General features: G+C 56.1%; 9 protein-coding genes across 11 annotated transcripts; 6 read left to right on the top strand and 3 right to left on the bottom strand.

Moving 5' to 3' along the window:
* Window positions 1-8845: 8845 nt before the first annotated feature.
* Window positions 8846-11238, bottom strand: NKX2-3 (NK2 homeobox 3). Its single transcript, XM_075155464.1, has 2 exons — window positions 10388-11238; window positions 8846-9676 (listed from the first exon to the last, which is right to left on the bottom strand). The coding sequence occupies exons 1-2, from the start codon at window positions 10728-10730 to the stop codon at window positions 9036-9038; spliced, it is 984 nt and encodes a 327-aa protein (XP_075011565.1). The 5' UTR covers window positions 10731-11238; the 3' UTR covers window positions 8846-9035.
* A 24396-nt stretch (window positions 11239-35634) lies between these two features.
* On the top strand, window positions 35635-40197 carry GOT1 (glutamic-oxaloacetic transaminase 1). Its single transcript, XM_075154804.1, has 9 exons — window positions 35635-35887; window positions 36216-36397; window positions 36979-37102; window positions 37353-37465; window positions 37661-37765; window positions 38517-38667; window positions 38803-38968; window positions 39097-39239; window positions 39514-40197. Exons 1-9 carry the CDS (start codon window positions 35773-35775, stop codon window positions 39651-39653), a joined length of 1239 nt encoding a protein of 412 aa, XP_075010905.1. The 5' UTR covers window positions 35635-35772; the 3' UTR covers window positions 39654-40197.
* A 1713-nt stretch (window positions 40198-41910) lies between these two features.
* Window positions 41911-62141, bottom strand: CNNM1 (cyclin and CBS domain divalent metal cation transport mediator 1). The gene is made up of 13 exons (XM_075154803.1): window positions 60629-62141; window positions 50495-50638; window positions 49776-49916; window positions 49329-49498; window positions 49038-49137; window positions 48812-48859; window positions 45668-45730; window positions 44519-44682; window positions 44127-44304; window positions 43662-43775; window positions 43457-43573; window positions 43043-43170; window positions 41911-42679 (listed from the first exon to the last, which is right to left on the bottom strand). The coding sequence occupies exons 1-12, from the start codon at window positions 62139-62141 to the stop codon at window positions 43091-43093; spliced, it is 2832 nt and encodes a 943-aa protein (XP_075010904.1). The 3' UTR covers window positions 41911-42679; window positions 43043-43090.
* Window positions 62142-73558: 11417 nt separating this feature from the next.
* On the top strand, window positions 73559-186007 carry HPSE2 (heparanase 2 (inactive)). Its single transcript, XM_075154809.1, has 12 exons — window positions 73559-73818; window positions 74850-75007; window positions 86743-86904; window positions 147102-147275; window positions 147854-148025; window positions 158782-158829; window positions 167577-167670; window positions 170350-170456; window positions 171599-171713; window positions 184006-184151; window positions 185144-185290; window positions 185373-186007. Exons 1-12 carry the CDS (start codon window positions 73559-73561, stop codon window positions 185536-185538), a joined length of 1749 nt encoding a protein of 582 aa, XP_075010910.1. The 3' UTR covers window positions 185539-186007.
* A 532-nt stretch (window positions 186008-186539) lies between these two features.
* Window positions 186540-191421, top strand: HPS1 (HPS1 biogenesis of lysosomal organelles complex 3 subunit 1). 3 transcript variants are annotated; one of them, XM_075154807.1, is made up of 18 exons: window positions 186540-186700; window positions 186810-186947; window positions 187020-187162; window positions 187388-187496; window positions 187695-187855; window positions 187938-188040; window positions 188136-188243; window positions 188325-188394; window positions 188504-188571; window positions 189167-189334; window positions 189409-189585; window positions 189657-189724; window positions 189858-189980; window positions 190093-190158; window positions 190353-190497; window positions 190595-190708; window positions 190849-190931; window positions 191205-191421. In XM_075154807.1, the coding sequence occupies exons 1-18, from the start codon at window positions 186602-186604 to the stop codon at window positions 191365-191367; spliced, it is 2106 nt and encodes a 701-aa protein (XP_075010908.1). In that variant the 5' UTR covers window positions 186540-186601; the 3' UTR covers window positions 191368-191421. The 3 variants fall into 3 exon arrangements, with proteins under 3 accessions (XP_075010908.1, XP_075010909.1, XP_075010907.1); XM_075154808.1 differs by having other exon boundaries at window positions 186576-186700; window positions 188139-188243; XM_075154806.1 differs by having other exon boundaries at window positions 186576-186947; window positions 188139-188243.
* Window positions 191422-192665: 1244 nt separating this feature from the next.
* On the top strand, window positions 192666-197345 carry PYROXD2 (pyridine nucleotide-disulphide oxidoreductase domain 2). Its single transcript, XM_075155465.1, has 16 exons — window positions 192666-192822; window positions 193221-193240; window positions 193484-193577; window positions 193651-193724; window positions 193837-193983; window positions 194127-194280; window positions 194495-194556; window positions 194670-194767; window positions 195189-195330; window positions 195420-195554; window positions 195645-195717; window positions 195827-195983; window positions 196117-196271; window positions 196410-196516; window positions 196623-196743; window positions 196964-197345. Exons 1-16 carry the CDS (start codon window positions 192666-192668, stop codon window positions 197032-197034), a joined length of 1767 nt encoding a protein of 588 aa, XP_075011566.1. The 3' UTR covers window positions 197035-197345.
* A 2990-nt stretch (window positions 197346-200335) lies between these two features.
* On the top strand, window positions 200336-205677 carry LOXL4 (lysyl oxidase like 4). The gene is made up of 14 exons (XM_075155466.1): window positions 200336-200633; window positions 200836-201014; window positions 201144-201355; window positions 201910-201948; window positions 202073-202289; window positions 202438-202621; window positions 202891-203045; window positions 203364-203531; window positions 203713-203875; window positions 203997-204240; window positions 204505-204620; window positions 204717-204853; window positions 205048-205159; window positions 205265-205677. Exons 1-14 carry the CDS (start codon window positions 200351-200353, stop codon window positions 205333-205335), a joined length of 2280 nt encoding a protein of 759 aa, XP_075011567.1. The 5' UTR covers window positions 200336-200350; the 3' UTR covers window positions 205336-205677.
* A 1675-nt stretch (window positions 205678-207352) lies between these two features.
* Window positions 207353-219238, bottom strand: R3HCC1L (R3H domain and coiled-coil containing 1 like). Its single transcript, XM_075154810.1, has 7 exons — window positions 219181-219238; window positions 212522-213879; window positions 208649-208824; window positions 208464-208534; window positions 208249-208344; window positions 207957-208097; window positions 207353-207795 (listed from the first exon to the last, which is right to left on the bottom strand). Exons 2-7 carry the CDS (start codon window positions 213863-213865, stop codon window positions 207740-207742), a joined length of 1884 nt encoding a protein of 627 aa, XP_075010911.1. The 5' UTR covers window positions 213866-213879; window positions 219181-219238; the 3' UTR covers window positions 207353-207739.
* Window positions 219239-229366: 10128 nt separating this feature from the next.
* Window positions 229367-241910, top strand: CRTAC1 (cartilage acidic protein 1). The gene is made up of 16 exons (XM_075155386.1): window positions 229367-229425; window positions 229878-229938; window positions 233399-233595; window positions 234867-235063; window positions 235997-236127; window positions 236769-236925; window positions 237552-237686; window positions 237968-238113; window positions 238305-238441; window positions 239099-239181; window positions 239716-239816; window positions 239901-240069; window positions 240577-240722; window positions 240846-240888; window positions 241373-241516; window positions 241779-241910. Exons 1-16 carry the CDS (start codon window positions 229367-229369, stop codon window positions 241889-241891), a joined length of 2019 nt encoding a protein of 672 aa, XP_075011487.1. The 3' UTR covers window positions 241892-241910.
* Window positions 241911-242253: the final 343 nt, after the last annotated feature.

The raw sequence follows: 242253 nt of genomic DNA on the forward strand, positions 1-242253 counted from the left end.
CATTTTGAGTAATTAAACTAGTTTGTGTCTTGCTGGGCATCTTGAAACTCTTATCAACACACTTGCTCAAAATGCTAATATTTTGTCTAATCTAATGATAATTAATAGAATAGCTTAATTTTTTACCATTTGATAGCTTCTTGATACCACCTTCTTTTAGGGTCCCACCCAGCTCTAGACCTGGAGCCAGCCTCAACAGGTCGTATGCTGAGCACCAAAGCATCGCCTAGTTGCGCTGCCCTTCCCAGAGCAGAGCGCTGGGTTCCTCGAGCCGGGTGCCCATGGGGGTGACACCTGGCTCCCGCAGGACGCTCCCATAGCGCCTGCAGGAGTGGCATCTGTCCCATGGTGCCATGCCCAAAATAACTCCCTGGAGGAAATGCATTCACAGCCGTGGTATGTGCTGCCGGCAAGCATCTGGGTCGGCTCGGGGCTACTCCGGAGGATCCGCCGGCCTGGCCTGGCCTGCACAGTGGGCTACTGGGGTGGGCTGTGGTGAGGGGAAAGAGGGGGTTTCCTGCAGCTGGAAGGGCTGCTGGCTGAGCAGGGGGGATGCGCAGTCCTCAGAGGCATCGGGCCCCAGCACTGCTGAGGGGCTGGAGGGCAGGGACCCCCATACTGCAGGGCTGGGTGCTCGACACCCTGCCTAAGCCCCATTCCAGCCCCGGCTCCACCTTTCTCCACCTAAGCATCTCTCTTGTCCCTGGTTCCTGAGGGTGGGTCACGGATGCTGAGTGACCCCCAGTGGGATTGTCAATGGCTGCCCAGCAGGTGTGGGTGTCCCTGGGCACAGAGCAGCCACAGCCACTGCTCCGCAGCCTGGGTCCGCCTGGGTTGTGTGCCCATCCTGTGCTTCCTGGCGTGGGCTGCAGGCTCCTGGTCCCGACTTTTTCTGCACAAGCAGGAGGACAAGAAACTCCTTAAAGAAACAAAAGCCACCAGAAGGCGGGGGCCTCCAGTTTTCCCACCATTTCAGGAGCTGGGGCTTTAAGAAACAGCCTGAGTATTGCAAGATTTGGCAGCCCTGCGGCTCCTCCACCCAAGAGGGAGAAATCCGAGAAGCAGAAATGGCTGGGAGAGACCAGGGGAGGATTAGCTTGGCGGGCAGGGCATTAGACGGAAGACGGGTACAGCTGGGCTCTGCCAGGACGGGTCTCCCTGTCCAGAAGCCAAAAGCTGTTGGCAGCAGAGCTGCAGCTTCGCCTTTAGCTCTCACCACACGCCGGGGCAATGAGAGACCCCGTGGAGGGAAAGGCATAAACATGAGCTGGGGCTGGGGAGAGATTCACACTATTAAATCCATCAGCCGCTGGAAGAAGCTCTATAAATGTCAGCGGGCGAAGGCATGATTGAAGGTGACTCCAGGATGTTTCCAGGAATAACTGCCCACAGAAGTGCTGAGGGAGGGAGCGAGACCCCTGGGAATGGGGAGATGGTAAGTCAGCCCAGTACAGAGATGCTGCCATGTGAGCAATTGGCCTGAGCGCTCCCCTGGCAGGGGCATGGCCTTTCTGCTCTCCCAGCGCTCTGCCAGCTTACCCAGCAGCAGCACCCAGCATTGCCCAGTGCAGGCAGCAGCCCTGCAGAGGACGGCATTGCCTGTGAGGGATCTGGTGCCGCAGGGATGGCAGAGCCGCCCAGGGGGTTTCCAGATATTCCTTGTGCCTTCGGCCAGGCCACAAAAGACTGGAAAAACCCCCCTGTCCTGCTGCTGTCTCCATCCCCTGAACTGAACCTCTGCCACAGACCAAGCGTGGCCATGACGGCACGTGGCTGCTCCCCAGCTCTGCTGGGGTGCGGTGTTCCCTCGCCAGCTGGCCTGGTCCCTCTGGCGCCTTTGGCGTGATGAGATGCCCAGAGGTAATGGGGTTATTGGCTGGTTCAGCCACAGCTGCTGCCTTTCCAAGGTATGATAACGCCTCTGCGAAGCCACCCTGCTCCGGGTCTGTCCTACAGCCTCCTAGGTATTTGGCTGCACTTTGGGTGAGATCCCTCCTACAGCCTCTTCTGAGTAAAGAGACTATTTTTGGCTTTCCAGCAAGGAAGCCACGCTCAGCCTGGCAGAGTTTTGGAGACAACCCCTTTTCCTTTCGCCTCCCTGCAGGATCCCCAGCCACATCCAGTGCGGGCAGGGATTTGCTGCCTTGCCTTCCCGTGCCCAACTGCTCCTTAAGCCCTGTCCTGCTGCTGGTGCCCAGTGCGGGGGGGTCTCGGGTGGGAGTGAGCTCTGCAGGCCCCTGAGCAGGCAGAGCCGGGCAGCACTGCCAGCCTTGCCCGCTCTGGATGATAGATCCGGGGCTGCCACAGCTCTGCCGTGGCATGAGCCCAAGCTATTTCAGGCAGCCTGAGTTTGCCATGCCAGGAGCAACTCAGGAGCGCCCGGCCGCCTTCCTGGGGTAACTGGAGATGCCTGCACTCCTGCAGGTTAAGGGCAGGGCTGGGGGCCAAGTTGCTTATTCCTGCTGGAGGGGAGTTGGGGAGGGTTATCTCCCCCAGAGCAAGAAGGGGACACCCCTCCAGCGTGTCTGCCCTGTACCTTTGGCCAGGGGCCAGTGGGCTCCCGACCTGCCTCTGCCTTGAGGACCCCACGCAGGGTGCTGGGTCCCAGCCCGCAGGGACCGTTGCCAGCCCAGCTCGGGGGCAGGCAGGAGGGGCATGGGCACTGCCCTGCCAAACCACATCCCTCCCCTCCTCTGTCCGTGCCCTGGGCTACCCCGAGCTTTCCCAGCTCCCAGCCTCTCTGCATCGGGTGCCTGACAGCCCTGCTCCATGGGAGGAGGTGGCCGGAGCCCACAGGAGTGCAGAGGTGGGCTCCCAGCCTCCCCCCAGCCCCAACTCACCCCGGCTCTGGGATTCCTCAGGGCTCTGTCAGACCCCAATAAAGTCGTACAAGTTCTCATGACCCCACGGCCTTACAGCAGTGGTAAACATGGGCGCCGGGGCTGCCTGGACACAGAGCAGACATTGCCTCTGGTGAGCCCTGGGAAACCCTTTTCTGACCCACGTTGCTGCCTGGGTTAAAATGCTGTGAGACGACCCCTGGCTGGGTTGCTCCCAGCCTGCCTGGCTCCGGCCGAGCATCGCGACGGTGCAGGGAGGCAGGGAATATAACCTGAAAGGTAAAGCCAAGGCTGAAAACCTGCTTTCTTGGCTGCTTTCTTGGCTTCCAGAGGAAGCAACCCCCAGGGCTGGGCTAGGACTGCTCTCAGCACGTCTGGTTTGGTGGGGAGATATTGGTAGCGCAGGGTTATGTGTCAAAGTCCCCCAACAAGGGGCTGCAAAGCGGCCCTGGGAAGATGCTGCCTGGCTGGAGCTGGGGTGCGGGCAGCTGGCGTGTTGCACTGGGGAGACGGCAGCTCCTGGGCTGGGTGGGGGTGGCACAGGGATGGCAACAGGAGTCACTCTCCCATGGACACACAGGTAGGACAGTGGGGACAGCTCAGATGCATCATGACACTAGAGCCTGCCCTGGGATCAGTCTCAAAAGCAGATGAAGCAAGGGCTGTTCCAGGAGATAGAGGGCTCCAGCCCTAATCCCCACAGCCCAGCAGGCCTGCAGGTACGGCACTGCCGGCCGTGCTAGCCCTGGAGAAAGCCTGCAATCCCCCCCTGCACTTAGGGCACAGGGGCTGACATAGGAGCCTCCTGGCAGGGCACAGACTGTGCCTGGCACGGCTAGGTGGGTGCCAGGAGAAATGCAAACCCAAGCAGCCTTCTCCTCTGTCACCGGCACCTTTGGGTGCCCATTAGACCTGGGCGGTATGTCACCCGGAGCATTGCCAAGGGCTATAAAAAGGGGAGGGAGCAGGGAATTGGGCCAAAATTAGGCCATGCCTTCGGCAGGGACACAGCTCCCTCTGGTGAGGACACAGCTGTAATGGGCACCCGGTGCTGGACACCACAACCATCAAAAACGTCCTTGGGCAAGGACATTACTATGAGCATGGTAGCTGGAGGCCGCGGGCAGTGCCGGGGCATCGGGAGCTTTGGAGGAGGGCTCCTGGCGTTGGGTGAATTGGACTGCTTTGGGACGGAGAAGATAATCAGAACTGGGTCTCTCACAAAGATGTGCTGGATGCTTGTGCTCAGTTAAAAAACCACAGGGAGCAAAATATCGCTCACTAGAAAGGGAACTGCACAGTGGCTAGAGGCTGGGAGGGGACACTGGCCCTGTCCCCAGCTCTCCCACTGCAGTGGGGGTACATGTGGGTGCTTTCCTTTCACTGCGTGTACAAGCCCCAGCGATGTTGCCTGGTGCAGCAAAGCTCCTGCATGTGTCGGGAGACCCCAGCTCCCGCAGAGCTCAGCTGAGGGGAGACACCAGCCTGCCCAGAGCTAATGCAACCAGCCCAGCCTTCCCGATGCCCAGCGTGTCCCACTGCCGTCCCTAGCACCGGGGACGCGATGCCAGCGGGGGAAGGCAGCCCTGCCCGCCTGCTCTGCAGCCCTCCAAGCCTTGCAGGGGCACTCGGGCACCCCCAAACCAAGCCAACACCAGACAGAATCCCTGTGGCGTGGGGTGGCCGGGACGGAGGGGTACCTGTCGCTCCCTGTCGCCGGGTGCTTGCCGATAGATGGCGGTGGCGTATCTCGCTTGGGGACAGGCCCCAGGAGCAGTGTCCCAGCTGGCAGCCCGGGGGACCTGGGGTTCCCAGCCAGCACCCCGCCGGCAGCTGGGGACCACCGTCGCCCCGGCAGTACCCGCCTGCAGCAGCCCCGGGCGCGGCAAAGGGTCGTCCCCGGGAAAGCGACTGTGGGTTTTATTGCTCAGGCAGGGGAAAGCAGCCGAGCGCAGCTGGAAGGGCTCCGGCAAGGGCCAGGGGTGGCTCTGGCCTTCAGCAGCGCTCTGCTCTGAAGGGGATGAAGATGCAGTCCCCTTCTCCAGACGGGTCACCTGAATCCCCCGTAGCAGCACTCTACCCAGTCTCACCGGTGCAGGGAGGAGATAAGGAACAGCTAAAACATGTGAGTGCCCCCACCCCGCTTAGTCAGGTGTAGTCCTCTTGTCATGCACAGGACAGGCTGGAGGACTGGGGAGGGTCTGTGGCCATCAGGGACTCATCCATGGAAGGGAGGCAGGTCCCTGGCCCTCGTGCTGGCAGGCAAGTACTGGGAGAAACCCTCACTAGAGGCTCCACAGCACAAGTACCGATATTTTAATTGAATTTAATTTAATTTGATCCACAGTTCTCTTGGCACTGGAGAGTGCTTGTGCGACAGCCCTGCATTGCCATTACCAGGAGGAGCTTCCAGCACCTCTGGCACCGGCTGCCCACCGAGCACTGATGGCTCCGCAGAGCCAGGCAGCCTCGGCAGCTCCCAGCTCGTGGCGCAGGGCAGCTGTGGTGGGAAGCGCTGCAGAGCAGCAGCTGCTGCTCCAACCCGGCTCCAATAGAGAAGGACAAGAGCCGGGCACCACCCCAGCACGCAGCTGGGTCCCTGGGCTCCCAGCCCCGAGGCAGCGGGAGGTGGCTGTGCCTGGGTTGAAGAAGATGGGACCAGAACGCAGCGAGGTCTGCCCAGGTCCAAGGGCAGCCTGGCCGGCCTCGCTGGGAGCAAGTTTCTCGCTCTGTGCTCAGGTGAGCTCCTGGCTGATGGCAGCAAGCGGGTGGTGAAGAAAGAAGGATGAAGGGTGCGAGGGGGAGGGATGACAGCAGCGGGGGGGAGGGAGGAATGGAAAAAGATGTCGAGAAGGAAAGGAAACCAGAGCACATCTGCAGTGCTGCAGAGGGAACAGCACTGCCACCGCACGATCCTGGGCATGACAGAGAGGCCACAGAAAACCAGCTACCACTGGGGTTTGGATAGACCCTCCCTGGGAACCGCTGGACAGAGGCAAGTTCTGCCCATGGTCTCTTCCTTGGCCAGGAAACCTGAATGAAAAACAGAATTGGAGCTCGTGCACGGAGCGGGCCTGAGGCCCGGTAGTTAAAGCCTGGCCACCGTGCCAGTCTCTCCTTTGCTTTAAATTAGTGCATGGTTTTAGAGAATCTCGTCCATCTGAAATCAATCGGCACCTTCCCTCGCTGAGTCCCAAACAGTCCCAAACTCTTCCGTTTGACCAGGAAGAAACAACATGCACCCTCCGCCCCTTGACCATGGCCCTCCCCAACCTTCCCTCCCCGATGTCCCTCCGGCCATGCCACTGCCACAGCGGGACCATGCCAGAGGGATTTCCACCAGCACCCTGCGCCTCTCGCCTCTCACCCCGCCGGCAGCACCCCGCTTCGCTCCGGGGCGCAGGGGACTGGGTGCGTCACGGGCGGGCGCTGCCTCCAGCGCAGCCACACAGCAACTTCCCTCCATTGTGTCTCCCCTCCCTGGGCAGCCCGTCCAATCTGCAGTCTCCCACCATCTCCCTCCCACCGGCCTCTGCCGGCTGTTCCTCCTCTTTGGAAAGCTTCACTTCCGCCGCCCTTCTCCGGGCCCTCCGGCACCGCCGGCTCTTTGTGCCGCTCCGTCCTCCCCATCAGCTCGGGGGCTTTGGGCAAGAGGGGTCCCTCCCACTAACCCCCTGCCCTCCCCCCAGTCTGAGCTGGTGGGACAGCTGGGATCTGTCCCAGGAACGGAGCTCGCTATGGTGGACATCTAGAAACTTCCACCGCCATGCCACATCGGCCTGCAGCCAGGCCTCTCAGCATCCCCAGCTGGGCGCTGCTCCAGCTCTGCATGGGGAGAGCGGGGCCAGCGAGTACACACGGGTGTCTCCAGACATGAGTGGGGTGAGCACAATACCGACCTCACACCTACAGCAATGCTGGGTACTGTTGGTGCTTGATAATGCCGGTACTGCCTGGCATCGCGTCTTGCAACACGGCCGTGGGGTCCCCGTGTGCCCCTTCACTTTACTTAACCATTCATGCTCCAGAGACTGTGGCTACGGACATGGGCAGCGTGTCCCACGCCAGGACTCTGGTCTCAGCTGGAGCCTCTGGGTGCTGCTGGGGATGCAGTGGATTTCTAACCAGCTGCCACATACTTGGAGAGGACGTGCTAAGCTGGGAGCTTCTCTCACACACCCTGATTTCGGAGGAGCTTGTGTTGTGGTTATGATTCCTCTGGCTTGCACACTGAAGCATGAACTCACACTGGTCTCCTATTTTTGCAGACAACAGTCTGGCAGAACATGGAGGAAAATGCAACTCTTTCCTATGGCAGAGACAAATCTCCCCAGCCTGACTGCTGCTGCGAAGAGAGAGCATTACCTATCTTTGTTCTTGGCTATCCTGTTTCTACCCACGAGACCACAGGGCCTTAACCACTCATCTCCGAAAGCCAAGAGTGGGGCCTGGGCTTCCTCTCCCGCGACACCTTGCTGCCATCCAGCAAACAATCGGCTGGGCGTGCCGCATCCTCTCCCAGCGCTGGCCCCGCGAAGCCTGCCGGCCTCGGGGTGGCTTACGGGACACCGGGGTGCCGTGCTGAGGCTGGGCTGGGAGCCGGAGCCAGCTGGTCGCCCGCTCTGTCCCCATGGTGCTGCAGTGGAAAGAATTTATCCAGTTCCTTTCAAACAGCAAACCCCAAGGGTGCATGTTCAGCTCGTGTGGTGGAAATGTGCAGCATAAACCCGGGTTTAGCAGCGTGAACAGTCGTTACTTGCCGCTTCTGTCATGGCAGGCTACGAAACCTGGTCCTCTGCTCGTGGCAGAGGGACCGTCACACGACACGCACGGGGAGGGCAGGGGGCGGACACGGCGGGCATCGCTGGGCGAGGGGGGAGGCATACCAAACCCCTGGGCTGCGTCCGTCCCGGCGGCTCCGAAAAGGCTCCGCTGGAAACATCCTCGGGAGCTCCAGCGTCGCGGCTGGGGAGACGTGCGGCACTGTGCGGGAGAGCTCCCCGCGCCTCCGGTCTCCGCTGCCGCCCGGGGCCAGACAGAAGGGGCTCCGCGGGTGTCCGGCCTCCTCGAGCGCGGCTCCGGCCCCGGCGGCGGCGCTCTGCGGAGCCCGCACGGCCGAGGCACGGCCGCGGCGGCGGAGCCGACACCGCCCCGAGAGCTCCGCAGCGGCGGCGGCGGCGGGACGGGACGGCCCGGGATGGGGCGGGCGGGGGGCGACCCCGCGGCCGGTCCCGCGGGGCTCGGGGGCCTCGGCCGCCCCCTCCCCCTGCAGCCGAGCGAAATGGCTGAACATGTAGCAATAATGCCCCGGCATTCAGGCTGCCCGGCCCGGCCGGCCCTAATCAGCGGCCCGCGGACCCCCCTCCTCTCCCCCTGCGCTCCCAGAAAGGGGAACAAAACCCAGCACGTTTCTGCAGCCCCCGCGCATAAAGCGCCGGGCCTGGGCCTCAGTGGGGGGCAAAGCGGCCCGTCAATCTCGGCGCCGGGGCCCCTTTGTCCCTCGCCTCCCTGCCACACCTTTTGTTCCCGAATCCAATAAGCGCCTATTCCCGCTACCTTCCTCGGCGGCTCCTTTCAGCGCCGGCCCGGCGGCCACAATGGGCCCGGCTCTGAGCTGCGCGGCCCCATTCAGCGCCCTTGGCACGCTCACAAGCCGGCCGGGCCGCCCTGCCCCGCGGGCACGCCGCTGCGACCGCCCCGCCGCCGGGCACCGGCCGCGGCCCCGCCGGGCACCGGCCGCTGGGCGAAGGAGGAGCGGGCGGCGGATATTGCACCTGGTTTATTGACTGACTCGGCGAGCTGGCGCTGGCAGTAACCGATACAGAGTAGATAGAGGGGCCGCGGCACCCCCGGGCCCCGCCGTCGGCTTTTTACAAGCAAAGCTGCTCCGCTGGCGCGGCGCGATCGGCTCCGGCCCGCCCGGCCGTCGCGGCGGCTCCGCGGGGCGGCGGCGCTTCGCTGCGAGCTCGGGCGGCCCCGTCCCGCCGCGCCGCTCCGCCCGCCGCCGGCCCCGCACCGCGGCCCGCGGGACGCCGGGGTCCCGCCGCGCCGTCCCGCCACCACCGCCGCCGCCGCTCCTCCGGTCCAGGGCGCGCGTTGCGCGACGCGCAGCCGGGCTGCGGTGCGGGTGATAACTGGGCGCCGGGGCCGCCGGGCCGTCCTGCCGGTCCGCTCCCGGCCCTCAGTGCGTGCGGGCTACCAGGCCCGGATGCCCTGCAGTGCGCCCTGGCTGCAGGAGGGCCCCGCCGCCGCCTGGTGCAGCGGCTGGCCGCTGCCGCCGAAGCCCCCCAGGCCGCCCACGTTCACGAAGGGGCCGGCGGCCGCCGCCGGGCTGCAGGCGGCTTGCATGGAGGCGCCGCCGGTGCCCGCCGGGTAGGTGCAGCCGTAGCCGGGATTGTAGGAGGCGGCGTTGCCGTAGCCGTAGGCGGGAAAGCCGTTGTAGGAGTAGGGCCCGTTGTACGCCGAGCTGTAGCCCTGCGACCCGCCGAGGCACGGCTTGCCGTCGCGGACCAGCACGGGCACGGCCACCCTGCGCGGCGGCGGCGGGGCCGCGGGGCCGCCCAGCTCCAGCGACTTGTCCTGCCGCTGCCGCTTGCACTTGTAGCGCCGGTTCTGGAACCAGATCTTCACCTGCGTGGAGGTGAGCTTGAGGCTGCTGGCCAGGTGCTCCCGCTCGGGCGCCGACAGGTAACGCTGCTGCTTGAACCGCCGCTCCAGCTCGAAGACCTGCGCCTGGGAGAAGAGGACGCGCGGCTTCCTCCGGCTCCGCTGCTTCGGCCTCTCTGCCTCCTCGGCCTTCTCCGCCGCATCCAGCGGCTTCTTCAGGACGCAGCTCTCTGCACGGGGGAGCACAGGTCACGGCTGCGCGTCGCCGACGCCGGGCGCTCGCTGCTCCCGACGGGCCCCACCGGCGGGCGAGAGCCCTGCGCCGCGCCGCGCCCCGGCCGACCCCGCGCCGCTACGCGCCCGTCGGGGAACGCGGTGCGGGCGGGGAGGCAACGCCGGGACCGGCCGCCTCCGGCACCGCCTGTGTTTGCAAGGGGCCGGTTCGGGCGACGAGGCCGGACGCGTCCTCGCGCCTCGGGGCCGGCTGCGGCATTACTGCGGCGGCACCGCGGGGCCGAGCCCCGGGGCGCGCCGCGCACGACGCCGGGCACCTGCTCCGCCGCCTCGCTCCCGGAGGGCCCCGCCGCAGCGGGCGCGGGCTGAGCCTAACTCGCCCCGTTCTTCCCTCTCCGCTACCAAAATTGCGGAGCGCGGGCCTGATCCGGCAGCTCCGGATCGGGACCCTGCGGAGGCGGTTCCCGCGGAGGCGCTTACCGGGGAGGCGGCGAGCCAGGCGCGGAGAAGGGCGGTGGCAGCCCCACGACGTGCTAGTCCCGGCTCGACATGCCCAGGGGATGCGGCGGCGGCGGGGACCGGGCTGCAGCGCCGGGACCGGGGCTTCGCGGGGCGATGCCCAGCGGGCTGGGAAGGCACCGCGGGGAGCGAGCGCGGGCCCGTCCCGGCGCGGCGGTGCGGGGGAGCGCGGCGGGGCCGATACTCACTTGGGTCGCGGGCCGTGGGGTCCAGCTCCTCTCCCGGGCCGGGGGCCTCGCAGGAGCCGCGCAGCACGGCGTGCACGTAGTTGTCGGCGGAGATCCGCGCGTCCGCCTGGCTGCCGGGCGCTGCCATGGGGCTCAGGTAGGACAGCTTCTCCTCCTCCTCTTCCTCCTCGCCGTCGGAGAAGCGGGCGCCGTCGGCGGCCGCCAGCAGGCAGGCGGCGGGGTGGAAGTGGTGCTCCAGGTGGTGCGGGAGCTGGGCCCCATAGTGCGGGTCTTGCTGCTGCTCCAGGTTGAGGATGTCTTTGACAGAGAAGGGGGTGGAGGTGACGGGGCTCGGTAACATCATCGGGGCAGCGCAAGCGGCCAGGCAGTCCCGCGGGCCCGGCGGCGCTCGGGCGGCGGCTCGGCGGGGAGCGCCGCGCCCGGTGCGGGGGGAGCAGGCAGCGCCGAGAGACGAGGGGCCGCGCCTGCTCCTGTCTAAGTTGCCTCCATTAGCCCGGCGCTGGGGGTCTGCGTTTTGTTACAGCTTCTGCAGGGACAGCCAAGGGCTCGGGAGCCTCCTCTGCCCCGGGCCGGCACGTCACGGCAAGGAGGGGCCGGGGGCCGGGGGCGGCCTCGCCATTGGAGGGAGGGGGAGGCAGAGCCGGCCCCCTGCCCGGCTCCGGCCGCCCGGCCAGAAATAGCAATGTATTAAGGCTGCGCTCGGGGAGGCCGCTTCCCCGCAGAGCGCCCCGCCGGCCCGGCACCCGCCCGGCGGGCGCGGGGACGGTGCGCCGGGGTCGGGGTCCCCGCAGAGAGCCGCGGCCGCCGCCGCCGCGCCTCCCAGTGCTAAGCACGTGTAGGTAGGTAGGGACCCCCGCCCTGGCGCGCCCCGCTGCCCCTGCCGGCACACGGCGCGGCCCGGCCCCGGGAGAGGCGAACACGTGCGGCCCCGCCGCCCCGGCGTCCCCGTCCCGCCAGCACGGCCGCCCGCCGGCCGCTCGGCCCCGCAAGTGCCTCCCGCCGCCCAGGACGCGGCGCGGAGGGGAGGTTCGCCTCCGCAGCCCCGCACTCCTCCCGGAGCCGACGGCGGCCTCGCCGTCCCGGGCAGACCGTAGCCGCGCGTCGTACACGTAGCCGACACGCTCCTCATCCCCTGGCACCCCCGGTACCCCCGCCGGCGCCCCCGCAGATCCCCCCGCGACCGGCCACTCTGCCGCCAGCCCCGGCTCGCCGCAGCCGGTACGCAGAGCGCCCGCCCGGAGGAAGGCGCGCTCCGCCGCCGCCGCCGGATCGGGCCCCGCAGCCCCGCGACCGCCAGGCCCAGCCGGGCCGACCCAGGTCGGGCGGGCAGCCCGGGGCCGCGGCGGTGCGGGGCTGGGGTGGAGAGCGCTACTCCGCGCCCTTCGGTGTTTCCTTTCGTTTCCTTTCGTTTTCTTTCGTTTCCTTTCGTTTCTCCGCCGGTAACGGGCGGCGAGCAGCTCCACGGAACCACCACGCCGCCGTGCCGGCGGGTCACGCACCGAGCGAGCCTGCCGAGCCCCATCCGCACCGCGAGTCCCCCGGCCACGAGGCTGCGCAGGGCACCGGCCGAACACCGCGGTGCGGCGCGACGGGAGGTGCCGGGGCCCCGCGGCGGTGCCTAGTGGCCCCCGGACCCTCCAAGGGCTCAGCGCCGCCGCGGCGCGGGCAGCGGGCGCACCGAAGGCGGGGCGGGGGGTCCCAGGCGAGATATTTCGTTGTGATTAAAATCCTGCCGCCCCGCAGGGCTCGGATCGGCGCCGAGGCGAGGCCACGGGGATCCGGTCGCGCACGCCGGGCAGGTGAGTGTCCCGGGGCCGGGGCTTCGCGGGGCCTTCCCGGACGCTTCTCTCATGTCGTTATCGTCCGGCGGTTCCTCCGTTTACCGGCTCTTTCGGTGCCCTCGTTTCCCCGGCTCCAGCCGCTCCGCACGCCCCGGAGAAACCCATTCACCGGCGCCGCAGCCCGGGTTCCGCGCACTTCGCCGCAGCTCGGGCGCTCCCCGTCCCGCGGCGGGGCTGGTTCCCGTTCCCCCGGCGCGCCGGATCGTTCCCACCGCGCCCCTTCAAACCCCTCGCCATAAATCGCGGCGGATCGGTCTCTCCGCGCCGCTCCCGCCCGCTCCCGGTGCCGGCCTCCTTCCTCCCGTCCTAAGGACGGGGAAAGGCGCTCGCCGTAACCAGGCCTGATCGGGGCCCGGCTCTGCCCCGTGCCGCCGGTGCGCGGAGAAGCCCGGCGCTGCCTCGCTGCCGCCGCTCTGATAACAATTAGTACCAATTAGCGCCTTGTCGGTGTTACACATCCGCCGCCGGCCCGGCCCGGCCCGGCCCGGCCCGGCCCGCTCCGCTCCCGCCCGCCGCAGGGCCCCGCTCCCGGGGAGGTGCAGGCGTGGAGGCCCAGCGGCAGCGCGGCGGGTGGCCGGGGCTCTGCACGGCGCCGCGCTCCCCGGGAGCCCCGCGGCGACCGGTGTCCGCGGCGGGGAAAGCAGCGGCAGGGGCCGGTGCCCTCGGTGGGAAAAGCAGCGGCAGGGGCCGGTGCCCTCGGTGAGGGCGGCAATGAGGGCTGCCGGGCCACAGCCCGATGTCCGCCTGCCCGGCCGTCTGCGGGAGCAGCGGCCGCCGTACCGAGGGCCCGGCCCCGGGCCCGGCGGGGTCTGGCTCGCCTGGCGCCATCGCGCTCCCGCCCGCAGCGGGATCCCGGACGGGCCGAGCGCCAGGCGCGGCCTGCGGGCACGGGGAGCCCGGGCCGGGCGGAACCGGTGCCTCGGGACGTCTCCCGGCGGTGGGAGCGGTTCTCCCGCCGGGATCCGCTCAGTCGTGCCGCCGCCGGCCACAGAGTGTGCGCGGGAAACCCACGCCCCGCAGAGGGAGCAAGCCGCGGCCGGGCCCCGACACGCGTGGGAACACCCCTATGTCATCCCGGCCTTTCCTGCGGCCGCCTCGTCCCCCGCCGATGCTCCCGGTGCGGTAACCGAGCCCGCGCCTTCCCGCCCTGCCGGCATCTCCCCTTTGGTGGAGCCGGATCAGGCCCGCTTCGGCGGGATACGAGCGGCGATTTCACAGCTGGGGAAGCCGACGAAGCGGGGAGATGCTCCGGCCCTACCGTGGCCTCGGCGCCCGCCGTCCCGTACGGGGGGTGAGGAGCACGACCGGGCCAGGGCGAGTGGCGCGGGGGTGCAGGGGCCGGGGGAGGGCGCAGCCCCGGTACCTGCCGGCGAGTGTCAGCCCCGGGATGCGGCTCCGGGGCTTTCCCAAGTCGGCTGGGCTGGGGTCACCGGGCTATTAATGGTTATTTTATTTATATCATTAGCGGCGTCCCCTGAGCTCTGTTTACAGCGGGGCCTTGTTGTCCCGGCCGCTCCTGCGCTCTGTTTAGACAGGGGATTATTGTAATGGATGGAGCTCGCCGTATGGATGCTGCAGCGGAGCCAAGAGCCCCCCCGGGCCCGGGGAGGGGGGACCAGCCCTGCAGCGGCCACGCACACCGCGGCTGGCGGGCAGCCCCCCCCTTCCCCGGGGCCCCGGGCGCAGGCAGCCCGGTAGCAGGCGGCCGCGGCCGGGGGCCTCGCTCGGGGCGATGCTATCAGCCCCCGAGCTGCTAATTGCTCCATTAGTCTCGCGGGTGCCGAGTGCTGGAGCCGGCCCCGCGCTAATGGCCGTAAACAAACAAACACGCTAATCCGGCCCTGTCTCCAGCCCCGGTGCTCGGGGAGCCAAAGAGGGACGGGCGGCGCGGCCCCGGCACGGCTGGGGAGGCCCTCGGCGGACGGAACCCACCTGCCCGCCGCCCCGAGCAGCCCGGAGGCCCGCGGGCCGGGACCGGTGCGGACCCGCGCCGCCGGGAGCTGCCCCCCGCGCCCGGCTCTATTTACACAGAGCCTGCCCTTGTGTAAACGCTGCGCGCCGTAGTTTATCTCAGGGCCCGTCTGTTTCTCGTTCTCTGTCAGCAGCGCCCGGTGAAGGATGGCCCTTTCCCAGGGGCTCGGCCCTGATTTATGTGAGAACCGCAGCAAGCCGGGGACGCCCCCGCACGGCGGGGCCGGCGACGCGCCGCGGAGAGGCGGCGGGTCCCGGGGCAGAGACCCGCCGACGGGGCCGCCGATGGGGACGCGCCGGGCCCGGCCCGCACCGGCCTCGCACGCCGCGGACACCTGCCGGCAGCGGGCCCGGCCGGCGCCCGCCGCGAAGCCCGGTCCAGCACGGCACGGCCCTCCACCCGCTCCCGCGCCATCCTCTCCCCGCACCGAGCCTCGGCCGCGGCGCCGCCCCGCACGGTGCGCAGCGGGTGCGCCCCGGGGGGGAGCGGGCCCCGCCTGCAGCTCCCAGCCCGCGGCGCGCATCCCCGGCGCGCCTACCTGGGCACGGCCCCCGGCCCGCCGCATCTCCGGAGTAAAGGACGGCTTTTATCCCAGCCCCACCGCTGCCCAGGAATGACTCTTTTTCACAACTTCTTGAAACGAAATGTTATCTTTATTCCCCAGGACAGGACAGCAGAGAGCTCCTTCAGGCGGGGGAGCCAGGTCCAGGCAAGGGATGCTGCACGCTCACCCAGCAACGTGCTGTCTTCATCTCCCACTGCTCTGCCCCAGCCTTGTCCGGGCAGTGACCAGACTGTCCTGCCCACTCGGGTGTGCCAGGTGACACCTGCCTTCACCTCTCAGGGTCCTGAGAACTCCCTGACTTGGCTGTGCCAAGAACCACCCATCTAGTGCCCTTTTTCTTGAGAAACACATCACTGCAAATATTTACTTTTCTTCAGTATTTTCTTGCTCCACTGGCATTGGCTGATTTATTTTTGCTTCACAGTTCCTGCAGGGATGTGTGACTTGGAAATATGTCCCAAAACAAAGCCTCGATGAGAAATGTGTTTTCTGAGGGTCAGAACCAGACTCTAGCATCCTGAGAAATGCTTACATTTCAAGGCAGGAGCTTGATTTGGGGGGTACCAGTAGCTGTGTGCAACACAGTGCACAAAGTGCTCAGCACTTTGGGGGATAGGAGCAATGCATGCAAGGGTGCTGGTCGTTGCAGCAGGGAGAGCTCGGTAGGTTTGGACACCAAAGGGAAGGCTGCCCTTGATTTCAGTGCCCGATGGACCTCTGAAACTGAGGCTGACACGTTGAGCTCATTGAGAGCCAACTTGCAGGAGCAGGTAAAGGTCATCCTACGTGTGAGGCAATGCAGGATAGGAAATGTCAGTGCCAAGGACCCCCCTCCCGCCTGCTTTTATTTGGCGTCTCTTGTGCACAAAGGATATCCAGGCTTCACAAAGCCACCCTGCTGCACAACACAGCCCCACAACTGTGGACATGCAGAGGGTAGCAAAATACCTCTTCCTCTGGAGGAGAAGCTGTCATAAATCTCCATTTACTGCTCATGCGATGAGAAGGTCCCCTGTCCAGCAGGAGGACATTGCTGCAGACACATGTACACCACGCCCTTGCTAGAGCAAAACCCACAGCCTTTCTGGGAACACCTTTGCTCCATGCCTCGGAAGCTGTTGCTGCATGTTTGCGTCCACGAGGTTAAGAAGCTGGGCTGAAATTCGTCCTTCAGCAGAGGCCCAGCACGAGGCTTGCTCACCACTCGCATCCGCAGGTCTGCGTACCACTTGCATCCCATAGGGCTTAAGTGGAGCCTAAGTGGACCCTGGGTCTTGCGCTGGCGGCCTGCCCGGCGCTGGATTTCAGCTCCGAGCCCAGGCCTCCAGATTCATGCACGTAATCCTGCTGAGGTCAGCGGGTTTCATCCTGCTCCCACCACAGCCTGCGGGACGGTTCACACGAGAGTGGCAGGGTCAGGCTCTGTGTTTGCATGTGCCGGAGAAAATGGAACAATTAAGATTAAACCAATTAAATTTTAACAGGTCTGGAAAGCGTTTTATTACATAATAAACAGGAGGGATTAGCCGTGTCGGGCTTTGCTGCCTGCGTGCTGGTGGAACGGTTCCTTGCTGTCCGCGGCACTTGGTGTTCCTCTGGGCTGGGGACCTCCCTGCGCTGCCGCTGAGGCCGGCCCGCTGACAAACACACGGGGCTGGGAGCGCAGCTGCACGCTGGCTCCCGTTCCCGTCCAGCGCCTTCCCCCGAAGCATTCTGGGTGCAATGCTGTTCTTAGCCCGAGCAAAGCCTTTTCTAGAAGAAATTTCTCAAGTTATTCAGTGGCTATTTCTACAGACGTCCTTTAGGGAGAGGGAAGCCCTCATGCTTCTGTACAGGCGTGCTGGTGAGGAGCGAGCGGCCAGGCTGGATCTGTGCGAGGTGGTGACACATGTCTCGTCTTGGAAACAGAGCTGATAAGTTCCTCTTGTTTAGGGCATCTGCCTGGCAGCCAGTCCCACTTCACTCCCTGCTTAATCAAGATTCCTCCAGCTGCAAGCAGGGCTTGTTCCCATGCAGATGAGGCCATCCTGGGCAAGGGTACCCCTAGAGCTGGCAAATCTGCACCAAAAATGGCACACAGCCGCAGGGTAATTGAGCTGAGAAAGGATGCAGAAAACAGCTTTTGGTAGAAACTGTGCTGCAACCTTGGCTGAGCACACGCATGGGGCAGTGCACAGGCAGTTGCCTCTCTGTGGTGGCACTCACTTGGCTCTGCTGGCATTCATCTATAGGGGCTGCCACGGGCTCTGAGGGGCACCTGCAGCCAGGGGCTGTTGCATGGCTTCATCTTCTCAGCTGTAACTCACCGCCAGCCAGCTCCGCAGGATTGTGCACAAATACCCCCTTGCTTTGCAAACAACCTGCAGCTGGGGGCGAGGGAGGAAGACAGGGGCTGGGGAACCTCGTCCTTTCTGTCTCCGCTGGGTAAATACGGGGCAAGAGCCTGGCAGGCTCAGCCAAAGGGCATTTTGCACGCTGCTTCCAGAGGCCACCACAAGCCAGCTTCTGGCGCCGTGGCGGGTTTTTCTCTGGAAGCAGAATGGTTGCTGCGGGTGGGGACTGTGGCCTGTTCAGGGGCAACAAAGGCAAACAGCTCCCTGGCTGGCTACTGCGCCTGGAAAGGTTAATGGTGGAGCGTGCGCTTCGTCTGCGCACTTCTAATAAACACCCATTCTTTCGTTTTCCTTTAAAATACTTTTCATATTTTGCCATGCTTGCTCGTGTTGCTCCCTCCTGCGACAGCTCCTCACCGACGGCCGCTGTATAAATAGAGCAGCCCCTGCTGCACACAGGCAGGCAGGTGGGAGATTTGAAAGCTGCTGTTAATAGTTTATCTCTGAGTCCGCCTAATGAATTCTCCTTGTAATTACTGCGCAGAAATTGTTAGTGTATCCCAATGATTCAGAACTTTCTAACAACAACTCTGGACCAAATTATAAACTGTTTTTCTATCTTGGAGTGGAGACTTGAGAGAGGATTCCTAATTGTTCTCATCCCCTCGGGGGCCAGAGCTGGATTATCCCACACAGGCTTCTCTGCAGACTTGTTTTTAGTCTATCGGTGGGCTCTCTGCCAGACCGAAGGGATGGGGAACTCAGTTTTCCAGATTTAAATCCCCTCCCTCCACCCTTCCACTCCACTTACACCTCTAAGGAAGAGCATGGATTAGAAAGGATTTGCCCTCATGGGGCTTTGGTTTGGGTTAGTGAAGATCTGTCCTTAAAAGCTTTGCCTTTTTTTTTTTATCCCCATGTAAACCTGACTCCCGGCTTTACACAGGGAATGGGCAGAAGTGAGGCGCTGTGTTGTTCAGAGAGCAGAGATCTCCCATTTCTTTTTAAATACCTGCCTTCAAATGGCATTTCCTCTTGGAGACAATGGCTTAACGTGAAGGACAAGCAGGTGGGGATGGGCGAGGGCCGTGTTTCGGCAGCAGGGCACGGCTGGACCCCTCCTGCTGGGGTTGCTGTGCTTTGGCCACACGTGCAAAAGGCTGAATGGGCCCAAGGCTTATCCAAAAGATGTCCCTTTGCCAGCAGTGACAGGGAAGCCTGGTTCTTTTGATGCGGCTCCTGGCTTGTCCCTGTACCTCTGATGTCCCAGAGCACTGGAGGCCATGGGCAGCCGTGCTGGATCACCGTCACCAAGGACAGCTGGGATGGTCTCCCCAGGACCCGTCCTCCACTGGGAATGACCCGAGCAGTGATGCCGTGTGAGGCCAACAGTCCCAGGGCACTGGGGCTGTGGTGAAGCCGGCCAGGAGTTAACACGAGGCTAGGGCAGCTCTTCCCTTCCTCGTCCCCTGCTTTGCCCGGGAGGCAGGACGCCATGCCACCGGCCATGCCCCGTCCCGCTGGAAGTGCTGACGCCTGTCTGGCTGCCGGGACACCCTGCCGGCCCCATCCCAGGCACGTCCCCAGCGCCCGGCAGCGGCGAGCAGGCACCGTGCTGTGTCACGGGGCCGCCCGGGCCCAGGCGCCCTTCTCCAAACATCCCTCCCGCCGCGCGCCCACGGTACCCCCGCGGCTCGCCCACGTCCGCCCCGCGCACCCGCCCTTGCTGACGGCGGGGAAAGTAGGAGCCGTGTCCTTGCGGTGACCTTCACCTGACCTTCCAGTAACGCTCGAGAAACCCTCGGAAAGGCTTTCTCATTGTGCAGCCCCAGGGTTTCCAGGGAATTAGTCAGCAGGCTGGAATTGTGCTCTGTGTATGTGACCCCCCCGCTCCCCCCTCCCGCCTCTCCCATCTCTGGAGCCGGACCGGTCCAAGAGATATGTTGCCAGGGTGACAGCGAGGTGTGATGGATGGACAGAGAGTGGCTGTGGAGTGGCAGGGCCGCTGGTCAGTAACCCAGGGCTGTGTTTATAAGAAGGAAGAGGCTGTTTCCTGGAGCTAACATAATGCAGCTCTAAAAAAGGCAGGGGAAATACATCATGCGAGGAGAGCGCAGCCCTGGGAGGGGAGGGCCGCTGGGGAGCCCAGCACCAAAGTGAGCCTCCAGGTCAAGGTGCCTTTGACAGGGGCCTTTTTTATAGGCCATTTGCGTGAGAGTTCGCTGCTGTTTCTCTGCAGCCCTGACAGCGGCTCAAGGCCCAGCCGGGGTTTGGGGAGGGTCTAATCTAAACTCGCCGCTTTCCAGCCCGTTGTTGCAGGACCCACTGATTTATTTGGAAAATAAATAATCATCACTGACTATTGTTTCATTGCTGCAGAGTGACAGTTCCCCCCCCTTGGCATGGGTCTGTGCCCTGTCCCGTGGCGGACACTCAGAGCTGCGGGGAGCCGGGGAAGGACCCCGGTGCGGAGGGAGCGAGGGGCTGAGTCGGAAGCCCCCGCCTGCCCCCACCTCGCCAGGCCCCAGGAAGCGGCGACACTCGTAGCCACAGTCCCCACATGGGGTGGGGACCCGGGGCATCACTCACTGCGCTTGTGGTGCCTGGGCTCGGAGCTGGGACAGAGCTGGAAAGGCGAGGGGTCATCTCACCCCCCTTCCCAAATGCCAGCCGTGGTGGTTTTCCTCCCTTTAGCCGCACTGCAGGTGTGCGAGGTCCCCATGCCCGGCGCCGGCATCTCTCCCCCTGCGGGGCCAGGGGCTCTGCAGCCCCGCACGCCCACTGCTGTGACAGCTGTGGGGTCGTCCCCACGCCTGGTGTCACCTCCGTGCCCTGCGGCCACGCTCCCCTGAACGCCCTCCCCTCCGCCGGAGGGTCTGGCCGCGGGAGGAGCGGCAGCTCCCGGTGCTGCAGACGAGGTTTGTCACTCCCCACCCGGCAGCGCGGGAGCTGAGCCCCCCAGGTGGGCTGGGGCACCGCCGCTCCCTCGCCCCTGCTGCTGCTCCCGGTGCTCTGCCTGCCCTCGTCTCCTCCGGGCCTTAATCATCCCGGCTAATCGGAGAGCAGTGCCCCAGAAAATAGCCCCCGATTTTTCCCTACCAAAAAAAAATTCTAATTAAAGCATTTCAGAAAATAACTTCACAAAAAAAGAAGGGGTTTTGGCTGTAAGTCCCACCATTTTCTATGTACGCACAAATTGCTTCTATTACAGCTGAAAAATTATTGAAATTTTGAAAATCTCTTCTTCTTTCTTCTCCTATTCCTTTTATTCTTACAGCCCTTCAATAGCTGAGCAAGTGATATTGCATTTAGGGTTTTTTTTGTTTTTTCTTTTACAAGAGTGCCAAAGCTTTGAAAAGTGTCAGCGTAGGAAAGAAAAGATGAGAAAAATAGGAGGAAATCTAGCGCGAACGTCAGGCATTCTTCAAGCAGCTTCAGGGCAGGGGAGAAAAAGAAGACAAGGAAAACATGAAAACGCACTGCTTCCAAATTTTGAACAGCTTTCTGGTTTCGGAAACTGAAATTAAAAAATTGTTTCAAAATATCCCATTGAAAAGTTAAATGTAAATGGTTTCCATAGAATAGTTTTCAAGCAAATTAATTTGGGGTAAGAATATTTTTGGTAATTTTTATACTGAATAAGTATAAGTTTTATAATTTATTTTTCACATTGTTAATAATAATAATAATAATTCTACCTCGACATAATAATAAAAATCCTCACTTTCCATCTTTCCAGCAAATATCTGGGTTCAGTCCTGTCCTCACTGGTGCGGGAGTAATTTTTTTCTTTCAAGTGGAGCCTCATTTTTGGCTCAGGTTTTTGCTTTTCCCTTTTTTCTTCGGAGGAGTGTTCTGTCTTCGGCGTTGTTCATACTGCCCTTGCTCTAATTCTTGCAAATACTGCCGCATGCACAAATTCCTCAATGAGTTCAATATTAATCAGCAAATAATTATTTTTTTTTGCAGTCCAGCCTGATCGCTGTCTAAAAGCCACTTTCTAAATAAGTATTTGATGAGTATTTGTATGTTTAATGTTTGCATTGTTCTAAGTGACTTTTAACATTAGGTTCTCTCACCCATTTTTGGTTCAAATTAGCACGTTCACACGCACTTACATTTGAATTTGCATTCAGCTCGGATTTTATACGGCTGTATTGAACGATTTTCAAAAAAACCAATCCATATTTTGGAGTTATTTGGTTTTGTCTGACATATCCGTCACAGCTGTCCGTGCAGGGGAAGGCGATCCGTCCTTCTGGAAGCCCCTGTGCCGGCAGCCCGGGGCAGCGCTGCCTGGCCGGGGGGAGTTGGGCAGCGCTGGTTCCTGAGCAGCCCCAGTCCCAGCCCCAGCCCCAGTCCCAGCCCCAGCCCCAGCCCCAGCCCCGCTGCACCGGTGTCGTGGGGCTGCCGAGCTGCAGCCCTCTGAGATCAGCCATGAGAGTGGGCTGGTGTTTTTTGAAAACACTGTCTATTGCCGTTTTCATGACCAGTTCTCGCTGGATTTGCATTGGCGCCCCCGGCACCCCCGGACATGCGCTGCCCGGGGCGGGAGCAGGGCTGGTCCCGGGGGATGGGGGGGGGATGGGGGGGGCTCATCTTTCCAGCTCTGCATACTAGGGCCACTCGGCTCCTCTGCGTGCCTCCCCAGGTGGCCATGATATTTCTAAAGGACTTGTCCGTGTGCCGCAGTAAGCTCATTAGCTAATTCCCTTACTACGCAGCATCAGCTGAAGCATGTGTGTTTGGGCTTCCAGGCAGCCCCCGCTCGCCTTTCTCCCCAGCTCTCCTTGCCTCCTCATTACTCCCTTCTCTTTGTTTTAGCTAAGAAGGCAGGTTTTTAAAAGTCCCCTTGGCCCAGCCATTTTGGTTGCACGCTCATCCCTCCCTCACCGATCCCGGTCCCTGGGCACCCCCACCGAGAGGGGCTGCTGCGGGCTGGGGCTGCGGCGGGCAGGACCCTGCTTGCCCGGCAGTGCGGCACGGCGCTTTCACCTCTGCCAAAGTGGCTTTTCGGGCCTGTTCACATTTCCGTGTCAATCTTGGAGCCCGGCTGGGCGAACGCGCTGAGGGTTTGATTCAGACAGAGCAAAGCACGGGGAGGTTCCTAGGAAGGAGGCTGTGGCGTGAAGCCACTGTGGTGGGATGCTGCTCTTTGCAGGGTCGCCCCGGGTTTTGAGAGGGTCGATGGGCTCTTGCATCTTGTTTGCCGAGAGACATCGAGCCCCTTGCCCACGACCCCAAACCCGGTGGACGCTCACCCGGAGCCAGACGGTCAGAGCCCGCGGGGCCAAGCCTTTCACACCCAAAAATGGGGAGCCTGGGGGCCCTCTTCCCTCACTGCCTGCTCCGGGAGAAGCGCGGTCACAACCCTTGCCCGGGGAAGAGGGACAGAGCCGGCATCCCACCCTCTTCCTTTTGGGGGGCCACACGCCACAAAATCCACCTCGCGCCGGCGCTTTCCGGCCCTCTGTGAGAATGTACAGTTTGTGGCTCTTTCACTGACTTTGAAGAATGTCCCTTTATTCACAATGTTATTTCCTTTAATCACTGTGAGGTTGCAGGAAATCTTCTTGGAAAATTGTTTCAGATTGGCTGGAATCACCGTACTGTCGCAGGGATGGAAAACTCACTTGAACTTGTTTTTATTTTACCCTAAAAAGTCACTGTCCCCAGAAGGTTCAGATGAATTTGGATAAACATGTGAGTTCCGAGGATTTAGTTGTTGTTGAGCAGTTCCCCCCCCACCCTTTTTTTTTCCCAAATGAACCTCTGTGGCTTTCCAAGTTCCTGAGCTTTACTCAAGACCGGGGTGCAGAACTGAAGGAAAAATGGGCCATTGGCATAAACAGATTGAAGACAGGCAAATACATCATTAAGGGACACAACACGCGAGTAGAGATAACGAAGCGGTAAGTGACAGCTTTGGCCATCAGCTAAGAGTCAAACCAACTGCATTTTCTTCTACTTGAGGATATCTGTGCTGGCTGACACAGGAAGAACAAGATGTGCTAAATCTTGACTTTCGCGGGAGTTTAGTCCCATTTCCACATGAAATTCTTGTGAGCAATGGAGAAATGCCGTCTAGGTGAATGTGTGGCTACATGAGAGCACAGCTGGCTGGAAAACTGTGTTGGAAGGGCAGTTACCAGTGCTCAACCCTCAGACAGGGTCTGGTCTGCGCCTGGGGCTAGTCAGTGCTTTCATCGGTGATTTTTACCTGCAGCACCAGCCTGGTAGGGCCTGCAAGAGTGCTTTTCTTGAGAAATTGGAGAAATCTGAAATAAACCTGTTGATAAGAACAAATATAAGACTTTTCTATGAGTTGGGAAGAAACAACATCTGAAGCACTAGCTGAGGAATGAGCAAGGTTGCTCTGTGGGAAAGTAGCCGGAGGTGACGTGGGTCCCGCAGGGAGCGCGAGCCAGCAGCAGCCCGAGTGAGAAGAGCAAAATCAGACCAGGACGTATAAACAAGGTGTTTGTTAGACACCTGATGTGATCCTGCTGCACTTAGAAAGTGTTAGCCTGAGCGCTGAATCCCACTTGGGGCTCAGCGTTTCAAGTTGCGGTTCTTGGAGAAAGCCCAGGGAAGAACGAGATCAGAAATTCAGAAAACATGACATACTGGAGAAGGCTGAAGGACCAGGGTAGTTTAGTATCAAGACGAAAAGACTGCGGGGAAATAAGATAAAAGTCTTTAAATGCATAAAGCCCTGCTACAAAGCGCGAGATAATGGGCTATTCCTTGTTTTCAGGGTGGGTAGAAGAAGAAGCCATAGGCTCACCCTGCAATGACTGCGGTAAAGGAGATGAAAACTCGTTTTTCTTGGGAGCCGTCTTCACGACTAGAGGCTTATTTTAGGAACAGTTTAGACAAAAGCTCCACCAGGAAGGGTTTGCCTCGTTTGGGGGCAGGCAGACAGGCTGGGTGACCTTTCAAAGGCCTTCCAGGCTTATTTTTTATAATTCTGTGAATACGAATACCAGAAAGAGAGAAGATCATTTTGCCTCTAGCCAGTCTATTTGGGACTGGTCCTTGCTAGGTGTGTTTTGCTTCAGCTGTGAATGTCGTCCAGGTTTCCATCATCTCCATCAGCTTTATTCGTTATTCACTCCTAAGCATTTTTTTTTCCATCCATTTTTTGCCCATTTCTGTACTTACCTGTGGTCCTACTTTTCCTGGAATGGTCATACGCCCTGTGTGGTCCCCCCCCAGGCCATGCACGGAGAGACCTTCTCTTCCCCACCCAATGGACTGTATGCCTATACTTGGGATCCAAGAGCATACTGGGGCAGACCCCATCTCGCTCATGAATTTGCCAGACTCCTGGTGTTGCAATCTCATGTCTCGCTCGTTGTTTCACTCCTGTCGCAAGGCCCCTGTGGGTCGCCCGTGGGCTGAGTGTTTTTCTCTTTCTAAAACAGGACTAGCAACTGTCGTCCCCCTCCATCTGTGGGTTTGCAGATGTCGACTGTTCAGTGTTTACGCTGAGGTCGTGCGATGGGAATGTTTCTATGCGTATTAGTAACACGATGTATTTTTACTCACAGTGTTTAAGATCGGAGTTAGTCATTAGATCACCTATGCCGATCTCCCCGACTGCCTTGTCTTGTTACTCTTTCTAGATCCAAATAACTTGGGGTTTTGCGAATGCACAAAAGCATCTGCTCTGGAAGAGCGAGGGAGTTCATGGTTTGGTCTTACTTAATCACTGATGGTTAATCTGCTGGTAAATCAGCATTGCTCAGAAAATGTATGTCGTATTTCTTATGCAGGTTTGTCTGGCTTTTAATTTCCAGCCATTGATTCTTGTTCTGCCTTTTTTGGCTGGAATAAAAACGTTTTAGCACACGGTGTTTTCTTACTATGAGAGTACTTGTGCATAGCAGTCAAATTTCTTAAGCTTTTTTAAGAAGAAAACAGGTTGAGCTTGATTCTGTCACTGTGGGGTGCGTTCTCCTGCCCTTCTGTCTTTTCTGTGGCTGTTTTCTGCACCCTCTCTCATTTCACAGAATAATTTTGGCCTCAGGAGCTCTGGCGGTACAGCCCGCTGGTCGGGCCTCAATCCATCGAATTTTGGAAATGTCTGAAGATGGAGATCCCACCACCTTGCTGGGTCCCTGTGCCAGCGCTCAGTTTTTAACCCACCTTGTGTCTCCCCCTTCCAGCCCACACCTCCCCAGTCTGGCTGCAAGGATGCTATGGGAAATGGTGAAAACGGGGGGATGGCGGGAATCATATCTACGGCTCTCCCTTCATCTGCATCTTTTTAAAATGGGGCACCAGGCTGGTCATAGTATCTCAGGGCTGGCATCCCATCTTCTGCTGCATAAGACACTGCCTCGTAACTCCTGTTCGCTGTGCTCCCTGCTCTGATTCCCAGGACTGCATTTGCCATGTGGTCCTAGCATTGAGGTCACATCCAGCTGCTCACCCTTCGGACCCCAAACCAACCCTGCTCAGCGCCAGAGCCCTGCCTTAGCCCCTGCCACCCAGAGGGATAGCCCACTTTCTTTGCCGACACATCCAGCTTGGCATTTGGCTCAGTCAAAACCCATGACCAGGTGACTCCGTCCCCTCTATCACACGCCGGTCTGCAGCTGAGGTTGGCAGCAGCGAGCTGGTGCTGACTCTCAGCTCGCCTGTGCCTGTGCTGGGTGCCCGGAGCCAGCACTGACCTTTCTCAACACCATTTCAGCAACATCTCTGTTGAGAATGACTTCTGGAGACTGGTCGGGGTGTAGGTAATGCGTGGGCAATCAGCATTAATTAGGACAAATACTTATCCGGAATATTGTTAAGCACCTTGCAGACCCAAGGGTCTGACACTGCTCCCTGTTTCTCTGAAACCATTGCTTTTGGTCCTACAGGCAGTTCAAGTCCCTGCTTAAGTCTCACAGTCAAACCTCTTTGTTTCCCATTTTCAAGCAAGATTTCCTCGGAAGATCCTATGAAGACGGTTATGGACTAATAATATCTTCACCATATATGGTGCATTTCATCCTCGGTTTGTGCACAGCTGTGAGTGTGCGTTGCCCTGCATGCCGCATGCAGCCAGCTGCTCGCCGGCGAGTGCGTGTTATCCAGCCCAGTACGCCTGCACACTGCAGAGACCCAAGGCTCGGGTACAAAACCAGGTACATTTTGGCCAGGCCTCTGCTTTTTCTTCCATGCAACATCAACGCTGGACGGGTTTAGCCTGTGCAGTGCAGATGACTGCTAACGCTTATGTGTGCTTTTATAGTGTAGCATTTCAAAGGGCTGGTTGCAAGGAGGTGCATGCACATTTCCTGTACGTCTGGCCAAAAATCCGATACTTGAGAGCGCCGGGGAACCCTACAGTTTCGCAGAACATGCCATTTTAATGTTCACAAAAGACGAAGCGTTGCCAAAACCTGGGGAATGGCGTGGAAGGTGCCAGCGTTATTTTCCTGCTCCTGACTTCACTCAGTTTTATTTCTCACTCTGCCCCTCTGTGACCGTCCAGCTGGCTTGTTCCTGCACCGTGCGGGTCCCAGCCCTGTGAGGGATGGTGGTGGGATGTGCCCCAGCTGGGATGGAGGCTCAGGTTTAGCCTTGCTCTCTGTCAGTGACTCGGAGGTGGCCAAGGTGTGAGCGACTGCACCAGTGCTGATGTGACACGTGCCAGTCCGGGGAGTGCAGGTGTCCAGCTCCGGAGGTCAGATACATCCCCAGGTGCCAGCCATGCCATTAAAGGCACCTTTTTGTGTGCCCCAGGAGGTCAGCCCCCTCAATCCTGCCCAAACGTGCCAGGGGTTCTCTAATGACCAGGCGGGAGGACAGACCCGGTGCTTCCAGGTCTCCTCTCATGACATCCGCTGAGTCCCTTTCCCGCACTAATCTTGTCCTTCTATCCAAAACAATTATGGAGGGCTTGTTGGTTTTGGCACAGTCCTTTATTTACAAATCCCATCCTGCTTATAGCTTATGGTTTCATTATCCTCTAGATGTTTACAGATCTCCTTTTCTTAATATTTGTGCCATTATTTTACTAGGGACCCGGGTGAGACTTTCCAGACAGTAATTGTCTGGCTCATCCTCTCCCCCACCAGCTCTTTCTGCAGAAGTGCACATCTCCCTGCTGTCCTGCCTGCCCGGGGCACCCGGCAGGGCAGGGATGGGCAGGGCTGTGGGCAGTAGCAGAGGACTGTCCTGCTCCAAGGATGTGGGGAGGGGTGTGCAGAGGGGGCAGCTGGGTCCCCCGATGTCCTCCTGTAGCCTGAGTTCCTGATGGGCACCTCCCGTCCCCCCTTCCCCTCACGCCCCTGTGCTCCCTGCTCCCAGGCTCAGGGCATGGGTGCACATCCCTGGCTGGGGGAGTAGCCCCTCTGCCGGCTTTCGGCTGGCTGGGGACCGCGCGCTGGAAAGGCAGACAGTGGCAAACCTGGCGCTGGGATTTTGGGGTCATTAGCATGGTGAAGACGTGGGTCGACGGCTTATGCTGTGCATCGCTCTGATGCTGGTCCCTGCCCCTGGGCCGTCTGTCACAGGGGCTTGTTTAACCTTCTTTGCCACAATATCTCGCAGTCTTTAATCTGTTTATCCTCGTAACCCCGCTATGAGGTGAAGGATAGTTATCCTCATTTCAGAGGTAGGGAACCGAAGTGATTCTTTTCAAATGTAGATCAGTGTTTAATGATGCAGAGATAAAGATTTTAAAAACACGCCCGAGACAACAGGCGTACTGTGGCGTGTAACTGAGCTGGGTGTTTCTGCAAATCCCATTAAGCACCTCTGCCTTTTTCAGCTGGTGCTGTTTTGGGGTAGACCTGGCACAGGGACCCGTGGAGGTGCCAGGCGTTCTCCAGCCTCCCGGCTGGCACGGGCCGGGCATGGGGAGACAGAGCTGACCCCGCGCCTGCCGTTCAGTTTCCCTGGGTGCGCTGGGAGTGTGCGATGCCACAGCAGCCTCTGCTCAAAGCAGACGCTGAAACCTGAATTGCACGAGTGCATAAGATCCTCGGCTGCATTTAGGGATGAAACCTAAAGTCTGTTTGTGCTGCAAGTCTGTGTATAAAAGTGTAACGTAGGGTGTACGAGGGGGTACTCGTGCAGCATCCCTCTGGCCGTGCAACACAGGCAGCGCCGAGCATGCCGCGCTGCCAAGTGAAGAGGGAGCAGTAACAGCAGGCTCTCTTTGCTGTCACTGCCTGAGCAATTGATATCTACAGTAGATCTGGTTAAAAACCCCGAGCTGTGGTTTCTCCGCAGTGATCCTGGCAGAGGTGTCACCAGCTGCTGCACAGGCCCTTCCCGGCGGCTGGCCGGCGGGGTTTGGTGCAGGTCTCCCTGCTGCTCCTGGGCAATTGTTGCTGTGCTTGTGGGAATGCGGCGGCTCGGGCTGCACGGAGGTCAGTGCCTTTGTCTTGCTGCGGGGAGTTTATCTCTGCGGATCTTGCCTGCTTTCCTGGGTCAGGCTTCACCTCCGCTGTTATCAGCAAACGCAGGAACAGCCCGGTCCAGAGCCGGGCTGTGTAGGAACCTCTCGACCCCCTTGCAGGGGGAGGCAGCGCTCTCACATCCCTCCCACGCTAACGGGCACCCGCCAGGCCCAAGCCCGGGGGGGGCGGGGATGGGACGTGCAGGGCCCCGTGGTCACCGTTCCCCCTGCACCACTTCGGCAGCGCCGTTCCCGTGCACCCCGGCGGTGCTGGGCGCAGGCAGCGGGCGCAGCGGCGTGCCAGGAGCAGCCCCACGCTTGCAACATGGCTGTGTGCTTTGCAGCGGTGGCTGCAGGCAGCAGCAAAGGAGGAGGCAGTGGAGCCGGCGGGGCCCTCCCTAGTCTCACCTCCTGTTGGGTCCTCCACCCCAAACATAGAAGGGACAGATCCCCAACGGCAGCGCCGGCGGCACCAGCTCTCCCTTCCCCGCCGGGCTGCCCCATCCCAGTGCACCCTCCCCTTCCCAGCAGCTCCGGCCGGACCCTTCCAGCTGTCTCCACAAACCCAAACCATTAGCATTTCCTGTTCAAACATTTCCAATAAATAAATGGAGACATCATGCCACAAGCCCGCAAGTGACCCAGAGGCGGGTCCGAGGCCGGGATGGACACGACCACCCAGCGCCCGACCCCCTGGCTGGGCGCCAGCCCTGCCTTTGTTTGAATTCCCGGGTGAGTAAGCGCTCGGCTGACGCCAGCCAAAACGCCGTAAGAAATGATTTTTTATATTAAATAAATTGTTTTCAGTAAATCTGCTCCTACACCAAGGTCCAGAAGCTACCCACGGCACCAGACTCCCTGCAAGGGAGCTGGAGTCCTCTTTCCTGGCCTCATCCCGGCCATGCCGGGGCACGTGCCCTGCCCGAAGGGGTCCAGCTGGGACCGGCTGTGCTGCAGATGCCTCCGTCCCGCCGGCCCCGCGGGTGCAGCTGGGCTCCCGCAGCTGCCCGGCAGTCTGGGCACGCCGCGGCGGAGCAGCTCCCTGCGACACGTTGGGTGTCTCTGTCCTGAGGCACGAGCCAGGCTCGCCGGTGAGGGGCAGAGCTTGAGCAGGGGGTTCGCTGCCCCTGGGGCACCCCAGGCCCTGGGGGTGGCAGCTATCTTCCCACATCGGACCTTTCAAAACCAGCTTCCTTGGCTGTGCAGAAGTCCATGCTTTGACATAGCAGTGCCTGTCCTGCTCCAGGGCTGGGGATGCTTGGGGACTGACAGCCCAGTCTTTTCTCCATTGGTCCTCTGCACCCTGAGGAAACCATCTTTAATGCACAGAGGTACTGGGCGTCAGCACCTGGGCAGGTCACGGGCCATGGGCTGATCTCCTGACATCTGCCAGCAGGTGCTGATGCAAAAGGAAAAATTAGGGGAAAGCAGGTCTCTAAAACAGGCTTTCCCAGCGCCAGTGTCTTATCCCATGGCGAGCACCAGCACCAGCCCATCCCTTGCCCTTTTTGGGGCCAGTGCTCCTCCTGGGTGCCTGGGGATGCGGATGCAGAGGACGTGAGCATGGCCATGGGGCAGGTCCTGAGCGGTCCATGGGCCGGGCTGGGACTCCAAGGCCACCAGGACTAATGTGCAACATGGGTTTAAATACAGAAATGGTGAACCTCTAGCTGTGCCCAGGCAGCAGTGATGGCAGAAGAGGTTTGAGCCTGGTTGGGATGGTGGATATGCTCCTTCTTGGGGGTGCACAGGCTTTGTCCTCGCTGCTCTGGGTTGCTCTCTGGCTTTCAGCTGGAAGCAAAGAAGATGGATTTGGAGCTAATCAAGCTCTGTCATGGTGGCAATTAGGACAATATCAGGAATATAGCTTCCACTAATTTTTTTTTTTTTTAAATTAGGTTTTGCTGAAGCCAAAAATTCGTGCAAGAACATGGTGTTTAAAGGCAAAATTTTGCTGACGAAATTTTCTGAAACATTTAAAGAGGTTGAAATGCTCTTTGAAAGAGAAGATGTAGATGTTCTGCTCCAGAAGTCTTCATTCAGTGGGATGTTATGCTCTGGCTCTATAAGACTTCAGAAACTGAAATGCAGTGAAACCACATTTTAAATAATTTGTTTTATGGAGAAACGATAAAGTCTTTTCTGATTTGGAATTACGTCATTTCTTTAGAGCTTCTGCCTTGCTCAAGGGAAACTCCTGTTGCTCCCACCTACAGCAGGGGAGAGCTGAGGTGGGACTATATGTCAGGGGACAGGCAGCCGCCGCGGGCATGGTGTCCAAGTGAGCGGCTACCAAGCACCCGCATGTTCACCTGCAGCTCAGCAGAGCAGGAACGGATTTTTTTTGGTGCCAGTGGGTGAAATCCCTGGCACTCCCTATCTGTGTGTGTGGCGAGGCTGAGGGGGGGCAGGAGGGCAAGAGGTGGGTGCTGCAGGGCAGCATGGCTGGGGTCTGAGCCTCGGGGACACCTGTGGTGCTGTGCATGGGCACTGCCAGTCCCCGGCCACGCTGGGGTCTGAGCCGCTGCAGGTGCCCCCGGTGCAACAGGAAGGCAGTGGTGGGGGCCCCTTCCCAGCCCCTGAGGGTGCCCCTCGGCAGGACCTGCGGCCCCGGCTGCCACCAGGGCTCGGTGCCATCAGCACTTGCAGGCGCTGACAGATGGACCCGGAGAGGGGCTGGCGGGGGCCGGAAACTCCTGATCCCTCTTTATCTGCCCCTCGCCCTGCTCTCTCATCTCCCTGTCACGCTCTCCGTCTTGCCTGGTATCTCACGCTCCTATTCCCGCGCCTCCCCGGCTGCTGGGGGGCTGTCCACCCTTTGCAGCACCCCGTGGCCAGGCTCCAGCCCCAAGCACCCCATCCCAGCCGCAGCATGGGGTCCCAGAGCCCCCGTGACCTTCTGGGCTCACTGCCTGCAGGGAGCACCAGGCCTGAGCAAGGGGAGGCACTTCAGGTGCCCCCGTTCCGTGTCTACAGCCACAGCACCAGGCAGGTGTCTGGGACGGGGCTCTGCAGCTGTGGTGCATTGCATGTTGGGGTGGGAGGAAAGGATCAGGCCCAGCTCGGCAACACCATGTGCACTGAGGAGGTCAAGGAGGCTCGCTGCTGTCTTCCCCAAAAGTGCCGGCTGCTCCCAGGCCAGGGTCCAGCTGGGTACCAGCTCAAAAACAATCACAAGCCTTTCACTTGGCTCTCCTGGCATCCCTGATCCCCATCCATTGCAAACCCACTGCCCCAGCTGGGCAGGGTGGTGGCAGGGGGGGTCAGGATCCACAGTTAATGTGGCTGCCCCTAAACGCACTGCCAGAGATCAGCTAATCTGATAATTAGAGCAACAAAAGCCATTTAGACAAACCATGACCTGACCCCGGGAGCTTGGAATGAAAACATTTTACCCTCCTCTGTCTGGATCCTGCACTGAGAAAACATCTGTATTCGGAGGACGGCTGGGAAAACAGCCCCCGCGCAGCACCCGCTGGGAACAGCCACAGCTCCGCTCCCTGCCCGCACGCTGCCTGCGCCCAGCCTCAGCTCGAGATGGGCAGCACCTCGGGGCAGGGCAGCCTAAACCCTTGCTGTGATGCCGGGATCACGGGCGCCCCGGCGCTGGGCAGGGCTTTTTGGCGAGGAAGAGGATGGGGCAGAGACCAGAGGGTGTGAGGGTGGACCTCGCTAGGAGGAGCAAGGGGTGAGCGGACATCGTCTGTTCCCTCCCAGAAAGGGCTTTTCCCAGGCCCACGCGGGGCTCGACAGCGCAGGCAGGGCAGCACCTGGTCCCCAGTGGTCCCCACATCCCTGCGGCAGCCTGAGCTCTGCAGGAGCAGGGCTGGCCACCGAGCCCTCCTGCCTCTGACTCCCAGGAGGGGCTGAGCACGGGGGGGCCATGCCTGCGTGCGGCGCGGCGGTGTGTGCCCGGGGGGCTCCTTCGCTCCGGGTAAGGTGTGCAAGCCTTCCCGCTGAGTGGCAGGTCATTGCCGGCTGTCAGTTGGAGGCAGGAGATGAAGGGAGGGATGCCTCAGGGCCGGCTCCCATGTTTCTCCTGCTTTTACATACATTTTGGTGGCACCCTTTGTGTAGGCTGGGGAGATGAAAGCTCAGGGCCAGAGGGATCTTACTAACGCACAGCCACCCAGCTTGGGGGCCCGGCGGCCTGCTGCTTTGTGCCTGTCTGTCTTGTTCCTGCATCTGTTCTCAGCAGAGCCCCACTCTGCGCTGCCAAGGGCACGGGACACCGGCCGGTCTGGGGGCAGCCAGGCGTTCCAACAGGTAACTCCTGCTGGGTTAGCGACCCTGGCTCACAGGCACGGGCAGTGGCACAGACGGTCTCCACCGGACCAGCACCCCTGAGCTCACGCTGCCCAGGAGCCCCTGAGGAAGGAGAGCAAGACAGTGCTGATTTGGGGAAACTGCATTTTTTTCTTGTGACTGGCACTGCTCAGCCTGCTCCGGCAGTCCCAAGCAGCGGCTTGGTGCAGCCAGCTTGGCAGGCAGCGCCCCTGTGCCTTCGTGACTTCCCTGCTCTGCACTGGGAAAGTGCTTGGCCATGTCCCCAAATATCCCAGTGCTCGTTGGAGAGCGGTAGGATTAGAAACCAGTAAGTGCAGTGAGAGCCTGCCAGTCTGGGGACTCCCCAGCACATCTGTCTGCTCCAGAAATAGGGATGCTGTGAGCAGCCTTGGTCGGCTTTTCCCATCTCAGCACCCCACTAGTGCAGTGCTTTACTCCTTGTGAGCAGAAAACATGACTCACCCTGCGGTGGGCTACCCTCATTTACCTCTGATGCCCTTGTTCTCATCAGCTGCTTCCCTGCTCAGCACTGCAGCATCGCTCCTTTAGCAGCACCCACAGACCTCAAGAAACCCAAGTGCTCTTCATTCAGTTGGGGTTAGAGTTAAGCTTAGGGTTAGAGTTAAGGGTAGGGTTAGATCTAAGGTTAGGGTTAGATTTAAGGTTAGGGTTGGAGTTAAGGGTAGGGTTCGGAGATGCCCTCACAGCACCTTGACAAGGTCAGGCATTTGCAGGGGTTCACGGCTATTGCAGACAGTAGACCTGAAGCCCTTTCTGGGATTCCACACAGCCTTTTCAGAAGGTCCGACAGAAGTTTTGTCTGAGTTGGGCTAAAAATCCCACCAGGGCCAAGGCTTTGGTCTAGCGCTACTATCTTGCTCCTCTGCCTTTCCCATTACCTTGTTTTCTCCGAAGGCAGAAGCGTTGGCATGCTGCTGTGCCGCCGGGCAGCTCTGCCTCTTCCCCGCTCTCATGCTAAGCAGAAAGTGCACTGGGCAGTTCTTCCAGGTGCTGCCCGGAGCTGGGGGAGGCGAGGGCTGTGCCCCTGGGCTCCCTCCCAGGCAGCCGAGCTGCGGAGCCGCTTTCGGATGGGAGGGGGACGAGGCGCCAAACTGGTTTTCAGAGGGATCTTGGCTGGGTTAACAAAGGGAGTGTATGACACGGGTTGTCTGCAAAAGCGTTTGGGGACAGCAGGGCCTTTCCCGTCCCGTATCCCCGTGTTTTATGTCACGAGGGATGGAGGGGGTCGCGCTGCCGGGGCTGTTGTTCACAGCGTCCTTCCCGTTTTCCTCGAAGCCTTTCCCAGATGCTGCAGGATCGCGGGCGGCTTCCCACAAACTTCAAAAGCCGCTTGAGACGGGCGGCGGGTTCCTTACGGAGCCGGCCACGCACCGGGCGGCAGCGAGCCCCCTCCCCGAGGATGCGCAGGGGCGGCCGCGGGTGGGATGCTCGGGTCCCGCCTTGCGGTGCCGCTCCCCGCGGGGCCTGCGGGGTAAGCGGCGGGGCCGCACGGGGCCGTCCTGCCGGCGGCGGCGGCGCGATGCGCGGGTCGGCTCTGCCCTCTGCCGACACCCCCCTGCACCGCCGCCGCTCCCGGCCGCGCCGCTCCACCGCGCCCCGCGGCAGCATCCGCCCCAACGTCCGGGGTGCGCGGAGGTCCCCGCACGGCTGGAGGGAGGCTCCCGGGCGGTGGGCGGCCCGCGAGAGCCGCAGAGGGTCGGGGCGCCGTGGGAAGCGCTGTGCCCGCAGGAAGGATGAGGAGTTTGGCAGAGGCGCCTCGAGGAATTCCCTGCGGATAAGTGCAACGCCACGCGCTCGGGGGGCGGGGTGATCCCAAAGGCTCCCCGTGGGCCGGAGCGGGGCTCGCCTCGGCGGTGGTTGCCACCGGCCAGAGGCTCTTGCCTTGGGAGGGGAGACACCCCAGGTGACCCCGGGGTTTCCCCGGGGCTGGGAGGGTCTCCGGGGGCTGCCCCACAGCGTCTGACCTGCGGGTGGCTGGGAATCGGGCAACGGCCTTAAAATCCGGGGGCAGATGCACTGGAGGATCCCCGTGACCCCCCCGGGGTGGAAGCACCCACCGTCCTCATAGCCGCCCGCGTCCCGCACCGGGGTCACTGCACCCCCGGGACCACCCCGCACCCCGGGCACTGCACCCGCACCCCCCGCACCGGGGCACGGCCCTCCCGGCACCTTCCTGCACCCCCAAGCCTTGCACCTTGCACCCGGGCACCATCCCGCATCCCCGGGCACGGCCCTCCCGGGGCTTCGCGCACCCCAGCGTTGCACTCCAGGGCTGATCTGCACCCACACATATGCTGCACCCCCGCGTCCCCTACGGGGACCGTGCCATGCCCACGGGGCGTTGCACCCCCGAGCACTGCCGCAGAACAACGCCGCCTCGGGCACGGCATCCCCAGCAGCACTCCGTACCACGGGCGTTGCACCCCGGGACCATCCCGCGCCCCCATCACTGCAGCTCCGGGACCCCCCCTCCGCACCGGACGCTGCTCCCCCACAGCTCCGCGCCCCTGCGACGGCCCCGCGCCCCTGCGCCGCGCGGGCCTGCCGGCACCCCCAGGCCGGACCCCCGGCCCCGGCCACGGGCGGGCGCTGCACCCCGGGGCGGCCCCGCCGCGCGCCGCCCGACCAACCCGCGCGCGCAGAGGAGGGGGTGGGCCGGAGGGGGGGCGCCGGCCGCCAATGGGCAGCGCCTGCGTCTCCGCGCCTCTCGCGTCACCGGGCGCGGCGACCGCCGCCGGCCAGCGTCCCCGCCGCGATTGGCTGCCCGCGCTCCGCCCGTGGGGCTGCGGGGCCGCCGTTGGCTGGTGGCGAGGGCGGGGCCGCCGGCGGCCTGCTGATTGGCGGCGGCGTGCGGCGGCCCCGCCCCCGCTGGTGAAGGTTAGCGTCTCCTCCAGGCGCCGCGCGCCGCCCGTAGCGGACCAGAGCGGAGCGGAGCGGAGGGGCTGCGCCGCGCCGCGCCGCCATGGCCGCCTCCATCTTCACCGCCGTCCCCCGCGCCCCGCCTGTTGCTGTCTTCAAGCTCACGGCGGACTTCCGGGAGGACGGGGACGCGCGGAAAGTCAACCTGGGCGTGGGCGGTGAGTCCGCGGCCTCCCCCGGGCCGGCGGGGCCCCTCCCCGCGGGGTAGGCCGCCCGGTGCTCTTGCGGCGGCCCCGGCACCTGCCGGAGGGGCTGGGCGGCGGCAGCGGGACCCGGGCTCGAAAGGTCACCGGGCCGCGGCGAGGCTGGGCGCGGGGGGGGGCGGGCGGGCAGCGGGTCACCGGCGAGCGTCAAGGTCGTGGGGGCGGCCCCGTGTTGGTCTGCCTGCCGTTCTCGGGCGTCGGTGCCCCGGGCAGGCACCTCCGGGGGCCGGGGGGCCCAGCGTCCCCCCAGGCATAGAAAGGACGGCTCTCCCTCTCCTCGCAGCCTACCGCACGGACGAAGGGCAGCCATGGGTCCTGCCGGTGGTGAAGAAGGTGGAGCAGATGATTGCCAACAACAACAGCCTGAACCACGAGTACCTGCCCATCCTGGGCCTGCCCGAGTTCCGGGCCAATGCCTCCCGCATCGCCCTGGGTGACGACAGCCCCGCCATCAAGGAGAATCGGGTAGGTGGTGGACAGGGAGCAAGACCACTCCTTGCTGGGGGAGCTGCTGGGGTCCCCAGACTGTCTCTCTAGCAGACTGAGCAGAAGAACGCAAATGTGTGGAGTAAGGGCATTTTGGCAGGATTTGGGGTTTTTTTTTCTGAGTTGGTCTTTACTGGTTGTAGGTTACTTGATGAACCCATGTATGCGAAGCCGTTTGTGCAAGTAGTCGTAGTTTTTGGGAGAGACCGAACATGGGCTGTGATTGGAATTTGGTTTTTCCTTCATCTTTTAATGGTTGCCCCACAGGAAACTGAAGTCAGATAATAGACCACCTTTCCTGAAATAAGCTACTGGCTGGGAATCTGCTCAGTGCCAAAAAGTAACACGAATAACTGGAGTCTGTAACTGTAGAAGGCGTCGGGATGGGCCTGAACACTGAAGGAGGTTGAAGACCACTGGAAGGGGATGATGCCCTGGCTGGGGTGACCCCAGGGAGCACATCTGGGATCCTGTCTCACTCTTGCAAGCGCCTCTGTTCCCGGTGCACCGACAGCAAGGTTGACCTGAGTGGACCCTGCTGGCAACTCTCTCTGTTGCAGATTGGAAGCGTTCAGTCCTTGGGCGGGACAGGCGCTCTGCGTATCGGCGCGGAGTTTCTGAGGCGGTGGTACAATGGAAACAACAACACGGCGACCCCGGTCTACATCTCCGCTCCGTCCTGGGGTGAGTGCTGTCGTCAGTGCCGCCGCCTCCTTGCAGGGAGCCCTGTGCGTCAGTGGGCAAGGGAGGCACAGCTGAGCTCCTTGCAGTGCAGGGGCCTGGGTAGCGAGAGGGGGGCCTTCCTCTTGTGGGTAAAGGGAGTGTAAGTGTCTCCATCGCGTATTTTGGTGACATTTAGGGAGATACTAGGACTGGAGAAGGTGGCTTGCTGGAGGTGGGGCCTGCTTTTTTGAAAAGTGATTTCTTTCCTTAGAGAACCACAACTCTGTGTTTGTGGATGCTGGCTTTAAAGATATTAGAACCTACCACTACTGGGATGCTGCCAAGAGGGGTCTGGATCTCCAGGGGCTGCTGGATGACATGGAGGTGAGTAAAACTGGCATGGGACTGGCTGAGCTTGGTGCTGTGCTGTCAGCAGCCGCCTGGGCTCTTGCGTGCCGTGCCTGGAAGTGGATCTCTGCAAAAGAGACTGATGGTGCCCAGAGCAGCTCGGGGCCTCTCTCTCTGCTGTGGGTGCCCAGTCTCGTCCGAGTGTGTGACCAAGACTTGCTCTCTCCTCAGAAAGCCCCAGAGTTCTCCATTTTCATCCTCCATGCCTGTGCACACAACCCAACGGGCACAGACCCTACTCCCGACCAGTGGAAGCAGATTGCTGCTGTTATGAAGGTATGGGCTGCTGCTGGGCCTAAAGCAATGCTGAGGGGACAGACAGAATCATAGAATAGTTTGGGTTGGAAGAGACCTTTAAAGGTCATCTAGTCCAACCCCCCTGCCGTGGGCAGGAACATCTTCAACTAGATCAGGTTGCTCAGAGCTCCGTCCAACCTGACCTTGAATGTTTCCAGGGATGGGACATTTACCACCTCTCTGGGCAACCTGTTCCAGTGTTTCACCAACAGATAGTTCTTGAGCCAGCTGGAGATGGGCTGTAGGGAATGGCATGAGATGTGGCAGGAGCTGGAAGAGTCCCGCAGGGCAGGTGTTGAAGGGAGAGGCTGACAGGATGCTGGTTGTCTGTGCTCAGAGGATAGAACCATCCCAGTTCTGCTCATGCCTCCAAGTTCTTGCTTTCAAACCCTGTGGCGCAGGCTGCAGTGAGGTTTCTCGTGCTGGAAAGATTCTCCACGGGCACCTGCTTTACACAGGTGCTGGATAGTAGGATATAAGGTGGTGCATCTCTGTGCCTGGGTCCTCAAATGCAGTTTTCTCCTGCATTTAACCTTTTCTTGACCACTTTAGTCTTCCTATTCCTTCACCACAGTAGAAAGAAAATATCCCAGTCTGGTGTTGCTGGACCACGTTTCCTTTGTATTCACCCGGAAGCTCAATGGTCATTTTTCCCTTCTACGGGGACAGCGGGGGGTAAAGTGAAGCTTGTGGGGAAGGGGTTTCCGTCTAACACTGTTCCTCCTTGCAGCGCCGGTTCCTGTTTCCGTTCTTCGACTCTGCGTACCAAGGTTTTGCCTCTGGCAGCCTGGACAAGGATGCCTGGGCTGTGCGATACTTTGTCTCCGAGGGCTTTGAGCTCTTCTGTGCACAGTCGTTTTCCAAGAACTTTGGGCTCTACAGTGAGTGTCTGGCAGTAAGCTGGCCCAGTAGTATCATGCCCAGACAGATGGGGCTGGCATGCTGGGGGGTGGGGAGAACTCTGCTTTGCCGTGATGTGTGGGACCAATGGCTCATGTCTCTTGGCTTGTCCACAGATGAACGTGTGGGGAACCTGACTGTGGTGGGGAAGGACGCAGACAATGTGCAGCGTGTGCTTTCCCAGATGGAGAAGATTGTGCGCACCACTTGGTCTAACCCTCCCTCCCAAGGAGCACGCATTGTGGCAACTACACTTTCTTCCCCACAGCTCTTTGCCGAGTGGTACGTGTCGCCAGGGCCGGTGGGAGAGGGAAACGGGGGGAAGCTCTCTCCCTGAGTGCCAGGCTTGGCCAGATGGTTCCCAACCAGACAGGTGCCTGTCCTCACGCTCTGCTTCCTGCCTGCTGCAGGAAGGACAATGTGAAGACGATGGCAGATCGGGTCTTGCTCATGCGGTCAGAGCTCCGGTCTCGCCTGGAGTCCCTTGGAACCCCGGGCACCTGGAACCACATCACAGAGCAGATTGGCATGTTTAGCTTCACAGGGTTGAACCGTAAGTACCAAGCGGCCTGGTGAAGGGAGGATTGGGTGAGGACAGTTTTGCTGGGGCTGAACTGGGCTGAAGCAGTCCCCCTCTCGGGGACCTCCTGGAGTCCTGGTATCACTGCCTCTGTGGCTAGGCAGGATTGAAGCATCAGGCAGCATTTTAGTGGCCAGTGCTGGAAACTTTCTGTTTGTGAAAGATTCAAGCAGCTCTGACTGGTTCTTTTGGGCTTTTCTGAGCTGTGGGGTCACTGCTCTGACCTGATGTCCAATTGTTTCCCCAGCTAAGCAGGTGGAGTACATGATCAAGGAAAAACACATCTACCTGATGGCTAGTGGGCGCATCAACATGTGTGGCCTGACTACCAAGAACCTGGACTATGTGGCCAAGTCCATCCATGAAGCTGTCACAAAAATCCAGTGAAGCATATGAACAACCAAACTTACATGAAGTCACCAAAGCTGTAGTGCGTAGTCCGTGTCTTTCTCCGCTCATGGCTTACCTTGTCCCACACCTCTTGGGGTTTAATAAAGATGGGAGCAGTAGCTCAATCAGGGATAATCATCTTTTGACCTTTTTTAAATACCCCTTGCAATATGGTAAGCCAGTGCCCCCAGGAGGGTGGGGGCAGCATGAGGCGCCTTGGCTCTTGTTTCACTGACAGCAGCCTGGTCTTCAGGCACTTAGAGCTGCATCTTTAGCACATCCAAATCAACTCCATGTAACTGATCAGTTTGATCTAGGCGAAGTCTGGTGCCAGTGCAATGCGCTGTGGGATAACAGCCCCATCAGTTGGGATCTCGTATGGCTTGTGAGCTAATGTCACGCGGTAGTATTTTGGGGAGGGGCGAAGCTGTTGCTGTCTTTTCCCTACCCGGTTCTGAGCCTTATGCGAGGAAACATTCGTAATTGTGATAATTGCTTCTTTGTTGCTGACAGGAAATTAAACCTCCATCTCTGAACTCTACTCCTGCCGTGTGTGATGTCATGCCTTCAGGCTGTGCGAGCCTCTTCCCAGGCTGTTAAAGTCTCAGGATCATGGTTCGTCCACTGGGTCTTAGTTTGTTTCAAGGCTTTCCCTTTGCCCCTCGTGGTGTGTTGCATCTGTGATGATCACGGTTGCTACTGATGGGGCACAGTCCTATTGGGATGGTATAGTTGAGAGCTCCCTGTGACCAGTTCCTCCCATGTCTATCTTGTGTTCTTCTTTCTGTGCCCCTGCCCTGTGCTGTCCAGCCTGTCCTGTCCATCTGTATGTGCTTGCTTTCTGGATGGTTGTGTGTTACCCATCCATCTGGCCATCCCTCCCTGGCTCAGAGCTCCTGGCCTGCTGCTAACGTGTCAAAAAGCAGATCTTTCCTGTTCCTCCTTCTCAGCAGGCCCCTGGTGAACCACCACCTACTCCCTCTGACTTCAGCAGGGCCTGCCAGCAACAGCCTGTGTTTCTGGCACTGAAAAAGAGCTGGGACCATCTGCTTCTGCTCTCTGCAGTCACTTTGCAGATCTATCTGTGAGCTGATACTACCACCTTGATAGAGCAGCCTCCTGCCAAGATCTTGGTGAAGAAAGGGGAACAGCCCCTTTCCTTGGGTCAGTTAGTGATAGTGCTGCCCTGATGGATTTTGCTTGAGCTGCAGCTTAGTGAAGGCAAAAATAATGCCTTGTTCCCTTGCTGTGTTTGCAGAGAAACAAGTGCATGGTGTCTCTTGTTTATCCATTTCAGATCAGTGTTCGTGTCACATAAGAGAGTGAACCAGAGGCAGCCTTTCCTCTGTGCATGTGGGGAGCTTTTTCTCCTCTTGGTGTCCATCCACAGCTGGGATGATGGGGTGGCGGTTGAAGGATGACTTCTAGGGGTGATCTCAGGAGGAGTTGAAGGAACCAACTCTCCTTTTGTTATTTCTGACATCTGCCTGCACTTCTCTCCTTACAGACCTCTAGGTGTGGAGCCTGGCCCACCCCACATGTGATCTGTACCACTGCTTCGCTAGCCTTACCAGCCTTGTTTTTCCTAATGAGTGACCTAAATTTCTCCCTTTCTGTAGTGTAAGCTCATTACCCATTATCCCATGTACCATGGCAACAGAGAACAGATTATTCCTTCCCTCTTTGCAACAGCTTTTTATGTATTTGAAAACTTCCTTTCTCCCCTTCACATCCTTCACCAGTTAAGACTAAGCAACCCTCTTTCCTTCAGCCTTTGGGGTAGGTTGTTTTCCAGCCCTTGCTTTCCTTTGGCCTCCTTTCAATTGTTGTGTGTTTCCTCAAAAAGGCAGTGCTCAGACAGGGATGCAGTTATTCCAGCTGAAGTTTTATCAGCATTGGTGGATTATGAGATTTCTGTTGTTACCTGGCAGGCTGTACTCCAGCATGTGTATCCCACTATTGTGTTTGCAACGGCACGATATTAACTCCTGTTCTTCTCCAGTCCTTGTCTGCACTGCTATGGTGTAACTCTCAGCACTGCCGAGTGCTTTCCTGGCAGCAGAGTGACAGAGAGCCCAGGTTCACAGGGAGAAATTGGGAAGCACTTGCTGACCTGGTCCTCTACCTGCTCCCTTCAGCGATACTGAGTCCTGTTACTCCAGCCACCTCTGGCCACGGGTACAAGGGCAGCCTAGTGTGGTGGGAGAGGTCAGCGCGTCTTTCTCTACACCCATTGACACAGACAGGGCATCGCTCAGGGAGAAATCACTTTTAATGTTAATATCCCCGTTGCGTTCAGCCTCTACAAAAACTACTGACTGGTCTGTACCAACGCGAAGGCTCGGCACGAGCCTCCCTCGCACAGGTAGCCGTGCGCAGAGAGGAGGATGGTTCAATGCAGCGTGGAGCGGCCCCCCCCAGGGAGGGGGGCTGCGCTCGGCAGCGAGCTGGGCTCCCTGCCCTGTGCCTAGCAGGGGTTCGGGAGCGTCGGGCTGTGTCAATGGTCAGCGTGTGCAAGGCGCTGCGAGGGTGCATGTCACTAGGCGCGGCACAAACGTGTGCTGGGGCCCTGAGCTGCGTGTGGCACCCCCCAAAGAGCATGTTCTCCTTATGGCGGAGACCACGTCTGTGCAGCACCCAGCACCGAGGGGCTCCAGGCCTTGCTGGACGGGGATGGTAAATGATGCTAAGGGCAGTTCTGGGTTGGGCCGCCCCTCCCTGCTCTGCTCGCAGGGACACCGTGTCAGACACTTCTCTACCTTTCCTTTCTCCACCTCTTCCTTGAGACCAGATGCTACCATGGAGCAGCTGGGCAAGGGCCCTCAGACTCCAGCTAGCTGGTCCAGGCCGCCTGGGTGGTTCAGCCCCGCCGGGGGCACATCCTTTCTCGCCTGGGGATGGGGCTCTGCACAAGTCCTGCAGGGAGGGGCGGCACGAGCGGGCGGGCGGGCAGGCAGCGAGCGAGTGCAGACCTGCTGCTGTTGAACATGAGCCTCGCGACAGGAGACCCCCATGCTGCAGACCTGGAAGACACAAGCACAGCCTGGTGCAGGCGGCCAGAGCTTGCCCTCCCTGACCTGCTGCTGCTCAAACCTGCAACCTTTCCTAGCCACACTTGGGATATTGGTGCAGACATACATTTCTAGCTGTGAAAACATGAGTCAGGGTCTCACTCTGCCGCTGACATCCATTCCTGCCCCAAGGATGGTTGGAGTCTGCTGCTGCATCCCTTGACCCTGCTCCAGCCCCCAGTGACATGTGTGCCTGCATGGGCTCCAAACCACAGCGGTTGGCTTTGCTGCTTGAAACTTGATTTTACGCTATTAAAATTGAGCAACCTCCCATTTGCTGGGGAAGGACTATTGCACCAAGAGGCAGGTTCCTACCTCCAGTCTGCGTGGGCCTCCAGCACTGTGGTCCAGCCACGCTGCTGCTCAGGTGATTAATGGGGCGAGATTGGAGCTCTCCTCTGGTGTCTTCTCACCCTCCAGCGACGGCTGCTGCTTGCGCCCACCTGCGGCAGCAAGGGTGCCTAGGGCTGGGTGCTGGGGGCCAAGGGTGCTCAGGGCAGGGGGTACATGGGTTCAGGCCAGGACCAGGCGGCTAGCTCTGCCTGAGCTAGCCCTAGGTGCAGTTTTGCCTCATGCTGGGGTACTGCTGGGGAACCTGCTGTCCCCCTGCTCCACACCGGCCTCATGCAGGGTGTCCCCAGGACAGGGCTGGGGAGCAGCTGACCTGGGCAGCGGGGTGCTGGGGCAGAGCTCTCCCCTGGGTGCTCCCTCCCCGGGTCAGTCACTCACTGAGGGATCTCAGCAGCCTCCTGCCCAGCGTCTCCTCGGAGCTGCTTGGCGATGAGCTGGCCCCGGCCTCTCTGCCTGGGGACTCTGCCTCCAGGATGGTGCTGCAGCACTCACTGTCTGCAAAAGCCCAGCCTGGCTGCAGTGCCCCGGGGCACCGCAGCCCTTGCTGCCCCCAGGGTCGTGTGTCCCCCCCAGCCAGACTCACTCTGCCGCTTGCTGTTCTCCTCGTTGTCAGCCAGCTCCTCCTGGATGAAGGGGATGCCCTCCATGCGCAGGAACACCGACTCGCTGGGACTGCGCAGCCCCTCGGAGCGGCTGCCTGTGGGGAGACAGGGCAGGCATGGCAGCAGGGCGGGCAGGCGCTGTGCCCTGGGGCAGGACACAGGGGGACGCCTGCTGCAGCAGCAGGTCCCAGCGCCAGGGACCCCCAGGGAGCACGAGCACATGGGGAATGGGGATTTACGTGCCTGCACGCTTGCACCTGTGTGCATGTGCATGTGCAGAACAGCATCCATGGGTGTGTGCGCGCAAATGCCCACGTGCCCTGGGCCATGTGCAACTGCATCTCAGCAGTGGCGTGCCCATCATGCCAGTGAGTCCCACCACGGCCCCCCCCAGGAACACGCAGCGTTGGCCTGTGGCAGGGAAGGGATGCTGCTGGGTGACTCACACATGATGTTGTTCTTCTCATTCAGGAGGGTGGTGGCATCTTCCTTGGGTGTCTGTGGGGTTCCCCGCGTGGTTGAGGCCTTGGTTGAATCCCTGTCGAAGGCCTCCATGTCGGGCGACTGGGGCGAGCTGTCCATACGGCTGGCCACCAGCGCGTTGTGGTACTGCTGCCGGGTGACCTGGGCACACAGACACATGCGCCCAGCTCAGCGGGCACCGAGCCCCACTGGGACCTCTTGGGGACTTGGTGGCACCAAACCCCTGGGTAGCAGGAATGCGAGACGCTCCCAGTGTCCGCTGGGCACCCACCAGGCTCCTGGGGCACAGTGGGGCAAGATGGTGCCTGGGCAGGGGTGGCCGGGGTGAGACAGTCCCTGCCAGCCCAGCCGGTACCTTGACAAACTGCACGTCGCAGAGGATGTGCACGGAGTAGTCGGGAGTGTAGATGTTGTTGCTGCTGCTGTGGAGCTGCGTGGTGCTGCCCCCGTAGTCGTTGTGCTCCCGGTTGGGGGACTCGGAGCGGTTGAGCCCGCTGCACCGCGACGGTGACCTGTTCACTGCGGGAGGGGATGGCAGAGGCAAACACTGACTCTCACCTGTGGTGCCGCTTGCGTCCCCAGTGCCGGCGCAGGGCCGGGTGGACCGATCACCTCCAGCAGCTGTGCCCCACGCACACCGGGGCTGCAGGGGACCTACGGGGACCTGCGGTAGGGTCCTCCTCGGTGCACGCTGGCGGCAGAGGCTCTGCGCCATGCCAGCCCCGCGCAAACCAAAGGGACCGGGCAGGCAGGCATCCGACCTGGCGCTGGCAGCAGAGGTTAGGGCTGCTGCCTGCCTGTCACACCGACTGACAGCTCTCCTCCTAACGCAGGCCGCCTTCTGCACGGCATTTGGCACAAAGTCTCCTGCTTGCAGCTGGCAGCCCATGGGGGTTTACTTAACCTGCCTCGAGGGCATGCTCCTGTCCACCCCGACTCCAACAGAACAGGAGCAGAGGCTGCCACAGCAAGCTGGCTTGTCACTCACGTTGACTGATGGCCTCTGACACGTGACACGATGGGTTTTGTCTGGTTAGTGATTTATTAGGGAACAAAGGCAGTTTGTTCCTTGCATGGGTGATGTCAACATCTTGCTGACTTTGCTCTGCTGCTAAAATGCCCTTCTATTACCTGGATTGCCAGAAAGCAAGGGAAGCAGGGCAGCATGCATGCAGGGCTGTGGGTAACTGTCGTCAGAAGCAGCAAGTAGCAAGAAAACACAAGCACTGAGTGCAGAAAATTACAGAAACTGCACGTCCAAGAAAGCCCAAGCCGTCCGTGGCTCCCCCTTCCCATTCTTCCTGGGATTTGCATCTTACTGGGCAGGGACAGGGCTGCTGTCCCCCATCTGCAACCCATGCTCCAACCAGTGAGGGGCTGCCTGGCACTTCTCCCCTGGCACTGCCCGGCATGCAGGGTGGAGGGGGCTTGGTGCACCGTGCACAGGGAGCTGGGAAGAGCCTGGCACATGTGGAGGTCCCTGCCCAAAGCCATGCCCTGTTACCTGGAGAGCCAGCCAGGGAGTCCCCTCTGCTGAAGGCGAAGGTACGGGACACTGAGACGGGCACTGCAGAGAGAGGGACGGGGAAGGAAGGAAGGGATGGGGAAGGTGAGGGACAGAAGTGAGGATGGGGACAGACCAAGCGGAAGAATGAGAAAAAGAATTGTGTGCCAGCAGCCCTGGGCTGGAGTCCCACCACCTCCAGCATCCCTTCCCACCCCTCTTACACCCTCCTGCTTCTGCTCCAGGGAGGCACTCGCCAGCCCGGGGACAGAGACACCGGCAGGGACACAGACTTGAATGCTGTAAATGAACAGGCTGCTCTGTGATGAGGTAAGAGGAGGTGAGGCTGGGGGGGACCAGCTCCTGCCAGGCCTGTCTGCACAGCCACACATCTCCCTAGAGCCACGGTGTGGGCAGAAAGCATCTTCCTCCTGCGGGCTGAGTGCTGGCACCCTGCTCCAGCCCTCCACCAGCTGCTGCCAGGAGCCAGCTTGTGCCATCTGGGAGATGGGCTGAAGCTAAACCAAGTCACTGTGCTTGGCATCTGGGATGCTCCTGTGTGTGCAGGCAGGTGGGAGAGAGGGAATGTGCTCTGTGACAGCCCTCGCCTCCACACAGCCCCACAGCTGCAGACAGGGGCTGGCAGGAGCCCCTCAGCATGATGCAAAGCAAAGGCGTTCGTGCTGGGCTGCCTGCGGCTCCCGCAAGGCCCTGGGTCTCAACAGACTTGGGGCAATGCCGAGAAGAGCCACCCACCGGGAGCTGCTTCATGGGGGAATTGCAAGAAGCCAGGACCCCGCGTCGGGGTTGCCTGACCCATTGCCACAGAGAGGGCGAATCACAGGCCATTCACTTTCCACGTTTTATTGCCACGGGTTACAACAGCAGTGACAATTTCAAGGGCAGGCGTTTCCCCTCCCTGTGACTGGCTGCCTGCGAGGAGCGGCCCTGCTGCCCACCACAGCATCATCTCTGGGCCATGCTGCAGGGGTGCACGGCTCCATGTGGCAGCATGGAGAGACCAACACACGCAGCGTGAGCAATGCACTCCTTAACACCTCCCAATGCCTTATCTTTGCTCTCGCTGCTGACAGTGCCCACCTCGAAAGCAGCGGGAGACGCGAGCCCGCTGGCTGCCAGCCCCCTCCTCCAGCCACAGCCACACTTCCCCAGCTGCCGGCCCTCCTGCCCAGGACGCGCTGCCCTCCCTCCAGCCACTGTGCCCACAGCGTGGCTGCAACGCCCTAGGAACCGTCCGCTGCCTATGTGATTAATGTTTTTAAATTGCTTCAAAGGTAAAACGGCTAGGAAATTTGCCCTGCAGCCCCCTCCTTCCGATCTCGTTGCTCTATCCCCACTCTTGTTTCTCATCCTTCCCTGGATCAAAACCTTCTGCAAATTAAAGTCCAAGCAAAGGCACCAACATGAGGCGCTGCCCAGAACAACCTTGTCCAGCCGGGAGCAAAGGACAGGTTGATAACAACTAGTGCTCGCTCACGGTTCTCGCTGTCTGACCCTCCCGCAGCGGGGCTGGCCATGCCGGGTCTACCGCTGCACCCCTGCCCCAGCCACCAATGCCAAAGATTGCCTGGCAATAAAAAAGTTGCGTAACAACGGTTAATTAATAACAAATTGTTAAATGCTCATGGGTTAATGTCTGAATTCTCTGCTGTGACACGCTACTCACACTCATTTCTGCTGGGCTTTGCTACAAGGAGGAAGGAGGACGCCAGCCCGACAAGGGGAACACCCTGAGACCTCTCCTCCCACCCTGCCTCCTTGCTGGCCAGGGGTGCGACACCGCACACGTCCCGCGGCAGGCAGGGGTGGCTGGATGGCAGAAAACATCTCGTGACACAGCGTCACGTGCAAGCTCGGGGAGCAAAGGAGCCCTGAGCGGGCTCCTGCCATGGCCCGTGTCCTGCCTGCCCCATTGGCGTGGGCAGCACTCACTGAGCCCTGGTAGGGCCTTGGGGACAGTCACTGAGGGCACGGGGGCATCAGGCCATGCAATAACATCCCGGGGTAAATTGGCCGCTTCATTTATTTCCTCTGTCCAAACTCAGTGTGTTACGGACGCACGAGGGAGCAGGAATGCGCACTGAGGGGCTAATCCAGCAGTCCACGAGCAGCCTTTCGAACAGAAGCAAAGCAATCAGCAGGAAATAGGTGAACCCTAGAGCTGCACACAGACCGGGAACCACAGGAGTGACAGTCACCTGCCCCAAGGGACTCCCCCTCTTCTCTCAATGACATCCCTCCCTTCACCTCCCTAAAGGTTGAACTTAGTGGGTTCCTGTTTTGGTTAGGCACCCAGAGCATCCTCGGCTTACCATCAGCACTGCAGATCCGACTGCAACATCTGGGGTGTGGGATGAGGGATGTGCTGGACTGGGGGTAGGCAGCACCTCCACCTGCTCCCAAGCCTCCAGGGATTAAACATTTGCAGGGGTGATCAGCAAAGAAGAGGGAGGCTCACAGTCTCCCCTGATCAGAGCTCCCTCTTAACTCCTGCAAGCAGGGGATCTGCATGGTAACCATCAGCTCTGCAGGCAGGGAATTTACCGGGGCCGAGGCACCTACTTTTAACTCAGCCAATTTCCCCCCCCACCACATGCAAACGGCTCACAGGTAAATTGACCCATCTCTGCAATTCCCAAGCAGCCCCCATTCCCCCAGCGTGGGACCAACGTTCAGCTCGTGCTCCGAGCCTCAGGAACGCAAACGGGTCCGGAGATGTCACGCTGAGACCTAGATGCACCGTGCCAGAAGTCGCAGGGTTTACTGCTCCCATCCATCTGGGCACGCTGCTGCCCACGGGCAGTGCCCCTTGCAGTGCCCCTTGCAGTGCCCTTTGCAGCACCAGCCGTGCTGGGATCCACCAGCAGGAATCCAGTGCATGGCTGAAACCTCAAAGGGACCTCAAAGCGACCTCAAAGTCCCTATGCAGGGACTTTGCTGCATCAGCCCCTCAGCAGCTCCTCAGCAGCCCCTCAGTTGTTTCTTCACTGAGCTTTTTAAAAGGGGGTGACCTTGGTGCAGAGCCCGAGCTGCTCTTTGCAGGGTGCAAACGCACCCCTTCTCCAGCTGGCTGGTGCTGCGGAAGAGAGGTTTTAGAGCCCCAGCCTGTCCCAAAATACTTACGCAGGAAGGAGGATCCAGCCAGGCTGCCCACTTTCCGCACGTCATTATCTGAAACGACAGTTAGAGGTGTATGAATTGCAGAGGAAGGGCTCCCGCCTGCCCCGCACCCTGCAGCAGGGCCACCCCACCCCACAGCCAGCCCATTCTCCTGGCCACCAGCCAGCTTAGCCCCCATGGAGAGTGCCGAAGCAAAGGCAGGGCCGGAGGGAGCCCACAGAGCCCTTACCTGAGGAGACGACAGCCATGATGGCAGGGACACCGTAGTAGGTGAATGCCCCGTTCTCAAACCGCAGTCCTTCCTTGCCAACCTCCACCTCCACTTTCCCCTGGAAGGAGAAGGAAAACCTGCTCAGCCAGGCACCCCACACTCCTGGCCACCAACCCACAAGGACTGCAGGGACCCCCGCTGCCCCATATGAGAAGATGGGCATCTCTGCTGGCAGAAGCAGCCCAGAGCAAGGCGGCAAGAAGACATGGGCCACCTCCTGCCACCCTCTGCTCGCCTCTGCCCCGACACCTGCAGGATGAGGACAAAGTAGTCGACGGGGCGGTTGCGCTGGTAGAGGTAATGCTCCGCCGCCTTCTTGTTCTTTCGGTCGTACTTGAGCTCCTGGATGACGTTGGGGTGTTTCAGGAGCCGCAGCAGGATCTTCTCGGAGAGGTAGGGGGACTTGAAAGGCTCCACTTCTAGAGGGGAGGCAACACACGCTTGCTCAGTGGGACCAGGGCTGCCAGGAACCCCTCGTCCTCTGAGCTGCACGGCCTCAGCCTCAGCACCGCGCTGCACAGAGGGGAGCCAAACGCAGACCGTGATGGTGGAGCAGTAGGATGCCCAGGGTGGGGGGTCCAGGCAGGTGGAAACTGCTCGCTGTGGGGGGAGCCTGACCTAGGAACAGCTCAGGGATGCCCTGCGGGGCCGGCACTGCTGCAGGGAGACACAGGGCTTGCACGAGGGCAAGGGTACCTGTTGCCATGAACCGATGCGTAGCCAGGAGGAGCTGCGGGGAGATCTTCACCTTCATCTCGCTGTCCGAGAGCCTGAAGATGGAGAAATCCTGGGGCTTGCGTCCCCGGTGGGGAACCCGTTCTTTCTTCCGACTGTCCGCTGCGGGGCAGAGAGCAGAGCGGTTGCCCGCCTGCAGCAGCCACAAAGCCACTGCAGCTGCATGGCCCTATACCACATGCACACATATGGAGAGAGGCACGTCTTGCTGCACCCTACGGCAGGGCTGCTGTGGAGCAGCAGCTGGAGCAGCACATTGCACAAAACGTGCCGTGCTTCACAGCCTTGGGAGCAGCTCCCTGGGGAGGGAGCAGGGTGGTGAAACACGCTCCTTTCTCAGGAACAAGTCCTGGGTTGCCCTGGCTGGATGCATCACCCAGAGTTGGAAAGAAGCTTGGGAACCACCCATGGGCACTTCATGCCCAACCCACGTGTCCCTAGGTCAGACCCTGCCCAGCCACCGGCCGCTGATGCTGGTGCTTGTCTACCTTGAGCATTCAAGACTCCCTGGCATCTGACCAGCATCTCTCCATCATTCTTGTCTTTCCCACCATGACTGTGAATTGTTCTGGGGAGGGACCACGATTTGCTCTGGCCTGTTTCCTACCCACATGTCTGTCTGTCTGTGCGGGCTCCCACCCTGGGTCCTGCAACCGCAGTAGCTGCTCTGGGACACTAACTGTACAGATCCGTCTCATCCAGGATCTCGGACTTGATGATCTCCTCAATGACATCCTCCAGAGTGACAATGCCCATCACCTCGTAGAACGGGTCTCCTTCCCCTTCGTTGTTCACCCGCTGCACGATGGCCAGGTGGGACTTTCCTGCGGGGGGAGAGCAGAGCAGCAGTGAGACCCCTACGCATGCCGAGAGGGGCCCCCAGCACGGCGGGCTGGCAGGCGGATGGGGCTCGGTGGGAGGCACAGATCACAGCCAAACCTCAGAAGCTGCCATTATCGCCCAAACCCACCCCAAGTGCGCTAACCCAAGGAGAAGGGCTGGACACACAGCCCAGCCTAACAGGGCTGCCACGCTCCAGGCTGATTTCTAGGTGTCACAGGACTCTGCCTGGCTCTTTTTTTGGGCCGCTTGTTTCCTTTACCCAGGCAATCTGCTGCGAGTCACTCTGCTCTTTGACAGCCTCCTGTGCAGGACTGAGGCGTACATTATACCAGCCGCTTCTTGCTTACCCTCGGCTTCGTTGGCACAAGACAACTCTAACAGAGCAATGAGACAGCGTCCTCCAACACAGAAATGTGAGCGCGTCCTTGGGCTCTACTGGTTTCCCTCATCCTCCTGGTGTTTCTTCATTCTGTTGTTAATTATCTTTCCTATCAAATTGCCAGGAACAGCTCCCCCACATCTTTCTATCCATCACTGTCTGGACCGATCCTAAAGCTTTTCTTAAAGTACGGGCAAAGCCTCCAGCTCCTTGGAACAGCAGCTGGTTTTAATGGAGAAAAGCGTATGTTTGTTTGCAGCTTTCAGCCCAGCTCCTGCAGAACTCTTGGGTGAACCATCTGGATGCAGAGGATAAACACTTTTCAAGCCATCAGCTTGCATCTGAATGTCTTCTCCAAACCCTGCCCCTGACAGTACCTCCTCTCTGTTACCTTAAACAAGCAGACTGGGACCAGGACCTTCTTTCAGCCGCAATGATGGAAACTCCACAGTGTTTCTCAATCACAAGCTCAGCTTCCTCACTTGCCCCAGTAAGCTGGCAGCTCTGCTGACACATTCTCAGGCGTCTTGCTTTTGGCATACTTGAAACATCGCTATTTGCTTTCACATGTCCAGCTCTCTGTAAGCTGTTTTGACTTGTTCAACTTCTCCCTTCCTTTACTGTCTGCTCTGATTTATGCTCCTGCTCAGCAGCTTGACCAGAACCCAACTTCCAAGCCACAAACAACTTCTGGGTTTCTAGCTCAGATGTATTCTTGGACCTGCCAATGAACAGCACTGGTTTTCTTACTGGCCCTGTGGCTCCTACACGGCTCAGCAGCACACACAGGTTCTGAACCTCTAGTTTTGCTTAAAACATTAAAAATGTCCTTCATTACACCACTGCAAACAACTTGCCCTCCCTCTGTTTGCTCCATTTCCCTGGTCTCCCTTTGCAATGCCTGCACAAACCCAACGTGTACCATGGGCACTGCAGGGACCTCCGGAAAGTTGCAAACACCTTATTTTCCCCATAGGCTCGGAGCTGAGGTCCTTGAACAGCAATGGTCACCCAAAAGGGCGGCAGGTCCCTTCTGCTATGCAGCTGCCTCTGCATCTGCGTCTCCTGTAAAGCCTCCCCAACAAACTTGCCTGCTGCTCTGGGCGCGGGGTTGTGAACAATATTTATGCATAAAGATGCAACATGGGTGGACTCCTCCCTGCTGCACAGCTGCCTCCTCGCCCACTGGTGCCTTCTGGCTCATCCCCACAGAGGGACAGGGACAAGCGCATCCAGGGCAGCCCAGCAGTCCCACCAAACACATCTTGCTGGGGTCCACGCGACCTTCAAATAACCCTGCCCTGGATCTGAGACGAGCAAATGATATTTCTCAGCCGAAGATCAGCACTATACATTTCTCACAGCAAAGCTTGGGCATTTTCCACAGTATAAATTCCCTCCTCCTCATACCAAGCTTTTATTGCAAGATTTCAGAGAGCAGCTCGCTGCCTCCCACGCCTACAGAATTAGAAACGAGAACATAACATCACAGCAAGTAGCACTGACATGCACTTTAAAAAACCAAATCAATAGCCTCAGGGCATTGAAAATTCAGCACGTTCTTTGGACCGGGCTATTTCACTCCTTTCATACACAGGTTTGTGCATCTTGTCTGTTCAGTGGGTAATAAAGCAACATGACTTGAGACTTAAAAAGAAAAAAGCAGCAGTGTTGGCCGCAAGACAGCAGCAACAGCTCCGTTTCATCTTAGCAAAGTCCAACTTTAGAAAATGTCTCCTTTGCCAAACCTCGCTCCCAAACACTGGGGCCATCTGGTCTCCTACAAGTCCTCGGGTGAGCAAGGAGAGGGGAGAAGTTATTTCTTTTGGCTGAAAGCTTGTTGTTAATGACATTTACATGCAACCCAAAACCACCGAGCCCTTACAAGAAGCTTAGGTGCTACTTAAAGGCAGTCAGAGAGTAATGGAGGCAATTCTTTTTTTGGCCAAACACCTACATTGACACTGTAATTTACTCTAGAGCAGGCTCAGAGAAATGTGATTCCAGCTCCATGTTCACGTAGCAGCAAATGAGATTATTTAGAAATAACCCAGCACCGTTAGCCTGGGAGGATACCCACGATTTCACTGCGCTGGGGGCAGAGCCAGGAGGGCTGTTAGAGTGCTCAAGAGTTCTTTATTTTCACAGAAAATAAACACTTGTAGCCACGCTATAGACCCCCAGGTTTAGGTTTCCAGTCTAACACCCACATTAGAGACGGAGCCAGTACCCAGCAATGGAAAATTGTTGCAATTCATGTGTTCATGGCTCCTGGCCCACACTGAGTGAGCCCCTGCCCGGCCAGCTGATACCCGTACCACAAAAACACCCCAAAATCCGCTCTCACCCCTCGCAGAGTTCGTGCAAATGACTGCTGCTCCCAGCTGGCCCCTGCTGGGAAAGGGCTGACTTGCCCTGATCTCCCATCTGAGGGACATGAGATCGTTTACAAAGTCCTGCCCCCAACCCGGCTGGGTCCTGCGTCTCCTCCCAACGCTTTTTTAACAGACCACATAAATCTGGCAGCAGGGGTGGTGGTAGGGGTTTGCAGGTGCCCTGGCTGTATGGCTGTGCCTGGCTCCCTCATGGGCTGGGGATGCTGCCAAGCTCAGCTGTATCCCCCTGCCTGGCCCTGGGAGCTGCTACACTTGCAGAGAGAAAAAGCAGTGGCTTTTGGAGCAGGTATGAGGGCAGAAGTTGGGCAATTTTATGAGGTGGAAGCAATGTCCAAGGGAGGGCGGCACAGGGACAGACCTGGGGATGTCAGAGGAGTTGCATTCTCTTCTGCAGCCGTTACCCTGCAGCTCTGCCTCAGTGGGAGTACCATAGAGGGAGATAAATCATTTAAACAAAATTGCAAACTTGATCTAAACCAGCTTTAAGATCTGTAAAACTGATTCCAAAAACCGTGCTATTGTAACTGTTGCTTGATAGCGCAAATGAAATGAATTATAAGGGCGAGCTGCTTCCCCACTAGCAAGCTGTCACATGTGAATTTTACAGGCCTATCACTGATGCAGGAAAGCACAGCGAAATACTTGAGAATCAAAGCCTTGGTTTGGCAAATGCTAGAACAAATGGGCAATTAACTTTACTCGTGTGAATAGCTTCACCGGCCTCCGCAGGACTGCTCTCGCACAGGAAGTCTATAGGTGATTAAGTGTCTGCTCAGCATGGGATACAACTGTACTAAATTCTTTATGAGCTACATGAAATCTGCTCTTTTCAAACAACAGCTTCAGTGGAAAGTTAATGCCTCAAAATGTTAAATTACAGAGCTAATATAAACAGCTGAAGGCTTCTGGATGGAGCAAACATCTGAACAGATATCTAAAGCTTTTATGCCCATTTTTAGGAGCCTTATTTTTCATAGGTACCTAAACGACCTTGGACTCGTAGATCCACCACAAAGTGTCCTCCGCAATGGGAGAACAGGGTCTGAACACATGGAAATGCCTTTACTTGTGGGAAAGTAAGTGCTGTTGGCTGCAAATATAGCCCAGAATACTTCCTTATCATTTTTTTATGTAGGTGCTCTGCCAGAGGAATGTTAAAGATCCTTTAGCCTTGTCTCTCGTTCCACAGGATGAGCATTCTGAGCATGAAATTTATTTTCATGAATTTTATGGTAAGATCTAAAGCTGTTACTAGGAGATCAAAGGTACAGGCACAAGCCATGAACCATTTACAGCTACAAAATGGAAGGCAAAAAAAAGAGTAATTGGTAAATAAGGTTGATTTGTGAAATAACCGTAATGTAACTGAAATCTATTTCCTGTGTGCTTTTCATCAGAGCTCTTCTTTGGGCCAGGGGCTGCCAGCATCTCTGTGCCCCCCTGCAGACCTGCATCTGAAGTAAGTGGGGACCCTAATTTGAACTTCTTGAACTGGAAACATGTGTGTGAGTGAGCTCTTGTGTTACCACGACTCTGCACGGAGGCTGAAACCACATGCCTGAGGAGTTGCACCTAGAGGCAATGCACATCTACACCTGAACAGGGGGAAATAACCAGGAGGGATGCAGGGGCACCCAGCTTTATGGTGAATCAGAGCTATGTGAAGGGAAAACTGTAAATCCTAATCTAATCCAGACCTTCCTCAGAGATGAGAACTTACATCTGTCTCTAGAAGAATACAAAAGCCTTTCTCACACTCTGCTTTGGTGCTTTTCTTAATCTTAAGGAAAACTGGGGTAAAGATGGAATATTTGGAATAGCTGATGTATTACCATTGACAAAACAGATCAGGAGGGTAAGGGGGACATTAGAGGGGACACGGCTCCCCTCATCTTCCATCTGCTCTACAACAGAGTTCTGACCTCCTGGGTATGACCCTGCCTGCCCACAAATGGCGGGTCCCCTTGCGTGTTACATCCTAAGGAAGACTACAAGGATGCTGAGGCTTTCTGAAGCTAAATAAGTTCTAAAGAGTTGATGCAAAACTGTTTTCATTGGTGTCTGTAGCATGGGCCACTTTATTCTTTCCCCCAGCTCAGTCTGAGGGTGCCTTTGACAGGTCCCAAGAGGGAGATGCCCTCTCCCCCACGGACACGGCTCCCCTCTTGCTTTGCTGAACACCTCCCTGGAGCAGGCTGCTCCTGGGCTTGCTGGGGCAGGGTAAAGCAGCCCAGGGTTCACACAGTAAGATTTAGCACAGTTTTGGGGGGGAAGCAAAGTAATGTTTCAGGCAGAGTTGTAGCATGAGTCACTGAAACCATCTTTTGTGTATCAACATCTCACCCACTCTCAGCCTGGCAATCGCCCTTCAGGGCACACCTACAGGATAGTTCCTGGGTAACAACTGGCTGCTTAACCCATACAACTGGCTAGGGAGGTCATTGCTTCAGCCCATCAAGGTGCCCAAGATAGTGGCTATCACACTTTCAGAAATCTCTTGAAGGCCGATTTAAATTTCAAGCCATGCTTTGTGCTTGCAATGACTGCAGGCTCAGAAGAAGGACAATAAGAAAAGCAGCTGAAATGGTACTGACCCCAGTTCCTAGCAACTGTAAGCACCTTCTCCAGGTACATTCAATTTGTAGAAGTCTAATAGAAGCTGTGGAGTATTTTGAAAAGCAATGACAGACCTCAGGGCAGAACTGTCCTCCGCAGGACAGGCTGTTTTCCCTGCTAAGCCAGGAAGCTTGGTTTTGGAAAATCTACTTTTAGTAACTTTCAAAAGATGCCAAACCACAGAAGGCTAATTTGAGTTGCGCCTCTGCCTTGCTGCAGGAAAATGGACAGAAGAGCAAATTTCCACTGTTTCTCTGACAGAGGAAGGTTATTTGCTGAAAGGTGCCATTGTTATATATGGACCCGCCAAAAAATTAGTCAACAAAATCCATAAATTACTTGAGAAATGGGATAAGACTATAACTTCCCAAAGGCACCTACAGAACAAGGCAGTGAACCTCATGGAAGAGCTCCCCATGAGGAGTTATATCACAGGACTGAAGCTGCAACATGCATTGCTTTGGTTATCTTCTAGGGATGGAAGAAAAACAGACTGCATCACCCACAGCATTTCACACTGAATGAATGCATAAACCTTTCCTCCCAGCTCCATATTCCCAAGGTGAAATTTATCCTACGGGAACCTCATCTGCGCCTCTACATTGCTTTAGCTTGCTAAATATGGTGCAGTTATTTCTCTGGTGTATTAGATAATTCCTCCTGGGAGCCTAGAATAAAGCCAGGTACTCTGAGATGCACCAATACAAATTGCCAAGAAATTGCCTCCAAATTTTTTCTCTTCTTCAGTAGTTTTAGCTTCTTTCAGGCTGCAGGTGGCAAAGTCACCATACTGGTGTGCATGACAGAGATTTTGTGTAGTGTCCTCCACTTAGCACTTCTACATAAATGCTGCATGCCTTCTACAATGACCTTGTCTAGCTTGCCTGAAAAGATGGCAAACTGGCCCAGGCTTCATTATTTGAGTTAATTTCACTGAGTTTTGATAAGGAAATCAAGTCAAAACCATCTTCTAGCACAAGCAATTCCTGCCTTCAGCTGGACCTGCCTCACACTGCTGTAATGCTGTTTTTCAATACAGTTTTAGCAGCCGCCCTCCTCTTTCGGGCTGTGGGCTGAAGTCCAAGCTATCCACTTGCAGGCCAGCCCCCGCCTTCTGTTGCTGTTTGCAGCCTTCTCTGGGTTCTTCCCAGTTCCCATTAGCACCCTCAATTTAACCACCTTTCTCCAGGAATTAGTGCCAAAGGAGACATTGAACGATGTCAGCAGCAGCAGGCTTGTGAAGAGCAGATGTGAAGGGTTTGTCCAGGTCTGCTGTGATGGGGCAGGGGCCAGGTTTTGTCAGCCAGGAGCTCACAGCTGCTTTTGGGCGCTGTAACCACACTGGGCTATTAGCTCCCTAGGTGCCTCTGAAGTGTATGCTACTATTTTCATACAATTTAAATGTTTTGGCAAGTTGATGCTACAGAAGTGCCATTCCCCAGGTGCGTGGAGGGTAACCCCATCTACACAGGGTCCTGCTGGGAAAGAGGGGATTTGCGACTCATCTATGGATTAAACTTAAGGCAAACATCAATGCATCTTAATGGAACTGAGCTCAAACGAGGTTAGATGTGAGCATACCTAGAAACCAATGAAGGAAAACTTCCCTTCAAACCCTGCTATAGAAGACTGGACAGGAAAAAAAGCTGATCATCTTCATAGCTAGGATAGCACAATGAGAGAAAAGAAATGCATCAGGTAAACAAGGATAATACAGTATGACACCAGTGAGTAGGAGGAGAGGCAGAAAAGGGAAAGTGCTGCCGGAGGTATGAGCAAGAGTCCCAAAGTGCTGTATTTAATCATCCCCTGACATTTTCAGTAAGAAAGAACAAATGTTTGTGTATTATGGCAAGGAGCTCTGGCAGTGAAATTGTGTTACTTACACATTATGCAGAAAAATGACATTATGGGTATAGTGGATGTGGCAGAACATTAATCATTAGTGAAACAGATCAGAAGTATACATTGCTATCCAGGAAAGAAAGATATAAAATGTGATGGGTATTTTGTATAAACACTGTAATAATGAAAAGAAATAAAGGATACAAAAGCTGTTTGAGTTAATCATAGGAGAAGGAAAAGAAAGCTGGCAAGGTTTCTCTAGAGGTTTGTCAGGGACCTAAGGACCTGGAGGTGATTATCAATGCCCATCCTTACCGGAGACTTCAATTTCCTAGAAAGAGCCTGGGCCTTATCAGTGGGAGCATTGGCTGTCCTGCAGGCTCCTTGGATGTGCGAAGTGATGAATGCCTTCATTAAGCACTCACTGAACCAACAAGCAATCAGCCTACTCTCTAATTAGCAGAGGTGTCACAGAAGACCCGGCCATGGAAATCCACCTTGATTGGATCAAACAAGATACTTCACCATAATTCAAATGCATACAGAAAAGGAGACAGTGATGAAGATTCTTAATTACAAATGGGAAATCTTTATTTTAGAAATTAAATAGTCAAGTGAATGGGGATGAAACGTCAGTGGATGGGACTGAAGACAGCAGGGAGCAACCATCTGTCGCGGCACAGGAGCTGGCACGGGAACCTGTATTTGGAACTGGGAAAAGAGAGTTTAGGAGGGCTTCAGGGCTGGGCTGGGGGGTGGCCATCTACACAACAGGGTCCTGGGATGACCAAATGCCTACAAATAGGGGAAAGATTAATCGGAAGAGAACAGCAACACATGGGGAGAAGAACATTTGTGGGAAGAGCTGGAATTGCTAAACACCAAGCTGAGTTGGATACTAAGACCAAAAGCAAGGCTTTTCAGCCATGTAATTTAAAAAACACAAGAAGAAATGAGGTGGGAACAGAAATAAGTTTTAGGGAGAGCTCTACACAGGGGCTGTAGCAAAACGCCCCAGAAGGGCCATGATGGCAAACAGATGTAAGGGAGGAAGAGCCTGCAGCAAAATGCCAAGAGTTTAATGCAGCAAAGCTGAAGAAGGCTGGATAATCTTCATTTGAGATGAGGACTAGCATGTGAAAGTGGAGGGCAGGTAGCAAGGCTTGTTAACGCACCTGTCAGCTCAGGGAGCGACACACAGAAAACATCTCTGTTTAAGCAGGGCAGAGAGGAGGGCAAGCAAAGGGCAGTGAGCAACCACAAGTCGTTTCTATAGGTCTATTGATCCATAGGATACCAGGCTGTAGAACAAATCTGGAGGTGGAAGTAGCTGAATACATCAAAATAAATCGGATAAAGTGCAGGGGAGACTGACCAAGGGGAACTGTGCCAAAGCCATCTGACATCTTTGGTAACACCCAACTCTCTACACAAGGGACAGGTAGCAGAGACCTTAGGTAAACTTCAGTAACATTGTGGTATCATGCAGGAAGCCACAGTTAAGGAGGAACTAGGAAGAGGAGAGACAACTGGTTATGTTAGAAAAGGCATGGGGGGGTGGAACTACTGCAGCTCATCAAGGTTGAACCCAGAGAGCAATCTTAACGCTTTTGCTAATAGTCTCTGTATAAAAACCAGGAATTTGCACCAAGTTGGGAGTCTCCAGTCGTGCTGAGGGGCAGAGAGGGTAGGTGCTGTGTGCCACACAGAACTCCTCTCCCTGTGATCCCAGGAGGCGGTGGGGACACGGTTGTGCATCTCCGGAGAGGATGCTGACCTGCATGTATCTGATGATCGCTTTCCTGGCGCACAAGGAACATCCTATCCTCCCCCTCTCTCAGCTCTAAAAATGGACATGATTCACAAAGAGGCTTTCTCTGTATCTGGGATGGACCAGGTTGGTCTTTCTCACATGATCAGCTCTGCTTGCGGCAGAGCAGCCCCAGGCAGCCCGGGAGTGCTGTCCTCCCGCATTACATAATGCAGGATGTCACCGCTGCAGCCATTTCTTAAAGACTCACTCACCACAGTATGACGTACTGAGTAACACGCAGCAAAACACAATTCCCAGTGGTGGGAAAAAACACATGCTGTGTGTATTCTCAAGGTATGGTTAATGAAATACAACGCTCAGCATCTCTGGGGCTGCTGGCAGCTGCTGCATTATGAATAGTCACAGCTGCAAAAAAAGTACAGCTCTTTCTAACGGTTTAGGCTTTTTTTCTTCCTTTAAACCACTTATACAGAAACACTTTCTAGACCTGCTTCTCACTGCTAAGCTGAAAACGCGAGCGCTAAGTAATATCATGCAACCTACTGCCATAAACTGCTCCGCGCAGAACAGAGCGGTGAACACTGCCTTGCCTGGGCAGGGGTGCGAGGCAGGCACTGTGCCCATGCTGCCAGGCCCCTGCAGAGACATCAGCCCTGCAGGACAGGCTCACCCGCTGAGCCACCAACCTCTGAGGCCAAAGGCTTTTACAGTCTCCATAACGTCACAGGCACAACCAGCATTGCAGGCCCCCCATCCACCCGGGGGCTGTTCCACCAGGTGACACCAGGGTCACCGCCACACCAGTGCATGCAGGGCCCGACTTCCCCCAGCATCCCCGGTACCTGCCGGGTCCTGCCAGGAGGCCATGTGGGGGCGGCTGGGGGGCTGCTCACCAAGGAACCTTTGGGGATGCGGAGGGGGTGCAGGGGGAGCTCGGGGGGTGGCGGCCCGGTGGCCTCACCCTTCTTGAACTCCTCAAGCAGCGTGTCGAGGCGTGTGTCGTTGAAGACGCAGTGGAGCGGGCGGCGGTAGAAGCGGGTGACAGTCTGCAAGGGGGTGCAGTCATCGGGGTCGACGAAGGCCAGGTCCTTGACGAAGAGCAGGTCAACGATGTTGTCACGCCGGTCGCCCTCGTAGACGGGGATGCGAGTGTAGCCGGAGCGGAGGATCTCAGAGACAGTGGTGAAGTCCAGCACGGCATCGGCGCGGACCATGAAGCAGTCAGCCAGCGGTGTCAGCACATCCTCCACCACCTTGGTGCGCAGCTCCAGCGCGCCCTGCACCATGGCCAACTCCTCCCGCACCAGGTCGCCATGGGGGCCGGCGGCGCGCAGCGTCTCCAGCAGCCGCTCCCGTGTGGAGAAGACGCTGAGCTCCTGCCGCAGCGCCCAGTCCAGCAGCCGGCTGAGCGGGTAGCAGAGAGGGAAGGCGGCCAGCATCAGCAGCCGGGTGAGGCACAGGGTGCGGGAGGCGATGGCCAGCCCGTGCCGCGAGCAGACGGAGTAGGGCAGCACCTCGCCGCCCAGAAAGACGGCGGCGGCGCACAGCAGCACCGGCAGCCAGGGCGCTCCGCGCGGCCCGCCGGCCGCCGCCGCCACCCCGCCGCCGGGCAGCGAGGCGCAGAGCCAGCCGGCCAGCGCCGCGTTGGCCCCCGCCTGCCCCAGCAGCAGCGTGCACAGCAGATAGGTGCCGCCGCCGCCGCGCACCGCCTGCACCCGCCGCGCCTGCTCCCGCTCGGCGGCCGAGCCGCTGTTGCGCAGGACGCGGAGCTCCAGCGGGTCCAGCGAGAGCAGCGAGAGGCGCAGCCCGCTGAACAGCGCCGACAGCCCCAGCAGCAGCAGGGCGCCCAGCGCCCGCAGCCAGCCCGCCTCGGGCAGCGGCAGCAGCCAGGCGCCCAGCGCCGGGGCGGCCGGCCGCACCCGCAGCAGGAACCCGCCCGCCGCCCCGTGGTGCGCCCAGGCCCGCCCGTCCCAGGCGCACAGCGAGAAGAGCCGGCCGCCCGGCGCTGCCGCCGCCTCGCCCTTGCGCGGCTCCCGCACCCGCACCTCGGCCAGCGCCGAGCCCGCCGCGCCGCCCGAGCGCAGCGGCCCCACCACCTCCACGTCCGAGGCCCAGGCGCTGCGCTCCCGGCACCGCTCCGCCGGGCCCCGCGCCGCCTTGCCCCCCGCCGCCGCCGGAGCCGCCTCCTCGATGAAGACCAGCCGCGGCTCCCGCTCTTCCGCCGGCCCGCGGCTCCCGTTGCCCTCGGGCGGTGGCTGGAAGTAGAGGCGCAGGAGGAAGCGGCTCCCCTCCGCCGCCTGCACCGCGCCGCCCTCCAGAGACACCCGGCCCGGCGCCGTGTCCTCGGGCCGCAGCCCCAGCAGCCAGGCGGCCCCGGCCGGCGGCCGCGGCGACAGCGAGAAGAAGAGCAGCAGCACGGCGCCCCGGCTCCGGCCCCAGGCGCCGCCGCCGCGCCCCGGGCCCACCGCCGCCATGCCGCTGCGCCGGCACCGCAGCGCCCGCCCGCCGCACCGGGACTGCAGCGGGGAGCCGGCACGGCACGGCGCGGCGCGGCGGCACACGTGGGCCGGGGGGCGGGCAGCCGCCGCGCCACGTGCGACCGGGAGCTGGCTCGCGGCGCCCGGGCGGGAGGGGCCGGCGGAGCGGGGCTGCCGGGGCGCCTATGCGGGGGACGGGGGGGTTCGCCTTCCAGCCGCGCACGGCCCACGCGGGAGCATCCCCACGGCAGGCGGCACTGCACACTCTCCCCACATCTGGCGCGGCGCTGCCCGGGGGCGCACCTCCGGGGGTACTAGAGAGGGCTGCGGGCCCCGAGCGGCGAGCCCTGTCCCAGCCACCCGCGACCGCACTTGCTCCCGCTTTCACCCCGGGTGCGCTGCGAGGGCCGGCCGTGCGCTGCTTGCGGGCGGCTCTGCGGGGGCTGCGCTCCCCGTGCGCTGTGCAGCCGAGGTTTGCTGAAAGGCTTTTACCAGCCGTCTCTAGAGCTGGGATTTGCAGTCAGCCTCCGTTATCTGCCGAGGCCCAACTCTTTAGCTTTTCATTTCAAATTCATTTCCCTTCTTCGCGTGGGAATGATTTTTTTTTTTTTTTTAATGGGGGGCGGATAGTCGTTAGTTTGCAGTCTTGCTAGGAAACAAATGTACCACGCTGTAACTAGCAGTTATTCTTGTGTCTAGACCTGGTGGAGAACGTGATATGCAAACAGGGTTTATCAGCTTCAGAAGTGCTGAAGAAGGCACTTAGGGACTGTTGAAGCTTTTGGGTTTTCCCTGAACCGACATCCAGGACAGCCTTGAAACACAGGCTGGGAAACCGGAAAAGAGTCAGTTGCTTAGAACTGTAACAGGCTGCTCACTAATAGCAAAGGGAAGCTAGTCAGAAAATGTCATGGAGGAAAAGGAAGTGCTCCAAAAATTCTGATTATTCACTCATTATCGCACCCATGAAAATAGGCCACTTTCTGTGTCAGTATGTCAGCAGGCAGATAGGCATGAAAAGCTGCCAGGGAGATCTGTGCTCCTTGCTGTGTTAGGAGAGACTCTTCCCCCTCTCTGGGAGAGGCAGCTACATTTTTTCCAAATTCGATTAATTCCCTGGATTTCACAGGGGCCGTGTGCTGCTTCACAAGCTCTTGCTGATTTTCCCCTTCTAACTCCCCCTAGCTCCACTGGGGAAATACTCTGTGGTGCTGTACCTGGGCACGATTTACAGAGGAGCCAACTGGTAACCTCCTTTTCCAGACCTTACCCCAGCTTGTACCACCTGAGGAACAGATCTCACAAACTGTCTTAAACATTACCTGCAGTGACTAGGGACAAGCTCTGTCTGCTCCTGCTTTTCTGTCAGCAGGTGTGGGGACAAGCACATGGCTGCTCCTTCCTTATTAGGACCCTGTGGGAACTACTCCCTGAGACCATCCCAATTTTTGAAACTGCAGGCTGTCATCAGCCCTGAATTTCTCACAGATTTCTTGATCCTGAGAATATTGTAAAGATGATCGGGTTTTGTGCATCGCTGCCATAGCATTTTGGATCACTGTTTGGAGGCTATGTACCTGTGGCAGTAGTTATCTTTATTAACTTGCAGATTAGATTCCTGGAAGATATTCTAGTGATGAGTTTCTCAGTATAGGAACTGAAGGCTGTGAATTACAGGCTTGTTTTTTTAGTTAAGTAAGTACTTGGAAAGTATTCTTGTCCATAGTACCCTTGTCACCAGAAATCCTTGGACGGCAGTTTGGAAACCACTGGTCTAGGCTAGTACAATTTAAAAAAGCCCATGGCCCTGCAGGAGGAGGAACCACAAGGTGGCAATCTCTCTCCGTACTTTTACTGGCACAATAAGTCTCTGGCAAAAAAATCTCGTACAGCAACTGTGTAACGGAGCAGAGACGGTTGGTCGTGTCTTGTATCTTCCAGAGTCGTGGCAACATTCGTTTCGATGCTGGGTTTTCTCTTCTGAACCCTTTTCCTTTTAGGATGAAACTCTGAGGCTTGAAGTGGTGGCACTGGAGGCTGCTCTTTGCTGGCTTTTCCAGCCTTTGCCCCAAAATGGGCACGAGATGTTGCTTGTTAGATTCCTAACTACCAGCGCTGCTTGCATGCATGCTGGCAGAGCTACCGTGTGCATGGAGAGGAAGTTTCCTCCTTCACTGGAGGCACTATCTGGTTCAGAGTATTGCTAACCTCATGTTACATTAATGTACAATATAACAGATGCGTTAGGATCCTGCTTCATGCACTGGGATGCCCCGACGGGAATAACCTGGATGTTAGGACTAGGCAGTGACCTGTAGGTTGAGTGTGGCATATGGTCTCGAGGGGACTGCAAAGCCTTAGTGGCAATAGCTCGACTCCCCAAAAGATGTGGCCAGAGGGTATAAAGATGCAGAAGAGAAATAATGCTCAGTTTGAGGTGGAGCTGCCCTGGTCCTGCAGTATCAGACACCATCTGTTGCGATGAGCTCCATCTCGATCAGGACATAGTTGTGTTCTTGCCAGATGTTAGCTTACATGTGCTATATGTAAAAGTGAACTGGTGCGAAAGCTGTGGTCTGATGTGCTTTCAGTAGGATTTGCCCTGCATAAGTGACGACGTGCTAGCCAGCCTCTCACTGAGAGGATGCACTCCAGAAGTTGCAGGTGTGTGGCTGGAGCGTGTTCAATGATAGGAAATATCTTCCAAAGCTCCAAATAAGACAAAACAAACTGAGCTTTAGCACATGCTCAATTGATTGAGTCTTTGGCAAAGTATGACATGAATTTACAAGGCTCTCGCTGAGGCCTGTCCCGGCTGTATCCTGCCTGGTGAGTCCTTCAGCAAGCACGGCACGGCTGTCCTTGTTTTCTTCTTATATCTTATACCTTGTCTCCTTCTTTCATCTGTTCTCCCCTTATGGCATTAGGAATAATGAACCTGCTTCCCGCTCAGGACCAGGACTGCTCAGGTTCTGTTTTACACCGTGTCTGCAACCACTGACCTCCCTTTGTGGCTTCTGTGTCGCAGCCTGCAACATCCATGTCCCCTGCCAGTGGTGACATCTCTGATCGCAGCTGTCCTCTTCCAGCTCTGACTGTGCAGGTCTAGGCAGGACCTGGAGGAGGCGGGAAGCGTGGACATGGGGAGTTTCGTAAAGTCCCTTCACATTACCTTGACTTTAAGGTCTGAAGCCGGATTCCCAGAGGCTGCAGGTTGCAATTCACTTCCTTCCTGGTTGATGGGAGCCCAGGGGTCTGCTGTCTGCTGGTCCTCTAGAAAAGGGCCAGGAGCTGCCAGGGACTGCTAGTGGGGATAGAAATGTTAGCAGTCCAAATCATGATGGGAAACAGAAGGAGTAAAGAAAATCTGATTTTTTTTTTTCCCCCCAGAAAGCAGGAAGAAATCTAGCAAGCACAAGGCTGGCTTCTCCTGGAACATGTGTGCAATGTGATTGTCACTAATGCTCTGTAGCCAGCTGAGAGAAGATACTTTCCCCAAGTGAAATAAGCACTGAGATGTGGGATATACGATAACTTCTGAGGCAGAAGGAATAAGACCCCAGGCAAGGGAGCTCCAAACAGTGCACTCTGTCTTTTTTTTTTTCCATCTCTGAGTCTGTGGTGTTCAATTAACCCCCTTTCTCTATCCTCAGCCTGGTTGCTGCAGGTTTGCCAAGCTTTACCCAGCCTTCTGGATGATGACATGTTAAGCGCTCAGTTTGTGATAACCAATTTTCTCCTGAAATGATACCAAAAGTCTGCTGTTTTGATTTAAACTGTTTTCCAAGCATTTTGGTTAATAACAAAAGACAGTCCACTCCAAGAGAATCTAACTTGAGGAAGCCATGAAATTTAATTCATTTCTGCAACTTAAATATATAATCAGTGACATATGGTAATACTAAATACAGGGGGAAATGTCGTTGTTTAAGTCAAATTTCTGCATTCAGTCAAAACCCAATAGTTGTAACATCAAACTGTAGTTTCCATTGTTCAGGAAATAAAGCATCATTTTTTCAAAGAAAATAGACATGCAATTGCATGCCTATTACATTGCTTATATGGCTTTATTTTTAGCTTTCTCCATGTTGCTGTTACTAAAGGGCTAACAGAAGAGAAACTGTGGAGGGAGAAAAAACAAGGCAACACCCAGACCGTGGTAGAAGGGACAAAGGAGATGTCTGTGCTATGAATATATGCTCTTTCCCTGCAGTTGTTTCTGAGCGATAAGCTACTATGCCTGGGCTAGAGACCCTGTGCCTTTCCCTTCACTTCTGCAGTCCTGCCAGCACTGAAGCAGTGCTGAGGTGAGGCTGTATTGCTGTAAGGACTGTGGAAATGCTTCTCTCGTAGCTCTTTGTCATCATGCAACACTTTTCTCCTGTCACCTTGCTCCTAACACAGGGGAAGGAACTATTTGCTTGTTCTTTGTCAGTAGGAGGGATGGGGTTTTATGTCAGATATGTGTAAAGCTGCAGGCAGACCGTGTCTTTGTATGGTTAGAGAATCCCAAAGAGATTCTGCAGGTTCTGTACATTCAGCCTTACAAGTGTTGCTTGCAGACCTTTGTCGCTCCACCACCGCCTTAAAGAGGAGCAGCTCAGGAACTTAACTGTTGTTACTGGAATTTATGCAGAAAGAGGATTGCTTTTTCTGGATTTATTTGAGAGCTTTCACTGGACAGCGGAAGCAAAGTATTGTTTTAAGTCTACCCAGCATCAGCCCATCTCCTCCTCCCTCCATTAGTACAGCTCAGTGGCGTACTTCTGGCCTTTCCCCCTCATTCTGCGGTGCTCAGTTCTGATCCTCCTCATCTCCTGGGTTCATCCTGGGCATCCACTGCTTCTACATCGCTGGCATTTCACTTTGTTTCTCCTTCATCTACTTGCCTGTTCTCAGGCATGACCCATAGTTCTCAGTGGTTCCTCCTCTTGCTCTCTAGCCCTGAGTTTCATAGTTTGCTTCTGGTTTTTCTATGCAAACCGACAGTTTGCAGCTTTGACATAGCTGATTTCTCCTGTCTCTGTCTATAGCAGGGCCATGCTCAGTTGTTCTGATAGAGCTGGTGACAGAGGAGCCATAATTAAATAGATACAGAGGGCAGAGGTTTACAATTTTATCATTACCTGAAAGATTCTGATTTTTTTCTGCCTCCCTCACCCCGGCAGCGTCTCTGACTTGAGAGCATTTTGGCTGCTGTTTCTTCCCCTGAGCTCCATCTCCTCGTCGGTCTCTGCACACAGCCCCTTCCTCCTTTTCATAATTGACTCGTTTGCTCCTCCAGCCTTGCACTTCATCCATCTTCCTATTTCCCCTCTCTGATCTACTCCTCATGTCCGCTTCCTTCATTTTTGCTGCTGGAATGTGAAGCATCTCTCCAGAAAAATAGAAGGTCTCTCTGAACTTTTACCATTCCCCCTGTATTCCCTCTTCCTTCACCTCTATCATCTCCTCCCAGATGGTGGGACAAATACTTGCTTGCATTCATTCTCAGGCTTGTAAAATCGGTGTATTCACTTCTCTTTCTTTTTCACATGATGATGTGAAACGAGGATAATTCTACACATTTCTCTCCTCCTCAGTGCTGGGCTCAGTTTGAGGAAAATGTTCTGAGGCTATTGTGGTCTTTGGAGTACTGCAGAGCTCTGGGTCTCACTGTTGTGTTTGTCCTCTGTATCTCTTTGACTATGACAAATTGCTGCCACATTTGCTTCTACTCAAGATACGAAAAACAAAAGCTAAATGAGACCTAGCCATTGATGAATACAGGGAAGTTCATGGATCTAAAGAGCATTCTCTGTCAAAGGGCATTGTTGTACACGGAGGTATTCTCAGTCATTATGTGGGTTTTTTTCTGTTTGCTGAAGAGGCACTGGGCAAAGGGGATTTCTGTCTGCTGGGACAGCAGCTGGTTTGACCAGTCTCTACAGCTGTTCTCACAGCTTTATGGAAATTGTGCATCTCAGTTTTTCAAGAACCAAAAAGCACTTTTTGGGACATGGACACTTTGGGAGCTCACTAGTTCTCTCTGTAGACAAACCTGCAGGACTAGGGTACCCTGGGTTTGTCAAAGTATTTTTGAGACCACACATCAAATTAGACAGATTATGGAAAATAATAAATGCACTTTATTCTAGAAGAGTACATGGTAGCTAACTGCTCTCAGAACTGGGAATTAAGTTACAAAAAGAAACAAACAAAAAAAAATCATTGATCAGCAGCTGCCTAAAATTCAACTTCATCTCCCCTGTTTCTCATGTGTCTTCCCATGGCTGCCATTTAGAGAGAGCCCACACTTGCAGCCTTTATGGGACTCGTGCCTTCTTTTTGTCCCTGTCCCATACTTTTATTGGTGTCTTAATTAGGCAGCTAGTGAGTACAGATTGTCTCTCAAAGGAAAGCCTGGCACTACGGTGCTCTATTTTCCTATGGCTAGATTTGGAGATACCAGTTTGTGTTCCTTTCATGTTGGCAAAAAATGCAAAGACAGCATTGCCAACTGTGCTTTTCCTGACCAGGCAGTTGGTTTTGATCGATGCCTTGCTTTTTGCACGTATGGAGGGAGGAAGCTCTCTCAGTAGGCTTGCTTTCCTCCCGCTGTCGCTGAGCTCCCTAGCCAGCCAGTCCTCCTAGCCCAGACAGATGTATTTGCCTGTACAGAACTTCCCAGGTCACCTACATTAAAGAGCAATGCATGGATACTATATTAAATCAAGCAGTTTTCCTCTGCCTGCTTGTTCAGGTTAGACATGATAAATAAACGTGCTTGCAAATGGTTTCAGCAGTGGAGTTCAGACTGTGCAACACCCACCTTGAGGCACTGGCAGTTTTAGGAGGTTGCATTCCAGACGTTAAGGCTTTTGTGGTGAAAATGATGGACACTGCAATGCAGAAAGAGCAAAAACCTCAATAAAGAGAATCTGCCATGCAATTGTGTGCTCTGATGACCACAGCTTTACCACATTCACTGGTCTTGCTCTTCTTCTCAGAAATTGTCATGCCATGGTACAGGGCAGAAACTTAAGAGTCTGAAAAGAAAATATATTTTGGTAAAGTATCTATGAATAGCGCTCTTGATTTTCACTTGCTGAATTTTCTCCTTGCTGGCTTCTTTTAGAGCATCCATAACTCAGGTTTACTTGACAGCACTACAGAAACAGACATGGTTGATATCTTGGGAATCAAAGACATGATGATTTTTTTTTTAAAAAAAGGCTGTCTAGCCTGTTTTATCCTTCCCAGCCTAATGGAGGTTTGTTTGGTACAGCACATCCTCTGATGATAATAACTTTCATCATTTATGAGCAGAAGTTTATTTTCTAGAGAACTAAAAATGTTCCTCCTAAGGAAGTTTTCACCATTTTCTTCTGGGCCGATTTATGCAGCCTGAGATCTCAGTTTAAATGTCCCTTGTGCTTTTTCTTTTCCTTTTTTTCTTTCTTTCTTTTTTTTTTTTTTTGGTATCAGCCCTGCCATCCAAAGAGGTTTCCTCTGCTGAAGCCCTTCAACAACTGCTCAGACCATTTACAACAAGTACTTTCACGAGCAGTAGCTCTACAAAAGTGAGAAAAATCGAAGTAACTACTTGTAATAACGAAGTTAAATGCAGGTTTAAGTGTTTGTGAACTGCGACTGACAGAAAGGGTGCTAGACATTTTGCAAATATACACAAGAAGACAGGCCCCTGCTCTAATCGGCTTATAAATTAAAAGGAAAGTACATTGGCAAGAGCAGAAGAGATGATATGACATGCTTTAAATAGTTTATAGGGAGCTGGAGGATTGTTGTTTATTTGGTGATGTTGGGAAAATATTTAATGTGCTTTGGTTAAACTCTTTATAGAAATGCTTCTCCTCCCCCAGTTTTCTTTCCCAATGACTGTTTTGGAGATTAAAACCAGCAAGTTTAGAGTAGATGGAAAATGGAGAAACGTATTTCCAAATCGACAAAACCGCGAGTAAATCTTTATAGATACTTTTTATGTGAGTCAGGCTTTCTAAAGTAATTATCGTAATAGAAGAAAGGACCAGCGCTTCACCGCCCCTGCGGACGGCGAGCCAGGGTCGCAGCTGCTGTAAATTGAGATACCTCCTATGTGGTATGCATTGCTGTAAAGGAGGTGCGCCGTGGCCCCCCCTCGCAAGTTCCCGGGCCGCCCCCGAGCTGCGCCGGGCGGCAGCGGCGGCTCCCCGGGCGGCAGCGCTCGGGGCCCGGAGCTCCCCGCGCTTCCGCTGCTACCCCAGCGCTCGCAGATAACCAAAGCTTTTTAGCGTTTAAAGGGCTTCTATAGCAACCCTACAATGTATTAAAAAACAAAACAAAACAAAAAAACAAAACCAGTTTATTTTTAGATTCGACTTGCCATTGCTGCAGCCAGATGCAAAGTGGGGTGCAATTGCTTTTCCAAGGACACCGGATCGGGGGACAGGCTCCAGGTGTTGGTCTGGAAAACTGAGACAGGTAAATGAATATTTCCTTTAGCACTGTCTTCCCGGAGTCTGGAAGCTGACCCTGGCAGCTGGGAGACTTTTTGCTCCTTTCTCCGCCGTTTTGTGTTGTTGGTGATATCTCCGCAGATAAGTGACTTCGCTGCATCCGGAGTTTGCATTCAAAGCAGAGACCAATTGTGAAGAACGTTTCAGAATAAACACATTTCTCCTCCAAAGTAGTTTGTTTGCAAGGAAAAAAAATATAAAGGAGGTTAAACGGGATAATCTATTTTCTTTCTTGTCTTTTACTACATAACGCGCTAGAGTTTCGTTTTAAAATAAAGCCATCCTTAGCAGGAGGCGCGATGCAAAATTTCGGCCTGCAACCACAACACTGATTTGAGCAACAAATGCCCCTGAAGCCTTGCTGATATCTTCTGATAATACCGGAGAAAAAATATTATAAAATAACGAGATGATTTAGAAACTCGCGTCCCTCTTTCGGAGGTGACCCAAAAACTGAGCAGTTTCTGAAGCGGAGGCTTCAGGTCCTGGGTCAGTTTTAGGCGCTATTGCAAGCTGCGGCTGCAGTGTTTGCAGCCGAACACAAATTTTCAGGCTTAAATTGCCTTCTTCCTGTCCCGGGATGCCAGGGCTTTGCACAGCTGAAACTGCACAGCCCTTTCCCCCGGATCCTCTTACTTCTTCTAGCGCTCAAAGCCCTGCTGCTCCGGGCACCCCTTTGCTGCTTTTTGTCAGTCTGTGCTGCGCTCGGCAGCCTCTCCCGAGGCGCGTTTTGAGCCCCGCTCCCCTCTCCGCCTTAGCGGGATGATTTCACGACAAATCCTGGTTTGTGCATTCCCCGCTCACCCCTAGCAGAGCCAGAGGTATGTTTCATTCTTCGCCCCCGTTACGATTCATTGCACAGTGACTCCGTGCCCCCGCAACCCCTGCCTGGGTGACCCGGAGCTGGCAGCGGGGCAGGGCTGGCTGCCCCCCGGGGCGATGGGCTCCAAGCGTTTCGAGGGGCAGAGAGACGAGGGGAGAGGAGATTTCCACAGAAGACGGCGCGGCCCGCGGACTTGCCCGGGCCCCAGGCCCGAGTGCCTTCGCTTTGTGCGAGGCTCCGCCGAGCGCACCGAGCTCCGGGACTTGCCGTCGTAAGAGACACCGGCTCCGCTCCCTCCGTCCCCGGGCCCTGGCTGGGGCGGACGAGGAGCGCAGGTGGCTCCGCACGGGCACCGGGAGGAGCGGGAGGGGGTTCCCAGGCGCGGGGAGCCTTGCCGGGGCAGCGGGCTGCCCGTGCGCTGGAAGCGCCCCTAGCCCGGGCTGCCCGGGGAGGCCGCCATGCAGCGCTCGCCGCTCGTATCCGACCCCGGCCGGGCTGTCCGAGGGCGGCAGGCGGGTCCCCGCCGTCCGTCCGGCTCTTCCGTGCGGCTCCTTGCAGCTTGGCTCCGGGACCGATTTGTGCCTCTATGCCGGAGCCCCGCTGCTCCCCGCAGCCCCGGCACCTCCCGACCCCGGCGCGGGGGGTGTCCGCAGGTGGGTGCCGGCTCCCCCGCTGTGCCGGGCCCCTCACCAGCAGATGGTGCTGCGGGCGCCCCATCCCCGGGGCTGCGGGGCCCCGGCGGACCGCACCGGGCCCGGCTCAGCCGGGCCGCTGTCAGCCCTCCGTCGCCGGGCCGGGCAGCGGCACTGGGGCCCTGCGTGCTGCCTGGCCTGGGCGAAGCGGGAATCGGGGCGGGCCACGGCGGTGGGCCCAGGTAGGACGCGTTACATGGCCCGGGGCTCGCCGGCTGATGGTGTGCGGGAGTCCGGGGCTTGCCCGGGAACCGGCTGCTGGCGGGAGAGGATGCCCGGTTCGGATGGACACTCCCTGAGGTGAGCCGTGGCTCCCGGGATGCTCGGCAGCCCCCACCGACCCCGGATCGGGTGCCACAAGCCTGCGCCCAGCGCCGAGAACCGCTGTCGCTTGCATTTGTGCAGCGCGCCGAGCCCGGGCCGTCCCGCCCCGGGCCATCCCGCAGGCAGCGGCCGCGGGCTGGCTCTGGCACGGGGGACATCGTCGGTCCCATCGAACCGTGCTGTCCATTGCACCCCCGATGCGGGCGTTTCCGCACCGGGCGCTTTTGCTGCCGCCCCTCTCCTTTTCCCACTGCGGGTCGGACACCGCTGGGCCCCGAGGCCGGCGGGAGAGGCCGGCCGATGGCCCGATTCCCCGTGCCCGGTTCTCCGCGGTGCCCGAGTGGCCTTCGTGCGCCGGCCTGGCCGAGCCGATGGCTCCGGGCGAGCCGAGGGTGCCATGCCGTGGCTGCGGGCTGCCGGCGACCCCCAGCCCGCTGTGCCCGTCGAGTCCCGCGGAGGCCTCAGCCCTCAGGCCCGGGGGCCTCCGTCCAGTACCGCGGGTCCCGGCACGGCTCTCCCCGCGGGTAGGGCTTTTTTTGGGGTGATTAGCTCCCCTTTCCCCCCGGCCCAGGCTGCCCCCGCTGCCTTACCGCCTCGGCTGTCCCTGCAGCCGGCAACAAGCTAGGGCTGTGCCGGGTGGTCGCCGCGCTCCGGCCCCGGTCCCGAGCTCCCCGGTGTCTCGGTGTCCCGGCTCCGGCCCAGTTTTGCGCGGTGCGGGAGCTCCCGCGGCGGAAAGCGGCCGCCGGTGGGCGGTGGAGCCGGCGCAAAGCGAAAGCTCGGTGCTGGCGGGGCTGCGGCGGCCCGGCGGGCCCCTGAGCCGAGGGGGTTAAACCAGGAGCCTCCCCTTACCTTCAAAAAGTTAAAAATGTCTGGAGCCTGCATCTCTTAAAGGGGCGGTGCTGGCTGCAAGGAGTCTTGGCACCGGCTGCGAGAAAGGCTGGTCAGGGGCGTGAGTTCCCCTCCACCAGCACCAAAACATTGCAAAAAAAGGCAGAGCGCCCCACACTTTAGATAAGGACAATTAGCCACCAGCGAGCCCCTGCAGACAGCGAGTTAATTAGGGGTTTCCTGCTCTCTGGCATGCCCTGTCCCAGCTCCTGCCCCCCCGGGCTCTTAGCCCTTATGGCACCTGGGCTAGCTCTCATGGCCACCTTCTCGCTGTCCTCCCAGGCCGGGGACAGGAGAGCGCTGCCGGTGGAGAAACCTCCAGGTGTGAAGGGAAGAACTCTCATTCTCCTTGATGTCAACACCAAGAGCCCTGTCAGGATAATCAGTGAGAATTTCCTCTCCCTGCAGCTGGACCCCTCCATCATTCATGATGGCTGGCTCGATTTCTTAAGGTAAGGCAGGAGCCCCCCGGCGCCCTCCCCACGCCGCCCGCGGGGCGCCCCGGCGGCCCCGCCGCCCAGCCCCGCGCTGCTGGCGGCGCTTGTTGTGACGGAGGGAGCGAGGCCATGGTTTCCATTAAGATGCACATGTTTGCAATGGAGAAACCATTTCGGAGACTTATCAGTTATGACTGCAAAAATGTCGTGCTCCTCTCGCTCCAACAACCGCTCCTCCGCAAAAAGCACAACACGGGGCCGAGGCAGCACAGGGAAAAAAAACCCAGCAGCAGGAACGGGGCCGCCTGCCGAGCCGAGCCGAGCCTTCCCCAGGTCCCGACGGGCGGAGAGCGGGGTGTCGGCCAGGTCTTCAGAGCCCTCCGCTCCCCGGACTTCCAGCCCTGCGCGGGGGGCAGAGCCGGGCTGCAGCTGCGCTGGGCTCCACCGGCGGTGCGGAGCGGCCGCGGCCTGGAGGCGCTGGGACGGCCAGAAAGCCCTCTCCCTGCTGGGTAAGTCGGGGAGTGAGAGCGGGTCTCCTCTGCACGCCCGCTCCGAGGGTCCCTGCGGCTGCCGCCGCCGGGGAAGGAGCGGGGCGAGGAGGCGGGAAGGCGCGGGCGAAGCGGAGCCGGGCCGGCTCCCACTTTCCTCCCCTCCCTGCTCCGCTCCGCTCCCCTCCCCGGCGGCTCGGCCCGCGGCACGGTCCTGCGTGGCGTGGCCGGGCTGCGCGGGGCGCTGAGCGCTTCTGCCTCCGGGACGCCGCTGCACTTGTCTGGGGGGCGCCGGAAGGCGGGGGGAGAGCCGGGTCCCGCCGGCCTCCGGGCCACCACCGGCGGGCGGGGCGGCTCCCCGCTCCCGGGCCGCGCCGCCCGGCCGCCGCAAAGCCCCGCAGCCGGGCGCCGCTGGTACCCGCGCCGGGCGGAGCAGCAGGGCCGGGGAGGGCAGCGGCGGGTCCCGGAGCCCCGTGGCCGCCGGCCGTTGCCGGTACCGGGGCAGCGAGGGCCCGGCCCGGCCCGCGGCGCCCTCAGCCCGCTCTCTCCTCTCCCCAGCTCCCGGCGGCTGGTGACCCTGGCGCGGGGCCTGGCCCCCGCCTTCCTGCGCTTCGCGGGCAAGAGGACGGACTTTCTGCAGTTCCACAACGTGAAGAACCCGGCCAAGAGCCGCGGCGGGCCCGGCCCCGACTACTACCTCAAGAACTACGAGGATGGTGAGCTCCGGGGCCGGGGCGGGGGGCGGGCGCGGCAACGGGGGGCTGCGGGCGCCGGGCGGTTCCGCTCCGCCTGCCCCGCGCTCCCTGTGCCTAGGCAGTGCTGCCGCCGGGCACCGGGCGGGGAAGCCTCCCCCGTACCCTTTCCTTCCCGAGCGGGGGGAACCAGGGAGCTCGACGGAGCCCGCCTGCCCGTTGCCGGTGGATCCGGCGAATGCCGGCCCCCGGGAACAAAAGGCGGGTAGCGGGGCTTTTCGTGTCCCCCCCCTCCCCGCCCCGCCGCGTCCTCCGGCTCCCTTCGCTCCCAAGCCCCGAGCGGGCAGAGCCGGCCGTAGAGGGGGCTTTGCCCCGGCTGGTGGCGGGGACCGGGCACCGCAGCCCCGGGATGCCTTTGCACGCACCGCCCCGCGGCTCTCGGGGAGCCCTGCCTTTCCCCAAGGACTCCGGCGTCGTTCCGCGTTTCCCCGCCCGCCGCAGCCCCGGGGCTCCCCGCCGCTCCGTCGGGCTTGGTCGCGGCTGGGCCGCTCGGTCGCCGCCCGCCGCCCCGCTTGTCGATGCCCGGCCGAGGCTGCTCCCCCTCCGGACCGCTCTGCCATCGTGGGTCTTTCTGAAAGTCACCGCCTGGCCCACGGCTTTCCGCGGCTCCCCTATTCTACGCGACTCTGCCCTCCTCCCCAGCCGTCCTCAGCTACACAAAAGGCTTTTACCTTTTGCAGCCTTTAATTCACACAAAGAAACTTCGTAGAAAAGTCAGGACCAAGTCTCCGTCCTAAGGCGTTTATTTTAAGAAGCAGAATACCATGTCCGCATGCAAGAATTTATTGATTTTTCTCTCTTGCTTTTTAAAAAAAAAAACAACTTTTCTTTTTCTTACTCAATGACTTACAAAAATTAGTTGAAGATATTTCCATAAGTAATTTTGAAGGCCAATTAATGCCAGACAGATCCCAGTGGGCAGGTCTGTGGAGCAGAGGAAGTTTTGCAGAGATTTAGTCAGCAGCACAGTGCTGAATGGAAAAAGCAGATGCATTTGCCAGTTTTCTGATGGCTTTCGCTCCCGCTGTTCCCCGACGTAGCATCTGATCTCACCGAGATGAATGTTCCTCTATTCCCACACGCAGGCAGGTGGGTAAGTTTGTGTGCTCCGTCTTTCGCTTGGTCTCCTAGCTGGAGCAAGCCCGATGTTATTCCTTGTTTTTCTTCTCCTTATATCAAATCTCAGGCGAAGGGTTTGTTGCAAGCTCTGCCTACTGAGATCCACTTCAGGAGAAAATGCTGACCAAACCTGCCGCAGCCACCTTGAACAGAAGAAATTAAGTCTAGTGCATAAAATTGTAGATGGAACTCATACAAAACATTTGTAGGAATAAATTGTCCTGCTTTCAATATTTCAACAACTTGCAGGAGAGAACTTACACTTATTACATGTCTTCACAACAGCTTTCATGTTAGGGAAGGACTGAAAGCTTTTGGTTTTTTCAGTTTTCCTCGTGGCAATAAAGTTGAAATGTAGCAGCCCTTCAAAATGAAGCTTCTCATAGAAGTTGTAACCACAGGTCTTAACTTTTCATCACTTAAATATGGAACAGAACCATTGTGAATGTGGGTGAGGGAAGGAGGGGACACATGTGGTGTGTATCAAGCATCGGTGTAAATCAGAAAGGTGTGGTAAAAGGGATTTCCTGCCTGGAAGCAAAGCTTTCGTATTTGTTCTTAAAATCTGTGTGCAAACTCCAGGGATATAGAATTGCTAGTAGCTCGCATCTTTTTGTGCTGAGGCTGCACCGAGCACTTCACTAGAGGGATCCAGTTTTCCAAAATGAAATCCTGATGCCACTGCAATTCTCTGCCCCGCTGTACTGGTTTTGAGCAGCCATCTTCTCCTTTCGGAGCACTGGTCTGGTTTTCGTTCTGTCATCTGTGGCTCGCTCAGGACCTGCTTGGGATCAGGGCACGCACAAACGTGCAAGTAGATGACCTCTCTACAAAAACCTTACAGCCTGAACAGACAGCACAGAAAAAAGACGGCAATCAGCACCTGTGCATGGGGGAAGCCAGCAAGCATCCCACTAGGTACCCTTCCCCCTCCCAAAGTTATATGGGGTGACTTGGGTTGTTTTCCATGTCTGTGCGCTTTTGTATGGCCAGCATCTATTTTCTGAAATTTCTTGTCTAAACTTTAGTGGTACAGGAGTGGGGAAGAAGCTGGGGGGCTCGATTAGTTAAAAACGCCAGAAAATTATTAAAAGAGAAATCTGTGAATTTCTAAGCCTTGTGCATCACCTTAGTGATTTTTAGTGACATGACAAGTGATAGCTCAGTTGTTTTCTGCTTCGAGTGTTTGTCTTTTTGCCCACTCGCCTTGTGGGTGCACACAGACTCCAGGCCTGTGACGCCAGTGCCTGGGCTCTCTTTGCAGCCCCCGCGGGTGTTCCCACGTGGCCTGCGCATAGTTGGGGAGGGAAGGGCACATCCTATGTTCCTCTCAGCTGCAGCAACTCAAGAGGGTGCAGGACTGAGAGGTGAAGGGCACGTGTACAAGACTGCTCAGAGAACTGCAGTTCCTAGTGAGTAACTCTGCGAGTGGTGTTCACATCACAGGCAGCTGCACTCCTCTGCGTGCTCACAGGCCACCCTGGTGTGGCCATCTGAGGCATTCAGACAGGCAGCAGCAGCAACAGGACTGCTTTGCAGCATCCTTCATGGACACTTTGTGCTGTGTCTATGCTGGCTGGAGTTTTAATGAATCTCTGTGCAGGGATCTTTGCGCTGTAAATCCCCCTCTGCTACCCTATTGTCCTCCAGACCAGGTATTCCTCACTGCTGCCTTTGATGGTCTTTTGTATCTCTGTAGTGCTCCACCTTCCTGACAATCTGACCTCCTCAGAGATTTCGTCCTACTCTTTCCCCTCCGTTTAAAATTATATTTATTTCCCTTTCAAACTGTTACAGCCATGCATGCCTTCTCCTTCTGAAAATTGCCTTTACCTAGATTTGCCTTTGGGTTCACCAGCCCATCTTTTTCCTCTCCTTTCCTCCACAGAGAGCGTGGGTGCTCTCCAAGAGCCATAGTCGCTGCTTTGGACTTGTATCTAAAATGTACTTCATTTTCCTGAAATAAGGTGTTAGGCTTCAGGGTCATTCTTTTCTTGTACGAATTCTTCCTGGAAGCACAGACCTGGAAGTATTGTGTAATACCGGGTGTGTACGGTGTCTTTCCTTTGTAACTCTGAACAGCCTCACCCCAGTCCAGACCAGTCATGTTTGGGCAGTAAAAGTAACAAAGTGGTGAGTGATCTGTGGTGACAGCCTGTGATGCCCATAAAGAGGGTGCGTGTGGCAACTTGTTTCAGCACTGCATATAAAGCTGGCACAGAAATTTCATCACCCGGTGGCAGATTTGTCCGTACCTGACTGAGCAACTTGTCAAAGCAATTGTCCGTGATGAATGGATTAGGTGAGCCGTAGGGCGTGCAGTCCCTGTTGACTGTCCATAGTCCCCATGGCTATATGTACCCCCTGATCTTTTAGAAGGTCATTTAACTAATCTGTTATATTAACCCCCCCATATACAATGTACACCAGGTGACTGCCATTCTGTGCAGCCCATGCTTTGCATGGTCAGTCCTGGAGTCCACCCTATTTGGATATGGCATTGGCCAGCCTGAGGTCTGTTAGAAACAGAAAACCAGTTTAATGTATGTCGAGCTCTGTGGTACCAGAAGGTGGGGCTGTGCCAGAGACTTCTTGACATTTGACGATCAAGAGGTGTAATGTTTTTAGCCTGAGAGACTTTTCTCTCCCTTAAATGGTGTTTCTCTGTATATGTCCTGCTGAGTTGAGAGTTTGTGCTTTGTTATCTGGAGATGTGTTTCTCTCCTGCCATAGACACAGGACTGGTCCCTGGCCAGGTACCAAGGTGTAAGGTCTCATGCTCAGTCTATATAGTAGACCTGCTTCTCCTTTTGCTATTGGATTGTCTACCAAGCAATCAGTTTGGCCTGTCCTTTCAACTGCCTCACACATTGCCAAGGACCAGTTGGCTCTGAGGAATGGGACAATAAGAAACATTGGTCTCCAGGAAAACAGGCTTGAGCTGCTCCTTTTTGGAGCACATGCACAGGGCTACCTGTTTGCTCAGGCTATAGTTGCTGGTACAAAACCTCTTCTGAAGTTGGGTTTGCTAAAGCCTACTCGTGTGCTGCCCTGAAGCCTGGTGTTGGAGTGTTAGGTGTGGTGTGGAGACCTGGGGTCTTTTCTGTTGGTTCAGCAAGGGGTGCTGCAGGTGCCGTCTCAGTGCCTGAACCTAGAGCCCATTTTGGAAGCTCCCTGCTGGTGCTACAGCATGAGTTTGGTGGGCTAGTGTGGAACCTCCTTGACTGCCTCCCACCTCAAAGGCACACAGACCAGCTTTGGACAACCTGTGATGGCATAAACATTGCTTTGAGTTTCCCCCTGTGCATATGTGCTGTGAAGGAAAACTCAAGGGAAAAAGAGGTTACTCATAACTGGAGTTCTTCAAGATGTATTGGCCCAAGTGCACGGCTTCTCCATCCTGTCCCTCAGGCTTTGTGTAGCCTGTTGGGATTGTGTGTCTGAGAAGATACCAAAGGACATTTACCACGCACAGCCAGCATGGGCCTGTGTAGGTCGTGGGAGGGAGAGGGGAAGGAGAGCACATATGCATGCTGTAGGTAGTGCGTCAGAAAAATTTCTGAGCTGAAGTGCATATGGACAACACATTTCAAAAATACTCTCTTAATTGCTGGTAAGTTACTTCCTTCTATTTTATCTCCTTTTTTGGAGAGGATACTGGGCATCTGGAAAAATGGCCAATTACCACAAAAATATGGAAAAAGACATGTTTCTTATGCCTTCTGTACTAGTCAGGAGATTTTGCTGTATAGTGTGGGAAACTTCACATTATGCTGTGTAATCCTGGCATAGGTTTTCAGTTTGGGATCCATTCCTTCAGACGCCTTCAGGTACCTGGCACTGCATCTGAACCTCGAGATTTGTGCAGCAGTGGGAACATCATTTCACCCTTCCTCAGTCTGTATTGCACAGGCGGCTTCTAAGATGCTGTGCTTTTAGAGTATGTGCGAGGGTCTTGGGTATCGAGTGGAAAGGAAGATAATAAACGCTAACTGACCTGAGGATTCCTTTATATGTGTGTGTGGTTGCACAGGGGCTGGGGCTGACCTCAGCCGGGGCTGCTGCTCCCACTCTTCTGTCCCTTCTGGCATGTTCCTGCCCTCTCCTACACCTGGAGCCTGAGTTTACATGGTGAGTCAGTTCAGGGAACTCAGCTGGCCAAAACCTGATGGTGGAGAGGGGATTGCACTTCAGCTTGTTCAGCCGCCTGAACCAATTAATGGTGTGTGACCAGGGAGGCGTAGAGGACAGTGCTGGGAAAGGAAAGCCTGCCCTGAAAGGTGGGACTGCAGCAGCCTCAGCCTTGGTCAGGTCAAATCCTACAAAACTGTGTCCTGAAGGTGGTGAAGCTCATTGCTTGGTTCTCTGCCACTAAAAGGGTTGGTCCCCATGCCTTCTTTTTGCTCTGCGCTGTGTCCTCCTGCTGCTTCCCTTGCGTTGTCTCTGGCTTGTTTCTGATCCTCTGCTAAGCCAGCAGAAAACTAATTCAGGAAAAAAAAAGGCAACTGTTTTTCTGTGAATTTAGTGAGCAGGATCATGAGGGTCATCATGGGGTATGAGGATACCAGAGCCAGAGCAAGGGAGGGTTCTTGCCATGTGGCTGGGACTGCTCCTTTGGCTCCACCAGCTCATAAAATTTTGCAGCAGATGTTTCTGAGTGAAGAACCATCCTGTTGTCCCAGTAAAAATGAACAAACAAGTTTTCCTTTATTCAAGGAATCACCTTCTGTTTCTGGAGTTCCTTTTTGTCTGCCTAAGCGTCCCTCAACAGTTTAGGCATCTGTCCTTTCAGAGCTGCAGAGGAAACAGTTGTTTTTTCACCCTCCAAGTGTTTAAAAAACCGCTCCTTTGGGAGGGCTGCAGTGCTTCAGACATTGCAAGCACTTGGTCACAAAGACAGGTAGATCCTCTGATGTCCTTCAGTCTTCTGGGATTTGCCAGACCTTGGGCTGCTCTGCGCCTTGGCATGAACTCCGAGGCAGCCTCCTGTCTCTAGTTCCCAGGGACCACGGCTACAAGGACAGAGCTGCAACCTGCTCTGCCTGGCAGGGATTTCTGTGTAAGGAGCTCCAGTGCTTAGTTGTTTCCTCAGAAATGAAAAAAAAAAAAAAAAGGCTGTAGAAATCACCTTACACAAGGTAAGGGAAATACTTCCAAAGATTGCCTGTTTATCTCCACTTTTTCTTTTTAAATTTCTAACTGTTTTGCTAGAATCATGCATGAAAATTGCTTTAATAACTGCAGGAAATGGTGCAATCAAACAATTAGGTCCTGATTTGTTAGCTATTTGCTGGTATATGGGTGAGACAAGAGATTTCTATGGTTATATGTTTGATTGTTTATAATAAACATCCTAAATTCTCTAAAAAACACTACATATTTTTGCTAGTTCCACACTTCTTTCTGTGCTGCATCTTCTTCTTATGAGTTAAAAGTAATTAATGCAAAATTACATGCACAGAGGAAATGCGTGTGACTTTTCATATACAACTATGGGTTTTAAATTAGCAGATGCCATTCAGAGAAAATGTTTTGAATTTATTATGGATTTGTGTCTGAATACATTTAGGGAAGTAAAAAGTGAATCCAATTTTAGGCAATATTAAACAAGAATTGGGGAAACCCATTGAGAGTTCTTATGCTATAAGCAAACTAGGTAACGACATACTAATCAGTGTAAAGAATATATACATGTAGAATAGGGTGATAGACGTTATCGAAGTCACAGCTTTCAGTCATAGAGATCAGGGTTTTTTTTCAGCTTGGAAAAAATGACTGAGGATATGATAAATGCTGTGAACTGAGTGGCACACAAAGAAAACAATTTGGGAATGATTATTTCTTTGTTTTCATGACACAAGAAATAGGGAGCATCCAGTGGAATTATTACATATAAAACAAATAAATATGGTGGTTGTTTTTTTTTTTTTACGTAGTGGAAAATAACTTGTGGAACTCATTGTCAGGGAATTTTTACCAGCTAAAAGAAAGGAATGATACTAATGTGTCAGAAATTTGCCTATTGAAGACAGACATGATGAGGATGGCTTGAAAAATCTTCAGGCTTTCTAAGTAGAAGTTGTGTTCCCAGTTTCACGGTCGCTGGGCATTTTATAATAATTTTAACAGACAAATTTGTTTTTTAAAGCATTTTAAAATGTGTTGATTTAAAAAGTAGGTATTTTACAAGTTTGGCAACCTGCAATTCGCAAGAGCTTTTCCTGGTGACCTGTTAAACATCCCTTTAACTTCTGCACTAACACCATTTTCTAATATTCCAATTTTTTAGTAAGAATATTCAGTTTTTGTTAACACAAAATAGTTTGGTTTTTTCCTTTTAAATTTACTTTCTAAGACTGGAAAGCTGAAGCAAACAGTTCTGTTAAGAGGATGGGCAAACTCAGCTTGTTCTGGTACCACGGCGGTGGTGGCTATAGCTTTTGCCGGAGTGGTGATGGCTGTGGGCAGTGCTCGCTCTCACACAGAAAGATGAGTTACTTCTTCTCTTCACCCTTCTGTCACACATCCCTTTGACTGTAACCATATCCCTCTGCCCTGTCCACATAAACCTGGGTCTGTGCCCTCCTCCTCCCATCTTCCAGCCGATCAGCCGCAATAGCCCATGTCTGCTCCGTAACTCCCGTGACTCCTGGAAGGGAACTGCCTGGGGCGGATGGTGGTGAGAGCCATGGGCACTTGCGCAGAGGCTGCACTGATGCCGTGTAAATTCCCACATGCAGAAGCTTACTCTGTGGGTCAGGGAAACCCTCCGTCTCCGTGTGCTGTGTGCCATCCTGGAGGTTTCACAGCTTGGGAGCTCTCTGGCCTGGTACTGGTATGGTGGGAAATGGTTGGTGCAACCCCTTGGTGCAGGTGACTCTCAGAAAGGGACTGGTAGAACTCAGCCAGTCCTTGGATGCATTGGGATGGGATTGCTGTGCTTGTGTCGCTCCTGAGGTGTTTTCTAACTTATTCTTCAAAATTTGCATTGGTAGATTCGGTCACCTGCGTAGGAGGCATGCGTGTAAGCTCTGGAGATGTACAGATCGCAAGGCGGGACAGAGAAATGTGCAGGCACTCGGAAACACAACGCAGCCTTTGCAAAGCAGCATCCTCCATCCGGGGTTCGCAGCCTGGCGAGGGGAGAGCTCCTCCAGGAGCCCGGCATCCCAGCCGCTCCCGGCGGGTGGGAGGCAGGCGGGGGTGGGGGCCGAGGCAGATGCCCCCCCGCCGCCGCCGGGCTTTCCCCTCCGTGCACCGGTGCCTCCCGCCAGCCGCAGCTCACCTGACCGCCACACGGGTGTGCTCCCGCCATACCGCACGGCGGCTGCCGGACCCGGCACCGCGGCTGCCGGCGCCGCGGGACCCGCGCCGCAGCCGGGCCGCCCCGGAGCGCCGCGCCGCCGGGGGTCCGCCCGGCCGGGCCGCCGCCGCGGGAGGCTGAGCTGGCCAGGGTACTGACCCGGCCCGGCACGGCCCGCCCCGGCCCGGCCCCGGCCCCTCTCGGGGCAGAGCTCGTCGTCTGCCGTCTTTGGAAACCATTTGGCGTCCTCTGGGGCTCCCACATCTGGAGTTCTTCTTTCACACTTCTGGCAAGAGCTGCTTGGTTTCGTGTTTTGCTGGGTAGCTTATTTCTATTTTTTTTAATTGATGTTCAGGAAGGCAGTGTCCTTCTCCTGGAGCTCCTGCTCGGGGGCTGCCCTGCCCTGCACCTCCTGGGGTACCTTCCTCCTTGTGCTCCTTGCGTCTTTCCCTTTTCTGTTTCTTCCTTTAAGATTTGAGGGCTGCGGACTCCTTGCTGGCTGTTTCCCCTGAGATTTCCCCTGAGCCTCCAGCAGCTGTGGCCTGCCACCATTCTTCCCTCGGCGCTGCTGGTTCAGAAGAGTGCTGCAGAGGTGCCCTTGCCTCCTCTCCTGCACCGAGTACAGCCTGGTGGAGTCTGGATGACCAGGCACTGAGTTCTTTGGGGAGCTCCATATCCCAGATGTCTGCCCACTGTTTAAGCTGGAGCTATCATGAACGTGGGGTCCACCTCCATTTTTAGGTCTTGGACAAGTTTCTTGGGTCCTTCATCAATCTGAGAAGCCAGGACCTTGCACACCTTGTCTCTGCTTCCTGAATGTCTGCAGTGGCAGCTCTCTGAGAACCCCATCAAGACGACTGCCAGAGTGTGCCTTGCATACCTTCTCCCAGACCTGAACATCTAAGGAGACACCAGGAATTTGTCTGAATGTGACTTGACTTCCTTGTGCTAATCCCTGTCACAGCAGCTCGTCACCTAAGGACAGGACTCCAAACACTGCTCCTGCCCCTCGTTCCCGGGTCTGGTCCCCTGGGCCTGCCCTTTGTCCCCAGACCCTGTTGACAGTGCACACAGGACCATCCCTTGCCCATCCGTGTGTTTGCTGTGACCTGTAGTCCCCGAAGATGGAGGAAGGGGTGTTGCACAGACCCACTGCCGTGTCCCCTTGCACTCTCCAAGGTGCTGTCCTGGCTCCTGACCGGGAGGGCAGGGACCCTGGTCCCAAGCCAGTGGTTCCTCCACATGGATCCACATTGGCCCTGGTTTGGGTTTTAGGAGCCCTCCATCCCTTTCAGGAAACAAACTTGTTTTGACCCAGCCTGGACTCCCTTGCAGCAGTTTGAAGAGAATTGTAGACAGTGTACTGACCATCTAGTTTCAAACCTGTCTGCCTCTCAGTCTTCTCCTCCTTCAGGGCCTCCTTGATGTGTTTTGTTCCATTTTGTCTTGGGGGTAGGGAGTGGACAACTGTTGCATTCAGTTCTGTAGAAAGGGAAATCCATCACCCAGGAAGGTGAATGACTATTCATGAGCTCCAGATGACACCAGTAGCTGTAGTAATAGCCTTTCTGGCCTGGGAGAGTGATAAGGTTGTGTTTCTCAGTCTTCAGTTCTCCAGATATCTCACACAACAGGGGTTCAGGATTGCATCATTCATTAGTTGGGCAGAGTTTGCATAGGCCCAAATCGTACTCAGTGTCTACCTAAGAGGTTGTGCATCAAAAGCACATGGTTGGGGGGTCTGTGCTCATTATCTGCAGAGGAACATTATTCCTTCCTCTTGCTCTATCTCATCTCTCCGCATTAAAGCCCCTGTGCTGGATGTGGAAATACTGAGCCATATTTTCATGCTAGCTGGATGCTGCCCTATCTCCACTCCTGAGCATGCTAGCTGTGGATGGAGAAGAGAACTCATGTCCCTAACTACAGAACACATTATAATGTCATAATGCTTTTATGACATTACTGTTCTGCGCAGTCTTTTTTAGGCAGGCTTTAGAGAAGCTGTGTCAATCCCAAACTGTGCAGTAAAGAGATAGAGTACAGCCTGGGCAAGACAAACGTAGTGACTCTAGGATGAGGGTCAGAGACAGGAAGATAATGTGGCTTCCAGTCCTCCACCCCACCTTTGAAGGGGGTTCCCTGCCAGCCCAAGACATATCAGAGCTTTGTACCTGAGATTTGACACCTTGAAAGACAGGAGCATGACTATTGGAAACAACTTTGGTGTTCCTTGATGTGCGTAACAGTAATGGAGCTAGAGAGTATACGTGGAGCAAGACGTGACTCTTTTCTGACAATAAGCCCCTTCAGAAACTTCTAGCTAGATGGGAGTTAAACCAAGCAAAGTGCAACCTCGTGATGCAAAGGGTGACCTCATGCAATGTGGTGGAAGAACTCCAACTTCCATCCTTCCTTATCAGTGCTGGCTGCCTAAGGTTTTGTAAGAATTAGGCACAGCATATGGTGTCTGTGGATCTGAGCATGTTACAGAGTTTATTCAACTCAGAAAGGGACCTTGCAAGGGCTAGTTTGCACCACTCCCCTCCTGTTTAGACTGGACACATCTTACTTGATTCTTGTTCTGCCCTGCTACCCCCATCTTTCCCCAGCAGTTGAGTTGCTTTAGGAGAGGGAATATCATATTCTTATTTCACAATATGACTTATAAAATGCTCATATGAAGAGAAAACAATTGTTAAATAACGCTCCTGTCTCCTGAATTGAACGTCAGGAGTTAGAAAGGTACAGAGACCTGTTCAGAGTCATGAGCCATGCTGACCTAACTCTAGCTGTGATACCTGCAGTGAGGATAAACAAGGCAAGAACAAGCCTTTTTCATCACCTCTTTGACAGGCAAGGGTAAATGGAAGCCAGCGGTCACCAGAATGGGATTTAGTTTTTTCTCATTACTTAGAGTCAAACACACCAGTAACAGGGTCATAATATAAATGTTGGGAGACTGTTGCACTTTCCTGCAAGGGAGGGGTCATTATTGTAAGAGATCAGCTGCTAGGCAGGTAAAGGATGGAAGGGGTGGCAGGTTGTGTTAGCATAATAAAATCAATGACCTGAGCTTTCTGTGGGAGAAAAGGAGACTCGAGCAGAGGAGGTTCATCAGATAGGTGGATCCCAGGGGTTTGGACCCTTTTTTTGGGTTGTTTGTGCTGCGTGATGGTTGTGTGGCTGTCATGTTGGCTGGTTCTGATCCAAGCTTCTGGTGAAAATGAAAGCTGAGGTTTGGCCATCTCCCTTTTTTCTTTCCCTTTTGCTGTAGACATTGTTCGCAGCGACATTGCCCTGGATAAGCAGAAAGGCTGTAAGATCGCCCAGCATCCTGACATAATGTTGGAGCTACAGAGGGAAAAGGCAGCTCAGATGCACTTGGTTTTGTTAAAGGAGCAGTTTTCAAACACATACAGCAACCTCACATTAACAGGTAAGGCTGCAAGACCAGCTCTGGAGCTAGGAGCTGGGGCTAGTTCTTGCTAACTCACAGGTGTGTTAAAACCCTCGGGTGCTTCACCTCTGTATGAATCAGCATCTCTCTGGCTGCCTCTGTTTCCTACCAAGATTACTGGGTGCTGGGAGGGAAAGGACCTGCAGGAACTCGTGGTGGACTCATAAGGCCTCCGCAGCTGGCACGCACGCAGACACTCCAGATTTGGTGCCCCTGGACAGAACGTTTTCTGCAGTCTGACCTAAGCAGAATGCCACAGCACGTGAAGTGCTGGAGAAATCTCCCTGCTAACTGTTCACGTCGATGGGGCTGCAGCAATTACTAAATTTGGAGTCCTTTAAGCTGCAGCTGATTTTTTTTTCTTTCCAGAGCATGCACTTTGTGTGAACCCAGTAAATATTAAAGAGCAAATATAAAGGGATAATGGCCCAGACAGAGATGAGAGGATACTCTTTTTCTGGCAACTGTTTGTATTATCCAGGGAACAGAATCTCAAAGGATGGAGGAGACTGCCACATTTTGGATACACATTTAATGGTGCTTGTAAAGGACTGATGTCTTCAGGCAGTGAGTGGGCAGAAGGATGGGATCCCAGCAGCCAGCAGTGTCCTTTCATAGCTGTTCTCCTTATCACTACAGCTGGATGAGCCACAGATGATGGGAAGGAGGAAGAGACTAATAAATCAAACAAGATCCCCTTCTCCTCTTGCCGGGTCCCCTTCCTGTGAAAGGCAGGGAGGCATCCGATTTTTATGGGAGGGAGGGCCCTGTGCTCTGGCTGGGCAGGAGACGGCAAGCCCTGTGGTGGCCCTCCCCTGCTGCTGGGCTGAGAGGCAAGCGGGTCCTGCGCAACCTGCCCCCCTCTGCTGCTGTCCCCAGTTCAATGTCCAGCCCCTGCCTTTAAGCCAGCACAGGTCTGCGTCCTTGCCAGGGACAGCAGTGCAGCAGTGAGCTCTGGCTCTCCTGGGGACAGCAGCTCTGCTGGACCTTTCGGGGACCCCACAGAGGTGGGATGGCGATACCAGGGCTGGCAGAGAGCTCAGCCCCGGGGTGCTATGGGCATCGGGGCCACGAATGTGTCTGAATCGCATCTTCCTGAAAGCCCAGCATTTAAATGGGATCCTCAGAGCCGTTTCTCATTCCCTGTAATGTAATCCACTTGGCTGTTTATTCCCAGTACAACTGCTGGAATCAACATTGTCAGCTTTTCCCCTGACAACTTGCTTACTTTCCACTAAACAAACTTCCCTCGAGAAGAGAAGCTGCTCTCCCCTATCCTCCTTCCCTCGCTGCTTCAAAAGCTCTCCGGCATTGCTCACATTTTTTACAGAACCTGCAGAGCAGAGGTGCTACCTGGTTATCAGCTCAGCTCTTAGCCTTTCCAAGTATGTTTACAGGATAGTTCAGAAGGTTTTAGCTCTAACTTTCCAGAGGGGGAGAGAGCAATTTCACTGGAATATTACCCAAAGAACTATTTTAATGTCCTTTAACTCCCTTTGAATGTGAGCAGAGCAACTTCATAATTGTTATGAAGTTTAATCTTTTATTTCATAGGCATAGTCTGAGAACATGGACTCTAGACAGCTAAGCATAATATTTAACTGGAACTCTACTAACTTGTGTAAATATTTCCCTTCTCCGTGATGGATCTGGTGTTTGGGGTGGGCAGAGGGGGTTGTACATCAGTTGCAGAAGGGCATTCCTTACCTTCAAAATTCAATCAGCCAGAGTTTGCTTGAGGACTTCTTTTTGTTCTGCACAGTGTTTTTGTACAGTGCTGTAGGGAGTCCCCAGATCAGCAGCAAAGTATGTGGGGTGAGGTTCAGGAGCAAGGGTCTAGACCTGGTTTGGGGAGGGGTAGTGAAGGACTGAGTTTACAGGGATGGAGTATCCAGGGGATCCCTGAGAACGGGGTTTCCTCCCTGGAGGTCTGTATCTAGAAGTCACTTGTCCTCATGCAGTGCATGTACTGTGGATGACCCTCAGTACTCAGTGTCCAACCTAGACCGGAGGACTTATCAACCCCACACCTCTGAGAGGGGCTCCTACTAGTGCTAGTTCCTGCAGCACTTTAATTATACCAAAGAAATGTAAATGGAATATCTTGCCCAAAGTCATGTGAGAATAAAAGTACTTTATGATGGGATAGCTACTCTAGGAGAGGTGGGGAATAGGAATACCACCGTGAGGCATCTTTATTCCTGTGCTACTACAGCTACCACTGTAGTGATTTGGATAAAAAGTCCCCTTCTCTTCCTCCTCCTCCCACATGACATAGTTATATGAGCAACTCGAAAGACTATAGATCAGGCCTCCCACGCTGTGTGCAAGTGTGGGCAAGTGATATTGCCATCAAACTTCCATGCAGTATCCTCATGGCTTTAAGAATGAAAGCTCTTAGAGTGCAGGGAGTGTGATTCTGCAGTCCCTGTGGCATCAATATAAATCGGGGGCTTTTTCAAATCTATTCACCAGTTGCACATGGTTCCCAGTGTGCTTCTTATCTCAGTGATCTGGCAGGGTTGTGGTTTTGCACTGGGATTTAAGCTGCTCCCAGCAGCAGGTACCTCCAAGGTAAGAGGGTGTCTTAAAATGAAATGTGTTTTTTTGTGCTAAGACACAACTGAGACTGAGTGAAACCAGGCAGTCTTTCTGGCTCTCATTCCTCCAGGAACACATGTTAGACTCTGGCTTAGGCCACTTTGGTTTCTCTAAGTATGAGCTTTCCTCAGCTCCTGTCTGCAGGCTTTCTCTTGCATCTTGCATTTGCTTTCTTACGTGATCTTTCTAGGCTTACTGAGCCTGCCTCTCTGAGATGAGTGATAGTCTTTGATCTGCGACAGTACTACTTAAATGCTGTATAACATTTTGAGGCTTATTAATCTTTGCTGCCTCCCCCTTGGTGCTCAGAGATAGGTATCTTGTTTCACAGATCAGCGTCTCTGATGCTCTCGGGTGAGCCCATGGTAGAGTAGGGGAAGAGTGCACAGCATTGCGTGCTCTTCTCTGGGAACTGGCTCTCTCAGCTCAGCCCGCGGTGGGACAGGGGAGGAGGAGGAATCTTTCACGAGAAACACTTCTCTGCTCCTTCCCAGTTGAGTTAGGTGGAGCAAGTGGTGATTCTTTTATGGCTTGTATCAGCAGGAGTAGAAGTTGCAATCATCACAGCAGGCTCCCCTCATTTGCAGTCCTCAGGAGAAATGTCCAGGTGACAGTAAGGTTGTAAGTAAGATTTTGGAGCCCTGGAGCTGAGGGGTGAATGCACAGCATTGAGCTGGCACGGGTGAGGTGTGAGGAACTGCCCGGGGCAGTGGAGACACAATGTGCATGCAGGTTTTAGGGAGCGAGATTGTGGAGAGTGGAGCAGCAGCAGGCAGAGCTATGATAGATTAAATCTGAAACCCTCCATCTGTGGTGCCAGTTTGGGCTGGGTTTAGGTACTGCATTTGTTTAAGAGATTGGATATCCACAGGTTTCTGCACTGTTATTAAGTAAAGCCTGTTAAGCCTAATAGAAGAGGGAATCACCCAGGTCAATAGACATACGTGAAAAACTGTCCTCTCCTGTATTAACGTGAAGTGTTAAGCGTAACTGAGCTTCCCAAGTTACAAGGACGAACCATAAATTTGCTTTCAGGAGTTCCTGTCCTGAGGAAACAAAATAGTGCCCCACTTCTCATTCTGAAGAATGGAAAAACGTCTCTTCTTTCTGCTCTACCTTCTGCTTGAAGCTACAATGCAGATTATTTTGCTGCATCAAGAGACTGGTGATGACAGCTCCCCAGCCTGTCCTACCACACCACATCTGCACTGAAAAGCTGGTGAGGAGGCTGCAGGGTGTGTGGTGGGAGCCCCCCATCTTGTCACATCATGCGACACAGCCTCTCAAAGCAGCGGTTAAGGGAGGAGACCCTCCCCATAGGGTACATAATGCTCCCAGTTGATCCTCCGTGATCCCACACTGCTGAGGGTGTTAGCAGAGTCTCTTCCAGAGAGAGACTGGGGGGATTAAAATCAGGTGGGAGCTGCTAGGAACATTGTTGAGAGCTGCTGAAGAGTGCATTTCACCGTCTGTGTCCAACATTGCAATCAGGTGTTTTACATTGGCATCCCATTACCCCTGTTAAGGTCATTAGATAACTTAAACTCTGCCATAACATCAGTTGTGAGCTCTTTGTGAGGCTTTCCTTGCAAAAGGCCACTTCTGGAGATGTTAGAGACCCTCTTCATCTGGGGTAAGTGGTATGGGTGTGTGAGGTGGTGGTGATGGAGGGCACATGCCAGCTTTTCCTAAGTAGGGATGCACAATGGTGGCACAAGTGGGAGCAAAGAAGATCTTGCGGGAGCAGAAGCGTGCGTGTGGCTACTGCAGAGCAATCATGCGTGGGGTGGCACGGAGCAAGGATAAGGGCAGTGTGTCTGTGTGAAGAGCTTGCAAGAGAGAAGCTGCCCTACAAAAATACATTTTTCTTCTCTCCACTGAAGGCAGCGAGGGCTGCAGTCGCACTCGTTCCTTGGCAGGGAATCACATGGGTCAGGTTGAGCACCTGTGACATTTGTGTTTCCTGCACTTGTGAACCTCCCCAGGCGGTTTTGTGGTTCCTGCTGAATGCTGTAGGGTTTGTGAGGTGGTGGTCCTGGAGCAGGACATGTCCACGGGGCCCGTGACCTGTCCTGTGGGGCGCTGGGTCTGGAGGGGGCTGTGGCTCAGAGGCTGCCCTTGTGAGGGCGTCTGTGCAGAGAGCGGGGCACGGGGCTGGCTGTGCTTTTGGTGCCTGTGCTGCCGGGCAGAAAAGCTGCTCTGCTTGTTTTTGCTGGAGTTTTCCTCAGTTACATGGTTTTATCTCCAGTTATAGCTAGCTCCACGGGGGTGGAGGGGGGGGCCACCTTGTGAGATGGGACCGGGAAGGGTTGTTGAAGAGGTAAGGGGAGCTTCCTTGCCTTTTTGGCACCTTGTTTGGGATCAGCAGCCTAAACATCCTGTGGTCTGCACAGCAGTGATAGGTATCATAGCTGTTTTACTGGATGCTGTATTGGGGTGGTCCACACTGTGCTTGCTCTCCAGCTTTCCTTCAAGGAGAGTGCTCTCTGGGGCTTTGCAACAGGCCTGTGAGTGGCTTTCGGATCAGGCTGTCTGCTCTTCTGTCCATCGCAGCCTGTTACATTATACATGTTATCCACAGCCTTATACAAAATAGATCTGAAAAGGACCTCAAGAGGGCATCTTCTAGCCTTTTCCGTGACAAATCAGCTGTACCTGGACTCTGCTTGGGGAAAGGTGCATAAGGAGAGGCAATATCTTCTATGTGACCAGCTGATAGTGTTGGAGAAACAGATAAACTCTGGGGGGCTTGAACCCTTTGTCAGGGCTGAAGAAGGAAAAGCAGCGTTTAAACCTAGATACACAGTGAAAATAATTTCCCTGAGTTTGCCTCCTTGATTATCACAACTGGGGTACTGCTGGATAAGTCATGTCAGCAAGGGGAGGACAATAATGTCATCAGCTCCTATGGGAAAGAGAGCGAGAGAGAATTGCTGTGAAACACTGTGGGGGTTCCTGGGAGGACGGGACCAGAAAAATTGTAATATGTCATTAAAACAATATCTGTACCAAGCCCATAGTTAACGATCAGCAGAGCAGCCAGGTCCATTTTGAGGATGGTTTGCAGGTGTCTTCTGAGATCTTGGGATCAGAACTGAGGGGACGGTGCTGGGAAAAATAAACTGTAAAAAACAATCTCTTGTGACTGAGTATTTTTGTGCCTTTATCAGTTGTTTATATGACCTCATTCTGAAGCAAAGTGGCTGTTTGTTTTTACTACACAGCTTTCTGAGGGCATTTGGTGTGTAGCTGAAATACAGTGTGTTCCTGGGCATGTCTGTGTAAAGCCAGCAGGTTGTTGGGGCTCAGTGGCTGGGCGCCGGTGTTACCCAGGTTGTGGGGACATAATTTTTAACTGATTCAAATGATGTGGCTTTATCCTTGTTCTTAAACCTCCTGTGATGGGAGAGATGTACCCTCCCTCAGAAATTGACTCTAGGGTATAATTATCTGTATCATTATGGAGATACTGTTTTTAAGATCTCTTGCTTCAATATAAGCCCATTATGGCATGTCCTCTCCCCATGGACACGGAGAGCAGCTTACACCACTCCTTTCCTCTTCGCAGAAATCTTTTACATATTTGAGGCTTGTTATCATGTTTCCCCAAAGACTTTTGTTCTCTATGCTGAACAACTGCCTTTCTTTTGCTCTTTCCTCATGGCCATGTTATTTTCAAGTTGAATGACACATGCGTGGTTGATTCTGCCTCTTGAGGTCCCTTTCAGCTCTCTTTAAAATTTTTTGTGGTTCTGTGTTTTGTTGGGGTCCCTTGGGCTCTCCCCACTTGGTCTGGGCTGTTTTTGAAGCGCGTTGCCTTGAAATGAGCCCAGTATTGTGGCCGAGGCCTTTCTTGACTGAGAAGAGCAGCAGGGTTATTTCACGTATCTTGTGCGTGACACTCCTGTCTGTATACCCCTGCATAATCATGGATTTTTTTGGTACAGTATTGCTTGTTCATGCCTACACTTTTGTCTACCATTTCCCAACCAGCTGTGCGTTCCCTGTGTGGAATTTCATCTAGACTCTAATTTCCTAATTTGCTAATTAAAATGTTATATGAAACTGGAGGTAAAGCCTTGCAAAAGTAAAGGTATATAACATCTGTTGCCTCTATTTCGCATACAAGACCCTTTTGCTCTGTCAAAGAGAAGGCAGGTTGGCTTCACGTGGCAGGGCTATTGCTTCCAGCCCTTCCTTACAGATGGATTGTTTGATGATTTTTCAAAATTTTTCCAGGAATTGAAGTTATGTTGACTGGCCTGCAATTTCCTTGAGTTTTCAACCTGTTGAATATAGCCACTACATTTGCCCTTTCCCAGTCTTTTGAAACCTCATTTGTCTTCCAGAAATTCCCAGAGATACTTGCTGACGGACCTCAGCCTGTTTGACAACATCGAACTTCAGTAATCTTCATTCTGCTCATGTGCTACTATGCCTTACACTTCTACTTTGCTGCTTTTAATTGCATTAACTTTGTGGTCTTAGTTGTCCTTTTTCATGGAATCTGACCCAACAAAAGCATTAAATGTTTCAGCTTTGTCTCTGCAACTCTGTGAGTTGTTGGCTATTGTGAAATTGTATCCCAATTTATACCTCTTTGCTTCCTGAGACAGCTGCAAGCCAAACCCCTGGGATCCCCTGCCTCCTCTTACCCTAATTAGTAGTTTTACAACTCATTGTGTGCTGAAGGTGTGTGTGTGTGTGAGAGGTCATGAAGGTGAATCTCTTTTTCAGGTGACACTCTCTAGTCTGTTAAGCAACACTTCGGCTTTCTCATTATCTGATTTGGTTATTGGTTTTGTAACTGTGGGGAACGTGGCTTCTTATGATGTGTTCAGTATTTATTAAATTCTATTTACTGTCCAATTTAACTAGCCTCACAAGAGAAGATATTTTATAAATTGTGTATCTTCAAATTGGCAATTATATGTACATTATAATATGTAATGTCATTACCAGAACCAGCCAGTTCTGGGTGCCGTGTAGAGAATAAAGAAAACACATAAACCTAACAGAAAACAGATTTTGGGGGGAGGGGGGAGGGCTGACACGCACTAACAGCTTTGGAAGGGCTTGTGGTGTGTTCAGTGGCATAAACCAATCTATTAACCTTTTCTCCCTGCTCAGGAGGTGATGAACTCTTTGGTCTGTCTCTTCCCACCGATGTAGTTATCAAATGTCTCCTCGTTACTGCTGGCGATCCCTGCTGCGAGCGGTTTCTGTTGAACACTTGGCTCTTTCACTCTGTCCTTCTCTCCTGGTGCTGTTGCTTTGTGCTCATCTGCATCAGCCTGATGGAGTTTCCATTTCTCCTTCGTGTGCTGCAAGCCATAAAGGAGCCTGTGATTTACCCTTATCACACCTCCACACTAAGATAATTCGCATTTGTTCCCTTATCTTATTGCGTATTTACAAAATACCATCTTTCCTGAACTCCCTTTTCATTCTGCATGAAATCTCACTTGCCAACCCTGAGTTTACTAAAGCCTCTGTCCTTGCACTGCACTGCTTTTACCCTGCTGCTGTTTCCCCTTCTATTCCTAATGAGCACAAACACTTGTTTCTGGCTTCCTCGCCCATGGTGCTTTCCACCTTCGTGTTTTTTCCCAGTTTTTCTCTGCTGATGGGAATCAAACCTCAAGGAGCCTCCTTCCTACTTTTGTTCCTGTCTCTCCTTTCACAATTTTTTTTTTCTCGGTGCATTCCAGGAACTTGATGCAAGGCTGTGTCTGATGTCTTCCTTTCCCAGCAAATGTGTGGGCAGTTAAAGGTCCCTAATTACCAGCGGGTTCTGTGTTTCAGATGCTCCCAATAAGCCTGTGCTTCTGATCTCCCTGATTTTGTAGCCTAAAGCAGACCCCCAGTGTGCCACTGTCTGGGCTTCTTCCACTCTTATGTTACACAGAGGTTTTTATACCTGCCCTTTGTACTACTGAATTTCACCCCCTGCTTTTATGCTGGGCCCCGAGATCATCCAGACCTTCTCGTGTGATGTTTCTCATCCTCTGCTGTGCTGATGATAAATTTTCCTCTTTGTCAGCATTGTGCTTAACTTTGACTTTCAACCCCTGGAGTTTACTTTGCCTCTCACTGTCAGGTTAGAAACCCCCTCTCCCCCCATGCTAAAATAATGCCTGTGAGCAGCAGTTGAATCTTGTGAATTTTCCCCTTTCATAAGCTGAATAGATTTGGCTCCTCAAGCTTCACTTCACCGAAGTCCCTTCATAGTTCCTCCTGTGGCCGTGCAGGACAGGCTTTTCCATCCTGGAGATACGAGCTCTATATTGTTTTCCCGTACGTGTATTCTCTTGCGCTTGGCTGAATTAAAGCACGCTTGGTTGGACAGTGGCCATTTAGCCATACAAATTGGATTGCAGGGTAAACGGGGGCTGTTTTCTTCGTTATTTACTAACCTACGTTTGTGCTATCTGCAAGCTGCCTCTAAGGATCTTATATTTATATTTATCTAAATGATTGGTAGAAACACTGCATCCTGTGGGATGGGAAGTAGGTGATGGATACATTTTTGTCTCATTAGCCACTTCTATCCATCTAGTTATGCCAAATTATTTCTATTAACGCAAGTTCTTAAATCAAGCTGTAACATCAGTTAGACAGGCCTTGATTCTGTAGAACATATGTTAGCTGGTAATTAGTTGAGACATGAATATAATGAATTATTGGTAGATTCTCATATTGGCTTTTAATTACTTTGTCTAGGTCTGCTGTCAGGCTGACGGGCTGTTGCTCCCTAGGTCAGCTAGTCCTGCCTAAGCACCGGCACGGGATTAGGGCTCTCCTACCCCTCTAGAATTACTTGACATTCCAAGATTTATTAAAAATTAGCATCGGCAGGTCAGAGATCTCCTTAGCACACTCAGAGGTGCAAATTATCCAGGGTGGGTGATTTACCAGTGTTTATCTAAAGCAGATGTTATCTAATACATCTCTTGGTCATTAGTAAACTGTGAAGTACACCATCGTCTTATGATGAGTTCATCATCATATCTTTTTCCCAAATACAGAGCGTATATATATTTTTGCAATTACATTGGTAATTTTACTGTGTGCACAAAATAATGGATTTATGTCTCTGTTCACATTTCCCTTCTTCCTCTATATTTAAACTCCCACTATTAACTCGGCAAGGCATGAATTTTTCCATTGTGTTTTTTAAACACTTTATTAATTTTGTACACTTTGTAATTTGCAGTTGGTTGCTGTTTCTTTAGCTTTACAATCATGGCTTATATTGTTTTCTGTTATTGCTGTCTATACCACTGCATAAGGATGGGTTTCCAACCAAAATCCCATTCCATCATGGTGGTGGAATATGCTGATTTTGGCCATCTAAACCACCTAAAAACAAACTAAAAAAAAAAAACCTTTAAATATTCTTTTGGATTCTTTTGTCTAGTATTTTCTTCCCAATAATTTAACTAGATAATTTTTCTTAGCCTGGAGAAGTTGAAGCACCTTGTGTATGTGTTTCTGACTGGGATTAGAGTCCCACTAGCTTTTCTCAAATGCAGGCTTTGAGAAGGTGGCTGCCGATGCAGACAGAGCTGGGAACTCCGTGCCTGGCGAGTTCTCTGTGTTTTTAAAAGATTTCCTATTAAATTGTGACATAGCAACAAATTTTGCTGCAGTCGGAGGAGTATCGCCAGCTTCAGCGCTCCAGCCACCAGCCTTATGTATCTGCTCCCTGTGAAAAATAACAGGAATGGTTATTTATATGCTGCTGGGAAGCTTGCAGCTGGGAATCGGGGATGTGTCTGTGGCGTGCAGGATACATCTCTGACAGACCTGTGCTTTGTGGCTGGGCTAATTCATGGAGAAAACAGAGAGGAGAGGGGAGAGGCGCAGTTGGTAAGCCTGGCTTGGCGGGAAGCGACAGGGATAATCTCTGTGGCCGGACCCTGGCTCCTGCCTGCACCGCGCTGCTCGGTGGGGGTACTGCCTGCTGGTGGGAACACAGTTTGGTCCCAAGGCTTGTTCTCCAATTGCTCTCTCTAACCCCTTTTCCATCTGTCTGTTCATTTATTATTTACCACTTTGTCTTGCTCTTTTCTTCGCTAGGTTCCCGATGCTCCTGGCTTGGGAAGGGGCTGTCTTATGGGGAGCACGAGGGCAGCAGCAAACCCTGCTGTACTGCTGCTCTGCCAGCCCTCCTTGTCCCGGGGACAGGAGTGTGTGGCACGCACAGTTAATTAAATTCTTTAACATTTTTCCAAGTTGAGAAAAGGGTCAAAATCCTGGAAATAAGAGGTCCACAGTCCCACATGTAGTCTACGCTCTGCTTTTTCAGAGGCTCGTACTGGGGATGGATACGCTGGGGTGGGAAAGTAATGTGAGAGGCTGTGGAAATGCACGCTTTGTGCAGCTAAAAGCGGTGTGGGGAAGAGCGAGGTTACAAGGTGTTCAAAAGAAATTCTGGATCTCTTTTTGCTTCATTAAGTTTTATATTGGGTTGCTATGCCAAGAGACACAATCATTGACTTTCTTAAAAAAATGAAAAACTCCATGAATTTAAATACTTTTCCCCTCCCCCCCAGTTGAAAAGGTGGCAAAAGCAAAGGTTTTGTAGGAGAAACTGAAACTGGTTCAAATATAATTCTATTAACTAATTAGGGGAACCCTGGAAATGGGGCTGAGGCTCGCAAGCCTTTTTTCTTCTCTTTGCTGGGGCACTCCAAGAGTCGGATCACCTGGGGAAAGCATGTTTAAGAAATACCAGATGGTCTCTGCGATGCTCCAGCTGTGGACAATCACTCCCAGCCAGGCAATCTGCCTTGCTGTCGAAGCCCTCTAAAACTGTGCTGCCCATTTGTCATGCTTCTCCAATTGCAGCGCTCTGGATAGCTTCTTTTTTCCTTGTCTGGCTCTTCCTTTCCAGTTTTTATCACCCACCCCCTCCATGAGCTAATGTAGTAACATCCCTTCATTGGCTATAAATCCATTGAAGAGCCATATATAAAATATTACTTTGTTAGGGAAGATTGGGAAACATCTGTTTTTTACCCGTAAGAGTCAGTCTTTGCTTGTCTCATATGACGATGTGACTATTTATATATTTGTAAAGTAAAAAGGAGAGAAAGATGCGAATCCTAGAAACAATTTGAGTGGAGCCTGTAAATGGAGGAGACTGATTCAGCTCTGAGATTTGTTTGGAGGCTAATGCTTGGGAAGGGGGGGGCACAGGCCAAGAAATTGCTTAGATGTCTGACAAAATAACAGTTGTACCAACTGCAGAAGGTCTTTCTGGAAACCTTTTGATCTTGTATAACTGTTCCTAGGTGCTCCCTGGCACATACTTGCCCAGAAAAGCTGTGGGTCTAAACCATTATGTATAATCTACTACATAGAACAGGAACCTGGGAACAGTGAAAGTCCTTAGGTCAGTAGGAGGCTATAACCATATGGGTGTACATGCATAGCAGCGAAAGTATGTACCTATGGAGACTTTGCGTTTAGGTGCATATGCCAGGGCATGGTGTCTGAGCCTGCTGGCATGAACTGCCTCTTGCCCAACCTGCTCAGCGGAGCTGCCTGCTTTTGCTCACACATATGGCACTTAACCTATGTCTGCATCCCCTTGCAGGACAAGGGCGTTGGTTTCTGTGAGTGAGCGCATGGGGAGGGCTGGCTCTGGGTACCCCAAGGTAGCGGTGGTGCGAGAGCAGGATGCTGGGGGTGTATCATGCCTGCCATGGAGCATGACGTGAGAGCTTGGGGGGATAAGGTGTCTCTGGGCATGGGAAAGCTGTCCCAAAGAGCCAGCCAGCCAGGCTTGGGACACTTCGTGCTGCTGGCACAAGCCGCGGAGTGAGATGCTCTGTCAGCCATGCTGAGGTTGCAAGGAACAAGTCTGTCTGTGTGGGGAGGATGCTTGGGAGCAAACAAGGGAGGATGCTGCTTGGGGTGAGCTGGGCGGGCAGGGAGGATGCACCTCCAGAAGGCTGCCTTGGTGCTGGGTACCTCACCTGCGAGGCAGCTGCTTTGCCAGTTTCCGAGCCCCTCAGCAGGTGAATGTGGAAGAAGGAAAAGGAGATTTTAGTGCATGCATGCAGGCGGTGGCAGGGTTTGCTAGATGACCCATGACACAGCTGTTCTCTGTGCCTTGTGTGGCTGGCATATAGGAACAAAGTGCCAGAGCTGCTACTGATGGATGCCATTCCATGCAGCCATCTTCCTTTCCTGGCTGAGTTCAGTGCCCTCAGCCTGCCCTGTTGCTGCACAAACATGAAATCCTGTTCTCGGTTCTCTTCTCCTCAGGGCTATGAGTTGCTGTGTTGGTTTGGATCCAGCTCACCCATCCGAGGTGGGGAATGCCCCGAAGGGGACCTCTTCCCTCCCTCTGCCAGCCAGCCTTGCACATCCCATGTAGCTTCCACGATGGACGGCTGCCTGCTCTTCTCAGCCTGGCCAAAACCAAACTCCATGTGTGTCTCCCCTGCTGAGCCCACTCATGCCTTTCTGCAGGGCTGTGGTTGACAGCTGCGTCTTCCCCGCGGCCTCGTAACGCGCTTGTGCTGCTCCCTCTCCCCTTCTCCCACACACTAGCTGCTGTGCTGCCGTCCCCTCCTGCCGCGTGGGAGCTCAGCCTGTTCTGATGGTTATCTGCCCTCGCTGTAGCTTTGTGGCCCTTCTGCTTGGCTTTTGCAGCCTTTCCTTTTTCAAGCTCTCTGTTATGCTCCCTCCCGCGGTCCTATGGCAGCCTCTCTTGCTCAGACCTTGAGCCCTCTTTTCCTCCCTACGCCTGGTCCGCTACCTGGTTGGTGTTGAGCTACGCTCCAGCCCCCACGGGCACGGGTAAAATCTCCCAACACAACACTGACCTCCACCTGGTGCAGCTCCCCTGAAGGCTAGTTACAAGTAAAAGGTTATTTTAAAATGGCAAGTTATTAAATAGACATCGCTGCTCTAACACCTGCTGTATCTTTGTCCTCTCTGTGCCAAAGCCTTCCGTTATCTTGCATGGCGTGTCAGGGGACCGGTGTAAAATCTGCTGCTTGGCTTTGGCAAGCTCCTGCGGCAGCAAGCCCTGTCCAGCTCTGAGCTTGGAAGCGGCATCTAATAGTTTCGCAGGTGAACACACGTTCATGTGTTTTGATGCTGAATATAAATTTGGACTTAACAGGATAGAAAAGTATAGACTAAATTTCTGAGGTGGAAGTGGATAATGAAAAAGGAATCAGAGATGTTGCAAATAGCTAGGTGGGCATAAGCCACAAGAGCAGAGCAGCAGCTGGGAGGACAGGCACAACCAGGGACCTGTAAGGGTCGATGGGAAGTTCTAATATTGGAAATGGTATTGGTGAGGCAGTGCTGAGCACCACGTCCAGTTCTCTTGTCCATTTTAACAGAGAAAAGATGCTGTATAGTTGAAGAGATTCAGAAAAGAGCAGTAAATGTGACCAAATCCTGGAAATATGGAGACAAGGTTTTAGTAAGAGTCATCTGCTTAGGGAAAATTAAAAAATAACTTGATCATAATGCACAAGTACCAACAAGGGGAAGAAAAAGTTCAGAGCAAATAGCTCAAAATGTTAGCAAAGAAAGGCACAAAGAGAACCTATGATTTAAAGCCTAATGCAGGACAACCTTGGCCTAATAATGTGCGGATTTATAATGCTGAGAATAAATGTTGGAATGTTTCTACCTAGATATGAGGTGGATTAACAGCCACTGTCAGCCTGAAAGCCAGACTGCTGCTGAAACTGTTTCAGACAGAAGTTATGGATTTTGTGTAGTGATTATTGTTAGATTAGGTCCTCTAACCCCTATCAAGCAGGAAGCAAAACTATGTTATATTAATGGTCCTTTCTATCCTTATCCGAATAAATGTGTAACGTGAACGTTGTGCCTCCTAGAGAAGAGGTGATCGCAGCAATTAATTGCTCCCTGAAACCAAACTGAATGAATCCTTTGCTAGTAACTTGGCCAAATGGACCTTTCACTCTGCTGGGAGCAAAGCTGAGCTCGGACTACGGGCTTCTGTCCTGGTTCAGAGAGGAGTTGAACTTGGCCCCTGCCTAGGCCAGAACCTGCCAGGCCTTGGTGTGATGTGCATTGTACTAGAAGAAAGATCAAGTTTAGCTCAGGGTTTTTGGCCAGAGGTAGCTGAATTTAGGCAATTTAGCTGCTTCTCCTTGCCATAACCACCCCTTGGGAGGAGCGGATGTGCTGACCAGGACAGCAGGGCATTCTTCACTCCCTGACACCAAATCCTTCCCCAAAACCAGATCCAGAGACCAACCAGCTGATATGCAAGAGCTTCCCCAGGAGGGACCTATCTTTGATACAGTAGTCTTTAGTCTCCTGCTTTATTTTAAAGCTTGTTCATTCCCCAGAAAAAAGATTTAGCAGATATTTCATTGAATAAATGTAGTAGAGCTACTTCTGAACTTTGGTGTCCAAAAGTTCATTTATGATCTTGCTGTATATAAATTCCCAGATCTAGGGTTTTGACACAGAAATAGTCTTCATTTGATAGAACGTTACAAATTCAAGTTTCAGAAATTAGCCTCTTGAGTCATCTCCGTGGTGTTTGGCACCATGACAAGTCATTAGTCAATCCTGAAATAGTCATCAAGCAGAAGAACAGCTTATTTTATATACTGTTTCTTAGAGAGTTAAATATTTCCACATATTCAGGCTCTGATTGGAGTCTTGGATCCTTTCCAAATGTTCAACCTGTAAAGATATTTGAGAACCCCAGGACTTAGGCTCTTTCCAAAAAATGATAGATTTCACTTGAATTTTCACAAATGGAAAACCACAACTCCCCATAGCTGCAAAGAAGCAGCTGTCATACCAGGTATGGAGTATGAGAAAACACTTTCTAAAAGCTTCAGGGACTTCCCATTATCTGGAAGTTTTTAGTGCTCTTAAAATTTGTGAAGAAAACAGCGTTTTTTTCCGGCACAGCGTTGCCTCAGATAATCGGCTGCACCTGTTTGGAAGCGGCGCTTCACGTTGTTCCCGTATACAGACCCTTGCACGTGTTTCTGTTAATTTTTCCTAGAAACCCAAGTGTCAAGAAATTGTGAGCCCCTGCATTGCAACTCTGTGCAAAATCCCAAATTGGTGTGTTTCTGAGCACTTTGCTGTGGAAAGTCTGTGGTCTTAAGTGACTGAATCGACTTTGGAGTTTAGAAGCTGAAATCCTGGGATGGAGGATACAGGCAAAAAGCTACTGAAGAAATCAATAGCTCCAAATTAACAGCTCCAAATCTAAAGTTCTGCTTTTTGTTGTTGCTGCTGCTCTTAAAAAAAAAAAAAAAAAAAAAAAAAAAAAAAGGCAATTTTCCAATTCAGAAATTGGGATGGATTTTGGTAACTGTAATGAGCTTCTTTCAGGAAGGGTTATTTTTTGGGGAAGTTCAGTGCAGACATGCATGATGAGAATTTGGGAAATGAAGAGTTAAGTCATGATGATGTAAATCATTATTCTGCATTTAAAATAATAGCGCTCAGAAAATTCTGATGTTGGGGCTTCTGCTGTTGTTGGCTGAGAGGTTGCCAAAACATGTGTGTTGTTCTGAATTGGTAAATGATTCCTATTTATAGGACAGGTGTCTTCTGATATCCCAAGTTCAGTCTGTTCTGTAATCCCAGATCCTGTTTCTGATCTACGTTTAATAATGTGTGACAGAAGAAGATAAGAACCTTGCAGACTAGGTTCAGGCTAGGAATGTTTTGAATTTAGCTCTACCCAGCTCTGTCCGCTTGTTACACGGGGTATCTTTTCATAAGGGACTTGCCCTTCTAAAATTCATTTTTTGACTTACCTTTTTTTTCTGAAACACTTTTGGCTCATTTACATGCAGCCCGAAGGCTGCTGGGTGTGCCAGCCTCCTTCCTTTGCACTGACTCAAGAGGAAAAATGTGTTCTTACATATATTATTTTTTACGTAGCTTTTCTAATACAGGAGCTGCAGTGAGGCAGGGCTACAGGGAGGGATGTGGTGGCAGGAGCAGAGTCGAGGTGTATGTGATGGCAGCCATGCAAATAAACCCTCGTGTTTCCACCAACATCTAAATTAAACCGCGCTTTACAGCTATTGGCTTGGGCTACGCAGTATCAGCAAACAAAGGGTCGGATTAGTTGCAATTAATTATGCGGCTGTCAAAATGACTCTTTCCCATTATCTTGCAAGCTGGTGGTGGAAATGAAGACAGACCCAGTTATCGTGATGCTTATGCTTCTGCTCTGGTCATTATACTGCATTTTGAAAATAATTATTTAAAAAAAAGAAGCCCCCCTCACAGCTCGAAATGAATGTGGAGCCAGTGGAGGTGTTTGATAAGGGGGAAGCAAAAATATGACCAAGCTCCCCTTCTAGAGACAAGTGCAGGCTTTGGAGCTGGGGGTTCAAAAGAGGCACGGGCTGTTGGGAGGAGGGAGAGAAATGCAAGTTCACAGGCAGGGAAAGCTCTTGAGATGCCTAATTCAAGGGAAGAGGTGCAGCTGCAATGCTAGGGACAGGGGTGGAGGGAGGAAGGAGTGGAGCTCCCCGCCGTGACTACTGCCCCATCACCCTCTGGTCTGGCCACCACAGAGCCAGGCCCTGCCATGGCGTGTCTGGCCATGGCAAGGGATGGCAAAAGCACCGAGGAGTCCCAGGCGAGCACGCTGCCGTAGGGTGGGTCGGCAGAGCGGTTTGCGAGGAGCAGCTTGCAGTCAGCCAAGCGCTGAGGATACCGTCATGCCAGAAAAGGAACTGGGTCTAGGGGGAGGTGGAGAGGGCCATGAGAACTGGATGGGAGGTTTGGCTCTTTTTCAAGCGGTTTCTGAAGCTGGATTAGTCCTCTTCGCCAGCTGGTGTGAGATGTTAGGTTTGTGTTATTTCTGGCAGCCCCACAGGGACTGGGAGTAACTCCATGCCTCTTGTTTCTCTTTGTGAGGACAGGATAGTCCAGAAGCAGTGAAAGCTTTGTGTTCCTGTCCCCAAGAGATGCAAGTGCTGATTTGCCCTCAGTTAGAAGCTGTGAGGAGAAGCACCCAGGCTGCCGTGCCTGTCTTTCACCTCTGATGCCACCAGCTTCCTCCGCTGGCTGCATCTCCTGGGCTAGCCTGCTCTTCATGTGACCATCTGTCCAGCTTTCCCTGGACGTGTCCTCTTGTCAGTGTCCAGCCAGATTTGGGGGATTCAAGTGTCTACTGGCCTTGCATGCTGCTGTGCGTGCACAGAGACTCTGGACTGCCCTGTGTCTGGGAAGCCCAGATGTGTCCACAGATGCAGGAATCCTGACGGGCTGCCAAACGTCTGGAAATGTAGGATATGCCCACATGTATAGGAGCCTTGAGCTGCTGCTTGTCTGGAAATCGCTGATACTTTTATGTGCAAGAGATTGGACACTCTTGGGGAGTTTTGGATGGGCCAACTGTACATGTGTTATACAATTGCTTTTAGTGCACTTGAAGGAAACACAAGATCTCAAAGGGCAGTTGGTCTGTGTGTGTCCGAGCCTAGTATGTCCCTAAAGGTTTAGGATTAGGTTTGTTGCACATGCATAGACTGCTCTGTACAAGCATGTATACTTTTGAAATCCCTACCAGACTGTCCTAGTCCTTTACATTCCCTTCCTAGATGGCGGGGTGGGGGGGGTATTTTCCATGAGGATCAGCAGGAAGGCCCTCCATGTCGTGGTCTTGCTTTGAGGCAAGACCTTGTATTTGTCCTGTGCCTAAAATTCCTTTTTCTGCCTCAGCTACATGCTTCCTTGCTGGGCTCCTCCATCCCCTTTGTGCACAGATCCCTGCAGGGATCTGTACCTTCCCATTCTTCTTTGCAGCAGAGAAGAGCGGAGGATGCGGGATATGGTGACTCTAATGTATGTCTGACATGCTGCTTGCTTGCATTTGGGACATGGAAGGACTGTAACTTGAGTGTAAGCTGCTGTGTTTGCACCGTGGCTTTTCTGGACCAGGATCCCAGACGCTTGTGACAGGCTGGAGAAGGAAGGGGAGGAAGAATTAATAGCTTTCTCTTCTAGATCCAGGCAAAATGCAAGCAAATTCACCAGACTTTCTCTGTGGCACTTCTTCACTTCCCATTTACAGGGCCATGATATTTGGTCCTCGCTCTGGACGTGGGTGAACCTGCTTTCCTGTAGCTGCTGTCACTGCATGTGACGGGTGGTGGATGCCTCCCATCTTCCCAAAAGCTGGTGGATGACATGCCCCAAGCATGGCCAGTGCAGAAGCTGCCTCATTCCCTGAGCCCCTGTTCTGCAGTGACCAAACTCCCGGGATATTCCCTTTTTCTTCTGGAAAACAGATTTGTTTTGGCATTCGCCCAGGTCCGCACGCTCCCCCTAGTGAATTCCAGGGTTAAAAAAATCATGTAGGCTTTCCAGAAGAGCTGCCTTGCTTGTCGTTTAATGATTCCACCTCTGAACTGGGACCCTGCTGCTTCACTGGCTGCCTTGACAATATCTCATTTGTCTTTTCTTCTTTTATTTAGCTTTTCTTACATTTTTCGCACATTCTGTAGATTCTCCTGCATTCCAAGTGTCTTATATTTTCATGCCTCCTTTTATCTCTCTATTCATCTATCCCAGTATAGACAACAGAAATGCTAAGTCCACATAATCTGTAGAAAGCATGAACTGGGTTGTTAGACATTTTCCAAACATTACACTTCATGGAAATATTTTCCTGTAAGATGTAGAAACGAAACAGCTGTCTCCTGCTCTCTCCTGGGCTGTTCCTGTGCAGACTCTCCTGCTCTCTGAATTTACAGCACCATCCCTTGGACAAGTGACCAATGGCCAGCTTCAAGCAGTTGTATTTATGATGTGCCAAGCACTGGTGAAGATGATGGTGTTTATACGCTAGTCAGATCTATGTGGTGGGATTAACGTACTTCAAGAGACCTGGTGCTGATGTTTCCAGCATCAGGAACATTTCCCCAGCAGAATTATCACTAGGAAACTTGGTGCAAGCCCTGGCTGATGGCTCACTGCAGGCTGCTCGCTTTGTATAACTTTTGGCAGCCTATGAGACAAGCAGGGATGCTCCCCACTTATGTGTCCTCCTTCCTCCTGCTCGCCCCTGTCCTTCTGGCTTTGTGCTTGGCCAAATGATAAAAACCTTCCAGCTCCTGCCAGGAGCTGAGTACTGGGGTAAGGAACAAATTAAATAGGTGCCTCATGTAACCCAACTCACTGAAAGACAGTGGGCACCTGGCTTTCATCCTTCTTTCCCTACCTTGTTGGGTGGCATCACCTCTCAGCTGGCCTGCTGTGGCTGGCCTGAGCATGGGACGGCAGCCCAATGCCCTGTTGGGGTACCTGCTGATGTGGGCATGGTTTGGCACCCCCTCCTAATGTAATTGCTTATTCTGCCTGTGTGTTGTGTAACTTTAGCACATGACTGAAGATGTATTGATTGCTGGAGGGTAATTATTTCTTGATTCTTATGGAAATTTATGGGAAGCTTAATGCATCAGTTGAGTTGTCTGAACTGGAAAGGTAAATCAGGAAAAAAACAAAAAAAACCTCCACGCAGTAAAAATGTTTTGGCTGAAGCAAGCAATTCTTCCCCTTTCACAAGGAGGAGTGAACACCAGGCTATTTGGACAGAAGTGTGAACATCAGTGTTAGTGTGAGCTGGTGGAGAGCGTGCTCCTGAGAAGATGATGGAAGAGGGGAGAAATAGTGAAGTTTGTATGTTACCATCTCCAAACTGAGCAACTGGAAAAAGAGCAGGAGGGACCAGAAATTATTTGAAGATTCGCTTCCCTTCAGTGTTTCACTGGAACTGAGTGAGCAGATATTTGCAGGCTGTATTCCAAGCTGCGGTTATTTCTTCAGAGCATGTTCTGGCAAAGGATTTTTGGCTACAGCCCATCCTCAACCTGAATGACTGGGTGATACTACAGGGAAGAAATCAGCTAACAGCAAATCATGGATCTAAATTTCAGACAGTTGTTGACTGTGCATCTGTTATGCTACCTTTTTATAACTCTCCATATTGTAATCGAGTGCTTTTGGCTTTGACCTGATAGGATAAAGCAGAACTACTCTTACCCTTCGGCGCTGCCCCATGAGAAGCGTGGTGCCTACGTGCACCGGCAGGAAGGGTGCTCCGCTCCGTGGGAGGATTGAATCGCTGCAGAGGTGCCTGGGCAGTCTCTCAGCATGTGCCACCCAAGTGCGCTGTGGGGATCTCATGGTTTGGGAGCTACTCTGGTGCATGTGCGGATGAATCACACGTGCAGCTGGGGAATACCAGAGACTTCAAATGGGAGCGCATCTGGATATGCTCGGAGCACATCCGGAGCGTCAGAGTTGCTGCGTGTTTGCAGCATCTTTGTATTGTGTCTGCCACGAACCGCTTTCTACCATTTCTGTACTCTCTGGGGGAACCTTTATCGTATTTACATCAAGTAACATTTGGGAAACACCTTCCTTTCTTTGCCTCTGTGGTGAGGCTTCACGTGTCCATCAATGTGAGCAGCTGGGTTGTTGCACTGAAGGATGAGCTGTGTGTGTGCTTCAAGGTGGAATAACTGGTTGTGTTGCCCGTGTGTTGTCCAACGCTCAGGTATCCAGTGGTGTCTGAGAAATGTTTGTCAGTGTGTTTTGCTGCGTAGCCTGGAGGGCCTTTCGTATCTTTGCCAAGTGCTGGTCTGTTGTATCATTTTTCCAGGCATGATACAGCAGTTGGCACAGGAGCCCTCCAGGCTTTGCCCTTGTAAAGACTCCAGAGTTATTCCCTGGGATGTGCCTGTACCCTGGAAGGGGGATTTGAGGGTTGCCCATTCTATCAACATGCATGTGGACAATGCAAGGGAAAAAATCAGGTTACGTACTGGTATGAAATTCTCCAAATGTGCTATGCGTATGCACTTTGAGCACCTTCCACCCCTCTTCTCTGCTTTGGAGTCTCTTGACTTCTTAGGGTGGGAAGAAATGAGGGATGTGGGATACTCCCTTTTCAACTATGTCTGGCTATATAGGATGATGGCTATGGCTTCTCGTACACCTGGTGTACAATCTGGAGCAATTTTGGGGATTTATGCTGTCCTGTGTGCACAGATAGACAGTACTTCTCAAGGTGCACTGGGTACACTAACATCCCCTGTTAGATGCCTGGCAAGAGGGCAACTCTTAATCTTTCAGCACTTGCCACTGGCAGTTGTGCTGTTGCCAAGCCTGTGCTGCCCTGGTATGGGGAGGGGAGCACTCTCCCAAGGCCACGGCGGGCAGAAGCAGGAGGAGGCTCGGCTGGGCACCTCGTGGTGTCTGGGGATGAGCAGCAGGCATCTGGCTAAGCTGGTCCTTAAGTCCTAGGTGCCTGTTACAGAAACAAGGTGGGTAGCATTTTCATTTGCATGTTGTCTGATGCAAAGGGATCATGTCTGTAAACCAGCACAGTTTGGTTTTGAATAAATAGAGGAAAAGAAAATAATTTTCTAAGCTTATAAATAGAGTTACGAAAACTGAGAAAAAGCAGCAGAGCTCTGGAAAGTCTCTGGAAGCAAGCGTCCTACACGTTCAGCACAGCTTGGGTGCACGAGTACCAAGGCTGGTTTGATTAGTGATCGTGGCTAGTAATATGTCCTTGCAGGGAGGTGACACCAGGGAAAGGCAGATTTTTATATTGGCATGGGATGTGGGTCACGGATTTGACAGTTCTTGTGTTTCTTGCGTTTGAAGAATACGTTACCGGGTTTGAACAAAACTACTGTCAACTCCTATTTTAAAAGATTTTTAGAACTTCCCTGGTTTTACACTAATTTTGTAAATGAGGAGAAGAAAATTGAAGGAAAAAATATTGTGCAAGTATGTTACTAATTTGAAACAAATATTTCACCGTTAATGTTTCGGAGCATTTAGGAACAATACTTTCAGTATTGTTCTATATAACATAAAAATGCCCTTCCTTCTGTTTCTGTTTCATGATGGGAAAGTTTGTAACTCACCTTATCTCTGCTGGTATCAGAAATATCACATGTGGCACTGCCTTAATGTCTTTTTTTTTTTGCAATTTCCTGGATTGCCTGCAATGTCTTTGTTGAAGCAAAGCATATTTAACCGCTGGAGTGCCTTGTAAAAGAGCTAAATTAATCTTTTCTCCTGAGCTTTGCAAAATAGGTTAAACCAACACACAGTACTCATGGATGTTACAAGCTCAGACATGCACATAAAATGTGAGGCTACTGAATTAAAAAATAACTGCTGTTCACTGTTTCAGCAGCTTATTGTAATTATCTCTTTATTTTCTCTGTGACTTTTGCCAGGCAGAGATTATCAGAAGATTGAAAATGAGTTTAATATTGAAATATCTGTGTTACTGTTTGTGCAAAGCCTGGAGTGTCTTCAACAGCCAAATAATGTGAATGGAGAGCTGAACTTAAGAATATATAACACAAAGTACATGAACTTGTTGGAAACCGGGGCACGAGAGTTGTTCTTGTGCACAGCCAACCCCTGTTTCCACCGCTCTCGGTGAACGTTTGCTTCGTCCCAAGTCTGGTAGGACTAATGGATTTAAAGTCTTCTGAAAATGCTGGCTTCACCAGACACTTCAATACATGAAAATGCTTGTGTTTTAAATCTTGATACTAATACTTTACCTCAAATTTTTCAAGTCCTGTGCCATGCTTGTTTAGGGACTCTCACAAATTAATCCTGTGCCACTGTCACGCTTTGTCCATGGCTGAGGTACTACCCTGTGTGTCTTGGTGCTGCAGCTGCAATGCATCCAAGAGGTGTTGGCCAAAACATTCAAGGAGATATCTATATATAAAATAAAAAAAAAAATCAATATAATTAAAATTTTAATATAATATAATAAAATAAAATGCATGCATTTTGCAGTAGGTGTGTATAGCAGATTTCTTAAAATCAAATGTTAATGCTGAGCAGATCGGGACCCCAGTCCAAGGGTCATGCAGTACAAAAGAAGGAGAAATAATCTGGAGAATGAAGGGACTTCTTGTGTTACGCTCTAACTGTGGCAGCCCTTTCACTTTCTAACACAGTGACAGTCTCCCACTTCCATGTCCTGCAACTTATGGTGAGAGCAGCTGCTAAATTGCTGGGTGAAGACCTTGAAATGTTAGATCACGTGCATCTTGCAACGCTGTGGTTGGTGGATGGAGTGCGACTGTCCTCTGGAGGAATAAGGGCCATCAGGAGCAGAGATCTTGATGAGCTCTTTTGGCTGCTACTGTGCTGAGTCCAGTTCAGGGTATCTTCATCAGACTGTGGCAAATCCTGTTTCTGCCTAAGATGGACACATGGGATATAAACTGGGTGTTCTGGGCACTTGTTGTAACTGGAGTATTGCTGAGAAGGGATGGAGAGCTGTGGCTCTGCCCCCAAACGCAGTGACCCATGCTGGGGGTGGGCTAAGGGTAGGTGCAGTAAGATACCTTCCTCTTCCTCCTGCACCCTCCACAGCTCCTTGGCATGTCTGAGGCTGTTTGAAGCTCAAGAGAGTTTAGATACTTTTTCCCCGTTTGTTCCTGTGTGGCTTTTCTCCTGCATTTCAGAAGGAAGTTGCGAAAGAGAGGAAGTCCATCTGCTCAGTGCCTCTAGCCTGAGCATGGTTGGGGAATTAGAATTGTTACAGAAGTGACTTTATATGTTGTGATATTCAGCCCATATATATAATCTATAGGGGACTCACGTCCTGTAAAGAGTCAGCCAGACCTCTGTGATTCTCCAGGTCAAACCCCCGACTCTCCTGAATCTCAGCACTGTGGTCTGGAGCTGCAGATCTGCCCTCAGAAGTGGCCTGTGATGTACAGTCTGCTGAGAAAAAAAGCCACTTCCCATAAGCCGGGGACTGGATAGAGGGGCTTTGCATTTTGGCTGCAGCTCTCCCACTGCATAAGAGTGGTGTTAGCTGGTCGTGAGGCTGAAAACTGTCCTGGAGGAGCCCAGGAGCAGATATCCGCACAGGCGTACCAGCGTCTGCTTCATAGCTAGCTCCCTGGCCTTGGCCAAACCAGGCAGTGCATCGTCAGTACCTCTGGATGAGTTGCTCCGGTCTCGGGAAGGGGCCTCCAGGCCTGGTGCAAGACAAATGAATCCCTCCTTTTCCTCCTCTCCTCCCAGAACCGCATGTATCCGTGTGATTTATGCGACTCCGGATTTTAGCTCATGTTTACTCTGCAGAGAGCCTGATGGCTTCTCTGTTTGCCTTGGTGCTTGCCTTAGCACATTGTTCTTGCCGCTGACAGTTGTGCTGGCGGTGGTTTTATTTGGAGAGTAGCGGGGGGGTGGCGGCGAGGAAGACAGCGGTGAGGAAGAGGTGTCGTGCTGTGCGGAGCCGGTGCTGCCAGCTGGGCTTCCTGACCCTGGGCAGGCAATTCCCACCCGCGCCGTGCTGCTCGATGGGAAATGCAGAGACAGGGAAGTGTGTTAATGGGTCAGGAACCAAACAGGTTTGAGATGTTTGGAGCATTTCCACAGGGGCTGGAGACCCTGACTTTAACCGCCTACTGACAGGTAAAAATCTGCCTCCCCCATCCCCGGGAGGCATCAGGCTGCTACCACCTGTGAGAAGGAACTGATAACTCAAGTTGAAGCAAAGTGAAAGCTGAGGGAGGTGAAAGCAGCTCTTTGGATGATGTGGGATGCAATCGCTGCTCTGCGAAAGCTTAATTGCCTGTAGGTAATGTGCATGGTTCTGCAAATGGGAAAGAAAGAAAGCACAGGAGTTTGTCAGAGGCTCGTTCCCATCAGTTTGGTTTTATTTTGTGGCTCTTTAAGGGAGGATGGAGCAGGAAAAAGAGCCGGATCTTATGCAAGCCTGTGCAGCACCAAAGCTGGGAGGAATTCTCCAACTCCCAGCGGGTGGAAGAGATTTCTGCACAAGAGAGGGGCTCGTGCGGGCTCTGCTGCCGAAGACACATCTTGAAGTAATATGCAGCTCTTGATGACACCTCCTCAACACTTAGTAAATTTGACCTCTTCTTTCATGTGCCATTATACTGCCTCACATGGCTGCGCAGGCAGCTAACACATTGAATCCCAATTTGACGTTTTCAGGGAAGGAACATGTGCTCTTTCAAATTGACCGGCGATGCTACCACTGGCTGGCTCCACTTCCCATCGCCTGGGAGGCGGGAGGTCAGTTGACAGGAAATCTCATTCTCTGTCATCCAGGAGAATTGCTGTCCTTCACGCAAAGGCGGGTTTGGTTTGGTTTAAAGCCCTTGTGTGTGCTGAGAGGCACAGGTGCTCAGCCCCTCCTAGAAGCACTTAGCCTTAAGTACGACATACTTGTCCTTGGTGGTGTTAAATAGCTTTTATAAACACTGTCTAAAAGTGCTCTGATTATACATGACCTTCCCCCTCTGCTTAGTGTCATCTCATTAATCTATCTATTAGGTGAATAATTCTGTTTTGGGAACAGAGCAAATACAGAAATTGCCCAATGAAACACATTTAATATATTCAAACAACTTTTTCTTAATATAAAAACAATCATTTGCCATTCATTTTTCATGTCATGCTGAGTATTTTCAGGCCGCCATTGGAAACAGGCTGGTAATTCGGTCCTCCTTAATTTTGGCACCTGTAGTTATTTTAGAACTACAGGCTATTTTCTGTGGCTTTACTGCTCTGTAATTCAATACCCTTTTAGGACCTTAATGCTGCCATTAGTGGCAAATTGGCCTCTATTCTGAATAAAACTCTTTATTACATTTGTTTGTTTAATTTTTATTAGAGAAGAGTTGCCCAACAACCACAGGGAATGAATTTCCTAGGAGGTACAGGGGCAGTGCCTTAAATGCCTTTCCTGTAATTGCTGGTGTGAGCAGGAAAGCTGGAATTACTGTAGGGATTTGCAGGGTGCAGACGGTTAGCTCTGGGCTTTAGGTAGCCAGGCTTATGGTGGTGGTAGCATCTTCTCATGAGTCCCTCTCCACATCTCTGAGTAATGAGCTTCGTTACCTAATCTGTGCACAACTAAGGGCTCAAAGTCCTGTACATACTTTTCTCTACTGACATGTTTTTTCATTTTTCCTTTGCAAGCTTTTTTTTTCCCCTGAAAAGATAGTTATTGAAATTTGAATTCCTTCATTTTGTTGATCCTTTTCTTCACTAGGTTAGCTTGTCTGGTTTTGCCTTTCTCTGCTTGCGTTCGTGTTAGTAGTGGGAGGATCAGGGCTGCAAAGGGCAGTGGGGGTCCTGCGTCTGTGCCATTTTCTTGGTCTTGGTGACTCTCATACTCACTGGAGCTGCGGTTTGCTCCCAGGACTCTGTTTTTGTGGACGAGAGCAGAGGGGACCCCTTTAAGCACTGGCCGCCTCAGCTCTCCTGTCGCTGGGGCAGGGGACCCCAGGATGCCTGACCAGGGCTGGTGTTGATGCATGCTGCTGTAGGAGGGAGCTTGCTCCTCCTGCTGTGTTTTGGAAGGAACAACCTGGTCCTCCTCCATCCTTCCTTGCCTGGTGTTGGCCCCCCATCTCCTGGGCCAGCTCTGCACTAGAGCCAGGAGAAGATGCTCAGCCATTCGGTCTCCATCCCCTTGGGAAAGGCATTAGTGCAGGAGGTCGGTAGGAATGGCTCACACCACCGATGCCAAAGGGTGCCGGCCAGCATGGCTGTGTCCAGCTGCTGTAGGCCAGCAGAGTTGGGGCAGTGGTCACCCTAAGCCCCTCTGCCTACGGACAATGGCATGAGCTGGGAGCAAGCAAATCCAGGGGAGTTTTCTTCCCTCTCTGTGCACCATTTGCTCATAGTTTTACAGGTCTCTAACGCACACAAAATTTAAGTCTTGTTCAAGCAGATGTCTGACTATGAGAACGAGCACGCAACGCCCGCCTATGCCAGAGCGCTGCCCAGTGCCTCTAGCACAGCAAAGAGCTCAGACTTGCTAATTTCCAGTATCCCTGGCTGCTTGGGGGGGGGAAGCCCTAAACCCCATACGCAGTGGGGTGCCTGTTATGTAATTACTGCTGCAGCCTTCTGCTCCCAGCAGTTGCTCTCTTTGCTGAAGAGACCGAGGTCTCTGTTGCTCCTTTAAGGTCCTGAGTTAAGGTTCGGCTGCAGACTTTGCAAGTAGTCCTGTACATTTGTGACATTTCATTTCTATTTCTCTTGTTTCTGTAATGAAAGGTAATCCTAGACAACGTATCCAAAACCTTCTCTGTAAAGCTGCAGAAATCAGTCATACAAAAGTTAGAAAATACCCAGGCCCATGCGACCTTAATTCAGTTCCCTTGCATATATGCATTACAAGAGTATGCGATCATGTAATTAAAAACTATTGGCTTGGCAGGACCTTGGCGCACTCCTTGCACAGAATAAGATAGAGGACTGCAAGAAGAGAGGGAATGTTTACTTGTAGTTAAGGCACTGGTGAGGGATGTGGGAGAACTGGATCCTGACCCTGGCGCTGTCACAGGATTCCTGTGTGATGCTGGGCAGAGCCGATCCCCCCACAGCCACAGAGGCTGTTGAACTCCATTATCAGCAGCTCGCCTACTCTAGCTTTCTGAATATTCAACTTTCCAGCCTAAAAAAATCCGTTAGCGCTGGTTATTTGTATAAGATATGAATCTGAATAAACATACGCGCAGACAATTGTAGGGGAAGGATGAAAACCTCTTACCAGAGGTTTTATCCCAGATTATTTCCTTCTGTAGCCACTCCAGAGCCCATGAATGGGGCTGGCTGTTTTCATGTTAGAGCTCTCAAGCTTTAAGGGCTCTCTGTGTCCAATTAAACAGTAGCATATCTCTTGAATATTAACACATTAAAAGCAATATACTTCCAGCAAAGAAATCTGATCCTAATTGGCCCTGGAATATTTTATTTTCCAAACTGAGCTGTGAGCCGTTAAGCTTCCTTTTTTAAGACTAAGCAAACATTACGTTCTTAGGGGAAAGTCAGCCCAAGGAATGGGGAAAAATAGACTCTCAGACCGTATCTGTCAATCTTCCATTTTCCAGTGTTTTGCCCAGAAACGAGCGCAGGAACTAATTGACTTCTATCCCCTTCTGTCTTTTTTTTCCCTTAACATAGTGACTCAAATTAAAACAAAGATAAAATTCCAGGGGAAGCTGGCATTAATCAGGGTTTGGATTAAATTAAATTAAGTGCTTTTTATTGAACTCAGCAGTATTAGTTATTAAAACCAGAAGGCCTTTCCCAACTAGTGTAAAAAAGCAAACAATGACTCATACTGTGGCATAGATTTTATTGGGAAATTAAAATGCTCGTTTTCTCTTATTCTTTCCTTTTTTCTTTTTACTTCTTTTTTTCCCCCCTAACTTCAGACAAACACATGTAAACAACCGCTGGTGAGCTTAGCCTGAAGCACATGCTGTTGCTGCTGGCACTGGGGCTGGCTCTGCCTGCGGTGGTACCCGATGGTGGCAGAGTGAAATTGCTTATGCAGAAATGGTGCTTCCACAGGTCTCCTGTGCCCTTGATGTCAAAATGTGACTTGTAATTGATATAAGGACCAGTCTTGCGTGGTGCTGAGCTGCCACTGGGTAGAGCTCAAGTCTCTGGGTATCATTTAATGGCAAGCAAGACTTAAGGGGGGGGGTTCAAAGGCAGAACAGGGATGCCTGTCCTAGCTTTCTAGTGTCTTCCCAACCTACAATCAGCCATGCTCTCACCCTCTTTCCTTGTATGAGGCTTATTCTTCCGGAGCCTGTCCGGTTCATCCCTGCTGGGCCCATGATCAGGGGTATGTATACCCTATTTATGCCATGCAATGTCAAGTCCTGTAATTAACCCTTGAGAGAGGGATCAGTCTCAGCTTTTCACATCCGTGGGGTGGCGTTTCCTTGGGACCACCTGCTCTGCTCCCAGGAAGGACAGAGGAACGCAGCCGAGCTGATGCTGTGGCATGGCAGTGGACCAGGAGAAGCTGTGCTGGTGTGTGGTTCTGGGGAATGGGGACCATGCTGGAGACTGGCTGGCACTGCCAAAGGTGCCCTTCCAAAAGCATCCGTGAACGTGGGACCTGTTTGTGGCTGGGCAGGAAAATGGCTTAGGAGAAGATTTTATAGAGTATGTGGATAATCCAGTCTCTGCACTAAAACAGCCATCTTCAACAGTCCACAAAGGATGGGTTGTGTCCTGGCAGAATGGAGCACAACAAACATAATCCTTATTCTCTAATAAGGGAGACCTGGGTAATTATAAACTGGACATTTTTACTTTGATTATGAGGAAGATACTAGAGCAAATTATGAACCAATTTTAAAACACTTCTAGGATAACAAGATGACAAGAAACATTGGTCTAACCTAGACCAGTCAAGAACAAATTTGTTTTCTTTTTTGACATCCATTGATCTGGGAAGGCAATAGCAGCTGTGATATATTTTGACTGTGAGGTAGTATTTATCTCAAAAGGAAACCAAGGGCATTTGGTTTGGATGAAATCATTACAAAATAGGTGAAAAAAACATATTCAAAGAATATCTAGAGCTAGTTCTCTGTCAAACTGGGAAGAGAAATCATGTAGGAAGCCTTAAGGGCCAAGTCCAGTATTATTCAATAGTTTCGTTAACTTATTTCATTCCTTCTGTTCAGATTCAATTTAGAGGAGTTTCAAACAAGCACATTTCCGTTGTTGATTCCCTGTGGCATGTAAGTGTTTGTTAATGAAGACAACTGAGAAGAAGGGAGATCAGTGGGTGAGGGTGTGCAGCCCGCCCTGCCATCAGGGCGAGGGCGATGTGAGATGCTGCACTTACTGACCTGGACCAGTCTGGGTTTAACCCCTCCTTCCCCCACCAGCACAGGTATAACCTACAGAAAGGGCTTGGAGATGAAGAACACAGCATAAACTGAAAGCTCTTGACCAGCCAGCTCAAATTGCTTTACAGATAGTATAAAAGCTTGGAATTCAAGGCAGCTGGACTGAAGCACTGGAAAATCTGGCTGTAGTTTGGTTGAAAAAATACATCTTTCCCTTAGGTGTTGGGCAGGTTTACGTTACCAATACAGTGGTACTATGTAAGATGTTACGATGTGGCTGGTGCAGAAGCACACATGGGAGAGCGGGGGGCAGCTAGGAGTTTGGCTTTTGTGGGAAATGCCTGATTTTTTTGTTATCATTTTGGGCTATTCATGGCCAGTTCAAATAGGAATTGCTTTTAGCTAAGCAAGGACTGGACAGAGGAGGCTTGCTATGTCTTGCTGTAGAGGAGCACGCCTGGCGAAAAGCCATCTTTGTGCATCTGCCCGCTCCGAGGTGGTGCGTACTCCTGTGTCCCTAGTGTGCACGTGAAGGAGGAAAATGTTTAAGAATCCGCACAGCATAGGAACGTGGGGCACCTTGCGTCTGGATTTCGTTTGAGGGAATTAAGAGCTGATCCTTAGCTGGAATATGAATCAGATCTGATTGTGTCTGTGTTGACTAAAAGAGGTTGTGTGGTGTGCATGAGCTGGAGCTCAATCTAATGTGGAAAAGTTTGATCCAGAGCTCTGGTTAATTTAATACTTGACTATTCTACCTATTTTAGTTCTGACTCGAAGTTCAGCATTCTTTCTCATAGGCAGTTGTTTGTGTTAGCAAAGGACATGTGCAACCAGAGGAGAAGGACCTTCATGCTCCCAAACTTCTGCGAGTCCAGCAGAAATTTGTTACTGGGCTCTAATATTTTGTCTCCATTGCTAAAGGGACCGGAGGAGCTTTCCCTTCACCCTGCTGCCGCGATGGGGGGGGAATTAATATCCTGCGACATCCCATCAAATCCCCAAATGCATTCATAGCACTGGGTTAGTAATCCATAGTTTTACAAGGTTTTAAACTCCTAATATACTTCAGATATTTTACATGCTTCAGTAAGTCTATTGTGCTATATTAAATATATGTTAAGGAAAACTCCCATGATTAGTTTTAGTACCTTTTGCTATCTAAATAAACACTGACTGAATAAGAATATCTATATCAAAGCAAAAATTCTCAGAATAGTTCAAAGAAATACAATTTAAGTCCCTTAATATCATCTCCTTTAATGGGAAACCTCTCTCATTATAATCATTCCTGGCTTTTAAGGTCAGTAGGCACTAATACAAAAATCTTGTCTGTCTTGCATAATAACATTGAACAAAAATTCTTATTCAGAAATTCCTACTTAGAACTTGCAACTTCTGGTTGAACCAGAGCAGATTTTAATAAAATTTTCTATTCTTGCCGTAAAAAGATAACATGTGATGGAGAATCCTCCACAATGTAGATAAATTGTTCCAATGATTAACTGCCTTCACTGTATGTATGTATAAAAAGGAGGCTTATTTCTAGTACATACATTTGTCTTGCTTCATTCTGTCTCTAAAAATTGCCCTGGCTTTGATAAATTAAAGTGTAACTTATAATTAAAAAAAAAAAAATCTTTTTAACATATTCCGGTGCTTAAGAGGTGATTGACACGCTATCTGTCACTAGAATAAATTGAATAGCTTGAAGTTCTTTGGTATCTCGCTGTGGAGTCGTAATGCCAGCATTTCTAGGAGCAAAGCCATCTTCCATTCATCTGCAAATTTCCCCTTGTTATAGCCAAATTGAAAGCCCTCATTTCCTGCCCCAAGGAGATCTAAATGAATAACGGAAAGTGAGACTTAATTTTTTTTTAAACTAAATATATGAATATTTAATCTGTAGGCTATTTTTTTGGTGGAACCTTGAAATTTTCCAGGGGATTGTGGGTGGGAATTAGGCTCGTGAATAGAAAATGTCAATCTCCAAGTGTTGGGCTTCCCCAGAGCCCCCTTAGGTGCTGCATTCCCGTGGGCATCGGGGGCCCACGGCGGCTGTGCACGAGGCTCCATGTGCCCTGGGAGGCTGGGTTCATTTTTTTAAGTTTAAGAAATGGATTAGGACTTGCCTCTGAGTAGCAGCCTGACTACTCCGGAAGGTTCAGTGGGGAAAACCTGAGGCTGGAAAATGCGCAGGGGCAAGCAAGTGGTGAGAGGAAGGGGCTTGTGCAGTGCTCAGAGCAGTCTAGATTTAGAAAAAGGTATGTCTAGCTATAAAATTACACCTTTCCATAGCCTTACACGTATTTCCACCTCCAACCTCAAATTTTCCACCACTCCCATGTTTGTGATTTTTCCCATAAAAAAAAATTAACCTTAATGATAAGCCCTGTTACAGACAGCATTGCAGCAGGCTCTCCTGGGAGGCACTCTGTGAAGCCAAGAAAGTGTTGCTCAGGATAAGTACCCTGGTCCCAATTTCATCATCCGTGGTACTGTGGCTAGTCTTCATAGCCATAGGAATGATGATGACAGAATATGCTTGCTACCAAATCACGTTAATTTATGCTGGAAGCAGCCAGGAACTTGAACCAATGCTTTTCCCAGTTACTGGTGGTTCACATTTTATGATGACCAAGGATTTCCAGTATGGTTGCAGGCACAGTCCTTGATGTCTCTAGCACCCACAGTAAAATTATTCTGAACCCCCAAAAGACTGGCCTGTTTCACAGTACCATCGTCCCTCTCTCTGCTGTCATCCTTCAACTGTAAGTCCTTATTACCGGGCCCTTTTCCCAAAGAACAGTCTTAAAGTGACAATCAGGGTGATGGCAAGCCTTTTTTGGGTGCTCACCTTCAGCCTTCCCTCCTTCTGGGGACTACTTCTCCTTCCCTCGGAGGGATCTCCTGCATCTCTTGCCTTTAATGGAGAGCCTGGAGAGGAGTGTTGTGGAATTGCCAGTGCATCACCTACAGCTCGGTGCTCATTGCTGGTGGTGGATTTCTTCCTGCTCATTCATCTCGGAGCCCAGGGAATCCATCCAGCCTTGTGGCACCCACAGTGCCCTTCTGGTAACGAGCTCCTCTGCTTAATTACAAAAGGTGAGGGGGAAGCTGGCACTGGCTGTGTGAGTTGATATTTCTGCCATGTGATTTCCTGGCATTCCCTTTGCGGTGAGGAGCAGTGACCAAAGCTCCCCTGTCCTGCCTGGCTCCGCAAGCCCCTGTCGTTGCACCTCTGTTGCTGGTGCTGTGGCTGGAGACGTTCCTCTGGCTCGTCCCACGTAGAGCAAGGTTCTGCTGTGGGAACCTTCTTAAGCTCCTTCGTACACATGCCAAGAATTAATTTAGCTTTTCTGCTGTAGCCTTATCTTTTTGCCTCAGCCATCTACTGGCTATACAGACTCTCTGGCAGGCTTCCTCCTTTTGATGTATTTGAAAAAAGCTTTTATTAGTTTTTAAGGCTTTAGTAAGTTGTTTCTTAAAATCTTTGACGTGCTTTATTATGCTCTTACATTGAATTTGCCAGAGTTTATGCTTTTTCTGTGGGATTTTTTTTTTTTTAGCCAGGCTGTGTGGAGCATTGCTCAGAGAAAAGCCTGCTCCTTAGCCTGCAATAAGGTGGTTCTTGGGGGTTTGTTTTCCACATAAATGTCCCAACCTGCCCTTCCTTCCCCGTGATCAAGGGGCCGGTGCAGTGCAGGAAAATGTGCTATTAAAAAAAAAAAAACAGCGTCACCATGCTGGGTGCAGAAATGCACCCTGACTGTAGTAACATATCTGCCGCAGCCTTAGCCTGCTTTCTGCACACTGAACACCAACCAGGAGGATGATTTAGTGCGGCACCAGGATGTGGAGGTCGCTCCACAAACAAACCCTCAGTCATTATTTCTGTTGAGCTGGACAGATCAGCTGTGTGTTCCTCTGATGCTGTTGGAGGCACATTAACCCATTAACCTTCTGGGAAACCTCTTCAGAAAAAAGCCATGTAATGGGCAACAGTTACACTGATACCGTGCAACCAGAAGGTTTGGTTGCTGTGGCTCCGGATGCGTTACCCCGCAGCGTCCCGCTGACCCCCGTTGCGGTGCAGGAGCAGACGGGCTCCTGGCTGAGAGCATACAGTGCTGCTGCTGTCACCACCCACATCCATCACCGTCATGGGGCAGCAGCTTCCCAGCGCGGCTGTGGCAGAAGATCAGCGGGATTCCTGCTTGTGAGCACGGTGCAGCTGGCCTTCAGCGGGATCTTTCCCACTCCTGGCCTCCGATCTCCTCCTTGCTCTGATTTATCTCCTCTCAGCCCAGGACTGTCTGCCTGCAGAGTTTAATCCTCCGCTATCTCAGCATAGGGAAGCCCCCCATCACCAGAGTAGTGATGCCTAATTTAGTTCATATCCGTCCCCTCCTGTGTTCCCAGTCTGTAATCTGGGCATCTGGGTGTCTCGCCCCCGACAGAAGCCCACCTCTGAGCTAGCTGTGCTCCTGTGTCCATCGCTCCAAGCACCAGCCTTGTGTAACATACTGGTGTGTGGTTACTTGATATGTAAGTACATACTGCTAATTGCTAATATATAAGTACATCTCCTCTTTCCTTTCAAAGATAATTATTTTGCCATTTCCTCAGCCCTCTCCAAATGAACCACTGCTGGTTTCTGGATTCATGCATGACATTCGATTACCATTTCATAGGCGTATCTTACTTAACTGTAAGTGTTATTAATGGCCATAAAATTACCAGCCCTGAAACAAAGTAAAAATGCAATAAAAGCTTTAGCTTCAGTGAACTCCTGAGAGTGTGAATCCCAAAGAGGGGCTGTGTGTCACGCAGCAATACGTTCCCTTGAGGCAATCATGTCCCCAAACCCAGAACTGGTTACAGCCACTGCTTTAAAATCTCATGTGTGAGTTACCTCATGCATTTGGGCTGCTTGCATTGCCTTTGTAGCAGGAAAATACATGTGCTTTTCTCCTTGTTGGATTTGTTAGTACCCTGAGCAGTAAATAGAAACAAGCTGGTAGTTCTTCCAGATAGGTTTTGCTGTTAGCGATGTTCCCGTAGTCCCTCTGTCCTTGTTCGAGAGCACTGCAAGGCTGAGCTCCTGCTAAGTGAATTATCTAACTTCAAAGCCAGCTGCTTTGCAGCAGCAGACCTGGTGGATGGTGTTTTTATTAGTGTTTGCATCACGTTTAAGCTGCTTTAAAATGGCAGATTGAAGTTGCAGAAATGCGAGGTTTAAGGGGTTTATGCTTTGCAGAAATGCTGACTGGGACCTTGTGGGGCAGATCCATGCTGGTGGCTTTTCATAGCCTCAGAGCAGCACCATGTGCTTTGGCACACCGTGACATCGACACTGCCTCCTGCCCGCCCGCGTGGCCACGAGGCTCGGGGGTGCCTGGGACTGGGCACCCTCCATGGCACGCGTTCCTCAAAGCAGCTTCCCGAGGGACGAGTGCCTCCAACACTATAATTCAGTGCCAGCAGCTTCAATGCCATTTGGTTTTGTGCTGTTTGGATTGTCAGCTCTTGACACAGGAACACAGTTCTCTGGTCGGGCACCGAGGGAGCCTGATTACCACTGATGAAGGAGTCAGAACAGAAAGTTAAATACAGCCCATGTTAAGGCTGGGACTTGAACTCCCATGGGTTTCTGTTCTTGGGAGGGATTCATCTCACTGGATGAACAGGGCGATCGAAGAGACGAGGAGGACAATAACACCAGGTGTTATGGTGTGTCCTCATTTTGGCTTGTTGCAAGTAAAGACAAATAGACTGCATGCACTCTGGGGATTTGGCCGCCACAGTGCATCTCTCGTCACAGCAGATGTGCAGGTTTGGTTGGCTTGCTCAGTATTTGAGTGCCTCAGTGTGATACTAACTAGAGACGGACATGAAATTTTATATGTTCGGAAATAAGTTGGGCAATGCAAAGGAGCATTCCTCCCAGTGGCAGTTCAGGTGTGGCAGTATTGGGGATAATGATGATGGGAAGAGGAAGTTTAGGGCTGGTGGTTCCAGTAACAGCTAGTGGCTGCTTGGGCACTGCTGCAGTTCCGCTGGGTTATAATGCACACACAGGGGGGTATCATACTCTGGGGAGAAAAAAGCAAGGTTTTACTTTAAGTAACTCAATGGGTGACGGGCAGGTGCAAGTCTTTGGAAAGAATTCAGAGGGCAAAAAGATGACAGCTGGTAGAGATGTTCATACCCCAGAAAGCCTGGGAGAAAATGAAGGGATATGGGAGGCTACATGCAAATACAAACCTCAGACTCAAGGAAAAGCAGTGCTTGCCCAGCTGGAGAAAGTGCACATATGGATACCTAGGAGTTAGCTGTGAGCACCACCCAGAAGGAGTCCATCCCTCTCAGGATGCTGGTGCCTCCTGGTGTCTGAAGGAAGTTTTTGTAAAAGCAATGCAGAGAGGGACACCCTATGTGTTTTGGCTGCATTGAGGATATCATTGTAATCTTACTGCTTCCTTTAATTAAAAGCCATGCTAGAAATTAAAATTGCTGCTCTGTCCCTGCTGACAGTCATGATTTTGAAATCACATCTTTGTGTCCCTGGTGCATCCCTGTGCTGCTGAGGAAGAGCTGTGTCAGGGACCCCAGGGGCTGCTCCATCCCTGGCCCTTACTCCATGTAAAAGACGCACATAAAACCAGCTCTGTATCTCTTTCTTTATTGCATAGTGCTTGACCTCTGCTTTGAAATGAGGAAGGCAGACAGCTCTGCTACTCTGTGACTAACTGATTTCACACCTATTTCTTGAGTGGCTTCTTTAGGAGGTCCAAGAGAGCCTGTAAAACCTTTTGTGTTGGCAACGAGCTCCTGGTGACCCCTGAATCTTAGACACTCTCTCTGCTATCATGTTATTTATTAAGCAGCACAGGCTAACCTTTTCCAGAAAAGATGTTTCTCATAACCTGCCAATTCATGTTACTTGCTTAACGATTAAGTCCTTGCAATTAAGTGGCAGATTGGCCCGAGTTAAGTTGGCAAGTGCTGTGAAATAAAAGATGCACAGAAATTATAATAACACAATAGCACTCTGGGGTGTAGCCTGCGCAGGGAGGGGACCCCCAATTTCTGTGCAGCATGGACGGAGCAGAGTGCTTGCAGCCCATCCAGTGTGACTTCTCTTGGGGATGTAGGGCAGGTGTGGTTAGTGGTGGAGAGCCTTGGGGTCAGGTTTATCACTAGGCAGGGCTTAAGTGACACGTTATTTCATTAACCTGCCTGACCCTGTGGATTTACAATGGTAGGGCAAAGGTATGAAATAATAAAATGCATTGTCATTTAAAGATCAGGTTTGCCCTGGAGGTCGCAGTATCTGGGGGGTCTGAGGCTGGCTCATTAGTCACTGCCACTCTCCCAGGATTGAAGTGCAGCATCTTGATTCTCCTGTTCTTCAAACTGCTACTCGTAACAGAAATAGGTGATCTGGTTCTTTTCTGACTTTCCCCCATTTGCCCAGCCCTGGTTCCCTTGGGTGGGCGCTGGAATATTGTAATGTGCGTCATATCATCATGTTGTGCATGACCATGTGGAGACCTGTCCATTTCTGTCTCCTCTTAGCTCTGGTTCCCTCATTAACATTTCTGCTGTACACCATCATGAGGCAGGGGTAATTGGGTGAGTTATAAATCACTGTCAGTTGTGGGAATTGTGAAGTGTGTATTTCAATGCCCAAGAATCCCATCTCATACTTCATGTCTGTGTTCACATGTTGACAGATCATGATAGTCCATTTGTTCCAGCTGCCCCATGTCTGAGGCTCACAAACCCTCACGTCATTGCTTACACCCTGTCCCAGGAAACATTTAACCCTTCACTAAGTGGGCAGCAGTATAAAAGTGGATCTGGTGCACGTGTTTTTCATTTAAGAAAAAAAAAGTCTCATGCTTTTTGCTATTGAGTAAAACTCAAATTACTGAGTTCAGTGAGGGTGGCTCTTGGAGGTACCTGGCTTTGACGATGCGGGAGAGTAACCTAGATGATGTGGTGACCTTCCCTGGCCTTCATATGGACCGAGTTTGTTGTTTGTTTTTTTTTTTTTTCCAAGGATAGTTTTATGTGCATTGATGCATGAATCAGGTGCGTGAACAGGAACGGCGCTTTGGATGTTGCTGTAACTGGAGATCTCGGCACTCTCCAGGACAGTTTGGTGCAATCTCCAAGCTCCCCGACTTTTCCTTGTGGCTGAGAGTTGTTGTTCCCCTTCACCTCTCTCTCCCTGGGCTCCCCATGCACCAGCTGAGGCATGTATCTACCAAACACATGCAATTTGCTATTTCCCCTGGATGTTTGCAGGTGGGAGGAGTGGAGGGTGCTCCACAGGGTGCCGAGAGGTATTGGCTCACCATGTAGAGGGAGTACCCCGCTGCAGGAGCCTTCACGAACTCGGTCAGTTTAGTGTATCAAAAAGAAGACCAGAAGGTTACTTGATTTGTGGGTTCTCAGGAAAAAAATATATACTATACTGCAGAGTCTTTTAATCTAACGGCTAGAGGCAGAACAAGAATCAGGGCTGGAAGCCAAAACCAAAGAATTCCAATTAGAAATGGGACACAAATATTTAGCCGGCTGCATAAACTACCTAAGGAAAAAAGAAAAAAAAAAAGGGGCTTCTCTTCTTCATCTTGTAATGCTTTATATTCAGTCTGGATGCCTTTATAGAAAATACACTTCAGCCAAATTTGAGTTATTTGGCTCAGCACATGGATAAGTGGGTGAAATACTATAACTTGTGATGTACAAGAAGTCAGACAAGGTGATCTGATGGTTCCTCCGGTTTTAGAGCCTCTAAGAAGTTTTAGCATGGCCGGAAGGATGGGGCCAGTTAAGGTGTGAGGCTGCGACTCCATCTGTGCTCTCCTGGGACTAGCAGAGGGTCTGCGTGTGACCCCGCCTCTTGTTCCTGCGATCTCGGGAGAGGGTGCTCTGAAGAGAAGCTACAGATTATGAGTTTGGAAGTCATATTTAAAACTGAATTCCCATGGGATTTTGGGGGTTTTTTTTTTTTTTTTCCAGCCAGCACTTAAGCCATGCGTGATCCAATCCACATATGAGTTTGAAATGTTCCATCATGTTTTCATTATTTGTTTAAAAATGGGAATTGTCAAGATCTCTTTTGCTTTAATTACCTGACGCTACAGGGCTTCAGAGTGCCTTTTTACACTCTCCAGAACGTGCCCTTGGGACGGGACAAGTCTGAGTTCTGCAGCAGATGCTTTCAGAAGAAAGTTGTTGGCATGAGTGGCTGAAAATAGAAGCTTGTTTACAAGGCTGGTTTTGCATTATCAGCTGTAGTGCTCCAATAATTAAGGCTGTGAACTTAATTAGCTCAACACTCCATAATTCTCTTCTGCCTCTCTAGGGGCTTGTCTGCGTACAGCTCTGTACTGCATCAGCTTGTGCCGGGAACATCTTTATCCCGGGGAGGCTGCGTTCACACGAGTGCCACCTTAACGGCCATGAATCCCGTGCTTCGTTTTCGAGTACACAAACCCTCCGTAGGGCTTTCTGGAGAGCCCATCCCTGGATTATTTGGTTGCTTTTATTAAAACCATACAGGCAGAAGTACTGATCTCGACTGAAGCATCAGGAGAACTGAATGATGCCATTGTTACTACTGATTGAAAGGGTGCTTTTACACTGGCTTCAAGCTTGTGTCTGTTCTTAAGTGGAAAATGTTTCTTAATGCTGAATAATGTAGTAACATTTCTGGCCAGCACAGTCTTTTTGACAATGAAACATTGCCACACACTTGAGAACAGACTGGGGCTGCCGCTTTCACCTCTCCCATCTGGGTTAGGAGGCTTCTGAGCAGTACCCGACCCTGGGCAGGGGTCAGGGTCCTCTCCAGCCCCAATCGGGAATGGCCCATTCCCCAGTGACCCCACCGCAGCGTGCCCAAGCACGTCCTGTGGCCAAGATCTCCCCGTCCCTGGGCATCATCTCCCGTGTATTTCCTGATCCTCAGAGCCAACCCACGCACAACTGGGAGATGTTTGCCTTCTCGAGTGCGTGAGCTTCAGCTGTTCCGACTATCCCGTGTGTGCGTCCTTCCTGTTTGGACAGATACTTGATACATACACCTCAGATGGAAAGGGCTGGACATGATTAAAACACACAGTCCAGCCACAGGCATCCTTTTTTCACTGAATGCCCCCCCCCTCCAAGCCAACCTAGTGGGCTGTAAGGATATTTAGCGTTTATTATGCAAAGCGTTCAGTAATTCTTTAACTGTTTTAGATGCAAAGGGACAGATACAAGGTGCTGTGTGCTGGCACGCTGTGCCTGCCTGTAACACGGCTGAGATTTGCTATATTCACGCTGAGGTACTCTCTATTTCTGCAGGAATATCTTGGCATAAAAAAGTAAAACCTTCTTGATTTATTTAGAGTTAAATTAAAGTTGGTATGTAAACTGATTAGCTTTATCAAAACACTTACATTTTTAAAATTCTCTGAACTCCCAGGATAACTGATGTTCCAAGTTATTAACATGTAACATTAACGTTTCCCCTTAATTACAGGGCTGTGATGAAAGCCTCTCTCCCAGTGGGTACGTAGCTCTGGAACCAGTGATGGTTCCTGGCACGTGATTAACAGCTCTGAATCAAGGCAGGACATTTCCCTTGGACATGCCGGCTCTGCCGAGGGCAATGGCATTCCCGCGGTGTATCCGACCTCACCGTTGCTCACGTACAAACACAAAACCATATTTGTTTTACTCTTCTAAAAACAGTGTTTGCATAGCTCAAATGCCTTGAAAGTCAAGGTAAAAGCAAATATTGGTGTGCTGGTTTTCATGAGCCCCGTTGTTAAACGGTTACGTATGACGTGGTTGGCAGAACATCAGCAGCTAAAGCAAACGCACTCATACTCACTTCTTTCTTATCCTTGTTCATACCGTGCGGGCTTTCTGCTGCACGCTGCCTTTCGGCACAAAGCTGGGCTAAGCGTTGTCCCCATCAGTACGGTGGGGAATGGGAGTATGATTTTATCCTCCACTTTGTCTGTCATTCTGGTTCCCAACTGCTCCGGTGAGTTAATTGGTAGCAGAGGGAGAGGGTAGGGAAGAGCCATATGCAAAAGAGGAGAGGGATATTTTCAGCTGGGACAGAGACAAAGACAGGAGCTGTGAAGAGCAGCGATACAGAGACACAACTTTCTGGCCTCGCAACGGGGAATGTTCCTGATGGGACGGCTCGCCAAGCGGAGCTGAGAGGGCAGGTCCAGCGCTGTTATGCTAGATAGCGTAAAGGCAAAACTTGCTGAACTTATAATGGATAATTTACGATGTAACCCTCGCAGAAACAAAGCCCCTCCATTTTGTGAAACGGAATGTCCTCTAGAAAATATTTGCACTTAGCGAGTACACGCAGATTCAAGGAAATTCTTTCAGGAGGGTTTGAGTCTAATAAAACGGGAATGTGTGACCTGGCCTGCACCATTATTTGCCCGGTTTTATCCTTTTGTTATTATTTCCAAATGTGGAATTCTCATTCTTCTACAATTCTGCAGGTGAAGCTAGGCCAAGAAAAAACAATGGTCTCCTGCAATTACAGGGAGCACCTATTAGGGCTGTAACGAGGCTAGCAACACAGGCCAGCATCCAGAACGGCACGTGTTCCTGGGGGCTGTGGAAATGTCCCCGCCGGCGCCCAGCAGCCCGGTCCCCACGTGGGCGAAGAGGCGCTGGCTGGAGCGGTGGGACCCCCGTGGGGCCGGGGGACGTTCGCTCTCAGCCCTTCCCTGCGAGCAGATGGGTTGCCTCAGCCAAAAGAGCGCAGCGTTTGGCTCCAATGTTCCGGGACGCAACGGTTTACAGATGGTATGGTCCCCTCCTTTTCCAGGACGTAAATCCTCTGGGATGGAGTCTGTGCCATCTCTACGTGCTCGTGTTGGAGTGTCGGTCCCTGTGTGACGCAGAAGACAGAACTGTTGTAAGCACGCTGCCGGCAAGCTCCAGGTCTTTTCTGCTCTAATATTTACAATTTTACCTACCAAAAGAGCTCCTTTTAAAAATCATGAATGTTCCTACTTCTACCTGCCAGATATTAGAACTGGGAGAGCTGGATCCTTCAAGTGTGTCCTTGTTTCTAGTTATAAAACCAAATTTGGACAGCAACGTATAATATTTGCAAAGGGTTTTGCGTTGGCTTTGTGGCACAGACGTGGTGGGTCCCAGTGCCTGGTGTTAACCGGTGGTCGGTGGGGCTGTGGTCTGCGGCAGAGCCACCGCTAGCACGGTGTTGGGACGCTGTGGCTGCGGGACAAGGAGCAATCAGGATGAATGCAATGACTATTTCCCAGAATGTAAACAGCCTCGCAGCTTAATGGCTCTATTTACGTTGACAGAGATCAGGAAACACACTTTGTTATTTTAGTCTGAATAAGCTCATGCAGATGGTAAGCAGAAGCAACGTGTTTGGAGTTTCTGGTGTTCTCTGACAAGCCAGGTTGCACATGAGTGTGTTAACCTTGCCTTTGAAAAGCGCTTGATTTTTATCAGCTTGTTTACCAAACTGTCACAACAAGGCATAAAACCACAGAAGGCTCACATGCTGATATGAGAAATGTGCGTGTTCTTGGTAGCGGAAGAGGAATAAGAGCCTTCTGCTCTTGTTAAATGTGGTAACAAGCCATTTTTTTTTCTACAAACTGTGGAGCGAGTTGTTGAGCGGGGAGCTGGGGCAAGAGGAAGATGTTCCATGGACAAATTGCTTTCCTCTCCCACCACCTCCAGCCTCCGCAGATGCATGGGGTGGGATTCATCAAATTGCTCAAAAAAAGCCATTTGCATCGTATTGTTTACCAGTGCCAGCGAGTCCCCCGTTCCCTCCTGGCCAGAGGCTTCCCTTGCCAGCGGGCCGGCTCCCCGTGAGCCGGTGTTGCGGCTGTGGGAGCCGAACGAGTTAAGCTGTGCTCGCCGTTCCAAGTGGGAGCGAAGAGCCATTGCAAAATGTTTTTCCCCCTGTTGGCTCTGCATGTTGTTTTAAAATTAAATTGGTTCTGGTTAGCAAACAAGAACAGGACGGCAAAATTAAATTTTCTGAGGAATGTTGTGAATCCTGTGTGAAAAATAAACCCCAAAATGTTTTTTCCCTCCTGCACTCTTTGGCTTGCCTTCGTCCTCTCTTTGCCTGCCATCCCTCCCTCTCTGCTCCCTCTGCGGACGTGTCGGTGGGTGGCAAGGCTGGTGTCCTTATGCCGAGGTGCTGTGGTGAGCAGCAGTGGGAGTTAATGGGAGCTGGGACGTCATGGCTTGGCCAATAAATTTATTTCTTTTTCCCTTCTATTTATTGTCCCACATCTTCTTTTCTTGCTCCTTTGTTCTTGCTCTCCTCCCAGCCCACACACTGCCTGAGGGATGTTGTTGCTCCCTCTCCGGCAGGTGAATGCTGTGCAGGTCCAGAGAGTGCCTTGGACGTGTGGAGGACGCAGTATTAATTTCAGAGGCAGAATTGGGCCTGTAAAGTATAATTCAGCCCCACGCAGATAACTACCGCTGGCCATCTGCAATGCTTCTGTCTCGCTGGAGTCTAGCACAGACTCTGCATTGGAGGAGCTACACCCACGTAGGGCTCTGTGATGGACAATACAGATCTCTCCCTGTCTGCTTCCATCTTCCTTATTTATTTATTTATGTGCAGATGGAAAATCTTTGACACAAATTGGCACTCCTTAGATTCTGTTCCTCTGGAAAGCTCCTGCAGTTCTTAAAAGCTTCTCTTCCATTTGGTCAGCCCTGCAGGCATTCGCTGTGCACTTCATAAGTCATTTCTCTAGTCATTGCCTGAGTATTTGTGTCAAGTCTTCTTGGATCTTTATTCATAATTTGGCGCGAGTTTGTTCTGAGGGCTCAGCAGACTCTCGCTGTTTTGTGCGAACTAGGACATCTTGCTCTCAGACCTTGAGATGGGACAGCAGGTTACTCAGAGTTGAGTTTCGTCATACTCACGGTGCATGTGAAGTATGCATTATTTACTGGCTTTTACTATTGCTGTTATTTGGGAAGTAAGACTCCTGATGCCTTGTAATGTTTGGTCCCCTGTGCCACCAATTCCTGGAGGCCAGGAGTGTAGCCTGGGAGGTGTCACAGCATGGTTGCCCCTCTCTCGCTCTTCTCCAGGCATCTCCTCTTGGCTATTGCTGGAGATGGGAGGCTCAAATGGTCCTCCAGCATGATGTGGAGCAACCACATGGGCTCACCTGAGTGGGGAAGATGGACAGGGTCAGACAACAGGTCTAAGAGAAGAATAAATGTCTCTGGGGAGGCAGCATGGGTCTGCTGAAACCTTGCCTGCAGGTGGCACGTGAGCACGGGTGCCTCGTCCCTGTGAGCAGCATTTTCTGGAGCAGGGCTGTGCTTTGGACCCTGTGTCTGGATCAGGGCTGTGGCTGTCGCGGGCAGCCAGGGAGCACTCCTCCCTCACCATCAGACCATTAGAATAAATAAAACAGCTCCACTTACACTGGATGAAATCAAGTCTTCTGGATTGTGGCCTAAACACGGTCAACAGCTCCTTTGGGCCCTTGAGCTGCCAATAGCTTACACCTCCTAGCGAGTCTGTCCTTGGGAAGGAGCCATTAGAGGCTAAGGAAATTTTGCAGATCTCCATCCTTCAAGAAGTGGGAAATCATCACCGATAGGACTTGCAGCACCTCTTGTGTCAAGGAACGGGATATGCAGGAAACATGCTGATTAGAAACCAGCTTTCACTGTAATGTCCCAGCCAATGCCCTCCTGGAGCGTGGTTATCAACAGCATAGCCAAAACTCCTCCAGGCCACCGTGGAGGCTGGGTTTGCCTTCTGCTCGGGCCTTGTGGTGATTAGGTTGCACTTGGGTGTAAAGCCATCAGCAAGCTAATGAGGTTTTCCAGCCCCCCCGATAGTTATGGGCTTGTGTTGCATTTGTTGTTCCAGGGGTGCGTGCGCTGGGGTGCCAGTAAAGTTCACCAGAAAGAAGTCGTGATTAACTAGGGCCTGAAGCATCAGCTTGATAAACCTCTCCTCACCGCTGCCACCTCTTCTAACACAAGTGCTGCTTATGTGACTTCTTGATTGGATGGCCAAAAGTGCTCTAGAAAGATGTAGTCATCTGTTCTACACACGTGTGCACAAAATATTTCACATTCCTCCCTAAATCGCCGTAGATATCTACTTCTTTGTTGCCATCAGTCTTTGTGATCAAAGCTGTTGTGCTGCACAGCAGCGCACCATCACCAGGTCTTGTTGGCGCATGCTGCTGGGGGTCGGGGCTGCTGGGAAGAGGCTGGGGCTGCCAGAGTTTGCTGCCGCTACTGCCTTCATCCTGGGTACCCTACGTCTCTCTCTGGCTTCTCTCCAGGAGGTGTTCCTCGTGTCTGACTTGTCCTCCTGGTGTCCAGCCTCTCACTTTGCTTGTCCCCTTGGTGCTGATATAGCTCAAAAGCACGTGGAAACCCAGGTCGGTGGGTGTAAACCTGGTTTGAGTGTTTATAATTTTATCCTATCATTTCTCTTTAAATGGGAATTCCTTATGCTAAAGTTTCAGACTGAGGGCTTGAGGAGATGACCTGAAATCTGAGTGAGAATCTGTTGAGTCATTTCTGAGTGCTGTGAGCATAAATATATTTCCCAGTTCTGAAAGTCTAACGTTTATCAGCTGTACAATAATGCGCAACCAGCCTCATTTTGTGGGATCAGGCTTCCAACATCCACAGCCCTCAGTAATAAATGGAGCAAAGTCATTGCTAAGCTGGAAAGTAAATGCTTTTGAAGCATTTCCTCCCAGGACAAGACCTAGTCTTTTCTTCCAACTGCTAACACCTTCCTCCCCGCTCAGAGCAAGCCCGTAACCTCTGTCAGATATGGAAACTTTCCTGTTCTCTGCTGTCAAAAGCTTTCAGCCCTCCTTTTTTGTCTCCCTTTAATCTTCCCCAGCATGCCATGGTGTGTTCATCTGCCTTTTGCTGGGCTCACCTTTTCTTGCACTTCCCTCTTCTAATGCTGCCCACATGGTTCCCATTTACCGAAGGTGGGAGCCAGTGGGCATATCCCATATGCGATCTGAGGGGACGGGATTCTCGGGTGGAATTATTTAATTAGAGGCTGCTGTGCAGTTTTAGGTGAATTTATTTTAATAAGTTGATTTTAATATTTTCCATGCATTTATTTTTCAGTGGAGATTATGCCATATCCAGAAAGATACCTGTTTACTTAACCAGTGAGATACATTCAGTTAAACCCTGAGAAATTGTGCTCCTTTAGATCAACCTTTTTCCCCAAGAATTGTCTCGGAAGGCTGTCTCCTCTGACTGGGGGCAGAATCCCTTTCAGAGGCTTAGCAGTGGTTATTTGTTTAGCTGAGGAAGTTTAAAAATCTGACAAATACATTGCAAAAATCTCCCAGAAGGCAAGCCAATGACACCATTAGCTTAATCCAGCACCTCATATACTCGATTTTAATATGACTCTTTAGCTCCAGAATATGATGTATTTTCAGTTGAAGGATTTGTGTTCCAGTAGTAAGAGGGGAGAAGGAAGGAGGGCAGTGCTGTAGGTCACTCAGCAGTTGGGTACACAGATGTATTAAAAAACATGCAGAGGGTCTCTCCGGAAAAGAGCTAACATCTGACATCTAAATCCATTCATTGATCGGAGTAACTCACGGCAGAGTCTTTTGCTGCGTGTTTAGCTGAGTCCCACATACCACAAGCGAGCTGTGCTCTCATCTGCCTCTTCTGCCTACGTGGCTCCCTGCGTTTTTGACAGCCACCTCTAGGCATGATACAATTAATGGATGATATTTGGAGCTACTGTCCCGGCAGGCTGTGCGAGCACCCCTCTCTATCTCTACAGTGACCAAGGATGTGCTAACTAATGCGGAGGAGTTGTGCTGGCAGCAGTGGCTGCAGAGTAACTGTTGTGAAATTTAACATCCATCCCATCCAAGTCCATATATCTGCAGTGTTGATCTCCAGGGCTGGGCTGGCTTTGGCTTGTTCTCCAGGAAGATAAAGAGGTATAGAGCTCTTATGGAGTTCACCTGAGCCGCTTTAGGTGCTTGCTTCACAAGGAGTCATGCCTGTTCTTCCCTGCTCACCTTAAAAGGATACAGAGTAGTTCAGATGATGATATCTCCATTGCAATAAAGCTGGAGGAGATGCATTCCCCTGAAATGCTGGCAAGCAGTGAGAAGAAGCCGAGGGTATCAGGGAATGCATCTTCATCCAGGGGAGTAAAGCAATCAGTACGCTCCCAGTATATCAGGAGTAAAACCATTTCAGCTAAGTGCAGCATTATTGCAAGAGGGCATGCTGATAATGGCAAAATTCTGGGTGAAGATGCAGAAAAAGTATTTATTGAATACACGTGAATCTTCTGTGTTTGACAAAACGATCTGACACAGATTTCATAGAGATAACTGAGCACTTTTGTGGTTTAGGTTTTTGAAGTGGTCTTTCATCTGTTCCTTCCCTCTTCAGGTCTGCTTCTGTTTCACACTTAGAATTAATGTAATTAACAGCCATGTCACAGTTAATTTTTTCTACGAAAACTAAAGCAAAGAGCGGTCTCTCTGTGAATACGTTGTTTACTCTTTTGCACTGAGTTACGGATTGATATTTTCTTCTTTCTTCCTCTTATTTGTATGTATTTGCAGGGTATTTTCCTGCTGTTCTTTCTGCTGCTCTCTCCCCTGGACCCACAGCACAGCTGTTGCCTCTCCATGTCTCACTGGTTGGGAAATGCTGTCTTAAACTCCCTTCCCCAGAGATCCTCTTGACCTGTGCCCTGAATTTGTTCAAATTTGCTTTTTTTGAAATACATTATCTTTAATCCGTTTTTCTTGTTCCTTCACTGCCTTAAATTGCTGAACTTTATGGTTTTGTAACCACTTGCACTCAAATTTACTTCCAGTTTTGGACTATTAATCAACCTTCTGTATCAATAATATCCAAGTAATAAACATCCCCTCCCCTACTACTTTCCCTTCTCCCCACGCACTCCAGCAGTTTGGTTTGTCTGGAACCTGCCCTGCTGTGTCTTCAGCAGACGCCAGGGCAATTAAAATTACCTGTTCCTACCAATTCCAATTATTTGGCTGCTTCAGTCAGATGCTCAAAAAGGCCTCGTCTGTGTCCTCTTTCTGATTAATGGAGCTCTGTGGGACATCTCCTGTGCTCCTTGTCTCTTTCTCTGTCCCTGGGGACATGCACAGAGTCTGCTTCTCACCTCTTCTTGAACCCCAAAGTATTCTTCATACAAAAAAACCCCCTTCCTATTTCCTTCTTCTGTTTCCTAAACAAGTTACATCTTCTCTGTCAGTATTCCCCTCCGATGATGTCTTTCCATGAAGCATGTGCGAGGCTAAATGCTGTGGTTGTATGTGAGGGCTTTAAAGTCATCTTGTTTATTCCCTGTTCTCCTGGCATTTATGTGCAGACATATAATATGATCAGAAGGCTGTCCTGTTATTCGCACTCAGAATTTTTCTCTGAGCCCACTGCAGTTTCCCTTTCCCTTAGCCATATCCCAAGCCTTCAGCTGGTTTTAGGGCATCCACTAGCTTTTGTGAGTGGCTCCCTTCAGACCTAGTTTCCAGTCCTCTCACTAGGTGGGAGAGGTACCAATCATCTTCACCCAGACACTACTTTTTCCAGCATCTTCTCTCTGCAGAAGATCATCTTGCCTGGGCAGCAGCGGGCACTCAAGCACAGCTCTGCGACTGATGCAGAGGAGCAGGAGTCTGGGGAGACCTATTCTCCCTCAGCACATCCATATTGTTTCATGAGATCCTAAATGTTGCGCACAGCAGCGTGTTGTTGGCATAGCTTGGTAAGACTTGTAGGACAGCAGAGCTACTGAATTGGTTGGAAGCTTGGAGAACTTGCATTACCGTGAAGGTACTGAAGACCTGCAACAAATGCTGCTTATTGAAAGTACTTTCAGAGGATCTTAATCTTGAGCTATCCAGAAGAAACAAAACGTAGCAGGCAGGGGTATAGCAAGATCCAGTCACTAGAAGGCCAAAACAGGTAAGTTTGGACCACAAGCCAGGTGCCTATTTTGACCACGGACATTAAATAACTGCAACATTTTCCATGGGGATAGTCTGATTTCCACACTTGCAGCAAATTTTAAGCTGGCGGTGGATAGCTTTACAAAAGATCTGATCTGTCCTACTGAGGGACTGGGTTTGACTCCTGCACTCCTCGTGTGCGTCCTGGGCTGCGCGGTGTGGGACATCAGGCTAATGACGCCGGCCTTTTCCGGCCATTTGTCTGTGCCTCCAAAATCAGGTTCAGACTCCACCCTGTGTGCTTTGGTACAAGATTCCCCCAAAGATTAGCTGGGGAGAGCTCCTGCCAAACCGGGTCCCTCCAGCTGAGCCGTATCTGCGAGCCCAGAGGAGCAGGAAGAGCCAGGGCCAGTTCCTTCAAATATTTTACAGATTAAGACCAGGGTCTGGGATCTGTGGGAAGTCGGAGGAGTTCACAGACCCCAGCGGGTTATGGTCCTCGCTGCAGTGCTAGCGGTCTGCGCCAATAATTGCCGTCTTCCGCATCCGCCTAGCTTGGTTGTTCGCTATCGCGTTCAAATGCAATGACACTCGGCAATGTGGACAAGCCCTCTGACATTATTTGAGTGCAGCTGGAGGCATCTACTTTAGCCTTGAAAATGCCTCTTTCTTGGCAGTGCTTTGTGTTTATTATAATGCTGTCTGTAATGTGCAAAAGTACATTTCTTTTTTAACTTCCTTCTTTATGTACTAAAGAGTGTGGTTTTAATTAAGGATTTCAGATTGAAACATTTCCGGTTTTATGCGTTGTTTTTTGGTTAGGTTTTCTTTTTTCTTTCTTTTCTTTTTTTTTTTTTTTTTTTCAGGACAGTTTTCAGTTAAAATGTTTTAGAGTTTTGAAAAATACCAGATGCCCAACTCACAAAGTGTGCGAAGAGCCCCAGTCACTCCCTCTTCCTCCCAGGGAGATCAGCTGCTCCGCCGAGCGGGAACAGCCAGGGACGGCCGATGGCAAGAATGGGGTCAGCAGGCAGGAGAGGATGGGCCGGGACTGGGATCGGCGGTTTTCAGCGATGCACCATGGCTGCGGCTCCTCGCACGATAGGAAACATTGACTCAGACCCATAAAATGAAGCACCTGATTTTTGTGGATTGTGGGTTTACTCCCCAAATAGCTCGGGATTGTAAGAGGAGATGGGCAGATTCTTGCTTAATGGCAGAGCATCTCTGTCGCAGCGTCCACCGGCGAGGGGCGTCAGGCGTGCCCCTGCCACCCCTGGCCGCCGGCCGCAGCCCCCACCCACGGGGAAGCGAGGCCAACCCAAACAACTTGTAAAATAAAACAGTTGTTTTGCTGCACATCAACTGCCGTTAAAAGGAAAAATAAAAATAAGCCAGATCTTAGCTCTCCTGGTAGTAGAAGAGCTTAAAAATGTCCTATAAAGGCACTCAAAATTTTTGAAAACAGCAGGCAATGAAAATTATGTTAAAACCAGGTTTCTCGAGCCAGTCCCATGATTTTTGGGAGCTTGACTCATGATTTTTGAATGTTGGGGTTTGGCAACGCTAAAGTCCTCAGTTTGAGTTTGTTCCCGACATGGTATTTCAGCTTCCTAGCATGACTGATCAGTGTCACTCTCCTCCGGAGCAGCAAGAGACCCGGGGGGCGGGAGGCAGAGAGGTCCGGTGCGAGGCGCTGCGCCTTCTGCGGCTCCGGGGATGCTGTCGGGTGGGTCTGGCTCGCATCCCTGAGCGAGGCTCTTCTGAATCAAGCCGTGTGTCTGCCACATGACAGCAGTTCAGGCAGCAAAAACCGACTATCGGAGCTGCCAGACGGACGGAAGGGAATGGGTGAACTGGATGCACAGTTCACCTGGGTTAAGCATTTTACTGGGATTAAATAAACAAGTTAAAAACACGCTTCATACCTGTACATTTTTCATTCCAGTTCAGCTACGCAGCATGTGCACAGGGTGTTGCTCAGCCCATGCTGCCCAGCTCACTTTTTGCAGGAAAGTGCTGAAAACATCCATCCTCTTGTTGCAGTGTTAGCACTTCAGGTGCTGTCGAGAAAAAGTATTTATTAGGAAAACCTCTGCCTTGCAACTGTGGCACCTTGGAAGAATGATGTGGATGCAGCTTGCCTGAGCAGCAAGTGATGCACAGAGGAGCAGGTCCCCGTGACGGCTGCTGTCCTCTGCCCCGCAGCCGGCAGGAGGAGGTGAGCGTGGGGACAAGCATGATACCTGCCCTTGTGTCTTCTTGCTCTGCGTCGTGTTACAGCGTACAGCTATACAGCAAGCTACGGCATTGTCTTGCACACATCTGTGTGGGTTTGGGCTGCACGGGGTTTCCTGTGCCTGGGAGGTGAGACTCGGTGGCAGGAGGAGATCCCCCTCCGTGTGGCTTCCTCGGCTGGGGAGCAGCAGCGTGCAGGGACCAAGTCACCTCTCCTCCGTGGCAGCACAGAAATGGCTAACGTTTATGCTTTGGGCCAGATTTAAACCATATAAATCACCATTGCCCCCGCCTGTGGGTAATACTCTGCAGCTGCCCGGGTACCCCTGCCTCAAAGCCCCCCATCCCGCTGTGATCCACAGCCCTGTCCTCCCTGCGAGGCGGCTGGGGAGGGCATTTCGTCCTCCCATAGCCGTCCCCATCCATCTCCAGCCGCCTGCCTATTTGGGAGCTTGCAGATCGCTGAGTGCTTGAAGAGCTGACCACTTCTTGCCTATTTGGGAATGCTTTTAAATTGTTCCAGAAACTGCTGTTTGTTGATAAATCGGGGTGATCACAGAGAAGTGTTTTAGCTAAACTGTGTAAAAGAAGGAATGAGCTGCAGCGCAGCACTGCCAGCTGTCATTGGATTTAGAACCACACATCATAGATTTTGTTGCTTTTCAGACAGCTGCGCTTATAGCTGCTCTTATAGCCATATAAAACAGTCATTCTGTCAGCAAACGGTCTGGCAGCGGAGCTGGGTTATATCTGCAGCCATGTTCCCAAGCCCAGCGGGTTCGCTCCCTCCACGTGCATAGGTAAAGCCCGGAGGAAGGCAGCTCTGTAGCTTGAGCTGTAACCTGTCCCCAACGTCGTAGCTTTGCACAGGCTAAAGAGCAAAACACTGGGCTGTGCCCACCGCCCATGCAGGGGATAGTACTGACAGGGCTTGTCTTCAGCACCCCTGGTCGTTAGGAATGGGTAGTTGCTGCCCTGAGAGGGTGTTTTGGGGGTTTTTACCCCGAGTCTGCAGTTGCTGCTCAAGAGTCTGGCTGATTTACAAAGCACAGCTTGTCATATCAGAGCTCACAGCAATCAGGCCCTGTCCTCTGTGGTCCATCCTATTCAGACTTTGGAGCTAAAGCTGAGAGCCCCAGGGGCCACAATTAGATTTTAAAGGATTTCCTCAAGGGAAGGGAGATAGTGCCGATTTATCAAATTTGAAATTTTTCACAGGAACAATATCGCTTTCAATAAAACCATGTCCCGGAAAGGTTTCCTATGTAACAGACCAACTTTAAATGCCCGCTCAAAGAAGTATTTGAATATTTTATACACATTTTATTTGCATTCCTTTATACAAAATGGAATGACTTCAAGCAAACTAGCCTGGCTGCGTCAGGAGGCTACTCCACGAGTGAGCTACGAGAGCGGCAGTGAGTTTTTGCTGCGCACGCTGTTTCACACCAATCCCTTGTGCAAGCAGTGTCAGTGAGAAGTAACTGCAACGCAGGCTATCGCCATCTCTCGGTGGGATGAGCTGCCTCCCGCAGAGGCCCTGAGGACGCCCAGCGGTGCAGGCACTGCGGAGCAGCGAGGATGCTGATGAGCTGTACCCATGTTTTCTCTGGAGCAGTTTCCATGGATAAAGCCCAGGGATGTGGGGTGGCCAACAAGATGCACAAGAGCAGGTGGTGCTCACGGTCTTATTTTCTCTTGCTGGGTTCTTCTGCTCTGCTCAAACCTGTAGCCCTCTCCCTGCCCACCTCCATTTCCCTCTGAAACCTTAGAAGATGCTGGATTCATCCTGATCCAAACGGGAAGATGTCTTAAGTTATGCAGCAGAAGAAAGCAGCTTTCTTAGCTGTAATGTGATCTTGGTTCCTTCCCAGGCACCACGCTGGAACAGAGGGTTTGGAAATTGCCCCTCTGGCCATTATCTGAGCTTTACAGCATTTGGAGATTGAACCCAGATCCCACGTCTCTTCTGAAGCTCCATGTCAATTTACACTTGTTCCTAGAAACCATTACTGTCCTGTGAGCTCTTTACCACACGAGGATTGAAAACAGAGCTATTCTGCTCTTTTGAGCTCTTTTTTTGCATAAAGGCAGAGCTCAGGGCTCGTTCCTTTTTCTCACCATCTGAGGATTAAGCCCAATTCTGACTGTTATCCGACCTTGATACCATTTACACACTGAACCCAATGCCTATGGCTTTTATCTGAGCCCTTACAGCATTTGGAAGCAGGCCATGCCCCCTTGTCTGGTATCAAAAGCATTATATTAATTTGGGATTCATTCCGCAAAATGAGGCTGTCAGCCAGACTCCTTAGCAATTGGATATTGAACCCAGACCTCGTGGTTGTCTTCCAAGTTATATGCCAGCTGGGAACTCAGCCCGCAATCCATGGCTGCCGGCCAAGCTCCTTATTGGCGAGAGATTGACACCAAGCCCCCAGACTGCTATTTCTGTACGGTGGTGTTAAGGACTGAACCTAGCTCACGTGGTCAGCATAATCACCTCTGCATTGGCAGTGAAATGAAAAATCTAGTTAAAGACTTGAATGAATATCGAGGGTCAATGTTCAGCTGCTTAAAGACCAGGGATGATGACAACAATTCCCTTGGAACAAGGCCCCCTTGATACTCCGGGGGGAATAGCCCCAGATCCCCCATCTGTCATCCAGCTGGATACAAAATCCAGGTTCTCATTAACACACAGTGCGCAGCATTTCTTTACTGGCTGGCAGTATTAAAGGCAGTTCCTCCAACTTTCAGGTATTCTTCAGATGGGATTAAACTAGATCCCTTTTCTATAGCTCTGCCAAAGCACTTCTTGTCACTCAGAGCAGACCTCCAATGCTGCACCTTGCCTTGGGAAGCGCTTCCCACATGCAGCACACCCCCAGCCTTTGCTCCCCCATAGAGCAATAAGGAAGCCTGGGAGGTAAACGAGAGCAAGGGACAGCTCTGCACACCTCCATCCTCTCTGGGAGAAATCAGGAGCCTGACCAGGTAGAGGGAGCATTTCAGGTGAAACCTGTGTCTGAGGCAAGCAAACTTTTCCCTCCTGTCAGTAATTTTGCCTGGGAATTCTTCAGCATCTTTACACGGTGTGGTTTTACTGCATAGCAAAATGCTTCAGAAGACTGAATTAAAACCAAACAGCTTCCCAGCTGGGATGGTCATCATTAGAATGCAATTTCCAGCAACTGTGTGGGTTTCTTGGTAGCCTCGAAATCTTTAAAATTCTCTTTAAGCAGCAACTTTGAAGGAATGGCTTAGCATGCAGCTAGAAAGGAAAATCTTCCCATGTTCCAGTGGATCAAGCTGGATGTTATAGCGCATACGGGCAGTGTGGCATGTTGCTTTTCCTCTGAACTTGCAGTGATGGTGAAGGCTCCTCTTTGGTGCTCTAACTGTGCAAATTATGGATGGGGGGTTCTGGTTTCCCTGTCTGAAACCCTATCGTGACTGGGGATGGAATCCATGGGAAGATTTCAAGCCAGTTTTGCAGACCTGTCCCATGGGTCTGGAGTTACTCTGATTGCCTGTTGCGTATCTTCTGATACATATTTATTTGCTAAGAAAACATTAAGTCCTTGCCACACACATGTGGTTTTATGAGGATTTTCAACCCAAGAGAGCCAGTGCAAATGGGATTCAGCTGACTGTGGTGGCAATTTGTTTGTAAATAAATTTTCCATGTACCCACTTGTTCTTCTATAAGTGGGAATACTTTTCTTTTTCCATCCATTGCTCTTGCCAGCCATCTTACTCATCTCCTGTCTGAACACTCTGTACCACCCTTTCTGCCCCCTCCCTGTAAAGCTCTCTTTGGGCTTCTCTTTGCCAGGTCTTTCCCAACCCCTTCCCTCCACTATCTCCTGCGGGGTCCTTGAGGGGTGGGAGATGCTGCTGGCTTTGGAGCTGTTTGCAGGGAAGCTCCAGGCATTACTCAGAATTTATGGGGAATGCAGAGTCGAGCAATACCCATGATTAGCTGAAATCGTTATTTCTAGAACGGCGTTTCTTTGCTTTATCAACAGAAGGGTTCATCTGTTGTGCATTTGCTTGGTCTCCCAGCTAACCTGCAGATTTGGGAAGTGCGGTGTGTGCTGCCCGCTCCGTGCTCAGCTCTCGCCCCATCCTCCTCGGCGCTGGCACACGATGTACGTGCAAGAGACAGATGTGGTGAACGGTGGGGATAGAGGGAGAACAAGCTCTTCTTTCCTATCCTCCTGGTTGACTTCCCAGAGTTACGAAAGCCCCCGGCATGCCGTGCCATGCCCCGCCACCCCTCAGCCCACTGGCTGATCTCAGCCTCCGTCTCAGCGTGCACATGAATTTCCACTCTTCGTGCTAAACCTTGCCAAAGCAAAATTCCTGAAGCAGAATAAAAAATGTGGAAGACTTTCAAACCCAGAGATTATTGAACTGTCCCTCTTACCAAGTGGCAGTCAATACTATGTTCTTTATAAAGTCTCTAGTATAATGTTTAATTCAGTAACTATAACTGGAAAGTCTTTCCAATTATTTTGAACTGCCAGAGACATTTTAACGTGCCTTAGATTTTGTTTTAGCATGTCACATAGTTAAGTGCCATCCATGTTTCAGAGAACTTTACCATTTAGCCTCATATAAAAAAGAGAAAAATGGGAAAGAATCCCACAGGACGTACTTGTCCCATGTACCCCACCACCATTTGTGGCCTCACAGACACCTTCTCCTGCATTTTGAAATTGTTTGTCTCCCTCTGTGCAGGGTGAGACATCCATGCAAACAGCCAAAATCTTTAATTCCTGTGCAGAGCTTCAGCTGAGGGCAGGATTGCGAGCAGATCTTCACTGGCGGCCACCCAGCCATGCATTGTCAAGCGGTATTCACTCTCCAGATGCATCCAAGCCTCTGCAACCGAGGATGTAAAAGGTTGAGAAAGCCCAAATATCTTCTGATTTCTTTTTCGTGCCAGGGCTATGGGGCCTCTGTCTCTGCCGACTGGCTGCTGTTAGTCCCAAACCCACCAAGGCAGGAGCCCATCCCCGCTGAAACCTGCCAGCAAGCACTGCCGCTGGGTGCGAGGGATCGGAGCACGTAGCTTTGCTGCCTTGGTTAGCCTTGCTCCAGCTACGTGAGCATTAGTAAGTGGCAGAAGCTGACTCTCAGCATCCTTGTACTTTTCTTTTTCCTCTTTTTTTTCATCTTTTTTTTGCTTTATTTCTCCTCCCTGAGCTCAGTGGCATGTGAGCGCTGAGCGTGTGCATCTCTGCACCCGGCGGAGGGGGAGAAGGGACAGGGAGAACGTCTTATAAATCCAGTTCTGCTCTATTAAGATTCATTCTGGTACGACAATGGCTTTTTCTATTGAAATGCTTTGTGAAAGCCTTGCCTAATGATCTGTTAGCTGGGGAAAGGTTAAATTCCTGGAAGATTTTCTGTGTTTGATGAAGAAAAAACAGTGCAATTATCCAGAATTCAAAGTGAGTTTTAGCCAGCTGTTAATAATACTGCGATTCTTCATGTTCTCATTACTCAGAAGTAATGTGGCCATCCCTAGTCATGGCAGTAAAATATTTATAGCATTCTCTTTTGGCCCTGTTTGTACTTATGGAGGGCTGGACATCACTTGGGGTCTTCTAAATATGCTTCTTTTTGTGCTTTAGCCACCCATGACAGTACTCTTCTCATCTAACCACAGCTGTCTGCAACAGAGATGTCCACTTTAAGGCGATCACCTCGGGAGGGGTCAGACATGCCCTTTAGCCACTAACAGTTGGGTATCTTGTACAAACTGGTCATCAAGGCTCTGCTAGAGTCACGAGAGACTGGTGCTTCCAGATTCAGACCATCCTTAGAGAGCTGCCAAGGATAAAGGAGATAAATGGGCTTGATACCTGATACTCTTGATACTAGGAGTGCCCATATTAACAATCTGGTTTGATGCACAGATAGGTTTATTAGTAGTTTCCTGCTCTCTGCAGCCTCCTTGGAGTCTGCAGGTCGGTTCGTGTGCTGGGAGACCGCTGGAAACCTGCAGAGCAACCCCCAGACGTCTGTGTGTTTCTCCTAGCTCTCTCCCCTGATCACTGAGGTTTCCAGCTCGGAATGTCATGGCAGAACATGAAATACATGTGGCATCTCTGTGTCCAGGCACACGGAAACAAAATAAGTGTCATGGGGAAAATATAATTTCACAATGGCAGGCCCTGCACTGGGATAAACGGACAGCTTATTTCCTCCGGCAGATGCATGGAAAATCAATTCCCAGTGCTCTGCAGAGGCTCCTAAACATGAACCAAATCCCCTCCTGTAGTACTTAAGAACTACAACTGTTTTGCACCAGCGAGAAGGTTTCATTTCTAGCAGGGGAACTGCAGGTAACATCTTTTTGCTATCTTCATGTTGTCCTTTATGTGTCTATCTTATCCTCTTTATCGGAGTTTCATTTCAAGTGCAGGTTTTTGCGTGGAGGTCTGAAGTAAATGAGTATTAAGTAACTGTATCTGTCTCTAATTCACTAAACATCCAGAAAAACAGCTAATATGCCTGAACCAGTGGGATGAATACATTAGATTAATCTAATTCAGCTACTTTTCACTCAGACAACCAGTAGTGTTTAGAAAAAGGTTGTGAAAGGGATTAGGAATTTCTCCTCCACATTTTTCCTTTCTTTTCCTTTCCATGACTTTGCTGCGTTCCATTAAACTTTAGCTATTCAGTTAGCCTGTTGCCTTGACCCTCCTTAAAACATTGCTTTTAAAATAAGTGTATTCTTCTCAGACTTCAAAACTGGTTCCATATTCACCGAGGCTTTCAGTGACCAGGAAAGGTGACAGAATAAACACAGACGTACAGGCTGTGAGCAGCTTATCCCGACCGGAGCAAGCAGCTCCTGGCTGTCACCATCTCACTTGCACCTTGGCCCAGCAGTGTGGGCACAGGGGGTCTCGGAACATCGCCCCTGGGCTTAGAGCTATTCTCTGAGCATGCGGTCGCCTCCTCTCCATCCCCTTCAGCTCCCTTGGCCATGGTGGTGCATGCTAGGATCTTAGTGCCACGGCAAGTCTGATGTATGTATCCTCTTCTCCTTTATACCCCTCTATTGGAAATGTGTAAAGAAACCCAGAACAGGTTGCCTAGACCCTTCAGTTTAACAGCAAATTACTGGTAGTTGCTCTTGGTGTGTGTATTTCTCACTGCGGTTCAGTCTAGATCAGGGTTACCTCACTTGCCGGAGAGAACATCATGTGCAATCGTGTCAAAAGCCTTAAAAACCATCAAGGTATTAGACCTAAATGGCTGCTTTGCTGCCTGCAAGCTCTGCTCTCCTGTCAGTAGATTGCTTCAGTGTGATTTGTTCTTGACACATTCCTGTGGCTGTTGATCATCTCCTTATATTTTGTAAGTGCTGACAAGCAGCTTGATTATTTGTCCAAGTATTTTTCTGGGACCTGAAGCCGGTCTGCCTACTCTGTAATTCCCCAGCGCCTCCTTCCCCTCTTCTGAAAGTGGAGCCCTCGCTCTGCCCTCCCCAGCCCCTGGAACCTCCCCATCCCCGGTGGCTCCTCACAATTAAGTGGTTGCATCTCCAAGGCTGCTTCAGGAAGCTCGCCGAGCGTCCTGGGATGCAGTTCAACAGGCAGGGATGATTGAAAACACCACAGTTATCTAATTACTCTCTAACCAAATCTCCTCTCGCTGTCGTGTTTGTCCGTATCCTGCTAACACTGGCATTAGCTTCATCAGGCATTTGATTGCTTTTGAGTTTTTAGGGAAGACTGAAGCAAAAAAAGGCATTAAGCGTTTTGGGTCTCCTGGCGGTGCCCTGTGCTAATGTCATTGCTCCCTGAGTCAGCTCTTTCTTTGGTCTCTACTTCTGCTGCTGGCCGGTGCCACATTACTCATCAAGGCCACAGCACAGCAGGGGAGATACCAGCTGGGGAGCTCTGGGGCCAGCAGGTAGGACACAAATCCCACAAAGACCCCAGCACCCCAGGAGGGCCACTCCAGCAGCAGGGCTTGGCCAGGCTGTCACCAGGCAGGTAGCCCTCCTCTTGCCCCAAGCTCAAGGGGTGGCACGAAGCTCCTCTCTTTGTGTGCAGAGCAGAGGTTAGCTGAGTGCGTGGTGCACACCTTGGAGGTTCTACCTGATTATTGCTGGGGTTTGGTTATGCACAGGGGGCTGTGGGAGCAGAGAGCAGGTAGCGTGCAGGAGAGGTGGCTGTGAGCTGGCAGCCCTGGGGTGGTGATTTCCTCCTCTGCTCCCCAGGCGCTGCAGGGATCTGCTCTGAAAGAGATGCAAGGCAGGATAAGCACAGGAAAGGCTGAACTTTCCTTGCCAAGAGCAGATGAAAAGAGACGTTATAAAGTCACTTGTCTCTGGTAACGCGGCCCCTAGCTCTGACACAGTGGTGGAGGGCATCCAAGTTTCATGCTGGAGGGAGATGAGCCCACACCTGGAATCCTATCCCGGTTTCAAAGGTCAGGTGCATTTCTGCAGTTACAGATGTCATGGGGATGGCATTTGACCCTGGCTCATCCTACACAGAAGGCAAGGTCTGATGGACAGCAGGATCATTTGAACCTCCCTGGAAGTAGCTTTCATTTGAATTACAAACTGTTTTTTGTTTCTTCCCAGCCAGGTCTCTAGACAAACTCTATAACTTTGCTGACTGCTCTGGCCTTCACCTGATCTTTGCACTGAATGCTTTGCGCCGAAATCCCAACAATTCCTGGAACAGCTCCAATGCCCTCAGCCTGCTGAAGTACAGTGCCAGCAAGAAGTACAACATCTCCTGGGAGCTGGGCAACGGTGAGTGTGGGAACAGGAGAGCCACGGGAATGCAGCTTGTTGTAGCAGAAAGGTATTCCCTTTTGGGAGAGGATATTTGCAGATGCCAGGATGCTTTGCCAATGTAGTTTCAGAGGGATTTAAAGGTCCCTGCTATAAGGCAGCACCATCTCTAAGACAGACCTGGCATGTGTTAGCATCTTAATTCCATTAGCTGGTATTAAGCACATGAAATGTTTCTGCCCCAGCTGCTGGGCACAGCCGGTCCTGGGGTGGCCAGACCAGCAGCTGTATGGACTTGTATGGGGGCTGCAGTGCCAGGGGAAGTGGGGGGCCCTCTGGGGACAGGAGCATGACACCAAGGTGTGGGTCCTTCACCCAGCACACAGCAAAAAGGGCACAGGAGGATATGCTGGCACAGGAGAGCCAGCGATGGCCCTCATCCACTCCTCAGAAGCTCCTGCTGCTGCTCCGCAGAGCAGGCAGGCAGCTCTGTGGAGCTCAAGCTGTGCGACAGCGTGTGAGCTGTGTCTCTCTCCGGAAGCACGGATGAAGGAGCAGAGCTGGCAAGCCTTGCTTGTCTATTTTTATTTTCCCAGAGCCCAATAACTATCGGACCCTGATCGGCCGCTCGGTGAACGGCAGCCAGCTGGGGAAGGACTACATCCAGCTGAGAAGCCTGCTGCAGCTTATCCGCACTTATTCCAGAGCAAACCTCTATGGGCCGAACATTGGGAGGCCCAGAAAGAACGTCATTGCTCTCCTGGAAGGGTAAGTGATGTTGCTTTGATCACGAAGAGATCAGAAACCCCTCCTGAGACTGATGCCTTTTGCAGCAGGTAGACTTGCTCTTTGGCTTTCCATTGTCCAACAGCTGCCAGGACAGCGAGGCTTGGGGACATGGTCGTCTGTGCTGCTAAACTTCTGCAGAGGTCCCTGGTGGGATTTTGGACTGGGCTGATTAACACTCTCGCAAGTATTTCCAGCGTTTCCCAATTATAGGCAGACTGAGGTGCCCACCTTGTTGGGATGTGAAGATAACGCAGTGGTGTGGATGCAGGCTCCTGCATGCCTGTGGGCTCCAGGGCCAGGAGGTGGGTCCTGGCACCACTTACCAGTATAGATGTTGTCTCAGAGTCCTCCTGGACAAATTGCTTTGCTCTTCCCATTTGGTGACTTCTTCTCCCTGTTCTTTCTCCATCTGTGCAGAGGAAGAACCTGTAGCAACTTTCTTCACTGGCCAAGCCCTCTGCTCCCTCCTAGGAGAATTGGCATGTCTGTAGTTTGGGGACGCCAGAGGTGGAGAAGGAATGGTGACAGTGAGGGACGCAGACACCTGGAGGTGACATTGGACAGCTACAGGAACCAGGGAGGTGTGGGAGCCTGCTGGCAGCAGGAATTGGGACTGTGCGGCTCGAAGACCGTGCAGCAGAGGGGAAATTCCCTGCAGGACTGTAAACAGAAACTCCAGTGCAGAGGGCTGGGCAGGGGGAGGTGTGGAAGGGACTCTGCTGGGAGCAAAGCTGGGTCTAGCATTCATTAACATCTGCATGAATGATCTGGCAGAAACAATAAACAGCACACTGATGCAGTCCCCGGCGAGGCGGAGAGGGAGCCTGGGCCAGATTCTCAGCTCTGCTGCAGCAGCACAAAGAGACCATAAAGCTGGTGGAACCAGCTGCCACGCCAGCATCCCTCCCGCTGACAAAAGTGGGGGAGCAGCCCCTGCGCCCACACCACAGCTGCCACCGATGCCGCATGGGCGCATTGTTTGACAGAGCCCCGGCATTCGGTACAGCGCGGTGAAAGCGGCGCGGGGGGAGTTACAAAATGTTGTAGTAGCCTTGATCAGCAGGAAATCTATTAGCGCCAGGAGGAGCGGGCTGAGTAAGGAAAACAACAGGGAGGAGAGCCAAGAAGCTCTTAGAGAAAGGGAAGTCCTACTGCTGCATTTGCCCTTCGTGCGCCGCGGACGGGTCCCAGGGAAGAGGGGTTGGAAGAGCTGAGTCGCACGGCCAGGGTGGTCCGGCAGCTCTGCGTTGCTGGAGCCGCGCTCTGACTGACGGCGACCCCGGGAGCGAGGCTGTAGCGTACAATCTGATGGAGAGAATGGCAGAAACACCATCTCGAGTGAAAGGGAAGGAAGGTAAGAGCTAGGGTTTGAGCAGCCCTGGTGACGGGATGGTGGGGGCTCTCCAGACCCCCACATTGGTCTGAAAGAGCTGTAACGAGCATGCCTGCTCTCCAAGCTGTATGCCGTTTCTCTGCTGCCAACGCTGCCTGCCAGGGCGATAATGGTCCACGGGCGCTCAAAGTGATTTCTCTCTCCCATGGAAAAACCTCGTGTCCTGCACTCCAAACCCTCGTGTCTGCAGCTCATGGCAAGCGGCACGTGCCTGCATGGCCTTACAGCCCACAGGGTCCTGTGAAACAAGAGCTGCTTGTCTTTCCACATAAAGACCCCATTATTACCAGGCAGGGCGTAAAGAGGAGGAACAAGTCTGATTACACAAAGACAAAGGGCTAAACGCTCATTTGCAGTATTTGGAAATGGAGTTGCAAAAGGACAAACAAATAAACCCCAGTGCCTAAGCTGCTTGACAGCGTGAGCTTTATTCCCAGCAGCTCCCTGAGGTCTCTTCAGCACTCTCGGTTAGTGCTACCGAGAGCTCTGCCTTCTGCAGGAGCATCGCGGAACTGGTCAATGGGACGTGGCTCAGCATATGCCTGGGGCTGTCACAGCCAGGACATGCCAGGGGATCCTGAAGGAGCACCACACAGTCAGCAAGCAGGAGAGAGGAGAAGGAATTTGGGAAGGTGCTCTCAATGGCAAGCCTGCTGTCTGCCTTGCTAGACCACCGTGAGCGGTGTATGTAGTGCTCGCAGAGCTCCAGAGCAAATAAAGTGTGTGTGCAGTTAATAGTCCTGATGTCAAATCTGCAAAGTTTTACTCTTATTTTAAAAAACGTGATGAACAGCAGAAGTCAACCAAGTGGAAGATTATGACTCAAGTGTTAAGTAAGGCTGGAGGGGAGAGATGATACACCCCAGCGCAGAAGTCAGGATGGCTGGATTAGTCTGCCAGGCAAGCAGTGCCATATTACACAAAGTGAGGAAGTGGATTTTGGGGGGGCAAATAATGGAAGTGACTTGAACTGGGAAAGGGGACCTCAGACAGTGTGATCTCTGACAGTAGAAGCTGGTGTTAGATGTTCTCCAGGGAAAGCCTCTAGGGTTACCTGAGGTGCTGAAACACTCAGAATAGTCTCATTGTGAAGTATTACCTAAAATTACATTTTCCTGTTCCATGCTCTGTGCTCCAAATATTGTAGTCTATTGTTTAACTGTTATCTCAAGCAACCAAGCTAGACTTATTCTTTATGTTTAAACCTTGTCCTGCGGTAACGGTAGTGTCGACATGTATTGGGCATTGCAGTCTGCTGTGCACCAGGCTCTGTGTGTCTCAGTGGTGGGAGATGGACACCTCCAGGGCCATTCTGACCCAATCCTAGGGCCTCCAGGACAGGGTGGGACTGAACCCCTCCTGGAGTGCCACCTTTCTCGGGGTCTGCTAGACAGGCTAGATGATGAGCACAGATCAGGCACCTGAAGGTTTGCAGCATTAGGGGTGTGTGCACGCTGTCCCACTGCAAAGGCCGTCCTTAGGCAGGTGACGTTGAGCTGTGCTGGGTGAAACCTATGCACTTTCTGATGATGGAGGTAGGATATGGTGAGGGGAGGAGAGCCCTGCCTGAAACAGCAGCACGGGCTTTGCACACCCTTGACTGCTGAGTTACTGCTCCTAAGCTCCTGCAATGGCTCAGAGCAGCCACAGACCGTACCAGTGTCACTCTGGGCTGGCAAGTCCTGGAGGCTGGACCAGGACCACTACTGCTGATGTAAGGACGGGCTCTGCAGTGATGGAGCATTGCTCCGATGGCTGGGGCCTGCTGTGAGGGAGGCTAGAAATGGTGTCTTGTGAATGCACAGGTGCAAGAGAGAATTTCTCCAGACACAACCAACAGTTGAGTTTGATGAGGTGTTAATTAGACCATTCATGCAGCCTGAGCTGTTGGAGAGCAGACCACGTTAGCTACCTACTGCGTCTGCAGGTACAGGAATCCTAGAACTGCTCAGAATTTGCTTGGGGAAAAAATTGTGAGATTCTAAGGAATTAACATAGATTTTAACAGCAGATCAGGAATCAGACACAAAGGTTAATGCATGGCTGGATCACACATTCAGTGCTGGAAGAGAAGAAACAGGAGGGAAATCTATTAGGAAGAAGAGATGCTAACACGTGTTAAAGCTCAGAACACTTGGTGCAAAACTTAGGCCGGCACGTCTGGGCAGATTTGGCGAGGGGCTCTCATGATCTGTTGTTTCTTGGCGGGTGTAGCCTAGTTTTTGCCACTGGACATTCACAAGCGTCAAAGTGTTACCTCCACCATGGCAGGAGCTGCAGTGCCAGGAGGATAAGGGCTGGCAGGCACTTGTGTCCATGATAGGCTGGCTGTTGTTGATGCTCTGTGGCCACTTTGGGTCCCAAGCCTGTGAAGTCACCAGAGAAGTGAAAATCTTTCTTGTCTGGAGCTACAGCCTTTCCCTACCTCCTCATCCCCCAGCTCTCAGAGCCACCAGACCTGCCACCTCCTTGGCTTTCTTTCTGCCCTCTTTCCAGCCTTCTTGGCCCCTTCTTGCTGCTGCTGTCACCATTGCACATCCACCCTCTGGTCACAGAGCCACAGCACCTCCGGCCAGGTGGCAGCAGCAGGCGAGGAAGCTCCCACATGTCAGTCCTCACCTCGCAAGGCACAAGAGTTTCTCATCCTTCAAGATTTTATTGCGTCCTACTCCTGGTTTGTAGTACCTGTGGAGAGTTAACCACCCGTCTGGGTCACTTTGGCTCCTTTTGGTGATGATGTCATTCTTACAGTACTCTGAAAGGAGCCCTTAAAGGTGAGGAAGCACGTTTGTCAGTGGTGATGAAGCCCTTCCTCCCTGCCAGCTGTGGACATGGCAGGGTCAGGAGGGGGCATGGAGATGATGTCTTGATTATCTGTGGGCAGCCCAGGTAGGGGTCAGGTTAAAACCTGTCCCAGTCCTCAGTCCTGCTCCCTGCACCCACAAGTCAACCCCAAGCCCAGGTTCCCCTGTTGGTGCTTCTGTGGTAGAGAGAGGTGTTGGCTTATAGCTCATGAAATGGCACAGGCTGTACATTTGGGGTCCAACAAAACCAAAGGCCAAACCAAAATCAAGGTGCTAAAAATTGGAGAGTCTTTGGTAGTATTTTTATGATGACTGCCCATGCCTTGTGTTCGTGCCGTTAGGAGGGCGAAGAGGACTGTGGCTGTCTGAGCAGGTCAGCACACATCAGTTGGTCCAGGCATCGCTTTTTATCCGCAACTTGTTCTGGAGTAGCAGCCAAAGACAGTGTATGGACAGAGCTTGTTTGTTTAAATTCAAGTTGGGAAGAGAAACAAGGAGAGCCTGGGGTAGGCAGTATCCAGCAGAGAGGACTCTGGGTGGCTTTAAGGAAGAAATCATAGAATCATGGAATAGTTCGGTTTGGAAGGGACATTTAAAGGTCATCTAGTCCAACCCCCCCTGCCGTGGGCAGGGACATCTTCAGCTAGATCAGGTTGTAGGTATTTGTCCTGTCCTCTTGCTGACAAGGACTTCTGCCCTGTTTGCCACAGGAGACTTGTAAGCACTGCATTTTTTAGAAGCTCTGTTTTGGCTGTTTGACTTTCTTTAAAAAGTACATCCTTGCTGTATTTGTCTAAGGCTCTTTAGTAATGCTGCAGAGGCGAGCGTGTCTCAGTCAGCAGAGCCAGAAGTTTCACCCTTATGCAAGCTACTGCAAGGCTGGTGGCACAAGCTGTACTGGGACACTGAATAGGTCCAGAGCAAGAATTTTGTGCAAAAAATCAAGCCACAAGACAAGCAATGTTAAACTAAGGGTACAAAGGGAGGAGAGCAATGTTAAACTAAGGATACAAAGGGAGGAGGAGGTCACTGCAGCATGAACTCAAGCTCTGGTAGCATTGAACTTAGGAGTGAATCCATTCATAAATACATTGAAATGAGGTGTGAAGGATGTGATGAGGCATTTTGCGGTTGGTTATATAGCAGGGTCAAGGATCTGAGATATAAGCAAAGGATTTAGCTATTGGTCTTTCAGGAGGAAAAGGTTAAGATAGTTGTTGCTGAAACTTGATCTGGATGGCTGGAATGCCAAAATCACAGTCACCTGTATAGGAAGAACAAAATGCGTAAGAAAAGACATGGATGACATTATGCCACTGTATAAGTACACAGCGTACCTTCATCCTGATTGCTATCTACGATCTCAGTCATTTTATCTTAGAAAAGATGTAATAGAACCAGGAGGGTTACAGGGAGAGGAACCGAGGATGTGCGGAGGTATGTGATGTCTTCTCTTGTGAGGAGATTAAATAGGCTATGCCTCTTCAGCTCAGAAGACAGACAGAGAGCTCAGAGGAAATGGTATCGAGGCCCACGAGCCTGTGAACGGGGTGTTTTTTCCACAGTGCAGAAAGTAGTTTGGAAGGAAGCTTTGGAAAGAAGGAGGAAGCTTGTTCACATACTATGCGATGGCATTGTAGAAGTCATTGTCACAGGGTATTGTGGAGGCCGGAGGTGTGTGTACAGAAAGGGACTGGACAAATCAATGGTGGGAAAAAGCACCAGCGGTAATGCAACATCATGGTCCAAATGCAACCTCCAGAGTCCCTGGAGTGCAGATTACCAAGGCTGGGTGGGGCAGTCTGGGACATAAAGCCCTCTTTGCTAGAAGGCTTGTGCAGTCCTACCGTAGATGAGGTTGGTTGAAGAAAGGTGATGCTGAGCAGAGAGACAACACAATATAGCAGCAGATTTATACGTAGTCCCCACCAGGCTCTGTTTCCTGGAGTGAAATCCCTGTCTGAAATCCCGTGCTGCAGGTCAAAGTCTTTGCAGCAGGTGGCATGAGTTGGGTCTAGTACCTGTCTCTGCTGCTGCAGGTATTTGATTGTGCTACTGGAACCTGAAGGAGTCAGTAAGTGAAGCTGGTGCTTAGTCCCCCTCACCAACCAATTCAGACACAAGATAAAGCTATTTCTACCCATCACTGTTGGCTCAAAGGGCAGAGGTCTGCCACCCAGCTCTAGGGATCCACCACGGCACCATACACAGGCCAGTGTTACTCCTACATTTGGGGCTTGGGGGGATAGTTTGCTTTTGTGGTACTCCGGGGAGTAACAGATGAAATAACCCGTGTTTGTGAAGTCCAGCACCCAGAAGTCAGACGATAATGCTAAACCACCTGGGAACCTGTGTGACAGTAACTTGTCTCCTTATGCAGCTGCATTCTTTGTTACAGGATCACTTTTTTTATTATTTAAAGGATGATAATCGGCAATTACCTGCATGGGAAAGAGATTTCCAAATGCAGATGGCTTTTTAATGTATCAGGAATAAGCCTAGGAAGTTCCAGTGGCTGGAAGCTGAAGCCAGACACATTCAGATGAGAAATAACATACTTGGAGGCTAATTAACCATGGGAGCAATTTGCTTAAGGTTACAGTAGGTGCTCCATGACTGGCAAGTATTGAATCGGGACAGGAGATCTATTTCAGAGACATGCCCACACTTAAGTGAAAGTTATGGTCCTGGGAGATGCTCTGGGAAAGGTCAGATTTGAGCCGTGGTTTCATGATATAGAGTTGTGGTGTCAGTACCATCTTGTGGTGTTGCAGCCCTCCTGCCCACTCTCCCACAGCTCGTTCCTGACCTGTGAGGTGCTGTCCCATGTTATGCCAGTATTACCATGTCTGGGACAGAGCTGTGAACTGTTTGGGTGACTGATCAATGTTAAATTACGTTTTTCTCAGTGCTTATTTAAAAGCAAGCTTGACACTCAGTTCTAGCTCAACGCAGACCCCAGAAGTAGTAATGCTGGCATGGGGTGCTGGCACACGGGGGCTGCAAGGGTAAGCAGATGGACATATCCGAGCTCAGTGACTTTGTCTAATCCTCAGTATCACAAACTCTCTGCCTGAGTCTCCTGTCCCTCCACGGGCCTCTGACATGTTCTGTTTTCTCACCTAGAGATGCTGCCCCAGCAGATTTTGAGGACTTTTACATTCGCCCAGGTTTCCGATACGTGGAAGTCAAGCCAGGGATACCGCACGGGCATGCCCCGGGGCTCCCACCCATCCCAATTACAGGGCATTGCCACAGTAGTTGCCCACATTGCCTGCACAGCACGGGCTCAGTTTGCCCCACTGCTCCTGGGGGGGATTTACTGCACATGCGCTGCGCGGTCGATTGGTGCTCACGGAGAAAGGCCAATGTGTAGGGAAATGGCAGATTTACTGCGCCAGCCCAGCCCATCTGTGCAGCACATGTGCAGGGATCCGAGCCCTCCCGGAAGCGTCTGGTTTGCTCTGCCTGCGCCGCGCTGCACACATGGACATCGCGCAGTCCAGGAAATCCCAGATAAAAATGTGCCAGCGCTGGTCTTTTGGACCGTATGGATCTTCACTGGCCTCAAAGTCTGTGGTTTGAGCAGCACAGGTGAAACAGGAATAAAGGGATTGGTAACATCTGTATTCCTAAGCCAAGGATATTTGGATACCTGTGCATCGCTGCGTCTCCACCTGCCCTGGGCTTTCACCTCTTGCTGGTGCAGTACCACTTGGTGGCTGTTGAGCTGCTCTAGGTTCCCTTTGGAGGGTGGAGACCATTGCCCAAGTCATCTGGGGTGATCCAGGCACAACTCCACTATTAAGGCAGGACTTGATGTTTTACCAGAAACTTTTGAACTTCATCCTGCAAATATCTTAATAAAAGGAAGAAAAAAGAAAAAAAAAAAAAAAAAAGGAAAGGAAAACAGACATGGAAAGCAAAATTTGAGCTAGATATGCATCTTTTATGGTAAAATTTGAAAATGACCAGAACTAACCGATTTATTTTACTCTTTTAGAGACAGAAGAGAAACGCTAAGCAAGCCAGGGCCTTTTCTGTCCTGCTTTTAGTCTGTATTGCGTGGTCTGAGTGATGCCTGTGTCCTCGGATGTTTTCTCAGGAGCCTTTTAACAACAGATCAATTAGCTTCCTAGAGACATGGGAGATGGGACAGACAGATGTCCTGCTTCTGCTGCTCCAGGGATGCTGGAGGTTATACCGAGGGTTTGCTTTGGTTTTGAGTCCCTGCTCAAAGTCTGCTGTAGCGGGTGTGTTTGCAGCAGGGCTGTAGGCACTGTGGAAGTGGCGAGGAAAACCGGAGAGCTTGGTCTGCTCATGGTTTTGGACTGCGAGTGGAGAGTGCCAAGCTGAGCCTGAAGAGGTGATTTAGTAAAGTCCAGGATGGTTTATTTTGCAGCCAGAATATAAAGCATTTGAAGTTAGAAAGCAAGCTGGGCTAATCTTCAAACCCAATTGCAATATATTGATCTTCAAACCCAATATAGATTGTGTTCATAATTTCAGTTTAGAGTTCATTAATTCACTTTTGTACGCTACATGCATTTCATTTTAGGCAGCAGTCCCTGTACTGGGAGTCAGGTTTTTTCATCCTTTTGGCATATTTCCGCACACTTAATTTTGTAGAACAATATTTGCAAAATGCCCTTTTCGCCAGATGACCCATATGAGTTGCGGGGAGCTCGCACCTCTCCCTCTGGCTGCACCATGGCTGGTCCAGCTGGTCTTCTCGCCCTGCTCTGCTGGGGAGGAACCATCCCCAAACCACTGCCCTGGTACTGGCCTCCCGGGCCTGACCCTCAGGAGAGATGTAAAAGCATTTCTGAAAGGCGAGCCTGGGAACTGAAGCTCACAGCACTGCTAGGCAGCAGAATCAGGGATGTATCAGTGCTACGGGGTTTTACAGCATGTTATTGTTTTTCCATTTCTAATTGTATCTCTTCCCTCTCTGTCCACAGGGATTTATTACCGCTGCCTTTGCCAGTGTCTTCTTATGCTTCACAGGGTCCAGCTGCCCTTTTGTCCCAGTCTATAATTGATCATCGTCATTAATTTAAAGTCAGAATGATTGTTTCCGAGCTATATTTAGCCTGAAGTTTGCTGTTCTTGTTTCAGACCTGATTAGAGGCTCGTGTGCCGGAAAGCTTGCTGTTCTTCCCTGCCCTGACAACTGGTCTGATAAAAGGTCTCATCTCTCCTCACAAACCTTCTCTTTCCTTCCCCACCCCTGGTCACGGGGCTGTCCTGGGGGAGTTGGGGTCACAGGACCCAGCACCACTCATCCCTGTGTCCCGGTGGAGTCAGGACAGCTGTGTGATTCCTGTTGTGTTCCCGGGATCCCCGTGCATCAAAGAGCAGCCTGAGACAATACAGCATCAGTTTCTTTCTCATCACGTTCCCTTGCTCAGGCCAGTGTCTCCTGTCATGTGCATACATTATCACTTCCAAAACGCATCAGCTACGCAGCGCACGTTACACTACTGAACAGAAAAGCGTGCCTGTCCAGTTGGTGTGTGCCTTTGTGTGTTTTCATATCTCTGCTCCGAAGCGTAAGAATAGAGTAACTGCTTGGGCTTCCTCCTGGGAGCCGTAGTTTTCCAAGGTGCAGTTTGGATTGCTGGACCAGGGAGCCAGGGAGGGACTGTCTTGGATGGCAGCAAGCCTGTGCCAGAGGCTGCTGCTGCGGTGGTCGCCTACAGTCCCCAAGATTAGGAATTGCTTTGGTTTTGGCATCAGCAGCAAAACCAGATACACCTGTGTAGCCTCAGATCTTACTCAAATAGGAGCTGTCTGGAGGAGGTGTATTGTCTTTAAGATAGTTGGGTCGTAAGCCATCAGGAGACTAATACATACACATAACTCACTGTAACCTTGTGCGTGGAAGTGCTGTGGCTAGTGATAGGAACGGGACAGACTAAAAGTGCACCCAGGTCAGAACCCCATCAGTTTGCTAACAGCCAATGCCCAAGAAAGAGCATCAAAAAAAGGGAAGCATGTAGCAGTATTAGTCCAGCCTTTCCTCCCATCCTCCAATGCTCAGGGACTTCCTGAGCTGGAGGTGGCATCTTTGCATCTAATAGCTTTGCTGGTTTTTTCTTCCATTTTCTTCCATTTTCCCAGTCCTTGCTTGAGTCCAGGGAAGGAGTTCCTCAGCTTAAATACGTGTTGGTTGAGGAAGTGTCTCCTTTTAAGATGGGTATTTAAAACTTTTTCTTTAATTGCTATTGAGGGTTGTTGCAGTCATAGAACTAAGTACATGCCCCAAGATCTTGTTCCTGAAATGCTGTTGTGCTCCAAAAGCTCAGAGCTGCTGCCAGTTGGGTTTCACTCTTATTTTCAGCTGTGCTTGCTACAAGCATTTGTATTAAGTATAATTTATTCTTTCCATTTAAGAATGCAAAGGTTTCATTAGAAAGGGTCTGTGAGTGCGGTGACCGCCTTTGGTATCCTGTGATGTAGAATGGGCATCAGTTGTTTTAGGACTTCCCCTGTGACAACATTGGGCTTATACGGTTTCTTCCTCTGTTTCCTATAGGTTCATGAAAGTGGCTGGCAGCACGGTGGATGCTGTTACCTGGCAACAGTAGGTATTCACCATTTCTCTTACTTTCCAACACTAATTGCAGCGATCAGACGACGCTGGGAGCAGAGCTGATGTGCTGTCTGGGTGTGAAAGGGGGCAGACATGTGACAGCCACCTCCTCTGTCCTCCTGCTGCATTTAAATAGGTGAAAGAGGCTCTGTCCCTCCCTCTGGAGCCTCTAGAACAAATACAGGAGGGGATGTATTAACCTTTACCACTGCAGCTGAGACAGAGGCTAAAAATACCACTGCCTGACTGCTGGAAACAAAGCCTGCGCGGGACCGCCGAGTCCCCGGAGGCAGCTGGGAGGACAGGCAGCGCCGGTGGTGGCCGGGGTGGGGACGACAGGGAAGAAAAAGCCACGTGTGACAGATGTATGGGACTATCTGAAAGGCCTTTTCCTTTCACCACGATCACTGTCTCCCCACCACCACTGGCCTGAAGCTAAGCTGGTTTGGCCCAGAGGAGGGAGAGGCAGCTTAGTCCGATGGTAATGCCCCATTCCCTGCTCCGTTTTGTAAGGGTCTCGGATGCCCATAGACACACCGTGGTCCTGCACTGCAGATGGGGCCCCAGAAGCAGATGTCGATAGAAAGGAGGTGAACATCCAAGATCCAGACCCAAGTGGGACTGCCAGAGAGATGCTGGTACCTGTTTCCCCTGGTTCCTACACAGGAACATGTGCTGCAGTTCAGACGAGGCAAAGCAAGCTCTGAGCTGTAGCACTGAGTGTTACAAGCACCAAGTGGAGGGAAAGATTTTCTTATTTGGGGGAAAATCCATCTTTTTCCTCCTCTTATTTCCAACTGCCCCAGTTTGCACACTGTGGCTAGAGGTAGGTTCCCCAGCAGGCTGTGACCCTCTGCAGTGGGAGTGCAAATGCCAGTGCAAAGGTGAGGCAGTGTGCAAGCACTGCAGTGACCGCCAGAATTGATAGAAAAAGGGTTTGTGGGGCAGGCAGGACTCTCTCCTGCCACAGAAAGGACACGTTTCAGAGATAGGGATTCACTGGAGCAAAAACCATGGTGAGACCCTCCCTGTTCCCAGAAAAAGCGGATTTGCTCTGAAACTTGTTAAACTTCCCCCGCGGGATGCTGGCCTTGAGCACGGGACCCAGGGTCTCAGGTCCAAGATGGGCTTGTGTGTGCTGCCCACAGGGCTTGTTCCCCAAACCGGTCTTCTGCAATGACCCCTCGTGGGGTGCTCACGTTGCTTTGCTGAAGTGTAGCAGCGTGGTTTGTAAAGCCCATCTCTTGCAAAGCCCACCTGGAGACCTGCTCTTAAAAAGAGCTCGGTGGGTTTTAAGACATGAAGTTTTCTTGCAAGTGTGCCCAGGGTTCCTGTGTTGGCGTGTTAACCTTGGAGCCTCTTGCAGAAGCAACGGTTGGCATCTCAGAGTGGCTTATAGCACCAGCATCCAGCAAGTCCTGTTCCTCAGGGAGCTTAGCTTGCCTCGCTGTGCCGCAGTGTTGCTTGCTTAGGTGTTTGGCTCCTGGGGCTTCCCTGCCAGGCGGCAGCAGCTTGGTGCAATGGGGGCAGTGGGGTAGCAAAGCATTTGGAGCAGGATTTGTGTTACTTACAGGCTCATGCTGTGCAATGATGATCTATGTCTCAGCTGGGAGTTTGCTTTTCATGATTACACGATGTGCTGATCACACTTACTTAGTCCAGGAATTCGCTTTCTGCAACGGGGCTTGATCACTGGGCCAAGCCCTTGGAGGAGCTGAAGGAACAAACTTCCAGGCTTCAGATGTGGAGTTTCATCCTGGTGTGCAGGGAATCTGCCCGCACGGCTGCTTTGAAACCTCTTCTTATAGGATCAGTGCAAAGTGCTCGGCAGCTCTGGTGCGGAGCAGCCGCGCTGAAGCAGCAGCCTGCGAGCAGGAGGGCTGGTGCAGCTCCCCGCGAGGGTCGGCAGAGCTGGGATGCTGCTTGCTGACCCATTTCCACTGCAGCGTAGGAGCCACTTCTCCCCCAGCCCGGGTTCGCACCCGTATGCATTTGTGAGGACTGGCAAAGGCCACAGCTCCGAGCTGGGCTTCTGTACTGTTTATGAATAAATGTCAAAACAGTGTCTCATCCCTCTGCTCCAAACAGCAAAACAAAACAAAACAAGTTCCTTTGTATCCAAGAAGAAAATTATTAGCAGGAAACTAAACTGCTGTCTAACTTCAAGTATGAACATTTCTGTTCCAAACCCTAACGTTCTCCCGGGATATCGGTTATAAATTTGTCAAATCTGTTATTCCTTTGAAAAGGCTGTGCTCGATCCAGAAAGGGAATTGAGGAGGGAATACATTGCAGGGATCCCTATTCTCTGTGTGAAAACAGAATATATCTGAAATATAGCTGACAGAAAAGTGACACTGGGTGGAAATAAGCAACCTCGCCAGCCTTTCTGAGAATGGTTTCACTTACATATGTAACTCAGCATGTGTGCCTCCCTCTTCAGAAGTAATGTGTTGCTGGAGAGGGATGTGTGAATGGCTTCGAAACGCTCTGGGAATTTCCACTAAAGGAGGGTGTGGCAGGTGGGACTGACAGTGGCTCCGAGAGTTTTGGCATTTCCCCGATAATTTAGTTAGTTTGTTATGTTTGGTTATGAGTAAATGCTCAGTTTATTTCTGACCCCCTCAGTCTTTGGATGCGGGTTTCCACTGCTTGGAAACCTCCCCACAGCCAGCTCTTTGCTCGGCGCTGGCGTCTTCGCACATGGTGAAGATTCATTGCCCAGTTAAACCTGCAGCCATGCCCGGTCCCATCCTCAGGCGTGCTCTCTCAGTCTGTACGGCTGGTTTTCCATACAAACTGTCATGCAAAACTCCAAGTTTTGCATATTTAACGGGCAAATCCTTATGCAATGCTGCCTCTGAAGCACAAATCCCTATTAATTACAGGGAAAATAAATGTTTCCATCTTCAAAGCCAGTGGACATCTGTCTTTTTGGCTCCATGGAGAATGCCACGTTATCTTCCAAGATGGAAAGTCACCCGCCCTATGTGGCAAACCAGAGATGCCAGGCACACGGGTATGTGGGGGATCCTGCTTAAAAAGCTTTTGCTGGGCTTGGTTTGGGTGACATCTTTTCTGGCTTAGACATGTGGAGTGTGCAGGCAGAGTTGCTCATGAGGCAGTTGCTGCAGGGGGCAGATTTCCCAAAGGTGCTGGGGCAGAGTTGCCCAGCGTGCACCCCCACACACACACAATGTATATACCAAGGGAATACATATGGGCTTGCATGAACCTGCTCTGAGTGCTCAGAGCACAGTGTCTTCTGAGGTTGTGCCTAGAGGAAGGGGTTGCATGAAGGAATCACTGGCCCATCTCCACCTGTAAATAAACCTGGCCAGGACACGGCTTTGCCCACTGGCTTGCCATCCTCTGCGCTGTCTGATGGAGGGCACAGTCCCTGGCAGCATCGTGGCCCTGGCCACCAGCATGGTCCCAGGCGATGCCAGGGCATGGCCAGGGAGATGGCATGGGCCAGAGACGGCTCCCACCAGTGGGATGGACAGAGGCACCTTGTTGGGAGGCAGAGAAAGGCATGGGTGTGAGTTGTGCCTTTAGGGCCAGAGAGCAGCCCCCAGTCATTCTTCTGTATCAGTGCATTTATTAGTTGACTGGAAGTGGGCAGCGCCTGTGCCCGCAAGTCTTCACCTGGGGGGAGCAGGTCACATCCCGCCTCTCCTCCCCGGGGGGAGCAGTGGGGCTGCCCGTGTCCTGTGCTGCAGACGGGGGCTCTGCCCTCTCCTCGGGGACATGCTCAGGGATGGGGGCTGCCCCTGTCGGCAGAGGTGTCTCGGTTTCACAGCTGCGGTGGCAGCGGGGTGTCACGCTGACGGCGGGGATCTACCCCGCTTGGTGTCCCCGGCAGGCGGGTGCCCTAATTCCTAGCAGACTCTCCCTGTAGCAGCAGGCAACAAAGTAGATCCGGAAATTCCTGAGCTTTGGGAAGTGGGCTTTAATGTAATTAACTGCAACAGAAGAAGAGGTCAGATAATAGGGGCAAAGGTTTCTCTTTAAAATGAAAGGGGAGGTAAATGAAACCAGCTGCCCAGGAGCCAGTGCACTGCCTTCATTAAATATGGGACGATGCTCATGATCCCACACAGCAGAGCGTGGATCTTTCCAGAAGACCATTTTAAAGGCAGCACAAATCCCAGAGGTGACAGGATAGAGATCTGTAGCCCCAGGTTCGCCCAAGTGCCCAGGTGCCTGGCACTGCCCTTCTCTGGGAGGGCTGTGTGCGCCCTGGCCTTGCAGCCTGCCCAGGAGCAAGGGCATTTCTGGCTGGCAGCCGTGCTCAGCCCTGCCTCGGTAGACCCTTCGGCAGCAGCTTTTTTGGTGTACTGTTCCCAGCTCTTGTCTTTGTGTCTCGAGTCTCATGCTGCAGTTCCAGCCAGGGATGGGGGCCAGGAATTGGGATGGTGCATTCCCTCACACTGGCACAAATCCCTGCCCAGCCCTTGGCGGAGTCCTCCCCCTGCGCCGAGCTCTGGTTTGGCCACCTCCGGAGGGATACGGTCACACCTCCCTTTTCAAAGTGCACTGATCCCATCCCAGGTTTCTAGGGCATATTCAGATTGGGTTTTTAGAAATGGGGTAATGTAAATGGAAGGGGGAGAACTGGCCTCAGCTCTGATAGTATAATAGGGCACCCGAAGCGGCTGTAGATGGCCTTTCCTCTGAGATATATGTCTCATCTAGGATTTGGTTGCCAGATCCCTCTTTTCCTTGGCTGGCTCTTCTCAAGTTCCTGCAGATTGTCTGTCTACAGAGATAGTGGTATCAAACTGGGGGACACGATGAGTCAGCTCTGCATGCAACTGCCCCTATCTGTTCTCTCCTGTATTATGGGAAACGCCACAGTCCGTGCCCATGGTGGGCATGCTGAAATCTCCCAGGCTTCAGGGCCAACTCTGCTGCTGCATCATACTCAGAGCCCACTGGAAGATCTGCCAGCCTGTGTTGGAACGGAAGAGCTTGTCCGTGAGCTACATGACCTCTGCCTCTGCAGAGCCATGGCTGGCAGAGACCCCTGCCCGCGCTGGGGAGGGTCTGTCCATTCGTCTCCTTTGGCACTCGGACCTCGCCGGCATGGGGAGAGGAGGATGTGGATGCCGCGGCCCCCAGGGCTGGCTCGACCCGGCTGCCTGTGCACCGCGCTGCTGCCTGGGGAGGTACTTGTCAGCACTGGAGCTCTCTGCAGCTGCTGCTGGCTTTTTTGGAGGTTGGAGAGTTGCGACTGTTCGGGGTTTTTTTTTTAAAAGTCAAGTGCACTGAGTCATTGTAAATATCAGCAAAGCTGCAGCCTTTGCTCCTGGGAATAATCCACGCCTAACGAGCGCTTCTCCTGCTTTAAAGGCCTGTCAGTTGCTTGCATTTTGCAGATTTCTATACTGCCTTTACTGGCAGTTGAAGTTCTCAAAAGGAAGTGCCCGAATCTCAATGACGAAGCCTACAGCTGGAAACGGCTCAGCTGTTCCTGAGCAGCCTGGTACCAGTGAAGACATCAGTGCCTCTCTCTTCCTCGCAAGCCTTGTGCAACTGGTGCCATTTTCCCTCTTTCCCAGTTTGGGGAGGTTGAAAGTACCTGTTGGTGTCCGAGAACTTCCCAGGCAGATCTGCAAGAGATCTTTGCCCATCTTACAGAAGCTTGTAATTGTTTTCATGCTCTGCTTAAATACCCAAAGCCAAGGTTCTCCCCTCCTCGCTCCCCCAGGACACATGCTACCAACAAGATTTCCTGATACTAAAGCAGGTTTATTTTTGCCTTTCATCCCTCTGCCAGTCCCCATTCCTCCGGGTTGTTAATGAAGGTGTCAAAAAAATGTGACTGTGGCACTGTCCCAGGGCATTTCTCTTCCCTGCAGGGTCCCGGCTGTGCTCAGCACAGCAGCACCTTCCCAGGCTGCCTCCTCCGTGTGGTCCCTGGGAGGGCAGAGCCTCCTCTGAGCTGCTCCCGGAGAGATGTTCCTCTCCCTTGGCAGTGGAGCTGTAGGTCAGAGCACACCTTGCGCTTGGACGAGACGATGAGGAGATTCAAGCCTGCCTTTGCTTTCCAAAGGTTTTTTCCTGGGACCGTATTGGCTTGCGCAGACAAGCTGAACCCTGCAGAAAGCCTGCTGCGTTGGAGGGGCCATATGCAGGCTGAGGTCTCTCTAATTCCATCTTTTTCCATTTAATACAACCTTATTTTTATGGCCTTTCAGCCAGTTTTCAGCCCAGGTGATGGGGTTTTTAGTCCACAGCAGTCTGAAAAAATTGTTTCTGTTCAGTTCTTAAGTGCTGTGTTAAAATCCAAACATCTGCCATCCCCAGAGTCCATTGCTTTGTAATTTTGTCTTAAAAAGTAATCTCTGTAAACCCCACCGCTGCCTCCTGCTTACAGATCTGCTCTCCTCCCGGCAGCCAGTGGTTCGATGGTGTATAAGTGATTGGAATGATTTCGAACACTTCCCAAGCCTCCCCCAGAGAGAATCTCTGCCCTTAGCACCTTCCAGTCAACACAGACACACAGAAACGCCTCTTTCCTCCTTCCCTGGATTGCACAACGCTGGAGTGAAACTGGGCATGATCCCGTGCTTCACTGGGGAGGCAGCAGCGACTATGCGTCTGGGGGAGGATTGGCAGAAGAGGCTCTTCTCATTTAATGCATTTCTCTTCTGGGCCAGTTAGTCCTGGTGTTGCTCCCCTTTCACCGCAGCCCTGTGCAGCTCCAAGCGCGTTTACCCTGTTACCTGGGTAGTGACTTGGCGCAGTGAGATGCAAAAATCCTCTCTGAGCACTCATGCATGTTCAACATGTGCCGGGTGCTCTGGCTGAGGCTGAGTGAGCCAGCAGCATCCTTTGGGGATGCTCCCGCATTCCAGCACCCAAGTGAAGCAGCCACTACGGCTGCTACAGCTGCTCGCTGGCGTTGATGAGATGCATGTTATGCTGAAATCAGCCCTGGACAGCTGAATCCTCCTTTCTTCAGACCCCGGGTCTTTAGCCCATTATGCATCCCAGCACCCATGGCTGCACTGAAGTCTGTGGAGAGGGAGAAGGGTCTGTGTAGCTCTGGTGGATGTGGCTCCAGCAAGGGATGGGAGGCAGCAGCCGGGCCCTGCTGCCCCAGCCAGAGCTGCTGTAATTCCCATGCACCTCCGTTACCCCAGCACGGCTCTGACACACTCCGGGGCTTGTTGTGTCGATCGGCTGATGCACACTGCAGATTTGGGAGGAGAAGGTTCAGAAAGTTTCCCTTGCAAAACCTATTTATCAGCCAAACGGCCATCCCAGGGGTGTGCCAGTGCATGCTGCAGCAGACCTCCTGGTGTCCCTGCATGGCTGGGAGGAGCCTCTGGGAGATGTGCAAGGGCTGCCACTGCTCCTTGCATGGGGACAGAGGTGCCAGCCCCAGACGCTTCCTCAGGAGGAGCCAGTTGGGATTACTTCCAGGCACAGGGTATTTGCACTCCAGGACAGACAGCTTCACCTTATGTCCTGGAGCCAGGAGACAGCATTGAGGCATTTCAGAGCCTTCCTCCCACACTTAGAGATAGATGATTCACATCGTGATTGGCAGCACTATAGCTGTTTTATATAAGCAAGCACATGGAGAGCAGGAATCAGCCCTTTGTATGGGAAATGCTCCCTGGCATTCCCAGGGCCGAAGGAATTTCTGTGAGAGCAGGACTTCCCCTGCAGGTAAAGGACATGGCATTTTTCGAGGGGGGATTCGGCTGTGGACTTTGCTGGGAGAGGAGCAAGGAAGGTGCAGGTGGTGCAGGGGTGCTGGCAGCAGGGCTCACTCTGGTGCCGTAGGTCCACAGCCTGTGCACCCCGCGGTCACTAATCCTTGCCCAGAAATGCCATCAGGGCTTAGCCTGGAGGGTTGTTATTGCAGCAGGATGTCCAGGAGCAATTCTGGTTCTCAGACCAGAAGAGGCTCTGAACAGTCTCCCCTGCAGACCAGCCACTGAATGGAGACTGTCCCACGACCCGGGCAGAGTGATGCAGTTATTCCCACGGCTGGGAGCGTGGGCAGCCTCCCCCATCCCCTCCTGGGTGTTTACTGCAGCAATTTCCAGTGTGGCTCAGAGGGTGTTTGCTGCTTGGGACTCTTCTCCTCCCTGGTGCCTGCGTAGTGTCCCCCTGTGGCTATGGGGCCCTTCATTTCAGCCATTAGATGTGCATCTTCCATTTTGCCATCCCGTAAGAGCAATGATACTGGGCCCAGGGCTGACTGGCTTATCTGCCCTTTGGAAACAGGGTGTCCCTAAGACAGGGGATGGGTACAGAGCTGGGTGAGCAGAAGATCTCCCAGGATCTCCCTGATGGTGGAGCCCAGGCGCTGCTATCACAGGCATCGTGTTGGAGGGTCTTTTTCCATGGTGCCTCCATGAGAGCAGCGCAGAGGGTGCTGCAAAGCCTTTGCAGGTGGCGTTTTGCTCCCAGCCTTTTGTGTTCTGCTCCCAGCGTTTCACCAGCAATAGTTAAGCAAGTGCAAAACTTCCCGTGGTTTCTGCAGTGCAGGATGCTCAGCGTTCAGGGTGCATCCACCTCATGCCCTGTTTTGGAGACTGAAAGCATCTGCCAGACACAGGCACAGCTGGAGGGCCAGGGCAGGGCAGGATGCAAGCAGGGATTCCCCTGGAACAGAGGAGTTTTCTTGGCGTGGGGCAGCAGCGGGACAGAAGGACGTGGTTTGGGGCAGAGCTACTCCCAGCTGTCTGATCCTTGTTGTTTTATTTTCCTTCCAGTTACTACATTGATGGCCGAGTGGCCAAAGTGACGGACTTCCTGAAAACGCGCCTGTTAGACACACTCTCTGACCAGATCAGGAAAATCCAGAAAGTGCGTGAGTGCAAAGGGTCAGCGAGGGGCGAGGGGGCACCATGCCCGCGGTGCCCGGCCTTGGCACAGCTTGTGGCTGGGGCTCTGGCCTCAGCACCGACACGCTCCCAGGGGAGCTGGCGTGGGGCAGGGATGGAGGGCGGCTGCTGGGGGCGGCTGTGCTCCCAGCCCTCACCCTGGGGATGGGAGGAAAGTCCGGGCAGCATGGCGCCTGGCACCAGGGTGAGCTGTGGGACGTGCAGTGGGTCGGGAGGGAAGCGGCTGCGGGCTGCAGCGTGGCGTGAGCTGTGGGATGCAGGCTGGATGCATGGGGCAGACACTGCCGTGCAAAGCCTTTCTAAAGCAGCCGACTCTCTCCAGTCTCCCATCCGTTCCTGAAACTTGCTACTGAGGACGAGGAGAGAAGGGAGGAAACCGTCCCGAGCATAGCCGGTTCCGTGCCTGCTCAGGAGGGGGCTCCTACTGCAGTATCTTGCCCCACTCACTCACAGTGCCTGAAAGTGTTGCTTGCAAAGTTGTGACAGTTGCGTTTCCAGGGAGATTTTCACTAGTGGAGAATCATGATCGTTATGAACCACTGTATTTTTTTCCCTGATGATCATGTTTTGACTGTGTTATAAAACCCAGCTGTTGCTGGCGTGCTGCGTCAGAGCCCACGGCTCTGCCTGGCTAGCGCAGCCTGCAGCAACGCTCCTCTCCCCGACGGTCAGGGGGACGCGGCTCGCATCTCTAGCGGCTGGGTAGGGGACAGGGGCTTCGCAGGGTCCCCCCTCTTCAGCTCATATGGGGGCCAGGGCTGTGACCGGCCTGCTCAGCTGTCAGTCCGACAGCAAATAAGGAACACCTAGTAAGCGGGGAAGGCTTTAGGGATTAGAGGAGATGTCCGCCCGTCTGTCTTGTCTAGGTTTTCATACCATACCAGTCACCACAACATCTTACTGTTGTAATTCCTGCAGGGAGAAACCGTAGGATGAGTAAACAACTCAAAGAGGCCCCGGGAAAGGGGATGCGAGGGTCGGCACAGCAAAACCGGAGGAGAGGAGCCGCTTGCCGAGTCTTCCGGCACAAGCTGGGAATCATCCACGCATGCGGATGATCCTCCCACTGCGGGGAGGCATGGCGGGGCAACCAGCGGGATCAGCACAGGGGCAAGCGAGAGGCATCGGCCGGCCCTGCTCCCACTGGGGGGATACAACCCCACCAAAAGTGGTGGCATGTGTCCCATCTCCGCTATGGGTCGGGAACCAGCTGGGAAGGGAACGGGACCCCCCAGGATGGGCTGGGCGGAGGGCTCCGGGGAGCAGGGCATGGGCAGCAGGATGGCTGGGGAAGGCATTTGCTGTCCTGGACATACCCAGCTGGGTGGTGACATCCCCGGCAGGACAGGACACCAACCCTAGGGGCTCCCTGGACTCCATCCATCCCCAGAGCAGTGGCAGCGAGGAGCTGCCCTCGGCGCATATTGGGGGAGCCCTTGCACCCGCGGGGCAGGATTTGGTCTGCGCGGGGCAGGGCCAGGGAAGGGCTCCCCTGGGAATGCCAGTGTGGCTGAGCAAAAGCACAGCACTGGGTGCTAATAGCCTCCAGCTTGGCTTTGAGTCCGTGCATCCTGCCGGGGCTGATTAGAGCAGCTGGGCTTGTCCACTTCCCTGTTTTATTGCTTCCTCTCGGACGGGGGGAAGGTGGCGGGCTTAGATAATTACAGGCAGGATGCCAACACCTCTGGGGCTTCAGTCAGGGATGTCGACTCTCACAGGCTGTGAGTGGGAGGCAGCCCAGAGCTGGCGTATTTAACATCTTTGAGGGATCCCAGTCCATCCAGCACATTCCAGCGCTCCTCACTAATGGGGCAGGATCCATCAGGCTGCGCGGAGCGCTCCTTGGGCTGCCGGGTTTGCAGACATCTGGTCACAGGAGCTCATCACCCGGCCTGGAGAAGTGGGATTGCAGGAGAGAGGACGGGACGTTGCATGGTGCTGGAGGTTGCTCATGCTGGGAGAGGGCTGCTCTGGCCATCCAAGCCCTCCCGTCCCACCTGGCATCTCCTGGTGTCTGTGCTGCCGGCTGGAGCCTTGTAAAGGGTGGGCCAGCACGTCTTGCCTGTGCCAGGGACCCCTTGGATGGTGAAGCAGCCCCTGCTCAGCCATGGGGCTGGCTCTGCCCATGCCCCGGGGCATCCACTGCTTTCTTCTTGGATGCTCACCATCCCTCCGTGTGACTCCAGTACGTGTCCCAGGGCTCCCACGCTGCAGAGCCATCAGGGCTTGGGTGCTCCCTGCGGCCGGGCCGGCAGCCACCTTGTGTGGGGATGTGGAGAGCTGAGGTGACATGGCAGGACAGCCTGCAGGACAGAACGCGTGGGGAGACCACAGGGAAAGAGCAGGGCCTGGCTTTGGGAGCATGAGAGCACGTTTGGGAGGGTGTGTCTGGAGCAGCTCCAGAAGATGGGTAGTGGACATGTGACAGCGGCAAGAGAGAGTGAGGACCAGTCTCCCACCACTCAGACATGGTGAAGACACCTAGAGACTGTGCCAGGGCTGGGCAGGCACTGACTGCCCAGCAGCAGCGTTACCGAAGGTCTCCATAAGCCTTCCCGGAGCGTAGCACAGGACATGTCTGCCTTAGCTTTAAATTACAGGTTCATCAGAGTAATTTTGGTTGCTTTTGTGTCCTGCGCAGGTAGTGAACACGTACACGCCAGGGAAGAAGATCTGGCTGGAAGGCGTTGGTGCGACCTCGGCCGGAGGCATGAACAACCTCTCCGATTCCTATGCGGCCGGGTTCCTGTGAGTTACGCCGGCTCCCCGGCGCCAGGGCACTGCCACCCCCACGGGCTCTGCGGGCTCGGGTGCTGCAAAGCCGCTGCAGCAAGGGGAGGGCCAGCTCTGTGTCCAGAGACCCCACCTGTACTCCCCCTCGGTACTCCCCGGCAGCTTGGGCACCGTTATTTTCTCTGTAGCATCCCTATTATCCCTCCTCCACTCTGCTTTCCTGGAGGTGACCCAGCCTCTGGCATACCCAGAGAAGCAGAGTAAGGAGGGGACTGCTCAGGATCCCACACGGGTACCCACGGTGTGCCCGCAAGGCACGGGCGTGGAAGGGGAGGTGAGATCCAGGCACGCCAGCTGCAGGACCCAGGGCTGGCATCCCAACAGGCTTGCCGCGCTCAGCAGCTCGGGATCAGCTCAGCAGCCCCCTCCTGCTCTGCGTTTTTGGTTCAGGCTGCAGCCACGCATCCTTGCGTGCATTCACTCCCAGGGCACCTGCCAGGGAAGCGCTCGGCAGGACTCTGCTCTGGAAACCATTTTCTTTCCTTCTTTGAAGCCACAACTGTTCCTGGCTCCTGGGGCTTGTCTACTGGCACAGCCCCCTGGCACGGGCATTGTGCTGCAAAGCCCCAGTTCAGATCTTCAGAGCTGGCTGTGATCATAAAAGATGGAGGAAAATTATCCGGGCTCTGGGGGGAGGCGCGGGGACGTGCCCGGGGTATCGGGGCTGTGGCAGGCTGCCAGGGTTGAAGACTTTGCCCAGGAGGTGTGAGGAGACAGGCTGGTGCAATGGTGTGGTCCCCCCTGCTGAGACGGTGGGTGCAGGGTGCTCGCAGGCTGGGGGGCACCCCAAGCTTTGGGCGCAGGGCTGTCATGCTGGGGTGCATGCAGGGGCTCAGGCGCAGTGTCGGGACATGCAAGCGGAGCACAGGTGGGGCAGACGTGGCTGTGGCCGGGGGAGAGGCATGCAGGCTTGCCAGGGCGAGGATGATGGGAGCTGGTTAATACCCAGCTCGCAAAACCATCTGAAGGCTTTGGCTCAGGCTGGGAGCAGGCGCCAGGTCGGCCGCACAAGAGCGATGCCGTACGCCGGAGCACAGCTGTGCTGCCGGGGCTGGGGTCCCCCTGCGGCGGCCTGACTCTGCTCCCTCTGTCCCCAGCTGGCTGAACACGCTGGGCTTGCTGGCCAGCCAGGGCATCAACGTGGTGGTGCGGCACTCCTTCCTCGACCACGGCCACAACCACCTGGTGGACCAGAACTTCAACCCCTTGCCGGTAGGTCTGCCGGGGAGCGTCACGCTGGTCCCCTGCTCATTTGCGGGGAGGTTTCTCTCCTTGTGGCCTGTCTGAACTCTGCTTGAAAATGACTTTTTCCAGATCTATTTCTTGCAGTATTAATAGGAGACGTTAGTTCATGTCAAATGCAACACGTTGGAGGCAGATGGGAGAGCGTTACCTCTGTAGCTGAAACTTCATCTAGTGCCCAGGGTCGGTAGCACGGGAGGGAGGCTGGTGCCACCGAGGGGTGCCAGCGCGGACTGCGGAGCGGGAGGGAGGCATGTGGCAGGACCACGCGTGGCACAGAGCAGGCAGCCAGAGAGGTGGTGGTGAGCTGGCCCAGGGGAAGCCAGGCTGGAGCCTCAGCACCTGACTTCAGATCTCTAGAAACTGAGGTGAAGGGCATTTGAAGGGCATTCCCAGCTTCACAGGGAGCAGCGGTTCTCACCAGTGCCCCGCAGCATCCCTTACTCTTCAAAAACGCCTGGGCAAGGGGGGACTCGCAGCACACATGGTGCTGATAAAGAAACTGTATGAAAAACCCTGTTAAAAGTAGCAGGTTTCCTTTTCATCTTTTTGGGATGGGTCAGTAAATACCCTGCCTTGTAAGTGGAGAGCCATGCAGAGCAGCTGGATGCTCTGCATCTCCCCTGGAAAGGATTTATGGGTCCATGACCCAGCAGACATTGCTGGCAGACCGGGGATCCGCGTCGAGAGGCGTGCAATCCTGCCGCTGCGACCCTGCCTTTGACGCTGCGCTGGGGTCTCGGGGGGGGCTGCAGGGGGGCAGAGGCTGAGGGAGCCACGACTCAGCTGGCTCTACCGACTCAGCTGGCTCAAACAGCATCCCCGCAACAGCATCCCCGAGGGTCAGGGGAGGTCGCGGAGGTGTCTGCAACACAAGGTTTGTGCTAAGCTCCCCAGCATGGCCTGGTGGGTGGCTCCAGAAAGCAAACCGGTGAGTGGGAGAGCACGATCCCCTGCCTGTGCTGCTCCGGGTATCTCCTGGAGCACCCTGGGCGGCTCCGGCACACACCCCTCTGGCGAGCGAACCTGCCAGCTCTGGGGCCCCGGGCTGGGGGGAGCCTGGGGGGCTTTGAACTTTGTTTGAGATGAATCTGAGCCTGGGGCAAGCGCTTGATGGATTTCTTCTGAAGAGCCAATTCCACTGGCCAAGCCACATCCCCCCACCTCCCCAGGGCCTGGGGGCCCCCCCGGGTTGCTCCTGGCTGGGTGGGTGCAGGCCAGCTCTCCCGGCACAGCAGGGACAGCGAGTGGCCCACGGCCAGCTCTCCCGGCACAGCGGGGGCAGTGGCCCCGGAGCGGCTGGAGCAGGCGTGCGGTTAGGAGCGGGATTAAAGCCAGGGAAGGAGTTTGAGGAATAAACCCCGGGCTGTTAAACACAATGGAGGTCTTTAAAATGGATTTTGCTTTTGTTTTAAACTTAACTCTCCCAGTAAGTTAGATGCCACCCCCCCTCATGGCTGTTTCCTTGCTTTCCCACGTGTTTCAGTGTTTATCTATTTCCCAGATCCCACTGCCGTGTTCCTGCACAAACTCCAGTGGGTGCTTCCACAACCCCATTCCCTCCACTCCTGTGCTTTAAAAGAGCCACAGGCAGGTGCAAACTGATGGAGGGTTTAAAAGCTGCAAACACCAAAAAGCCCAGCGAGACCGGACCGTGACCTGCTCCGCGGGGCAGCTCTTTTCCCGTGGGAGCTATCAGGCAGATGAAAGCCGCTGGCCATACCTGCGCGGGGCCATGGCACTGTGAAATACAATCTGCTCGTTAGCTGCCACGACAAAGAGGTTTCCACACACGGGCTGGGCGTGAGGCAGCTGCCTGCTGAGAGAAGGGCCGCACCACCGCAGCATCAATCGCGGCTCCGGCTGGCAGCTCCTCAGAGAGCCGGGAGCCAGGGCTGGGCTCCCCGCAGCAGCCTTTGCACCTCCTCCTCCTCCCCTGCCGCTGCTGATCCCTGCTTGTCAGATAAGAGGACGGTGTGTTTCGGGATGCTGAGCTGAAGCTGAGCCTTTTACAGAGGTGTCCTTAGGTGCCGGGCAGCTGCATGGTCCAGGGAGAGTTTCCTGCGTGGTCCAGGGATGGTGCGGCAATGCAAATACAGCCCTCCATCCTTGTGCTAAAGAGCCTCCCGTATAAAACCAAGTGATTTGTAGTCCATCGCCGTACGAGCACTGCGCTGCTGCCACGGGAGCCCTCCTCCCTGCCCTTCAGCTGGGCCCCTTGGATGCTGCTGGTCTTGTTCATGTTAGTACTGTCTCTGCTAGGGCATGTAACAGCGAGTGGCATAAGGAAGCTTGTAAAATGTGATGTGGGTGCCACATTTGGGGATCGGGGAATGCAGATAATGGGGGTCGCTTTGGGGGCACTGCTGTAGGAGTCTCAGCTTCTAAATCATCACGTTTCTTTCTGCCTCTGCCCCGGGACTGCAGCCCTGGGGGGATTTGTGTTGTACGGGGGAAGGAGCAGGGAAATCACTGCACCACTCTATGTATAGCAGGGTGCTAGCTGCTGTCGTGGGCCGTGCTGAGAGCTAGCGAGGGGTACCGGTGCATCGGCGGGCAGAGAGCATGGCCGCTCTCTGGGCACAGGCACTGGGCGACAAACCCAGGCAACCTGGCAGGGCTTGCTCTGAGTTTTCTGGGGGTTAGCTTTGGCTTGAAAGCAAACTTGCAAACTCTGGCTGTTTTGGTGGGAAATGCAAGAGCACCTGGAAATAGCTGCTTGGAGGCAGGGATGCAGTGAAACCTTGAAAGCAGAGGTTTAAGCTGGTCCGTCCCTGGCTTTGTCCCGTGGTGGCTTGCCGGTGCAATGCAGCCTGGCTCCTCAAAAATGGTCTCAGGTGGCAGCGGCGTGGCTGAGGGGCACTGCAGGTTCGTGGAGAAATTAGGGAGATGCTGACGTCTCTGCTGGGCTTTCCACACACAGCTGTCTCACGAGCTAAGCAGCATCTTGTGGCTTCTGGGACATCTTGCAAGGGACATTTGTGCCTCCATCCAGGTCCTTCATCTGTGAGAGAGCAGCTCTGGGTGCCCGTCCTGGCTGCCAGAATTGCCCGTCCGCCCTCTCCTCAGAGGTGGTGCCATCCACGTCCCGTGCAAGGGACGGGTGCTGTGGAGGGGGAGGCGAGGCCATCTCTCTGAGCCTCCTTCCAGGTGCAGATCCAAGGAAACAAGTTTGTCTTGCTGGATTAATGGGGACCAAAACAGGAGAAGCTGGGTGACATGAGGTTCCCTGGCCTGGGCATGGGGGCGATCAGGCTGGGGAACAGAAATGCTCCTGCTGACCTTAATGCAACTCATCTCAAGTGTTTTAATGCCTTGTTATTTTTGAGATAACTTTCCCATGTATCACTGGAGTGCTTTTTCTTCCTGAGTGATTGGGGCAGCCAGCTGTATAATAATCAGGGCTTGTGCTTGAGAAGCCCTTCAAATAAAGCCTCTCGCAGGTACGTCAGTCTGCCTGCCTGCATCTCAACCCATCTGTACATGTGTGTGGGAGTGAGGAGTGGAGGAAAGGAGGGCAGAAGCAGCACTGATATTCACCCTTCACAGGGCAGTGCCTTTGAAATGCCGCTTTGGCATTTAGTAGCTCTAGGCTCATTTCAAGCACACAGTATACATATTCCATCTCTCTTTCCTTAATATCACTCTGAAACAGTCCAGAGGGATGCAATACATTTATTTCATTGGCGAGCTCCCCAGGTAGGTATGAGCTTTCTCTTCAGATTGTTAAAGCATGTTAAAGACCTTTCTGCATGCTCTTTCACATGGCATCGCCTCTTTTTTATCCATCCTTGGTAGTGATTTCTGCTCCCTTAATGCACAGTGCTGTAAGGTTATACCTATGCGTGGAAAAACTTGGCATATTTCTAGGCAGGGCCAGAGCAAGACAAACCCCATGGAAAAGCCAAAGCTGAAATCCAGACTTCCATCTCCTGATAACTGTGGCTCCTCTTGGACCTTCTCCTAAAGACTTTAGCCGTTGAGATACCTCGTTCTCCTGGGTTAAGTAGATGTTAAAACTTCCCTTCTGCCTGTTTTATACGCAGCATGAGAGGGGCCCAGAGGGATCACAGGGTGAAGCGACGGCAGGGGCTGCCTGCTCAGCTGTGGTAGTAGAAGACAGTATGATATTGCCTGTGAATTGATGGCGTCCTTGAGAAAGCATCGCAGCAGTGCGGAGGTCTGTGCCTGATGGTGCCGTGGTCGGATGCTTGGATGCTGCGGGTGATTTTTCACCTCCTTTGCTTAGCCCAAAGGCACTGAGGAACTCGACGGGAAAGTTACTGTCTGTCCTGGAGGAGGGAGGACCCTGGGTTCGTATCGGGTCTTTCCTTAGTGATCTGTCCCCTTTCTACCTGGGCTTTCATAAAAGCCCTGGTGTGAACGAGTTCGGTGCCAGGCTGTGGCCATCCCCAGCATCCCCTGGGGTCCCTAGGACAGAGCCGTGGTGTGAGCTGTGCCCTTGGGCTGCACCTGGCGATTCGGTACCGATGGTGCCTGCCCCACCTGTCCCGAGCACCTCCCCAGCGGGCACGGGTTCGGCCCCCCGATCTCCGGGTACACAGAGGCAAGGGGCCCTCACGCAAGGTGTCGCACCGGGTGCCAGGGGCGGGAGTGGGTCCCTCAGCCGTGCTCCTGCCTGCTGCACGTACGCGCTCCCCGGTGCGCTCATTAGCTGAGCTGGCTTGGCTGGAGGCGCTGCTAATTGCAGCTGGAGGTCCCAGCCATCTCCCCGGACGGTGCCTCTCCCGCCCCTGCACTGCGCGGGAGGGGGCCTCCCCAGGCCAGGGCTGCGGGGGCTGGGTCCTCGCCCACCTGCGCCCATTCCCACCCTGCCACCCGCTCGCCCAGTGGCTGCCCGGCTGCTGGGCTGGGCAGCGTCCAGAGGCGAAGGGGAGACCTGGCATCCATAGGGGGAAGCATACGGAGAGCCCTTTCCCGCAAGCGCTCGCGCTCCCACCACCGAGCCCAGCCAGCTGGCTGCGGGGCCGGGGGAATTCAGCCCCGCTGCTGCGCCGGCCCATCTGCACGCCCAGCACTGAGTCACCGCGCTGTGCACACGCAGCCGGCCGAGCTGCCAGGGGTAGGACTGCGGCTGTTCCCCCCGGCAGAGACCCTCGGCTTTGGGGTCGCTGTCGGGGAAAGGGTGGCCAGGTCGGGCTGCAGCATGCCATGCGCTGCGCGGGCAGAGGCAGAGGTATGGTCCCAAGCCCGGGAGCGACAAAGGGTGGGGAGAGGGAGCGGGTCCAACGGAGCTCACACACACATGGAAACTGTTCCTGATGACGATAAATCTGCCGCGCGGACGTCTGGCATCCCCATCTGCCCCGCACACTGGAGCACTGGCTCTGGCGGGAGCGATGCCTGCAGACGGGGAAGGGGCGGACGGGGTTCGCTCTGGCTGCAGGAGGGAGGGATGAAATCCCAGGCAGTGTGCATGGGGGAAAGGCTCTCCCAGGAGATGTCAAGCTGGAGAAGAGCCTGCTGAAGGGCAGAGTGGAAATGGTGCCCTGCAGAAATCTCCCAGCCAGCCTCGGCATGAGCGCCTGAAGCAGGTCTGAGAAGGCCCTCCACTGCCTTGTCCTTTCAAGCATGATCATACCATGTCTCGAGGACTGCGGCATCCTCTGCTCTCTGCACCCTCACTGCATTCAGCCTTCCAGGAGCTCTAAGTCTGCTCTGAGGCTCGTTTTATCTGCGAACAAGGAGACAGATTTAAAGTGCTTAAATTCTGCTTGCTGTCACAGCGGGTTAAGGGGCCTTTCCCTGTTAGTGCACCATAAAAAACATCTCTGAAGTGCGTATGCTTGGAGCCTCAAACGCATCAAAGCCGTGCTGCGGCTAGCAGCTCTGGCACCCACCCATCGGAGCTGCGGGACATGTGCAGGCCCGGAGCCAGGCTGCTCTTCCTGCACCAGAGAGTGGGGCAGAGACATGCTCCGGCAGGGACCAGCAGCAGAAGTTGGTACTTGGAAGGGCGGACACAGCCACTGCCCACCTCTCCCGGAGGCACCGTGCTAGTGACAGACCTGCCCACCTTGGTGACAGAGCCATCCCGGGGCTGTGGAGGAGGTGGGACAGCAAGACCCTTCCCAGATGGGTTGGTGCTCGCCAGCGGAGCAGAGGGAAGTAGCATTATGGTGAAAAGCAGCAGAAGAACAGAAAACAGCAAAAAAGTTGCATTTGGTTTCCAAGCCCTCTGATCCGGCAGCTCTGCTCCCTTCCTGCGGCCTCCATCGCCTGGACCCTGTTAGGGAGAGGTGATGACAAAGGAGAGGTTTGGCTGTTCCTCCATCTGCTCAGCTCCCCAGGAAGGTGGAGGCCACTGGCTGGGGACCAGCTTGCGAAGGGCAGCGGTAGGCAGAGGCCACTTCCCACGCGCCACTTTCCCCGTGCCCGGGCAGGCTGTCCGCTCGGTGCCACCGGTGCCCAGCAGTGATTCCTGTGGCTGCCACTCCCACAGCAGGAATTTTGCCTTATTGTCAGTGTTTGGCCTTTCTCCAGGATGGAGAAAAAGAACAGAAGAGAGAGACAAGGGAGAGGGGCTGAGCAAAGGGTGCAGCGGCTCGACGGCTGGGAAGACATGATGCTCATCAGAGGCTTGGCAGGTTGTGCTGCTGGCACAGCTGGAGGAGACCCCAGGCTGTAGGGCGAACGGCTGATGCTCGGCCCAAACACAGAGCTTGTGGTGCTGCTGGCACCGGTGGATGAGATTGCTGCTCTCTGAGCCCCTGGGTGCACACACGTTAGCAGGTTATTCAGGATCAGGAGCGACTCTCCTGGCTGTCCCCACATGCTGCACTTTGGGACCCATTGCAGCGCCGTTGCAAAACGTGACCTGGTTTCCTTTCCCTAACCAAAAGCCAGCCTGCCATAAGCCCCCGTAAGTGCACAGGGTGCACAACACGGCCACAGCAGCAACTGTTCTGCCCTACAGAGCTGCCTCTGCACCGGCTAATGTTCCGTTGCCCTTCCTCGCCCTGCCTGCTTTCTCTCCTCTCCCTCCTTAGCTGAAAGGCACTGGGGTGCAGGACTGGCAGCCCCTCATGTCATGCTTCAGCCGTAGACCGCTTGCCAGCAGAGAAAGCCGCTGGGAAGATGTGAAGGCGGAAGGCGAAGCAGGAAAGACTGGTGTGAGATGAGGCATTCACAGCCGTTAGGGCAGGAAGGAAGAGGATCAGCACGGTGAAAGCAACGGACGCCCAGGGAGAGATGTCAGCAGCTTCAGGGGACTGGTGGGTGGGCACCTGCAGGACCGAGTCTAAGCAAGAAAGGAATCGGGCAGCATTGGCTGATCCCTTCACAGGTGCAAGTGCCTGGATCAAAGCAAGGGTCTGTCCTCCCCTGCCAATGCTGCTGGCTCCTGGCAGCCTGGTCCACCTGAAGCCCCCTCATTTGGGGCTAGGAGGGTGTTGTTCCCCGTTCATAGACCCTCTCTGGAGTGTCCCCCGTGGTGCTCAGGGCACACAAACTCCCCCAGTACAGCAGCAAATGTTGTGGGAGACTGCTCACCAAGTTCTCGGCTCTTCCGGACCTCCATGCAAGGAGGGTGCACATGCAAAATGGCAAACAGCTCACGTCCGTGAGGATGGGTGCATGCGAGCTCGTGAGGACAGCATCAGTGCCCGCTCCCAGAGCTGATCATTCTGACTTCAGCAAATTTTCCCTTTGGGGAGCGGTTCTGCCCTGCTCTGCTTGTCACAGGACCTTGCACAGGATTTGGGTGAGAAAGCCTCAAACTCCCACAGTCCAACAAGCACATAAAACTCAAGGATAATGTTAAAAGCGGCATCAGTCCAGCCTTGCTGAAGGAACGACCAGCCGTGGCTTGAACAGGATGTACGGACCTCCGCAGGGAGAAAGCTTTGGATGCTGAGGATCTCTTTAATCTAGTGGAAAAAGAAAGAACAAGAACCACTGATTGGAAGCTGAAGCCAGACAAATTCAAGCTGAAAAGAAGGAGTGGGATTGTTAACAGTGCGGATGTTTAACCACTGGAACGGACTCCCTGGGAAGTGGTGGCTTCTCCATCCCTCCAAGCCCTCCCAACCACAATCACTACTTTTCTGGAAGATGTTTTTGCCAAAAATGAGCCATCAGACTCAACAGAGGGATAAAAGAGTGAAGCTCTCTGTCCTGTGGTGTACGGGAAGGCAGACCAGCCAGCCCTTATCTCCATACGGGTTGCTTGGACTGTGGAAAAATGCAGATGAAGGTGCAGGAATGGAGCAATGTATAACAGGCTGTTGGAACTCAAGTGTGCCTGAGGAACAGAGGAAGAGCTTGGGCAGCTTCAGAAGAGAGAAGAAGCAAGAGGAAGAGGAGGAGGGTGGGCAGCAGCCAGCTGATGCTGCTGGTGACACGGGGACGCAGAGCCGTGCCCCGGCAGCCCCAGCCAGAGGAGGCTGTGCACGGCGGGGTCGGCAGCCTGCTCATTTGAAGTCGGCTGCCTTTGCCAGTTACAGTCCCTGGGAGACCGAAGGGCTATGGCTCTGTTACTCCAGTTTTCTGGTTATGGCAACGTCTTCTCACATGTGGTGAACACGGAGTTGAACAATCTCAGGTGGGCTGTAAAGCTGCTTTGCTGCTTCTAGGAGAGAGCGTGGGGATACAATCCTGCACCCTTCCTAATGGCTCTGGAGACGGGAGGGTCTGGTTAATAGGTCTGTCTGAAGGTCTGCCTAATCAGCCTTGTTTCCAAAAGCTAAAGTCTCTAAAAGCTCCTGCAATGAATTAAAATGTGCAAAGAGATCAAGTGGGACCCTCTGGGCTTTCCTCATCTAGTGGACAGCTCGTGGGTCTTCACTGGCCCCAAGGTGCTCAGAAGATGTGGCTGGCCTGAGCGCTGCACATCAGCTCACTTGAGACAAGCGCCCTTCCTGCCCATAAATCAGGGGTCCCGGCCAGGAGACCTCCTGAGGCGTGGGACGGCTCTGCCTTCAGGTGCTCCTCGCCTGCAGCTCCGAGGGCTGCAGTGGCAGCACTGCTTAATGGGTCTGCAAAGTAATTAAAGCAAGAAAGCTCCCTCAATTCCCAGGGGACTAATAGCGGACCAGACTCCTGTCTGTTATTCCTCCTCTACCGCTACAGCTGTATTGCTGGCTCAGCCCTCACAACGGGAGCCCTCCGTGATTCCAAAAGCCAAATCCTTTCTGCGGTTGCCCTGATCGGAGCCACACATCTCCCTGGGGATCGCCGGGGCTGCCTCCGACGGGATGGCTGGCACTGTGCTGCAAGGCGGGTATTTGTCTTTGCAAGGGGCATATGGGCGCTGCCAGCCTAGGGGCCGTGCTTGCACAGGGTTTGCCATGTGGGAGAGGGTGCCAGCCACTGCCAGGGGTCTGGGGAGAGGTCACTGATCAGTGGAAAAACCACTCCGGTGGCAGCCAAGCTGAGTCTCACGAGCAACTGCTTCCCAAGCTGGTCACCGTTTGAACAGGAGCTGGTAGCTGCAGGTGCCCAGGAGCCCCAGTGTGATTTTAACTGGTTTCACTCATGCCAGTGGTAGGAGCAGCCCCAGAGCACCAGCCCAGCTGGGGGAAATGCCCACACCCGGCGGGTTTGATCCCATCATGCTAGGTGTGTGTGTAATTCATCATCCAAATGCTCGGTGTCACCAGCTCCTGGTAATTTATTGTGAGTAACATGATTTTGGCCCCCGCCACAAGCGGGCTTGCGATGACGCGAAAAGCTGCAGCTGTCTTCAGTGCTTCCCCGCAGTAAGCTGAAGAGCTCGAGTGCCTTGAGGCCAGCGCTGACGACTCCTTTTCCAGCCCTGGGTCGTTTTTCTGGCCCTCCTTTGAACTCTCTTTGGTATTTCCACATCCTTCTCAAAACAGAGACTTCGGAGCTAGTGTGCCAGCAAGGCAAGGTAAAATCACTGGTCTCCCCTCGCCTCCTGCAGACGCGGAGGGACAGGTCAGTCCCCACGCTACCCTGGGGGCATTGCCCTATAACTTGTGGGCAAAAGCAGCATCTCATCAGTGGAAATATGGAGAGGAGGCAAGAAAGCCCAAGGGGGCTGCTAGAAAGACCTAAGAGCCTGAGCTGACAGGTAGCTCGGAGCACTGAACTCATTTATTTTTGACTTACGACAGCGGGGCTAAACACTGCAATCTGTGCTCACCTTTGGCCTTGCCATAAACTCAGGTAATTACTCATCTAATGACGCCTGCTAATCGGCATGGCTCGCTGGGGAGCCGGCAGTGTGCCGAGCACTGCTTCTCCTGCCTGTCGTGAGCCCGAGCCGGGTGGGCTTCCCGCAGCAGGGGAAGGCTGGCACAGCCCCTGCAGCACGGGGATGGCGGGGATGTCCCCAGGGTGTGGGGCAGCGCTGCCAGCCAGCAACGATGGGGATGGTGGCACACACCACAGGGACGGCACACGTCTGCGATATTGAGCAACTGCAGCTCATCCTCCCCAGGAGCTTCGGCCTCGTGGGCTGAGCCTCCTTGGGGTGTACAAGCCTCTCCCTGCACCCTCACGTCTCCTCCAGGGTTTGCAGGGGAAGCAGTTACCAGGCTGGTGTGGCACAAAGCCCCGTGGTTTTGGCTGAGAGCAGCAAGAGGAGAGCAGGAGGCAGCTTTTCCTCCAGCACTGTGGTGAAAGCTTACCCAGAAAGTGGGAAGTGGGTTTGGATCCCCCTTTGCCAGGCCAGCCCAGTGCTGCTGGAACTGGTCATCTTCTGCAGAGCTGGGCTGGAGAGAGGATGGGGAGCAGCAGTCCGGTCTGGCCAGTGGGTATTTGTCTCGTGCTGGTTGCTGCTGCAACATTGCTCTGTGTTTCATCTGCTGGCCTCTTCATCCAAAATGCATGTTAATCAGGGGCTGTGGGAGGGCTTCCCACCCACAGGACGGATACCTGTACCTGTGTGAGGGATCTGCACTTCCACTTGCCCATCCTGCCCTGTAGCCTGGGGCCCTGGAGACCCCATTCCCCCCTTCCATGCCCCTCTGGGGTGGCAGACCCCTTCCTGGCACTCTCCTGACCACGCAGGGCTTTCCTCATGCCTCCCCAGGCAGCATGCAGAGCCACGGGGAGTTCGATCCGTGCTCCTTTCCGTATCAGCAGCGGGTCCTCCTCACTGTGCAGGTCAGATGCTGCCGGGCAGAGCAGTCCCTAGTGCCAGTGTGACTATCGCTGCTGGGTGTCCGACACTGCTGACGGGTTGGGGGGATCATCCCAATTGCCCTGGGGCACATGCTCCCTCTGGGGCAGCCAGTCTGGGTTGCGCAGAGGGTGTTTATCCAGAGTGCTCGTGTGTGCGAAGGTGCCCAAGCACCCAGGCGGTGCCCAGTGCACCCAGAGGCAGCACCCAGAGAAGCAGCATGAGAGGCTTCATCTCCGCGGCATCGCCCAGGGTGCCCGGAGCAGCGGCGGGACCACAGCCCCATCCTGCCGAACGGCAGGCGAGCGCCTGAGACTGCCCTTTCCCTTCCCACAACCCTGCTTCATTTACCGCACACCTCCCAGCTTCTGCAGCGGATGAGGGGGGGGCCCTGCCTGCAGCGGCCTTCGTCACCACACAGCCTCGCCTCCCTCCCCGGGGCCTGGGGCCCATCCTGTGTGCCGAGCGAGGCCAGGCCCTGCGGGAAAAAGCAGTATGTGGTGACGTAATTAAAGGCTGCATCATTAACGCATGTGTGCAGGGGCTGAACGTTTCCTACTCCTTGAGTGCTTGGCTTCTCCGCGCTATGTTCATGGGTGCTTAACTCCACGGGAGGCTTTAAAACGGGAGAAATACCTCTGGGAAGTGGAGCACCCTCAGCAGTCACCAAAGCCAGCATGCCACGGACAGAGCTGGAGCGCACGGGAAAGCTCTGGTGTGCTCCAGCCTCGTGTACAGAGCGGTGTGGAGGGCGATCTGCCTGCTCCAGACATCACCGTCCCGGATGCCTCAGCTGGAGCTGGTGCACAGGTCCGCGGTGTGGCTATGTGCAGGTCTATGGGAATGTGCAAGGGCATCCATGCTGCTCCCCACACTCTGCAGCCCAGCCAAAAGCTGAGCTCCTTTAGAGGGTATCGGTGTCTCTCAGCGTGGGCAGAGCAATGTATTCTTTCCTTAATTCCTGGAAACAGCGGTGCCATTTTGGCTTGGACTGAACAAAAAAACTCACCCCAAGGCAGATATCTGGCACACAACATTTTCACCCAACAGCCAAAATGTTGCTAGGCTGTAAGCAGGGAAGCCAGCCTCTCCTGCCCGCTCCTGCTGTGAGTAGGGGGGACCGTTGTGCTGCTGACTGTCCCCTCTGCCCCCCAGGACTACTGGCTGTCCCTGCTCTACAAGCGCCTCATCGGTCCCAAGGTCTTGGCAATCCATGTGGCCGGTCTCCAGAGGAAACCCCGGCCCGGCAGAGTCATTCGCGACAAGCTCCGCATTTACGCCCACTGCACCAGCTACCACAAGTAAGCGGAGCGAGGGAGGCTGGGGGCTGCAGGGGGGGATAAGCGGGACCCCCAGGAGATGGGGACCACCGAGGTCATGCTGGGGCAGGAGCCCAGGGTTTGGCTCTGGCAAGGCAGGTTGGCTTCCCAGGGGACGCGCTCAGGTGCTGCTCCGGCTGCTGTGGCGGTGGAGGGAGCGCACGGGAACGGTGATGCCTCCGATGAAAGTCATGGCAAGCCTGCGCCTGGGAACAGGACCGGCCGGGGCCGGTGCGGTGGCCAGCGGGCAGCTCCGGCAGCAGAGATCAAGGGAGTGGATTTCACACGAGGGGCCCCCGATCGGTCGGGTTACCTGCCGGGCCGCGCTGCCGGGGAGCCCATCCTGGTTATTGTTTCGCTGATAAGGTCTTTGAAAGTGCCCCAGCGAGCCAGGGGGATGGCCATCTCCTCCGCAGACACAAGTTGCTATTGTGGAGGAGGAGAGGCTGTTTCTTTACACAGTCCAGATGCTTTCAACATGCCTCCAGCTCGGTAGGAAACCTTGTCCAGTAACTGACAGGTGCAAAGTGCTTTATAGCCTTTGTTTGGGGCTGCCTGATTAGGCAGGGACAGAGGATCAGTGTCTGGACCTGTCAGTTAGGTGCCCGGGGCGGCGGGGGCAGACGCCACTCGCGCACAGAGCTCCCCTCCATTCTCAGCCTCCTCCTTGCGAGGCCCTGGAGGGGCTGCCCCATGACCGCCATCCCAGCTCTGGACACCGGTATGGCACCCTCTCGAGCCGTGCCACCCCTGGCCAAGGAGGGGAGGAGGAGATTGGGAAGGTGTCATCGTGGAGCTGGGCTTTGTGATGGGGAAGTGGCATCTCCCTGTGGAGGGGCAGCCGGGACGGTGATGTCCCCTGCAGATGGCTGCATGAAGCCAGTTCTTGCAGAGACCCCCAAGCCCCTTCTTGGAGGTGATGCTCCCGGGGCATATGCCAACATGCCCCTCAGCTCCCACTCTCCCCTTTGCAGCCACAACTATGTCCGGGGGTCCATCACCCTTTACATCATCAATCTGCATCGTTCCCGGAAGAAAATCAAGCTGGCGGGGACGCTGCGGGATAAGATCGTCCACCAGTACCTGCTGCAGCCCTATGGCAAGGACGGGCTCCACTCCAAGTAAGTGTGATGCTGGCGGCTGGGGCTGCCACCGCCGCCCCGTCCTCGATGCCACCGCCCTGATCCTCTCCTGGTCCCGCAGGTCGGTCCAGCTCAACGGGCAGCCGCTGGCCATGGTGGACGATGGGACCCTCCCCGAGCTAAAGCCTCGTCCGCTGCGGGCCGGCCGCACCCTGGTCATCCCCCCGCTGACTATGAGCTTCTACGTGGTGAAAAACGTGAATGCGCTGGCCTGCCGGTACCGATAGCCCGCGGCCCAGAACGGACCCACCGGCCCTGCTCCTGCCCCCGCGCATTCCCCGGGACACGCTGCCTCCTCGGCAGGCCGCACAGCCTCGCAGCAGGGCCACGTCAGGCGGGCACCGCGCCGGGCCCTTGTCCTCACACCCTGGACGCCCTCCGGCTTGGCACCCTCTCCTGCCCTGCGACCGCACAGCTCCGCTTGGCCCTGGCCGCTATCCTGCTGGAGCGGTGCAACGGCAAATTTGCAGGGCCTGCCGCGATCCGTCCGCAAGCTGCGAGAAGCACCCAGGGTCCGGTGCCCACCGTCTGCTGGGGAGGGCTGGGGTGCTGAGCCCTGGTACAGCCCGCGATGGGCACCCTGTCCGGCCCCCCCAGTCCCGCTGCCCCTCAGGGTAACCCCTCCAGCAGCCGGGTCCCCCTTTCCTCTGCACCTTCCCGGGCGGCGGGGGGCGCGGGCAGCGCTGCCGGTGCAGCAAGCGCATGGAAGCAGCTCCCTCTGCTGCCGCCGGGCTGCCGCCAGCCCGGCCGGGACCGGCGGGGGGATGCTGCGGGCAGGGCGGGCCGGGAGACGGGGCGCCGGGGTCCGCCCCGGGCGGGCGGGGCTCCAGGGTCCGCGGCTGGAGATGTTGATAATTAAATTATACGGCCCGGAGCGGAGCGGCTGGGCCAGCGGGCAGCCCCGGCGCCCCCGGGCGGGGAGCGGCGGCGGCCGGGCCGTGCGTGTGTCCTGCCCGGGAGAGGGGCGGTGTCGCGGGCAGGAGCAGCCGGGACGCGCCGAGGCGCTACCGGAGGTGTAATAAAGTTGGGCTGAAAACGGCGCCGGCGTCTTCTGTCCGCCGCGGGCCGGGAGCGGGCCGGGAGCGGGAGCGGGAGCGGGAGCGGGCCGGGAGCGGGAGCGGGGCAGCCCCGGGGCGGGCTGGGTGCCGCGGTGCAGGCCCGCGCCGGGCCGCCGGGGGCGCTGCGCGCGTGGGCGCGGCGGTCACGCGCGGCGGAGCAGGAAGCGGCGCGGGGCGGGCGGAGCCGCGCGGTCCCGGTGCCCCCCGCCGCCGCCGTGGGTCGGGCCGGGCCATGCGGTGCGTCCTGATCGCCAGCACCGCGGCCGAGCTGCTCTTCTACTGGGCCGATGCTGCCTTTCTCCGCCGGCTGCGGCCGCCCCACGCCGGGCAGGTGGGGAAGGACGGGACGGGACGGGACGGGACGGGGCGGCGCGGGTACGGGGAGGGGGTGCGTGGTGCGCGGTCGTGCTTGGGTGCTGACCTGGGGGCGTGTGCGCCAGGGCCCGGCGCTGGAGGACAGCCTCAACACCCTTTTCGCTCCCCTCATCATCTCCTGCGCGGCACTGCTGGAGAAGCTCACCGACACCTACACCTGCTTCGCGACCGAGCACGGACGGCACCTCCACGTCCTGCACATGGTAGGACCGGCACCGGCACCGGGGACCGGGGTGCCCTGGCTGAACCCCACCTGACCCCGCTGCCGGTTGCAGTTTGGCGACTGCCTGTACATCGCGGTCAACGGTGACGGGACGGAGAGCGAGGATGACCTGCGCCGGACGCTGTTCGTGCTGCGGCGCTTGGTGGAGGCTCACTGCGGCCTCGTCATGCTCGACTCCCACCTCATCCGCAAGGAGTGAGCGGGCATGGCCACTGGCACAGGCTGCACGCGGGGGTGCCAGGGCAGCTGCCAAGCGCTGCCTTCATGCAGCCCTGGGGGGATGGGAGTGGGTGTCTCCAAGCTGGGACTCACCCTTGCAGCGGGACCCCCTGCCTGCCAGGCTGCAGCTGGAGTTGGGGGTGCCCGTTCCCCCGGAGAGGTGGCAGCCGGCTCTCAGCTCGTGCTCTGCGGCCATTGCAGGTTGCGGCCGGCCGATTCGGAGCAGCGGGAGCGTGTCTGGAGCCTACTGCGGGGTCTGCTGGAGACCTACAGCCACCTGCGGGAAGAGGACCAGAGCTTTGCGGTAGAGGTACCATGCCCCGGGGTGTCCCTTGCTTTTGGGGTGTCCCAAGGGTGTGAGACTGCGTGGAGTCCCAGGATGTGGGAAGGGCTGTGGACCAGGGACTTTGGGGCAGCCACCTGGAGCAGTGGAGGCTGAGACCTACCCCTGAGGCTGCATGACTGCGTCTGGGGGGGCTCAGCAGCCTTCCCCCCACCCGCCCCCCAGGCCGTGGAGCGGCTGATCCACCCTCAGCTGTGTGAGCAGTGCATCGAGTTCCTGGAGCGGCAGGTGGTGCAGTACATCAATGCCAGTCCCGAGCGTGGCGTGGACGAGGTGGGCCATGCCTTCCTCCTGGTGCACACCAAGCTGCTGGCCTTCTACTCCAGGTGCGCCCGACCTTGGCCCCACCACCCTCCCCGGGGCAGCCACTCGTTCTCCTGTATGACGCTTCCCTTCTCTGGCCCACAGCCGCAACGCCAGCTCCATCCGCCCTGCCGACCTGCTCGTGCTCATCCTCCTGGTGCAGGACCTGTACCCCAGCCAGAGCACCGAGGAGGAGTTCGAAGCCCAGGTGCTCCAGAGGAGGGTGTGGGGGGCAGCAGGTTGGGGTGCCCCCACGGGGTGATGCCTTGGCAGCCAGGGCTTAATTTTTTTCCCTTTTTTCAGAAGCCTGCGGCAGGGAAGGTGCTCCCTGAGGGACCTAAGAGAAGCGAGAGCATCCCTATGAGCGGCCCTGGCTCCCACGGAGCTGCGGAGAAGGACTCAGATGACCAGGTGAGTCCCTGGGATCAGGAGCTGCAGGGTGGGACACTGGCTGGGCTGCCTGCAGTGCTCTCATCTCTGACCTGCCGGCAGGACACAGACGATCTCTCCGTGCCTGAGGTCTACTACACGCCCGAGCCCTCGCCAGGCAGGCACAGCACGGGTGAGTGCCCAGCTGGGCAGCAGCCCTGCCCCGGTCCCCCCAGCCCCGTGGAGGCTCTGGGGCTGCATGGGGGGCTGGCGGGGAGGGCGACCTGCCGTGCTCCCCGCAGGCAGCGAGAGCTGGTCGGAGGGTGCTGAGATGCTGGGCACCGGGGAGGCAGACGCTGCAGATGTCCAGGTGAGCAAGGGGTCCTGCGGTCCCTCCCAGCTCCACACCTCCCCAGCCTGTCCTGGTGCTCTTTGCAGTCTCTGGTCCTCGTCACTCATCCCTTGCTGTGCTGTGGCTGTGGGTGCCCCAGCCTCTAGGGCTGGGGATGCGCCCCACGTCCCCCATGTTGGGCATAATCCTGTGAGGGCTCTGACCACCCTCCCTGGGGCATTGGTCTCCCTGTCCAGAGCTGTCGGCACAGAGGGGCCGGGGCTGCCTCAGAGCAGTCTGGTGTCTCCCTCTGCTGCCTCTGGGCTTTCTGGGCTGCTGCCCTGCCAGATGCCACAGAGCCTCACACGCGCTCTGCAAGCAAGTGCTGGCCTTAGTGCAAGGTGTTTGCAACCTGTGTCTTTGTAGGTGGCTTCCCCTCTATCTGCTGCTCTTTTGGGGTCCCTGGGCACTTCTCTCGCTGCTGATATTTTGTTGTGCGGCCCCTTCAGCTCCCTTCATTCAGTTGTACCCGGTTGCAGCTTTCAGGGCATTGCTGTGTCTCTCCAGAGCGTCCTGGGTCGGGGTGGGCTGTCTTGTCCCTGCGGGGGCCTGAGCATTTCCCCTCTCTCCCCAGATGGCAGAGGACTTGCTCCAGACCTTGCAGCCTCTGGTTCCTGAAGCTTCAAACCCCAGAAGGATCTTCCTGGACGCCAACTTGCGGGAAGGTTACTGCCCCTTGCTGCCGCACACCATGCACTGCCTCCCGCTCTGGCCGGGCATCTCCCTCGTCCTCCTGACCAAGGTGAGCTGCCTGTAAGGTAAGGGAAGTGGTGGTGGGCTGGGTCCTGGCTGACCCACTTCTCCCCTCCCTGGCAGGGCCCCATGACCCAGGTGGCCATCACCTTGTACCAGCTGCTGGATGGTTTCTTGTTGCTGGAGAGGAAGCTGGAAGAGGGGCCGGAGGCGGGAGCCCCACGCTCCTACCCGTTCCTGGCTGAGCTGCGGCAGCGCATGGACAAGTTTGTGAAGAAGCTGAGCGGGCAGGACATCCAGGTGGGAGTGGGGACACAAGGACCCTGTCCTGCTGTCCCTGCAGCCTGACACTGAGCCCTGTCTCTGTCTAGTTGCAGAACACCTGGGTGGACTTCAAGAACAAGATATTTTCCCGGAGTGAGCCTGGGAGCTCCCTGGAGTGAGTACGGGGGGGCCAGGAAAGTCTCCGGGGCAGGCGGGGACCTTTCCCAGCCCGGGGGGTGGTGCGGCTGTCCCTGCGGCACTGGGGGCCCAGACGACAAACTCTCTGCCATCCATGTCTCTTGGCTCAGGCTGCTGCAGGCAGTGGCCAACGTGAAGCGGCAGCTCTGCTCTGTGTACCGCCAGCTCTTCCTGGCCTCCGCCGGCCACAGCCTGTCTCAGGGGCTGCGGGACCGTGCCCAGAAGCTGATGAGGTGAGTCCATGGGGGCGGCCGGCATCCCTGGGGGGAGCTGGGGGATTGTCCAACACCCGGCTGTGCCGGGGCTTTGGGGTTCCCAGCCTCTCACCATACCTCTTTTCGGCAGGGAGAAGCTTCTGGACTGGCGGGACTTTCTGCTGGTGAAGAGCAGGCGCAATATCACCATGGTGTCATACCCGTCCCTGCGGCTGGGAGTCCAGCCCGGCGAGGAAGGGTCTCTGGGGGTAGCAGAGGTGGGAGTGGGACCCTGTGCCCCCAGCACCGGGCTCAAGGGGAGGAGTGTGGTGGGCGAAGGCGGTTTCCCCGAGGCTCAGGGGCTGTCCTGGAAGGGCACCAAAGTTGTTGGACACCCTTAACCCACCCCACATACCTGGAGGACTTTCCTGGCCTGGTGCACTTTATCTATGTGGACCGCACGGCCGGGCAGGTGATGGCACCGTCGCTCAGCATGACAGAGAAGTCCAGCTCGGAGCTGGGCAAAGGCCCCCTGGCCGCCTTCACCAAGAGGAAGGTACTGCTCGTGGGGCCGGGGGTGGGATGGGCACCACAGGAGGGGGTGACAGTTGGAGGGTTTTCTGCTCAGACTTCAGGTGCCCCTTGTCCCCCAGGTCTGGTCCCTGATAGCGTTGGCCCGGCGATACCTGCAGAAGGGCTACACGACATTCATGCTGCAGGATGGCGACTACTGCTGTTCCTACTTCCTCTGGTTTGAGAACGAGCTGGTACGTGGGGCGAGGAAGGGGCTGAGCCCCTCTCCCCCGGCACCTTCGGGGGGCAGGGAGCAGGGCTGTAGGCACCACCCGGCTCCGGCTCCTTGGCAGTCCCCTCTGTGCTCCTGCCCTCTGCTGTCATCTCTCCCCAGGGCTACAAACTGGAGGTGATGGAGGTGCCGGTTCTCTCCGATGATTCTGCTCCCATCGGGATGCTGGCAGGAGACTACTACAGGTGAGCAGTCACCAGCCCTGCGGTTTGGCACCAGGGCCCGGGGCTGTGCTGGCACGGGGGTCCCCATGAGTGATGCTCTCCTTGCCGGGATGTTGCTGCAGGGTGGTACCAGTGCTGCGGTGTCACTGGGGTTGCAACAGCCCATCTCCCCAGCCTGATGCTGTGGTCCTGCTGGCAGACGGGCACTGTGTCCTTGCCAGGGGGGGAAGGTGGTTAGAAAGCAGGTGCCAGGCTGCGCTGCACCTGCCGAGCCCCCTGTCTTCTCCTTCCCAGGAAGCTGCTGCGTTACTACAGCAAGAACCACCAGGGAGAGGTGGTGAAGTGCTACGAGCTGCTGACCGTGCACCTGGGCATCATCCCCTCCGAGCTCGTGGTCCAGCAGGCCTGCGACTTGGCCCGGCGCCTCTGGGAGCCCTCCCGCATCCCCCTGCTCTGAGCTGCCCCCAGCCACTTCAGGGCCAGGATTAAAGCGGGGGTGTGGGTGTTCCCAGCATCTGGGCTGCTTTCTTGGTGTCTGTGTGCCATCAGCTGTGCCTGCAGGCAGCCATGGCAGCCTTCCCATCCTCCAGCCCAGCCGGGGCTCCCGCTGCCCGCCTCCCCACTCCCCGCGGGCTTCGCTGGCAGCCAGCAGCCTCCAGAGACACACAGAGAGTGGGGCTGAGAGGTTGTTGGCAAATCACCTTCTTGCTGAAAAGTGCATTTCCAAAGCAGGATTTATAGTATTGGCTTGGCATCACTGCAGGGCTTCAGCTGGAGGACAAAATGGTGTGGCCAAACCTGCATGGAGGAATGGCCCAGGGTGTCCCCCTTCCCTCTCGCCCCCAAATGCGGGGTGCAGGGCCCTCGGGGGCTTGGCAGGCTCTGGGGAGGTGCAGCCCATCCTGCACCCCCTTCCCCGCACCTGGGCTCCAGTCAGCCGTGGGGCCGAGCTCGGCTGGGCACGGGGTAAAGCTGAGGCAGCTCATGTGTTTCCCAGGCATGTTTGGGCTCTGTGCACATGCAGACCCCCCGGGCACGGATGGGGATGGGGCCAGCCCTGAGGGGCTCTGGCAGCCGCTGCCCCCTGTGGCTCTGTGCTGCTTGCTGGGGCTGGGGACGGCGGTTCAGGGAGCACTGGACCGCGGCGGGGCCTTTGCCCCATCCTGCTGGGCAGGAATTTGCCCTGCCAAGCAACAGCGCTGGGTTCGGGGCCAAGCTCACCCCCAAGCTGCCCCTTCTCCTGCTGCTCTCAGGGTTTGCCTGCTCAGGGGGGCCCAAGCTCCCCCGTCTCGCAGTGCTTGTTGGCCGATCACCCCAGCCACATGCCCCTGGGTCCTCCCTGGAGCAGAACAGGGGCTGGGGGGCCTCTCAGGCTCCCGCCTGCCTGCCCAGCACCTTCCTGGGGTACAGGCTGAGGAGCACCTGGCATCCTGCTGAGCACCAGGCAGGATCCGACCCTGTTGCCTTCTCAGCACGGGCTGGTCTCCAGCCCCCCTGCAAGTCCCTGGCAAAGCTCTGCCGGGGTCAGCGTCTTGCGGTGAGCAACACTGGGGAGGCAGCACTTGGCATGTGCCCCTGTCCTGCCCAGCCTCCCCGCAAGCCCTGGAACACAGCGTCCGGCCCTGCGCCAAGGCGTCCCCTGCCCTGGCCCCCCCGTCCCCTCCCCGTGCCTGGAAGCCCTGGGAAAAGCTCCACTGTGAAAGCAAAGTCCAGGCCGCTGGGCATAAGGCAGCCGTGGCCGGGCACTGCAGGGCAATGGCAGCCGGGGTCTGGGCAAGGCTGGGCATGGGCTGCCCTTCCCGCTGGCTGCAGGGCTGGCATCTGCCCCCGGGGCTGCCAGGAGCGCGGCTGGCCCATGCCGGGGCTGCAGACGGGCTGCAGCGGGAGTACGACGCAGTGGTGATCGGGGCAGGTAACACGGCGTGAGGGAGCCGGTGCTGGGCTGCAGGGAGCCAGCAGGGACACCAGGGCAGGTGGGGGGGGTGGCCAGGTGGGGACCACGGTGGCGCCGGGCACGTTGCAGCCCCCCAGTGTGCTCCTTGTGCCAGGGAGGGTGCAGGGGTCTTGCACAGCTGGGCACACATTGCAGCCCCCCAGCATGCTGCTTGTGCAGGGCACAGCTGGAGCATCTGCTTTGAGCACTTCTGTCCCCCTCCCCTGCACAGCTAGGGCCAGCGCTATAGGGACAGGGGAGGATGCTCCCTGTCACCTGTATCCCTGCGTCCAGAACCCTGTTATTTGGGTGGTTGTGCCTTGTGCTGTGGGGCTGCCCTGCTGCCAGGCTCGGCTCATCTCCCTCTTTCTTTTCAGGGCACAACGGGCTGGTGGCAGTGAGTACCAAGCAGGGTGCTATCGCCTCCATTGCTGGGGGACAGTGGGGGACCAGGGAGGGTCTGTGCCATGGGCAAGGGACGGTGTTGGTGGCAGGGCCCATGGGGCTGGGGGCTCCCACAGGGCTGTGGGGAGTGGGGCCCTCCCTGGTGAGGGGGGCACTGTGTGCTGGAGTGCACACCTCGGGGTGATGAGATGTCCCACCCGGGGGGATGGGCAGCATGACACCACGCTCCCCCCAGGCTGCCTACCTGCAGCGGGCAGGGGTGCGCACGGCCGTGCTGGAGAAACGCCACGTGCTGGGCGGCGCGGCCGTCACAGAAGAGATTGTGCCAGGTATCCCTGTGCACCCCTTGTCCCCCTGCCCCAAGCCAGCCCTGGGCACCTCCCACCACCCCACGTCTTCCAGGCTTCAAGTTCTCCCGGGCGTCGTACCTGCTCAGCCTGCTGCGGCCACAGATCTACGCCGAGCTGGAGCTGCAGGTACCGGCACCCATCCCTTGCCGGGCTGCCGGCACCTCCCGGCACACTGGCAGGGGTGAGCCCGCTGCCAGGCCGTCCCCGCAGGGTGGGTCCTGCCGTCTCTGTCTTGCAGCGGCATGGCCTGAGGGTGCTCCCACGGGACCCCTACTCCTTCACCCCGCTGCTGGAGGACAGGAGCCCCCCCCGCTCCCTCCTGCTGGGGCACGACATGGCCCAGACCCAGCGGCAGATTGCTCAGTTCTCCCAGAAGGATGCCCAGGTACCGTGGGGGCATGCACCCGGCACAGCAAAGCCCCCGAGGGGCTGCACTGCCCAGCGGAGCAGCAGGGATGCTCCTGGGTGGGGTATCCATTGCACCCACCATGGCGCAGTCCCTCTTGCCCCCCCTCTGTCCCCTTTCAGGCTTACCCTGAGTATGAGGCATTCATGGGGGGCTTGGTGTCGGCCCTCGACCCGCTGCTGGATGCCCCCCCGGTGGATACAGCTGCCCTGGGGCAGGGCTCCCTGATCCAGCGGCTCAGGGCCCTGCAAGCCCTGTGGCCCCTGCTGCGGGCAGGTATGTTTGGGATGCCAGGGGACCCCGATGGCAACGGGTGCTTGCCCGCACCTGGAGTGGATGATGCTCCTTCCCAGGGCACAGGCGCCCCAGGAGCTCCAGCTGGGCTGGCAGGCCAGCAGGCTTGCCCACTGCCTGTCCCCAAACCCAGCCGGGCACAGGCAGCTGGCCCTGGCACGGCTGTGCAGGTCTCACACTGCCTCTGCACCCCCAGGGCTGGCGCTGGGGAGGCAGCTGCCCCGCTATTACGAGGTGCTCACAGCCCCCATCTCCAAGGTGAGTGCCAGCAGGAGTGGCACAGAGCCACCAGCCGCATCCCTGCCTGCCTACGAGGGTGCTGCAGCAGCCCCCCACCCCAAGCCTGGCACTCTCCTTTTCTCCTGGGCCAGATCCTGGATCAGTGGTTTGAGTCGGAGCCCCTGAAGGCGACTCTGGCTACTGACGCGGTGATTGGAGCCATGGCCAGCCCCCACACACCTGGCAGCGGGTGAGGGTCCCTTTCCCCCAGGGCTCATGGCTGCAATGTCCCCCCGTGCCATCCTCTGCGCTGGCAGCTCCTTGGCTCTGCTGTGCCCTGGTACCCCATGCCCTGCCCCACTGCCTCTCCCTCCCGCTGCCCGCTCAGCCTTGCCAGGGTGGCTCAGGGGTTGGTGCTGGGCAAAGGGCTGTCCCCCATCCCTGCCATATGGCTCTCCTGAGTGGGTCCCACTGCCCTGTTGCTGTTTGGACCCCTCTGTCCCCAAGTCAGGTCAAGTCCTGGCCAATGGGTACTCCCTGTAACTGATTTGGCATCCTACGAACTGGCATGGTCCCATCTATGGGGGCCGTGGCACCATCCTCACCATGCCCACGCAGGGGACAGACCTGTCCCCTCAGACGGCAGCTAACCTGGGGTCCTGCTGCCACAGGTACGTGCTGTTGCACCACGTGATGGGCGAGCTGGAGGGACGGCGGGGGGCCTGGGGCTACGTGGCTGGCGGGATGGGGGCCCTGTCCCAAGCCATTGCCCGCGCAGCAGCTGCCCAGGGAGCCCACATCTTTGCTGAGAAGGTACAGGGTGTCTGGGTGCGGGCAGCTGCCTGGCCAGCCTGCAGGCAGCGGGGATGCTCTTGGTGAGCCCCTGTCTTCCCCCCGCCCAGGCGGTGTGCCACGTGCTGCTGGGCAGGGACGGGCGGGCGCAGGGCGTTGTGCTGCAGGACGGGACGGAGGTGAGGAGCAAACTGGTGCTGTCCAACGCCTCCCCGCAAATCACCTTCCTGGAGCTCACCCCCCAGGTATGGGGCACATGGGGCTGGCAGGGGCTTGGTGTGGTGGCCCGGTTGCCCCCCTCACTGTGGGCTCTGCCCCGGCCTCTCCCACCCCAGGAGCAGCTGCCAAAGGATTTTGTCCAGCGGATCCGGCAGGTCGACACGCGCTCCCCCGTCACCAAGATCAATGGTAGGTACTGGCAGGGCCACCGCCGCCACTGTCCCCACTGGAGGGACACTGGCACCAGGCTCAGCAAGAGGCTGCATGCCACTTCCCCCATCCCCCCTCCCATGCCCAGTGGCGGTGGATCGGCTGCCCAGCTTCCTGGCTGCCCCCAACACCCGCGATGGCCGCCCCCTGCCCCACCACCAGTGCTCCATCCATCTCAACTGCGAGGGCACCCACCTCCTGCACCAGGCCTTCACTGAGGCCACCTGCGGGCACCCCTCCAGCAGGTAGGAGCCTGCACTGGCACACCTTGGTGCCCCGGGGAAGGGGCAGGTCAGTCATGGCAGGCAGTGCTGGAGGAAGAGGTTTGGGGTGGCTGGGTCCCCCTCTGCCTGCCCAGCTAGTGTCCTGCTCCCCCAGGCCCATGATCGAGCTCTGCATCCCCTCGGTGCTGGACCCAGGGCTGGCCCCGCGGGGCTGCCACGTCGTGTCCCTCTTCACCCAGTACACCCCCTCTGCGCTGGCGGGCGGGCAGCTGTGGGACGAGCAGGCCAGAAATGCATACGCAGACACAGGTACGTAATGCATACATGGACCCAGGTAACACCAGGAACGCTGGTCCCTGCCCATGGGCAGAGCTGCCCTGGAGCTGCTCAGGGGCCGGCCACCGTGTCCCCCCCAAGCTGCCTGCCAGTCCCTTCATCCCTCTCTAGTGTTTGACTGCATTGAAGCCTATGCCCCGGGGTTCAAGGCATCCGTCATCGGCAGGGACATCCTGACGCCACCAGACCTGGAAAGGATATTTGGGCTGCCCGGAGGGGTGGGTGCCACGTGGGCTCAGCTCTGAGCATCGCCCCGGTGTCAGCATTGGTGGGCATACAGTCCTGGGCCAGGCACAGCCAGCTCACACAGGGCTCTGCTTGCAGAACATCTTCCATGGAGGGATGTCTCTGGACCAGCTGTACTTTGCCCGGCCGGCACCATCCTACTCAGGCTACCGGTCCCCAATTCCCAGCTTGTACCTGTGTGGAAGTGGAGCCCACCCTGGTGAGTAGGGCTGGGAGCCGGGACCCTCCTGGGGGGCTGCAGGAGGAGGACAGGTGTGCGTGGAAGAGGTGCAAGGGCAGCACGAAGTGGTGGGAGGGTGTCCACTCCCCTCTCTGCCCTCGCATGGGCAGGGAGATGGGGCAGCTCCACTGGTGCAGCCCTGGGCCCCATCTCCTAGGGCTGGAGCTGCCTGCTGCTCTCCATTTCTGCTCTCTTGCAGGAGGAGGAGTGATGGGAGCAGCAGGACGCAATGCTGCCCGGGTGGCCCTGGAGGACTTCAGGCGCCTGTGATGGCAGTGGTGACATCAACTTCGCCTATGCAGGGTTGTGGTTGCAGCGAGCCATGCAGAGCCCTGATCGTCCTCAACTTGCTTCCCATGCACCGCAGGACAGCAGCATCCCCTGAGAGCGGGGGGGTGCGGGGTGGCAGGGTCCCTTGTGCTCCCAGCTGCTTCTGTCACCTTGAACACGTGGCTGGTCCCAGCCCGCTGCAGCCCAGCCTTGCCTGGGTGGCTCCTGGGCACCCAGCGGCCATGATGAGTCTCGCTCAGCCCCTGTCTGCACACATGGAAATAAACCCTGGCATGGGCTCTGTCCTGAGCACTCTTGCTGTGGTTTTTCAGCTCTTCGTGCAACTCCCAATGTGCCGGCATGGGGGGCTGCACTGTGCCATCTGCACTGTGGCTGGTGATGCAGCCCAGGGGAGCTGCCAGAGGGGACAGGCATGTCCCAAAGCAGTGAATGGGGACAACCAGCCCCTTGCCCTCTCCTCTGCTCACTGATGCAGTCTCAGGTGCGTGCAGGGCTATTTGGCTGGAGCCACTCAGCCCTGGGCTGGCCCAAGGTGCTTAGAACAAGCAGGGAACCAGGGAGCTGCTTGAGACCTGCTTTGCTACCTGGAGCCCCCAAACTGTCCTCTGTCCCCCCGGCCCTCGGTGGCTGCGTGTACAGCAGCCACGCGCCCAGCAGCTCAGAGGCTGCAGAGTCCAGGACCGGCAGCTGCCCCCCCCGTGCCCCGCACCCCCCCCCATTCCTGCCGGGAGCTGCCTGCACGTGTTCTGGCCCCATCCCTCCATCCGCAAGGCAGATGCTCCGTGCAGCCCAGCAGCTCCCGCCGGCCACCCCTCAGCCAGCGGCAGGCCCGGGGTGTGCCCCTCTCCCGGGCTGCTGCCGGGAGCCGCTCGCTGCAGATTACAGAGCTCACATCCTCTCCCTGCCCTCTTCCTCCCCCGGACAATGCTCCTGATTCAGCCGCCCGCCTCGCCTCCCGCCGGGCCCTAAATACGGTGCTGCCAGGCTGAGCTGTTGCACCTGAGCTGGCTGAATCAATATTGACCGGCCAGGAATAGTCCCGCAGCCCTCTGAGAATAGCCCCGCACGCCCGCCCCCCCGCCCACAGCTTCCCGCGCAGGGGGCTGCCCTGCTGCCGGCGCCGTATTTTTAGCTGCTGCAGTTGCTGGCTGCCCGGGGCTGCAGGTGCTGGCACCCAGTGAGCCCTGAGGGCTGGGCTGGACGGGGATGACAGTGAGGGGGGACACCCCCAGCCTGGCAGGGTCACACTGAGCAGCAGGACACAGTGTCCCCACTGCTGCGGGTTGAGGCTGGCAGGTCCCAGGTGTGGGAGAGCCCACCGGACCCCCCGCTGCCCTCTTCTTGCTGCCCCCAGGAGCAGAGGCAGAGCTGGGAGTGGGACCCAACACCCACCTGCCCTGCACCCCTGCCGGTATCTGCCTTGGGGGCACTCGGGGTGGGGGGTTCCTGGCCTCACACTTGAGGAATTGAGCTCCAAAACGTCGAGACACGAATGAGTCATGGGCTCCGCTACTGGCCCCAGCTCTGCCCTTCCTGAGGGCTTTCCGTGGCCCCCGTGTTGGGGCTGGCCAGGGACACCCACCCCAGGAGAGGCTCCAGCGTGTGCCCCGAGCCCGGCTGGGGCATAGGGCTGGGAGGAGGGTGCCCTGCGAGGGGCTCCTGGGGCTGGGCGCCCCTGCACGCCCCGGGGGTGCTGGAGGCTCCCGCGGGACGTGGCGATGAGCTCACAGGCTATTCCCGGCCGTGTTGATCCTGGCTCCTCCCGGCAGGAACCAGCTGCTTCAACTCCAAACAAACAGCCCGGTGGCCACCGGCACATTCCTGGCCGGCCCCTGGCCACGGTAAGGGCACAGGGCTTCCTGTTTATCCCCGTCCCACGGCTGGGCACGGCGGGACGCGTGGGCAGCGGGGTGCCACGGGGACCGACGGCGGGACAACCCCAAGCCAGAGGTTGCTCCTGGGGCAGGTCAGGGGGGGCACCCCCCATCTCCACATCCCACGGAAGGGGGCTGTGCCTGGGGACCCCCGCAGCCAGCCTGGCTCAGGGATGACCCAGGTGATGCCCTGGGCTCCTGGTGCCACCCCACAGCCTCCCCTGGTCTCTGTGCCCCCCGAGTCCTGGCCCCGTTGCAGCAACCCGAGGCACCCCATGCCTGCGTGCCCGCTTGAGCTGCTGCGTGGGGTGGGAAGGGGTGAGGGGTGTCCTGTTGGGGTGTCCCTAGTGCGGTAATTTGTTACCCCCAGAAAATCCATGTTCTGCCAGGCTGGGGGCCAGCCCCATGGTGTGGTGGTGCTGGGGGGGCGGCATCCCTGACTGGTGATATTGGGTTCATTTTGGGGGGGGTGTCCAGGCTCCCGGCAGGTAGGGGCTATCCCAGGGGTGCTCAGACCCCCCAAGCTGGGGGGAGGGGGGCACCAGGGGTTGGGGCAGGAGCAGGTTTGCCCCAGTGTAGCAGAAGAGGGCTGGGGGCGGGTGGGGCAGAGAGAGCAGGGCTGGACTCCAGGCACGGTGCGGGGGGGCTGGGCTGGGCAGCGTGGGCCCCCACCCGGGGCGGCCCACCCCGCCGCACCATAAAAGCGGCGGCAGGCGGTGCTGGGCGGCAGGAGAGCTGCTGGAGGTTGGTGTGAGTTAGTGCCGCGTCCCCTCGCCGCTGCCTGCCCCACGCTGCTGCCTGTCCCGCACCGTCATCCCCATCAGGGTGAGTGCCAGGGATGGCGCCGGGAAGGGGGTCTGGGCACATGGGGGGGGCAGCAACCCCACTAGTGGGGCTGGCTCTGAGTGGGGATGCAGGGGGAGAGGCAGGGTGATGGGGGACAGGGGCTGTGTGCAGGATGGGGAAGGGACTCTGGTGTCGGGCATAGGGTTCAGGTGGGGGATAAGGGGGGGGTCTGTGGGGCCCCCACCCACGACCCAAAGCATGGGGCAGGCAGGAAGCAATAGGGGTGGGATAGTTTCATGGGGGTTCCTGTGGCAGGCAGGGCTGAGTGTGGGGCAGTGGGTGCTTGGGGGGGCTGTGCCAGGGCTGGGTGCCCCCGACGAGGGGCAAGTGGGTGTGGGGCTGGGGCTGAGTCCCGGGGTGGGGGATGCTACGAGGTGTGCATGGTAGGGACGAGCTCCTGCATGCCCCGCAGCGCAGGAACAGGGATGTCACCGCCATGCGAGGGGCCATGACATCCCTCCACCATCGCCCAGCTTCTGGGGCACGGGGGAGCTGTAGCAGCACCCCCCACACTGCTATGGTCCCCAAGGGCTCCGTGTTGTGCTGTCCCCAGGCATCCCACTCCCGGAGCCCCAATGGTGTTGTCGGCTGGCATGAGCCCCATTCTATTCCCGCTGGTGCTGCTGCTGCTGTGCCGGGTGGCCCCCAGCGGGCAGGAGCCAGCCCCGGCACAGCTGCGGCTGGTGGGGCCACGGGGGCCGGCCGGGGAGGGCCGGCTGGAGGTGCTGTACCAGGGGCGCTGGGGCACCATCTGCGACGACGGCTTTGACTTCCATGCGGCCACCGTCGCCTGCCGGCAGCTGGGCTACGCTGCAGCTGTCACCTGGACCCATAGTGCCACCTACGGCCAAGGGGAAGGTAGGGGGCAGGTAGGGAATGGGGGAGCAGGGGGTCCTGGCAAGGGCAGTGTGCTTAGCACTGGCTGGGGCAGCCTGCCCGGGGGGGGCTGTGGGTGCGGGCAGCCTGCTGGGGGCACTGGATGGGGTCCATGGTGCTGGGGAGGGACATGGGGACCCCCCCAATGGTGACACCCAGTCCTCTGTGTGTGTGCGTCCCCCAGGCCCCATCTGGCTGGACAACGTGCGGTGTGGGGGCAGCGAGGGCTCCCTGGCAGAGTGCGTCCACAACGGCTGGGGCACCAGCGACTGCCACCACGGCGAGGATGCTGGCGTGGTGTGCTCAGGACAGCGCCTGCCCGGCGCCCCCCCCCAGGCCACCACCTCTGGTCACCTGGGAGAGGTGAGTGCCCAGAGGGATGGACAAGGAGGCTGGGGCAGGTCTCTTTGACCCTTCCCCTTATCCCCATCCTGCACACCCTGCCCTCGATGCTGGACCCCTCCATGCCCACCCCTGTGCCCACCGTGGCAGGTGCCAGGGCCGAGCCTGGAGGAGGTGCGGCTCAAGCCCATCCTGGCACGGACCAAGCTGAGCGTGCCGGTGACGGAGGGTGCTGTGGAGGTGAAGCACAAAGGGCGCTGGAGGCAGGTGTGTGACGCCGGCTGGACCAGGAACAACAGCCGTGTGGTCTGCGGGATGCTGGGCTTCCCCCGGGAGAAGCACGTCAACACCAGCTTCTACCGGTAGGGATGCGGGAGAGCCACGCTGCAGCCATGGGGCACGTGGGGCAGGGTGCCTGGCTGGACAGGGCAAGAGACCGGGGGGTGTCGGGGAAGGGATGCACACGTGGGTGGGTGTGCGGGGTGCTGGTATGGCCTGGCCATGACGGGATCCGCTTCTTGGGGCCGTGATGAGGGGCAGAGCTGGGCTCGGCAGCAGCCGGGAGGCTGTGGGGACAGTCACCAGCTGTGGCCAGCAAAACCTGGGTGGAAGGAGAGGAGAGGCAAGTAGCCCTTGGCCCCTCCACCCCCGCCTCAGGCTGGGGCTATAAATACAACCTGTAATGAGCCCCTGCCGGTGCCAGGAGTCGCACGGTCCCGCCGGGGCATGTGGCACAGCCGGGTAATTGCTAGTGGGGAGAGGACCTGTCTTCACCCTGCCGTGCCGTGGGAGGACCCCCCAGCTCCAGCTCCTGCCATGGGGTGGTGGGGAGGGCAGGGATGATGGGGTGGGGGATCCCGAGCCCTGCAGGGTTGGCACAGCTCCCCCCCGACCTCCTGTCTCTGTGCACCTGCAGGAAGCTCTGGAACATGAAGCTGAAGGACCCCAACTCCAGGTAGGGCTCAGCCCTGGACAGGGCGGGCAGGGGCACCCAGGGTGGGCACCCAGCACGGGCGTTGGGTGGGGGAGAGTCTCTGGTGCCCGAGCTGACAGCAGCCCCTGCTCCTCTCCCTCGGCAGCCTGAAGACCCTCAGCCAGAAGAACAGCTTCTGGGTCCACAGGGTGCGGTGCCAGGGCGCAGAGCCCCACCTGGCCCGCTGCCCCACGCAGGTGGCCCCACCAGCCCTCCGCCAGCACGCCTGCCCCCGCGGCATGCACGCTATCGTCAGCTGCCTCCCTGGCCCTGCCTTCCAGAAGGGCAAGAGCAAGGGCAAGAGCAAGACCTCCCCGGGAAAGGTGAGTCCCGGCACAGCCCTGTGCCCCGTCCTGCTGACGGAGGATCCCGGAGCCAGGCAGCACCCAGCCACCCCATTTGCACCTGTGCCGGTGGTGCAGGCAGGTGGCTGTGCCCTGGGGCCGCTGACCAGCTGCTCCCCGTGCCCAGGTCCTCCCGGTGCGGCTGCGAGCAGGCACCCACGCCGGCGAGGGCCGGGTGGAGGTGCTGCGCCACGGGCAGTGGGGCACAGTGTGTGACAAGCAGTGGGACCTGGCCGCAGCCAGCGTGGTGTGCAGGCAGCTGGGCTACGGGACGGCGAAGCAGGCCCTGGTGGGAGCACAGATGGGCCAAGGTGAGGCACATGGTGCGGCAGGGACTCAGGTCATCACTGGGCTTGGAGGGGCACGATGGGGAAAGCCCCTGGTATACTGGGCGCTGCTGGAGCATCCTGGGATGTCCAGGCAGCTCCAGCCTGCACTAGGATGGGGCTCCTCTGGCTGCTCCTGCCATGGGCAGCCCCATGCCCGTAGGGAATCCCCAGACCAGGAGAAGGAGGGTGGGGGACCTCCCTGCTCCAGGACAGGCACGGAGCGAGGAGCGCTGACCCTCCCTCTGCTTCAGGCCTGGGACCCATCCACATGAGCGAGGTGCGGTGTGCTGGCCACGAGCGCTCCCTGGGCGAGTGCCGCTTCCAGGATGCCGAGCAGAGCGGGTGCCGGCACGAGGCTGACGCCGCCGTCCGCTGCCACATGCCCCACACGGACTTCCAGAGCCAGGTGAGCCCCTGCCTCCTCCCCAGAGCCTGAGAAGCCCCAGCCCCATTGCACAACCCCTGCCCCCCAAGACCTGTGCCCGGTGTGGATGCTCAGAGTAGCCCCGGGGTGGCCCAGGGGATGGGGGGATAAAGAGCAGCACGCTGATGGGGGCTACAGGATGAGCTGGTGGCACAAGTGGTCTTGTGGGGAGGAAAAGAGGGAGAGGGAGGTGGGGGAGATGTTCAGCTGGATGCACGGGGCTGCCTGCCCCATTGCAGCACTGGGTGGGAGGGCTGGGAGTCTGCCTCATGCTCCGGCTCAGCCCCTCTTTGCCCTCAGGTGCGGCTGGCCGGGGGCCGCAGCCCCGAGGAGGGTGTGGTGGAGGTGCTGGTGCCGGTGCAGGGGCGGCTGCAGTGGGGTGCAGTGTGCGGTGCACAGTGGGGGCTGAATGAGGCCATGGTCGTCTGCCGGCAGCTGGGGCTGGGCTTTGCCAGCCATGCTCTCCAGGTGAGCGGGGTCCCAGCCTGGGGCCTGGGCTGCAAGGGGTCCAACGGGATGCGTGGTGTGGGCATGGGACGGCCAGGGGCTACAAGCCCTGGTGGCAGTGCCGGGGCAGGGGAGCTGGCAAGGGAGGCGGGCTGGGTGCTGGCGAGGGCTGGTCCAAGCACTGTGCTCCTCCTCTGCCCAGGAAACGTGGTACTGGGCAGGCAGCCCCGATGCCACCCAGGTGGTGATGAGCGGTGTGCGCTGCGCCGGCACCGAGCTGGCCCTCCAGCAGTGCCAGCGTCACGGCCCCATCCACTGCCCCAGCGGTGGGGGACGCTTCTCGGCAGGGGTCACCTGCACCGCCCGTGAGTACCGGGAGCCCAAGGGACACTGCTGGGAGGGGGCACCCCCCTTCTGGCGCAGCGGGGGGGGACTGTGCGGGGTGGGGATCGCCTGCTCCACTGCCACCCATCCCCTCCACGCCAGATGCCCCGGACCTGGTGATGAACGCCCAGCTGGTGCAGGAGACAGCCTACCTGGAGGACCGGCCGCTGGGGCTGCTGTACTGCGCCCACGAGGAGCGCTGCCTCTCCCGCTCTGCCGACCACATGCACTGGCCCTACGGCCACCGCCGCCTCCTCCGCTTCTCCTCCCAGATTCACAACTTGGGCAGAGCTGATTTCCGACCCAGGATGGGACGCCATGCCTGGACCTGGCACCAGTGCCACCGGTGAGTGCCCCGTGGGCAGGGGCTGGCAGGGAGCTGCCCCCTCCCCGGGCCAGGCAGGGCACAGTGACAGCCGTCCCGCAGAGGCTGGCCCGCCCGGGGTAATTAGCAGCATCCGCACCGGCACTGTCATTACGGCTTTATTTGGCTTCAAGGCTGTAATTTGCCCAAAGCCTCTGGGTGCTGCCTGCTCCCGGCTGGGCGGCCGGGCCGGCCGCGTGCTCCCTGGCCGGGCACCAGCCCCGTGCTCAGCCCTTGTCCCCGCAGGCACTTCCACAGCATCGAGGTCTTCACCCACTATGACCTGCTGACGCTCAACGGCTCCAAAGTGGCCGAAGGGCACAAGGCCAGCTTTTGCCTGGAGGACACCAACTGCCCTGAGGGTAGGTGCCAGCCTCAGAGCTGCCAGCAATCCTCCTGTCCTACTCCCCAAAGGGAGCTCTGCCCGTGCCCTCCCTCACCTCCCCTCCCTCCCGCAGGGCTGCAGCGACGCTTCGCCTGTGCCAACTTTGGGGAGCAGGGGGTGAGTGTGGGGTGCTGGGATACCTACCGCCATGACATCGACTGCCAGTGGATTGACATCACCGATGTGCTGCCAGGCAGCTACACCTTCCAGGTACTGGGGATGGAGGGGCAGGGTGTGCCCCAAGCCACTGGAGCTCAGGGCTGGGGGCCACCCTCCATGGCCACCACCAGCACCCTTCGCCCTGCACCTCGGGGTGCTGCTTTGCACCCCACAGTGCATGCCATGGCCCTGCCTGCCCAAGGCAAGGCTGCGGTGCCCACAGCCCTGCCTCTTGCCGTCCCCAGGTGGTCGTGAACCCCAAGCACGAGGTGGCCGAATCGGACTTCTCCAACAACGTGATGCGGTGCCAGTGCAAGTACGACGGGCAGCGCATCTGGATGCATGGCTGCCACACGAGTACGGAGGGACGGGAGCAGAGGGGGCAGGGTGGAGAGAAGTGGCAGGGCTGGGAGTCCCGCAGGTCCTGTGTCCCCCCCCCACCCACACCATTGCTCTCCCCAGGTGATGCCTACGGCGCTGATGTGGTGAGCGATCTGGAGCGACGGGAGCGCCTGGCCAACAACCTCGTATGACCCCCCCGCATCGGCATGTGCCCGGCAGCGTCGCGGGGCAGCCCGGCTCCCACATCCCGGCCCCTGCGCCCTGGCAGCACCCGACTTGGCTCAGGGACTCGAAGACTTTTGTATTTATTGATGCTGCCGCAGAGGATGGAGACAAGCACCAGGGCTGACGTGGAGCACCCGGGGGTGCCCAGCCCCGTGCTGCTGGCGGGACCTGTGAGAACGGCCCAGGTACCGCAGCAGCCCTTACCTCTGCGGCTCCGGTGCCCCCCAGGACGACTACCTCAGCCTGCCTGCCCGGCCCCCTGGTGCCAGCAGACTCAGGACAGGACTCAGCCTCTGCCACCCGTGCACCAGTCCTGTCCTCAATAAAGGTGCTGTGCGATGGGAGAGGGGTGCTGCGCAATGGGAGAGGGGGTACCCCCTTATCAACCCCACCATCCCCTGCTCCTTCCCCTGCACTCTTCCCCACCAGGACCATGAAGCCGGTCCCCAGCCGGGGACAACCCTGGTTTAGGCGATGTCCCCCTGGCCAGGCAGTGTTCTCCCTCTGCCACCCATGGCCACCAGCCCCCTGGCTGCCTGTGTGTGGCTGGTGCCAAGTGGCTCTGGCTCGCCGCCAGTGGTCCCTGCCGGCCAGGGCACCCTGGCCCTGAACTGGCTGACCCCATGCACACAAAGGGACCCGGCCAGCTCTGTGGCAGCATGGGCCGGCAGCCAGCCCACCGGCTGCCGCGGCTGCAGCCGCCGTGCCGGGGCTTTCCCAGGCTGCCCTGGCAGCTTCCCAGCCCCAGGAGCAGGGATGGGACCGCTCTGCCCCTCGAAGCCCTTGCTCCTGGGAACAGGGTGGGGACACGGGGGACACTGTGCCCTCACTCTCTGTGTTTCTTTCCTCCCGTGGTTTCTAGCAAATGTTTTTTTAAAGGAAATAAATGGGAATATTCGCCACCTACCCACACTCTGTATGCCTGGCCCCCATTGAGCCAGCTACTGGGCGGTGCCACCCCTCTCCTTGCACACCCCTGCCTGTCCCTACCTTGCCAGCAGACACCAGCCCAGGGTGGGGGGCTGTCAGCACCCGCCTCGGCTCTGCACAGCCCAGAGCCCCAGGAGCAGAACCAGACACGTGACGGTCCCCACACGTGGAGGTGCTGCTGGGGACAGCGGTGACGCGCTGGGGTGGCCCGAGGCCAGGGGCCGTGGCGAGGCGCGTGCTGGCAGAGGCTCGCTGTGCCGTGGTAGGGGTTCAAGGGATGCCGGATGGCGGGGAAGATGCTTTCCGCATGAGAGCAGCTTTGCGTCCTGAAATTTCCACTGGCCAAGCTGCAAGTGGCCGGGAGCAGCAGCCGAGACAGCTCCCAGCTGGCAGAGCCACCGGCGCGGGGGCAGGCAGCCACCGCTGTGGGGTCATGACCGGCTCCACCACCGCCAAGCTGGGGGACAGCCAGGGGACACAGGGTAGCCACACAAGCCCTTCAGCACAGGCTGGGGCGAGGCAGCCATGACCGAAAACACACAAACCGCTAGCAGGGGTGGCAGAAAAGCACCGTCCCCGTCCCCACCTGCTGCAAAACTGTGGCCCTGAGAGTTTGGGGAGCTAAAGAGCAGGAGTGCTGGGGCACACAGAGCTGTTTTTCAGGTGCTAAGAGACGATGCAAAGCAGAGGAGCCAAAGGCAGGTCCCAGCCACTCGCCCCCGCCCCAGGGCAGGGCAGGAAGCCCCCAGCCCGCCAGGGCCGGCAGCGCAGCCACATCACAGCCCCGCGCGGGGCCGGGAAGGCGGCCCTGCCCGTGCACCGACAAGGGCCCCACTGTTCAGGGCCGCAGCTGCTCCGCGGAAGTAAACAGGGTCCTTGCCAGCACATTCCTGCCCGTCGCCCTGCCTGTCCCCTCCTGCCTGCGCCCCCCACCCACCCGTCGGGGACACCCACCACCTGGGAGGGGTGGACATCCCACGCGTGGCAGCCCCCAGCATGCACACCCTTCCCTGGCACGCAGGGGCACGGAGAGCCACAGCCCGGCCAGGCAAATAAAATAAACGGTATTTATTACCAAAATAAAGGACAGAAACTCTTGCTCGCAGGGCGCTGCCAGGTGGCCAGGGCCGCCCCACACGGCCCCCCACGTGCTCGCTGTCGAGCTCCCCGCATCCCGCCGGCCGCTCCCGCTGCAGCAGGCAGCACAGGGGTTCCTGCCCTGGGCAGGGCGGGCAGCGTTGCCCAACGGCAACAGCATCCACACAGCACCAACCAGCCTGCGCACACCCTGCTCAGCCCCTTCGGTGGAGCAGCCCAGTGCTTTGGGATGCGGTGCAGGATCCATCCTCGCTCCGAGATGCAGGGTGCCCTGCCGGCCCGCAGGTAGGGGCCAGGGCACCCCGGGGGGTTCCCAGCAGGGGCAAGGTGCAGCCTCCCGACTCACTCCCGGCCCTCCCAGGCATCCTCCCGCTGCTTGTTCTCCAGGCGCTTCCTCTCTGCAGAGACAAGAGGGTCAACCCCACATCCCCATCACCCCACAGCCACCCACTTCCCCGTGGAGGTGGCCGGAGCCCACCCTGGCGCAGCCCCCTCCCACCCAGCACCCTGTGAGAAGGCTCCCCCCACACCGCAGCCCCCCATGGCATCCAAATCTCACCCCGGGCTTCTTGCAGCTTCCTCCGCTCAGCATCTCGCTGGGCTGGCGTCTGGTTGCTGCGTACCCCCAGGGCACCAATAACCAGCCGCCTGGCCAGGGCGGCTGATGTTTCGGGGCGCTCCTTTGCCGGTTGCAGGTAGTCTGGGTGAGCGGAGATGGGGGACATCAGTAGAGGCATCCTGGGAGGAACGGGGGAGCCGGCATGGCTGCCCCGTCCCTCCCCAGTTGTTGGGATGAAGATGCTGCAGCACAACCACCATGGCACAAGCTGGCATGGGGCAGCATCACTCACCGGCGTACGCCCTGGCTTTGGCTTTAGAGGCGCGGGTGCCCTGGGAGAGCGGGCGAGTCTTCACCATCAGGTGCTTGGTGCTGAGGGCATCGCGTGCTGCGGGGAGAGAGCAGCGGCATCTGTGTGCGGGGCCAGCCCCATGCCGCAGGATCTGGCCGCAGGAGAGGCAGGGTTGCCTCCCCTCTGCCCATCCCCAGCCGAACTGGGAGCAGTACCTGTTATGGGGCTGGAGAAAATGCCCAGGGCGTGCGTATCGTCCACCCATTTAATATCAAAGCCTTTTTTCCTGCCAGAGAGAGAGAAGCTCAGCAAGGCATCAGCACTGGGTGGGCAGGGGTCCAGAGCAGAGCCCAGGCAGGGGACCCCAGCGCCGGGGATGGGGCATTGCTGGCAGACTCACTGATAGCTGCAGAAGACACGCAGCAGGTCCTCGGTGCGGAAATCCGAGGGGAAATCATAGATCTCGATGACGTGGGGCAGTTCGGCATCGCTGAGGTCCAGTGCGGCAGGCTCGGCCCCGTAGTAGTCGAAGCGGGGTGACTGCTGGCTCTCCCGGTGCTTCTCGCCCCCCGAGAGCTGCAGGGGTGGGAGAGGCACAGCACTGAGCAACCCATGCCTGCCCGCCCCATGCCAGCCCCCGATCCGTGGCAACTGCTCCCCGGGAAGTGGTCCGGCCCCTACTCCCCACCCCAGCACTGCAGATGGATTCGTGGCATTGAGGTATTAGGAATTATCGACCGGGGCTCTCAGGCAATGCACTTGCTTTTCCCATTACCAGCATCCCTTCCCTTGCCGCACTCCGTGGTCCCACCGGGGACGCGGTGGGAATGGCACCAGTGAGACAGCGCATGCACCCCCAAGCACACCTCTCCTTCCACAGTGACATGCTGACCCGAAATACATTTGGGGAACAACAAGGAGCAGGACAGCAAGGCCAGGAGGAAAGACTGATGCCTGCCTGCTGCACGGGAACAGCGGGCTCAGCATGCCCCAGCTGTAGCACACACACCAGAGCAGCCCGTCGGCACCCCGGATGCTGAGATGGAAAAGCCAGCACTCCCCTGAGAGGCAAGTTCTGGTGGTTAATCACCTGCACGGCTAAAAATTTATGCCTTATTTCTCATTTGAATTTGTCTGGCTTCACTTTCCAGCCAGCGGTTCTTGTTCTGCCTCTTCACTGGATTAAAGAGCCTTTGGTCCCTGGTACCCTCCCCGTGATGGCACTTACTCACGCTAATCAAGTCCCTTCTCAATATTCTTGATAAGCTAAACGGGTTGTGCGTGTTTAGTATCTCACAGTGGGGCACTTTCTCCAGCCCTAAAAGATGATGGCTGTAGCGCTTTTCTACCTCTCCGATTTTTCAACCTTAATTTTGAAACACAGGCAGCAGTCATGCACTGCCACAACATGGGGGCACAGCCGCCCCCTGCTCCCCTCTGCCCCGCAGCATTGGTGCTGGTGGGCACCACTTGCTGCACCTCTGCTTTCCAAACCACGCTGTGCCAGCAGCCGAGGGGATTCACGGCCCCACTCCGGTTGTGACACCGGGCCCGGCGCAGCCCAAAGCTGGTGGCAGCTCCCCCGTTCCCCCCTGGAGCGTGGGGCCGGCACGGTGCCAGGGAGCGGGTACATAACTCAGCCAGGTTCCCAGCCCGATCCCCCAAGTGATCGTAGCAGAGCACACCATGGCTGGAAGGTTAGAGTCCATAAATCCCAGCCAGCTCAGTCAATAAAAAGTGCTCATTCCGACAATTTTATGGGGAAGATGGATTCACGGCAGGTGAGGGGGTGTTGCCAGGGCGGCTGGATGCCGGCGGAGGGGAGAGCTGAGTTATGGAGCTCATGGGACAGGCTAGCACTGCCAGCAGAGCCGCCTGCCCCACCACCGTCGCCCCGTGTGGGGCTGCACGCCATCCAGCACCCCCTGCCCACTCAGGGGACGTGAAGGAGCTGTCCCAGGGCAGGATGAAGCCCTGCGGCAGCGCTTGAGGGAGCAGCGCATTTGGGTAGTGCCAGAAGCCGGGAAGATGATTAGAGAGCGGGAGCGCCGAGTGCTGGAGTGGTCCTTGACCTTCACAAATCACCGAGTGTGGCGGGGCAGCAAGGACGGGAGCCGTCTGGCAGCCGGGCTCAGCCGCGCAGCAAGCACGGCTCAACAGGTCCCCCCGCGCTGCCAGCCCGGGCACGCAGGTTGCCCACAGCCCCCCAGCCATGGGGTGGTGCAAGGAGCGGGAGCCAGGGTGCTGGGAAGGCACCCGGTGCTGGGAAGGGTCCGCTGATGGATAGACAGATGGACGGCAGAGACAGGAGGCCACAGGAAATGAAGCCTGTCCATCACACCTCGCTGCTCTCTAAAGATGCATCCTCGCCAGAGCACGTTAGAGGGGTCCGTGGCCACTCGCTTACACTCCCACTCGCTCACCAAGAGTGCACGAAGAGCTGGAGGGGAGGCGTGTGCCGGCACGCTCGCACCACAGCGCCCAGCACGCACGCACCGTGGCCCCCGCCCCGCCTCGCCGGCTGATGGAGAGTCCATCGAGCCTGCAAGGAAATGGTCAGAGTGCTTAATTACCCTCTGCGTTCAAACTGATTTCTACTCTGAATTTGTCTGGTTTCAGCTTCCAGCCAATGGATCTCGCTATGGTGTTTTTTCTTGCTAGATTAAAGAGCCGTCCGCTATCAGAAATCTCTCCTCCACACAGAACGTCATAAATCTTGCTCTCTGCTGGCTATCCGCAGCGCATAAGGATTCGGTTACGAGGAAGAACACTACTCATTTTCTTGTTCTTTTTGTTAATTAACAACAGCTCCATCTCCCCGAGAGCCTGCACCCACCGTGAGCAGCTGTGTCCACCTGCAAAGAGCTCAGAGAGCCCAGGATGGGTGTGGGAATCTGCAGGGGGGTGAAGATGCCAACTTTTAATTGATAAATCCCTTTCTCAGGTTCTTTTTCACCCGTTTTGGGAAGCTCCCTTGAAAGCTCAAACTTTGCTCAGAGCTTGTGCACGGGAGAGCTAACGCGGATGCTCCAGAGCTGTTCACAGTCAGCACCAGTGCTGCATGGCACAACCTCGCCCGCAGCATCCTACGGCTGCACCATACCATGGGCCCTCCCTGACCTGCCTCCCCAGCAGGGCCAGGCAGCCGCTCCACTGTGCCTGAGGACGAAGCCATGCCCCCCGTGCCAGCCCACGGAAAGCCAGTGCCAGCACCATGTGCGCCAGCTGCCGTCAGAGCAGCAGTGCCGTCCCCCTCGCACCGGCGCTCACCACCACCTCCCGGCTGGAAGGTGGGGGACCGCAGTTGAGGGGAGCAGTCAGGCAAGGATGGGGGTACCCAAAGCTCTTCTACATCTCCCTCCGAGCAGCCCCGGAGGCGAGCCCTGCATGCCCCACACCCTGTCCCAGCCCCACGCCAGGCTTGGTGAGGGCACCCCAGCCTGAGCACAGCCCCACGGACGAGGTGGGTACCAGTGCTCCTCAGTAACGATGCTCTTGAGTTGATGTCATCCCTTCCCAGAAGCTGTTATCAGGCACCATCCGCCACTTTACACCCTGCTTCCAGCCCGGGGTGGACGGACCCTGGCTGTAACAATATTAACACTGTTTGTTACTTTGGGCACATTAACGTCATTTGGAAAATTACCGGTTTGATGCTACTGATTTAAAATGCAATAAGGGATATCCAGCCTTGCTGCAGAAGCCGAGCTTTCCTCGCGAACGGCAGGAAAACGGCGTGGGTCCTGGTGCTAAGCAGCTAATTGTAGTAAATTCAGTCGCATGCTTGCAGGAGGGGATGGTAATGAGCCACAGCTGATTAAGAAGTCATAGTTTCAAGGAAACATCCCATTGCCATTTCAATGGGAGCCCTTACGTCTCAGCCCATTTCTTTATCACCAGCCCCAGTTTCAGGAGGGTGCAGTTGTGGTTTACGGCACTCGAGCAGGTTTTACTGGGTGCACTTTATATGCTATAGAGGGAAGATCTCCCCCAGCCTTCACTGGCACCGCGGGATGGGATGGGAACCAGCTGGGGGGGAAGGTGGAGGTCCCAGGCGTTTCGGCACCGCAGGCAGTTCGCGCCCTCGGGGACGGCTGGCGGCGACAGCAGGCAGTGCAGCCAGGCTGGCCGTGTGCCCGGGGTGCAGCCCGCCCCCCCCATGCACCACCCTGGAGGACGCAGGGACAGTCAACCCCCACGGACCCCTGTCCCCACGACCCAGCAGGCAGCAGCCCCCCACAAATCCCCGCGGGCGGTGGCTCGCAGGACGTACCTCCTCCAGCAGGCGCGGGTCCAGGCAGTCCCCGTCGTCGTTGAACAGTGCGTCCCAGCTCTCCTCGGCACCTGGGCTGGCCTGGCTCAGGGTCCTGGCACTGGCCTGCTCTGTCTTTGGGGAGCCGCTGCGGAGACCTCCCTCTTCCTCCTCGGCCTCCTGGCTGCAACGCTGCTGCTGCGCTGAGCCCACGTCCTCGTCTGCCCCCACCAGCTCCTGGGCCCAGGCCGCGGGTGAGAGCCCCTCTACGCCGTGGCACAGCAGCTCCAGGGGCGGCGGGGGCTTGCAGCTCTCCGAGGGTGCCCCCTCCCATGCGCCGCTCGCCGGCTCCTCGCCAGCACTCTCCTCTTTGCTGGGTGGCAGCTGGGATGGGCTGCCCACCTCCTGCCTCGGGGTATTCTCCCCAGGGAGCATCGGCGCATCACCCACGCCACCCCTCAAGCACCCGGTTTCGCAACCAGCTCCTGGTACCTCCGAGGTGCTCTCCCCAGCAAGCTCAGCCATGCCTCCCTGCCTCTCCTCTTCCTCCTCCTCTGCCGGCATCCCAGCTGCAGAGCCCTCGCTCTGCCCTGCCAGGAGAAACCCCGCAGCCTCCCCTTCCTCTCCCTGGGCTTTTGGACCTGCAGCCTCCCACATCAGCCTGGGCACGCTGCCCCGGTCACCTGCCCCTGCCAGCAGCAGGACACCCTCTCCCGGGTGCTGGGAGAGATCCCCGGCTGGATCTGGAGCACTGTCCCCCAAATGCTCCGACACACCACTTGGCCCTGTCCGACACACCGGTGTTGGGCTAGCGGGGGGTGTGGGGCTAGCAGGGTCACTCCCAGGCTCGGGGGTAGCCTCCAAGGCCCCAGGCTGGGCGCTCGGTGGAGACGGAGGGTCAGGCTCAGTCCTCATCATCCAGCAGCCGCGGCTGAGCTCTCCGAGTCCTTCATCATGGGATGCTTTTTCCTGCCCGTCCCAGGGCTGGGCAACAGGTGGATCCGGGCACGGCTCCCGCATGCTGGGTGATGCCCCCAGGCTCTCCGTTGTGATGGGGCAGCTGCCTCCTGGCCTCCGGCAGTGCCCAACAGAGGCTGCCCGCAGCTCCTTCGGGCCGGCATCCACCTTGCTTTCCCTCCTCACCGCTCTGCCCGCCTGTGTCCTGGCACGGGGGCTTTGCCTCTGCCCCTCGCCGCTGCCTGGGCAAGCGTCCTGCGCCAGGCGGTGGTTCTCAGGCTCCCGGCGGTGCCTGGCCAGCATGTCACCCGCTGCTTGCGCTGCTCTCTCCCGCCGCGCTTTGGGCACGTAGAGGGCCATGTCGGGCTTCCTGCGGCGCGGCCGGCCGCCCTCCGCCTCCTGCTGCATGGTGCCACCACTGCCTGCCAAGGAGACACAGCGTCACTGCCCTGCCCGCGTCCCAACAGTCCCGCAGCTGGGCACGCAGTGGGCAGCCCCTGCCCGGGTCGGTGGGTCAGGGTCCCAGCCTGGCACCCCCCCTCGCTCCCACAGCAGCCGGCACACAGCGATGGATAGTGGAGCCCCAACACTGCTCCTGTGGTAGCAGCCCTGCAGATGGGGTTTGGCACCCGGAGCACCCCGCAGACATACAGCCTTCGGTGGGGTGTGCCGGGCTGGGGGGGAAGCAGGGAAAACCCTGCCAGCATCACTGAGGTGCCCCCCCCGCTCCAGCGGCTGCTGCCTGGGACCCTCCAGCCCCAGGGGCCAGCGGCCGCAGCTGAAGCAGGACACAGAGCCCTTGCACCATTCCTGCATCAAAAACCTCGGAGAAGGCCGCAGCAGCCGTGGAGCACAAGAAACCAAATCCCAGCCCGGGGACACCCCGGCGCAGGACCACGGCTGCCACCTCGGCACGCCGCAGCCCCGCTCACCTGCTGCCCCGTCCCGGCAGAGATTTATTTTTCATCATCTTTGGCAGAAGCAGGCACGCCGCGAGCTGCCAGGCCCCCCTGCCCCTATAAATATGCATCAGGCAGGGTTTATGGAGACGGATAGTGTGGGGGGCTGCGCTGCGGTTGAGGGGAAGGCAGAGCGGGGCCGGGCCGGGGCCCTGTGATTAATCACTGCCCACTCCGTTTAGGGGGATTCATCACGGGCCGCTGTCAGGTAAATCACTGGAAAAACACCTCTTCAGTAATTAATGTGAAGTGACGGATGGACAGCCCCCGGGCCCATTAATCTGGACCATCAGCGCCGACCGAGATTATGAATGTCAGGATGCATAAACTGCCGGCGGATCAATAGGGCCAGGAACCCATCCAAGGCTCTCATTTCCGAGGCACCTCCGGTACATTAGCCTCCCCTCCACGCAGCCCCTGACCGAGGCGCGAACGCTCCCCGTGGCCCCTCACCGACAGCCGGGAAGGCGAGGGGAGGCCAACCGCCGGCTGGAAAGCGGCTGGGGCTACCCGTGCCGCACGGCATCATCCCGTCTTCCTGCTGGACAGATGGACGGACGGCTGCCTCAGCGTGATGGATGGGTCTCTGACGGCTCTCTAGAAACCACCGGCAAGCCCGGGCAGGGCAGTGTTCCCCAGCATCACCGTGCTCCTGCCCGCCTCTGCGGCACGAGGTACAAGCACGGGTGCCGCGATGATGCTGGGCACCATCCCGGGGCTGCTCCAACCATTTTTCTGTCTCCGCAGCTCTTGTCGGTTTTTTTCCCCCTCTTTGATACACTAATTTTGCTGGCAGAACGATCCCCTTTATCTTTATCGACCGTAAGAAAGGAACGTATCCTACAAACCCTCCAAGGTCTGGATTAGTCATTTTTCAACGCCGAGGCATTATACATTTTCTCACCGAGTGGCAGCCCAGGTGCCGGAGGGGAGGGGGCACTGGGAGCCCCCGCAGCACCACCATTTCCAACTACGCAGAGCTTCCCACTGCACCAAAGCGTGTCCTGCTAAAGAACTTTCCCCGGCCAAGCCCAGAGTCTCAGCCCATGGGACATCACTGAACCCCTGGGGAGGACCACTCATCCCCCCAGGCTCTGCTTCCCAAGAATTTCCAGCATGGGGAGCAACCAGGAACAGCACCGCTCCACGCACATCTCGAGTCACCTCCAAGAAGAGCCTTCACACGCAGGATTTATGGGCTCCTCGAAAGCTTGCCATTCACCTTGCCTCACCCTCCAAAGCAGATGGTGCAGCATTAGCCAGACGGCTGGTGCTGGGAGCATCCTCTCCTCGCGCAGCTCTGCCTCTGCCTGCTGCACGCTGCCGGGGAAGAGCTGCTTCCCGCAGCCCGGGTAGAAGCATGGCAAAGTGGTGGCTGGCCCAGGCTGGCAAGGATGCTGCAGCACTTTTTTCTTTCCCACAGGGCAGCACAGCTCCTGCCCCCAGCCTATTACACACTTCATCGATGCCACGGCCACGCGTCGGCACCGACCGATTTCACGCTCCGGGAGGCAGAGCAACAGCCCTGCCTTCGGGTCTCATTCACACTACGCTGGGCAGGGCAACCCCGCTGCTTCCAGACTCCAGGACCAAGCTTGCCCCACAAAGCCAGGTAGCAATGGGCAGCACACCCCCAAAAGGGCCTGTGCTGTCCCGAGTGCTACCCCGCTTTTCGGAGCTGGCTAGCAAAACAGCTCGGCATTGCAGCATCAAGCAGGGAAAGTCAGCCCCGGACAGGGCACACCACGGTACCATGGTAAAAATGGTGGTGGGAGCGCTGCCCAGGTGCCTGGCACGTAACGCCTGCCAGCCCGGTGCAACACAGCCTGGCGTGGCCAGGGGGATGCTGGAGCATCAGCCAGGAGGTGGCCGGAGCTCCCAGTGGGCACAGGCTCCCCTCGCACCGTCCCCAGGAACACGTGGCTCATGGGGAGCTTGTGTTCGTGGCTCGAGTTTGTGAGGTCTCAGAGCAGCTGCTTGGGTGACGTGCCAGCCTGCGTTTCTCCTCTAGCGACCGTTTGCAGCACAGACGGGCAGACTTTTCTCCCTGGTTTCTCTCCCCCTCCTCCTTGGGGAAGGACCCCACAAACAACAGCAAGACAGGGCTGACCATGTCACAGACCCTACTTCACGCTGCACAGCACATCGCCAAATTCGTCCATCATCTGCATCCCCACCCAGCAGGTGAGGACACCTACAACATGGCTCCGACGGCAAAGCTCCAGCCACCTTCTCCCGCTGCGGGCAGAGACACTGGCCATGGCCCCACATGGGGTGCCCGGGGACGGGCGTGGATGCCCGGCTGCGGCGCTCACACGCAGCGTGCCAGTTCCCGGAAAAGTTTCGGTGCCACCCAGCGCCCTCCCAGCAGGCTGCCGCATTTCCTGGCAGGGAGCTGTATTTTTAGCCTCCGAGGTTTCTAATTCCACTCAATCCATACTCCCGTCGATAGAGCAGATAACCTTAGAGCCTTGACGGTGAACGGGGATGGCAGCACCGGGGGACCAGGAGCCTTGGGGGACCACGCGCAGCCTCGGCATGCAGCTCGCACACCCGCAATGTCACTCTTTACAGCCTGCTGCAGATTGGGCTCTTTGGAGGGGAAAAAAAAAAATATAATAACAAGACTAATAAAAAAGCAGGTACAAGGAGATTCTAAACAGCCCCGCTGGGGAACCCGCCACTCGCAGGGCTCATCCAACGCCAGGCACGTGCCGCAGCACGCTCGCCGACTGCACAACGCCGGCACCCAGCAGCCCGGGTAAGGATCGTCAGAGATTTTGGCTACCCTGCACCTCTCCTGCACTCAGCAGAGCTCCAGCCCAGCGCACCCAGCTCACACAGCAGGTGACAGGGCCAGGGAAGGACCCGGATACCTGGCGGGGAGAGGCAGAGCAAAGGCAAGAACACAGAGCCGCTGGCACAAGGCAAAGCAAAGCACTTCAAGAAGCAGAGAGCCGCATCCCATCCGACGCCTGCCTGCAGCCCCGCGGGCTTTAAGACGTCCCTGTCCCCTGCTGCCAGGAGAAAGATGCTCTGCAGCAGCCAGAGCAAACGCTGGCTGTGTGAGGAGGTGGCGAAGGCATCAAAGGTGCTGAGAAAAGAGAGAGATTTCAATCATGCCTTTCACTTGCGATGCTCTGAGGAGATACCTGGAACAAGAGAAGGGGAACATTTCAGACTGGAGGGGGATTTGTAAGTCAATAGTGTCCCCTCACAGCTGCCGGTGGGGAAAAAGGGACAACAAACCAGCAGAAGGAGTTAACAGCCAGAGGGCTAAGGGGAGTACAAAGGACTTTACAAATATACCCGGGCAGAATCAGCACAAAAGTGAAAAGGTCTATTAATAAACAAGGAGGGAAAGAAAATTAATGACGGCTCAAAAACAAAGATGACTCAAAAGGGCAAAATTACTGTTTTTAACCAGAAAAATGCAAATGAGGCAGAGGCCTCGCAAAAGCAGCTGCAGGGAAAGCAAAAACAGCATCTCCACACAGAGACAGTCACCTGGCCAGTGTGGCTAGTGTCGAGACAAACTGATTAACCCACCGACACACACACGGTGCCAGAAACAAACCGGGGTCCTGGTGACGGGCAGAGCAAACGAGACGCTGATTTTCTGTGTGAGAAAGGACAATAAAACCGGAGCCAGGCGTAGGATAAGCCCTGTGCCCATCCCTAGTGCAGAACATAACGTCTGGAGGAAGGAGCCTGCACACTCACCGCGACGGGCTCCTGGATGAAGGACGTTGGCTTGCCCAGCAGTAGTTGTTTCGGAATAATTGCTGGGCAAAGCTTGTGGATAAGGCAAGCGAGATGCAATTTAGCTGAACTTCAGGGTATCATTTTATACCATCTCCCAAACTTTCACTTGAATAGTGAATTGTAATTATATTTGTAGATGATACTGGGGCAGAGGGGTGTTGCAAACACCAGCCAGAGCAGAGCAATGATTCAAAGGATCCAAGAAACGTAGGCAGGAAACAAAACGAGACCCAGTCTGGGAAAATGAAGGTAAAATAACCTGAAGCAGCTACTTGGTGGGCAGGAGCAGCCTGGAAAGCAAGGCCCAGAGGCCTGGGTGTGCTCAAACCAGAAAGCGGGTGGCCAGGGTGACCACCCCAAAACACGCAAGGGGCAAAAGCCAGACACTGGCATCGTGCCATGGGCCACCCCAGGGCTGCAACAGCCCCATGGTGGGCAGCACGCAGAGCCCTGCAGGCAGCGTGAAGGATGGAGGGGACGACGAGGGCAGGCAGGCAGCCGTGAAAAACAGCGTCCAGCGCCTGGGAGCACCGGGTGCGTGTTTTATGAGCCATGGGAGCCCGGCACGCTGAGCACCCGGGGATGCCGTATAACTCCCCTGCCCTCGAGAGCTGTCGCTGCCCGGATCGCCCTGTGACTGAGTAAGTTGGGGAGAGTTATGGGGTCTGCAAGGTGCTATGTCACCCAGGTGCTCCAGGGGCTGCGTGCCAGCGGGGTGGGGTCAGGGCTGGGACAGTGGGTAGGGGTCGGGACTGGGACGTGGGGTGGGGGACAGGGCTGGGACAGGGGGTGGGGGACAGGGCTGGGACAGGGGGTGGGGGAGAGCGGGGCGGGGGGCACAGTGTGCAGCCCGGGGACCGGGCAGGGGACACGGCGTGCAGCCCAGGGACCGGGCAGGGCGTGCACCCCGGGCTGCTGTGCCCCTGCCCCGAGCGCCCCGCGGGCAGGGCCGGGCCGGGCCGGGCCGGGCCGGGCCGCCTGCCAGGCCCCCACCGTTACCAGTGGCCGCGCCGGGTCCCCCGCCGCTCCGCGCCGCCGCCGCCGCTTCCGCCGCGCCGGGCCCGCCCCGTCCCGCCCCGCCGCGGGGAGCGCCGGGACCTGTAGTGCGGCACCGGCCCCCGCACCCGCGCCGCCCCACGCCCCGGGCGGCCGCTCCGCCCCCGCGGGGGCAGCCCCGCAGCCCCCGGCCCCGGCACCCCGTGGGAATTTGGGCCGCCATCCCCCGCCTTGATCCCCGGCGCATCCCCGGGGCTGGGACCGCCACGGGAGCCGCGGTGCCACCGCGGCCCTTCCTCCCCCAGGCACCACCCAGCAGCCGGAGAAAGGAGGCCGAGGGCAGGGTGCTCCGTGGCTGGGGGGGGATGCTGGACACAGCGCAGCAGGAGGGAGAGCGACCCCCGCTCCCGGCCGCGGGTGACCCCACGGGAGGCTGCCGTGGGTTGCCCGTTACCGTTTAATGTCACACGCTAGGCGGGAGCAGGGCAGCTCGCTGCGGCTGTGCTGGCTGGGCCGGCAGCCCCCCACTCCTGCCTACCGGGGGGCACCGGGGGAATTGCCGGGGACTCAGGCACCCCCAGGCCACATCCCGCGCCCCCGCCGCAGGGCTGCGGGCTGGCCGGCGTGCCGGCTGCCCAGACACCCGGGCGGGGGAAGGTGTCTGCACCGGGCAGGTTTGCTCCGCTTCCCTCCCGGGGTTTGGCGAGGAGCAGCCTGCCTGCGCCCAGCAGATAACGAATGCGGCCCCGGCGCTCGCACGCGCTGGCAGGCAGCGTGGGCAGCGAGGGGAGCGTGGCCGGTGCCGGCGCATCCACCGGCTCCTAATGGAGCACTGCTGCTGCAGAGCACTCCCGAGCCGGGCCTGCGCCAGCGGGGGAAGGATGGGGCACCCGGGGGAACAGGGCTGGATTCTCCCACAGGCAGGGCGAGGGCTGGCAGGGGAGAGGGGACGGCCCAGGGGATGCAGGCAGGCGTGGGGCTTGCTCTCACTGCGGGCGGAGGGCAGAGCGGGGCCATGACCCGGTTCTCTGGGGCACTGGGCTGTGAAGGCTTTGGGCAGGCTGGTGCAGCCGCCCCGGTTTGTCTGGTTGATGGACTGGGGGTTTCTGCGCACGCCCCTGCCAAGGACCGGCTTCCTAATGAGCTGAAGCTCTCCCATGCAATTCCCAAGCAGCTGCTTCCCAGGCAGCTTCATGGTGCGGGTGAGGGAGGGGTGATGCCCCATAGCATGCACACCGCCTGCTTGTGGTGGGACGCGAGGCTGGTGCCCAGGCAGCCAGCAGCCAGTGTGGCTTCTGCAGCTCCCCAGAGGCTGTGCAGCTGCTGAGGGACCGGGGACCGGTCACCTGCCATGCTGGTAAGCTGTCACTGAGGCATTGCATGGGGCATCAGTGCGTGGGGCTGTGCCAAGCATCTTATCCCTCCTCAGGTGCAGCTACAGGGCTGGGATTCCTGATGCCTGAGGTCTGGGATGCCCTGAAGTACTTGAACCTTCCTGACTGCCCAGTGTGGGTCCCAGCACAGCCACGGGGTCTCAGGCTCGGGTAGGTAGGGCCATCCCGCCCCAGCCACATGCCCCTGCGCAGGGCAAGGAAGGCTCACATCAGGCAGAGCACTCCCCGGGGAGCAGCCCCTCTCCCAGCCCGCTGTGGCACACAGGGGACCGTGGTCCCTCTCGCAGGTAATCGATGGCAGCAGATCCTGATCGCTTTCATTATTATTATTTTCTTATGCATGTGCGCACAGGAGATTTATCGCCAGCTACGGAGGCAAAATCAATTATTCATGTTATAAATTAGAAAATGATTTATGTTTGTGGGAGGCCAAGCAGCGTGGAGCCCCTGGCCGCGTGGGAGCTGGGTTTGTCTGGGAATGGCACCAGACACCCCCCGCCAGCACTTCTCCAGCTTCTCTGTCCCTGCCATGCCCTGGGTGTCCCACGCAGCCCCAGGGTGACCCAGGGATGGTGGCTGGCAGGGAGCACCCAGCCTCTCCCACTCTGTCAACCCAGGTGCCTGCGGACAGAGCCTGAGGAAGGCTGGGGACCACGGTGGCCTGGTCACCCTGGCCGGTGCAGCAGGATGATGCTCCACGGCAGTTTCCATGGCAGCAGCAGCGCCGTCCGAGTGCTGAGAGGTGTGGGCTACAGAAGGACCCTCTCGCTTTCCCCTGCTGGAGACATCCTCACGTGTCCCCTCCAGCCCTAGCAGCTCTGTCTGTGCTCCTGCCTCCCACAAGGAACACCGTGGTACCCTCCAGACTGCCACCCATGGGGACAGGGACCCTTTGCACCGCTGACACCCCCATGCTCCCTAGGAAAGAGGGGATGGGTGAGGGCAAGGGGGTGGTGTAAAGGCACCCCACTTGCACCGACCCCTGAGGCCAGCTACCCCAGAGTGGGGCTGCAGGGCTTTGCTTGGCCGTGGACCACCTTCTCCTGGGCTAGGGGGATCGCAGGGGTCCTGGGAGTCTTCCCGGGTGTGGAGATACCATTCCCCAAGGGCTGACTGATGTTCTGCGCAGAGGAGGGTGGCACTGGGCTCCCACCGCTCCCAGTGCTGGGCTAGGGGGTTGGCTGTTGCTGCCAGGTCTGTCCCCAGCCCAGCCATGCCCCAGGCACTCAGACCAGCACTGGTGGGAGCTGCAGCATTCCATGGCTCTGCATCGGGGGGCCAAGCATCCCAGTCCTGGCTGCCTCGGCATCCTAAAACCCACTGCCCATGTCACGCAGCCAGCGGGAGTGAGTGCCGGGAGCCAGCCGGATGCTCTCTACTGATAGCCAGGGCTGCTTTTGCTTCCGAAGAGTCTTGATCTAAAGCTGCTGTGTCTGTGCTTCCCAGGGGACAGCAGAGCGGGCCAGGAGTGCTGCCTGGCTCTCCTTGTCTGTTCATCTGCAGCTGCGTCAGCCGGGGCCGCGGGGAGGCACGGGCTGAAAGGAACAGCGCGGGAGAGAAAGGAGCTGTCAGTGGCCCCAGATCTGGGTCTGAGCCACGCATCCAGCTCCTGCTTGCACAGCATCCTGCTCTGGGCTGAGCCCTGGCCCTTGGGATGGGAAGGAGAGGCAGCACAGGGCGACCTTGGCTCTGCTCTGGCTCCCCGAGCCGCCTTTTCTCCCCCAGCCCTGCCTCCAAGCCCTAGGCCCTTCTCCCAGTTGCCAGAGAGCCTGTCACCCCCTGTGACTCCCAGGGTTCTCAGGGAGCTGAGAACTTGCTGTCTCAACACACACATAAGGGTGTCAGAGTGGGCAGGGGTTTGGGCTGCCCCCCCAGCTCCCTGCCAGGCTGTGAGCAGGAGGAACACCGACAGCCAGGCACAGTCCAGGGGCAGGGAACCACCTCGTCCTGGGCTACCGGGGCTGCTGCAGCCACGTCAGCCCCTGGCCAGCCCTGGGGACGCTCTGGGACTGCACGCAGCATGCAGAGGAGTCCCTGCTTGCTTTGCTCTGGCTCTAAAGAAGCCAGACAACCTGGGGAGCTCAGAGATCTGCCAGCGTGGCCCAGGACCCCCCCGAGCTGTGAGCACTGGGCTTAGCACTGAAACGCCGGGAAATAAATAAGTGACATTCTGGGGCCAAGCATCGCCTCAGGCGCCTCGCTGCGCCCGGGTCCCGGGGAGCCCAGCGCCAGCCGGTGCTCGTGTGAGCATCCCTCTGATTTATTGCTGCGGAGCAAATGCTTACAGAGTGCTTTTGGCAGAGAAAAGCCCTGGGGAGCTGCAATGGGCACTCAGGGGCAAGGCGGGAATCGCCCATCGGCTGCAGCATGCCAGAGCACCCGCAGCCCTGGGTCTCTCCCCCACGCCCAGCCAGGGGACATGCTCAGCCCGCAGGGAGGGGACTGCGGAGAGCTCGGGGCTGGGGTGGATTAGACCTGCTTTGCATTATTGCACCAAACACCTGGGGACTCGGCGGCTCGTGACAGCGCTGTATAATGTGAAGATGCAGCCCACGGTGCAGGCAGGCGCCGGTGCTGCCGGCAGCTCGCAGGCAGGGAGGTGATGGGGCTGTGCCCCTAGGAGCACAGTCTCTCGCTCCCTGTTTTCCTGCACATCTGCAATGAATAGGCACAGAAGGCAGCGCTTGTGCTGCAGGAATCAATACCGCTCCGGGAGAGGCCTGGGTGCTCCTCCCTGCGCTCCCCCGGGAGCCAGCCCCGAACGCCTCTCCCTGAGCTATCGCTGTTGTCTCCTTCCCACTATTAGCTTGCTTTCCAGCACTCTCAGCAGGACCGCGCAGCAGCACGGGGTGGCCGGTGACAGCCCTGGGGCTGGGGAGGTTGCTAACCCGGATAGCCTGGCTCCATCGGGAGATGGGGGGAATAAGCAGGAGACACCTCCTGGGGGGGGGATCCAGGTTTTATCCTGACTTGAGATAGCCCCCGCTGGCACTGTGCCGCAGCCTTCTCCATCGTGGCCCATCCTGCCACAGTCCCTAGGAGGTACCAGGGCACCCTGGCCGGCTCCAGCGGGCAGAGATGCTGCCAGGCGGCGGTTTCTGCCCAGTAGCCAGAGCTCGGGGATGCTGCGACTGGAAGCAGCTCCTGATCGCGCCCAGCGCTGGCCGTGGCAGTGCCGCCGTGTCGGGTGACAGCCGCTGCCCCGTGGGAAGGAACCCGGCTCCTTTCAATAGACCGTGATTTGAATTGATTCATCAGCGGGATCTACTTGGAGCTGATAAATCTTTCAGGAGCCCTGGCAGAGGAGGCTGGGTTGGGCAGGCTGGGCATCCCCCTGCCTCCCTGCAGCTGCACGGTTCCTCCGAATCAGCCAGCTACCCTGAGGGTGTACCGGTCTCACGGGTCCTGCCAGCCCCAGTCGGCTGCTGGGAGCACCCCAGGTTTCCCCGCAGCCTGTTTGCTCTTCCCCAGCCAGGGATGCTGCCTGGGTGGGCTAGAACACAGCCTGCTGCCTCCACCCTGCTGAGACCCTCCAGTCAGGGAGCTCCGTCCCAGTGCTCCTTTCACGAGGAGCTCAGCCATTGTCCCCAGCTGAGAAGAGCTGATGGTCCCTGGCTCCATCGCAGCACCGGCCAGGTCCCTCCTCTGGCCTCCTGTCCCCTCTCCTGGCATGGGGCAGGGCAGGTCCCCAGGCTGAGCACTGGCACTGGTGCATCTCCATGCCAGCCACGGCTCCGGGATCCCAGCGGGAACAAGTCCAGCTCGTCCCATGGGACCGTGTCCTGCAGGGGGATGGGGGGCTCTGTCTGCCCTCGCTCCCCCACCCTGCGCCCCAGCAGGTAGCAAGGGAAAGCAGGGACAGGGACTGCGAGGCGGGAGGCGAGTGCGGGTGGATCCGGTTACAGGCAGCACGGGGCAGAGAGATAGGCAGAGAACAGCAATGCAGCAAAAAGAGCTTTTAGTGATAATTAATAATTAACATTTCTAATGATGTCCCGGCGACAGGAAGAGTCCAAGCGGGGACCCGGGGGCACTGCACACGGTGACAGGAGTGGCTGGGGACCATGCAGGGACTGGGGAGGCTGTGCAGAGCCAGGGGCGGGGGTGGGAGAGAGCTGCGGGGCTGGGGGTCCCGAGGTAGGGGCTGGGCACCCCTGGGACCCCCCTGGCTGGGCAGCGCCCAGGGCCCAGCCTTCGTGCCTGGTTGCTGCCGAGGGTGCGGTAAGCCCGTGACGAAGGGGAGTGGAAGATCAGATAAAACACACCTCGGTGTTGACCTGGCTTCTGTGATAAGATGACACCTCACCAGGGGTTCCCATTCCCAGCAAGCGCCTAAGAGGGACCCTAAGAGGGCAGAAGGAGGGGACTGGGGAAGGGTGCTGGAAGGCAGCAGCTCAGGGGGAGCCGCTGGGATGCGTGGCAGTCCCCAGGTCACTGCTAGCTCCAGCACTAAGAGCCCTTGGGTTGGGAGATGTCCAGGCACCAGGGAGCAGCGGGCTGGCGCAGGGTGCAGGACCAGAGCAGGCAGGGCTCCGCAGGCAAGGCAGGAGGTCAGGCACTGCGGGACAGTGACAGGGAGGGGACGGCAGGGAGGAGAGGGACGGAGTGAGCAGCCGGCTGAGCGTGGGAGTCCATCGCTGCGAGCCACCGCCCGACAGGCGTGCATTCGTGGGAGAGGCAAGAGCAATCCTAGGAGGAATCAGGAGAGGCATTTCTGGCAGGGCTGGGGACTGGCTTGCGTCCCTGCATGGCCCCTGGGAGATCTGCCTGTGCTGGAGCCAGCCTGGGAGAGGAGCAGAGGCATCACGGGGCTGCCAGGGGAGGCAGAGCCTGGGAGACCCGCGGTGGGAGGACGGTGGCTTGTGCCCAACACAGCGCAGGCTGTGGGGGAACGGAGCGCTCACTATAAATACATCAGCGGGGTAAACGCCAGGGAGGAGAAGAGCTATTTCAGCTAAAAGACAATGTTAGCACAGGAATGACTGGGGATAAATTATCCATGAATACATTTAGGGTGGAAATTAGACCCTCAGAGCAGGGACGTCCCAGCACATCCCCTCCAGAGAAGGAAGCAGTGCCAGGCAGGAGCCAGGGTGGGCTCGGCGGCTGAGGGATCCTGCAGCATGCTGCGGTGACAGCATGTGCCCTCTTCTAGTGTCAAAAAGCAGCAAGGGTGGCTGGTGCAGCCCACCCGGCTGCTGCCCCGGCTGTGCTGGTGGATGCAGTGAGCAGCAGTGCACAGGGCAGCGTGCACGGTGGGATGCGTGCACATCACTGCATGCACGTGTGAGTGCAGATATGTGTGTTTGCACAAGCTGTGTGCTCATTTGGGCAGTGCATTGGGTGCTCACACACCATGTGTGTGCACAGAGTGTGTGCAGACAGGGCAGCTGCACACAGACTGTTGCATGTGTGCATGTAGGTGCATGTGAGTGTGCTGACAGTGTGTGTGTGTGTGTGCTGTGCACCCACCAGGCTGTGTGCAGGTGTCTCGGCCTTCACGATGCTCTAGAAAGAGGAACGACAGCCCCAGGGAAGAATCTTGGAGGTTAGTGCCTTGAGTCAGCACTGGTCTGCTCACCTGCACCCAGTTTGTGTTGCACCATCTGGAATTTGCTGGAGGGGACAGACTGGGTGCTCCATGAATCCAGCTGATCCTGGGGAGAATCCTGTCCTGCTGAGGGTCCCCCAGCTCCCAGAGCAGTGCTGTCCCTGTGAGGGCCATGGGGCTCACCTGGTACTGACACCCCACAGGCTCACCCTGGCTGGCCAGAGCACTTGGCATTGTCAGCAAACAGCCCTGTGCCACCCCTCCGCCCATTGCAATGCAAGCAAGGGGCAGACGGGTCCCCAGCATCCTGTTACCTTCTCCCCAGGGAGATCCTGGGATGGCAGATGAGCCACCAGGCACAGGGACGCAGGGTGCCAGGGTTGTTGGCTGCAATGGGGTCCCCACTCCCAGGGGGCTGTGTCAGCATGGATGGGGCAAGCACCCCAGGATCAAGGGCCAGGGAAAGCCAGGACACCTCTGCCCTGGGGATGGGAAAGCGGAGCCCCAGGTGTGCAAGGAGGTGGCTGGTGCTCACGCTGGTCCCAGCTCAGCAAAAGAGCCTCCTCCTGCCTGCGTGCAGCCCTCGGTGGAGCGCAGCGGCTCCCTTCCCCCAGCAGCGTGTCTGCCTGCTGCTCGCTCTAATTTCCTGTGCATTGTCCCCACTGCCACCGCCATTGTCCCCTGCGCATCCCCCCATGTGCCGCACAGCCAGGCTCCCCGCGCCCCAGCACCCGCGCCCTGCCTCACCGCCCCGCAAACATCCCCACATACATCCCAGCTCGTTTCACTGATGCGCTGCGCTCCCCTCCGCAGCTCCTTGCAGACACCCGTGTCCCACCCCAGGGTGCTTGCCCTACTGTGTCCGCAGCGCGGGTGCAAGCAGAGGGCTGGGATGGAGACGGCTGGGCCGGCACAGGGCACAGGGACAGATGCAGGGCTGTGGATTACAGCCACGGCAGTTGTTATCCTAAGGTGCCTGCTGGCTGCTCTCATCCCCCAGAGAAACATCCCAGCCCGGCGGGGTGGCAGCATCCATGGGAAGGGCACCAAGTGGCTCCGAAGCGGGTGTTGGGGAGCGCCTTGCAGCCCCACAAGTGGAAAATCACCCTGCTGGGTGCCAGTAGCATGGGCTGGGGGCTGCAACGTGCAGGGCCCTCTCGGCACATGTGCCCCCCATATACACAGCGTGCATGTACCCACAGGGTGTCATGGTGTGAGCACATCCCTGCTGACACGGCAGGTGCACCTGCAGAGCTACGTGTGTGCACCACACTGCATGTCTAGCTGTGCATATCATGCACGCGCACCTATGCACACACACGCATGTACAGGTGCATGAGTGCAGCGTGCTGGCAGGCCTGCCTGCATCTGCCGGTGGGTGTGCATGCGCTCAGGGCCAGGGCCGGGCACTGGTATGCTGGCACACCGGGTGTGCAGCCCCGGGGAGCCGGTGTGCCCAGCAGCATTCGCAGTCTTGGCATGCTCGAGCTGGCTTCCTGCCGGCGTTTGTGTTCTGTACCTGCTGGTCGCAGGGAAGGCATTGGGAACCAGCTTGCAGAGTTTGTGCTAATAATTACCCAGGTGGTTACTAAATCTGGGATGAGCTAACGACTCAGCAGAGGAGGTGCTTGCCCTGAGCGCACATGCACATGCAAGGCTGCAGCCAGGCGCCGGGGCTGTGGGCCGCTGGTGGGCAGAGCGCACCCACAGCTTGGGGGTACACGAGGACACGTGAGCGCAGCATTGCACATGTGCGACGGTCACACTGGCCTCCCAGCCCCGGTGGGCATCCCGGCCTCCCCATGGTGGACATAGAGAGCAGTGGCAGTTCCTGCCCCACAGCGGGTTGCCTGTGCCCAGACACTGTCATGCTGGCCATGGGGACCCTGCAGCAGGCAGCCACGCAGCAAGCGCAGTGCTCAGCCAGGCACCCTGTGAGAAGAGGTCATCGGATATGAAATCAAAGGGTACTTGATGGCCACGTGGAAGCACCTTCATGGGAGAAAATCACTGGGACTGGAGAGCTCTCAAATCCAGCAGGGAGAGAAGAACAGGGAGCAACAGGCAGAAGCTGTAGCCAGACATGTCTAAATGAGAAATAAGGGTTTTAGCAGGGCAGGTGATTAGCCACTCGAAGCAGCCCAAACCGTGCGGGCTCCTGTGGCTCATGCTGTCTCCCAGCATGTCTCTCCTGGTGTCTCCTGCTGTCTCTCCTGGTGGCCTCAGCCCCAGGCTCCGTGCTGGGCCACCTGCGAATGTGGTCCACTGGGGTCACCTGGTAGCCTTGCGCCCTGCCAGTGCTGTCCCCGTCCCTGCCACAGCCACTTTCTGCATCCAGAGACACACACAGAGCTCTGTGCCCAGCCCTGCAGCAGCCACGCAGGAGGAAGACACGTCAGGGAGGCAGGCTTGTGGGCTAAGTGCGATCCTGGCTTGGGCATCCACCGACTACAAGATTTTGGGCAAGTCAGTGTCTTGCATGGCCTGAGACGGGGCTTTTCTTGCAGTGCTGACTGGCTGCCAGGGCACAGCTGCTCCTGGCATCCCTGAAGAGGGAGGGTGGCAGCAGGGAGGTGGGTGACCCGCAGGGTGATGGCACAGGGAGGGTGCTGAGCCCTCGGGGTGCAGCTGGCTGTTGCCCTACGGGGGCTGCCCAGCTCTGCTCCCTTTTCCCCTCCTATGCCTGCAGTTGCACTGCTCTGTGGGGCAAACCCCCACCGCACTGAGGCTGGAGCAGATCCCTGGCTCTGCTCACCCCGTCGCCCCAGCTGTCCTTGCAGGAGGTGGAGAGCCGTGCCCGGCCGTGCCCCGAGCGCCACCCACCCCCCAGCACCCACGGGGTCACCGCGGGGCTGCAGCTCCTCTCCTGCAAGCCGCGGCCGGCCGGCCAGCCAGCTCCCCCGCCGCGGCTCCGGCTGCCCGGGAAGCGACGCCCCGCTCGTCGCGGAGCCCCACCACCACGTCCAGCCCCGGCGGGCTCGGTGTCCGGGGCGATGCTCCCCGGCGGTCCCCCCGCAGCATCCCGGCCGGCGCTGCCGCTGCGCTGGGGGCAGTAAATCAGCGCGGCGCAGCCCCACCTCCGCGCTCTCCATTGGCAGCGGCGCCCCTCGCCCCGCTCATTGGCGCTGCCGCCGCCGCTCGGCCCTACATAAGGCGCCGCTCGGCCGGGCCGGCCCCGTCGGAAGCCGGGGAGCGGCGGAGCCGGAGTCGGAGCCGGGCGGTGCGGCGAGGCGGGCGCTGCGGGATGCGCTCCCGCCGCCGCGGGGGCGCCGGGCAGCCCCCCTGGCCCGTGAGTAGGGAGTGGTTTGCTGCTCCGTGAAGTTTCCCGGGGACTCCGGGGCGGGGACGGGGTGGCTGTCAACTCCGGCACGGTCACCGGCCCGGAGAGAAGTTGGTGGCGGGCAGAGCGGGGCCGGGCACGCAGCGTGGAGGGGATGTGGAGTGGCGAGGCGGGAGGAAGGAGGATGAAGGGATGAAGGATGGGATGGGGACGGGGATGGAAGGATGCTGGGCTGGGGGGAATGGGCTCAGGAGGATGGAGTGGTGATGGGGGGTGTGGGCTGGGAGTGGGGGAGAGGCATCAGGGTGGCAAGAAGCAAGGGACAAAGGGAGAGAATGGGCAGCTCCTCTTTCTAGGGACATTTGTGCTTGGTTGTGGCTGAGCCCGTGGAGGCGCTGGGGGCTGCGGATAGAGGGGTCTGTCCGTGCATCTGCCTGTGTGGGAAGGGGCTGGTTGTGCACTGGTCTGGGAGTAGGCGGCTGCAGCTGAGCCCCCCAAGGACCTGGTGTCCCTTTGGGCTGAGCTCGGAGGCTAAGGTGACTGCTCATCTCCACACTGCATTAGCTGCTGCTGGCTGAGCCCCAGCGTGCCAGGTCCGGCGCTGAGGAGTCCTGCATGGGAGGGGAGAGGGATGGGACAGCCAGCAGCTGGGGGCTTTGGGCCCGTCGGAAGCATCCTGCATGCACAGGCCAGGGTCTGCGAGAGGGGTGTGGGAGGGGGCAGTGCTGAGCCCTCGGCAGCAGTGAGCAGCCAGGGCAACAGGACGGGGGGCTTATGAGCTTTGACCAGAGCAGAGGCACTGCAGGGGCTGGGCTGCTTGGGGCTGAAGTGCTGCAGAGGGGACACTGCTGGCAACCCTGGGCAGCACAGCTGCTGTGGGAGAGGGGCTGCTGGGTCTGCGGGACGTCTCCTGCTTGTCCTCTGCCCTGGCAGATACAGCTGTGGCAGCCTGGGAATGGCAGGAACAGGAATATGATGTTACTGGGGCACATGTACCGTGATGTCATGGGCTGTTGTGATGTCACCATGTTGTCACTGCTCTGGGGTGCCTTTGGGGTATGATGAGGCCCCTGCTGCATGATGTTGTGCAATGTCGTAGCGGTGCTGGAGGTGGCTGTGGCCTGGGATGGAATATCGCTGCAGTGGTGGAGCATGACATCACTGGGGTGCGTGGTGTGGTGGGCAGCAATATCACGGTAGCATGCGGGATGGGATGGCGCACAGAGAGCCAGCTCCCACCCTCCCCATGATGTGGGCTGAAGTCTGGGGATATGCATGTGGGTACCTGAGGAGCCCTGGGGACAGCATCTCCCCACCTGTGAGATGGTGAGGGGTCTGGGGCACAACCCCCTGCCTGCCCCACAGCTTCCTTCCCAGTCCCATCCCACTCTCCTCGCAGGGCATTGCTAGCCACAGCCATGTGTGGGGACAGATGAGCCCTACATGCTGCATCCCTGCCATGGGACCAGCACCCTGTCCCTGTACTGTCTGGCTGCATCCTGCGTGAGTGCCCGTGGCACCCCCTGCCTTCCTCCCATCCTCCTGCTGCCTCTACTCCTGCCTGGCACCTTGGCTTCGTGTCACCAGGCTTAGCCATGCTGAGCAGGCACCCTGGGGTGACCACAGTTTCTGGGGTGACCTTGCCACCAGATGCCACAATACAAGCCAGGACATGGCTCTGCTGGGACAAGACAGGCTGAGCTCTTCCCTGTGTACAAGCAGGACCCCATAGCCTCAGATCTCAGATGGAGCTTCATGCCGGGGCCTCGGTGCTATCAGCAGCACGTTGGGAACCACGAGGCCTTTCCCATCCACAATGCAGAGCCTGGACATCCCTCCCTCCCTCCATCTTCCCAAAATGGCCTGGCTCTGGGCCATGCATCCCTTCCCCATGGCACCAAGCACCGGATCAGCTGGGGAAAGCCTTTTGTCTCCAATCAGGAACATTGTTTCCTCCTGGAAAGGCTCCATCCAGCCTGGAGGGATTTCCGCTGCAGCTGGATGGGGCAGGGGGGTACCTGGGGAACGGGCCAAGCTGCGGGGAACCGGAGCTGGAGGGGAGGCAGAGCAGGGAGAGCAGAGATTGGTGGCCTGGGGACAGCCACCCATCGCCTGGCTGTGGCCAGGGGTGAGGGGGCACTGCTCCTGCTTCAGCAGGGGTCTCACGTGGCAGCCCTGCGCCCATATGTCCACATGCGGGTGGCTCTTCCCCCATGCTTACTTGGGTGAGCCCAGTGTGGGGCTGTGGCAAAGGCTCCCCCTCCCTCACCGGCTGGCACTGCAGAGTGACACCCAGGACTGTCCCATCCCTGCGCAACCCAATGAAACCCTGTCCCCATCACATGTGCCTTGCATGAGGCTCCTGCCCCTGGAGAGCTGCTCCAGACAGGACAGCAGGGTGATGGGCACAGTGCCCCAAGTCTGGCTGGGTGGTGGAGAGCACAGTGCCAGAGGGGGGCTGGCTGTGCCTGGGTCTGTGGGAGGATGTGGGTCAGACCAGGGAGGGGATGGGACCCACACCCACCCACCTTTGTAGCTGGGCCTGGGGAAGGCATGGGATTGGAGAGGGAAGGGGATCAGGGCCTGTGCAGTGGGATGCAGGACTCTGGATGTGCTGGGCAGCGGGGCTCAAGGTCTCCTCTGCAGCTGGAGGACAGCCCTTCCTGCCCAGCCAGGCGAGAAAGCTATTTGCTTGTGGCAGGGGAATCCTGGCCCCCAAAGACCCTTGGGACCATTCCCATCCCCAGGGGAGGCAGCAGCAGGCTGCTCCTGCAGCCCGGTGGGCCTGCCAGGATCTAAGCTATTGGGCACCTTCCCCTCTCCAAGCGAGGCGCATGTGGCACCACGCAGCTGCCACAGCTTCCTTTGCTCGCTGGCAGGGTCCACAGCATGGGCACTGGCTGGCAGTGGGGTCATCCTCCCCTATCCCCATGCCAGTGCTGGGGGCTGTTCCTGGCTCCCTGGGAAGCGGGGCAGCACTGCCCAGGGGGATGGCACAGCCACGTGGAGCAGTATCCCCTGCCATCCCTCCAGGCTGCTCTTGCTCCCAGCTGGAGCGCTGGCATACGGGTTCAATCCCACAGCCCAGGGACACACAGCTTACTGCTGGGCTTTTCCCCTCTGGAGGGGACTACATGGCCTGTGGCAAGGGCTGGCCATCCCGAGTGCCACCTTGCTTGTCACCTGTGCTACAGCCAGGTCAGAGCGAGCTTCAAAATCTCCATAGCCATGCCAGCAGTGCTGGCAGACGCCGTCCTCTGCAGTCCAGGTTAATTGAGCCTCTCCTCCCAGTCTCCCGTTCCTCCCAGCACCTCCTTCCTGTGACCACATCCCTGTGCAGACACCTTCCCCGGCCAGCCTGGGAGGAGCTCACACCACAGAGCCCCTGGGAGAAACAGTGCCAGCAGGGTGGGGAAACTGAGGCACACAGGAGTCACCTGGCAGAGTATCCCCATGTTCTCCCCATGGCCTTCCCCCGTTCTGGAGGACCAGCTAGACAGGGGACAAGCTCCCTAGCCAGGTGACTGCCTGCTCCCTCTGGCCCTGCCAAGGGAGCAGTGATTGGCATCATGACTTACCAGGAGTTTGGGTGCCGGTGGCCCCTTGGGGCAGGGCGAGGTGAGGTTGAGCCCAGCTTCATCAGCACCCTGCAGCCCTCCTGCCGCCTCCTGGGTCCCTCCCATGGGATGGGCTCCCCTGGCCCTGCTCCTGTTCAGCCCTGGCTCCCAGCTCGCTGGGGTACCATCCTGTCCCAAGGAAGCCCCGAGGGTGAGCTGCAGCTGGGAGGGTCCATGCATGGGGATGCCAGAGCTGTGGCAGTGCCCAAGGGTCTCAGGGCTGGTGGGGTGGCACAGGCTGGGGTGGGTGACAAGGGATGGAAAGAGAGCGTGCAAGGGCGGTGCGGATGCTCAGGCACCATGGAGCGGGGCCTTGGGGTCCCTGGTGGCTGGCGAAGCCATCTCCTCCTGGAGCTGACGGGCTGCAGGTCTCTCCCAGGTGCCCAGGATGCTGGTGCTGTGCCTGCTGTCCCTGGCCTGGCTCAGCGAGGGCTCCCAGCGCAGCGAGCCCATGTTTGCGGCTGTCACCCACCGCCTCCTCCCACCGGACTATGACAGCAACCCCACACAGCTCAACTATGGCGTGGCCGTCACTGACCTGGATGCCGACGGTGACTTTGAGATCGTGGTGGCGGGGTGAGTGGTGCACCCAGCACCTCGGTGACAGAAGGACCTGGTGGCCCTGCAGGGCGAGGAGCTCCTTGCTCCTCCGTGGACATGTGGTTGGCTGGGGGGTTGGGCACAAGGATGGTGGGGTGGCGGTCTGCATGCACCCACAAAGGGTGTTGATGCCAGCTGGGTGCCTGCGTGGGACCATGTGGGTGCCCCCATCCCGGCCCCAGGGCCAGGGCCCTCCTCAGCAGGGCGGTAGCAGCTGCCCAGCGGCCGGGGTCCACCCTGCAGTGCACAGCCAGCGTGTCCCTAAGCCGGCTCGGCTCCACTGACAGGACTCAGCGCTCTCCGGAGATTCGGTTAATTGGCTGGAGGTTTTTTATAGCCCTTTATTGGAGTGATGGCTCGGAAGGGCTGGCAGGAGCCGGGGAGGCAGGGAGCTGTGCGCTGTGCTGCCAGCGCCCGAGTGGGACTGGACACGGAGCAGCTGCTGCCAGCAGGTTTGGCCCTGGCCGGGGACAGTGGGGACCGCGTTGCGGGCTCTGCGTGTGTGTGCTGGCATGGCTGTGAGCTGCCGGCGCAGCGTGTCTGTGTACGCGCCACCGTGCTCACCCCCGAGGGAGGCTTGCACATGCAGGTGTTCTCACGTGGAGGGAGCCCCTCACCCCCATGGATCCCAGCCTGCGGGGCTGTGGGAGCTGGGGCCACCATGGTGGCGGGCAGTCTGGCCCTGCCGCTGCTCTGAGCATCACCCTGGGGCAGCAAACTGCAGACAGCACCAGGGACCCCGGAGGGGCCCAGGCCACCACCCATTTGGGCTGAGCCAAGCAGCCAGTCAAGGTTTTGTAAGCAGCCACGGTGCCCGTTGTATAACTTGTTTACTGGTGCCCCGGGCAGGAGCGGGCGGGGAGCCAGTGGGGTGCTGAGAGGATTTGCCTTGCGTGCCAGTTTCCCTGGGAAAGGGCTGCAAGCAGGGACCTGTGTCCCATCCTGCCCCACTGGCTGCCCGGACCCCGCCCCTGCCCTGGCATTGCCCTGGGGTACCCAGGCCAGGTAGACATGGGATGCCTGACACAGGCTGGAACGTGTCCAAGCTGAGCCGTCCCCATCAGCAGCCAGGAGTCAGCCCCACGTTCAGGTGCTGAGGGCAGCCCAGGGTCCCTGGCTTCCGTGGACCGCGCAGGTCTCTGCTGTGCCCATTATAGGGAAAATCTGGTGTCCCCCCAGGGATGGGACGGGGGCTTTCGTCCTGTCCCCAAGCCGCGGGGAGCCATCACCCCTGCTCACATCTGCAGGTACAATGGCCCCAACTTGGTGCTCAAGTACGACAAGGTGCGGGGGCGGCTGGTGAACTTGGCAGAGGACGAGCGGGGCTCCCCGTACTACGCACTGCGGGACCGGCAGGGCAACGCCATCGGCGTGACAGCCTGTGACATCGACGGGGACGGCCGCGAGGAGATCTACTTCCTCAACACCAACAACGCCTTCTCCGGTGAGCCCTCCTGGTGGCCATACCCCGAGCCCTGGGCGCGGGGGGAGCTCCCGGCACGGCCGCCCATGACCTTCGGCGCGTGAGGGATGTGTGCGGGCTGGAGTTAATTTCTCAGTTGAATGGCTCCATTGATTGATGGCAGCACGGGCGGGACACCGAGCTCAGCCAGCCGCCGAGTCAGCACTTCCAGCTGCCCACCACTGTCCCGGTGGCACCCCGAGCAGGACGGCAGCTTCCCCACCACCCCCGGGGCTGCCCCGCCACAGGGACCCTAAGCTGCACCCAGCTGTGCCCTGCAGCAGCTGTGCCCCTCTGTGCCATCGCTCTCCTGTGCCTGCTGGACCAAGCCAGGTCTAATCCTGCCCTGCCGGTGCTGTCCCAGCTCCTGGGATGTCTGTCATGGGGAGGAGACCCATGTGCCCCAGCCTGGCACTGGCCATCCCCGGAGCTCCCTGGGTCGGTGCTCCAGCCCAGCTCTGCCCTGTGTCCCTGTCCCACAGCCCTGACCTCCAGGCAGTGGATCCGTCTTCCTGACGCTCCTAATTACCCGGCTGGCGGTTGCCGCCGGCACACCTGTCCCTAAATCAGGCTGCCATCGGCGCTGTCACAGGCAGTGCGGCTCGCTGCCTGCGCCTGGCACCGAATCGATTTTTTTACCTTTCCGGGGATGATCTACAGGGCTGCGCCCCGTTGGGACACATTTTACCTTAATGAGTTGATTCTTCTGCGTGTCTCCCGGCAGCCCTTAAGGGTCACGGGGGCTCTTGCAGCGGCAGCCCGGCCCCGTGGCGCTGCTGGGGGCTGTGGGGGACAGAGCAGAGGTTTGGGATGCTCCCGGAAAAGGGTACCTCTTCGACAGCCTCCCCTTGCCACAGGGCACCCTCCTCGGGAGGAGGCGGGATGCTGCAGCCCCCTGACCAGTGCCCCCCCCAGGCATGGCCACCTACACGGACAAGCTCTTCAAGCTCCGCAACGGGCGCTGGGAGGACCTCCTGAGCGATGAGGTGAACCGGGACGTGGCCAGCCGCTTCGCTGGGCGCTCCGTCGCCTGTGTGGACCGGACGGTGAGCACAGCGGGCAGGGGGCATCTCCGCTCCCTTCCCACCCCCTGTGCCCCACCAGCCTTCCCTTGTTGGGGTCCCGGGGGACCTCTCCCCTCGCCTGGGCGCCAGCCCCATCCCACCCCACACTGGGGCTGGGGGTGCCCCCCAGCAGCTTGTGACTGTCAGGGCTGGCAGCCCCCCCAGTCGTGGGGACTGCAGGCGCCTGTCCGCACGGTTGCTGCCAGCTGATAAACGTGCCTGTCGAGGTGATTTATGTTCCTGTCACCTGCTCTTTCTTCTTCCTCCTCCTCCAGCAGTTTGTTTTCAAACGATTATCACTAAATCAGGGTCCAGCTGCTGCACGGGACAAGGGGGGTGGTGAGGATGGGGAGGACCTGGCACACAGGGGATGCTGGGGGGGCTGGGTGCCCCGTGCCAGCACCCTGAGCCTGGGGGCTGCAGAGGCCCTGGAGGCAATGGGGCCCATCCCCACTCCTGGGGTGCTTTTCACCATGGGCTTTGCAGAGCTCTTGCTCAGCACATGGTAGCGGTGCCTGGTCCCATGGAGCCATGACAGCATCCACCCCACAGTAGGGATCCCGTGGTCCCCATGGAGTCGGGTTTTGGGTGGGTGGGTGCTGAGGACGTGCCGCCGGCCACAGGGCTCCGGCAGGTACTCCATCTACATCGCCAACTACGCCAGCGGCAACGTGGGCCCCCACGCCCTGATCGAGATGGACGTGGCTGCCAGTGACCCTGCCCGCGGTGTCGTGGTGCTGGTGGACGTGGCCGCCCAGGCTGGTGTCAGCAAGTACACAGGTACCCGGCTGCTGCAGCCCCGCGGAGGGGACGGGGTGCTGCTGGGCACGGTGAGCGTGGGACCCCGTTGCAGGCAGGGCAGCGCCCATTGCAGGCCGGGCAGCGCAGGCAGTGGCCCGTGCCACGCGTTAGGCTGCCTGACTGCCCCATCTAGTGGCAGCCCCACGGCCCGTGGAAGGGACCAGGGCCACGGGATGCTCACCCAGGACCCCCGTGCTCACCATCACCCTGCCTGGCAGGCAGGCTGATCCCTCCGGAGCCCACAGCATCCGCAGGGCTGGCAGCACGGCACAGGGACGTGGGCACACGAGCAGGGCAGCGGGGAGTGTGCCAGCCTGTGCCCCATGCAGGGACTGTGCCGTGCCCCGTCTCCCCAGCGGTAAATTGTCACTAATTAGGAGTGTTGTCACCATAGTAATGGCAGTGATTAGGGTTGGGAGTGACACAAGCGGCTGCCAGGCCCAATTAGCTCCTGATGAGAGGGACTGAAGAAGGGAGCTGGGTGAGGAGGGGACACCGGGGGTCTCGGGAGCACCGGGTGGGCAGCACCAAGGGAGCGTGGGGGGCATGAACCCCCCTGGGGCAGGGTGCCGGCTGCCCCCTCACCCCTGGGCTGCTGTCCCCAGGGGGCCGTGGGGTGGCCGTGGGCCCCATCCTGAGCGACAGCGCCTCTGACATATTCTGCGGTAACGAGAACAGCCCCAATTTCCTCTTCCACAACCGGGGGGACGGGACATACCGGGACGTGGCAGCTGCTGTGGGTGAGTAGGGGAAGCAGAGGGGAGGATCCAGGTGTCGGGGACCCCAGGGGACCTGCCCAGGCAGGCTGAGCGCAGGGTGCAGGGACAGCCCTGGGCACCCAGAGCCCCACTGACTGCGGGGGTGGCTGAAGTGCACCAGGGCACTGTCTGTCAGCGCAGGGATGCAACCCTGCGTGGGGAGGACCTATCTGGGGACCATGGGGCACATCCTGGGAGGCATCCTGGGGAGATGGAGGCAGGGAGGGGGTCCTGTCTCCCCCCATCCCCTTGCGGCTCCCCAGGGCTGGATGACCCCTACCAGCATGGACGTGGCGTGGCACTGGCTGACTTCAACCGCGATGGCCGGGTGGACATTGTCTACGGCAACTGGAATGGGCCGCACCGCCTCTACCTGCAGAGCGGGGCCCCCGGGCGCGTCCGATTCCGGGTGAGGGCTGGGGCCAGGACACCCCCACTGCCAGTTTTGCTGCCGAGCCTCCTTGACTGGGGGGGCCGGGCTTCACCCCAATTTGGCTTTGAGCCCCAATTCCCAGAGGGGAGGGGAGTCGAAGCAATAGAGTGGGACCCAGTGTCCTGCTGCCTGTGTCCTTTGTCACCCCGTGCCCATCCCTCGTGCAGGACATCGCTACCCCCAAGTTCTCCATGCCGTCCCCCGTCCGCACCGTCATTGCAGCTGACTTCGACAACGACCAGGAGCTGGAGGTTTTCTTCAACAACATCGCCTACCGCGGCTCCTCTGCCAACCGCCTCTTCCGGTAGGAGCCCAGCGGGTACTGGGGGGGCCAAGCAGCCCTTGCAGCACAGCCAGGCTGACGGGGCTCCTCTCCAGCAGTGCCACTGCTCGGGCTCGGCTAATAAAGGCGCCGTGACTGAGCCCTTCCTGGTGTCATTACCAGCTGCTGCGATCGTGCCTACAGCAGCCCCCGGGGTCCCCAGCACCGCTGATTAGCAGCCACGTGGAAGCTTGTTCGTGGCTCCTGTTAATTGTAGGGGTCAATTCCTTGTTACCGCTGCATGGCACCTCCTCACCCAGCATGCAGGGTGGTGGGAGCCAGTTGTCCACCCGGTGCCAGCACCCATGGGTTGGTGGGGAGCAGTGGCATGGTGGGGAGCCCCTGGGGGGGGGTCTCCGGTCCCAGAGGGATGAGGCAGTGTTCAGAGATGGCGCTGCTGCTCCACAGTTCAGACCCACAAGAGCCAGGCTCTCATGACATCCGTGTCACCACTCCATGGAGTGGGGACGTGAGGTGCCAACAGGCAGGGGCCAGTCCCTTCTCCCATCCACCCTGCAAGGCACTAGCATCACGCCTGGGTGCCACCGGGGCTGTCACCTCTCTGCCAGGCTGCTCGGGGAGGACAGGCACTTCCTGGGAGCTCGGGGCTGGCACTAAGGCCTTATCTGTGCTCGGCAGGCTCATCCGCAGGGAGCACTCAGACCCCATCATGGAAGAGCTGAATCCGGGGGATGCACTGGAGCCAGAGGGACGGGGCACGGGTGAGTCCCCCCAGTCCTGGCAGGGGCAGCCCGTGCCAGGGGTGTGCACCGCTTGTCACCCTCTGTGCCTTGGGATGCCGCATGCCCAGCTTGGTCACTGGTCCGCTCCCCACCAGCTCACTGGACCCCCATCACCCAGGAGTGGCCCCATCCTTTCTCCCTCCACCTGTACCCAGAGAAGGGTGCGGTCTCCAGTTGTTCCCCAGGGCTTTTCTCTTGGGGGGCTCCTTCCTGGGTGCCTACTGTTCAAAGCTAACCTCTGCATTTGGGAGAGGGCCAGGGCAGCCTCCTGTGTCCCACAGCCCCCTAGGCACTGCCTGTCCCCTCCGCTGCCCGGGAAGCTGACCCACTGGATTGCAGGGTGCCACCCATACAGGGACCCTTACTCCTACACTGGGGTCACACCATCTTCCCTATTGCTCCAACATTGCCGGGAATGTTGCTGCTGGCTGTGGGAGCCCACGCCAGCAGCAGGGTGTTGTGCTGGGAGATGTAGAGCCGGGCCCCGGGCATGACCTGATCCTGTCCTTGCAGGGGGTGCAGTGACGGATTTTGATGGCGATGGGATGCTGGACCTGATCCTGTCCCACGGCGAGTCCATGGCACAGCCGATCTCCATCTTCAAGGGCACCCAGGTGAGTCAAGCAGGGGGTCCTCGCGTTGTCCCCATCCCTTTTGCCTCTCCCAGCTCAGTGTCTCTGCTCCCTCCTCCCTCACAGGGCTCCAGCAACAATTGGCTGCGTGTCATCCCCCGCACCCGCTTCGGGGCCTTTGCACGGGGGGCCAAAGTGGTGCTGTTCACGCGGCACAGTGGGGCCCACCTGCGCATCATCGATGGCGGATCGGGGTACCTCTGCGAGATGGAGCCCGTGGCGCACTTCGGACTGGGTGAGCCAGGGGGGCAAGGGGCTGCCTCCACGCCCAGCCCTCCCCAGCACCCCCCTCGGCAGGGGCCGCCTCTGCTGCCCCGGCGCCCTGCAGCACAGTAGTCATCCATGCCCATCATCCTGAGCATGGTGGGCTCCAGGGGAGGCTGCGGGCAGGGTGCCCAGCCACTGCAGCCCTGCTGCAAGGGGCAGCTGCCCCCTTCCCCACCCCCTGCCTGCTGCTTTGCCTAGGCACCAGGGCTTTCCCTGCCCATTAACCCTCCCCTGGCTCAGCACGGCTGGCAGCCAAGCCTGCAGGGGTGTCCCTGCCCGCTGGCAGGGCATCCCATCATCCCCATGTGCACCTCTCGTGCTGCATCCCTCTGCGTCGGCCATCAGCACAGGCACCTGGGGCCTGGCTCGGGGAGCAAGGGGAGGCTTCACCCCTCCATCCCTACCACCCCCCTGGCCTCCTTTCAGCCCCTGCCTGCCGTGGAGACCCCTCCTCTGACAGGCTGCCCGCCTGCAGGGCACGATGAAGCCAGCAGCCTGGAGGTGACCTGGCCGGATGGCCGCGTCGTGGCACGAGCCGTGGCCAGCAGTGAGACCAACTCCGTCCTGGAGGTCCCCTACCCCCTGGACGTGGAGGAGCCGCTCATGCCTGCCCCGCTGGAGGTGAGGGCCAGGTGTGGGCGCAGGGCGGGAGGCAAGAGAGAGGGGCTGATCTCTGCTGGCTCGGTGGCTGCCCAGGGCTGATTCCTCCCCATCCCGGCGGTCTCTGCTTCTCCCCAAATGCAGTGCGGGCAGGGATTCTCCCAGCACGAGAACGGACGCTGTGTAGGTGAGTGGCTGCTGGGGGCACAGGCGTGCCTGCACCCAGGATGCTGCAGCACGGCCCCGCGGGGGGCACAAGGGAGCACCCTGCTACAGGGAGGTGGCAGCCAGGGAGGCGGCTGGGCATGCAGGCAGGGCTGCCGTGTGGCTCAATGCAGGGTTCGGCTGCCTGCCTGGCACATGGCCTGGGAATAGGGGCAGCAGCATGGCTCTAGAGGGGGACTGTGGTGTCACAGGGAAGGCAGAGCACGCTGTGCCGGGGGCAGGAGGCATGGCTGGCATGTGGCAGGCATTGCACTAGAGCCACGCGTGATGGAAGGGCAGCAGGGATGTGGCAGGGTGGCCATGAGCCTCCTAGGCAGAGGCATAGCTTGTGCGTGGCTACCTCTGGGGGGGTCGTCCAGCATGTGCAGGGGGAACCGGAGCGGCCATAGCCGGCAGCCCCAAGCTCCCAGCCCAGCCATCCCACACTGAGGCCCCTCTGCTTGCAGACACGGATGAGTGCACCGAGTTCCCCTTCATCTGCCCCCGGGACAAGCCCGTCTGCATCAATACCTACGGGGGGTACCGCTGCCGCAGCAACAAGCGCTGCAGCCGTGGCTTTGAGCCCAATGAGGACGGCACAGCTTGTGTGGGTGAGTGATGGCTGGGTCACCCTGACCCCATGCCACCACAGCCTGGCCAAAACAGTGGGCAGCAGCCCCAAAGCACCACCTTGGGATGCTGTTGCACCCCTGCCGAAGGCCTGGCCCCATCCTGTAACCTGCTGGGTGGCTTCCCAGCCACCTGCACCCCGGCTCCATATCTGTTCATCCTCCATCTCCCACTGAGCCCCCACTGACTCCCCTTCTCTCTTTCTCTTTTTCTCTCTTGCTCCTTCTCTCCTTCTCTGTGTAGCTCAAGTGGCCTTTTTTGGGGGATACCCCTCTGCTGGGAGCTGGCCTAGGCCCCCCCACCATGCCCTCCTCCCTCTAGTCCTCGGACTCTGCCTTTGCCTCTATGCACTTTAACCCCTGCCCGTAACACGCCAGAGCAGCCTTGGTGGAAGGACCGGCCGACCTCTGCCTGTCTCTCTTTTTCTCTCTTTCTCTCCATGTCGAACCACCCTGGAAGTGCTGGCTGTGCCCTCCCGGGGCAGCCTGCGGTGGGATGGGCACGGAGCCCGGCTGCCCCTTGCACTGTGTCTGGGAAAGCAGCCCCGGGGCAGTGCCCCTTCACCGGCACCTCCCTGCCCCAGCGCTGCTCCTGCCACACCGGCAGCTCCCGGGCGGTCGCTTGCTCCGTCGCCTTGATACTGTACCATGTGCCTGCTGGTTTGGCCTGCGACGTGTGTGCTTCGCCTGCCCCTTCTTCGGTGATGGGGACCCCCCTC

Source organism: Calonectris borealis, chromosome 7, assembly GCF_964195595.1.
Source record: "Calonectris borealis chromosome 7, bCalBor7.hap1.2, whole genome shotgun sequence".
Classification (NCBI taxonomy): domain Eukaryota; kingdom Metazoa; phylum Chordata; class Aves; order Procellariiformes; family Procellariidae; genus Calonectris; species Calonectris borealis.

Coding starts and splice junctions, on each gene's coding strand:
- HPSE2 (XM_075154809.1), top strand. CDS start 73,559: ATGCCCTGTCCCAGCTCCTGCCCCCCCGGGCTCTTAGCCCTTATGGCA. Junction 86,905..147,101: donor CAGCAACCTCACATTAACAG/GTAAGGCTGCAA, acceptor GTTTCTTCCCAG/CCAGGTCTCTAGACAAACTC. Junction 184,152..185,143: donor CACTGCACCAGCTACCACAA/GTAAGCGGAGCG, acceptor TCCCCTTTGCAG/CCACAACTATGTCCGGGGGT.
- GOT1 (XM_075154804.1), top strand. CDS start 35,773: ATGGCCGCCTCCATCTTCACCGCCGTCCCCCGCGCCCCGCCTGTTGCT. Junction 35,888..36,215: donor AGTCAACCTGGGCGTGGGCG/GTGAGTCCGCGG, acceptor CTCTCCTCGCAG/CCTACCGCACGGACGAAGGG. Junction 36,398..36,978: donor CCGCCATCAAGGAGAATCGG/GTAGGTGGTGGA, acceptor TCTCTGTTGCAG/ATTGGAAGCGTTCAGTCCTT.
- CRTAC1 (XM_075155386.1), top strand. CDS start 229,367: ATGCGCTCCCGCCGCCGCGGGGGCGCCGGGCAGCCCCCCTGGCCCGTG. Junction 229,939..233,398: donor GGCTGAGCTCGGAGGCTAAG/GTGACTGCTCAT, acceptor GGTCTCTCCCAG/GTGCCCAGGATGCTGGTGCT. Junction 236,128..236,768: donor TCGCCTGTGTGGACCGGACG/GTGAGCACAGCG, acceptor CGCCGGCCACAG/GGCTCCGGCAGGTACTCCAT.
- R3HCC1L (XM_075154810.1), bottom strand. CDS start 213,865: ATGCAGCAGGAGGCGGAGGGCGGCCGGCCGCGCCGCAGGAAGCCCGAC. Junction 208,098..208,248: donor CAAAGCCAGGGCGTACGCCG/GTGAGTGATGCT, acceptor CCGCTCACCCAG/ACTACCTGCAACCGGCAAAG. Junction 207,796..207,956: donor GAAGCTGCAAGAAGCCCGGG/GTGAGATTTGGA, acceptor TTGTCTCTGCAG/AGAGGAAGCGCCTGGAGAAC.
- LOXL4 (XM_075155466.1), top strand. CDS start 200,351: ATGGTGTTGTCGGCTGGCATGAGCCCCATTCTATTCCCGCTGGTGCTG. Junction 200,634..200,835: donor CACCTACGGCCAAGGGGAAG/GTAGGGGGCAGG, acceptor TGCGTCCCCCAG/GCCCCATCTGGCTGGACAAC. Junction 204,241..204,504: donor ACCTGGCACCAGTGCCACCG/GTGAGTGCCCCG, acceptor TTGTCCCCGCAG/GCACTTCCACAGCATCGAGG.
- PYROXD2 (XM_075155465.1), top strand. CDS start 192,666: ATGGCAGCCGGGGTCTGGGCAAGGCTGGGCATGGGCTGCCCTTCCCGC. Junction 195,331..195,419: donor CCCACATCTTTGCTGAGAAG/GTACAGGGTGTC, acceptor CCCCCCGCCCAG/GCGGTGTGCCACGTGCTGCT. Junction 196,744..196,963: donor TGGAAGTGGAGCCCACCCTG/GTGAGTAGGGCT, acceptor GCTCTCTTGCAG/GAGGAGGAGTGATGGGAGCA.
- HPS1 (XM_075154806.1), top strand. CDS start 186,657: ATGCTGCCTTTCTCCGCCGGCTGCGGCCGCCCCACGCCGGGCAGGTGG. Junction 189,586..189,656: donor TGAGCGGGCAGGACATCCAG/GTGGGAGTGGGG, acceptor GTCTCTGTCTAG/TTGCAGAACACCTGGGTGGA. Junction 189,725..189,857: donor GAGCCTGGGAGCTCCCTGGA/GTGAGTACGGGG, acceptor CTCTTGGCTCAG/GCTGCTGCAGGCAGTGGCCA.
- CNNM1 (XM_075154803.1), bottom strand. CDS start 62,141: ATGGCGGCGGTGGGCCCGGGGCGCGGCGGCGGCGCCTGGGGCCGGAGC. Junction 49,499..49,775: donor GCATCGGTTCATGGCAACAG/GTACCCTTGCCC, acceptor CCTCCCCTCTAG/AAGTGGAGCCTTTCAAGTCC. Junction 49,138..49,328: donor ACTTTGTCCTCATCCTGCAG/GTGTCGGGGCAG, acceptor TTCTCCTTCCAG/GGGAAAGTGGAGGTGGAGGT.
- NKX2-3 (XM_075155464.1), bottom strand. CDS start 10,730: ATGATGTTACCGAGCCCCGTCACCTCCACCCCCTTCTCTGTCAAAGAC. Junction 9,677..10,387: donor CCCCACGGCCCGCGACCCAA/GTGAGTATCGGC, acceptor TCCCCCGTGCAG/AGAGCTGCGTCCTGAAGAAG.